Genomic DNA, 288358 nt, shown 5'->3' on the forward strand with positions numbered 1-288358 from the left:
GTGATTTCTACTGTCCTTAATCTCTACTCAAAACAATGATAGACAATATTATTATATTATCATGTTGGATTCCACCTCTTGTAGTTTCAGAAGTCTGATGGAGACATGAAGATTTTTTTTTCTATATGACTGGGCCAATCTGGCTCCCTAATTTTTAAGGGGAGAATAAGATTATTTCCTGTAATATGGTATTCTCTTAAAAGAAGGAGTTATACCTAACATCCTTGAGGTGAGTCTAATGGGCAGCTTCCTTTTTTATTTTTAGCAACAAATTTAAAGAGTAACTTCAAACAACTTATGAAGAGTGAGTATACATAGGAACTCTCAAAGCATTTTATGTTCCATTTGCTGTAATATTGGGAAATTTTTCTTTCTGAGAAACATATACAGAGACCCTGGTGAAATTTACTAGAGAATCATTTTTACTGCCATAATTTATTCCCGTTTTTTTCCCAAGAAAGGGAAAAATCATATTGGCATTGGGCCTATTTGGGGTCTTCTGGAAGAGCCATTTATTAAAAAATTTTATTTTGAGAAAATTGTAGATGCATATACTGTTATAAGAAATAATACATCCATGCATATGGTGAATTAATTTATGACAAAGGAGCCAAGAATAACAATGAGGAAAGGACAGTCTCTTCAGTAAATGGTATTGGGAAAACTGGGCAGCCACATACAAAAGAATGAAACTGGACCACTATCTTATACCATACACAAAAAATTAACTCAAAATGGATTAAAGACTTGAACATATGACCTGAAACCATAAAACTCCTAGATGAAAACGTAGGTGGTAAGGTATACACCTGAGATTGGTATAATGTTTTATGTCAATTATACCGCAATAAAAAAAAGAGAGAGAAATAGCACCCCTATCTCCCAGTTTCTATGGGAAAGTAGGAGCCTAACTTCGGTGGGCAAATTGCTCCAAGTTGCAAAATTACCTTTTATGATAAAGATATTAGAAGTTTGTTTTTCCTCTGCACAAAGCTAACTAGATAACACAGATGGTCACCCCAATTACCAAATAAGATGAATTATGTGTGCAAATGGTGTTGTCAAGGCCTCTTACTTGAGGACTAGTTATTCTCTATCTTGAAATATGTAATGGATTGTATCTGCTTGGCTACATAGAAGGCTGAGATTTCTTTCTGTCTTTGCAATCTCCTTGCTAATTGCCTGTAACATGCATCACATTCTAACAATAATTATTCAATAATAAAAGTGTTTTATTTCTCTATTACCTTTGTGGAGAGGATTTCTGGGTTGGGATAAGGTTTTGGTTTTAATTCTATTTCCCCAATAATACCTATGCCCCAAATATTGAGATTATGAAGTTAAGAAAAGTAATTACTTTTTAGTTTTTTCTTGAATTAGGCGATACCTTATCGCAGAACTAAAAATACATTTTAATAGAGTCAGAAATGATAATAAAGTTAACATTTGATATGTATTCTGAGGTGACTTTTAAGTGTACAAACTAGGCCTATGTGAATAAACCCCTTAAAACAGAAAAGAAATTAATTTTCTGTGAATATTAAATGTTGTAGTATATGTCGTGTCGATATGAATGAAATCAATGAATGTTTGTGCATTAAATGGTTAGATAAAGCCAGGAATATAACTTTGAGGATTGCTTCACCAAGGTGTATCTTTTCCAAGAACCTTAGGATTTCTTTACTTTTATACAAAGGGAATCTAAATCTGGAAAGATGTGGTTGGTTAATTAGTTATTATGTATTTGCAGAAAGTAGCTTTAAATAAAAGTCTGGAAAAAAAAGTGAAATCTTGCCATTTGTGACAACATGGATGGACCTTGAGGGCATTACGCTAAGTGAAATAAGTAAGACAGAGAAAGATAATTACCATATGATCCCACTTATATGTGGAATCTAAAAACAACACAAAACAAAACAAAAGCTGTATTCATAGATGCAGAGAGGAGATTGGTAATTGCTCGAGGTGGGAGGTGGGGAGTGGGTGATACAGGTGAAGGGGGTCAAAAGGTACAAACTTCCAGTTATAAAATAAATAAGTTATGAGATGTAGTCTTCAGCACGGTGACTATAGTTAAGAATACTGTATTGTATATTTGAAAGTGATAAACGAGTAAATATTAAAAGTTTTCATCACAAGAAACAAAATTTGTAACTGCATGGTGATGGATGTTCACTAGACTTATTGTGGTGATCATTTCACAATATACACAGATATTGAATCATTGTGTTGTAGACCTGAAACTAATGTAATGCTATATGTCAATTATATCTCAATTAAAAAGGATAATTAAAAAAAAGAAATAATACAGAGAGATTCCATATAGCCTTTACCCAGTTTCCCAAATGGAAACATCTTGCATAATTATAGTGTAGTACAATGTCAAAACCAGAAAATTGATATAAATTTAATCCATTATTCAGATTTAGGCAGTTTTACTGCACTCATTTGTGTGTAAGTATTTAATTCTGTGTAATTTTGTTGCATATGGAGGTTTGTTAATCCACCACCACAGTCAAGATACAGAACAATTTCATTACCACAAAGAGCTCTCTTCTTGCACTTTTGAAACCACAACCTCCTTCCTCTCGCTCCTCCCACGCCCTCCTTTCCCCTTCCCATCTGGTTCCACACCCACACCCCATCTCCTCCATCCGTAACCTCTGGTAGCTGTTCTCTATTTCTGTAATTTTATCATCCTGATTTTTATATAAATGGAATCATAAAGTATGTCACCTTTTGAGATTGACTTTTTTCACTCAGCATAATTCCCTTGATACCAATCCAAGTGGTTGCATGTGTCAATAGTGTGTTCCTTTTTATCGCCGAGCAGTATTCCATGGTGTAGATGTTCCACGGTTTGTTTAACCATTCAATCCAATGAAGGACATTTGGGTTGTTTCCAGTTTTTGGCTAATAGACATAAAGCTGCCATTAACATTCATGCTTCCTCTGTTTCTTGTTCTTCTGTTTCTCTTTTCTTGCCTGTCTGTGAATTACCCAAAAATTTTTGGATTCTATCTTGACTTATTTATAGTGTTTTTGAGTATATCACTTTGTATAGTTTTCTTAGTGGTTGCAGTGTCCCTATGGAACTTATCACAGTCTACTACTATCGAGGTTTTACCATTTTACTTTTACTTGTCTCTTTACCCTCCCCACTTTTTAAATACAATTGTCTTAAGTATTTTCTCTACATAATTGAACACCATGTCAGAAGACATTAAAATTTTTACTTCATCTGTCGAATATGATTTAAGAAGCTCATGAGAAGAATGTTCTGTTATAGTTAACCTTATTTTTACCCATTCTGATTTTCTTCTTTCCTTTCTGAGGGTCCGAGCTCTCTTTTGTAATCCTTTTCTTTCTGTTTAGAGAGCTTCCTTTACCCATTCTTGATGGATAGGTCTGCTAGTGACAGATTCTTTTCAATGTACTGTTTTTATTTCCCTTCATTTCTAAAGAATATTTTCACTGGATGTAGAATTTATGATTTACAGGTTTTTAAAAATTTCAGTTCTTGAAAAATGTTGTGCCACTCTGGCCTCCGTGGTTTCAGATGAGAAGCACACTCATTTGAATTGGTGTTCTGCTATTGGTTATGTGTTGTTTTTCTCTGTCTGCTTTAAAATTTTTTTCTTTGTCTTCAGTTTTCAAAAGTTTAATTATGATTTTTTTCTCTTATTTGAGGTTTACATGGCTTTTTCAATCTGTAGGTGTATGTCTTTTGCTAAATTTGGGAATTTTTCAGCCATTATTTCTTTGAATATCTTTTTAGCCCACCCTTTTTTCCTTTGCTGCTGAGACTCTAATGATAGGAATCTTAGCTTTTTTATATTGTCTCATAGCTCCCTAAAACTCTGTTCACTTATTTTTTAGTTTACTTTCTCTGTGTTATTCAGATTGATAAATTCTATTGATCTCTCCTCAAGTTCACTGATTCCATCCTATGTCATCTCCACCCTACCATTAAACTCATTCAGCAATATTTTAACATTTCTGTTATTGTATTTTTCCATTCTATAATCTCCATTTCATTCTTTTTTGTAACTTCTATTTCTTTGCTGAGATTTTCTATTTTTTATTTCTTTCAAGAGAATGTGCAATTGCTTGCTGAGACATTTTAATGATGGATGTTTCAAATTGTCAGATAATTCCAACATCATCTTCATCCTGGTGTTGGCATCAGTGTCTTTTCTCATTCAAATTTTGACTTCTCTGATTATTGGTATGATGAATGATTTTTGCTTGTATCCTTTTAAATACATTTGAACATTTTGAATGTTATATTGTGAGACTGGCTCCTATTTAATATGCGTTTTTAGCAAGGGAGGTGAGGAGAAGTGTAGCATGAAGACTGGGTTGGGGCTGAGACCTCTGTTGGGCCTGCTGACATCACTCTGGGGAAAGCAGTACAGGCTTACATTGTCTCTGTGCAGATAGCAGCATTGTTGAGAGTCAGCTTCCCTCGGACACCCTCCTGATGAAAGTGGAGCAGTGCCTTCACTGTCGTGTTACCTCTCAGTGGGAGTGGACACTGAGCTTCCTATTGGGCTTTGCTGACACCAGGAAGGGGGAAAACAGAGGACTGATCCACACTGCCCTGTTGTTTCAGGGTGAGGATGGAAGCTTAGCTGTCGCAGGGAATGTGTGTAGGGGCGGAGCTGATTAGTCATGCCTTGCACCACCTCATTCTTTCTCACTGATGTTAGACGGCTCAACCACTCTCCCCCTCAACCACATAAACAAACCAGGGAAGGGAGTAAAACAGAGTTCCAGTTAGCTCCTCCTCACACTACCTTGTTCATTCTCATTGATGCCAGGTCAGGGAGTGGCTACATGGCCCCAGTGACACCAGTAGAGGGTGAAGTACGTAGTGATTAACGCCTCCTCACATTGCTTTGGATATATGGGATGCAGCAGGGAAACCCAGAGAACTCATTGCCGTACCATTTGTCAAGTCTCAAGGTCCCTATTCTTGTTTTTGTGTTATATTCAGGATTTTTTGTTCCAAGGAGGAAGACCTAGGAGGATTATCCTCTCTTGGATTTATTTTATTTTACCTTATTGAGGTCATGTTGACATAACATTTGTGTAAATTTCAGGTGTACATTATTATATTTCAGTTTCTGTATAGAGTGTGTTGTGTTCACTACCAATAGTCGTTATACATATGTGCCCCTTTATGACTTTCACCATCCCCCCAGCCCCTTCTCCTCTGGTAACCACTAATCTGTTCTCCTTGTCTATGTGTTCGTTTGTTTATCTTCCACATATGAATGAAATCATACGGTATTTGTCTTTCTCTGTCTGACTTGTTTTGCTTAGCATGATACCCTTAAGCTCCATCCATGTTGTCACAAATGACATGATTTTGTCTTTCTTATGGCTGAGTAGTATTCTGTTGTATATATATAACAAATCATCTTTATCCATTCATCTATTGATGGGCACTTGAGTTGCTTCCACATCTTGGCTATTGTGAATAATGCTGCAATGAACATAGGGTAGCCTAAATCTTTTTGAATTGTTGATTTTGTGTACTTTGGATAAATACCCAGTAGTGAGATAGTGGATCGTACGGTATTTCTCTTCTTTTCTTTTTTTTTTTTTTTTGGTGAGGAAGACCAGCCCTGAGCTAACATCTGATGTTAATCCTCCTTTTGTTGTTTTTTTTTTTGCTGAAGAAGACTGGTCTTGAGCTAACATCCATGCCTATCTTCCTCTACTTTATATGGGATGCCGCCACAGCATGGCTCGACAAGCAGTGAGTTGGTGCGTCCTGGGATCCGAACTGGTGAACCCTGGGTTGCTGCAGCAGAGTCCCCGAACTTCAGCGCTTGCGCTACCAGGCCGGCCGGTATTTCTATTTTTAATTTTTTTTTTTTGCTGAGGAAGATTCACCCTGAGCTCACGTCTGTTGCCAATCCTCCTCTTTTTTTAATTTTTGCTTGAGGAAAATTAGCCCTGAGCCAACATATGCACTAATCTTCCTCTATTTTTGTGTGTGTGGGACACCACCACAGCATGGTTGGTGAGTGGAGTAGTTCCATGCGTGGGATCTGAACCTAGAAACCAGGGCTGCATAGGCTTAGCATGTGGAACTTGAACCACTCAGCCACAGGGCTGGGCCCTATTTTTAATTTTTTGAGGAATCTCCATACTGTTTTCCATAGTGGCTGCACCAGTTGACATATTGTCACCAGCAGTGTATGAGGGTTCCCTTTTCTCCACATCCTCTCCAACACTTGTTATTTCTTGTCTTGTTAATTATAGCCATTCTGACAGGTGTGAGGTGACATATCATTGAGGTTTTGATTTGCATTTCCCTAGTAACTAGTGATATTGAACATCTTTTCATGTGCCTTTTGGCCATCTGTATATCTTCTTTAGAAAAATGTCTGTGCATATCTTCTGCCCAGTTTTTATTGGGTTGTTTAGTTTTTCTGTTGTTGAGATGTATGAGTTCTTTATATATTTTGGACATTAACTCCTTGTCAGATATATGATTGCAAATATTTTCTCCCAGTTGATGGGTCGTCTTTTCATTTTGTTGATGGTTTCCTTTGCTGTTCAGAAGCTTTTTAACCTGATGTAGTCCCATTTGTTTACTTTTTCTTTTCTTTCCCTTGCCTGAGTACACATGGTATTCAAAAAGATACCTCTGGTCTGATGTCAGAGTGAACTGCCTATGTTTTCTTCTAAGAGTTTTATAGTTTCGGATCTTGCATGCACATCTTTAATCCATTTTGAGTTATGTCTATGGTGTAAGATAATGGTGTACTTTCATTCTTTTGCATGTGGCTGTCCAGTTTTCCTAACACCATTTATTGAAGAGACTTTCCTTTCTCCATTACATGTTCTTGGCTCCATTGTCAAAGATAAGCTGTCCATAGATGTGTGGTTTTATTTCTGGGCTCTCAATTCTGTTCCATTGATCTGTGTGTCTATTTTTCTGCCAGTACCATGCTGTTTTGATTACTATAGCTTTGTAGTATGTTTTAAATTAAGGGCATATGATACCTCCAACTTCGTTCTTTTTTCTCAGGATTTTTTTTGGCTATTTGGTGTCTTTTATTGATCCATATAAATTTTAGAATTCTTTGTTCTATTTCCATGAAGAATGTCATTGGGATTCTGACTGGAATTGCATTGAATCTGTAGATTGCTTTAGGTAATATGGAAATTTTAACTGTGTTTAGTCTTCCAATTCATGAGCATGGAATATCTTTCCATTTCTTTATGTTTTCTTCGATCTCTTTCAATAATGTCTTATAGATTTCAATGTATAGGTCTTTCACCTCCTTGGTTAAATTTATTCCTAGGTATTTTATTCTTTTTGCTGCAATTGTAAATGGGATTATATTCTTGATTTCTCTTCCTGCTAGTTCGTTATTAGTATATAGAAATGCAATTGATTTTTGTATGTTGATTTTGTACCCTGTAAATTTACTCTATTCATTAATTATTTCTAATAATTTTTTGGTGGATTCTTTATGGTTTTCTATATATAGAATCATGTCATCCACAAATAGTGACCGTTTTACTTCTTCCTTTCCAATTTGAATCCCTTTTGTATCTTTTTCTTGCCTAATTGCTCTGGCTAAAATTTCTAGTACTATGTTGAATAAGAGTGGCAAGAGTGGGTATCCTTGTCTTGTTCCTGTTCTCAGAGGAATGGCTTTCAGTTTTTCACCATTGAGTATCATATTGGTTGTGGGTTTGTCGTATATGACCTTTATTATGTTGAAGTACTTTCCTTCTATACCCATTTTATTGAGAATTTTTATCATAAATGGGTGTTGGATTTTGTCAAATGCTATCTCTGCATTTATTGAGATGATCATGTGATTTTTATTCCTCATTTTGTTAGTGTGGTATATTACATTGATTGCTTTGAAATATTGAACCATCCCTGAATCCCTGGAATAAATATCACTTGATCATGGTGTATGACCCTTTTAATGTATTGTTGTATTCGATTTGCTAATATTTTGTTGAGGACTTTGGCATTTATGTTCATTAGTGATATTAGCCTGTAATTTTCCTTTTTTTGTTGTCCTTGTCTGGTTTTGGTATCAGGGTAATGTTGGTCTTGTAAAATGATTTAGGAAGCATCTCATCCTCTTTAATTTTTCAGAATAGTTTGAAAAGGATAGGAGTTGAATCTTCTTTGAATGTTTGGTAGAGTTCACCAGAGAAGCTGCCTGGTCCTGGACTTTCCTTTTTTGGGAGGTTTTTGATTACTGTTTCAATTTCTTTACTAATTATAAGTCTATTCAGATTCTCTATTTCTTCTTGATTCAGTTTTGGGAGGTTGTGTGATTCTAAGAATTTACCCATTTTTTCTAGGTTATCCGATTCGTTGGCATATAGCTTTTCATAGCATGCTCTTATAATCCTTTGTATTTCTGTGGTGTCCATTGTAATTTCTCCTCTTTCATTTCTGATTTTTTGATGTGTCTTCTCTATTTTTTTCTTAGTGAGTCTAGCTAAGGATTTATCAATTTTTTTATCTTCTCAAAGAACCAGCTCGTAGTTTCATTGATCCACTCTATTGTTTATTTAGTCTCTATTTCATTTATTTCTGCTCTCATCTTTATTATTTCCTTCCTTCTACTGATTTTGGGCTTTGTTCTTCTTTTTATAGTTCTTTTAGATATGGGGTAAGCTTGTTTATTTGATATTTTTCTTGTTTATTGAGGTAGGCCTATATTGCTATAAATTTCCCTCTTATTACTGATTTTGCTGCATCCCATAAGTTTTGGTATGTTGCGTTTTCATTTTCATTTGTCTCTAGGTATTTTTTGATTTCTCCTTTGAATTCTTCATTGATCCAATAGTTGTTCAGTGGCATGTTGTTTAGTCTCCACATATTTGTGACTTTCTAAGCTTTTTTCTTGTAGTTGATTTCTAGTGTCATAGCATTGTTTGCAGAAAAGATGCTTCATGTGATTTCAATCTTCTTAATTATTGAGGCTTACTTTGTTTCCCAACATATGTTCTATATTTCAGAATGTTGTATGTGCCCTTGAGAAGAATGTATATTCTGCTGTTTTTGGGTGGAATGTTCTATATAGATCTATTAAGTCCATCTAACCTAGTGTTTCATTTAAGGCCACTGTTTCCCTGTTGACTTCCTGTCTGAATGATCTATCCATTGATATAAGAGAGTGTTACGGTCCCCTACTATTATTGTGTTGCTGTCAACTTCTCCCTTTTGTTGTGTTAATAGTTGCTTTATATACTTTGGTGCTCCTGTGTTAGGTGCATATATATTAATGAACGTTATGTCTTCTGGTGGAATGTTACTTTTATCATTATGTAATGCCCATCTTTGTCTTTTGTTATCTTTTTTATCTTGAATTCTATTTTGTCTGATATAATTATCACTACACCAGCTTTCTTTTGCTTGCCATTTGCCTGGAATATCATCTTCAATCCCTTCACTCTGAGCCTATGTTGGTCTTTAGAGCTAAGATGTAATCCCTAGAGGCAGCATATTGTTGGGTTTTGTTTTTTAATCCATCCAGCCACTCTGTCTTTTGATTGGTGAATTCCATCCATTTACACTTAGAGTAATTATTGATATATGAGGGCTTAGTACTGCCATTTTGTCTTTTGTTTTCCATTTGTTCTATATTTCTAGACTTTCTTTTTCCTTGTATTTCTGTCTGCCTTTTCAGTTTGGTGGTTTTCTGTGATGGTTTTCTCTTTACTTATAATTTGTGACTCTGCTTTGATTTTTTGTCTTGTGGTTAACATGAGGTTTATATAAAAGATCTCATAGATGAGATAGTCCTTTTTATGATAGCCTCTTATCTTAATTAGCCTATGCAGGTCCTGTCCCATTCTTCTTCCATTTCTGTTTTTGTTGTCACAAATTATTCTTTTTTTGTTGTGCTTTTGTGTCCAAATAGAAGTGGTTATAGCTATATTTGGTTCTTTCTTTCCCTTTGTCTTTTATGTTATAATTAAGTGTTTACTAGCGTATTCTGATATGGAGCTGCAATTTTCTGATTCTGTCAGTCTATTTATCTCCTTGTTCAAAGCTTTGTAAACCTTTGCCTTTTTGTTTCAGGTAGGAGAGCTCCCTTCAAAATTTTGTGTAAGGGAGGTCTAGTGGTGATGAATTCCCTCGGATTTTGTTTGTCTGGGAAAGCTTTTATTTCAGATATGATTCTGATATGATTTCCATCATATCTGAGGGATCATTTCACTGGATAGAGTATTTTTAGCTGATAGTTTTGTCTTTCAGTATTTTGAATGTATCATTCCACTCTCTCCTAGCCTGTAGGGTTTCTGCTGAGAAATCTGCTGCAAGCCTGTTGGTGGTTCCTTTGTAGGTTATTTTCTTCTCTCTGGCTGCTCTTAATATTTTTTCTTTGTTATTGACTTTTGACAGTTTTAATATTATATGCCTTAGAGAAGGTCTTTTTGCATTGAGGTAATTAGGAGTTCTATTAGCTTCATGTACTTGCATGTCTAGTTCCTTCCCCAGGTTTGGGAAGTTCTCAGCTATTATTTCTTTGAATAAGCTCTCTGCTCCTTTCTTCCTTTCTTCTCCTTCCAGGATACCTATAATCCTTATGTTACTTTTCCTAACTGAGTCAGATATTTATTGCAGAATTTCTTCATTTTTTAAAAATCTTAGTTCTCTCTCCTCCTCCACCTGAATCATTTCTAGGTTTCTTTGAGCTCACTGATTCTCTCCTCCAAAAGGACTGCTCTATTTTTAATGCTTTGTACCTTATTTTTTATCTCTTTAATTGTGTTCTTCATCTCCAGAATTTCTGTTTGTCTTTCTTTAAAGTTTCAATCTCTCTGGTGAAGTATTCATTCTGTTCACTAATTTTATTCCTGAGCACATTGAATTGTCTTTTTAAGTTTTCTTGTAACTCATTGAGTTTCCTATGACAGCTATTTTGAATTCTCTGTCAGTTAGATTGTAATTTTCTGTGACTTCAAGTTTGGTTTCTGGAGAGTTGTCATTTTCCTGTTCTGCTGTGTTATTGTAATTCTTCATGTTGTTTGATGAATTGATTCTCTACTAGTGCATTTATGGTAGTAACCACCTTTTCTTATTTGGATACAGCTTTGTTATTTTGGTTCTGAGCTGCTTCTGATCGCATTTGAGAGCCTGCACTTTCCACCCTCCACTGCCTCTCACAAAGGTGTTGTCAGTGCCCTCCTTGTGCTGCTTGTTCCTCTGGGGCTGTTTATGCCATGCTGCTTACAATGTCACTGCAGTATCAGTTGTCACCACTGTGGTCACCAGGCTGTGAGCACATCTGCTGCCTCCAGGACTGCCTGCATCTCATATTCCTCCACTGACTCTCTGTGAGCTCAGTTGCTGCTGCCTCATTTATCACTTGTGCAGCTGTTCCTGGGTTGTCTGGGGATGCTGGCTGTCAGGGGTGCTGGGTTCATGAGTATCGCTATTGTTGCCAGGGGCCCATGGACTCAGGGACTTGCATACAGCCCCCACTGCTGGTCGAGCTGCTGTCGAGGGTGCCACAACTAGGGGCTGGGTCACCAGTTCTGCTGTGATTCCTGATGCCTCTGTTTGCAGGTTTCACCTGCCACTGCTGGTAGGAGGCAGGGGCTGTTTTTAATGCACTTGTGTGGCCTGGGCCACCATTGCCTCAGTTCCACTGGCAGTCATGTAGGCTGAGCCGCTGCCACCTCTGCTCTGCCAGCAGTTGCGTGGGCTGAGTAATCTTGACCTTCACTCACAGTCATCTGAGCTACTGTGTGTGGATCTGCATCCTGGATTGCTGCTCCTGGGGGAGGGGGTGAGGGCTGCTCCCTTAGTTCCACTGCTTCTTGGGGGTGCAGTCCACCCACTTTCAGATGTGTAGATGCATGGATCTCTTAGGCATCTTGTGTTGTGTAGAGAATCCTTTGTTGGTCAATGGGTGTCTATTTGGTTGTAACTTAGAAGGGTGAGACAAAGGGAACAACTCACTCCACTATGATGCTGAAGTCATCCCCTGTCTTGGATTTTTATTTAAAGAAAGGAAGATTTGGACATATTGGGAAAAGTTTGACTTTATGTTTTTTACATATATTAGTAACTGGGTCAGGGGAAAGCTTCACCTGTTCAACTTGATGTTATGATTTCAACAGTTATTTGTGCCCAGTTTAGGAAGTCTCATGGCAGGTGAGCAATGCTTCCACAACCTGAAAATTTTCTGAAAGCTAATTTTTGCCCCTCTCAATAGCTTTTCTTGATCTTCCTTTATATCTTTCTGTTAAGTGAAAGCCTACTCTGTCATCTTTATGATCTCACAAGAAGTCAACATCCCTACTATATCAAGCACTTATTAGGGGAAGTGATGTCTTATCAATGTGTTCGATGTAAAACCAAATTAGCTCTTCTTACTTATGTGGTTGTGTCAATATGAAACCAAATCTAACTTCCTACTTATTAAATAGCTCGATAACGCTTGCATCACACATCTTTGAGATGCTAAAGTTGATAACAAGCCTTTACTGTAGGTACTGTAGTTGAACAATGTCCTAGAAACCAAAGAATGCAGACTTTCATTTCAGTGACTTGCTCTCTTGACATAATTCTACTGAGATATTTAGTCCCCTAGGGAAGAATATATGCTCATGCCCTGACCCTGGCTGATTTTATGCAGATTGGATGTGCAGTTAGTTAATACTGTGGCTAAAATAAAACTCAGTTTAACAAAGGATATATTTAGCTAACTTTGTTTTGCTGGATTCCTATGATAAATATTTCAAATTTTTATGATTTTTCTCATAACCTCTGAGCCACATGTTGTTACAATCATCAACTATGGCTTCTTCTCTTCTCAGCTTCCACAGCTTCCAATATTTTTCCATAAAAAGAAATTGCTACAAACTTTTGTAGCTGATTATGAAGTGAAAGGAAGAATATAAAGCCAAAGAAAAAAAGAAGACATGTGGGAGTATTTCCAGGGTACATTACTGCAAAGGGAGTGTATGTGTGTGTGTGCATATGGTGGATTCTTGGCTCCGTACCGTGTAACAATCTTTCCTTCTCTGGAAAAAATGATTTGATAAGTAAGCTTCCACTGGTGTATGTATCCAGAACATAGTACTGAAGGCCTGGGCTATTCCATTTTCTTAAGATAATTTATGTATGAGGAACAACAGAAGGAAATGAAAGCATGAGATTTCCTGCAAAACTTTTATATCTTTTTCTTTGTCATCATAAATTTGTCATCTTTGAGTGAATTTTCCACCTCCTGATACAATCAGTACTAATTATGACATAGCCTTCACAAAGGAAGGACATGTTAAAGACTAGTTACAATTTTATCCTTGGTATGTGCTGAGTATTTTATAAAAGTTGTTTCCTTTAATTCTTACAATAATCCTTTGAGGTAGATGTAATTCTTGTTTGCATTGTATAGATGTAGAAATTTAGACTTAGAGCAATTAGATAACTTGCCCAAGAGCATGCAGCTAGTAAGTGTAAAGATCACTTATTTGAGGAATTTGAACCCGAGCAATCTGGCTTGAAAAGGCACTCCCTTAACTACTATATTATACTTCTATCAGACAATAATAATAATAACAATTAATCTTTATTGGGAACTTATAATATGCTAGGCACTATGCTAAATGTCTTACAGGTAATATATAATTTAATTCCTAAAGCATCCCTGTAAGACAAGTATGTATAAAACAATACTCTTTGGGAGCATGGAGAAAGTAGCAACTGTATCCGTTTGGAATCACTGAGGAAGACATCACATAGGCAGTTGGATTTTTTTTTCTTTTTTTTTTTTGCTGAGGAAGATTCACCCTGAGCTAACATCTGTGCCAATCTTCCTCAATTTTGTATGTGGGACACTGCCACAGCATGACCACCACTGAATGGCGTAGGTCCATTCTCAGGAACTGAACCCGGGCCACTGAAGCGGAGCACGCTGAACTTAATCACTAAGCCACAGGGCTGGCCCCCAGCAGTTGGATTTTATTAAACACTTAATGGAGAGCCATTGGAAGCAGTAAAGAGTGTAGGTATAATTTCCAGATTTCTCTTTTGGAATGAAATTCTAGCAGTTATGTGGTGGCTGGAATAAAAAATAATACTGGAGACACAGATGAGTTGGGAAACCCTTAAAATAGTCCAAGGTGATGAAACAAGAGCCTTAAAAAAGGCAGTGGTACTTGACATAGAAAGAAGAGAAGGATATCAAAGATATTTAGGAGATGCAATTGACAAGATTTGATGATGGATTCAATAGGGTCTAGAAGGAGAAGAGGTACATTTCTCATTTGGATGAGAGAATGGATTAGGATGCCATTAAACTATGTAAGATATACCAGGGCAAACGTTTGAGAAGCAGAGGATAATGATTTCAGTTTGAGGGATATTGAGATTGAGCTGCCTCCTTAACATTTCTGGTAGGTAGCATGAATGATGGAATCTGAGATTCAGGAGAGATATTTAAGCTAAAGATAAAAATTAGGAATGCAACAGTCATCAGTGAATACTTAATGTTTAGAGCTACAGAGGCATATCTTATGCTCAAAAACGGATTGTATTTTATGATAAAACTGATTTTATGAAGACAAAATGCAAACTCATTGAGGTGTTATTTAAGACCTCTACAATCTGGCATCAACTTCTCTTTTGAGCCATACTGTCTACTTTTTGTCAACATGTTATATCTTTAACGATCTGGCCACACTAAATGAGGCCACAGAGTATCCTCCAAAATATAGTTTGCATGTTCCCCCTTTTTTTTTTTTTTTCTGATGAGGAAGGTTAGCCCTGAGGTAACATCTGTTACCAATCCTCCTCTTTTTGCTGAGAAAGATTGGCCCTGGGATAACATCCACGCCCAACATCCTCTACTTTACATGTGGGATGCCTGCCAAAGCGTGGCATGATAAGCAGTGTGTAGGTCTGTGCCCAGGATCTGAGCCTGTGAACCCCGGGCCGCCGAAGCGGAGTGCGTGAACTTAACCACTATGCCACTGGGCTGGCTCCTGTGTGTTCCTCTTTTTAAAACCAACTATTGGGCTCTGAATTTCCTTCCTCTTTCTCTGTCTAAATCTTAGCCATGCTTTAAAACTCACCCCAAATATCACCTTTTCTGTGCAGCTTTCCTACCAGGGGATCTTTTCCCTTTTTGGACTTAGCAGAAAGGGAGTAACATTAACGTACCGTATTGGAAGAGGTACTTCAATGAACTCAAAAATTAATCGATATAGTTAGATATATTCAAAGTTATAGGAGTCAAAATATTTCTTGTAGAATGAGTAAGCAAAGCTCTTCCCTGAGATATTGTCTAAAGCTGCTGTCAAGTGTGTGCTAGAAACCTAACTAAAACGAGGATCGGCACATGAGAGACAATCTGCAGACAACCTATAAAAAAGAGGGCATCAGAAGGGGCGGTTGGATTTAGAGCCTTGTGGGAGATCAAAATTTGGCCACCTTGAAATATATCTCTTTATCTTGATTATTTTCTCTGATGGACATTTGATGTCCCCCACTAACTGCCTAAAGGAATTTAACTCTGGGTATGGACAGACTGACAGGGTCCTCACTAAGCCCATTCTTATCAAAGTTCTGTTTACCAAATATTTACATTTGTAAAGGTATCTCCCTCTCTGTACTGGGAAGAGGGGGGATGACCTTATCTCTGGAAAGTCTTAACAGAGCAAAAATCTACATATCCTTGATTGCTGTGCTTTTGGGTAATCTCCCATACCTGTCTCATCCCCCACCCCCAACATCCTCCTTTGTGTACCTGAATATGCTATTCAAGGTGAAAACCTTCGCCATTTGCTGAGAAACTCAGTTTCCCTGGTTGCTCCCATGTATACATGTTATTAAACTTTGTTTGATTTTCTCCTGCTCACCTGTCTTTTAATTATTTGGCCAGTGATAAGAACTTTAAGGGAAAGAGCAGAGGGGGATTCTCCCTCTTCCCCAACAGCCTTCAGTTCTGTGGAGGGAAGAGTGTTTCTCAATGGGCTCCTCCTACTGCCCTGAAATTAACTTGTCTTATTCTGATTGCATTCTCATGAAGGAAACTAACATTCAGTCAGCTCAGACTATTTACAAATATTTTTATACTATAGTGACAAACTTCTATTTATTGAATATCTGCTAAGTTCTAGATACTTTATGATACAATTTTATAAAAAATAAAATAATGGCAGTGATAATACTAAATCTCATTTATAGAGTTTCAGGCACTGTGTTAAGTACTTTGCATAAATTACTTTTTAATTCTCAAAACAACCCAGCAAAATAGTTATTATCATTATCCTTGTTTTAAAAATGGGAAAACTGAGGCTCAAAGGAGCTCACAGGCCATGGTGTGAAACCAGGTCTGTCTGTCTCCAAATCTCTTTTTCTTTTCCTTTTTTATATTTTTTTGAGGAAGATTAGCACTGAGCTAGCATCTTTTGCCAATCCTCCTCTTTTTTGCTGAGGAAGATTGGCCCTGGGCTAACATCCGTGACCATCTTCCTCTACTTTATACGGGACTCTGTCACAGCATGGCCTGATACGCTGTGCGTAGGTCCACTCCCAGCATCTGAACCTGCGAACCCCAGGCAACAGAAGTGGAGTGCGTGAATCTGACCACTACACCACCGGGCTGGACCCCAAATCTCTTTTTCTTTTGATTACAAAACTCTGTCTCATATAAAGGGTATTATTTAATGTAATCCCCAAAAGAGAATGGCATTATTTCAACTTTTAGGCTAAAGAAGCAGATTAGAGATGTTTAAGGTCTTTATAGAGTTAGGAAATGGCCAAGAAAAGATGTATTTTGAGGGGGCTTTAAAAACTATGTTTTATTTCTTATATTTTGCTGGATAAGGTTTGCTTATTTTTTTTATTTTTTTTGTGAGGAGGACTAGCCCTGAGCTAACATCTGATGCCAATCCTCCCCTTTTTTCTTGAGGAAAATTGGCCCTGAGCTCACATCCGTGCCCATCTTCCTCTACTTTATATGGGACCCCACCACAGCATGGCTTAACAAGCTGTGTGTTGGTGTGCGGCCGGGATCCGAACCTGCAAACCCCAGGCCGCCGAAGGGAGTGCGCGCACTTAACTGTTTGCGCCACTGGGCCGGCCCCTGGTTTGCTTATTTTATTTAGGATTTTTCTTTCGGATATTTTGTTTAGGATTTTTACATCTATGTAAATTAATGACATAAACGTGAAAATTTCCTATCCCATGTTTGATATTTTGTTGGCAAGGCTATTTTAGAGTCAAAAGTAAGTTGGGGAGCATTGTTTCTTTTTCATTTATCTCCTATTTATGAACTGATTGATGAGATTGGAATAATATGTCCCTTGAATGTTGATTATTTAACTGGAGGAGAGGAGTGGGATAGTTTCAAATGCTCAGTTATATGTCTATTAAGGTTTTCTATTTCTTCTTTAGTTTGGCACCTTATAAGAAAATTTCCATTTTATCTATCAAATTTCTCATCGTATTGTTATTGATAGTACATTTTCTAAAAATTGTTGCCATTTTTGTTGTTTTGATTCCCTTTTTTATTCCTAAAATTATTTATTTTTCTCTCTCTTTTTTTCTTGACAAATGATGACAAACTTTGTTGATTTTATTATTTTCAAATAATTAGTTTGGGCTTTATTGATTCTTTCTTCTTTTTTATGTGTCAATAAATTTCTAATCTTAATTTTTCTTTCTTTCACTTTCTTTTAAAAGTGTTCTTCTTTTAACTTTTTCCTACTGTTCTTCTTTTAACTTCTTTAGCTACATTACATTTTGAGCTTACTAGTTTTCATTCTAATTTCTTTTCTAATATAAACAATTAATGATATACATTTCTCTCATCACAATTTTGATGCATTCCATACATTTTTATGAATACTTTTAGCATATTTAAGTTTAAGCATTTAAAACTTTTTTATTAATTATTTTTGCCCCTTCAATTAATTAGAAGTGTTCTTATTAACTTACAGATGTAAGAAATTTTGTTTTTATTTTCTTATTTATTTTCCATTATTGATTAAGTAGTCAGAGAACATGGTTTTTAAGACACTAAACTTTTGAATTTTGTTGACCTATTTTGTTACTTAGTATTGGTTAGTTTTCATAAGTGTTCCTTATATGCTTGAATAGACTGTGTATTCTGAAATTATTAGGTGTAATAACAATCAGAGAAAGGTTCCTAATTAAGAATCTTGTTGTTCAAATTTTTTCTAATCTTCCTGATATTTATGCCTGTAACATGAAAAATATGAAGAAAAGAGGCATATGACAGTGGAGTACTACTTCTCTGTCCCATTAAATCCTTGAGAGAGATTCAATTCCTTTTGCTAGTTTTCTACATAACACTGTTGCTGAACAAAATCTCTCCACTCTGAGGTTTATCTTCCACTGGACATTAAATTCCATTCAGCAGATCATTTTTGAGCACAGACAAAGTGTTAGGTTCCAGTCCACACTGATCATGATTTTTGAGTTGATGAATAATTTTTAGAGAATCTCAAGACCCCAGTTGATTGTCCCAAGATTGCCTCTATCCTTGCTCTAATTTTTATAGAATTTAAAAAGTAAATAAAAGAAGGAGGAAGAGCAGGTAAGTGTGAGTTTATGAGGTAAATTATTTAGCCTTCCTATTTTCTCAGCCTCTCCAGGAAACGAAACCTAATAATCCAGCTAGTGCAGAGAGGGCATTGCCAGTGACTCAGTTGTAAGATCAGTGTAGCTGTCTGCCTTTCTAGATCTTCTCAGGACACCTCTGAGGAACCACTCCAACCATCTTGTGACTGCTGCTGGCTATTAGACTGTGAAAAGGAAACTACAGACCACAGGTAGAAGGGGGTTTTGTGCCTTGTGTATAGATGAAGTGCTGATAAAAAATGAGTGTGTAGGTTTAGGGACCATTTAAGGAAGAAGAACTGACTGCTAAGGGCCAAGTTAAATTTGAAGGTTAGACTTGGGGCAGAGTAGTGGTGCTAGTTTGAGTCCCAAGACAAAATAATTTATTTATACATAATTTAACTCCAAGATCTATTTGAAATCAATGTTAAAATGGCCCCTCTAGATTAAATTCATATTTTTTAAACACATTAAGACTTCCTGGTACCAGCTTGATTATTTAAAAAAAAAAATGCAATACACAATTTTGCATTAAGCATATAGCTTAATGTAACTGACAAGACAAACATACGAAGGACACAAGTATATAAAGATACATTTTTTAAGTGAATATTTCTAACTTTTGGTAAGTCGAGGGTTTGGCAATGAGGAGTTTAGCAAGGTTGATTGAGAAACAATAGTGTTTCTCAAGTGGGAAATCTATCTTAAATTATGGTTTGTAAACTTGGATTTTAAAATACTGTTAACATAGTTATCTTGAGTATATTTCTAAGTTTAATAGTTGGGAATTATATTTTACTTTAGGATAGGTAGTGACTCAACTAAACAGGAGTCCTCTGAACAATTAAGGCTATGTTTCTGCAATATTTCAATAACATTGGAAATCAAAGGTAAAGTCAGTTCTTGTTCTCTGTTGTTATTTCTGAAATCTACTTTGAGGCTCACTGGAGTAGCCACTTACCTTTTAATGACCATGGCAGTGTGGAGGATCAGAATTGGCCACCCCAAGATATGTCTCTTTGGCATGAAGATTATTTCGGGCTGGTTACTTTTAAGAAACTACAGACAGGGGAGAAGCTCTGAAAAGCAAGTACAAGTTACCATTTACAAGAGACATTTACATTTGTGAGGGAAATCTCCATTTGTAAAGATATCTCCCTCACTGTACCAGGAAGAGAGAGTGACCTTATCTCTAGAAACTCTTATCAGTGCGGAAGGCAAGGACTTAAATCTGCATAATAACTTTACTCTTATTTACTGCACTTTTCTGGTAATTTCCCGTAACTGACTCTCCCTTGACCCCAACATCCTCCTTTCTCTTTAGCTGAAAATGTTATTTAAGGTGACAGCTTCAGCCATTCTGGCTGAGTTACCCAGTTTTCTGGGTTTCTCCCATGTGTACATGTTATAAAGCTTTATTTGCTTTTCTCCTGTTATTCTGTCTCACATCAGTTTAAGTCATAGCCCAGCCAGAAGACCCTAGAGAGGGTAAAGGAATTCTCTTCCTCCCCTACTGTAGTATTGTTAGTCTATTGGAAAAGACAGGGGTCTTGCATCAGACAAACTCAGTTCTTCAATTTGTTAGCTTCAGGACCTTGTGCAAGCTATGAAACTTCTCTGATACTCAGATTACACCTATAAAATTAGAGATAATAATTCCAACAATATGGAATTATTCAGAGGGCTACCGGAGAATATGTAGAAAATATTTTTCAAAAAACTGCATACCTTTATATGTAAAAAATTCTGATATATTATGTGGTAAAATGCAAAATTTATACTCATTTTTGCTAAAAAAAGTGAAGCATGAGACACCAATGAGACTGTATGCTTAGCAGGGCTGCTGTTACATCTTTCACTAGATCCTTTGTTGGAGTATTTCAGGGAAAACATTTGAAGAAAAATAGTATTTGTGCTAATCATTCAGACAAGCATGATTGTCTAGGATAAGCTTCCAGTTATTTCTTGACACAATTGACCAGTAGGCTCTATCAAATAAGGTTTATACATATTCCATCTGTAGATTAGGGAAGGTATTGATTTTCTTTGAGGCACACCCTGAACAAACTTGGTGAGGTGCTCCACTTGAACTCTGCCTTTTCAGATCTGCTGTTGGCCTTTGACATGCTGTTCTGTTTTTTTTTCACTGAAGTATAGGTGACATACAGTGTTGTATCGGATGCAGGTGTGCAGCATTATGATTCAACGTTTGTATGCATTGCACAGCAAGTCTAGTTACTCTCTGTCATCATACGAAGTTAATACAATATTATCAACTATAGTCTCCATGTTCTAGATTATATTCTCACGACTTATTTACTTTATAACTGGAAATTTGTACCTCTTGATCCCCTTCACCTGTTTTGCCCACCCCAGAACTCCCCTCTTCTCTAGCAACCACCACTCTGTTTTCTGTATCTATGAGTTTTGTTTTGTTTTGTTGGTTTGTTTTGTTTTTTAGATTCCACGTATAACTGAAATCACAGAGTATTTGTCTTTCTCCACCTGGCTTATTTCACTTAGCATAATACCTTCAAAGTATAGCAAATGGCATGATTTCATTCTTTTTTATTGCTGAGTACTATTCCAAGTACCACATCTTCTTTATCCATTCATCCATCGATGGACACTTAGGTTGTTTCTCTATCTTGGCTATTGTAAATAATGCTACAGTGAACATAGGGGTGCATCTGTCTTTTTGAGTTAGTATTTTCATATTCTTTAGATAAATATCCAGAAGTAGAATTGCTGGATCATGTGGTAATTCTATTCTTAATTTTTTGAGGAAACTCTATACTATTTTCCACAGTGGTTGCACCAATTTACGTTCACCAACAGTGCACCAGGGTTCCCTTTTCTCCACATCCTCATCAACACTTGTAATTTCTTGTCTTTTTGATAATAGCTTTCAACAGGCGTGAGGTGATATCTCATTGTTTTAATTTGCATTACCTGGTAATTAGTGATGTTGAGCATCTTTTCATGTGCCTAATGGCCCTCTGTATGTCTTCTTTGGAGAAAAGTCCATTCGAATCCTCTGCCCATTTTTTAATTGGATTGTTTGTTTTTTTGTTGTTGAGTTGTGTGAATTCTTGATATATTTTAGATGTTAACCCTTTGTCAGATATATGATTTGAAATGTTTTCTCTGATTCACTATGTTGCCTTTTCATTTTGATAATGGTTTCCTTCACTCTACAGAAGCTTTTTAGTTTGATGTAGTCCCATTTGTTTATTTTTGCTGTTGTTTCTCTTACCTTTAGAGTGGGCTCCAAAAAACATCACTAAGACTGCTGTCACAGAGCTTACCACCTATGTTTTCTTTTAGGAGTTTATTGGTTTCAGGTCTTACATTCAAGTCTTTAATCCTTTTTGAGTTAGTTTTTGAGTATGGTGTAATATAGTGGTCCAGTTTCATTATTTAGAGTGTGGCTTCCAGTTTTCCCAACACCATTTATTGAAGAGACTATCCTTTCCCCATTGTATATTCTTGCCTCCTTTGTGGTAAATTAATTGACCATATATGTGTGGGTTTATTTCTGGGCTCTCTGTTCTGTTCCATTGATCTATGTGCCTGTTTTTATGCCAATACCATACTGTTTTTATTACCATAGCTTTGTAATATAGTTTGAAATCAGGGACCATGATGCCTCCAGCTTTGTTCTTTCTCAAGATTGCTTTGGCTATTTACAATCTTTTGTAGTTCCATACAAATTTTAGGATTGTTTGTTCTATTTCTGTGAAAAATGCCATTGGAATTTTAGTAGGGATTGCATTGAAGCAAAGATTGCTTTGGGTAATATGGACACTTTAACAATATTAATTCTGCCGATCCATAAGTATGGAATATCTTTTCATTTATTTGTGTCTTTTTCAATTTCTTTCATCAATGTATTATAGTTTACAGTGTATAGGTCTTTCACCACTGGTTAAATTTATTCCTAGGTATTTTAATCTTTTTGCTGCACTTGTAAATAGAATTGTTTTCTTAATTTCTCTTTCTGATAGTTTGCTGTTGGTGCATAAAAACACAAGTCATTTTTGTATATTGACTTTGTACTCTGAAACATTACTGAATTTGTTTATTAGTCCTAATAGTTTTTTGGTGAAGTCTTTAGGGTTTTCTATATATGAAAATATGTCATCCACAAATAGTGACAGTTTTACTTCTTTTTTTCAAATTTGGATGCTTTTTATTTCTTTATCATGCCTAATTGCTATAGCTATGACTTCCAATACTATGTTGAATAGAAGTCGCAAGAGTGGGCATCCTTGTCTTGTTCCTGATCTTAAGGGAAGAGCTTTCAGCTTTTTGCCATTGAGTATGTTAGCTGTGGGATTGTCATATATGGCCTTTGTGATGTTGAAGCATGTTACATTTATACCAACTTTGTTGAGTGTTTATCATAAATGGATATTGAATTTTGTCAAATGCTTTTTCTGCATCTGTTGAGTTATCATATGATTGTATTCTTCATTTTGTTAATGTGTTGTATTATATTGATTAATTTGTAGATGTTGAACCATCCTTGCATCTTTGGGATAAATTCTACTTGATTATGATGTAAGATCCTTTTAATGTATTGTTAAATTTGGTTTGCTAATATTTTGTTGAGGATTTTTGCATCTATATTTATCAGGGATATTAGCCTGAAAATTTCTCTTCTCGTAGCATCCTTTTCTGGTTTTGATATCAGAGTAATGGTGGCTTTATAAAATGAATTGGGAGTATTCCCTCCTCTTTGATTTTTTGGAAGAGTTTGAGAAGGATAGATATTAAATCTTCTTGAATGTTTGGTAGAATTCACTAATGAAGGTATCTCATCTGGGACTTTTGTCAGTTGGAGGTTTTTATTACTGATTCAATCTCTTTACTAGTGATCCATCTATCCAGATTTTCTATTTCTTCTTGATTCAGTCTTGGAAGATTGTATGCTACCAGGAATTTACCCATCTCTTCTTGGTTGTCCAATTTGTTGGTGTATAATTGTTCATAGTAGTCTCTCATTAATTATCTGTTATATTTCTTTGGTATCAGTTGTAATTTTTCACTTTTATTTCTAATTTTGTTTATTTGAGCCTTCTTTTTTCTTAGTGAGTCTATTTTTTTCAGTGAGTTTCTTAGTGAGTCTATCTAAAGGTTCATCAATTTTGTTTATCTTTTCAAAGAACCAACTCTTAGTTTCATTAATCTTTTCTCTTGTCTTTTTTAGTCCTTATTTCATTTATTTTCACTCTGATATTTATTTCTTTCCTTCTACTAATTTAGGCTTCATTTGTTCTTCTTTTTTTAGTTTCTTTAGGTGTAAAGTTAGATTATTTATTTGAGATTTTTCTTCTTTCTTGAGGTAGGCCTGTATCGCTATAAATTTTCCTCTCAGAAATGCTTTTGTTATATGCCACTGATTTTAGTATGTTGTATTTTTGTTTTAATTTGTCTCAAGATAATTTTTGATTACTCCTTTGATTTCTTCATTTACTCATTAGTTGTTCAGTAGCATGTTGGTTAATCTCCACACATATTTATGTTTTTTCAAGTTTTCTTCTTGTAATTGATTTCTAGTTTTATATCATAGTGGTTGGAAAAAATGTTTGATGTGATTTCAAACGTCTTAAATTTATTGAGATGTGTTTTGTGGCCTAATATATGATCTATCCTAGAGAAAGTTCCATGTGCACTTGAGAAGAATGTGTACTCTGCTGCTTTGAGATGAAATGTTCTGTATATATCTGATGTTTCCTTATTGATTTTCTTTCTGGATGATCTATCCATTGATGTATTAAAGTCCTCTAATGTTATTATATTGCAGTCAATTTCTCCCTTTAGGTGTTAATATATTTAGGTGCTCCTATGTTGGGTGCATAAATATTTCCAAATGTATCTTCTTGCTGGATTGCCCCCTTTATCATTATGTAATGTCCATCTTTGTCTTTGTTATAGTCTTTGTTTTAAAGTCTATTTTGTTTGTTATAAGTATAGCTACCCCAGCTTTCTTTTGGTTTCCATTTGCATGAAATATCTTTCCATCCCTTCACTTTCAGTCTGTGTGTGTCCTTACATCTGAGTTGAGTCTTTTGTTGGCAGCATATAGATGGGTCTTGTTTTGTTATCCATTCAGCCATTCTATGTCTTTTGATTAGACTATTTAGTCTATTTACATTTAAAGTAATTATTGATAGTTATGTCTTATCACCATTTTGTTAATTGTTTTTTGGCTGTTTTGTATTTTCTTTCTATTCCTTTCTTCTTCTCTTGCTTTCTTCCCTTCTGGTCTGATGACTTTCTAAAGTATTATGCTTAGATTCATTTCTTATTATCTTTTGTGTATCTACTATAGGTTTTTGCTTTTTGGTTATCATGAGACTTACATATAACAGCCTATATATATATATAACAGTCTATTTTAAGTTGATAGCAAGTTAAGTTTGAACATGTTCTAAAACTGCATTTTTATCATCATCCACCCTCCCTACAGTTCGTGCTTTTTGGTGTCACATTTTATATCTTTTTATTTTGTGTATCTCTCAATCAATTTTTTGTAATTATATTTGCTTTTACTGCTTTTGTCTTTTAACCTTCATACTAGCTTTATAAGTGATTAATCCACTACCTTTACTATATATTTACCTTTACCAGTGAGATGTTTACTTTCTTATGTTTTCTTATTAATAATTAGTGCCACTTTTTTTCAAAGAAGTTCCTTTAACATTTCTTGTAAGGCTGGCTTAGTGGTAATGAACTCATTCAGCTTTTGTTTGTCTGGAAAGCTCTTTATCTCTCCTTCAATTCTGAATGATAACCTCACTAGGTAGAGTATTCTTTGTTGGAAATGTTTTCCTTTCAGCACTCTGCGTATATCATGGCACTCGCTTCTGGCCTGCAGTGTTTCTTCTCAGAAATCTGCTGATAGTCTTATGAGGGTCCCTTGTATGTAACCAGTAGTTTTTCTCTTGCTGATTTTAGGGTTCCCTCTTTATCTTTAACTTGACATTTTAATTATTATGTGTTGGTGTTGGTCTCCTTGAGTTCATCTTGTTTGGAAATCACTGATCTTCCTGGATTTGAATATTTTTTTTCTTCCCAGGTAAGGGAAATTTTGGGCCATTATTTCTTCCAATAAGGTTTCTGTCCCTTACTCTCTCCGTTCTTCTACTAGGACTCCCATAATATGAATGTTATTCTGCTTGATGTTGTTCCATAGTCCCTTAAGCTATCTTCACTTTTTAAATTCTTTTTTCTTTTTGATGCTCTGTTTAGGTGAGTTCCACTGCCCTGTCTTCCAGATCATTGATTCTTTATTCTGCTTCATCTAATCTACTGTTGAATCCCTCTAGTGTATTTTTCAGTTCAGTTATTGTATTCTTCAGCTCTGTCACTTCTGTCTGGATCTTTCTTTTATTGTATATCTCTTTGAAGTTCTTGCTGTGTTCATTTCATTCTCATCCCAAGTTTGGTGAGTGTCTTTATGACCATTACTTTGAACTCCTTATCAGGTAAATTACTTATCTCATTTCATTAGGGTTTTTTTCCCCCTGGGGTTTTATCTTGTTCTTTCATCTGGAATATATTTCTTAGTCTCCTAATTTTGTCTGACTCTCTGTCTTTATTTCTATGTATTAGGTGAAACAGTTATCTCTCCTAGTCTTGAGAGAGTGGCTCAAGAATATGAACCCTATCATTTAACCTTGCCCTAACTCTTGGTTGTCTCTTGAGCCTTTGTGATTGTTAGGCAGCCTAATGTTTCTTGGTAGGTCCCAGGGCATTGAGGGTGTGCTAAGATCTGTGAGTGTTCTAGAGAGCCAGATCTCAGTCAGCACCTAGTTTCAGGCTGATTGGAAACTAGACTCTCAGGCAGCAGCTTTTAAGGTATGCAGTGTGCATAGACAATCATAGACTCTGTTGGTCTCCAAAACAGGTGATCTGGAGGTTCCCCTTTGGTGATTTTTGCTAAAATCAAGGCTCCAGACAAGTGGATAAGCTCCTTTCTGGGAGACAGTGGCAAGCTGTAGTGAGGCTGAGGAGAGTACAAAGGTGACTTCCTCCATTCTACATTCTGTAGCCTCTAAAAGATGGGTAAACCTACAGTATGCTCCTCAGGCTAGAGCTCCAGGACAAGTAAATAGGCCTTTTTCATCGGAGATTGGAGTTGTGGTTTAGTCTGCTGTTTATACAGTGCCCTGGGGGTGGTAACTAGCCAAGAACTGTCTCTTCAATTATTTCAGGAGACCCAGAAGTGCAATCCCTTCTAGCCAGCAGGTGCTCAATGGGTGCTCCCTGTGTGGGTTTCATGTGCCCATAGACTCTGGCAGGGCTGTGGCAGTGGCAAAGGGGAGTGGGGCACTGCCAGGGCCACAGCAGTGACACAGGGAGGAGCGGCTCTCTCTCCACTGGCTGTGGAAGTCACAGGCACTAGCAGATTATGGGAGAGTGAAAAAGTGGCACCTACCAATGCTGGTACTAGCAAAGTAGGGCGATAGAGCAAAAATGGCATCCACCCATGTCTCTGTCCTGGGAGAGTCTCAACAGGTTTATGGCCCTCTAGCAGATGATTTAAGATTGGCAAGTGAATCTCCTTCACATATAGTCTAGAAACTTTTCAAACTACTGCTTTTATGGGGTCCCAGGGTGAGTATGTGTGCCAGCCCTTTAAGAGAAGATTCTTTCTTCCCTTTAGCCCTATGGTTCTAACGGGTGTAAGTCTTGTTGGTTTTCAAAGCCAGATATTTTGGGAGCTCATCTCTCTAGTGCAGGTCCTAAGAGTTGGGATGCCTGATATGCAGCACAAACTTCTTGCTCCTCAGGGAGAAGCTTCATATTTATGAGATCCCTCGCAGTTGTAGGTTGCTGCACTGGGGGTGGGGTTTTTGGCAAGACCATGTCTCTGCCTCTCCTACCTTTTTTGATGTGACCCTTTTATCTTTAGTTGTGAGGAAGATTTTTAGCTAGGTTTCTGGTCTTTTTCAGAGGAGATTGTCCCATATGTAGCTGAAGATCTGTTGTGTCCATGGGAGGAAGTAAGTTCAGGATCTTCCTATGCCGCCATCTTGAACCTGTCTCTGAATGTGCTGTTCTGTTTTTCTAGAATGCTCCCACCCTGTCTTTATCTAAAAAACTCCTGATAATCCTTCAAGCTCAAGTTCAAATATCATCTCCCTGAGAAGCTTCATTCGGTTCTCCTGGGCACTCCTTACTTTGTGCTTTCATCCTGCCTAGTTCACTTACTAGCCATAACACAACTCTCATCATATCACCTTTTAATTCATGTGCTAACTTGTCTTTCTCTTTCTCTAGATTGCGTCCTTCTTAAGGCTAGTGACCTTGAGGATGTTGCCTAGAATAGTGTCTGATATTACAGTAAATGCCTAATAAAAGATGATCGTGTGGGTTAATTAATTAATTAATTAAATATTAATCAAAATTAAGTTATATTTATGGGAAATTGTATTTGCCAAAAAAAGCCAGAACCAGGAAGTGATGAAAATGTAAGGATTGGTCAGAGTGATCAACACTTTTACATCTTCTCATTTTATATTTACAATTTTATGCTTTTTCAGGGAAGCAGTTTTTTGACTCTTATTTTAAAGAAAAGGGTACTGAGGCACAGTGAGATCAAATGATTGCCCAATTATACAGTTATTGCATTTTGCTGATGATAGTAGTGTTGAGTGATGAATCATAAAGACTTTAGATACTCTTCTTAGAAGCTTGATGATGCATGATTACGTGTAGAAAGATGAAGAGTTGTTGGTTAGATGTTTGGAGGAGTGTGATAATGGATTGAAACAGTCACAGAGTAGAGTGAAAAAAGAGCTGAAATTGCATGAGAAGTATAACAGAGATAACAGTACGATTATTTTAGGACGGAAAAGACATGGTTATGTTTTTACACTGAGGGAAAAAAGCCAGGAGACAGAGATGGGGAAGGAGAAAATGGGATAAAGGGAGTTAATCTTTAGAGAAAGGGCCAGGAGATTAAATCCGGGGCATAGATAAAATAATTTATGCAAAACAGAAACAATATAAATCAATTGAAGATATTAGAGGGAAAATGAGGGGTCTGGTGCATGCGTAGTTACACAAGAGGGTGGAAAATGAGCCTTAAGACATGTGTCTTAGTGCATGATATCAACAGAAAAGGAGCATAATAATCTCTGGAATGTCATGTTGATTAGAGTACAGACTATATTATGATAGAGAGCAGGAAATTTAACAAAGTCATGAGACAAAAATGGCACTCTTCTTAGGCAAATGTGAACTGCTTTTGATCTTTACTGATAAGGATTGAAAGCAAGTGCATTTATCAGTTCCAGAGCCTCATGCCAAGTGCATAAAGCTGTAATCCTCTGTTTCAGTAAAGATACTACAGTTGGGAAAATAAGTATGACTGAATGGGAATCCATTTGGTTAAGTTTTTTGGTAGACCATCATTATTTGCTCTCATGTCAATAAATTCTACCCTTTAGTCTTACATTTGGCTCCCCACATGCCTGGTTAATTAACTTCAAAATCCACTTTATATTCTCCCAGTCCCTAAAGGTACATTTTAGGTAAATCTTCAGTTCTCTGGCATATAAGCTATTTCCTCCAAGAGCTGAGATTAGACTTCTCCACATGAGTTGTGTTACATATGGACCCTGGTTAACTGCCCGGCGTCAATGAAGGGGTAGGGCCAGATCTTGAGGAAAATAAAAATCATTTTGTGACATACCTGCTTCAAGTGAAATCTTTGCATGGTCTGCACGCAAGCAGAGGCTGTTATCCTCTAGCAAGGGGGATGGCACTGCGTTGCCAGCTTAGAGAATTTGGGGGAGTTGGGGATTCAAGATTCTTAAGCTTGTCTACTCAAATATCCCATCCCAGCATCTTTTCTTTTTTTTTCCCCCCCCCAAAGCCCCAGCAGATAGTTGCATGTCACAGTTGCACATCCTTCTAGTTGCTGTATGTGGGACGCAGCCTCAGCATGGCCAGAGAAGCGGTGCGTTGGTGCGCACCCTGGATCCGAACCCGGGCCCCCAGTAGCAGAGCGCGCGCACCTAACCGCTAAGCCACGGGGCCGGCCCCCCCAGCATCTTTTCTATCAGGGTTTTTGACATGGAGACCTATCAAGATTGTGCCGTCTACTTTCAGTGCTGCCATTTTTGTAATGAGATTCTAGGCAGGATTTTCAGCACAATCTGCCCTGAGGCAGTGGGAGATGAGCATCTCTTCAAAAACTGCCATTGAAGCATTCTGAATTCTATTGCATGCCTTAATTTAGCTGATGGCTGCCCTCAATCTATTATTTTCTATATGAAAGTTTTCCAATGCTATTAATAGAAGATAATTAATTCCACACTTAAAATTGTCATTGCTCCCGCATTTTCAAGTGCCACAGCTAATGAATATTCTCAATGACTTACCTTCCACCCCTACTTCATTAGAAAGAAATACAAAGGAAAGTCTTAGTAATTGTCATTCTCCTGTATGCCAGGGTTATTAGCATCTCTCTTAACACCAGTAAGGGATCACTATTGACATCACACCGGGGAATGATCCAATTGCAAAGTCCTATCCTGAAGATATACTTTCAGGGGCCAATCTTGGTATCAACTCTCTTTGGGTTCTCAAGAAAGCAGAGCCTGAGAGAAAAAAATATGTGCTAATAATTATTAAGGCACGTAATCCCAGAAAATCAAAGGTAAAAGAAAGAGGAATGAAGCAGAGAAAGGAAGAGCCAATATAAGAGTGTGTTGCTGAGTTGTCCACTGCTTAGTATCACTGACAACTAGTAAGTCATTCGCTTGCCACAATCTTCCAAGAGCCCACGTAAAGTATTGTATCTTAGGACAATCCATCCAGGGAAGAATGGGAGAAGGATTTATATTCTGATTGCTACTACCATTGACCAATGTTTGCCACTTAGGGCAACGTACTTTTGGGTTGGACATATGTGAATGCAGTGTTTCATGTCTCAATGGCAGCAGGGAAATCCTCCAAAAAAGAGCAAGAGACGTCATATAGACAAAAGGCAAAATGCTATTGAATTTTTCCCTCCTGAAGTTGGTTGATGCCTATGCAAAGATGTTTGCCACAGTGGTGGCTGGAACAAAACAAGTGCCATGGGCCCTGGAGACAGGTGAAGCTAAAAAGATATGAAATGGCACGTAAGAATTTTCTGACACAAATAGAGTAAGCAATTTATAAATCAGTATAAAATAGGTAAAAACTAAAAAGTACACATTATAAAATTTTTGCAATTTTATTATTCTAGGCACTCAATAAGATGACAGATATTATAGCCTAATTATTCTCAGATGCTTTATTTAAAAAAATAAAACATTCAATTTTCTGATACCTGGATAGTTTCTTTTTATATAATTTGATCATTATACCTGTAATTTCTTCTAAAGATATCATGATATTAAAATATATTGGTGACGCTAATAATGCTACTGTTGATTGGAGTTTATTTATAGAGAATTATCCTATCTGCATGAAACTGTGCTGTGGATCTCAGTACCTATATTACCTATGGGTTTATCTATTTGCCTTAGGTATAGAGTGGCCCTTTATAAATTTGATTTCTGAGGAACCACACTTAACCTTTTCCTCTATAAGATGAAGAATGATTTTTTTTTTTTTTTTTGCTGAGGAAGATGCTTCCTGAGTTAACATCTGTTGCCAATCTTCCTCCTTTAGCTTGAGGAAGATTCACCCTGAGCTAACATCTGTTGCAAATCTCCCTCTATTTTGTATGTGGGCTACCAACACAGCTTGGCCACAGACCAGTGGTGTAGCTCCATGCCCAGGAGCCAAACTTGGGCTGCAGAAGCGGAGAGCACCAAACTTAACCATTAGGCCACCAGGGCTGGCCCCAAAATGAACATTTTGATGTAATATGAAGTTATGTTCTCTTCCAACAAACAGGGCACTGTCCTCACTGTTGGTATCTTTCTTGACCATCATTTAAATATTTTACTATTAAAAAAAGAAACAGATAGGGGGCCAGCCCCATGGCGTAGTGGTTAAGTGCGCACCCTCTGCTGCTGGTGGCCTGGGTTCGGATACTGGGTGCGCACCAACGCACCGCTTGTCAGGCCATGCTGTGGCAGCGGCCCACATAAAGTGAAGGAAGACTGGCGTGGATGTTAGCTCACGGCTGATCTTCCTCACAAAACACCATGATCAAGTGGGATTTATACCAGGGACGCAGGGATGGTTCAACATCCGCAAATCAATCAACGTGATACATCACATCAACAAAACAAAGAATAAAAACCACATGATCATCTCAATAGATGCAGAGAAGGCATTTGACAAGATACAACATCCATTTATGATAAAAACTCTCAATAAAATGGGAATAGAAGGAAAGTACCTCAACATAATAAAGGCCATATATGACAAACCCACAGCCAACATCATACTCAACGGGGAAAGTCTGAAAGCCATTCCTCTGAGAACAGGAATGAGGCAGGGCTGCCCACTCTCACCACTCCTGTTCAACATGGTACTGGAGGTTTTGACCAGAGCAATTAGGCAAGAAAAAGGAATAAAAGGAATCCAAATAGGTAACGAAGAAGTGAAACTCTCACTATTTGCAGATGACATGATTGTATATATAGGAAACCCTAAAGAATCTGTTGGAAAACTATTAGAAACAATCAACAACTACAGCAAAGTTGCAGGGTACAAAATCAATCTACAAAAATCAGTTGCATTTCTATATGCTAATAATGAACTAACAGAAAGAGAGCTCAAAAAGATAATACCATTTACAATTGCATCAAAAAGAATAAAATACCTAGGAATAAATCTTACCAAGGAGGTGAAGGACCTATACAATGAGAACTACAAGACATTATTGAGGGAAATCCACGATGACATAAAGAAATGGAAAGATATCCCATGCACGTGGATTGGAAGAATAAACATAGTTAAAATGTCTATATTACCTAAAGCGATCTACAGATTCAATGCAATCCCAATCAGAATCCCAATGACATTCTTCACAGAAATAGAAAAAAGAATACTAAAATTTATATGGGGCAAGAAAAGACCCCGAATAGCTAAAGAAATCCTAAAAAAAAAGAACAAAGCAGGAGGCATCACAATCCCTGACTTCAAAACATACTACAAAGCAATAGTAATCAAAACAGCATGGTACTGGTACAAAAACAGACACACAGATCAATGGAACAGAATTGAAAGCCCAGAAATAAAACCACACATATATGGACAGCTAATTTTTGACAAAGGTGCTAAGAACATACAATGGAGAAAGGAATGTCTCTTCAATAAATGGTGTTGGGAAAACTGGACAGCCACATGCAAAAGAATGAAAGTGGACCATGTGCTATCGCCATTCACAAAAATTAACTCAAAATGGATCAAAGACCTGAAGGTGAGACCTGAAACTATAAAACTCATAGAAGAAAATATAGGCAACACACTATTTGACATTGGTTTTAAAGAAATCTTTTCGGATGACATGCCTACCCAGACTAGGGAAACTAAAGAAAAAATAAACAAGTGGGACTTTATCAGATTAAAGAGCTTTTATAAGACAAATGAAACCAGAATCAAGATGAACAGACAACCAACCAGCTGGGAGAGAATATTTGCAAAACATACATCTGACAAGGGGTTGATCTCCATAATATATAAAGAACTCACACAACTGAACAACAAAAAAACAAACAACCTGATCAAAAAATGGGCAGAGGAAATGAAGAGACACTTCTCCAAGGAAGATATACAGATGGCCAATAGGCACATGAAAAGATGCTCAACATCACTAATCATCAGGGAAATGCAAATCAAAACAACACTAAGATACCACCTCACGCCCGTTAGAATGGCTATAATCACCAAGACAAAAAACAACAAATGTTGGAGATGACGTGGAGAAACAGGAACCCTCATACACAGCTGGTGGGAATGCAAATTGGTGCAGCCTCTATGGAAAACAGTATGGAGATTCCTCAAAGAATTAAAAATAGAGATGCCCTATGATCCAGCCATCCCACTACTGGGAATCTATCCAATGCACCTGAAATCAACAATCCAAAGAGGTTTATGCACCCCTATGTTCATTGCAGCATTATTCACCATAGCCAAGAAGTGGAAGCAACCTAAGTGTCCCTCGACTGACGATTGGATTAAGAAAATGTGGTATATATATACAATGGAATACTACTCAGCCATAAAAAAAGACAAAATCGTCCCATTTGCAACAACATGGATGGGCCTGGAGCATATTATGTTAAGTGAAATAAGCCAGAAAGAGAAAGACAAACACTGTATGATCTCACTCATATGTGGAATATAAACCAACACATGGACAGAGAAAAGTGGCCTGTGGTTACCAGGGGCAGTGGGGGTGGGGGGTGGGCACAAGGGGTGAAGGGAGTCATATATATGGTGATGGACAAACAAAAATGTACAACCCAAAATTTCACAATGTTAGAAACTATTAAAGCATCAATTAAAAAAAAAAAAGAAACAGATAAAGGAAGAGTACACATGTTGGTACAATGAGAGAATGCATATTACATAAACTTAGTTGAGGAAATGATGAAAGTCATTGGACACACAGAAACCAGCAAATCTTTAGCTTTAATTGGATGCTAATTCAATGTCATCTGGTTGACTATGTGCTCAACTATGAAAAAAATATACAATTAAAGTAATATTTAAAATGCTGGAAATTTATATATGAAGATTGTTCCAAAGTTAATGTATACGTAGAAATTTTTACTATTTTCCAGTTTTCTTGGATCAAATCCTCTTTTAAACATGTACATTATTTTTTGTCTTTGCAAATGTGATTTTCATATATATATTTTCAGGAATATATTTTGCCTTACCATGCAACTCCACCTTCTCTTTTGAGTGACTTCTTGCAAACATGTTTGGAGAGAGGATTATGAAAAATTATCCTAATTAGGAAATGAGAGATTGGGGAGATTTAGAGAGGGAAGAAGGGACTCAACTGATTTTACATTTGAAAGAGTAAACTATGTCGTGATATGTTATTTTAAATAAAGTGATAATTAATAGCTTTGTTTTTATAGATCATGGCTTCTGCATCTACTATGTCAAATGAAAACTCAAGTTCTTGTAACAGTGACACTGAAAGTGGGAGTGATACTGAAAGTGATAGCTTTGATGACAGTGAGACCACAGAGAGCTTGTCCTCATTTGATCAGTCGGAGAAGAAGACCATCTAAGCTTAGAAGACGTAATAGAAGAGCCAGCTTCTGGGCAATTCCCATGTGAGTTTGAAATCAGTGAAGAGAAGCCTTCAAAATTTGAAGCTACAGATGTTAGTAGCTGTGATTTAGAAAGATCAGGTGAGGCATTACTCATGGATGAATTTCCCTCCCTCTCTCCTTCCCCTCCCCCTCCTCCCACTCCTCCTCCTCCTCCCACTCCTCTCCCTCCTCCCCATCTTCCTCCTTCTCCTCCTCCTTCTCCTTCTCTCTTTCTCTGTCAACAATATTGATGCTTTCAGCCATTTTTTCCTTGAACATTAGAAAAGATTTTTTGTTGTTATTCTACCTGATTGAATAGTTTGCTTTGCTTGGAATGCATATCATAAAAAAAAAGAAAGATGGGTTTAGAATTTTTTTAATGAGTGTGTATAGTTGATTTTATTTAAGTTAAATATAGATCTGTTACACTTCACTCTAGCATAGATTCTTAGACTTTTCATTAGTCCAATTGAATCAACAAATCCTTGGGGATAGGGATGGGAAATCAAAAATTTTAACAAAGTTCTCACATGATTCTGATTGTAGAACTGTGAATTTGAAAGCATGTCCAAATGACTCTGCTTAACTCAAAAGGTTGAAGAGTGGTCTGTTAAGCATGAATTCCCAAATTGAATATTAGCATATAAAATACCATTGTACTGAATGTAAAAAGAATATCAATATCATATTCAGTTTTAATATATGTCTCAATATAAAAATTTTTGTAATAAAATTCTGTATATTAATAATTACAGGAAAATATCATTTTAATAGATGCAGGAAAACATTTAACAAAGTTCAATACTCATTGATGATTAGACTTTTTCATCAACTAGGAAAAGAAGATAATTTCCTAAACTTAGTAAAAGCAGCCTGTTAAAATCTACATTAAACATCCCAATAATGATAAAACTTTATCAGCTTTGCCATTCAAGTGAGGAACAAGTAAGAGTATTTGCTATCATTACTACTATTCAATATTATATTGGAAGTTCTAGTAAGTGTAATAACACCAAAAAAGTAAATAAAAGATGTGAGGATAGGGAATGAAGAGAGAGAAAATACCCTGAATAGCCAAGAAAATCTACCTACAATGTCCAAGAGAATCTATAACAACTGACAAATAAGAGAAATCTTCTTTGAGATGTAAGATTGACATTTAAAAAAAAACTGATTCTAATCACCATCAGTATGTCCATCAGTATGGAATCTAATACTGATTCTAAGCATCAGAAATGACTAGTTGGAAAATGTATTAAAAGAAAGGAAACCATCAAAATAGCACCACAAACTAAAATATACTCAGGAATAAATCTAACAAAACATGTTAAAGAGAAAATTATGAAACATTACAGAAGAAAATTGTACTGAATAAATGTAGAAATATACTAGGTTCTTGCTCATTATTACTCAATATCATAAATATATCAATTATCCCCAATTAATCTTTAAATTCAATACATGTTCAATCTGAATCTACTCTTTCATTTTGCTCCTACAAAAAAAAAGTGCAATAGAATATCTTAAGGATCTTGGGGTAGGGCTGTACTTCTTAAACAACATAAAAAAATCAAATAAGAAATAAAAAGTTTGGTAAATTTTATCATAAACAAAAAAAAAAAAAAGAGAAGAAGCTTCTGTGGAGCCAAAGATTCCAAGCAAAGTAAAGTATAAGGGACAGACTGGAATGAAATCATAAATCCATGTATACAGAAAAACTAAAAAGATTATAAGTTGATTGGAGAAAGAGAACGCAAAAGAAAAATGGATAAATGTTACAAATAAACAAATCACAAAAGGGAAATGTGAATGTTAAAAAAAAAAATAGAAAGATATATATTCTACAAGATACTCATCCTTGGTGGTAATGTAAATTAGAACTGTGAGACGTTATTTCGCATTTCTCAGATTAGAAATATTCTAAAATTTGACAATATCAATACTTTGAAGATGAATATTACCTGGTAAAGTTGCTTATCCCTCCAACTCTCACCTCTTAGAGAATCTCTTTTGCATATGCTCAATGAGACATGTTAAAAATAATGTACAATATGCCATCATTTGTAAGACGAAGACAAGAAAACAAATCAAGCTAAATGTCTATCAGTGTAGAATTTGGTTATAAAAGGTGATATACTCATATGGTAGAGTGTTATCAGCTGCTAAAATAAATCACTATGTCCTTGTGTATCAATAAGGATAGATCTCAAAATCATAAAGTTGACTGAAGGAAGCAAGTTGTAGAATGATACCATTTAATTTAAAGAAACATAAAAGTGTACTATATATGGTAATATAAAGTTATTGTAAAAAAAAAATCACATTGTTCTTTGTCTTTGTGGTAGTCAGAATGGGCATTCAACTATACCTATAATGTTTATTTCTCCTTAACTAATAAATTTGGCTGCCGGCCCCGTCGCATAGCGGTTAAGTACGCTCACTCCGCTGCTGGCAGCCGGGGTTCAGATCCGGGGCACGCACCAATGCACAGCTTGTCAGGCCATGCTGTGGCAGCGTCCCATATAAAGTGGGGGAAGATGGGCATGGATGTTAGCTCAGGGCCAGTCTTCCTTGGCAAAAAGAGGAGGATTGGCATGGATATTAGCTCAGGGCTGATTTTCCTCACACACATACACAAAAAACAAATAAATTTGAAGCAAATGAATAGTTTCAACATTTACCAGTTCCAATGTTGCGGTATGGAGATGTTTTTAAATTATTCTTTATACTTTTCAGTATTTTAAAATTATCATTGCCCTCCCCCCAAAAAAGATCAACTGAAATTTAGAGTTCCTCAATCACCAACCATCTTTTATTTTTACCTTGATTAAGTTACCTGGATTTTTTTTTTTCCCATTCTTCATCTAGATGGTGTATGAATAACATTTACCCAAAGCAACTATTAATAATTTACCTAAACTCAAATTCAAATATTTCTTTCCTACTTACAAACGAAAATAAAAATACATAAAAGAATAGTACACCAACTTAAATAGTGTATTTCTAAAATTATTGATGCAATTGAAATAAAACTTTAAAATATTCTTCCAAATGAATATTTTCACATTACTCCAACCAACTAGGTAGGCTCTTAATAAGCAAAATTTAAGACCTGGTAGCAGGATTAATGAAAATAAAAATCTACACCCAAGGTTAGCCTTACTGTTTGGTTAATTAATTCCAGAGTAGCTTTTAGGAGTGAGGAGCCATCTATTATTAATAAATCTGGCTAAGTAGCAATTTAATTGGCATGATATTCCATGTTAAAATATACGGGCATGTCTAGGGACCTCATAATATTTGAATATTGTTTTATAATACCTAACACCCCTCAACTATGCACAAATTCACACTCTTGGAAGAAGAAGCAGTTACTGGAGGACTCAGTTACTTAATATCAGTCATAACAGTATGAGAGACTACTTATGCTGTAACAAAATTTCCAAAAAATTTATGGTTAATTTTAATATTACTGCTTCATATTTTTTCCTAAGACCTCACATGCTGAGTAGATGACCTTTTTTTCCCTTTCCAATCCCTAATTTCCTGATAAGATGCATTCAACAAGGACGTGGAATATTACAGATAAATTTATTTCAAAGAATTAGATCAATTTTCTTTTTTTTAATATATGGGAGAGTAGAAAAAGTACAGAATTTACAATTTTATGGTTTATCTTTAGTGAGAGAACTTTTGAAGGAGATACTCTATTGCTATCTATATACATATAAAGATATCTATCAATCAGTATATGTCTCTCCATATAAATTAATTTTAGAAGTGGCAATTTTCCAGTTTTCTGTATATTTTTGTCTTTGTAGATTTGTTGAAATTCATGTATATCATTAATATTCATTTGCAACTGAGAATTTATTGTTTTAGAGTATGAAAAATCCAATTTCAAAACTGAAAGATTTGGCTTATCTTGCCAACAATTGTTTACAGTAAGTAGTGTAGGCATGCTCTCATATTTAACATATCTATTTATATTTTAATATACTTACTGAATATTTCAGCCATGTATATACAGTCTTGTATACAATATAAGTATACTTAAAGTTAGCAACAGATGTTATTTAAAATTAATTTAAAATTGAGTATTTAACCTCTGTTATTTATTTTTAAAGGATTAACCGAATGTAAAGGAATTCTGAGGAAGCTCTCATTGTCGATTTGGAAAACTCTGTCAAAATCTAAGTAAATACAACACAAATTATTCAAAATAATATATTATTAGAAGTAACAGATTTAGAAACTGTCAATGTGGCAAGAGATTAATATTTTTGAAAATAAGTAAATATTTTCTTTCTTTGGGAAGGGTTATGGTATATGGCTTTCATTTGGTAGCAAGAATAAGATACTGAAAACTTTGAAGAAAGGTATAAGTGGAGGAAAGATTCACTTTCTTTTAATATTGCACTAAACTAAAGCAGTAATTTAATTGGCATTGTATTTCATGTCAAAATATTATGCAAGTCTCATAAAATCGTTTTTGTATGTTTTGAATAATACCTAAACATTATGTGATATCATCAAGGACAAATACACCAAACCAATGCGTATTTCATTCCCTCAATTGTTGTGTTTGTATGCCTGTTAATATGTTAGGCGCTAGGGATACAATGATAAAGAAAGTAAAAGTATCCTGCTATAGGTGATTTATTAAGTCAAATCTTATGGTGTTTATCTCCACATTCAAATTTTCTAAAATAACTTAAAATGATATACTATAATACCAATTGCACACAATTACAAAATAAAAAACCCAAAACATGATTTATAATAAGCATATTTTAAGCACATGTTATGACTTAAGCATAGTTTGGTTCTAATCATTTTATAGATATTTATCTCATTACTCCTCACAACAACCACATGAAGAATTAGCTGCTTTTAATTCCCACTTTACAAGTGGGGAAACTGTAGCACTGGGTAGATGAGCAACTAATCGAAAGTCTCAGAACTCGTAAACGATAGATCCAGGATTCTAACCTGGGCATCCGACTCCAGAGCCCAATCCACTACATTATGGGTTAGAATATGCAAAGAGTAAATTTTAAAAGAATATACAACAGTAAATTAACATGTTTCTACAGTGTTTTAATTTCTTTAAAGCAGCATGTAGTAGTTCCCCACATCCTAGCCAAAAAAACCAAAAAAATTTTTAAAAAATTAAAAGTTAGGAGAAAGTCTATAGTTCATTTTTTTTATACAACACGAGGTATTGGAAATGATGTAGATAAATTGAATATCTGACATCTGTTAATGCAGATAGAACTCTATACAATTGCTTTGGAAAACAATTTGGTGTTACCTTACAATGTACAAATCAGTACAGTCATGAATCGCAGAACAGCGTTTCGGTTGACGACGGACTGAATATACCGCTGAGGTCCCATAAGATTAGTACCTTATAGCCTGGATGTGTAGCAGTCTATACATTTAGGTTTGTGTAAGTACACCCTCTCATGTTCACACAAGGATGAAATCGCCTAACGATGCATTTCTCAGAACCATCCCTGTCGGTAAGTGAGGTGTGACTGTAATTCCATGTGTATGAATATATCCTAGTGTTTCATCTGTGCATTAGGAAACATCCACAAGAATGATCATTGCAGCACAGTTTTGTAACAGCCAAAAATGAAAGAAACAATTCAAATGCCCATTGAAATGAGAAGGATGTAGAATAAATTGTAGTGTAGACATATAATAGAATATTATACAGCATTAAAGTTATTTAAGTATAGTTTCCTGTAACCATATGCTAGAATCTCCATACTAATTGGTAATTAAGTTTAAAAAGTAAATTCCAGAAAACACATATAAGATGTTGTCCTTTTAATAAAGATTCAAAATTAGGCATACATATATCATTATAAAAACTTAAAAAATTAAGCAAGAGAATGATGAAAACCTAAATTAAAGACAGTGATTGCCTCTGAGGGGAGATGAATTTTGGAAACAGCTCAAAGGGTAGATGTAAGTTATAGAAAAGTCTTTTATTTCTTGGGCTGGGCGAAGAGTTCACAGCTGTTCATTATATATTAATTTAAAAAGCAAAACGAGATTGTTCCATAGATATAATTGACCCAGGATAATGATTGATTTAATTTTTCACACTTGAAGTTCAAGTTTTATTTATATTTATATATATATTTATATTTATATAAATATTTATATTTATATAATATATTAAATTTAAAATATAGAGATGTACTTTTTTGCATAAATTTATGCTTACATCAATGAGTTTCAATGTCACTATAGAATCAGTCAGATTTTTAATTAGGAGTTTATTCTATCACAGAATAATAGGAATGTCCTGGAAAATGGTTACTTAAATATAATGGAAACTTGTGGTTAGTTTTTCTTTAAATTCTTTTCTTAAATTAGAAGAAAATTTGTGTAACCAATTGAACTGTGGAATTTTCTCTCAAGCTGCTATTATTTTTATAATATTTGCATTATGTGTTTTATATTTTTATTCAGAATGATAAGCTTACGTAAAGACTTTGTTGAGTCTGAATTTTTTTTGATTGATGGAGATTCATTATTCATCACATGTGTTTTTAATGTGAACTTGAAACAAGGACAAAGTCTTCACTTCTTCTATATTGTGGAAAAATTTCTGCATGATTTCATTCACAAGGAAGCCAAATTTGTAATAGTTTTTTTTAAGGTAACAAACATTTATTTTGTAGAGTCTACAAAATTCTCATTTCATAGAGTCTAAGAAAACATATTCAATCATTTTAAAATTTGATCAGTTATACTTTTTTAGATATTTTGCTTCTTCAGCTTGTAATTAAAATCTCTACTAATAGATTTGGGTGGTGAACATGATGTAATCTATACAGAAATAGAAGTATAGTGATGTACACCTGAAATTTATACAATGTTATAAACCAATGTTACTGCAATAAACAAAAAAATTAAAAAAAAAATCTCTACTAATAGGAATAATACCAAGTATTATTAATAGGAAAATAGCTAATGAGTATTTATGTGATATTTCTACAGGATGCAGAAAAATATAATTTATTCATCTTGAAATTCTTAACTCTTCGAGTCATATTAATATAACAATTTATGCACAATACTAATCTTTAGAAAAACAAATAGTTACCGTTATTCCTATTTCTAATACTAACATTGGTTTCCTTTTTCTATAGGACGCAGAAAATATGTATCTTAATTACCCAGACCTTCTGGCCCTTCATACCACATTGATTCAGCATTTAGAATACAATACTGACGTCACTATTCATACAGAATTTTCCAATTGTCTGTCTCCAGAATGGGAGCTATTTCTTGAAGAATGTTATCCACATTTCCTAACTGTTTCAGAAATGGGAATAACACCTTGTCAAACAGACTTTTTAAACATTTTTATCATTCATTCTCTTAAGAATAAAATCCATATTGTGTTGCCTCAGGGAATAGAGTCAGATGTCCTTAGAATTTATGGGTACTGTGCCTCAAGCTGCCATTCACGCAGACAGTTTTTTGAAATGGTAAGTTAGATTGAATTGTGCAGAAGAAATAAGCAATGTGAATGTGGGAAAAATGAATCAGAGAACCAATAGCATAAGTCTTTATTCGAAAATTCTGGGCATAAGAAGACTTTTCCCCTAACATGAGGAAAGAGGGCAAGATTTTTTTATATGGCTTTAGCAAGAGAGGTTAGTTGAAGTTCTTGTGGATTAAGCCTTTGTATGGGCAATTTTGAGAGGTGGGGAAGAAAAGTATGGGTTAAGTTTATGTACAAGAGGCAAGGGGGAGGAACAATTCAGAGACACCAAGGACATGTGAGGACCACAGTGGGAAATTCTCTGGCAGTGTCTTGTACACAAATTACATGTATGTGTGTATACACACATACACACATTTACATACATGTGTACACTCATTTATATACTCCTATATATTATATATGTATATTTTTTGTGTGTATATATTTTATATATACATACACATATATATGTGTATATATGTGTGTGTATATATATGATCTGGGATGCTTTTTGCCTGTATTCGCACTTTTAAAATTAAGAGAGATGATAGAAAAAATATTTTATCATCTTATTTGTCAGTATTTTTTTGCAACTATTTTGAATAGCTGTATCCGTTAAAAATAGGTAGCTATGAATACTAAGGGTTGAGAATATCACCATATTCTTTCTTTTTTTAAATAGATAATAGATCAGTATAAAATGATTTTACTACTATTAAGACTTACTTAATGGTTGGTTTTGTTAGAAAAAAATGCATTTTAATTTTTCTTCTTTTATTCTAATAAGCTCAGCAGTAAATAGTTCAAGCAAAGGAGCCAAAGTCTATTTTACTTGAATTAATGGATTTTTTTTTGTTTTTTTTCCTGTAGTCAAATGATCATGAACATTATTTTTCGCCCTGTATTTAGTTTAACTAGAGATTTGCAATACGTATTTTTCTTTGAACCAGAAGATTTATTTGCGTGTTTTGTTTTTTAGCATGAAAAACAACTGCGACACGCCTTACATGCCTACATAATAGACTACTGCCAAAAGTCACAAGAAACAGGAATATTTCTGTATGGTCATTTGAAACTAAACTTGGGAGACATGCAGAAAGAGGTAACAACACATTTATTTGGAAACTAAAGTTCGGCGTCTAGGAAGCATACTGTTGCTTCTAGAAGACAGACATTTCCTTTACCAACATTCATGTCCTTACTGATTATGTAGACTTGCATCTTTGGGATGTGTTCTTCAAGCTGCCCAGCATTGAGGCAGAGGAAGCCCTGCGAAACTTACTGATTACAAAACCCTAAACATTTTCTACAAAAGAATTTGTATAAAACATACAGTAAAATTGGCGGAAGGTAACTACTGTGATAATTTTAGGATCTCAAACTTTTGTTCTTACACTATACGGGTGAGCACTGAGGAACTGTATGCTTAGAAGATAGTTTTTCAGTATTCTAGAAAGGAAAGCTATCTATGTAGCTAGTAAATGGAAGTTAAATAATTGATTCTTTCATGAGGAAGGTGACCTAGATCAATGGTTATTTCACCCTTCTGAATTCTCCAGACGTACTACCTGACATTGTTTTCCCTCCATAGATCATTCTTTTCGGAAGACTAGATATGATATGATGATGTGAGGAGGGTTATGTGAGTCTGGAGTCAATATGCTTATGAACAAGATACTTAGTTTCTCATATCCAGCAGCCTATCAGACATCTTCACATGGATTTTTAATAGGCGTTGCAAACTTAACATGGCTTACATCGACCTTTACCTCAAACCCATTCCATTAGAGTCTTCCTCATAACATCTCTATCTTTATGGATGTTCAGGACAAAAACTTGGGAGCTGTCCTTGACTTCATTCTTTCCCTCATATCCCACATTCTAGCCACCAGTAAACCCTGTCACTACGTACCCTGAACCTGCCAACTTCATACCATCTTCATCACTATGACATTATTTTGAAACTCTATCATCTTTTGCATGGACAAATGCAGTAGACTAGAATACATTAAGCTACTTGTATTTCTGCTTCTGCTCTTGATCTCCTATGATTTACTTCCTACAAAGTAATCGGAGCCATCTTTTAAAAATGTAAATCTGATATCATGGTATTTCTCTGCTCAAAACTCTACAAAAGTGTATTATCAATCTTAGAATAAAACCCCTACAAACCCTACATAACATGTAGACACTAAACAAACATTTTTAGGGCCGGCGCCGTGGCTTAGCGGTTAAATGCGTCTGCTACTTCGGATCCCAGGCGCCCACCGACGCACAGCTTCTCTGGTCATGCTGAGGCCGGGTCCCACATACAGCAACTAGAAGGATGTGCACTATGACGTACAACTATTTACTGGGGCTTTGGGGGAAAAAAAAAAGGAGGAGGATTGGCAATAGATGTTAGCTCAGAGCCAGTCTTCCTCAGCAAAAAGTGGAGGATTGGCATGGATGTTAGCTCAGGGCTGATCTTCCTCACATACACACACAAAAAGAGTAAACAAACATTTTTAAATGAATGAATGAGGTTAAGTAACTTATCTAATTAACATTTTAAGTTTTCAGGAGATGCCAAGTTTCTTGGTTCAGACTGTGATACCCTGCCACAGACAGAGAAAACTGTCTTAAGTCTTATACCTTAAGGTATACTGTATACCTCTTGCTCTTGACTAGTTACCTACTGAATTTTTCAATTTCTTGCTCCTTTCCAACTTTCCCTGAAGTACGGAGGTTGTAGCGATAATGCTTTCAGTAGCAGTAGTTCATAATTATCAACTTATGAGAAGATAGCTGCTAAACATTGGGTAACTGTGTTGTATTTATCTCAGTTTCCTCAATGGCCATTGAAAAATGTCTGAGCTAACAACACTGAAGAAATTACAGGTTAATCATTCAGAGAGTTTCAAACTAGGCACAGTTTGTTTAGATTTGTTGGAGAGTATACAGATCAGGAAAAGAAATAGTTACTAATATTAAAATGGCATTTAGAACCTCGTTAAATACAGCCTCACTCTAATTTTCCATTAAACATTTTCCAACTGTTCTGTTCATTTCTTTAGCATTTCTTTTATATTTTTATTTAATTTTTTGAAAGATTACATTTTGGCATTAATATTATTAATGGGAAAAATATAACCTCTTTTTCTAGGGTTAAATAACACATAAGCTTTGAATCTTGTGTCTTGTAATCACCAGGTCTTTAAAGAAACTTTTTATTGCAGATACATCAAACCTTGTCCTTGCTTCAGAATCTGTGGCCAGAAGGAGCTGATATTAGAAGTGTTGTCTGCTCCGTTTCATGCTCTGTGGCACTAATACTCTATAAAAAAATGTTACATGAGGCACAAGACTGTGAAAACCAAAACACATGCACAGAAAATCATAACACACAGGTGGGATTCTTTCAAAAATTAATTTAATTATTTAATGTTACTCTTAAAAATGTGGCGATGTTTTTGAGTAGTAGCTATAACTTCATCATCAAACAGAAAATATGTGCTTGTCACATGTTTGCTGAATAAACATTGAGATAAATATATTGATCATATTCTTATGAAAGCATGCAGGGCTCTTTACAAAACAAGTTAAGATTTTTTTTTTTTTCTGCAATGAATTTGTCATCTCTTTCTTCTCTGACCAAAGAATAAGGATCTATTTCATTCTTGTCTTAGCTGATCATCACTGCTGCTGAGAATTTCACAGGCCAATTTCGAGGTACAGGTGGTGACATCCCTCAGGAGAATTCGTTTTTCTAAAGGCTGATAGGGAGTGGTGTTGCTGGTGGCAGTGATTATGGCTGTGACCAAGATGAACCTGGATAACTAGCCATCTACTCTGTTGCTCAGAACTCATGTTTTCTGTTAAGAATACCAATAACGGCACTGATGTTACTATTAATAATAGCACCTAACTTTTATTGAGTGTGATGTGCCAATGCCAGGTACCTCATACACATCACCATTAATCTTTACAACCATTCAGCATGCTAGGTATTCTTGTTATTCTGCTTTATAGATAAATGAATCAAACAGCTAATTAGTGGCAGAGCTGGGATGGAAACTCAAGTTGTTTTTTTTTTTTAATTCTGCTAGACTACATTGCCTAGGTATACAATCATATCTCCTACTCAGGCCTGCTCTTCTACATAGGAACAGAAGTGACAATAAAAAGCTTTATCACCCTCCTTGTATTGCTGCTTTGAGCTTGTAAATAAATAGATACTAGACATGCCTCCAAATAGATGACCATCCTTCACCATTTTAAAAAATGAAAGTATTAGATACAGTGAATTCTGAGGCTCTATTTTGAAAAGTCTTCCCTCCTAGACAAAATAACTAGCTATACTGTTTAGAAAAATAAATCGTATGCTTATTAAAATTTTTCTTAAAATAAAATAACTCTAAAAAACTTATCATATGGGAAAGTTATAGGTAAGGGACTTTACAATACTGTTATTGCATATCTGAATTTTTACATTGCCTATATGTAGGTTGATATTTTTTAAATTCATGTCTTTCTAGGACTTGAAGAAACCACCAACATTAAATGAAGCAGCAGATCTTTGCAGAATGCTCTGCCTTAGTGCGATTTTCCTTCAACATTTACCTCTGTTTCAAAGAGCTAAGAGTAGAATCATTACTCATATTTGGGACAGAACACTTGCACCATTTCTACTAATGGTAGGGGAACCACATGGAAATTTACAAACATTTAAAACTCAATAAGGCAAAAGTTAGAAGGCGTAATACTTTGCCTTTTCTGATATTGCTTTTTTTTCTTGTATGCGTCTTAAAAATTGCTACCAGCAAACAATGCATGTTTCTAGGAAAAATAGTCTTGTCATGTATAAAAGTACCCAATAAGAAAAAACACTTCAACTACATCTAAAATAATCCATACTCTGAAGAGTTCCAAACAATCATATAATTTCTTTCAAGAAATAATAATCCTTATTATTGATATATATGTATATACGGTAAAGTAACGAATAAACAATTTACATAAATTCCATGTTTATACTTTATCATTAATTAAAACTGAGAAAAAGGAATGTAAAAGTCATTTGTCAACTATTGTGAAGCTTTAAAAATCTTGGTTTCCATATTCAGCACAGTGCTTCCTAGTTTGATATTTTTGTATAGTCTATTGCAATATCATTTTGGATTAACAGCTTAGCCCAAGAAAAAAGATGCATTTTGGAACAATAAGCAAAGAGAACATTGTATAATCTCTTTTATTATAATTTAAACCTGCTAAAAGTAGAATTATTCCCATTAAATTTAGCACAGAGTGCAAGTTACATAAAGCTAAAGCAATGCCTTCGTAAAATATTGAGAAAACTGTATAATACAATAAATTAAAGCATGGTTGTGTGGTTGTAGCAACATATTGTTGATTTTATTACCTAGTCATTATCAGTACAACGGTACTATGCATGCAGGTGACATTTCCACCGTATATTTAAGAAATCCCACCTGATATGTGATTGTGTTTTATTTAGGCCCTATCTTGTGAAATGATGCCAGAAGCAACTTTTAATTGAAACTCTGTAGCAATAACAATGGAATACCTACTACTTTTCTATATTGATTTTATTATTTTGAGTCAATGAAAGAATATTTATTGAGCTCCTGATTGTGATGAGTTCAAAAGAATCATTTTGTTTTAGAGCTGCAATGTACGTTAGAGAGTATAGGTTAACCAAGTTGTATTAGAGTTGGAAGAGCTGAAGCGAAAAGAAGGTAGGTCATTTGCACACAGTCATATATTTTGTCAATGCAGGAAAAGTGGCATTGTGCTCTGACATTTACTCTAGCTCCTTTTTCTTAGTATAAGTCATAGATCCTGTTGAGGGAAGCTTAAGTAAGACATGAACGTTCTGGAAAGATTTTGTATCTTAGAACATGTACCTCTCTCCTCTTTTGTTTTCTTTTTTTTTCCAGCTAAAGAGATGTGAATTTTTCATCCTAAAACAATTAAAGTCTGGAAATAATTGGAATGTGAATTTCGCTGGCCTGCCTGACTTAACTGATAATACTTTGTGGAAAAATATTGCCTATTATTATGAAATTGAATATAGTAGAGGTATGTTTTAAGTAACTGTATGTTAAGTCTTCTAATCATTTTTTTGTGAGTGGGTAAGAATTGTATCTGACAAATAATGTGGATGAGCTATTCATCAATTAACTAGAATTGAGTAGGAAGCTTTCTTTGCAGATATTTTCTATGGAAAGTCTGCATTTTCACAAGAGATAAATGGTTCCATTGAGGACTTTGGTAAGAATTCTGTTTTTCAAAACTAACTAGGAGATAATGTCAGCTATTTGGAAAAAAAGGGAAGTTAAATTGAAGGAAACTATAGGAGCTACCCCTAGAACACCATGATGTGTTACCTTTTATTGTGTATCTTTCATGTATCAGATATTTTGCATATGCTATAAAATGGCACCACAGCTTTGCTGATGATTGTTCCAGACAAGGTGTCGTTCCTGTGAAAATGGAAAAGGAGTGTCAGGTTGGAGGGTTATCTGAAGGAGGAAGATGCGTGGTGCAGGAGCCTGCCCCACTTCCCCCACCGTGACCTTCAGAACTCCTGATATCAACTCTCTGACTCCTTCACCCACCATATTGGAACCATAGGCTGACTTCTCATTTGTTAATCTGGTTTTGTTTTCTCAGCGATAGAAAAATATAGCAATACCAGTAACTAAGTTCAAAGATACTTTTGCTTTCTTATAACATTAGTTAAAACAGGAAAATATGCCAGAGCCTACTCTGTTTTGTTTTAAGCATGCAAGATGAGATACTCACAGATGTAAACTTATGAAATAATTCATATACATAAAACATAAAATATGGTGACTATCACTCAGACTTTAACTATTAATTTAAATATATTTTCTTCTTCTACATAGGGCTAAACTTGGGATTGGGTGACACTTTGATACAAGAATATCTGAAGTTGTGGAACACAGTCTTAACATTATCAGGGGATGGTGGTTTTGGTGGATCCATGCCCTTGAGGACAACGTCCAGACCATTTCTCACACAGAGGGAAACATCGCCTGGAGGTGCTGACAATTTTTTAAAGTTTATCTCATTTAGGACAGAAAGAGATTAGCAGTATAATCTTTGTTTAGAAAATAAATCTGACCTTTAAAGTTTTGCCATTTTGCAGGGTTAGTCCTGCTGATTAGCTGCCATAACTGCAGTAGCTTCTTCACCTTTTAACTGCTTTGTTTGTTTTTTTTTGTTTTCTTATTTATTTATTTAAAGTAAGGTCATGAGAAAGGGGGCTAACATTTACTAAGCACCCATTCTGCCAGGTACTGTGCTTTGCCCTTCACGTGATTTTTCCTGTTTGGTTTTCAAAACAGTGCTACCCATGGTATTGTCCTTTAGCAGAGAAGATCCCGGGAAAATTGCTTAAATCGCATAGCAAACTCATGATAAAGAGAAGATTTGAATCCAGGTCTGTCTGCCCCCATAGTCAGGCATAGAGGACATCTTGTAATAGCATCTTTACTATATTTTCTGCAAAAAGTATAAATTTTGCTAAAGCTCATATGGAGAAACCAACTTGTATTTAAGTAGATCTCAGGGGATTGTGGTTGACTGATTAGACCAGCCTATTTATGTGGAAAAATTTTATTTGATACTTAAATATATAAAGGTTCTTTTAAGTTTCAACTAATCAAAGATACAGAAGTTATTTTATTACTATTTCATTTTATTAATTTTGATGATTAAATTTTGAAAATTTTTATAAGCTTTATAACTTATTTTCTTTAGTCTATGGAGAAATAGACATATTTCTTACTGTGGGTCAGAACAAATACTTGTCTTTTCTGGATTGCACAGTGATTTCTTGACTCTATTTCTCAAGTGCATTCAACTTCAGCTGAAATAGAAGTCTACTTCAGTTCACTCAATATATTTACATTTGTGACAATATGTGGAATATAGATTTAATGTAAACATCCTGAATTGCAACAATTCTATTGAAGTATTATTTATTTTGCAATAAATGGTGAAAATGTTTACCTTTGCTGTTCCAGAAACACTGGCATCACATTGGTAAATTATTATTAGAGTTAGGTGTTCAAATATTAATTGTATTCCTAAATACTACCAGGATCAAATCAAGAAATTCATAAATCAGGACTCATTCCTCTGAAAGCTGAGATTATAGAAGATTATGCTGGAGATATTATGTCAAAACTACATTTTCTAAGCAGGTAATTTGTAAAAAAATCTTTGCTTGTTTGTGATATCTATATTTCTATACAAATATAAAGCCGAGTATAGTGAGACAGATTTGTTGTATATATTTTACTTATATGATTAAAATTTCACATTGGAAGATAAATTTTAGTGAATTTTACTTTATTTAGACATGATTGATTATTATGATTTAAAAAACATTTATTTATCTTCTTTAAACATTTCAATTGCCTTTTTCTCAGTAATAAGTATGATGAAGTTAAGGGTTTAATTAAAGTAGTGAGTGGCTGAGGTGTGGTGGTAGCCAAGAAATAGAAATTAAATTACAGATGTGAGATCATCCATCCATCTATGTGGATCATGAAATCATCAAGGATGATGAGAGAAGAAATAGTAAGGAGAAAGACAGTAAGCTAGGTTGATATCATCAGTGAAAGAAATGGAGTAACAAACAGGATAACTTTCTCAACAAGGAAGGATTGTTGGGGATGACACTGGATGGAGTAAGGCTGCATGAAGACTATTTATACTAATATGTATTGTTTATCTGAAATTCAAGTTTGTCTGTTTCCTACATTTTTATTTGCTAAACCTATCAATCTTATGTCAGAGTCATATATTTCAATGGAGTAGAAAGGGTAACAGAGGTCCTGAAGCAGCAAAGAGGAGAAAGGAGGGTATTAAATTACCTCCAGGCCCAATAGTAAGGGAGTAATTGAAAAAAAAAAATTAGCAAACTTGAAGAGGAAACAAAGGAAACAGAAAACGTCCTCAAGGAAGAGTCAGGCTTTAGTAGAGAAAGTTGGGTGAAGGGAGCATTCAAAGAAGAGTTTATGGATATAAGGAATTGCTGATGACAGTCTCTAAGTTCCAGAAGATACTGTGAAAGGGTTTATAATGGAGTTAAAGAATTAGATTCATATGAAGATTAGAGTCTGGTATTGATGGTGGTGACCTTATAAGTGTAAACTTTGAGTAAAGAATGAGATAAACAGAAATGTCTGGCCTGATGGAACTAGTTCTGAGGTGGTTTAGGTAGTCCAAACATTAACCATCATTCTAAGGATGGGTCTTTTAGGCAGTTAATGGTGAGGAGATAAGGAAGGCTGGAATGTGTATAGTGGAGAGAACGTGGACTTGGGTGGTCTCACAAGGAGACTGGAGCACTTGAAAACAAAAGTGATCCTACCAATTGACAGACAGTCTGCCATGGCAGACATGACAAAACAAATCACTGTGAAAATAACAAATTATTTGGCAAATGTTATATGTTTTCAAAATATGTATTTTTTTTTAAAAAAATGAAAGTATTTCTACATGATGCTATGCAACAATATAAATTCCAAGTGGACAGAAATCTAAATGTGAAAGATAACAGTTACACTTGCAGAGGAAAATAGCTTTACGATCTCAGGGTAGAGATACAAGAGCATTTAAATACTACGTAAAACTCAAGTCATTAAGAAAAAGAGAGTACATCTGACAATATTAAAATTAAATATAGTAATACAAAAATTTGGAGAAGATATTTAAAACGTATATAACCAGCATAGGATTAATATAAAGGATTTAGTGTAAAGAATTCCCGTGATTCATAAGAAAATGATGAATCAGACAGTAGAAAAGAGGAAAAGAATAGGAGCAGTTAATTAGTCAAAAAGTAAGTGTGGTAGTAGCCAATAAAACTATGAAAATATGTTCAACTTCACCGTTAATCAAGGAAACGAAGATTAAATCTACAATTAACTGATATTCAACACCCTTTATTTTGGTAACATTTACAATACTAGGTGGTGCCGAACATGTGTGGCAATGGAAGCAACTAGTGAGGCTGTGGAAACATCATTTAAACATTGCCAGTGGGAATAGAAATTGATAAAACCTAGTGAAGTTCAAGATGTGCATTCTCTACAACCTGAAATTTAACTATAGAAACTATGCTATATTTGAGTAAGGATAAATTGCATTAATGATCACGGCAGTACTGTTTGTATAGAAGTAAATTAAATATCAATCAGTAGGAGAAGGAATTGTAGGCTATTAATACAATGGAATACTCCCTAGTAAAAATAAAAAACTGCATGAATGCACACATCAACATATATGAATCTCAAAATCGTGTTGTTAATGCAACAAAGCAAGTTAGAGAATGATGTAGTTGTCATGTTGTCATTTAGATGCAGTCTATTTAGTAATGGTATACAAATGTGATATATACCATTGATAAATACAAAGTGGCAGTTAGTTTTTAGAAGAGAGAAGAATGGCATTTCTGAGCAGTATCTAGGAGGCTTAAAATATATCTGCAATGCTTTATTTATTTAAAATAAATAAGATCTGGGGCCGGCCTGGTGGCGCAAGCGGTTAAGTGCGCGCGCTCCACTGCGGCGGCCCGGGGTTCGCCGGTTCAGATCCTGGGGGCGCACTGACGCACCGCTTGGCAAGCCATGCTGTGGCGGCGTCCCATATAAAGTGGAGGAAGATGGGCATGGATGTTAGCCCAGGGCCAGTCTTCCTCAGCAAAAAAAGAGGAGGATTGGCAGATGTTAGTTAGCACAGGGCTGATCTCCTCACACACACATACAAAATAAATAAAATAAATAAATAAAATAAATAAGATCTGAAGAAAACCTGGAAAACCATTAACATTTAAAAAAGTGAGTGGCCATTCCCTTGGTCATCCAGTGTCATGACTTTAAATATTAACTTTTTGCTAGAAAGTCTTGAATTCTTATCTCCAGCTTTTTTTTTTTTTGCTGTAAATTCCCAAAATTGTATCTTGAGACAGTCCTTTGAACTCCTGATTATAATTGGATGTCTTCTAGACATATCACACTCAACACATAAATGCCAAACTCCTGATCTTCTTGCAGGAAGCTGATCTTCCCTCGGTGTTCCCTATCTCCGTCTCTTTTCTTTCCCTTTCTCAGGCGGGAATTCTTGGAATCAACCTTGACTTCTCTTTTTCTTTCTCATACCACATTCAAACTGTCAGCCCAACTTATTTCCCCTCCTCCAAAATGCAGGTAGAGTATTTCCTTTTCTTGCTTCTGCCTGCCCTGCATCTCCTGTACACTCTACCAGCGTCTCTTGATTATTGCAGTAGACCCCTAACTGGTCTCCTACTTCTGCCTTTGCCTCCTTCACTACATCTCAACACAGCAGCCAGAGTGGTGCTGTGGGGGGAAAAACCAGGTTACTTCTCTCCTCTGCTCAAAACCTCCCAAGGAGTTTCAATTCGCTCAGATTAAAAGGACTACAGGGCTCTACTGCTCTCTGGCCTCTAACCAACTCTGCCTTACCTCTTTGACCTTATTCCCCACTTATTTCTCCCAAGTTCTCTTTTTTTTTTTTTCTTGGTAAATACAATATATTTACAAATTTCATAACAACTCTTCCATGTTGCAAGTGTTCTAGAACAGCCTACACATTAATTTCCATCAAGCTTTCTCATATGACTTATATTTATATTTCTTTTTAGTGGGAATTTCACATATAATGGTGTAGGCCATTCCCATGTTGTTTACATCCAAGACGTTTGAATCAAGGGACTCTTTTTATGCCTTCATTAAGATCTGGGATGACAAAAGTCTTTCCACATTCATTACATTTATATGGTTTTTCCTCTGGTGTGCATTCTCCCATATCCTCAAAAGTTTGCATGACAAATAAAGGCTTTCCCACGTTCCTGTTATTCATAGGGCTTATCTCCAGTATGAGTTCTTTCAAGTCTACAAAGAGAACTGGGAAAACCAAATGCTTTACTACATTTTGCACATTGATGTAGTTTCTATCCAGTATGATTTCTTTTATGTATTTGGAAAATGTGATGAGAACTGAAGACTTGCCCATTTTCTCTATATTCATAGGTTTGCACTCCAGCATGACTTCTTTCATGTCTTCAGAGTAATCTGGGATACATGAATGCTTTCTCACATTCCTTACATTTGTAAGGTCTATCTCCAGTGTGAATCATCACGTGTGATTGGAGGCTTGAGCAATCTACAAAGGCTTTCCCACATTCCTGACATTCATAGGGTTTTTCTCCAGTATGAATTCTTTCATGTACTCAAAGAGAACTGGAAGTAGTGAATGATTTCCTGCATTTTTTACATTCATATAGTTTCTCTCCTGTATGAATTCTTTCATGTTTTCTAAGAGAACTGGTACAACTGAAGGCTTTACTGCATTCTTTACATTCATATGGTTTCTCTCCAGCGTGACTCCTATCATGTACTCGAAAGGAACTGGGAGAAATAAATGCTTTCTCACATTCCTTACATTTATAAGGTCCATCTCCAGTGTGAAAGATCTTGTGTGACTGAAGGCTTGAGGGAGATATAAAGGCTTCCCCACATTCCTTACATTCATAGGGTTTCGCTCCAGTATGAGTTCTTTCATGTACTCGAAAAGAACTGGGATAACAGAAGGTTTTACTGCATTTTTTACATTCATAGGGTTTCTCTCTAGTGTACTATCTTTCATGTCTTTGAAGAGAAGTGGAAGAAGTGAGTGCTTTATTGCATTTTTTACATAGAATTTTACATTTTTTACATAGAAATTTCACAGAATTTCTCTTTAGTGTGATTTCTTTCATGTATTTGGAAAACCTGAGGAGAAATAAAAGCATTATCACATTCCTTAGATACAAATGGTATTCCTCCTGTGTGAGTTCTTTTGTATTTTTTTAAGTTAGTGTGCAAACTGAAGGCTTTCCCACATTCTTTACATTCATAGGGTTTCTCACCAGTGTGACTCCTTTCATGTATTTGAAATGAACTGGGATGAATGAAAACTTTCCCAAATTCCTTATATTTATAAGGTCCATCTCCAGTGTGACAGATCATATGTGATCGAAGGCTTGAGGGAGCTATAAAGGCTTTCCCATATTCTTTACATTCATAGGGTTTCTCCCTAGTATGAATTCTTTCATGTACTCAAAGAGAACTGGAAGAAGTGAATGCTTTACTGCATTCTTTACATTTATAAGGTTTCTCTCCAGTATGAGTTCTTTCATGTATTTGAAGAGATCTGGAAGAAGTGAATGCTTTACTGCATTTTTTACATTCATAGGGTTTCTCTCCAGTATGAGTTCTTTCATGTTTTCGAAGAAGACTAGGAAAAATGAAGGCTTTCCCACATTCCTTACATTTATATGGCTTCTCCTCATATTTTTCACAGTCATATGGTTTGTGTTCAGTGTGACATCTAACGTGCCTATTAATGGATGAATGATGCATGAAGACTGTTCCACATGCACTATATTTACATGGTATTGCTGCACTAGTTTTCTTGTTCGGATCAACATTTGGAATAAGGCTGAAGTTTTCTCTACATTGACTATCCTCTTCACTTTCAGAGTCTCAATACCATATGACTTCTATTAAGGCCAGGTTCCTGAAGGTTTCCCACATCACATCACTGTAGAGTTCCTTCTGTGAAGTATCCAGTAAAGCCCACTCCTCTGGGGTGAAGTTCACAGTCACATCCTCAATGGTGACTGACTCCATTCCTACATTTACTGGGTCCCCTAAGGTCCTTCCTATGACTCTCGAGGTCGGTACAGGTCACAACCTGACAGAATAGGCAGCAGAGCCATGCAGCACATTTAATGGCGGGGAGACACGACCCGCAGCGTGGCTCTCTCCCAAGTTCTCTTGCTCTCTTGCTCTGTGCATGCCGGCCTGCTTTCTGTTCTTTTTTTTCAGCCTTAGTGTGATGTGATTGACATATAACATTGTGTAAGTTTAAGGTCTACAACGTGATGATATAATACACATCTACATTGCAAAATGACCACCACAATAAGATTAGTTAACACATCCATCACCTCACATAATTACCCTTTTTTGTTTGTGGTGAGAATATTTAAGACCTACTCCCTTAACATCCTTCAAGTACATAATAACGGTATTGTTAACTATAGTCACCATGATGTACATTACATCCCCAGAACTTATTCATCTTATAACTGGAAATTTGTATTCTTTGACTAATATCTTCCCATTTCCCCCACTCCTCAGCCCCTGACAACCACCATTCTACTCTCTGTTTCTATGAGCTTGATTTTTGTTTTTTTTAGATTCCACGTATAAGTGAGATCATATGGTATTTGTCTGTCTCTATCTGACTTATTTCACTTAGCACAATGCCCTCAAGTTCCATCCATGTTGTCACAAATGGCGGGATTTCCTTCTTTTTAATAGCTGAAAGTTATTTCATTGCATGTATATATACACCACATTTTTTTATCCATTCATTTGTCAATGGACACTTAGTTTGCTTCCATGTCTTGACCATTGTGTTTCTTGAACACAACAGCCACTGTCCCACCTCACAGCCTTTCTGCCTACTGTTTTATTTGCTCAAATGTTCTGACTCAGACAACCTTTAACCCATTGTTCAAGTAGCTTTCCGGCAAAACCCTTCCTTACCCTCCTACTTAAAATCACACCTTCTCCTCCTGCTGGAACTTGCTGCCCTCTCCTCCTGCTTTATTTTTCTTCACCATGCTTTTCACCATCTGGCATAGTATTTATTTTACTTTTATATTTCTTTGTTGTCTGTAAGTCTCTATTAGTATATAAACTCCACAAAGACAGTTTTTTAAGTCTGTTTGTTCACCAACATATTCTCAGCATCTTGATGAGTACCTGGCACAGGTGCTTGATGAGTAGCAGACACTCAATGAATATCTTGAGATAAATGAATAGTAGGTTCATAAGTGTCACTTATTTTCTAATCTTTTCTTTATGCTTGAAATATTTCACAAGTGCACACACATACGCACAAAGAAACAAGCTAAAATAATCCAGAAGAGTCTCTCAACTTCAGAAATACCATCTTTTATAGTAGGTGAGGCTATATACAATTGGTTATTATTTGATACCTAATTCAATCCCACATAAAAAGAAATTCTTAACATGTACTTTTAAAAAATCACTATCGAGATGACAATTCTATAGATATTCTTGCCTGCTTCTTGACTATTTCTTCAAGAGATAAAGTTTGCAAAAAATGTATTTTGCTCATTTATAATTATAAAATTAAAGAAAGAGACCCTTTGAGTAAGTCCATGGTTTACAGTAGAAACTAAAAACAAAAATTAGAAGTGTATTATAATGTATGCCTTTTGTTTTTTTCTCAGTGATGACCCAGCTGTTCTATCTCTTCCTAAAAAGAGAGAATTTGATGAACTCACACACTGGCATTCTTCTAGACCTCTCAGTGATGATTTTGAAAGGACTCTGTGCAACAGTGATGGTAAATATAACTAATATCTGGTAAACATTTCAACATTCTTATTTATTAAATAATTGCATCATATGTATAAGAAAACAATGACTCATCCGAGATTAATGAAGCCTAATTTATAGTCTCCTCCTTCTCTCTCTCTGCCACTGTACAAATTTCCAACACCTTCCACAGCAAGACTGGGAAGAAGCTAATTTCTATAGTATGAAAAGCGAGATTCCAATTGATCTATTGGGGGGAAAGCTGTTTTGTCCAGACAGGTTCTTCAGCATTTTGTTTTTCTCAGGTTGCTACAACAAGTTACTTTACATGTATTATTAAAGTTCTTTTAGTTTTTGTTCTTCTTGGTTAAAAATTCCTTTGTATTATCTTACAAGATCCAATGCCTTCATTAACCACATTATATTGTCATTGTTTGCCCAAACTGGTAATTACATTAATTGCCTGCTCTAAAATATTGTTTAGGAGGTCTTAAATATTGGAATAATCTAACAATTATTTTGGCAGTGAGATATTATGGGCCAAAGTAGCTTGTAATCTTGTTATCTCCTTGGATTTCAAATTGGTTCAGGAAAATCAGTATAGGAAAAATTAAAAATCAGTGGCACACAAATATGATTTTTTTAGCTTGGGAAATGGCAGCCAGATTGGTGTTGCAGATCTCTGACACACTCAGGAGGCGTCTATCCTGTGAATTGAGACCCACTATGCGGCCAGCTTTGTGCCGGCTTCCGAGAATACGGCAGGGAACATGAAAGAGATGTTCCTGCTCTTGTAGTGCTCACAGTCTAGCAGGAAAGCAGATAGTAAACAAATCATCACAGAGATACTTATTTAAAATTATGATGAATACTACAATCACGAACAAAGGGTGTGAAAAGAGTCTGCTAGAGGGACTGGGGAATTTTCAAGCCAAATCTGAAAGATGAAGGTGGTTAGTTGGGTGCGTGGTACTGGTGGGGACTAGTAGGACAACATCATGACAGGAAGTGACCAGAGAGCCTGGAGTATAGACAGTGATGTGAGATGATGCGGCATCATCATGCAGGCCCCTGTAGGCTCTAATGAGGATTTTGAATAACAGAAGAGAATCAGGAAGCCACTGAAATGTTTAAACCATGTGCGTGACAAAATCAGGTTTATATTTTAAAAGGATTGCTTTGGCAGCAGTGTGGGGAAAGGAAACACTCCTTTCAGTTGTGTGCAGTACTGCTTCAGACAAAGAATAGTCTGCAAATTGGTAATGTCTCGCTTACAGAGTCCATTCTGTGCTATTATGTGGAATTTGATTATTTTAGCCAAATGTTTTTGACCTAATTTGGGGATAGTTTTCAGAGACTCTATTTTCAAGTCAGATGCTCTTTTGGAGTGTTCCTGTGCTTTGTTCTTGACCCTGTGCCCAGGGCCATCAACAATGCCAAAGAGCTGGTGTTTTCTCTTGTGGTTTTGATGCACTGGAAGAAAAGAAAGGTGTAAGCTCACCATTGACTTGTTCTATGGGATATATCCATAATGCCTAGAAGATTGCAAGAAAGCAAATATAAAAATAGCAGATATTGATTTAGATCCTTCCATGATATTTAAATATGGCTCAAATAATTTGAATTTCTATATCTCAATCTCTAACATGTCTATAATTAGATTAATGTGAATTTCTAAGGGAATTTGTGAAAGCCTTTCTCATGAATCCCTCTGAATGGAACTCTAATTTATAAATAGCATTGTCAACATATTTTAATAATTTATTTCCTACAGCTAAATCCAAAGATGCCAAAGGAAGACGAGAAATACAGAAATTACATCATTTTTATCACGTCTTTGGAAAATCTTTGTTAGAAAGTAACAGATCAGTAAGGATTGTAAGAGAAAGAGCTCTGCCACCTCTAGAGAATTCTTCTGGGCAAAAGAAAAGAAAACACCAGGTACATTCTTGATGTAGCAGGGCTCAGGCATGTGTGGATCCTAACATTCTGCTATCCATGTGAGATCCTCATTAACAATATCCAGCATTGTACACATGGGTAATCTCATCTGTTATTAAAGAAGACAAAACTCCTTTTAAAAAAAATTAATAACTGTCAACTCAAGTATATTCTAAATATTAACCACAAATTACAAAAGATAAAACAATTTATTCTCCTTTTAGAATATTTGTAAAATAAAGAAAAATGTAATGAAGAAAACAAAATCCTAGTAGGACCTTCACACAGAATTAAGCACTGTTAACATTTTGGTGCATTTCCTTGTGGTCATTTTTCTTTCCATACTGTTAAGAATCTTTTGAAACACAATTTGATGGCTGTATAATCTAAATATGGCTGTGCTATTATTTGTTTAATTATCTCGTTTGGAAATATAGAAAAATTGGTATAAAAAAAGAGGAAAAAAGTCTATACTCTCACATCTGGCAGATAATCACTATTAACATTTTGACATACAAACTTTCTTTTTTATCCATATAGTGTTTTTTTTTGTAAAAGTCATATATTTTTACAAAATATATTTTTAACCTCTATCCCATCTATCAATATATAATGGACATTTTTCTGTGTCATTATTCCATAATAGCATATTGTTTCCCAAATTTTAAATAACATTTAAAAAAAGATTATAAAGGTCAAACACATCCAGTAAATTGTTACGTAGAAAAGTATAAAAAAACTGAAAGATCACTACAATTTTGCCCCTCCAAAAAGTTACTTCTATTAACTTTCTGGTGAATATCCTTCCAAGTATTTCAACCTATACATATTTACAAACATGCACACAAACAATTTAAAAATTTACATATGGTTTTATTATTTTTCCCCTTTAAACAATGTATTTTGGAGAAAGTTCTATTTCAATGAAGTAGGAATAAACTTTTCCTTTTAATATTTGCATTTTATAATATATTTTTCTATTTTTATTGTTTTTTATGTTTCCATTATTTTACCACTATAACCTGTGCTATGATAAACATAATTTTATCTGAATCTTTCTACCCTTTTCTAATTACTTAAAGAAGTAATTGCTGGGTTAAAGACTATGAAAAATTTTAGGGCTTTTGATATGGACCAATACGTTCTCATTTAAGAGGGCTATACCAATTTCCACTCTTATTATAAAGTTAATACACATAATAACAGTATTAAAATATTATTGATTATTGAACTCTTATGTGAAAAACACTGTGCTCAGTACATAGTGAGTGGCTGAGCCAGGCTGGACTCTGGAACCTGCTGCCCTTTTAATTATTTAGCTATAATGATTATCATCATCAGCATATGAGAATGTCTTATTTACTTTTTTTTTGCTTTTTCGGAATTCCTCTTAACAAGGGGTTTTAATCTCAATTTCTTTAAACACCACTGATATGAGTATCTTTTCAAAATTTAGAGTCCATTTGTGTTTCTTCCTTTATGAGTTTCTCTTTTATGTCCTTTATCTTCTATTGCTGTAGTATTTTCCTTTTGCTTATTGATGGCTAAGAGCTATGTATATTTATTTATTTATTTAATTTTTTTGTGTGAGGAAGATCAGCCCTGTGCTAACATCTGCCAATCCTCCTCTTTTTCCGCCGAGGAAGACTGGCCCTGGGATACCATCCGTGCCCATCTTCCTCCACTTTTTATGGGACTCCGCCACAGCATGGCTTGCCAAGCTGTGCATGGGTGTGCACCCGGGATCCGAGCACGCGAACCCTGGGCCACAGCAGCGGAGTGCGTGCACTTAACCACTTGTGCCACTGGGCCGGCCCCACGAGCTATGTATATTTCAAAAATAATATTCCTTGTCATATATATTGAAAACATTTTCTTAGTCTCCATTCTCTATTTTGTGCTTAAGGGAGTTCATTTTTCTGGATGCTCTCATGTTACCTACATGTTATCGTGTAGACCACACACTCCAGGGACATCTTTTTACCTCTGCTCGGGACATGCTACTCCACTAAGGAGCTAACATCACTTAATCGGTACTCAGGAGTTCTTGCGATGGTCCATTTTTCCCACATTGAGGAGGCAGAGAATGGGGGAGAGCTAAATAAGGACATGCCTTGAGATTAGGACGAAAAATGTTGTCACAATGGTTGGCCATGGCAGCATTCTCTATTGCATACAATAGTCCACATATTGCAATATTAGGCCTGATTTTGCCAGCCTTTATAACTATTTTCATTGTACCCCATGCAAACCTATTAGATTTCTTCTGGGAATCCCTGGACAAAATTTGTATTTGTTTTTCTGTGAAGTGCAGTATGTTACACTCCAGGGCAGTTTTTGTGATTATACTACAGCTGGTCTAAGCTTATAAATGATACATATCTCAGTTGAATATTGGTTTAAAATGGTCTTTCTTAGACCCAACCTCATAGACTTACAATGCCAGAACACTGGTTTTTCAGCATAATGGATTAAGGAAATAATAGTTGAGGAGACAGAGAAAGGGAATGGTGAATTATCATGCTTGTGTAAAAAATAGAGGTTTGGATTTAGTTGTTTGAGACCTCTAAAGTCTTATTTGGTGTGCTATTTTAATGTCCTGAATGGTAAACTAATGGTCTGGGATATTAAATATTTCTTTCAAAAATATCAAATGTATTATCCTGGAAACATTTGCTTTTGTTGTTTAGTTGAGTTTTTTTCTATTTTTTTGTTTTTTAGAAGACAAACGCAGAAAAATTTATTGAAGAAAATCAAAAGAGACAGCTAGCGAAGCTAGAAAAAAGAGAGGAAGAACGATGGAATAACTTGTCCCTGCATATTGAAAAGGAAATTAAAGAAAATCCTAAATCTGGAATAAAAAGACTAGACAACTTTCTTCAAATATGCTCTGTTAAATCTGTAAAATTTACTGCAGAAATGGCAGGAATGGATGCCTGTTTCAAATTATGGATGGAAAACTGTTTAAAAACAGGTATATAAATATATTCATTTCAGAAATTTTTTTAAGATTAAAAAATCAGTTAGAACAGAGCAAAAGAATTGGTATTGGGTACAGATTCCGAATCTTCTATCCTGTGCTGACTTTGGGAACTCTATTTGATGTGTAAAGAATAAGAAGATTTCTTTTGATCCGTAATACCGTCATGATTATTTGTATATGTGATAGGTATTGGTGGATAGATTCCATTTGAAATTCAATGCAGCAAACAGTTCTTCAAGGTCAACCATGAGCTGAGTACCTTTTAGGTACCCATGGGGCTTCCAAACAGAAGAGCATGGGCCTTGCTCTGAAGGAGATTAAGGATCAGTCTCTCAAGGGACTCTGGCATATTCTGAACTAACTGTAACATAGTGCGATATCCACAACCAAAACAGCGTACAGCTGGTCCTCCGTATCCCTGGGTTCCACGTCCATGGATTCAACCAACCGAGGTTCAAAAGGCCTATGATGGTTGTCTCTGTACTGAACGTGTACAGATTTTTGTCTTCTCATTATTCCGTAAACAATACAGTATAACAACTATTACACAGTATTAGGTATTATAAGTAATCTAGAGATGATTTAAAGTACAAGGGAGGATGTGTGTAGATTATATGCAAATACTACACCATTTTATATAAGGAACTTGAGCATCCGGGAATTTTGGTATCTGCAGGAGTCCTGGAACCAATCCCCCAAGGATGCCGAGAAATGACTGTATAGATATGTTGTGTGGATATTACACGTAAGAAATTGAGGCTCCAGGAGAACAAATTATGTGGCCAAATTTCATTGACAGAGCAAGGATTTTAATATAACACTCTTACTCCAAAATATACACACAAATTAAATAATTAGTAAATTGGAGCACAACAGTGTTGTGGATGAGGGCAAGAGAGTAAACATTTCTGATTGAAGGGAAGACGAAAGATATTTAGTTCTTAATTGTGGTCACAGGAAAGCAAATATTAAAAGAGTAAATATGGAATGGCCATCATGTTTCTAAAAAAGTCAATTCAGCCCATCCTCCATATTAATCCTTATGATTGAATAATAACAGCTGCCATTATTATATCATTTTATATGGATTATTTTGTTTAATCTTTATAATAACCATATGAGGTGAGATCTATTATTATTATCCCCATTATAGCTGTAAAGAAAATGAGGCTTAGAGATGTAACTTTCCAAGTTCCTAAGTCAAGCACAGGCAAGTTAAATTTGAATTTCAGATAAAAAATGATATTTTTTAGTATAAGTATGTGCCATGCAATATATATCCCAAACTAGGTCTCCTGTATTTTTATTTGCTAAGCTGGCAACTCTACTCTCACTCAAGAGCCCACACTCTTCACTGCTATGCAGTACTGGTCATTATGAGTTCCTCAATTATTGTGAGTGATTCATATAAAAACGCTTTTTTTAATCCTGCAATAAAATTGTCAGCTTTTGGGGTTTCAACATTTTGCCTATCTTAAGTTATGAACGTCAATGTTTTATTTCAACAGAAGCAGAATCCAGAGATATAAAGCATAATAATTAACTTGATGAAAAGGATTCACATAATCCATGAAAAATATTCAGAACTGTTACGAAATACACATCGACGAAAATTAGCCAGATATCTAAGATATATTGGATTTGACAACTTGGCACACTCAGTATGTCCTCAGGTAGATGGTATAGAAAATATTACATGACATTCATATATATGAGGATGTATGTGTGTGAAGTATTTTATGGAATGTATTCAGGATTAATGTATATTAGATTAAGTAAATGATTAGCCATGTATAGACACTGATCTAATATTTTTTATAGACATGTATTTACCTAGAATAAATGTTTCATTTGTACCAAGGGTACTGTGGTCTGAATGTCTGGGACCCTCCAAAATTTATGTTAAAATTCTAAGCCCCAGAGTGATGGTTTTTGGAGGTGGGGCCTTTGGAAGGTGATTAGGTCATGAGGGTGGAACCCTCATGAATGAGATTAGTGCCCTTATGAAAGATACCCCAGAGAGCTAGCTCATCCTTTCACCATGTGAGATTACAGTAAGAAGATGGCCATCTAGGAGGAAGCTCTCACTAGACACCAAATCTTTGGGTGCCATGATCTTGGGCTTCTCAGCCTTCAAAACTGTGAGAAATAAATGTTTATTGTTTGTAAACCACCCAGTTTATGGTATTTTTGTTGTAGCAGCCCAAATGGACTAAAACACAGGAGCTCTCTATCTTAGAACAAACTCTTACCAAAGCCCACAGGGCCCTACATAACTCGTCCCTGGTCACCTCTCTGTTCCGATTTCCAACCATTCTATTTGTTGAGTGAACAGGGTTCCTTTTTGTCTCAGAGTATTGCATCAGCTATTTCTTCCATATGAATGTTTATTCCCTCAGATCTTAACATGGCTTACTCCTTTGGTTGTTAAGGTTTTAGATGAAACATCATCTTATCAAAGAAACATTTATGGCTGGCTTGAGACCATCTAATCTCAAATAGCATTTCCTCCACTCCTCTCACCACCCATGAAGTCACCAAAAAATTTCCTTATTTCTCTTTCTTAACAGCATGTCACTATCTGAACTTCTTTGTTTGTTTTGTTCATTTGTTTCTGTTTGTTTCTCAAAAGTAGAGTGTAATTCCCATAGAAGCAGGGCCTTTCTCTCTGTTTCTGCTATGCCTCTTATGCAGTAAGTTTAAAATATCTGTTCAACAAATAGAAGGAAGGAAGGAATAAAGAAAGAAGTGAAGGGTGAAGGGAAGAATTCTCCTGCAGATGTGATTGCTGTCAGTAAATTGTGTCTGTTTATCTGGAAGATTTCTGAAGACTTCTGGAAAGAATTAAAATTTATCCTCAGAGAAATGGATCAACTTAATTTTGTTTTTATCTAGGAAAATTTTACTTATGATTATTTCTATTGAATATTCTTACATATACTAACTCCTTTAAACTTCCCATTTAATTGTCTTCAGCTGTTACTTCAAAAGAATCTGTTTGAAGAGAAAATATTTTTTAAGTCAAAATATCTTTCCAAGTACTGACTTGAGCACCATAAAGACAGTACACTTAGAAACAGGGCAGCTCTACCCGTGCTGTTGCTTAGTTTTGTTCAAGTAGAGATGCTTTCTGTTAGTGGAGGAATGGAAGGGGTACATGGAGAGGACATCAACTCAGATGACTGGCGAGAAAGAGGAGGCCTAGCTAGCCTTCCACTTCCTCCTGAACAAGTGCTTCCTTTAAGGGCTCTGTAACGTTTGTGAGTCTTCATACTGACCCACCACAGAGATCCAGCCTTTTGCTAGTTTGCCCATTCCTGAAGAGTGCTAACAGGATCCATAAATCCTTCCTAGCTGCATCTTGCTCCCATATTCTCAGGATGACTTTGGGCCACTCTTTGACAATCTGTAGGATTTCTCTGGAGATCTTGAGGCCAGCTTTCCCAGATGGCTTTTGTTTTCCCCATTACACTTCACATCCCGCGTAGAAATAGCCCTGTATCTTGATTACTCAAGTGCCATATCCAAAGTTCAATCGGCATATTTAACAAGGCTTTTGAAGTCTTGTGGCTATAGAAATGAATTACACTGCAGAAAAATATGTTAATGCAGAATGTGCATTGAGTTCATAGTCCAAATCCAACCATAGTATGCACTAGAGACCCCTTTCTTTGGTTGTTCTATCCCTATTTCATATTGCAAGAGTATATATTTTATTTCCCACAGAAGGAGACCTATGTTTCCCCACTCCTGTGAGAGACCTGAGAAACTGGAAGAAAACAGTTTTCCTAAAACAAACTCACCAGCTCTAGAAAAACAATTCTCTCTCTCTTAAAAAAACAAAACAAAACAAAAAACTTGATGATGATGATGGACAGAAATCTAGCTCCCCACTGTTTCCAACTGCTCCAGATTTGAAATAGGATATTTGCTTTATTATTCCTTGACCAAAACTACCATTACAGTTTTTTCTTTTTTTCTTAAACAAGAAATAAACAGAAAATTTTTAGAAATTAATAGAAAATGGCAATTTTTAAATGGAGTTTTTCCTGCTTCAAGCCATCAATGTTTCGAAACATGTTTTGTGGTTGATTCTCAACCAGAACACCTCAACATATAAATTTATGTTTCCCATGCTTTGCTAATATTATCATAATCAAGTGTTATCAGAACTTGAAGAATAGAGGCTATGTGAAATACATGAATTTCTTTTGATGTTGGGTTCCTTAGTGATAAGAGTTGTTTACCCACTGAGTAGAATTCTTTGAGTAAAATAATTTTTAAGATAATATGTACTAATTATATAGATCCTAATAAGAATATTTTCTTTACCAAAGATTTCCTTTTAAGATTGGGAAGATTTCCTTAATGGAAACACAATTTTTATTGTGTGTGTGTGAGTTGTTCATATTTAACAATTATCGAAGGTTACATTGATTTGTAATTAAAAGATTAATTTCATATTGCATTTTACTTATATTATTATGGAACATGGTACTGCCACATAAAATAACCTTCAAAAAAATTATGGTAAATATATAGTATCTATTTCCCGTGTATCAGAATTGACAGCTAGAATGAAATATTACTCTCCTTTGTTTACTCTGAAATTGGGTTATACAATTTAAGACTTGTAAGATATTGAAAGAAACATGAAATAATAATCTTATTGAAGCAAAACGAACTACAATATGATTGATAATAATTTTCTTGCCCAGAGTCAAAATTGTAAAATAGTATGAAAGTCTAATACGTAATGCTCATTTTAGGTGGAGAAATCAAGTACTGAGAAGGATATTTCTAAATATTCAGTTCAGATGGGAGCAGCTCGGTTTCAGTTAACATACATGGGACCTTACTTATTTCAAGAAGAAAGAAGTGATCCAGATCCCAGGGTGCATCATTTTATACCAGACACATGGCAGGTATTTATTAAAAAGATCTGCAGCCTGGAAAAGTGAAGACAGTTGATGGAAACAGTTGGTTCAGATCTCATTGCGGGCAACAAATTTTGGAAATGTAAATCATTATAGAATGCAATATAATGACAGTGAAAATAAATCATTTCTTGACCTAAGAGATAAAAGAACACAGCAAAGAGTCAGTTGAAATGAAAAAATATTGGTTCTATTAAATCGTAGTGCCTGGATTAAAACTAGGCACTCTAACCCTAGTTTGACTGCTCTTAACCATTACACTATGTAATTATCATATACATCCACTTAATTTCCTGTCTCAGATATAGTGCCTGATGTTTAATGATACATATTTGGCAAGAGTTTACTGTTTTTTTAAAAGTAGTGGTGCTTTCAGATTGTCCAAATATTAAATAGCAGATTCATTCATAATGTATCATGATATATCATAAACATATGGTCTATTATATGTATATTTTTTTGGAAAATCTGTCCCTTTCTACCTTATTCATTTGCTGACCCTTAATTTATGAACAGAAAAAATCAGAATTATAAAGAAAAGCATATTTTGGTAATTCTGAGTTCAGCCTGAGGTTCGCTAACTCAAGCTAAAAAGAATGCAGAAAGCCAGGCTGCATGGTATCCTGGGCAGGCCCCTTGCAATGATATCTGTTTTATTAGGATATTTTTACCCAAGTTTAGGTGAGTAGTTTTGTAGGAGAGTTGAGGTATGGTTGAGTTATTTCCAAATAACAGAAAATGGTGGTTCCCTTAAGTTACTGCCATCTTGAATACTAGTATGTCTCGGAAGGAACTGTGGATACTAATTCGCAACTTAGAAATAGTTGACATTAAATTAAAATTTGACAGTACATACGTATTTTCAAAATGAAATGTGATTTTTTTTTTTAATCTAGAGAGAACTTCTTGATGTTGTAGATAAAAATGAATCTGCTGTGATTGTTGATCCCACCTCATCAGGGAAAACCTATGCGTCTTACTACTGCATGGAGAAAATTCTGAGAGAGGGCAATGAGGGGGTGGTTGTATATGTTGCTCCAACAAAGGTATTGCATCCATCTGACACTATATATCTTACAGTATTTTCCTCAATTGTAGTTTGTGTCGTTAGTCCTAGGGAAGCACACAGTGTACAGGCTCCAGCCTCGTGGTCATGGGTTTGAGAGTTTATGTGCTGTGTGACCTTGAGCTGATTTCTTACCTTAGTTTCTCCACCTACGAAAAGGGGATAAATGCTTACTTCATACTATTGTTCTAAGCATTAAGTGAGATGATGTATGTAAAGCATCTAATATGCTGTCTGGATGTAGACAATGATCAATATGTGGTACCATTCACAATTATTTTTTATTCATTTTATTGCTTAAAACTTCGTAGGTCCAGCACTTATTAAAAGACAGGATTTGACACTTTTGAGAATTTTGCTAAAGGAAAATATTTGATAACTGTACCAGGATTACATGGCTTAGAGCATAGACAAGTTCATGTGAGAGAGAGGGAGAGGGAGAGCAGCTACTCTTAGTTTTACCCCCTCTGGGGTTGGATAAATGCTCTGTGGAATAACCCCTGATTATTCCAAGTGCTAGAGGCTTCTTCTTGTACAGCAACCTGTGTAAAATAAAGTCAAGATCTTGACAAAATCAGAATTTTTCTCTTCATCTAGAAGGGATTTGTGGTATTCCTTCCTCTCACTTTTCCTAGGAGAATATTTACTTGCAGGCCTTAAAGATACACTGAGAGAAGAGATTCAGAATTCTAGTGTTGAGAGAGATCACCTCTATCGTATGATCCAGGCCTCACACTTTACAGATGAGGAAATTGAGGCTTAGTGAAGTTAAAAAATGTGCCCATCATTGGATAGCCAGTTAGATTTTTTAATAAATAATCATTGTCTGATTTCACCTGTGTGTGTGTATATATATATATATATATATATCACATATATATCACATTTATGTGGCATAGATTGTTGTTTATCGTTTCTAGCTATCACATCGTTAAGCACTGTGTGATATATTACACATTAAGAAAAACTTTAAAACTTTGAAAACTTTAAAACCAGTAGGAAACATTTGGTGCAAAGTAATTCTTTTACTAAGAAAGAGTTATATAAAATTGGTACTCCACTTTTTTGCATGTAAATTGTTTCAGACATTGGTCTACTGTAAACAAATTTTGCAGTGTTGTCAATGATTACTGAATAGCAGATTATGTCTTTTACAACTTAAGGCTCTTGTTAATCAAGTGGTGGGAGTTGTCTGCGATTTGTTTACCAAAGCACTGCCAGAAGGATTAGTGGTGTGTGGAGTTTTTACAAGAGATTACCGTCATGATGCCTTGAATTGTTAGGTACATCACAGACATGTACACATAATGAATAATAACACATTATGGCATGCCAGGAGGAGCTTCAAGGTTTTAATGTGAAGATAAACTAAGTCCACAATTACCCTGACAAACATATTTATATTTGAACAGATTATATGATTTTTCTTATATAGTAATTTGGTCAACTTTCAAATAATTATATTTTCTATACCAAGTAGAATGATTTTCTTTTCTGAAATTTCAACATGAGGAAGCAGCTTCCTTCAATAGTGATGGTTTCAAATTGTGATGATTTTATATTCTCAATATACTAGGCGGGACAATATTTCTTAATGAAATGAGCTTAACTCCTTTTGAATGCATCAATAGCAACGTACATCTGTTACACATATTTGCTTTATTTTTCCACAAATGAGATCATTGTTTTAATGGAAATGTCAATATGAACATATTGTGTCATCTAAAATATTTTATTAATGTTTAAAAGTTAAAGCTTGAGCTTTTTAAAAAAATCAAGTCAATGGTTCCCTAATTCTTTTTAACAGATATTGGTGACAGTGCCTCAGTGTTTGGAAATACTCTTGCTATCACCTCATAATGAAAAATGGGTGAAAAGAATGAGATATGTCATATTTGATGAGGTATGCCACCTTTCATTACAATTACCCCAAGTAAATAGTTTTATGTATATAAAAAAATCTGTAATTGATGCATTTTAATAAAATGGCATTTATATAAATAGTTATTCAAATGAATATTAATTCAGTTTATGGAGGGGGTAGACTTTATGTGTTGGTGGTAAAAGATAGATCTGGAAGGAGATGGGTATGGGAAAAATGGAAAAAATTCTAGATTAAGAGTGATAGTAGCAGAGGAAAAATATCCCAGAAATCATTAGACACACCATAACTAATTAGCAATAGATTTATTTTTTAGCCAATGAACTTTTATCCCACTGAACCAACTGTCTTTTAAGGGGTACTTTCTCATTTCCTATCACCAGGTGCACTGATGGCTAAAATTAGACATGTTTTCTCTTTTGCTGGGTAAAAAAATGCACTATTCTTCTAGCTAGCATTAGTTTGATGAATATCACTAGGAAGGAAATAAAAAGCAAAACATAAATAAGCAAAAAACAGGCAAACAAAATAGGCAAGCTGCAAATTTAGGAAGATGATGTGTAATTTAAACATTAATTTTGAGTTCTTTTCTAATAAATGTATGTATCAGTTCTTTTCTAATACATTAAGGTATTGAGTGCCATACATTAATCTTAAAATACTGCTTTAGCAACCCTTGAAACATTCATTTTCTTATCATTCCATTTAAAATATCTTTTAATTTCCATCATGATTTAGTTTTGGTCCATCAGTTACTTAGAAGTATATTTCTTAATTTCCAAATATATATATCTCTATATATAATTTTATTTTATTTATATATATAAATTTTATATTATATTTTATATAAGTTAAATATATTATAAATATATTAATATATATATAAAATACATATTAAAAAACTCTCACACATGTGGACCAGAAGACGTGTACAAAATGTTCATAGCAGCAACTCAAATGTCCATCAAAGTAGCAATAATAAACAAAATGTGGTACATTCATATGATAGAATAGATAGAGTGATGAAAATGAGTACAACATAGAATAATCTTCAAATCATACCATTAAGCAATGGAAGCTAGACACAAAAGGACACATGCATGTAATTCTAGTTACAAAATCTTATTAAACTGGCAAAATAAACTTATATTGTTTATGAATATGCACACACGTCTATATAATGAAGTATTATGAAAAAAGCAGTCATAACTAAAAAAATGCAACATAGAAACTATCAAAGGAGGCTGTTATAATATGGACTTCTGAGGTGCTGGAAATATTTAACTTGATTTATAGGGATGTTTGCTTTATCTGGTTAATCTGAGCGATAATTTGTTAATACGAAATCTACATTTTTACAAGTTACTGAATGTTATATTTCACAATAAAACAAAGGTTAAAAAAGAATTCAAAGATTGACTTAGATGTAAATAATTATATTACACATATTGCTGTGCATAAAATTATAATAGTTACCATTATTTTAATGTTTACTATGGATATTTATTCTAACTGATTTCCAGCTATAAAGCCATTTACTCTTCAGAAAAAACCTATGAAGTAGTTACTATTATTATGGCTACTGAATCGAGGCAAAGAGAGATTAACTTCCCCAATTCACCCCATGTTAAGTGGCAGAGGCAGGGTTAGAAGGCAGGCAGCCTGCTTCTGTTTTCTGGGCTTTTAATACTTTTATAATGCTATATACTTTTCTGTGCTTTTAATACAACACAGACAAACAGAGTTATCCCTACATGTAAAAAGATAAGATTACATGTGCTCAAATGTAACACTGAATTAAAAAGCTGCAAACTGTTTATGTAAAATTATTTTAAATCTTATCTTTTGCATCTTTGATTAAAATACTGAGTGCTTCTAACAAGGTTCTCACTTTATTAGTATAAATTCCACATTCCTCTCTGATTTATCATTCTTTGGCACAAGAAACACACACTCATAATTGTTGTACTTTATTAAAATGACCTGTTATCAATATATTTCTGATGTCCTTTGCATGTATTTTTCTTTTTCTTTTTTCTACTATTTGACTAAAAGCTCTTTGAAAGCTTCTTTTTACCTCTCCACAGTGTCTGCTTCATAGTGACCTATAAGGGAGAAATCCTTCAGTAAAAATCAGAAATAAAATATAAACATAGGACTTTTGAAATTATTTGGCTTTTTCAATTTTTTAAATTCTATTAAATATAGAGTATAATATACATAAGGATCTAATTTTACTATATAAAAGTTTGTTATTAGTTGAGAATTTTACAGAAATTATATAAAATTAAGTCTTGTAAAGTTGTCCTTGCTTTCATATATTATTGATAATTTCACATGTCATTGTGGCAAACTAATAAGTAATGAGCTAGTCACTGCACCCATCTTGCCCCATTTACACTCACCATTTACACCCTGGGCTTTCTCTAGATTTCTGTCTCGTGTAGAATAAGTGCTCTTATGTACATTTACAGACTGAAGCCTGGAGTGGTCAATTTATTTCAAATTAATTTATTTTATAAACATTTTTATCTGTATTTCAGTGCTGGGATTAGTGACACATGAGTAAATGTTTTATTTTTATAGAGATTTTTCTTTTATTATCTTTTTTATGACAATCTGTAGTTTAGCTATTATTTCATTTATAAATAACAGTTACAAAATGTGTTCTTTTGTTCGTTTGTTTTTGCTTTTGCGTGTTATTACCATGGCGTGTAATAATCTGTATTATAGTTCAGCTATTAAAATGCATGATAAAGCAAGTCATCTCTCGATACAATATTGGTAAATAATCCATTATTGGTAAATTGAAATCCACTTTAGTTCCTCTCAAAATCGTGTTGATTTGTTTGACTAACTTTGTCAGTGGGTGAATGAACATTACTGAATGTGGGGAGAGAAAGGAATAATAAGTTCTGGTACCATAATCTATTAACATTTTGGAAAAAATGGTAACTGATTTTACACTGAGTCTATTTAACCACATTGCCAGGTTCACTGTCTTGGGGGAGAAATTGGAGCAGAAGTTTGGGAACATCTACTCGTTATGATTCGGTGTCCCTTTCTGGCACTTTCTGCTACTATCAGTAATCCTGAATATCTCACTGAGTAAGCCTGAATTTTACGTTCATTATTATCACCATTAATGTCAGTCATGGGTTATTTAAAATAATCTCTAAAACAGGGGCCGGCCCGGTGGCGTAGTGGTTAAGTTTGTGCACTCTGCTTTAGCGGCCTGGGGGTTCGTGGGTTCAGATCCCAGGCGTGGACCTGCACACCACTCATCAAGCCATGCTGTGGCAGTGTCCCACATACAAAATAGAGAAAGACTGGCACAATGTTAGCTCAGCGACAATCTTCCTCAAGCAAAAAGAGGAAGATTGGCAACAGATGTTAGCTCAGGGTCAATCTTCCTCACCAAAAAATAAATAAATAATCTCTGAAACAAAACAAAACAAAAAGTCTCTTCAAGTAAGACTTATCTTCTTTGAATCTGTTTCTATTTAACTAGAAAGCATTTCCTCTCATCCTTTGACTAGATGTAATTTACATACTAACCTGATCTCTGAAGACTTTTGTGTGAGTGATTTAATTTTCCTGTTTATAGTTTGATATTTAGCTTCTCAGAGAACAGCATAAGGTCGTTTAGAACTATCCCTCCAATATACTTTGTATGCTACTTTCCTATGCAAAACAACCAAAAAATGTTTTCAAAATTCATACAGCAGAAATGAATATAACCACTATATTGGGTCAATGCATTTCACAAGGAACCTCAAGTATCAATTCTTAGTGATTGTAGAAAAGTAACAACTGATTAAACTATGTGACTATAAATATAGTTTTTTTTCTTTTTTATTAACAGTTTATTTAAACTATAACAAAAGAAACAAAATGGTTCACATGCACCACCCCCTTCTGCTGGCGACCACCAATCTCTTCTCTGTATCTATGAGCTTAATTTTTTTTTAGACTATTATAAGAGACATCATATGATATTTGTTTTTCTCTCTCTGATTGATTTCATTTAGCATAATGACCTCAAGGACCATCCATGTTGTCAACACTTGCAAGATGTCATTCTTTTTTATGGCTGAATAATAATCCATAGTATACGTATACCACAATTGCTTTATCCATTCATCCATTGATGGACACTTAGGTTGTTTCCATATCTTGGCTATTGTAAATAAAGCTGCAAAGAAAATGGGGGTGCAGATATCTTTTCAAGTTAGTGTTTTGTTTTCTTTGGATAAATACCCAAAAGTGGAATTTTTGTATCATATAGTTTTTTTTTAATTTTTTGAGGAATCTCCATACTGTTTTCCATAGTGGCTGCACCAGTTTACATTCCAACCAACAGTACACAAATGTTTCCTTTACTCCACATCCTCAGCAAAACTTATTTCTTATCTTTCTGATAATAGGCATTCTGACAGGCGTGAGGTGATATGTAACTGAGGTTTTGATTACATGTCTCTGGTGATTACTGATATTGAGCATCGATTCATGTACTTGTTGGCCATCTATATGTCTTCTTCAGAAAAATATCTAGTCAGATCTTCTGCCCATTTTTTAATTGGATTGTTTGTTTTTTTTGCTATTGAGTTGTATGGGTTGCTTATATATTTTGGATATCAATCCCTTGTTGGATATACGACTTGCAAATATTTTCTTCCATTCAGTAGGTTGCCTTTTAATTTTGTTGAAGGTTTCCTCTACTGTGCAGAAGCTTTTTAGTTTGATGTAGTCGCACTTGTTTATTTTTACTTTTGGTGTCAGATTAAAAAAATCATTGTCAAGACCAATGTCAGTTTGCTGACTGCCTATGTTTTCTTCCAGGAGTTTTATAGTTTCTGGTCTTATTCAAGTCTTTAATCCATTTTGAGTTAATTTTTGTGTGTAAGATAGTGGTCAAGTTTCATTCTTTTGCATGTGGCTGTCTAGGTTTCCCAACATCATTTATTGAAGAGACTATCCTTTATCCGTGGTTTATTCTTGGTTAATTTGCCAAAAATTAATTGATCATATATGTGTGGTTTTATTTCTGGGCTCTCAATTCTGTTCCGTTTATCTATATTGTTTTGAATACTAGAGCTTTGTAATATAGTTTGAAATCACGGAGTGCGATGCCTCTAGCTTTGTTCTTTCTCAAGATTGTTTTGGCTATTTGGGTTTTTTGTGGCTCCATACAAATTTTAGGATTATTTATTCTATTTCTCTGAAAAATCCTATTGGAATTTTGATAGGGATAGGAAGACAGAGGCCCCCAGGGACCCGAGAAGGCCTTGCATGCCCACTAAGGTCTTGTTGTCCAAAATGGCCAATAAGAAGACAGAAGCTGAGAACTAGAGGTGGAGTAGAGAAAGACCGAGATTCTACTTGAGCTTTTATTCCCCAAGAAACCCATCACTCTTTTTATTTCGTTGTAACCTATTTATCAATAAAGTCCTTTTTTTCTCCACAAAAATTGTAGATTTTTCAATCTACATCAAATCTGTAGATTGCTTTGGGTAGTATGGACATTTTAACAACATTGATCCTTCCAATCCATGAACACAGAATATCTTTCCATTTATTTGTGTCTTCTTCAGTTTCATTAAATCTTGTAGTTGTCAGTATATAAGTCTTTCACTTCCTTGGTTAAATTTATTCCTAGGTATTTTATTATTTTTGATCCAGTTGTAAATGGGATTTAAAAATTTTTTTTCTGATATTTCATTATTAGTGTATAGAAAAGTAATAGATTTTTGTGTATTGATTTTGTATCCTGCAACTTTACTGAATTCATTTATTAGTTCTAACAGTTTTTTGATAGAGTATTTAGGGTTTTATAATATATCATGTAATCTGCAAATACTGACAGTTTTGCTTCTACCTTTCCAATTTAGATGCCTTTTATTTCTTTTTTTGCCTAATTGCTCTGGCTAGGACTTCCAATACTAAGTTTTTAAAAGTGATGATAGTGGGCATCTTTGTCTTGTTCCTGATCTTAAAGGAAAAGCTTTCAGCTTTTCATTGTTGAGTATGATGCTAGTTGTGGGCTTGTCATGTATGGCCTTTATCATGTTGAAGTACATTCTCTCTATACCCTCTTTGTGTTTTTTTTGTGTGTGTGTGAGGAAGATCAGCCCTGTGCTAACATCTGCCAATCCTCCTCTTTTTTTTTTTTTTTTTTGCTGAGGAAGACTGGCCGTGGGCTAACATCTGTACCCATCTTCCTCCACTTTATATGGGATGCTGCCACAGCATGGCTTGCCAAGTGGTGCATCGGTGCACACCCGGGATCTGAACCAGCGAACCTCGGGCTGCCGTGGTGGAGCATGCGCACTTAACTGCTTGCGCCACTGGGCTGGCCCCATATACCCTCTTTGTTGAGAGTTTTCATCATAAGTGGATGTTGAATTTTCTCAAATGCTTTTTCTGCATCTATTGAGATGATCATATGATTTTTACCCTTCATTTTGTTAATGTGATGTATCACATTGACTGATTTGCAGATGCTGAACCATCCTTGCATCCCTGGAATAAATTCCACTTGATTGTAGTGGATAATTATTTTAATGTATTGTTGAATTCAGTTTGCTAATGTTTTGTTGAGGATTTTTGCATCTGTGTTCCTCAGGAATATTGTAATTTTCTTTTCTTTTAACATCCTTGTCTGGGTTTGGTATCGGGGGAATCCTGGCCTCATAAAATGACTTAGGAAGAGTTCCCTCCTCTTCTACTTTTTGGAAGAATTTGAGAAGGGTTGGTATTAATTCTTCTTTGAATGTTATAGGTATAATTCCCCAGGGAAGCCATCTGGTCCTGGTCTTCTGTTTGTTGGGAGGTTTTGGATTACTGATTCAATCTCCTTAGTAGTAATAGGTCTGTTCAGATTTTCTATATTTCAGCATGAATCAATCTTGGTAGGTTTTATATTTCTAGGAATTCATCCATTTCTTCTCTGTTGTCCAATTTGTTGGCATGTAATTGTTCATAGTAGGCTGTTATGATCCTTTGTATTTCTGTTATATCAGTTGTAACATCTCCTCTTTCATTTCTGATTTTATTTATTTGAGTCCTTTCTTGCTTTTTCTTGGTGAGTCTAGCTAAAAGTTTGTCAATTGTGGTTATCTTTTCAAAGAACCAGCTTTTAATTTCCTCAATCTTTTCCATTGTCTTTTTAGTCTTTATTTCATTTTTTATTTCCTTCCTTCACTAACTTTGGCTCCGTTTGTTCTTTGTTTTCTAGCTTTTTTTTTTTTTTTTTTTTTTTTTTGTGAGGAGATCAGCCCTGTGCTAACATCCGCCAATCCTCCTCTTTTTTTGCTGAGGAAGACGGCCCTGGGCTAACATCTGTGCCCATCTTCCTCCACTTTATATGGGACGCCGCCACAGCATGGCTTGCCAAGCAGTGCGTCGGTGCGTGCCCGGGATCCGAACCAGCGAACCCCGGGCCACCGCAGCGGAGCGCATGCACTTACCGCTTGCGCCACCAGGCCGGCCCCTGTTTTCTAGCTTTTTGAATTATAAAGTTAGATTGTTTATTTGAGACTTTTCGTGCTTCTTGAGGTAGGCATTTATTGCTATGAACTGTCCTCTTAGAACTGCTTTTGCTGTACCCCATAAATTTTGATATGTTACATTTCCATTTTTTATTGTCTCAAGGTATTTTTTAAATTTCTCTTTTGATTTCTTCTTTGATCCATTGGTTGTTCAGATCATGTTATTTAATCTCCATGTATTTATGAATTTTCCAGTTTCCTTCACATAATTAACTCTAGTTTCATACCACTGTGGTTGGAAAAGATGCTTGAGATGATTTCCATCCTCTTAAATTTATTAAGACTTGTTTTGTGACCTAACACATGATCTATCCTGGAAAATGTTCCATGTGTGCTTGAGAAGAATGTGTATGCTGTCACTCTTGGATGGAATGTTCTGTAAACATCTGTCAAGTCTATCTGGTCTAACATATTGTTTAAGGCTGATGTTTCCTTATTGACTTTCTTTCTGGATGATCTATTCATTGATCTAAGTGAGGTGTTAAAGTCCCCTACTATTATTGTGTTGCTGTCTATTTTTCCCTTTACGTCTGTTAATATTTGCTTTATATATTTAGGTGATTTACAAATGTTATAACCTCCTGTTGGACTGACACCTTTATCTTTATAAAATGCCCGTTTTTGTCCCTTATTGCAGTCTTTGTTTTAAAGTCTGTTTTGTCTGATATGAGTATTGCTAACTCCAGCTTTCTTTTGGTTTCCATTTGCATGGAACGTCTTCTTCCATCCTTTCACTTTCAGTCTGAGTATGTCCTTACATCTAAACAGAGTCTCTTGTGGGCAGTATATATATATGGATCTTGTTTTTTTATCCATTCAGCCACTGTATGTCTTTTGATTAGAGAGTTTAGTCCATTTATATTTAAAGTAATTATTGATAGATATGTACTTATTGCCATTTTTAAAATTGCTGTCTGGCTGTTTTTATAGTTCTTCTCTGTTCCTTTTTTTCTTCTCTTGCTCTCTTCCATTGTGTTTGATGACTTTCTTTAGTGGTATGATTATGTTTCTTTCTCTTTATCTTTTGTGCATTTACTGTAGGTTTTTGCTTTGTGATTACCATGAGGCTTACATCAAACAACTTGTATCTATGACAGTCTATTTTAAGTTGATAACAACTTAGGTTTGATCCCATTCTAAAGATCAACATTTTTACTCTCTCCTCTCCATGTTTTAAGTTTTTGATGTCACATTTTATATCTTTTCATCTTGTGTGTCCCTTAACTAATTATTATAATTATGGTTATTTTTGTCTTTTAACTTTTATACTAGCTTTATAAGTAATTAATTCACTACCTTTACTATATATTTATCTTTCCAGTGAGAGTTACTCTTTCATGTATGTTCTTGTTACTAATTAGCACCATCTCTTTTCAGTTTAAAAGAGTTCCTTTAACATTTCTTGTAAGGCCAGTTTAGTGGTGATGAATTCCTTTAGGTTTATTTGTCTGGAATACTCTTTACCTCCCCTTCAATTGTAAATGATATCTTTGCTGGGAAGAGTATTCTTGGTTGGAAGTTTTTTCTTTTAGCACTTTGAATATATCATGCCACTCCCTTCTGGCCTGCATAGTTTCTGTTGAAAAATCCGCTTATTGCCTTATGGGGATTCCCTTGTATGCACCAAATTCTTTTTTTTCATGCTGCTTTAATATTCTCTCCTGTCGTTAACTTTTGACATTTTAATTATAATGTGTGTTGGTGTGGGTCTCTTTTGCTTCATATTATTTGGAACTTTCTGGGCTTTCTGGATCTGGATGTCCATTTCCCTCCCTATGTTAGGGAAGGTTCAGACATTATTTCTTCAAATAAGATTTCTGCCCTTTTTTCTCTCTCTTCTCCTTCTGAGAGTCCTATAATGTGAATTTTGCTTCACTTGGTGTTGTCCCATAAGACCCTTAAGCTATCTTTACCTTTTTTCATTATTTTTTCTTTTTACTGCTCTGATTGGGTGAGTTTCACTGCCTAGTCTTCTAGTTGAGTGATCCTTTCTTCTGCTTCGTTTAGTCTGCTGTTGAAGCCTTCTAGTATGTTTTTCAGTTCAGTCATTGTATCCTTCAGCTCTGTGACTTCTATTTTGTACTTTCTTATATTTCTCATCACTTGGTTGAAGTTTCCACTGTATTCATCCATTCTTCTCCCCAGTGCCATGAGCATTTTTATGACCATTACTTTGAACTCTTTATGAGGTAAATTATTTATCTCTGTTTTATTAAGGTTTTTTCCTGAGTTTTAATTTGTTCTTTCATTTGGAACATATGCCCATGTTTCTTCATTTTGCTGGCTCTCTGTTGGTTTCTATATAGTGGATGAAACAACCACCACTTCTAGTCTTGAAGGAGTGGTCTTGTGTAGAAGATGAACCTTGTTATTCATCCCTGCCCCAGCTCTTGCTTGTCTCTCAAACTTCTGTGCTTGTACAAGTAGCTTATTATATTTTTAATACCTCCTGGTAGTTGAGGATGTGCTAAGACCTGTCAGTGTCCCAAAGAGGAGGAACTCAGCACCTAGATTCTGGGAGCTGGAAGCCAGACTCTCAGGCAATCGCTTTTAAAAGTATGCAAATATATAGAGTCCTGTGGAATTGCAAGCATAAACTCCACTGGTCAGCAGAGCCTGGCAATCTAGAGCTCTCCCCTGGGCAATAGTTGCAAAAATCAGGGCTCCAGGTGAGTGTATTGGCTAAACTAAAATATAAATGTGATTATATAATGTAAAATATAAATATAATTTTAATATGTTCAAAGTTTTGAGAAGATTTTTATTCCCTTATCAATTTTCAATAATTTTTCTTTGAAAACAAATGATATTATAGATTTGTTTTTCTGTGAAAATAACACTTCCTTTTTTTATAACTAGGTGGTTGGTGTTAATTAAAAGATATTGGCAACATGTTGAGAGTACATCGGAAAATTCTGGTTCATCACAAAATGCCTTGAAAGCTTCGAAGAAAGAACAAAGAAAGAGAAGAGAAAAGCCATCATGCAGAGTTAGACTGGGTATGAATATGTTAACCTAGGAGAAGGGGAACTCAGAGTTATTGAGCACACTCTACGTGCTTGCAACATAGTAGGGCATCAATTTATTTTCATTTATAGAGGAGATAAAATAATGAATGAACTTTAGCTGTTGGAGATTAAGTAACATGTGAAAGTCCACACAGATAACTAATGGTGAATTTATTAAATTTAAAGATCAAGCTCTTTCCAAAGATTATTTATTTTGAAATAATGTGAATTCCTGCATAATGTAGTGTGGTTAAGGACAGAATTATAGCAAGGATAACTGTTTCACTTGCTATTCTTTAAGAAAAAATTAAGGGTAAAAAGGTATTTAGAGGGCAGTTTTGGCTCACTGGAAAATGTTTGCTTCAAAATATATTATTTCATTTGTGGTCTAGTTCTATGCTATACATCTAATATCTATCGATCTATCTATCTATTCATTATTTAAAAGATATTGTCTAGAGGCACAGCTCAAATTCTACCTTAATTCTTTCAGTTCAAGTGCCATAGTATGTCCTACATTATGACATTTCCTACTCTCTACTATAAGTATTTTTTATATGCCTTATTTTCTTTGGAGAGTACTACATATTATATATATATATTTTAAGTAAATAGACAATATTACATATAATATATATATTTGTTTTTATCCATGTCATAATGCCTTAATTTTTAAATGTACTGTAAAAATTTTACTACCGAATTGATGAATGTTGCTATATCTTTTACACTTGTGACTATTTACATGAGAAATCTCTGCATTAGTATAAAATCATATTTTTCTGGCTATTTTCCAACCAAAAGTTGCAGATCCCCATATGTGACATTCGTGCTTTCACTTAACAGATATTAAAGTGCCTAACATGAGCCAAACCCCATTCTAGTCCTTAGGGATATAATAGGAAAAAAACTCCTTGCTTTCACAGAGCTTAAATTTTAATGTGGATGTAGAGATTAAATAAGATTTATAATAAATACATTTAAAAATAAAAGAAAATAAAAAGCATGTTAGGTAGTGATAACTGCTGAGAAAAAATAAATCCTAGTGCAATATTAATAGAGACATTTGGGATATCAGCTTCCTAGATTTTAAAAGAAATGGACAAGGGACCAAAGAAGACACATAATTTCTGTGACCTGTTAATATTATTCTCAAAGACAAGGAAATAATATATTAATAATTCTAACAGTGAAACCTAATGTTTATAATTAAATAATTGTATAACTATATCTATTTATTTATCCCATGCCCCATTACACAAAGTCATGATTTATAAGAATACACAAAGAAATAAATTATAAAATCATAATTAAATACTAAGAACTGAGAAGCAATAATAGATTATAATTGAAGATTCAGACCAGAAGAAGTAAAGCACAGATCGATAGTATAGGTACACTGAATCCTCTTTCAAGGTTCTTCCCAATGCACAGCACTGTTTCTGGTGTTTTATTGACAATAGATTCTTGCATAGGTCTCCCTAGGCCTACTTGTAATCGTAAAATCAGAATTACATCATTGTTTTGAAAGGAAAAAGATCTTAATGATCATGTCATTCCTGTATTTCACAGTGTGGTACAAAGAGCGATACAATGATCTGGAAAAGTATGTGTGTTCCCTAAAGGGTAATGACTTTCTCATTGAACACTATCACCCATGTGCTGCACTTACAGCCAATCATGTAAGTACAAACCACTTTGGAAAATGAGTATGTATCCAGATTGTTAAAAATCTGCTTATGGGATATAAAATTAGTAATTTTGTATTTTATGGTTTTCAGATAGAGAAATATGGAATCCCTTCAGACCTTGGATTTTCTCCTCGGGAAAGCATACTGCTTTATGATGCTATGGTACATGTTTGGCCAGAATGGCCAAGAATGCAGGTGTGTGTATATATATATTCGATGACTGACAGCTCTAGTTCTTTGGCTATGGCAGTCCGTCAATAATGAGCAAATTCATGAATGGTATTTATTCTGGCATAGATAAAGGCAACATATTTCATTGTTAAGAGTATAAACTCCAGAGCCACGGTATTTCAGAATTGGGCAAATTAGTTACATTTTCTATATATCTGTTTTTTTCCTTGCCAAAAAGGATAATAATATGCACTTTGTAGTGTTATTATGAAGAGTAACTGAATTGTTATTTGTAAAATGTTTAGAATAGTGCCTTGCCATAGTAAGAAAAATATGTATGTTTAAAGAAACACTTTAGAAATTTTCTTTTCTTTTATCTCTAAAGATAATGCAATATTAAGAAAAGTATCTATTGGTAGGTTCTAAAGAAAAGAGGATAATATGCAACCATAGAGAACAGAACTGTCAGTCTATATGCAGTTAATCCTATAACTGGATATGAGTGGGTATTGACTGCTTAAGAGATTTATTTCATAGTGGTGTATATGGAAAACTTGAGAAAGGATGATAACTTCATTTTTCTTGACATTTGTGGTTCTTCATTTTCAAGGAGTTAGAACCTGAAGAATTCAGCTGCTTCAAAAATAAAGTAGTCATCATGAGGGGAGATGCCAAGAAATATGAAGAAGAACTGAAAAAGGAAATGATTCATTGGATTCAGCTGGACCGAAGCAAGGTGGTTAAAACCATTTAGGATCTATTTAAATAGAAGATTAATACAAAATGAATCTGGCTTTTTCATTTAGGTTCAGGGGAATCACACATAAAGCTCTAGAGGATTTGAAGATGGATATCCCATTACCATGCATTGCAATTCTACCTTATATTTAGTTAGCTAGATGTGGAAAAATGCGGAGAATCATTACTTGAGCTCTAGCTGGACAACCCACATGTGCTGGAACCATGTCCTTTTTGAATCTGCATTTCAGACAGTTAAATCTAGGTTGGGCTATTTCTTTTCATAAAAGGTAGGACTTCTCTGATTTCTGAAACCACTGGGTCATTACCCCGATTTTCTACTCCAATATTTTCCCAAGGAAGATCTTTTGTCTATTTACTTGTTTGGATAGGTAGATGCCCAGTTTCTCTCTGTCGCCAACAAACTGGATACATAGAGGAAATTTTAAGTATTATTTATCTTATTTACTTTAAGTTCTATTCTTTGACTTTCCTATTTTCTGATGATAAAAAATCCCAGTGATACTTTACTTCCTGATAATGAGCACTACAATATCTCAATGGCACTAGCAGTGGCACTTGCCCAAAGTTAACCAGGGCTATTCACTGAACCATTAGAAGGAAAGGAATGTGAATAAACTCATTCACACATGCTGACATGTAATATCAAATAATTTGGATCACTTGGGGCCCTGTATCATGGTTAAGATGTGATCATTTTTTGATCAGCGTGGTCTCAGGTAATGGAAGCAGGATTTCAATACATCCCTAGTTCTCACCTTCTCATTCCATGTGGCGAAGAATCCATTTTTTCTTTTTAAATTTCAGTTACACATTGACTTGGGCAGACTACCTGATCAGCAAGTCTGAAAACCATCTAATGTCAAGAATTACTGTTATATTAATACAGGTTTTCAACACTAGCTGCTTTTTAAAATTGTCTAAGGATCTTTGTCTCATCTCCAAAAATTCTGATTTGATTGGCCTTGCATAGGGCTGTGGTACTGGAATTTTAAAACAATGTTCTGTGTAATTTTAATGTGTACCCAGATTTGAGAATCTTTGGTCTACCATTGCCATTATCTGGTTTTCAACACCCTTGTTTGTAGATGCCAGCCCAGATCAAACTTAATTTTACTTAGTCCTCTTACTTCGCCATCTCCAAAGAGGTGGCAAACCCCTAGGCTCCAATTAGTTCCATCCAATACCCTCTCCAGCAGGCACTAGCCCATATATTTCCTTCCCTTGGAGCTTATGACATGCTTCGCGGCAACAAGCTGTGTTACTCCTAACATGGAAATCCTTTTCTCATCTATTGAATGTTTGTTTGGTCATTTTATACTCTTTCCACCTAGATTTTGGTTTAAAATATTTCTTTTTCTTAAACTCTTTATTTTAGATATTCTGTTAAAAATATTAGTCGTAGACCAGTAGGCATGTAGAGGATATCAAATGAATGAACAAATGAAGAAAATTATCTCAATTTTATTTTTTTACCAGGTATCCTATGATATCACAAGTCATGGTATAGTAAACTAAATTCTGCTTTCAATCTGTATTTATGTGGCCAGATTTTTCTCTTGCTATATTATTTTCATTTCAAATTCGTTATTTTTAATTGGAAGGATGGTTTATAAATATTGTCTTATACCAATCATTTTACTAGATAAACTTAGTCATTTCTCTTTTTTAGTCATATCATTTCTTTGTGGTTTGATATGGCTTTGATTAGTGTTATAATTTACACTGATGTGAATGTCAACACACTTTTTAATTATAAATTTAGGTACCCCTCAAAAGATATTTAACAAGCCTTATTTAATATATTCTATTCTTAGAATCAGTAACAACCTTTTATCCTGTCTTGGCATCTATAATAATTTTTTTTCTGTAGTGCATGGAAGGCTGTTTCTTCAAAAAGTTTAGTTTCTCTATGTTCAGGAAGATCTTACATTGTAGGTTTCATGGTTCAAAATTTCTTCTTTTCTTTTCCCTTTGTATTTTTTCTTACTCCTGTAGCTTATTTTCTTAGCCATGTCCCTTCCACTTTTTGCTCTCTTGGCAGTGAATTTATTTATTTATTTTTTTCAGAGCTTCTAATTCTGGGGTTATTATCTGCTTCCAAATCCTTGTCAGCTAATTCCAACATTTTATACTCCCTGTGCTGATTTGTGTTTATTTTCTTTCCTCTTTTTTTTTTTTTTTTTTTTGGTGAGGAAGATCAGCCCTGAGCTAACATCCATGCCAGTACTCCTCTTTTTGCTGAGCAAGACCGGCCTTGAGCTAACATCTATTGCCAATCCTCCTCCTTTTTTTTTTTTTCTCCTTTTTCTCCCCAAAGCCCCAGTAGATAGTTGTATGTCATAGATGCACATCCTTCTAGTTGCTGTATGTGGGACGCTGCCTCAGCATGGATGGACAAGCGGTGCGTCGGTGCACGCCCGGATCCCAACCCAGGCCGCCAGTAGTGGAGCGTGCGCACCTAACCGCTAAGCCATGGGGCCAGCCCCACTTTCCTCTTGAGAAGGGGTCATTTTTCCCTTGTTCCTTATATGTTCATTATTTTTGGATTGTCTTCTGGACAATAGAATGGTATGTTGCAGGGATTCTGGATTCTGTTATAATTCTCTGAAGAGTTTTTTTTTTTTTTTCCCTTTAACTTTTATTTTAGGAGGCAATTAACTTAAACTCAAATGACAAATCCTGTCTTCCAGGTGACACCTAAAATCTTCATTTGATTCATCATTTGTTAGGCTGCACGGAGTTTGTCTTTAACGTGTGTGGGTCGGTAGTCACACAAATTTGGGCCTAGTTTATTCACAAATTTTAGGGATTTCATTTTCTAGTTTCCTCCTTTCTGGGATTCTCCTCTCACTTCTTAGTGGTTATTGTAGTTCTGAGCTCTATTTTCTGTTTCTTCAGACAAGAAGATTGTGGATGGGGAAGAGAGAAGGTTTATCAACATTTTGGCTTCTCTACATGTCCCCAGGCTAAAAGCCATTATAGTGGGGTTTTCCACTCCTACTGTGCGCTTTTTCTGTAAGCTCTCCTCCAGAATCTGTCTGCTTTTATTCACTCTTCAATGACTTCAGGCCACTGTTTTGTTGTTGTATTCTTCCCAGAAGTTACAGTCGTTATCTGCAAGAAGGTCGAGTCCAATAGAAACTCATTCTGCCATAACAGAAGCAGAACACCTGCTTTTCAGTTTTTTGTCCGTAGAGAATTTCTCTCACACTCCTGAAGCCTCAGATACACAGTTAAAGGATTGCTATAATTTTCAGGAAATTCTATTGGCGTTTTTCACATATCTCTTTCTGTTCCTTTTTACCTGTAGAATAGAATGTCCACTGATGAAAGCACATGTATTTTTTTCTCAAAATATTGAGCAAAAATATCATTAAAAAAACAACATTCTGTATTTAAAGGCAGAGTAAGCTTCACCACAGCAATTTTCTTTAACATTCTGCCTCTTTTACTGAAGCCAGAGATATTGAGGCCTCATAGGAATCATCTCACAGGCCATAGGCCCAGGCCGGGAAAGGGTGAATCACCAGGTTCTTGTGGAGAGGAATAACCTCTACCTTATAATAGCTGCACATGGCTCTGAGAGATGCTTCTTCAGGCTGAATCAGCTGCTGGAATAGAGGGAAGCAGACGATGGAGTTTTTTATGATGTATATGATAGATTTTCTATGATGTATTTGATTTTTTATGTATATGATTTTTATAATGTATATTATGTTTGATTTATTTATTATGTATAAATTGAGTTATTAGCCATAAACAAAAAGGTAAGAAAATATATGTATAGTCTGGAATATTGGAACAGTTCCCTTAGTGTTTCATTCCTCCTTGAGCTTCTATTTCGCTACACACTGCCTTAATCTCAACATTTGTAGATCATCTGCATCAATAGTTCATTTGTTATGTCTCTCAGGGCCGCTTTCCTAAACACTTGCAGATTTAGCTGAATTATGCTTTTAAATAGTTTCATTTGTTCATGTTTCATCATTTTCCCAGGACAACTCAAGTTTGCACCTGTTTTTGGTTTTGGTTTTTTGTGAGGAAGATTGGCCCTGAGCTAACACCTGTTGCCAATCTTCCTTTTTTTGCTTGAGAAAGAGTTGCCCTGAGATAACATCTGTGCCCATCCTCCTCTATTTTGCATGTGGGACGCTGCCATAGTATGGCTTGATGGGTGGTGTATGTCAGTGCCTGGAATTCAAACCTGTGAACCCCAGGCCGCCAAAGCAGAGGGTGCCGAACTTAACCACTGCGCCACTGGGCCAGCCCCTGCACCTGTTGTTTTAGCTTAATTATTAGTAGCCTCCTCAACCTTTCACTTTCAATGTTGGTTTGAAAGATAAATTTGCATGACAAATTTGAGAGAACATATAATCTCTGATGTGTATTAGTAGAATTTTGAGCACATTAACTATATTTTATTTTTTATACTGATGTCATGTGTACTGTACTCTGTATTCACCCTGTTAATAAGCAACATCAATTTGTGACAGTCTCTGTTCCCTTCCATAAACACCATGCTGTGGTATTACATAGACTTATGAGAATATTGTAGAAATATATCATTCAAGTTTTCTCAGGTTTTAGTTTTATTTAAAAACATTTAGTGCATGATTTAGATATAATTCCCAAATTTCCCCATAAAAGTGTAGTAAGTTTTCCTGATTTGATTTTCAGTCTCAAATGTCAGCTGATTTTATTACATTTTCTTCACAGTCACAAATATTTTATGATCTACCTTTTACTTATGATAATTTTATTCAGGTAAACCTGTTACTGAAGTACCTTAAGCCTCAAACTTTTGACAGTTCAGAGAATGAAAAGCGAAGAATGTTTCCCTGCTTTGTGGAAAAACTTAAAGAAATGGATAGGCTGCCTGCAATATTTTTTTCGTAAGTAATATTTTCTACAGATAGCATTATACTTAATATTGTATGAATTTTAAAGACTTTTGAAAAGAATAATTGAGAAAGGATATATAAATTCTGATTCATTCATTTTAGTAGGATTTTGGAGAATTTTAATTCTATTGTGTCGAAGTCATACTTATTATACCAAGTTGGGTATAGTATGAGAGGAAGGAAGACCTCTCATTAAATTACACTGCAAAATCTGATTGTGTAGTTTAGTACAGTAGAATTCTCTGGTCCATAAGTTATTAGAAAAAGTCTACATATCATCAAAGTAAGATAAGGGAAAAACGATAAAACTAGAAGGTAAATTTGCCAAAAAAGAGCATGTACTCTAGCACACACATGCATACACACATACACATATGACCTCACACTTTTTTTTTTTTTTGGTGAGGAAGATCAGCCCTGAGCTAACATCCGTGGTAATCCTCCTCTATTTTTTGCTGAGGAAGACCGGCTCTGAGCTAACATCTATTGCCAATCCTCCTCCTTTTTTTTCCCCAAAGCCCCAGTAGATAGTTGTATGTTATAGTTGCACATCCTTCTAGTTGCTGTATGTGGGATGAGGCCTCAGCATGGCCGGAGAAGCAGTGCGTCGGTGTGTGCCCAGGATCCAAACCCGGGCCGCCAGTAGCGGAGCGCGCGCACTTAACCACTAAGCGACGGGACTGGCCCATGACCTCACACTTTTGCATACTATGCAAAAGTGATTACATCTAAACCCTTCACCGAGAAGAAAAGATTTTAGAAAAGCTTTAAAACAGTCTGCTAGTTTTCTCTTTCTATTTTTCCCTTCAGATCATTTAAAGAAAAGTTCAATGTAGGTTAGTAGCAGACCCATCAAATAATTAGCAATCATGTTTTCATTATACTTAAAATGCTGATGTTTTCTTTGCAAAATATTTAATCGATCTGTATGGGTGAAATGAGTTCACATTCAAATCATTTCACTTTGCTCCTCGGTGCTGGGCCAAGGACTCGGGGAGGATGCAGAAAAAGTTTGTGGCATGGTTGCCCTTAAGGAATTGACAATCATTGGGAGAGTGATAATATACATGACCCTGAAACAGTTAGATTCAAGAGTGTAGCTAGTTAGTATATAAACATTTACTAAACATTTCAGTGTTCATGGCGTTCTGTAGGTGTTATAGTGGATATGAAGAGATATTTGTCACCTCCAGGAACATAGACGGGAAAAGCAATAAATTACTAACGTAAAGCATAGTCTGTCTCTAAAGGATATGTAACATAGTACACATATACACATAACTAAATAAATGTGTGATAAAGACACTAAATGCTTTAGAGTTTAGTGGGAAGAGAGAATGTAATTGGCTGGCGTGGTCAAAGACACTTTCACAAAGGAGTTAGGTATCAAAGAATAGATATGCTAGACAGGGAGGAGAGGAGAAGGACATTCAGCCTAGATCTAATTTATCTCACTCCATTTGAAACAGAACAAGACCTTTTCCAAAACAAACAAACAAATGAAAGATAGATTATGAGAAAAACTTACATGAGATATATATATATCATCACTTTCTATCTCTATCATGTATAATCTCATATATATCTCTTATATATAGTATATGTATTTCTCATATATCTCCTACATATTGTATATATATCTCATATGTCATATATATGTCTCATATCTAATATATATTTATCTCATATGTATCATATGTATATGAAAGAGAGAGACAATAGCTATGGCTTGAGATTACTTTAATTTATGCAAATTTATGTGTATACATCTACCCACTCCCTATATACAAATTTCATAGTTAAAAGGGTAATTTCAGACCAAATTCTGGACTCTTTCAAATGCCTATAAAAGAAATTTGCATTTTATTTTCTAGTAAACGGGAAACATTTTGAGCAAAGATAAAAAAGTTAAGCCAAGTGTGATGAAGTACAAAAATATTCACAGAAATTCCCACAAAATAAAATTTTTACCTCAAACTGTATTTCGTAGGTGAAAATGAGCAAGTAACAACAACAAAAAATACTAGTGTATTCTTCATATATATTCAGAAATGTTAAAATAGGGAGTTTTAAAATGGAGAAGGGAGCAGTTTTAATCTAGTTAAAAGCCCTTACCTAACTGTTTTATTTATTGTACTTATCATTTAAAAATTAACCTGTCTAGAAAATTCTGATCCCATTCACACAGGCTCTGCTTTGGGAGTCAAAAGGGTCAAAATGAATGGAAGGCAGAGAATGATATTGCCCAAACAAATGTTCTTTCTGCCAAAAATTCTATTTAGTAATGCAAACAGCTCTCTACTGATGTGAACATACGATTATCAAAAATTCTTACATATTTTAAATTTAGATACAACATTCACTCAGTGGAATCATCAGCTTCACAACTTCTTACTAATTTGATAATAAAGCAAAAAACTCACAATAATCCAAATTCTGAGAGAGAGAAGAAAACTTTGAACAAGAAACTATGGAAAGCAGTGAGGTCTCAAAAGAGAAACTATACTGCGTGAGTATTTCTATTTGAATTGTGGAATTAAATGTTTAACAAAACATATGAATGTTCAGCTGTTTTTATAATTCCAACTTGTTTTTATAATGTGATGATGTGACTTCTTTCTTGTTCTCTGACACATCAAGTTAATTTAATTATACTTCACTTTTGTGGGCACAGGCAGGAGGTGATTTCTGAGTATTTTGATAATTATACAATATTTTACAATAATTTTATTGATTATGTTAGCTTCCTTCTTTCTTTTATCTTAGAACTGCAAATTATAACTTATTTTTTAGAAATTGTAATTTTTAAAATTTGTTTAAAATAAAGTGTATGAATACTTATATCCACTTTCAAAGGACACCATTAAAATATAAAACACCTAATTAGTCAGAACAAGTTCACTAACACATTGGTTTTGTAATGTAACACTCAAGAAATATGATTTTAGTATGTCTGTGCCTTTATTGTCTTAATTTAAAGCAGACAAACATGTAAAGAAATTGCCTCTGTTATTTATTAAAAAAATTTTTTTTGCTTCTAATTATTTTATTGGTGTAATATTGGTTTATAATAGTGTGTAAATTTCAGAAGTACGTTCTTATATTTCAGCTTCTGTATAGACTGCATCATGTTCACCACCAATAGTCTAATTTTTATCTGTCACTATACATATGTGCCCCTTTATCCCTTTCTCCCTCTTTTCACCCACTTCCCCTGTGGTAACCACCAATCTGTTCTCCTTATCTATGTGTTTGTTTGTTTTCCACATATGAGTGAAATCACATGGTATTTGTCTCTCTCTGTCTGATTTATTTCACTTAGCATAATACCCTCAGGGTCCATCCCTGTTGTCACAAATGGCTCAATTTTGTGTTTTTTATGGCTGAATAGTATTCGCCTGTATATATATACCACATTTTCTTTATCCATTTATCCATTGATGGACACTTGGGTTGCTTCCAAGTCTTGGCTATTGTGAATAATGCTGCAATGAACATAGGGGTGCATATATATTTTTGAATTAGTGTTTTCATATTTTTTTGGATAAATACCCAGTAGTGGAATAGCTGGATCATGTGATATTTCTATTTTTAATTTTTTGAGAAATCTCCATGCTATTTTCCATAGTGGCTACACCAGTTTGCATTCCCACCAGCAGTGCTTGAGGGTTGTCTTTTCTCCACATCCTCTCCAACACTTGTTATTTCTTGTCTTTTTAATAATAGCTGTTCTGACTGGTGTGAGATGATATCTCATTGTAGTTTTGATTTGCATTGCCTCTGTTATTTTTGTTTGATTCTAATGTATATATTAATCTGTGAAACAAAATTCATTATGGTAATAGTTACACAATTCTCACTCTCACTCAGGATTCTTTCCTAGCATTTGTTCTTACTCTTGAGTGAAATAATAACCATAATGCAATAAATTATTCTTTTCTGACTGCTTCTGCTGTATTTCTGAGATGGGGGTGGTCAGATAGGTTTTGATCTGGAAAGAGTGACATTGGATACATCTCTGCTGCCCGAGCCTCGGTGGCCCAGCGGCCAGTTTCTCTCATACAAGATGATAGATACAGGCCTGTTCTAATGGCCCAGCAGGCTGGTCACTCTTCCTTTATGTGTCATTCCACCCAAGCAATGACTTATTGATTGAGAAGTACCCCAACAGATCTCAAAGCTAATTTTGGCACCTGTCAAAAATCAATTGCACTATATGTTAGAAAGAAGAAAATCTGGCAGATACATTTTTTCTATACTTCTTCTACTATAAAGCATTTGAATTTGTATGCAATTTTTAGGAAAATTGAATTTTTCCACCTAATTTAATGTTGAAAATATAATTCCACTAGACATAGAAAATAAAGAAGAATTTTGTTGATATGAGAGATGGGAGAGATACAGAAGATTTTTCTATTTCCTGTTAAATACATATTAATGCATATATTTAAAATATACTTAAATGGTAAGCTGATAGACAACTGAGGTAATTAAGGTCTGATGAATATCCTCTAGTAGGGCTAATTATGTTTTGGGTTTGAATTACCCTTCTCACTTGGCATTTATAGATATAACCTCAAACTCAAAAAATGAAGGAACATGCATGCTACAATCAATATATTTACTGATTTTCCTGATATTTTATATTCAGTTTTTAAATTCAGATTCAAGTTCTAGAATTCAAAGAATTATTTTATGAGAGGCTGAAATAAAGGAAATAAAGAAAAACCTTAAGAAACACGAGGAAGTTTCTCCAGACTGTACTTATACCGATCATACAGTTGTGGATAATCAGGTAAGAGAAAAGAAGAGGGAACACATTTGGATATGTGTATTGGTTTGCTAGGGCTGCTGTAACAAAGTACCACAAACTGAGTGGTTTAAACAACAGAAATTTATTTTCTCAGTTCTGGAGGGTCGAAGTCTGAGATCAAGATGTTGGCAAGGTTGGTTCCTTCTTAGTGCCATGAGGGAAGGATCTGTTCCAGGTCTCTCTCTTTGGCTTGTTGATGGCTATCTTCTTTCTGTATTTTCAAGGGATTGTCTTCCCTTTGAAATTGGTGTCCAAATTTCCTCTTCTTGTAAGGACACCGGTAACATTGGATTAGCGTCCACCCTAATGACCTCATTTTAACTTAATTACCTTTGAAAAGACCCTATATCCAAATACAGTCAGATCTTGAGGTACTGGGAGTTAGGACTTCGACACGTGAATTTTAGGAGGGATACATTTTAGCCTGTAAAACTGTGTGTAGTGTCTTTATTGTGACATGGAATTTATAAGACACACAACATACTTAATCTAAATTAATCTTGAAACAATATATGGGAGACTAAAGTTGGAAGCTGAAGAAATTAAAATAATTTTTGTAAACTTTTACAGCTATTAAAAGCAGCTTGAAGATTTTCGCCAAGTTGTAACTCCAACATCTACAGCCTTTTTATCTTGTGAAATTGACTTTATTAATTGAAGTTAATTATAACTATTCTGTTATGTAGACATAAATATAAAAATTAAATGTAAAATCTCTTTTCTGAGCTACAGGCTTAACCACCAACTTGCTACAAGAACCTCAAAATCAGATTTGTCTGTCTTCTGAAAATTCTTCCTCCTCTGTTCTGGATCTCCGTGTAGCTAGTTCTTCCAACTGAAAACTGTAGAGTCATTATTGTCTTATACTTCTCCTTTACCCCACATCTCCTTCAAAAACTTAACTGTAAAACATGGATAGAGACGCTAAACAATAGGCGCTCATAAAATGTTTGTTGGTTGACCTGATGATTCATGTAGTAGTCAGGGAACTGTGCTTATTACTTGTTCATGCTTTTTTCTTTCCTTAAGTTATGAGAGAGGGGAGAAAGAGAGGCAGAATGAGAGAGAGAAAAGGAGGGAGAAAAAGAGAAAAGAGAGAAAGAGACAGAGAAACAATAATAGCGACTGACAGAGAGATACAGAAAGAAATGTATGGAAACAGACAGAGTTTCAGAGAGAGAGAGAAAGGAGTATGAAGGAAAGGGAGAGAGAGAAAGAGAGAGAGAAAAAAGGAGAGAGAGCGAGAAGAGAAACAGGAAGTGACAGACACAAAGAAAATACACAGAAAAAGATAAGAAGCCACAGATAAAGAAAGGGAGAGGGAGAGCGAGAACAACCCAACACTGGTCAGATATGGAGGTGGTAACGGAAAAAAAAACAGTAAGTTGGTTTTGAATTAACAGCAAAAATAGAACAAAATAGGGGTGGTAGAAAATCAGACTAAGCTGAGAACGTTAGGCAGGGATGGTTTTGGTACTAGCCTCAGGGCACTCTGGTCCCTTACTCACCTCTTAAAATTCTTATCCTTTCCCTTCAGTGTTTCCTCATTGCCTCGGACTCAGCTGGAGCCCTTGTTCAGTCTATTAGACATATGACCAGTGATTAAACACTTTGGGAGTGAGGCTGGGCCTCCACCACTCAGTGGGTATGGGGGAGAAAATGGGGTGCATGTTCCCAATGAGGAAATGGATGAAGAAAGGATCATCACATATGAGGTTGGATAGTGTTCGCCTGTATCAGATATCAAGCTTTGAATGTCAGGTACTATGGAACTGTTTTACTTAGATACCACGTGTCAGGCATTTTATAGTTCAAATAGGCTTTGGGTTCCGCCTAAAACACAGCCACTCTTTTTAGAAGTGTTTCCAACCCTGTATTGATTTCTAAACAATTTTTTAACACCTAACATCATTGTTAAGTTGAAGGATAAATGGTTTAATTTGATATTGCAAATTCTTTGTTTGGGTATTTCAGACTTTAATGAAGATCTCTTACGCAGACTGAGAGGAACAAGACAATGCTACAAACTGCACAGTCTGTTATGGCGGGGCATTGGATATCATCATGGTTCAATGGAGTATAAACAAAGACAAGTTGTAGAGATGCTTTTCAGACTGAAGCACATCAAGGTTGGTGAGTTTTGAGGATAACTCTCCTCAGAGCACTGCCTTCATTTCTTTGGTCTGACTAGAAGAAAGAAATATACCCTGACAGCTTGTAGGGAAGTCATTCTACCTCCCTCCCCCACAATCCCTCCACTTAGAGGGATGTTCTGCTAACATTTTAGAATATTGTGTTCTTTTAAATACATTTTTATATAGTTAATATACAATGTGTATACAATTTGGAATCCTGTCTACTTTGCCCAATAGTACATAATTAAGTATATTTTTAATTAGCATTACATAATAAACATTTTATGAGTGCATCATAATATATACACATATAATTTATTTAAACATTCTGCTAATGTTGAAATTTTTTCTTTATAAACATATATCATTATTTCTGATTGTTAACAGGATCAATTGTTTCTGCAAAGTGAAATAACTGTTTCAGAGAAGAAAAGAAATTTTAAGGCTCTAGAAATATATGCCAAATTTCTTTCCAGAATGACTCTGTTTACTTCACCTTGACAAATTTTGACTATTATGGTTAAAAAGTAGAGTTGTGAATATAGTTCAGAGAGTATCTTATATACCATACAGCCCATTTCCCATATTATTAATATCTTACATTAGTAAGGTATGTATGTTACAATTAATGAAACAATATTGATAAATTATTATTAACTGAAGTCCATTCTTTATTCACATTCCTCAGCTATTCTCTTAATGTCCTTGTTTTGTTCCAAGATCCCATCCAGGGTATCACATTCTATTTAGCTGTCAGATCTCCTTAGGCCCTCTCGGCTGTGACAGTTTCTCAGATTTGCCTTGTTTTTGAAGATCTTGATGGTTTTGAGGATTACTGGTCAGATATTTTGTATAACGTGCCTTAGCTGGAATTTTTCTGATGTTTTTCTTGTAATTAAACAGGGCTTATGTGTTTCTTGAAAGAAGACCACAGAGGTAGTGTACTCTTCTCATCAGATCAAGGGTATAGACTATCAACATGACATACTATTGATTTTCTCCTTGAGCACCTGGCTGATTTAGTATTTGTTAGATTTCTTCATTATAAGGTTATCTTTTATTCCCACTTTCCATGCTGTCTTCTTTGGAAGGAAATCACTAAGTGCAACCCATACTTAAGGAGTAGGCGGTTGAGTTATGCTCCACGTCCTTATAGCTAGAGCATCTACATAAATTATTTGGAATTCTTCTGTATAGGAGATGTGTGTCTTCTCCATTTATTTACATATACAAAATTTATTTACATCAGTATGGACACATGGGTATTTATTTTACGCTTTGTACTATAATTCATGTTGCTTTATTTTGTTGCCCATATTGTTCTAGTATTGGCCATTGAGAGCTCTTTCACTTGCTTCCTGTATCCCTTTGGCATGCTTCCATCATTGTGAGAATTGTTGCTGTTCTTTTTGTACACTGCTTTACTTTCTATCAAAATAAGATAGATGCTCCAGGCTCATCTTGTATATTTCTTATCCTAACCTTAGAATCAGTAATTTCTCCAAAGAGCCCTGATTTCTTTTAGGGAAGTCTGAGGGACTGTTACAACTAAGAGAAGCCAATGAGACAGGTCTAATAAATGTAATGTGAAACTCTGAGTGGATCCAGAAAAAAACATTAGGTAAAAACTAAGGAAATCTGAAAAAGTATGGACTTTGGTAAATAATAATAGATAAATATTTTTGATTAATTGTAGCAAATGTACGGTACAAATTTAAGATATTACTAATAGGGGAAACTGGGTGCAGAGTATTTAGAGACTCTGTACTATCTTTGCAAATTTTCTGTAAATCTAAAAAGGTTCTAAAAATAGAGTTTATTTAGAAATATGTTCCATACATGCATTAAAAGATGTGTTCTGTGAGTACTGACTGTAGTGTTCTGTCAGGCTTTTTAATTTAAATCTGTATTATTGATAAATTTTTTGTCTTCTATCAATTACTGAGAGCAGCATTATAGAGAGTAGAAAGTGTTAAAATCTGTCACTCTTAATGTAAATTTTTGTGTTTCTCTTTGTAGTTCTGCCAGTTTTAGTTTATATGTTTTGATACACTATATCGTGTAAGTATACAGCATTAAAAATAAAGCACATTAAAACACTAAAACAGAGAGATTACTAAAGCAGATTGACATATGACTTCCTGAAAGCAAAAATAAAAGCCAGAAATAAGTGGAATTTTACCTTAAAAAACTTAAAGAAAATAACTGCCAACTTAAATTTTCATACACAGTAAAATCATCCTTCTAGAATGAGGGCAACATGGAGAATTTTAGACAAATAAAAACTGAAAGTGTTCATCATATCACCTCATCACTAAAAGAAAGTTCTAAATAATTCAGGCAAAATGAAAGTAATTTCAGGAAAGTAAAACATAGTCAAAAGTAAAACAAAGATCCTAGAAAATCATAAACATGGGTAAATTAAAATTTTTATTATCTGAATAAAAATTTTAAAAGACACCTTGGAATAAAAAAGAGATAAAATATGTTATAATACTGTTTATTTTAGAAGTGGGGATTTTTTGAGGTAAAGTCCAAGGGGAGGATAACATTACTGATCAATTTTGGACTTTTATAAGTAGAAATTATGTAAATTTGGCAGTACACACTGAAAGAACAGAATTTGAGTGTGTAACATCCAAACTACAGAGGAAAAAAAAAAAGGCATGAGAAGCATCTGAATCAATCAAAAAGTAATCAAGAGATTCTCCAGTTCAAGATGGTGGCATAGAAGGATTCTGAGCTCACCTCCTCTCATGGACACAATGAATATACACCTACACGTGGAACAATTCCCTCTGAAATGGATCTGAAAGCGAACTAAATGACGCATTCACAACAAAGGATAGAACGACCATATCGAGATGGGTAGGAGAGGAGGAGACTCAGCCTCACCTGAAGCCCTACCCCTGGCACAGTGATCGACAGTTTGGAGGGATTTCATAACAGGGAACACATTCCTGAGGAGTGAGAGGTTTGTACCCTACATCAGGCACCCCAACCCTTGTGACCTGCACCAGAGAGACAAGCCCCCAAAGTGTCTGGCCTTGAAAATCAATGGAGCTTACATCCAAGAGAACCATAGGGCTACAGGAAATGGAGAATCCTCTCTTAAAGGGATGGTGCACAGATTCACTTGCCTCAAAACCCAGTGCAAAAGCAGCAGTTTGAAAAGTGCATAGACTATAGGTGAAGGAGACTCATTTGCCTATCTAAGTGTCTTCTGGAGAGGCAGGAACCTGTTGGGACTCTCTCCAGGGACAGAGGTGCTGGTGGGTGTCATCTTTGTGTTCTTCTTTTGACCTGTTGGTGCTGGTACTGGTGGGCACCATTTTCGTATGCTCCTTGTAGCCTGCTAGTTCTGGTGGAAGCACCTCACCCCCATGAACCATGGCCGCAGAGGCCCATCCAGCCCCAGAAGGACCAACTGAGTGCCCTGCCCCAGTGCACAGCAGCCTGGTCCAACCACATGCAGAAGCTGAGTCAAAAGAAAAAGACTTGCACATTTGTGCACCACAGTTTCAACCCTATCACAAGAGGCAGGCACACACAGCCCACATGGGGAACACTTCTTGAGTGCCTGGCTCTGGTAACCAGTGGGGATTGTGCTTCGGGGCCCCATGTGGCATCTCCCACATAAGACTGGAAGAGGTAATCGCTTTGTCAATGCATAGAAACAAACACAGAATGTCAGACAAAATGAGGAGGCAAAGGAATATGCTCCAAAAGAAAGAACAAGGCAAAACTTCAGAAAAATATATTAATGAAATGGAGATAACCAATCAATCTGATAAAGAGTTGAAAGTAATGGTCATAAAGATGCTCACCGAACTTGGGAGAAGAATGGATGAACATAGAAGATCTTCAACAAAGAGACAGAGAATATAAGAAAGTTCCAAGCAGAAGTTATAGAGCTGAGGAGTACGATAACTGAACTGAGAATAAGTAGAGGGATTCAGCAGCAGACTGGATGAAGCAGAAGAACGGATCTGTGAGCTGGAAGATAAAACAATGGAACTCACCATGGAATATGTGGAACTCAGAGGAGCAATAAGAAAAAAGAATTTAAAAAAGTGAAGATTCCTTAAGGGGCCTTTGGGACATCAAATGAAATAGAATTTTAATTATAGGGGTCCCAGAAGGAGAAGAGAGAGGAAGAAGAGAGAGACCCATTATTTAATAATGTCTGAAAACTTCCCTAATCTGGAGAAGGAAACAGATAGCCAGGTCCAGGAAGCCCAGGGAGTTCTCTATAAGATCAACCCAAAGAGGCACACACCAAGATGCATTATAAGTAAAATGGTAAAAGTTAGGATAAAGAAAGAATCTTAAAAGTAGCAAGAGAAGAACAACTTATTACATACAAGGGAAACTCCATGAGATTGACAGCTGATTTTTCAGCAGAAACTTTGCAGGCCAGAAAAGAGTGGCATGACATATTCAAAGTGCTGAAAGGAAAAAACTTCTAACCAAGAATTCTTTATCCAGCACAGTTGTCATTCAGATTTGAAGGAGAAATTAAGAGTTTTCCAGATAAGTAAAAGCTAAAGAGTTCATCAGCACTAAACAGCCTTACAAGAAACGTTACAGGGACTTCTTTTAGCTGAAAAGAAATGGCACTAATTAGCAACAAGAAAACATGAAAATATAAATCTCACTGGAAAAGGTAAATATATAGTAAAGGTAGTGAATGAATCACTTATAAAGCAAGTATGAAGGTTAAAAGATAAAAGTAATAAAATTAACCAAAAACTATAACAATTAGTTAAGGAATGCATAAAATAAAAAGATGAAAAGGTGAATCAAAATATAAAACACAGGAGGAGGGGAGTACAAATGTAAAGTTTTGGAATGTACTCAAATTTAAGTTGCTGTCAATTTAAAACAGACTGTTATATACATAGGATGTCATACATGAACCTCATGGTTACCACAAAACAAAAACTTACAGTAAATACACAAGAGAAAATGAGAAAGGAATCTAAACATAACACTAAAGAAAACCATCAAATCACAAAGGAAGAGACAAAGACAAAAAGATAGGGACAGAAAGGAACTAGGAAAACAGCCAGAAAACAATTAACATAATGGCAGTAAGTACATATCTTTTAATAATGATTTTAAAATTAAATAGACTAAACTCTTCAATCAAAAGACATAGAGTGGCTGAATGGATAAAAAAAGAATGGCAGTAAGTACATATCTATGAATAATTATTTCAAAATTAAATAGAGTAAACTCTCCAATCACAAGACATAGAGTGGCTGAATGGATAAAAAAAGAACAAGACCCATTTATATGCTGCCTACAAGAAACTCACTTCAGAAGCAAGGACACACACAGACAGTGAAGGGATGGAGAAGATATTCCATGCAAATGGAAACAAAAAGAAGGCTAGGGTAGCTATACTTATATCAGACAAAATAGATTTTAAAACAAAGATTGTAATAAAAGACAAAGAAGGGCATTACAAAATAATAAAAGAGTCAATCAAGCAAGAAGATATGACATTTATAAATATACACACAGCCAACATAAAAGCACCAAACTATATAAAGCAAGTGTTAATGGACCTAGAGGGAGAAATTGACAGCAGTACAATAACAGTAGGGGACTCTAACACTCCTCTTAGATCAATGGATAGATCATCCAGACGAAAAATCAGTAAGGAAACGTTGACCTGAAATGACATGTTAGACCATATGAACTTTATATATATATATATATATATATATATATATAATATTATATATATATATATATAATATTCCATCCAAAAACAACAGAATAGACATTCTTCTCAAGTGCACATGGAACATTCTCCAGGATAGATCACATGCTAGGCCACAAAACAAGTCACAGTAAATTTAAAATGATTGAAATTATATCAAGCATCTTCTCTGACCACATGGTTTGAAACTGGAAATCAATTATAAAAAGAAAACTGGAAGAACCACAAAAATGTGGAGATTAAACAACATGCTACTGAACAACAAATGGGTCATCAAAGAAATCAAAGAAGAAATCCAAAAATACCTTGACACAAAGGCAAACAGAAATGTGACATACCAAAATCTATGGGATTTAGCAAAAGTGATTCTAAGAGAGAAGTTTATAGCAATACAGGTATATCTCAAGAAACAAGAAAAATCGCAAATAAACAACCTAACTTTATACCTCAAGGAACTAGAAAAAGAAAAACAAATGAAGCCCAAAGTTAGTAGAAGGAAGGATATAAAGATTATCACAGAAATAAATGAAATAGAGACTAAAAAGACAATAGAAAAGATCGATGAAACTAAGAGCTGATTCTTTGAAAAGATAAACAAAATTAACAAACTTTTAGCTAGACTCACCAAGAAAAAAAGATAGAGGGCTCAAATAAACAAAGTCAGAAAGGAAAGAGGAGAAGTTACATCTGATATCATAGAAATACAAAGGATAATAAGAGACTACTTCACACAATTATATGCCAACAAATTGGACAACCTAGAAGAAAAGGATGACTTTCTAGAAACATACAACCTTCTAAGACTGAATCATGAAGAAATAGAAAATCTGAATAGACCAGTTACTAGTAAGGAGATTGAATCAATAATCAAAAATCTCCCAACAATCAAAGGTCCAGGACCAGATATCTTCACTGAGGAATTCTACCAAACATTTAAAGAAGATTTAATACCAATTCTTCTCTAACTCGTCCAAAAAATTGAAGAAGATGGCAGCCTTCCAAATTCATTTTATGAGTTTACTCTGACACCAAAACCAGGCAAGGACACCACAAAAAAGAAAATTACAGGCCAATATCCATAACGACCTTAATGAACATAGATGCAAAAATCCTCAACAAAATATTAGCAAACAAAATTCAGCAATACATTAAACAGATCATACACCGTGATCTAGTGGGATTTATTCCAGGGATGTAAGGATGGTTCAACACCCACAAATCAATCAACATGATATATCACATTAACTAAATGAAGGGTAGAAATCATATGGTAATCTGAATAGATGAATAAAAAGCACTTGACAAAATACAACATCTGTTAATGATAAAAACTCTCAACAAGGTGGCTATAGAGGGAACATAACTCAACATAATAAAGACCATATATGACAAACTCAGAGAACATCATACTCAATGGTAAAAAGCTGAAAGCTTTCCTCTAAGATCAGGAATAAGACAAGGATGCCCATTCCCACTACTTTTATTCAAAGTAATTGGAAGTCCTAGCCACAGCAATTAGGCAAGAAAAAGAAATAAAAGGCATTCAAATTGGAAAGGAAGAAGTAAAACTGTCACTATTTACAGATGACATGATACTATATAGAAAACCCTAAAGACGTCACCAAAAATCTGCTAGAACAAATAAATTTAATAAAGCTGCAGGATACAAAAATCAATCCACATAAGCCTGTGGTGTTTCTATACATTAATAATGAACTATCAGAAGGAGAAATTAAGGAAACAAACCCACTTACAATTGCATCAAAAAGATTAAAATATCTAGGAATAAATTTAACCAAGGAAGTAAAAGACCTTTACACTGAAAACTATAGTACATTGATGAAAGGTATTGAAGACGACAGAAATAAATGAAAAGATATTCCATGCCCATGGATCGGAAGAAATAATATTGTTAAAATGTCTGTACTACCCAAAGCAATCTACAAATTGAATGAAATCCCTATTAAAATTCAATGGCATTTTTCACAGAACTAGAATAAATAATTCTAAAATTTCTACAGAACAACAAAAGGTCCAGAATAGCCAAAGCAATCTTGAGAAAGAGGAACAAAGCTAGATGTATCACAATCTCTGATTTCAAACTATATTATAAAGCAATAGTAATCAAAATAGTATGGTATTGACATAAAAACAGACACACAGATCAATGGAACAGAATACAGAGTCCAGAAATAAATCCATGTAAGTATGGTCAGTAAATTTCTCACAAAGGAGCCAATAATATACAATGGAGAAAAGACTGTCTCTTCAATAAATGGTGTTGGGAAAACAGGACATCCACATGGAAAAGAATAAAACTGGACCAATATCTTACACCGTACACAAAAATTAAGTCAAAATGATTTACGACTTGACTGCAAAACCTGAAACCATAAAATTCCCCCCTAAAAAATCATAGACAGTAAGCCCTTTGACATTGACATCTTAGTGATGTTTTTGTGGATATAATAGCAAAGGCAAGGGAAACCAAAACAAAAATAAACAAATGGGATACATCAAAATGAAAAACTTCTGCACAGTGAAGGAAATCATCATCAAAACAAAAAGGCAACCTACTGAATGGGAGAAGTTATTTCAAGTCACATATCTGATATATCCAAAATATATAAAGAATTCATATAACTCAACAATGAAAAAATAAACAACTAGATTAAAAGATTGGCAGAGGTTCTGAACAGACATTTTCCCAAAGAAGACATACAGATGGACAACAAGCACAGGAAAAGATGTACAACATCACTAATTATTAGGAAAATACAAATCAAAACCACAATGAGTTATCACTTCACACCTGTTAGAATGGTTATCATCAAAGAGACAAGAAATAACATGTGTTGGTGAGGCTATGGAGAAAAGGGAAGATTCATACCTTGTTGGTAGGAATGTAAATTGGTGCAGCCATATGAACAACAGTATGGACATTCCTCAAAAAATTAAGAATAGAACTACCATATGATCCAGCTATTCCACATCTGGGTATTTATCCAAAAAGTATAGAAATACTAATTTAAGGAGCCGGCCCAGTGGCATAGTGGTTAAGTTCACATGCTCCGCTTCGCCGGCCTGGGGTTCACAGGTTCGGATCACAGGTGTGGACCTACACACTGCTTATCAAGCCATGCTGTGGCAGGCATCCCACGTATCAAGTAGAGGAAGATAGACATGGATGTTAGCTCAGGGCCTATCTTCCTCAGCAAAAAGAGGAGGATTGGTGATAGAGGTTAGCTCAGTGCTAATCTTCCTCACACACACAAAAAAACCTCACTAATTAAAAAATATACATGCACCCCTATGTTCATCACAGCGTTATTCAAAGTAGCTGAGACTTGGAAACAACCAAAGTGCCCATCGATGGATGAATGGATAAAGATGTGGTATATGTATACAATGGAATACTACTCAGCCCTAAAAAAATGAAGTTTTGCCATTTCTGACAACATGGATGGACGTTGAGGGCATTATCCTAAGTGAAATAAGTCAGATGGAGAAAGAAAGATACTGTATGATTTCAGTCATATGTGGAAGATAAAAAGAAAACAACAGCAACAACAAATGAACATATAGACACAAAGAACAGATTGGTGGTTACCAGAGGGGAACAGGGGAGGGGAGATGGTGAAAGGGGTAAAAGTGTACATGTATATGATGATGGATATCAATTAGACTTTGGGTGGTGAACATGATGTAGTCTACACAGAAATTGAAATATAGTGATGTGCAACTGAAATCTATATAATGTTATAAACCAATAAAAAAATACAAAGTGATCACCACCAAAAGCTTAGTTACCATCCATCACCATACAATTGACCCCCTGCACCCATTTCACCCACCCACCAACTTCTTTTCCTCTGGTAAGCACCAATCTCTTCTCTGTTTCTATGAGTTTGTTTTTGTTTTTTAGATTCCGTGTATGAGTGAAAAGGGACCTCTCATACTCTGTGGGCAGAAATGTAAATTGGTGCAGCCATATGAACAACAGTATGGACATTCCTCAAAAAATTAAGAATAGAACTACCATACGATCCAGCTATTCCACTGCTGGGTATTTATCCAAAGATCACTTTACATTGTATACAGGTGTCTAATTATAATGTTGCACACCTGAAACTTAATGTTATAGATCCAACTTTGCCTCAATAAAAAAGTAATCAATAAAGCAAACAAAAAGATTTAAAGTGCTGTGACAAATAGAAAACAAAATATAGAATGGTAGCTAGATCATCAAATATAACAGTTACATTAAATATATTGGATGTATATGGACTTAATAACTCTAAGAGGAAATATTTTTGCACTTTAACAAAATATCCACCTATGTGTTTATTATAATGGGATACATTTAAAACATAAGAAGAGGAAAAAGATTATAAGGAAAAAAAATAAAATGCAAATAATAACCAAAAGAAAGCTGGTATAGCTATGTTTATATCAAACACAATGTATTTTAAGATAAAATCATTACTAGAGGGACAGATGGTTCCACTATTAGGAAGGTATACTAATTTAACATTTTTACATAGTATGCCAAGGTCAAAATATATAAAGAAGAAATCATAATGTAAATAAGAAAATACAGAGTTGATAAATAAAATACCATATAGCCAAACTTATGTGGTATAGCTAAATACTAACACTTAGAGAAAAATGTACAACCATAACTGTATGTATTTTGAAGAGATGAAAGGCTATGAGAAAAGCAAGAAATTATATGAGCAACCTCAAATGGGTTTGGGATAAGATAAAGATAAGATAGATTCTAGCTCATGGCTTCAATTTTTTCTAAGAGATGTGAGTGAAACTAGTATTGTAAAACTGAGGTAGAAAAGAAAAAATCCCAGGAAATATACTTTTTTTGTGAGTGTGTGAGGAAGATCAGCCCTGAGCTAACATCCATGCCCATCCTCTTCTTTTTGCTGAGGAAGACTGGCCCTGAGCTTACATCTGTGCTGATCTTTCTCCACTTTATGTGGGACGCCACACAGCATAGCCTGGCAAGCTGTGCCTCGGGGTGCACCCGGGATTCAAACCTGGGCCGCCGGCAGCGGAGCACGTGCACTTAACCGCTATGCCACGGGGCTGGCCCCCCAGGGAGTATACTTTACTCATATCTCTTTTCTCTACTGAGAGTACTATTTCCTACTCAATGACATTATCATATCTTGTCTGTCTATAATAATCTAAAAACCTTCTATAAGATCATTCAGCTTCCATTTATCACCCCCTAAAATTAGTTCACACACCAGTCAAAGCAAGCTTATAAATATGAATTATATCATGTTACTCCTCCTTCTCTTAGAATCTAAACTCAGAGTGGTTTTTTAATCCTTGGCGACCTAGTTCCCGCTCTCTCTCTCTGAGTTTATCCCCTACTGTTTTCTCTCCTTAGAAATCCTCTAATGTAAAAGCAATATTCCTTTTATAACCTATTGCTTTTATTTATGCAAAAAAAATTGAATGTTTACTGAATGTCTTTGATTTCACATGATTTGGTAATCTGAAAATGATAGATAATTGTAATGTTAAGGAAAAACATTAAAGTGAATAAGAATCTCTATGATAGAGTTATTTATTCCAAAAGATAATGTAGAGTTTGTAATTTTAGTGACATTGGCTTCCCATTGGAATTTTACTCAAGAAAAATAATTTCAGGAAGTCTAATATAGTCAATATTTAGTGCCTATGTGTATATGTCTGTGTATTCTACGTTAAATTTATTTTTCTGATTTTTTTTACCCTGCACCCATAGGTGGTAACAGCTACCTCGACCTTTGCTTTGGGAATTAATATGCCATGTAAATCTGTTGTTTTTATAGAAGATTCTGTAGTTTTGGATGCCTTGAGCTTTCGGCAGGTATTTATACAACGTGCCTTTGGTTACATTTGTATACATAAGGATCTAGAACATCTATTCAGTAAGCCAAGATACACCATGCTTATTCTGAAACATTTGGAGACTATAAAAATATTTAAAAATGTATTTTATATATATGACATTGTATGAAGATGACTATATTTAAAGACATTTTGAATAATCTTTGACTGGCTAGATAGGTTAATTTTCTTGAGAATATTCCTGCTTTGGTGTATATTAGTGAACTTAAAAAAATTATTTGAAGAAGAGGTAACCACATCTTCTGAGCAACCAGTTGGTGCCAAGCACCAACAACTATAAATTGAGTGTCTCCAGTGTTCTCTGTTCAGTTTCTGGAAATACATTGGTTTCTGGAAATACATTGGTAAATAAGACAGAAATTGTTCCTGCTTTAAAAGTCATGGTCTTTAAACACAGGCATTACTAAAAAAGCAAACACATTTTTTTGTTTTTGTTTTTGTTTTTTTTAATCAATGTTTTAATAGTTTATAACATTGGGAAATTTTGGGTTGTACATTTTTGTTTGTCCATCACCATATATATGTCTCCCTTCACCCCTTGTGCCCACCTGCTACCCCCATTGCCCTTGGTAACCACAATACAGTTTTCTCTGTCCATGTGTTGGTTTATATTCCACATGTGAGTGAGATCATACAGTGTTTGTCTTTCTCTTTTTGGCTTATTTCACTAAACATAATATCCTCCAGGCCCATCCATGTTGTTGCAAATGGGACAAATTTGTCTTTTTATGGCTGAGTAGTATTCCATTGTATATATATATACCACATCTTCTTGATCCAATCATCAGTCGAGGGACACTTAGGTTCCTTTCACCTCTTGGTTATAGTGAATAATGCTGCAATGAACATAGGGGTGCATAAGACTCTTTGGATTGTTGATTTCAGGTTCGTTGGATAGATTCCCAGTAGTGGGATAGCTGGATCATAGGGTATTTCTATTTTTAATTCTTTGAAGAATCTCCATACCATTTTCCATAGAGGCTGCACTAGTTTGCATTCCCACCAGCTGTGTATGAGGGTTCCTGTTTCTCCACATCCTCTCCAACATTTGTTGTTTTTTGTCTTGGTGATTATAGCCATTCTAACGGGTGTGAGGTGATATCTTAGTGTTGTTTTAATTTGCATTTCCCTGGTGATTAGTGATGTTGAACATCTTTTCATGTGCCTATTGGCCATCTGCATATCTTCTTTGGAGAAGTGTCTGTTCATTTCCTCTGCCTATTTTTTGGTCAAGTTGTTTGTTTTTTGTTGTGCAAACACATTTTAATAATATATTTGTAAAATAAAACATTTTAAACTTTGCTAAAATTAATATTCCAAGCAATGAATAACTCTTTCAAGATTTTGGAAGTTGAATGTTCCACACGGTATAGGTAAGCTAGACATTAACCATTTACAGAGACAAGATTTAAAATGATTTTATTTATGTGATCATTTCTTTAGATGTCTGGACGTGCGTTAAGACGTGGAGAGGATCTTATAGGAAATGTTTTCTTCTATGATATTCCATTATCTAAGATACAAAGGCTCTTAAAGTCCAATGTGCCCAAACTGAAGGGTCAGTTTCCTCTAAGCATATCCTTGGTTCTCAGACTTATGCTGTTAGTTGCCAACGCAGATGACAAAGAGGATGCCAAAGCCAAGGTACACTGTTTAATATTATTTAAATTAGTTTGATAAATGTAACCATTTCAGCTCAATTTTATAATAAACTATGTAAGTTACGTAAACTGAAGGGAATAAAATAACAACATGCTATAAACAAACTTATTATAATTATTTTTTACAGTATCCTTATTCAACACAAAGACATGTTTTTAGCCTTCATGTTTTGAAACATATAGAAAATTAAGCCCTTGACATTCCAATTAAAATTACCCCTGGGCTCTGTATATATTAGAAAAGAAACATTTATTTTTTCTGTAAATATATCTGGTCTAAAACATATTAAAAATCAAATTTCAAAGAAATAACCAATGGTGGAAAATGACAAGATACTGAAATATTCATAAATCTTGGTTTTACATTGTTATACCTTATGTTTACTTCTTACCTGGCATGCATAAAGTTGTAATTATTCATCTCTCCCTCTAAATTTTTCTTACCACTTTCTATTACACAAATGCACATACAATACAAAACATTATGGAGTACCTAATTATAATACATATAATAAATATTATAATAAAGCAATATGCATCGCCTAATTAAAAAATGTAAAAATAGAGGCTGGCCCTGTGGCCTAGTGGTTAAGTTCTGCCCTCCACTTTGGTGGCCCGGGTTTGGTTCCCAGGTGCAGACCTACACCACTCGTCGGCGGTCACATTGTGGCGGCGACCCTCATACAAAATAGAAGAAGATTGGCACAGGTGTTAGCTCAGGGTGAATCTTCCTCAAGTAAAAAGAGGAAGATTGGTGATAAACGTTAGCTCAGCATGAATCTTCCTCAGAAAAAAAAATGGAAAGAAAATGTAAAAATTTATTATACATAAGTACATAAGTATACATAGTACCATATTCTATATTAGAAATGTTTGTCCTTTGGATGTTACATTTAGAAGACCCACTACAAAATCTGTTTAATATCTAACTTGATATTTTGATACTTGTATGTATAGGCATTATCAGTTCTCCAACATTCATTGATGTCCTTCAAGCGACCAAAGATCGAGTGCATGTTAAAATTTTACTTTATATATCCTTTGCAATTCTTGGTCACAGAGGTAAGATTCAAACCTATTTTCACTAAATTAAGGTGTTAGTACACATATTTAACTCTATGGTCCTGAAATTTCCTTCATTAATGACTTATTTGTTTGATATTTCTGAGATCTAGAGACTGAGGTTAATATGTTAAAATTGATTTATAGGGATACCTGAATCAAGAATGTATTCCCGTTGGATATTCTGGACTTGTGTCCCATTTGCACTACCATGAACCTGCAAATTTTGTTTTAGTAAGCTTGCTGGTAAAAGGCTTATTTCACAAGTTGTGTATTCCAACCAACGTAGATGGTAAGCAAGTATTCTTTTCCCATACTTCTTAAATGTGTGTGCACTAACACAAACACACACACACACACACAGACCACACATGTGTATTTACATATACTCACACATTCCAGAACTTCACTCACTTTGTATGGTGTGCGTTTTCTCTTAATGTATTTTCAACATTTGTCTTATTTTTATATTATTAAATATGTTTATAAAAATATTAATATATATGGGGCATTTGTAAATGTGTATACTATAAATGTAAATATTCTTAATGACCCTTTAGTATACTTTAGATATTTAAAAATAAAACCCCTGGAATAATAAGCATTATTCTTCTGAAATCCCAAGATTTTTAATATATATCAATTAAAATAAATTACAATAATATATATAAAATCACTAATTTTCTCCTTTTTATATCTGGTCATTGACATGAAAAATAGACTTCTTTATGATATCCTCACATTTAGGTCCTAATCATTAGCTGTATCATAGTAAAATATGAAGGTAACAGTTCAAAGTCAAATATAAACTATAGAAATATATTGGTATCACAATATTGTCATCTGTAATGATTTCCTTTTTTAAAATTATAAATTATTTTTTCCTTTTTTCACAACTGTAATGTAATGCTGTTAGCTAGAGAGAAATATAAAGTGATGTAATCCAAATTCAAATGATGACAGCTGGGAACTGGAATATATAACTAATATTCTATTATTCATTTTATTTTCAGCAAATTATCAACTTTTGTTAATATAAAAATAACTAAAATAATATTGCATAATATACCTTAGAACTGCTAATTCATCAAATCATAAATGCTTCAATCCACATTAATCTATATTTTTTCATGAAAGGATCATAGAAAGTAATCATCACTGAATTTTATTTATTTCATAAATATTGTGTGTAATGTATCACAACCTTAAAGGAATAAAAAAACTGAAAACAATTTGCCGTGATGCTATCAGTGTAAAGAATTGAATTGACTTTTTTTTCCCCTGAAGTCTGGAAGCTTCACTCTTAGTGCCCCACATTTCTCCAATAGTGGGAGGCAGTTGTAACCTGTCTCCAAGTTCTCACATGAACACGTGTCGTTTACTCATGCGTTACTGACTACTAAGTGGCTATCTGTGTGGGCATGGCACTCTGCTAAATACCGTGGCAGATTAAAAATTAGGAATCAGACATAGGTTTTCCCTTAAGGAGATTTAGTCCCTAAAATACTATAAGGATTTGAGCTTATGAAAATGTGGGGAATAAATATCCCAGGGAAGGAAAATACCAGGAGCAATGGCATGTCAATAGGAGCAGTTGTGAGTTCTTTTTGAACTGTTACATGTGCCAAAGAGACAGTGGGTGCAGGTTAACGTGTGGCCTCGAATGGCAGATAAGGAATTTGGAAAGTAGCACAAGGCCTTCACTTGTCAGCAGGTTTTGAACAGAAGTGAAAAAACTAAGTGGAACGGATCAACCAAAGGGAATGTTTGAAGTCTATGATGGAATCTGGAGCAATTCCAGAGCTACAGGACAAATGGCTATTCCTTTTTTTTTTTTTTTTTTTAGGTTCTTACAGCTAACAGTAGATACAAGGATACCAACAATCTATGTCTGTAGGGGGTCAAGTAGTCTGCACTATTATACAGTAAAATTGTAATTTGTGAGAAGTTCACCAAAAATCTGGAAAGTGAATTTTTCAAATGTGACTTACCTTGAAAGTTTAAGTTTAGATATTAAGGACTGGCTCAGTGTATTTCTAAAATGATGAATTTTGTTCTATAAAGTTTTGAAAAATTAAACTATTTTAAACAGGCCAAAAGACATTTTCTGAAGATGTGATGGAAACCTTAGTGGTGGTGTTAGCCAATCTTTTCGGAAGATGGCATTTTTCTCCTTGTGTGAAGAACTTTAAAAAGAAATTTTCTCGTTCCACGGTAAGAAAAAAATATATTTCACAACCTTGTAATTTTATGGTAAATCTTTCCATTATAACATGCAATGCAATCATATTTTCCCTATAACAAAAGTTTTGCTGTCGTTCACTAGAGTTTCTTCCTCATCATCCCTCAATCAGTTCTTGGTATGTACAATGAGTTCTTTTTTTTTTTTATTAAGGTAACATTGGTTTATAACATTATATAAGTTTCAGGGGTACATCATTATATTTCGTTTTCTGTATAGATTATATCACATTCACCACCCAAAGACTAATTATATCCATCACTGTACACATGTGCCCTTTTACTCCTTTTGCCCTCCCCCTACTTCCCTTCCCCTCTGATAACCACCAATCTAATCTCTGTATCTATGTGTTTGTATATTGTTGCCCTTGTTGTTTTTATCTTTCACTTATGAATGAAATCATATGGTATTTGACTTTCTCCATCTAAATTATTTCACTTAGCATAATATCTTGAAGATCTATCCACGTTGTCACAAATGGCAAGATTTCATCATTTTTTCTGGCTGAGTAGTATTCCACTGTGTATATATACCACACCTTCTTTAACCATTCATCCACTGATGGGCACTTAGGTTGTTTCTAAATCTTGGCTATTGTGAGTAATGCTGCAATGAACATAGGGGTGCAAATATCTTTTTGCATTTGTGTTTTCATGTTCTTTGGATAAATACTTAGAAGTGGAATATCTGGATCATACGGTAGCTCTATTCTTAATTTTTTGAGGAGTCTCCATACTGCTTTCCATAGTGGCTGCACCAGTTTGCACTCCCACCGGCAGTGTATGAGAGTTCTGTTTTCTCCACATCCTCTCCAACACTTGTTATTTCCTCTCTTGTTAATTATAGCCATTCTGATGGGTGTGAGGTGATATCTCGTTGTAGTTTTGATTTACATGTCCCTAATAATTAATGATGAACATCTTTTTATGTGCCTGTTGGCCATGTGTATATCTTATGTGGAAAAATGTCTGTTCAGATCCTTTGCCTGTTTTTTAATTGCAGTTTGCTGTTTTGTGGTTGACTTGTATGAGTTCTTTGTATATTTTGGATATTAGCCCCTTATCAGATACATGTTTGCAAATGTTCCAATTGTTAGGTTGTCTTTTCCTTCTGTTGATGGTTTCCTTTGCCGTGCAGAAACCTTTAAGTTTTATGTAGTCCCATATGTTTATTTTTTCTTTTGTTTCCTTTGCCTGGAGAGACATGGTATTCAAAAAGATACTGCTGAGATGGATGTCGAAGAGTGTATGCTTATGTTTTCTTCTAGAAGTTTTATTGTTTCAGGTCTTACATTCAAGCATTTAATTCATTTTGAGTTAATTTTTGTTTATGGTGTAAGATAATGGTCTCCTTTCACTCTTTTGTGTGTGGCTGTCCAGTTTTCCCAACACCATTTTTCTTTTTTCTTACAAATATATATATATTTGTATATATATATATTTGGTGAAGAAGATTGGCTCTGAGCTAACATCTTTTGCCAATCTTCCTCTTTTTTTTTTTTTTTTTGCTTGAGGAAGTCTGTCGCTGAGCCAGCATCTATGCCAGTCTTCCTCTATTTCATATGTGGGACGCCGCCACAGTATGGCTTGATGAGCGGTGTGTAGGTCCACGCCCAGGATTCAAACTCATGATCCCCAGGCCACTGAAGTAGAGCACAGGAACTTAACCACTATGCCACTGGGCCTGCCCCCAACACCATTTTTGAAGTGACTTTCCTTTCTCCATTGTATGTTCATGGCTCCTTTGTCAAAAATTAGCTGTCCATAAATGTATGAGTTTATTTCTGGGCTCTCGATCTGTTTCATTCATCTGTGTGTCTGTTTTTGTGCCAATACTATGGTGTTTTGATGACTATAGATTTGTTGTATGTTTTGAAATCAGGAAAACCTCCAGCTTTGTTGGTTTTTCTCATGATTCCTTTAGCTATTTGGGATCTTTTGTTGTTCCATATGAATTTTAGAACTCTTTGTTTTATCTCCGTGAAATATGTTGTTGGGACTTTAATAGGGATGGCATTGAATCTGTAGATTGCTTTAGAAAGTGTGAACATTTTGACTATGTTAATTCTTCCAATTCATGAACATGGAATACCTTTCCATTTCTTTGTGTCTTCTTTGATTTCTTTCAACACGTTTTATAGTTTTCAGCGTACAGGCCTTTCACTTTTTTGGTTAAATTTATTCCTAGGTATTTTATTCTTTTTGTTGTGATTGTAAATGGGATTGTATTCTTAATTTCTCTTTCTACTATTTCATTGTTAGTATATAGAAACACAACTGCTTTTATGTGTTGATTTTGTATCCTGAAACTTTACTGTATTCATTTATTATTCCTATTGGTTTTTTGGTGGATTCTTTGGGGTTTTCTATATATAAAATCATGTCATCTGCAAATGGTGACAGTTTTACTTCTTCCTTTCTAAGTTGGATCCCATTTTTTTTTCTTGCTTGATTGCTCTGGATAGGACTTGCAATACTATCTTAAATAAGAGTGGTGAAACTGGGCATCCTTGTCTGGTTCCTGTTCTTAAAGGGATAGCTTTCAGTTTTCAGTTTCACCATTGAGTATGATGTTGTCATACATGGGCTTTATTATGTTGAGGTACTATCCTTTTATACCCACTTTATTAAGAGTTTTTGTCATAAAAGGATGCTGTATCTTGTCAAATGCTTTCTCTGAATCTATTGAGATGATCATGTGCTTTGTATTTTTCATTTTGTTAATGTGGTGCATCACATTGTTTGATTTGCAGATGTTGAACCATCCCTGCATCACTGGATCAAGTCCCACTTGATCATGGTGCATGATATTTTTAATATATTGTTGTATTCAATTTGCTTGTATTTTGTTGAGGATTTTTGCATCTATGTTCGTCATTGATATTGGCCCATTATTTTCTTTTTTTCTGTTGTCCTTGTCTGGTTTTGGTATCAGGGTAATGTTGGCCTCGTAGAATGAGTTAGGAAGTGCCTCCCTCCTCTTCAATTTTTTGGAAGAGTTGGAGAAGGAAAGGTATTAAGTCTTCTTTGAATGTTTGGTAGAATTCACCAGAGAAGCTGTCTGGTCTTAGACTTGTGTTTTTTGGTAGGTTTTTGATTGCTGTGTTGATCTCCTTACTAGTGATTGGTCTATTCAGAGTCTCTATTTCTTCCTGATTCAGTTATGGAAGGTAATATGATTCTAAGAATTTATCCATCTCTTTTACATTATCCAATTTGTTGGTGTATAGGTAGTCATAGTATTCTTCTATAATCTTTTGTATTTCTGAGTTGTTTTTGTAATTTCTCCTCTTTCATTTCTGATTTTATTTATTTGAGCCTTCTCTCTCTTTTTCTTGGTAAGTCTAATATATGTTTTTCAATTTTGTTTATCTTTTCAAAGAATTAGATTTTAGTTTCATTGATCTTTTCTATTATCATTTTAGTCTCTATTTCATTTATTTCTGCTCTGATTTTTATTATTTCTTTCCTTCTACTGATTTTGGGCTTTGTTTGTTCTTCAGTAGCATTTTGTTTAATCTCCACATATTTGTAGTTTTCCAGTTTTCTTCTTGTAGTTGATTTCTAGTTTCATACTGTTTTGGTCAGAAAATATGTTTGGTATTATTTTGATCTCAAATTTGAGAGTTGTTTTGTAACCTAATATGTGATCTATCCTAGAGAATGTTCCATGTGCATTTGAAAAGAATGTATATTCTGTAGTTTTTGGATAGAATGTTCTGTATATGTCTGCTAAGTCCATCTGGTCTAATGTGTCATTTAAGGCCAGTGTTTCCATACTGATCTTCTGTTTAGATGACCCATTGATGTTAAGTGGAGTGTTAAAGTCCCCTACTATTATTGTGATACTGTCAATTTCTCCTTTTATATCTGTTAATAATAGCTTTATATATTTAGGTGCTCCTATGTTGGATGCATAGATATTTAAAAGTGTTATGTCCTCTTGTTGGGTTGTTCCCTTTATTAGTATGTAGTACCCGTCTTTGTCTCTTATTACTGGTTTTGTTTTAAAGTATATTTTGTCTGATATAAGTATTTCTACCCTAGCTTTCTTTTCATTTCAATTTGCATGGAGTATCTTTTTCCATCCCTTCGCTTTGTTTGTGAATGTCTTTAGGTCTAGAGTGTGTCTCTTGTATGCAGCATACATCTGGGTCTTTTTAAAATTCATTCAGGTATCCTATGTCTTTTGATTGAAGCAGATAGTCCACTGATATTTAAAGTAGCTGTTGATAAGTATGTACTTATTGCCATTTTTTTCTGGGTGTTTTAGTAGTTCTTCTCTGTTCCTTTCTTTTTCTTTTGCTCTCTTCCTTTGTGATTTGATGGTTTTCTTTAGTATTATGTTTTGGTTCCTTTCTATTTATTTTTTGTGTATTTATTATAGGTTTCTGGTTGGTGATTACTATAGGGTTCATATATAATAACCTATGTAAATAGCAATCTATATTAAGCTGATGGTCTCTTAAGTTTAACTTTTTACTAAAAGCCCCACACTTTTACTCCTCTCTCCATACATTTTATGCTTTTGATACTATGTTTAACCTCTTTTTTTAGTGTGTGTATTCCTTAATGTCTTATTACAGAGATAGATATTTTTAGTACTTTTGTCTTTTGAGTTTCATACTAGCCTTATAGGTGATTGATCCACTACCTTTACTGTATATTTGCCTTTACCAGTGATTTTTTTTCTTTGGTAATTTTCTTATTTTTATTTGTGTTTTTTTCTTTTTCACTTCAATAAGTCCCTTTAACATTTCTTGTAAGGCCAATTTAGTGGTGATAAACTCCTGTAGTTTTTGCTTTTCTGGAAAATTTTTTCTCTCTCCTTCCATTCTGAATGATAACCTTGCGGGGTAGAGTATTTTTTGCTGTAGATTTTTTCCTTTCATCACTTTGAATATATCATACCACTCTCTTCTAGCCTGTAAAGTTTCTGCAGAGAAGTCAGCTGATAGCTGATAACTTGTTGCCTTTCTCTTGCAGCTTTTGGGATTCCCTCTTTATCTTTAATTCTTGATGTTTTAATTATAATGTGTCTCGGTGTGGACCTCTTCAGGTTCATCTCCTTTGGAGCTATCTGTGCTTCTTGTACTTGGACGTCTGTTTCCTTCTTCAGGGTAGGGGGGTTTTCAGCTATTATTTCTTAAGATAGGTTCTCTGTCCCTTTGTCTCTCTCTTTGCCTTCTGGAAAACCTATAATATCGATGTTAGTATGCTTGATGTTGTCCCAGAGGTCCCTTAGATCATCCTCATTCTTTTTAATTCTTTTTTCTTTTTTCTGTTCAGCTTGGGTGATTTCGTCTCCTCTTTTATGCAGATCACTGATCTATTCTTCTGTGTTGTCTACTCTGCTATTGATTCCCTCTGGTGAATTTTCCTTTCCATTACTGTATTCTTTGGTTCTGGTTGATTCTTTTCCATATTTTCCAATTCTTTGTTAAAATTCTCACCACATTCATCTATTCTTCCCCCAAGATTAGGGAGTTTCCTTATGATCATTAGTTTGCACTCTTTGTCAGGAATTCTTTATCTCTGTTTCATTTAGTTATTTTTCTGAGGATTTACCCTGTTCCTTTATTTAGAACATATTTCTTTGTCTCCTCATTTTGCCTACTTCTCTGTGCTTATGTCTATGTATTAGATAGATGCAGCTACATCTCCTGATGTTGGAAATGTGGCCTTCTGTAAGAGATGACTTATGGGGCCCAGCAATGTTCTTCCCTCTCATCACCTGTTCCAAATGTTGCAGGAGTATCCCCTGTGTGGGGTAAGTGTGCCCTTCTTTTGTGGCCCTTGCTGATGGTGCATGGGTAGGCTAGGCTGGCTCCCAGCCTGGCTGTTTGGAAGGCTCAGCTGTGTGTGGCTGTTATGATCACTTTATTGGGTGGGGCAAGCCCTGGTACAGCTGGCTGCAAAGTCTAATAGAACACAGCTGCTGCTGTTTTGCTGTTAGGTGAATCAGGCCCCCAGTTTGGCTGGTTGCTAGGCTCAGGGGCTCACAATTGCTGCAGGCCTCTGTTATGGCCCCCTGTGGTCTTGGCTCTTGAGAGTGGAGATGGGTGGGGCTGGCCCGAGGGTCAGCAGCACATGATCATTTCAGGCATTGGAATGTGGGGCAGATCCCTTGTGTGGCTGTTTAAGATGTCCAATAGCATGAGTCTGCTGCTGCCAACATGCCCCACTGCCCGTGGGCCCACACACCTAATCAATGCAGGCCTGCCCCACGTGCATGCCCCACCAAGGCAGACCCACTTGCCCTGTGCCAGCCCACAAGATTTCAGAGGGCTTGCTGGGGGGTGGGGCCAGTCCTTTGGGCTGCCTGCTCTGGCTGTGATCAATTGAATCGCTGCTCTAGTGGGCGGGACAAACCCCTGCACTAACGGGCTAGAGGAAGGAATCCAATAGTGTCTGCCAGTGTCCATGTCAGCACAACTGAACTAGGTCACAATAATGGCTGCTGTCAGTGTCTCAGTCCCTGGAGGGGGTGGTCCCAGCTACTGCTTGCCTCTCTGAGACGCACTCAGAACTGAGAAATCGAGTCTCTTTTACCAATGGACTATGCACTTTTCTTGTGTTTTTGTGTTGGTTTCCAGAATGGATGAATCTGTGTGTGGGCCCTTTAAGAGCAGATTTTTCTTTGTTTGAAGTTTGATAGTTTTACTGGGGGTATTCCTCATTGGTCAAAGCCAGCAAAGCCAAGATTATGAAACTTTGTCTCAGTTGTGCTGAATCTAAAGGCTGGGATACCTGTTATGGCATTGATCTCCTGCTCAGTCCCCTCACTCCTCCAGGAAAAGATTTGTACCTTTAAGATTGCTCCCAGCTGTGAAGCACTATGGCTAGGATGTGGTATTTTCCTCAGCAAAGGTATATTACTGCCTCTTCCACCCCTGTCTGTACTGTCCTGTGTTGTGAGGGTTCTTTTTATCCAGTTTACAGTTCTCTCTCAGAGGAAATTGTTCCACAGGTAGTTGTAGATTTCCTGTGTCTCTGGGAGGAGGTGAGTTCAGAGTCCTTCTGTGCTGCCATCTTCCCAGAACCCTTACAATGACTTCTTAGATGAGGAAAAGATTGAGATCTTGTTTAAAAATGGAAAGCTTTAGGGGCCGGTCCGGTGGCGCAAGTGGTTAAGTGCGCACGCTCCACTGAGGTGGCCCGGGGTTCACAGATTTGGATCCCAGGCGTGCACTGACACACCACTTGTCAAGCCATGCTGTGGCCGTGTCCCATATAAAGTATAGGAAGATGGGCATGGATGTTAGCCCAGGGCCACTCTTCCTCAGCAAAAAGAGGAGGATTGGCATATGTTAGCTCAGGGCTGATCTTCCTCACAAAAAAAAAAAAAAAAAGGAAAACTTTATTCCTGATAAAGATTCTTAGCAAGCTAGTAACATAGGATTTTTTGTGACAGTGAAGATGATCTTAAACAACTTTACATCAATGGTGATGTAATAGCCACAGTAACATTTATTTTTGAAACAAGAAGACATGAATGTTCAGTTTAACAGCCATTTGAAAATATTGTTCTAGGAATTCTACTCATTGTCAAATGACAAGAAATAAAAATATGACATAACTATTGGAAAGGTAAGCATAGTGATCATGAAGTACGGTAGAGTATTTAAAGCCAGATTCCTGGACTCCTTCCCAGCTCTGCCACTTGGCACGTTAAGTGGCCTTAATCAAATTTCTTTACCCAAGCCTGTTTCTTGTCTGTAAATCGAGAATCACAATAGTACCTGCTTCAAAGGATTGCTGTGAGGATTAAATGAATTAATATAGGCAAAGTGCTTAGAACAGTGCTTGGCACATAGGAAGCACTCAATAAGTGTTGGCTCTTATTTTCAAAATTATTGTTATTTATAGATGAAATGATTAGTTACTGAAAAAGCCAAAAGAATCAACAAAAAATAATTATAATTAATCATAGTTTAGTCAGTTTTCAAATGTAAAAAGACCTAATGAAATGTGTAGCTTTCTGATAGACTAAAATTACAAAGAGAATAAAATGTAAAATAATCTCACTAATAGTAAAAAATAGAAATTAGCAAGATACTATAGTTCACATTTACTGTAGTTCACATCACAACAATTATATTGATAGGATTGTAAATTGATATATCCCTTAAAAATATTCTTTAATGTAGTATTTCTATTTCTTGGAACTTATATTAATGATATAATCAAAGATACAAATAAATATGATGCAAAAATATGTTAACTTATCAGTTTCCTAAGGCTACTCTTACAAAATACCACAAATTGGGTGACTTAAACAACAAAAATTTGTTGTCTCACACTTCTGGAGGCCAAAAGTCCAGTCAGGGTTGGGTTCCCTCTGAAGACTGTGAGGGAGACTCTGTTCCATGCCTCTCTCCTAGCTTCTGATAGTTTGCTGGCAATCTTTGGCATTCCTTGGCTTGTAGACATATCACTCTGATTTCTGCTTTCTCCCTATGTGCACGTCTTTGTGTCTGAACATCCTCCTTTTATAAGGACACCAGTCATATTGGATTAGGGGCCCATCCTATGCTCTTGTATGATCTCATCTTAATTAATTACACCTACAATAACCCTATTTCCTAATAAGGTTAAATTCTGAGGTACGGGGGCTTAGGATTTTAACATATAATTTTTTGAAGGACAGAATTCAACTGATAACATGTCATAATTATTTATAATTGAAAATTGGATGCCACCTGTATATCCAACAATAAGAGAATGGTTAGATGAATTTTAACATCTCTACATATGGCAATATTAGGCAGCCACCAAAATTCATTTTCTTAAATAATATTCTATGACATGAGAGAACGCTATAGATATGATATTGAGTATAAACATTAGACTATGAAACTGAATACAACATAAATTTGTATATAAAAAACTGGAAGGAAATACTGTATACCAAAATCTTTATAACCTGTATCTCTAGGTGGTAGAATCACAGTGACTTTAGTTTTTATAATTATGCTTTGATATAAATAATAGAATTCATGCTTAGAAATATATTTTCACCCAGACTTTTAAAAATATTTTGACCTTGTGTCTCACAGACTGTGGTAATTCTCTGCTCTTGTTTTGAATAATTACATTCACATATTTCATTGTTCTTAGGTAATTCTAGATGATCTTCCCAAGGACTTTGCTACAGTAGTAGAGGAACACAATGACAGAATTCAAAAGAATTTTGGTTCCTTCCTCCTATCAATTTCTAAGTTGGCTGACATGAGAAAAGAATACCAACTACCTCTCTCAGAAATTGGTAAGATTGTGAATGTACATAAACAAAACGTGAAGTCAAAAAAAGAAAATAAATATAAATATTTTGAGATAAAACTAAACTTTAGAAAATAAGGAAAAACTATTGCAAAAAGAATACACTGGAAACTAATATAATCCTTCAGATCTATGCCATGGAAATTTTATACTGAAAACATCTTATATTATTTGGAATCAGCTAAGCCACCATGAATTTGATTCAACACTAAATACTTAAAATATTTCTATATTTCCTAGTATCATTATGAGCTAACAGAACATTGAATGGTCTAAATTTATTCTAGAATATCCTCTTTCCTATTGATGCTATTTGTCTTTTAGTAGAGATTGGCATTCTTAACTAGTTAAATTTTCAAATCTGAATTAATTTGGAAATATAAGAAAAGGAATTTTGGCATATTTATTAAGGGTTATCAGTTTGTTGTAGTTCCTTGAGTACTGTGGGGGACAACAAAGAAGTTAAGGCATGGTCCATCTCTTTGAGGCAAGGACAGAATAAATGAAAAAGAAAACAACAAAATATAAGGAAATTCAGTAGTCTATGCCAGATAAAGTAAAGACATAGGAAGTAGAGAGTACACTCAGTTCCCCAAGATGAAAAGATGGAGAGAAGGAGAGAGAGCTAAGAGGAAAATGGGATGGTGGCAGAATTCTATTTTCCCTCACTTCTAGAGGAAGCAAGGAGAAAAAAATGGAGCAGTCTAAGGACTGCTTTGATTAAACTCATATTTCTGGATAGGTTATTATATTGGAATGTAGAAGGCTTACGAAAGACAAAGGGAAAATGGTCATCTTATTCAATCACAGAATGAAAAATTAGCTAGTAATGAGCCAACGGCATGGAAAAGAACCTAAGTGTTCCCAGGGTATTGCCTATATTTGGGATTAGAAGGATGAGAACAATGCTCTTTCTTCGCTATTTTTCTCTGGGGTAATTTCTCTGGTAGGCAAGTTAATGCCTCCTCCCAAAGATGTCTGGATCCTAATCCTGGGAACCTGTGAGTACGTTATGTAGCAAAGGGGAAACTAAGATTAAATTAAGTTTTCTAATCAACTAACCTTGAGATGGGGAGACTATCCTGGATTATCTGGGTGGAACTAATGTAATCACAAGGGTCCTTATAAGTGAAAGAGGGAGACAGTAGAATCAGCGTTAGAGAGATGTGATACAAGAAAGATTTAACCTATCATTGCTGGCTTTGAAGATAGAAGGAGGCCAAGAGCCAAAGAATGTGTGGTAGCCTGTAGAAGTTGGAAAAGGCAAGGAAATAGATTCTCCCCTATAGCCCCCAGAAGGAACAAACAAAGCTCTGACTACATCTTGGTTTTAGCCCAGTGAAACCCATTTCAGACTTCTGACTTCCTGAACTGTAAGATAATAAATTTAGCTTGTGTTAAGCCACAAAGTTTGTGGTATTTTGTTACATTTGCGTTAGGAAACTAATACAACTTCTAAGAAAAGGGACATGTGAATCAAAAAGAGTGACAAATAATAGGCAATATTTTTTCCTATATTTTAAAATTGAGTTGTAATTCATGTAACATACAATTAATCATTTCAAAGTATATAGTTCTGTGGCGTTTGTTGTGGTAAAAATATTGTGCAACCACCACCTCTGTCTAGTTAAAAGAAATAGTGTCAGATGATTGTAACTGTTAAAAATTGCAGGGTTACTTACTAATAAATCCAAGTCATGCATTTAATTTTGGGAGCTTAGTGGTCAGACATTAAATCCTTGTATTTCTCTTCTAAACTTGGGATCAATTGAACAATTAACAAGGGAGTAATATGAATGAAGCTGAATTAGAGAGCATGGTTTTAATTTTCAGTCAAATGTGTGTCATAGAGCATAGCCCTGAGTGAAACTGCAGTTGCCTCTTGCCTAAATGAAACAGCATTGCCCCTCTCTTGTAGATTCTATCCTCTAAGTTACTACATAATAGAGAAAATACTAGAATATATCTTCTTAGTAGTCAAGTGGATCTGAAACAGAGAGGGAAAGACAAATAGAAAGAAAGGGACAGACAGAAAGACTGACAGAGGCAGACATAGAGAAGTATGTGTAGGAAAGGCAAAGATACAAAAGAAAGAGAGAGAGAAACAAAGAAATATACAGACAATCAGAGAGGGAGAAGTAAAGAGAGAGAAACAAAGAGATGAGACACAAACATAGAAAGATAGAGGGAGAGACAGAATAGAAATAGATAGAAGTAGAGAAATAGAAAGAGACAGAGACAAACACATGGGCAAAGAGAGAGAGATATAGAGAGAGAAAGATATATAGAGAGATTAACAGAGACTGACAGACTAAGAGAACAAGACAGAAAAAAGAGAGATAACAATACAGAGAAAGCAGAGAAGTAAAGAGGAAAAACAAGACAAGGAAAAGTAGAAAGAGAGCAACAGAAGAGAGGGAGTGAGTCATTCAAAGAGAAACAATGAGACACACAGAGACAAGAGTGTTTTTTGTCATGAAAGAAGCCAGAGAAGAAGAAGGAAGGAAGGAATGGAAGGAGGAAGGAAGCAGGGAAGACAGAGAGAGAGAGAACAATTTGAGTGTCTTATGGCTATAGCTCTTTCTCCCAAATTCACCACTCAGGCCTGAGGTGACATGAGTGAGCCTGACAAGAGCTAGAAATGTTCCTCTATTACTTTTGCCTCCTGGTGACTGTAGTAGGAATTTCTTCCCTTCTGTTGGAATATGAATGGTAGAGTTAACATAAGAAAGTGGGCAATGATGTCAATTTTAACTGTATTATGAGGAATTTTGCAGTTTTTGTAGCCCCATAGCATCTTGAGAGGATTTAGCTAATAATGAAATATATTGTAAAGGACAGGTGGATGGTGTTAGTTTTTGACCTGGGATCCTCAGATCCACTAGTGTCCAATGAAGCATCTTTCCTACTTTGTAAATAGTTTCTATCTAATTTCCGGGTGGATAGACATGGAGTTACCCAGTGGGACCAAGTGATGAGTACAAATGACAGCACCATTAGCAGATACCAGAATGAGTTTGGCGTAGGAAGAAAGCCTTCCCAGTGATGATCCGGCTTCTTAAATTTTCATCTTAAATATTTTCCTTTTTAAAAAAAGTCAATGATTTGCCTAGTAACAATGGTATAAACAAGTATAATTTGTTTGAGATAATTTGTGTTTAATAGGAGTACAGTTTTCAATTAATTTTTTATTTGATTTTCCATTTCATTTCTTATTAGACTTTTCAGGTAAAAAATATGAAGACTCCCAACTGGTCTCTCATTTGATGCCTGGGGCTGGAAGCAGAACAGCTGTGTCCCCGTTTGCTTACCTGTCCAATATAACTGATCAAGATTTATTTGATATTAATGTGGTAAATAATGTACGTGAATTTTGATGTGAAAATTTCTTTTATTCTATTTATTCATTTAAGAGAAATAACTTTTACATGATTATAATAATAGCAGTGTCCAATAAAACAAAGCCATCTTAATCTTACTCCAGAATAGTAATACTTTTCACTGAAGTGGAAAAAAATTCTTTTTTTCACTACTTGAGTATTTTTAAAATAAAAGAGTCAAGTTAGATAGGAAAATAATGTTATTTTCTCAATTAATCATCACGTATAAATTAGGTCTTACTATGTATATCACTATACCCCCTTGCGACTCCAGGTGTGAACCAAACACCAGCAACATTAGCATCACCTGCTAGAAATGATGAATCTTGGCAGCCATCTCAGAACTATTAAAGTTCAGAATGCACATTAACTTTTGAGAATCACTGCTATAAGCCATTTGAGAGCAGTTTGGGTTTATTGGTCTTCATTTTTGTGATCCCTGTACCTAAAAATAGTGTGTGGTATAGAGTAAAAACTCAATAAATATATATCAAACACTTTAATTTTTTTTCCTGTAACTACATTGGTTTATAACATTATATAAACTTCAGGTGCATCATTATATTTCAGCTTCTGTATAGACTGTATCATATTCATGACCAAGTCTAGTTTCCATCTGTCACCATACATATGTGCCCCTTTCTCCTTTTGCCCTCTTCCCACCTCCCTTCTTGTCTGATAACCACAAATCTGTTCTCTGCATCTATGTATTTGTTTGTTTATCTTTCACATATGAGTGAAATCCTATGGTATTTGTCTTTCTCCATCTGACTTATTTCACTTAGCATAATACCCTCTAGGTCCATCCAGGTTGTCACAAATGACAAGATTTATTATTTTTTATGGCTGAGTAGTATTCCATTGTGTGTATGTATATGTGTGTGCGTCTATATATATATATAGACACACACCACATCTTCTTTATCTATTCATCCATTGATGGGCTCTCAGGTTGCTTCCAAGTCTTGGCTATTGTGAATAATGCTGCAATGAACATAGGGCTGTATACATCTTTTTGAATTAGTACAAACACTTTAATTTTTAAAACTAATACAAAAGCCACTTTGTTTACTACCCCACGTGATTGGGAGTAATGAGACTGTCAGTCTTAGCTGGACTGCTGACAGCTTATCTATAGCACAGGGATGGGAAATAAAGTCTAATGACTGTGATTATATCATTTGCCCAAATTAGATATTATATCCTGAAATACAGTTTAAGAAAAAATAGATGTGTATGGAACAGGGAAGAACAAGCACTATTACTGTTATATGCAGTTGATACCAATATAAGTTTGTAAGCTCAGGAAAAATGGATTTAAAAACTATTTGTAGTGTATTTCTGAGGTTGTAAAAGTGACTATGTAATTTCAAATTTCAAATAAATTAGAGACATCATTTCTGTGATTTCAAAAATGTTTTCACCAGCTATCCCACCAGGAAGCCTGGATACAGTGTGCCCCAGGACTCCCTGGCCTGCACCCACTCCTGCTCCAGCTGTCTTGCCAAAGCTGCCTGGCCCACACAGTCTACACAAGAGATGCTCCTACACGTGGCCACTCCTTCAAGACCAGGAAAGGTAGCTCTTCACCTAATCCATAGAAACAGACACAGAAAGTCAAACAAAATGATAAGATAGAGGAATATGTTTCAAATGAAAGAAGAAGATAAAGCTCCAGAAAAAAGCCCCAATGAAGTGGAGATAAGCAACTTACCTGATAAAGCGTTCAAAGTAATGGTCATAAAGATGCTCCCAAAACTCAGGAGAAGAATGGAGGAACACAGTAAGAATTTTAACAAAGAGTTAGAAAATATAAGAAAGAATCAATCAGGGCTGAAGAATATAGTAAGTGAAATGAAAAATACACTAGAGAGAAACGACGGCAGAATAGATGATACAGAAGAACAGATCAGTGATCTGGAAGATGAAATAGTGGAAATCACCCATCAGAATAGTAAAAAGAAAAAAATAATTAAAAAAAATGAGGATAGCTTGAAGGATGTCTGGGACAACATCAAGCATACTACATTTGCATTAAAGGTATCCCAGAAGGAGAAGAGAGAGAGAAAGGGGCAGAAAACTTGTTTGAAGATATAATGTCTGAAAACTTCCCTAACCTGGGGAAGGAAACAGACATCCAGGTCCAAGAAGCACAGAAAGTCTCAAATGAGATGAACTGATAGAGATACATACCAAGACATTATAATTAAAATGGCAAAAGTGAAAGATAAAGAGAATCTTAAAGGCAGCAAGAGAAAAGTCACATACAAGGGAACCACCATAAGGCCATCAGCTGATTTTTCAGCAGAAACTTTGCAGGCCAGAAGGGAATGGCGTGATTTATTTAAAGTGCTGAAAGGAGAAAGCTTACAAGCAAGAATACTCTACCTGAGAAGGTTATCATTCATAACGGAAGGAAAGATAAAGAGTTTTCCAGACAAGCAAAAACTAAAGGAGTTCATCACCACTAAACAGGCCTTACAAGAAATGTTAAAGGGTCTTCTTTAAGTGGAAACCAAAAAGCTGTAACTAGAAATAAGAAAATGTATGAAAAAAAAATCCTACTGGTAAAGGCAAATATTTAGTAAAGGCAATAGATCAGCCACTTAAAAAGCTAGTATACAGGTTAAAAGCCACTTAAAAAGCTAGTATACAGGTTAAAAGACAAAAGTAGTAAAATTAACTATGACTACAATAAGTAGTTAAGGGATATACAAAATTAAAATGTGACATCAAAAACATAAAATGTTGGGGGGGGCTAGTAAAAATGTAGTGCTTTTAGAATGTGTTCAAACTTAAGTGATTATCACCTTAAAATAGACTGCTATTTTATATATATATATATATATATATATATTTTATGTATATATATATGAACTTCATGGTAACCACAAACCAAAAACCTATAATAGATACACAAAAAATAAAGAGAAAGGATCCCAAACACAATGCTAAAGAAAACCATCAAATTATAAGGGATGAGACCAAGAGAAGAAGAAAGGAACAGAGAAGAACTACAAAAACAATCAGAAAACAACAACAAAATGGCAATAAGTATATACCAATCAATAATTACTTTAATTGTAAATGGACTAAATGTTTCAATCAAAAGAAATAGGGTGGCACATGGATAAAAACACAAGACTCATCTATGTAGTGCCTGCAAGAGACTCATTGCAGATCTAAAGAAACACACAGACTCAAAGCAAAGAGCTGGAAAAAGATAATCCATGCAAATGGAAGCCAAAAGAAAACTGGGGTAGTAATAAACATATCAGACAAAATAGACTTTAAAACAAAGACTTATGCTAAGTGAAATAAGTCAGACAGTGAAAAGCCACCATAAGATTTCACATATATGTGGAATCTAAAAAACAAAACAATCAAACAAAAAAAAACAAAACAGAAACAGACTCATAGGTATGAGAAACAAACCGGTGGTTACCAGAGGTGGGAGAGGTTGGGAGTTGGGTGAAACAGGTGAAGGATATTAAGAAGTATAAACTTCCAGTTATAAAACAAATGTCATGGGGATGTAATGTACAGCATAGGGAATATAGTAAATAATGTAACAACTTTGTGTGGTGACAGAAGGTAACTAGACTTATTGTGGTGATCATTTTGTAATGTATTTAAATATAAAATCACTATGATGTACACCTGAAACTAACAGGATTATGTACATCAATTATACTTCACAAAAATAATAAAGTGAATTGAATTGCCAAGGAAAAAAAGAATTCCACATTCCAAGTGATATAATTGCTTTATTAGGAAGGAGGGTAGAAGTGATCTGGTGACTTTGAAAAATTCTTAGTTGCAATAGGTAATGGTTACTTAAAATCTTTTGTACATGTTCAAAATAAAAAAATAGTTTTAATATTTTGAGTATTGATGTTTTTACTGATTTTATTTTGTCATATATATTTAGCTTTGAGAACTTTAATACACTGAACATTTGACAATATTTCTTTAAAATATATTGGGTTATTGTTTTAGTTATCTAGATGAACAACAATAAGCAAATTTTATAATAGATTAAGGCATATCTCAAAATAAAAATGCTAACAATCTAAAATCTCTCCATATCCTCAGGCTATGTTACGAACAATTGAGGTAAATGTAAAAAATACTCCTTTCCTTTGCTTGAATAAATGTGATTAAGAATGGAAGGAAGTGTCCATTGAATGGTTATGTATTGAACTTCTACAAACACGGTTCCCTGCGGGCACTCACTTTGGATAATCGGTATGATCTTTTCTATTTCAACATTTTTTATAGATATATGTGTTTTTGTGTAATTAATGTTTTTTGTGCTGTGGTATTATGACAGAAAAATTCTAAGATGCAATAATTTAAGAAGCGTCATTAAAATGTAATTTATTTGGAACTATTTTTTAAATTCTATTTATTATTATTATTACTGTTGAGGTGAGGCTCACATAACATAAAATTAACCATTTTAAAGTGAACAACTCGGCAACATTTAGTACATTTGTAATGTGCAACAACCACCTCTTTATCTTGTACTAAACGTTTTTGTTAACCGAAAGGAAAGTCTGTACCCACTAAGCAGTAACTCCCATTTCTCCATTCCCCCATCCTCTGGCAGCTAGCAATCTGCTCTCTGTCTCTGAATTGGCTTGCCTAGTTTGGATATTTTATATGAATAGAATCATACAATTATGTGACCTTTGTTTATAACTTCTTTCACTATAAGATTTCAAGTTTCACCATGTTGCAGCACTATCAGTACTTCACTCTTTTTTATAGATGAATAATATTTCGTTGTTTGCATATATACAATTTGTTTATACAGTTGAACATTTGGGTTGTTTCAACTTTTGGTTACTGTGAATAGTGCTGCTATGAACATACATGTACATGTATTTGTTTGAGTACTTGTTTTCAATTCTTTTGGGTATATACTTAGGAGTAGAATTGCTGGGTCATATAGTAACTCTGCGTTTAACTTGTTGAGAAACTGCTGAAATATTTTCCACAGCAATTGAATCATTTTACATTACCATCATCAATGTGTAAGGTTTCTGATTTCTCTATAACCTCACCACATTTGTTATTTCTTTTTTACTATAGCCATTCTAGTGAGTGTGAAGTGATACATATCTCATTGTAGTGTTGATTTGTACTTCCCTAAACACTATTTCTTTGAAGAAATGTCTATTCAAGTCCTTTGCTCATTTTTTAATTGTGTTATTTTTCTTTTCATTCTTGAATTATAGTTATTTATATATTTTGGATACTAGACCCTTATCAGATACATGATTTGCAAATATTTTCTTATTGCATGTTAACTTTTCATTTTCTTGGTAATGTCCTTTGTTACACAGAAGTTTTTATTTTGATAAAGTCCAATCTGTCTACTTTTTTCTTTAATTACTCTTTTTTTTGGTATCATAGCTAAGAATCTATTCACAAATCTGAGGTCATGAAGATTTATCCCTATGTTTTCTTTTAAGATTATTATAGTTTTAACTCTTATATTTAGGTCATTCATCTGTTTTGAACAAATTTTGGTGTGTGGTGTGATATAAGAGTCCAAGTTCATTCATTTGCATGTGGATATACAGTTGTCCCAGCATGATCTTTTGAATTTTTTCCTCATTGAATGGTCTTGGCATCTTGTCAAAAATCAATTGGCAGTAGATGTATTGGTATATTTCTGTACACTCAATTCTATTCCTTTGGTATGTATGTCTATCATTATGCCTGTACCATACCGTGTTGATTACTATAGCTTTTGAAACAGGAAAGTGTGAGTCTTCCAACTTCGTTCTTTGTATTCAATATTGTGTTGGCTATTCAAGGTCCTTTGCAATTCCATATGAATTTGAGGATTGTCTTTTCCACTTCTGTAAAAAAGGCTGTGAGAATTTTAATAGGGATTGCAATAAATCTATAAATCACTTTGGGTAATATTGTCATCTTAGCAATATTAAGTCTTCCAATCCATAAATATGGAGATGTCTTTCCATTTTTTAGGTTTTCTTTAATTTCTTTCAGCAATGTTATAGTTTTCAGTGTACAAGTCTTTAAGCTTCTTGGTTAAATTTATTGCCAGGTATTTTATTCTTTGGATGCTATTGTAATTGGATTGTTTTCCTTAATATTCTTTTCAGAAAGTACCTTGCTTGTACATTGAAACATAACTGATTTTTGAGTGTTGATCTTGTACTCTACAAATTTGCAAACTTTGTTTATTAGCTTTAATAGTTATTTTGTGGGTTCTTCAGGATTTTCTATATACGAGATTGTGTCTTCTGTGAATAGAGAAAGTTTTACTTCTTCCTTTCCAATTTGGATGCTTTTTTTTTCTTTTTCTTACCTAATTGCTCTGGCTAGTACTTCCAGTAAAATGTTGAATAGCAATGATGAAAGCAAACATCCTTTTTTCTTCCTGATATTTGGAAAATCTTTCAGTTTTTTATCATTACGATGTTAGCTATGAGCTTTTCGTAAATCTTCTTTATCATGTTGAGGAGGTTCCCTTGTATTCCTAATTTGCTAAGTGTTTTTATCATGAAAGGATTTTTTTTCAAATGTTTATTCTGCATTAACTGAAGTGACCATGTGGCTTTTTTCTTTCAGTCTAGTAATATGGTGTATTACATTGATTGATTTTCTTATGTTGAACCACCCATGCATTCCTGGGATAAATCTCACTGAGTCATAATGTATAATCTTTTAAATATGCTGTTGGACTCAGTTTACTAATATTTCATTAAAGATTTTTGCTTCTATATTCATAAGAGATATTAGTCTATAGTTTTCTTTTCTTGGGATGTCTTAGTCCCAATTTAAATATATTGAAACTTGTTTTGCAGCCTAACATATACTCTTTTCTGGAGTCCCCCTGGTTTTGGTATCAGGGTAATACAGGCCTCATAGAATGAGTTAGGAGGTATTTCTACCACTTCTATTTATTTGTTAATTTTTGCTGGGGAAGATTTACTCTGAGCTAACATCTGTTGCCAATCTTCCTCTTTTTGTATGTGAGCTGCTGCCACAGCATGGACACTGACAGACAAGTGGCGTAGGTCTGCGCCCGGGTACTGAACCCAGGCCGCCAAAGCAGAGTGCCGAACTTAACCACTAGGCTGCTGGGGCTGACCCTATCTCTTCTATTTTTTGTAAAAGTTTGAAAAAGATTGTTGTAATTCTTCCTTAAATGTTTGGTAGAATTCACCAGGGAAGCCAGCTGATCTGGACTTTACTTTCTTGGGAGGTTTTTGATAACTGATTCAGTTTCTTTACTTGTTCTAGGTTTTATTAGATTTTCTATTTCTTCTGAGTCAGTTTTGATAATTTGTATGTTTCTAGAAATTTGTCCATTTAATCTAGATGATCTAATTCTTTTGGTGTAGACTTAGTTATTCATAGCACTCTTGTATAATCGTTTTTATTTGCAGCATCATTAGTAATGTCTCCACATTCATTTCTGATTTTGTGTATTTGTGGCTTCTTTCTTTTTTTTCTTTGTCAGTCTAGTGAAGGTTGTCAATTTTATTGATCTTTTCTGAGATCCAACTTTAGTTTCATTGATTCTATTGTTTTTCTATTCTTTATTTCATTTATCACCACACTAATATTTTTTACTTCCTTCCTTCTGCTAGCTTAGGTTTTAGATCACTCTTCTTTTTCCAGTTCCTTAAGGTATAAAATTAATTTGCTGATTTGAGATCTGTCACCTTTTTTTTCTTTTGAGGGAGACTGGCCCTGAGCTAACATCTGTTGCCAATCAGATGTAGATAGTTGTATATCATAGTTGTACATCCTTCTAGTTGCTCTATGTGGGATGCTGCCTCAGCATGGCTTGATGAGCAGTGCGCAGGTCTGTGCCCAGGATCCAAATTAGCGAACCCTGGGCCACTGAAGCAGAGCAGGTGAACTTAACCACTATGCCACTGGGCCGTCACCCCCCTCATCTTTTTTAAGTAGGCCTTAACTGGTATAAATTTCCTCTGAGCACTGCTTTCTCTGTATCCCATAAGTTTTGGCATGTTGTGCTTTTACTACCATTTGTTTCTACATGTTTTCTAATTTTCCTGTGATTTCTTCTTTGACCTATTGTTTGGTGCTGTTCAATTTCCATATATGTGTCAATTTCCCAATTTTCATTCTGTTAATGATTTCTAGCTTCATTCCATTGTGGTCTGAAAAGACACTTTGTATGACTTAAGTATTTTTAAATATATTGAAACTTGTTTTGCAGCCTAACATATACTCTTTTCTGGAGACTGTTTGATATGCACATGAGAAGAATGTGTATTCTGTTATTGTTAGATGTAGTCTTCTAAATATGTCCATTACATCTAGTAAGTTTATGGTGTTAAGTCATTTAACTCTTTGTTGATTTTCTGTCTAGATGATCTACGCTTTATTGAAAGTAGAGCATCTAAGTCTTCAACTATTGTTTTAGAACTGTCAGTTTCTCCATTCCATTCTGTCAATGTTTGCCTCATATGTTTAGGGGCTCGGTTGGGGTCTGTATGTTTTTAATTGTTATATCTTCCAGATGAATTGACCCTTTATCAATATATGTATTTTTGTCTCTTGTAACAATTTTTGACTTAAAATCTATTTTGTCTGATGTTAGTATAAGCCAGCTCTCTTTTGTTTACTATTTGCATGGAATATCTTTTTCTATCCTTTCACTTTCAACATTTTTGTGTCTTTGGATCTAAAGTGAGTCTCTTACAGACAGTATGTAGTTGGATCACGTTTATTTTTTTATCCATTCTGCCAATCTTCATCTTCTGATTGGAAAATTTAATCCATTTACATTTCAAGTAGTTACTGATAAGGAAAGACTTACTTTTGCCATTTTGGTATTTGATATTTATGTCATACCTTTTTTGTTTCTCAGGGGTAGTTTTTGGTAATTTCATCTGTCAAATGGGTATACTTTCTTGTTTCTTTTCATGCCTCATAAAGTTTTTTGAGAAGTGTATATTTTGAATATTATTATGTGGTAGTTCTGGACTTTTTTCCCTTCTCAGGGTTTGTTTTTGTTTGTAGCTGTCCACTCTACCTGTTGTTTTGTTTAGTGACTTTTACAAGGTCTGCATTCTTCATCATTGTGGTCTCCAAAGTCTTTGTTTCTTAAGCTTATATTCAGCTAGTGTTTAGATAGAGATGTCTTTGAACACCAGAAGCAAGCGAGAAAGGAGAGAGAGAGAGCTAAAAATAGGAGAAGAAGAAGATGAAGAAAAAGAAGAAGAAAGAAAATAATTTCTCCCATTCTTTTTAGATTGGCTCTGTGGTGGGATACTCTTTTCAACACTTAGGCCATTTACAACTCTGTCTTACCCTTCACTTCCTGCTTGCACTAAGTCTAGAGATGAGCCAGAGGTGAAAGCTTAGGCTCTTGTCAGGTCTTTTCTGAGCACATGTACTGCCTTAGGCGTGTGCATGGCTTTCTAAATTCCTCAGTATTCATGGATACTCTCTTCTAGATTTTCCTCATAGGTTTTCATTACTCAGTTGTATTGCCTCAACTGCAATCTTTTGCCCTAGAAAGCTGCAAGTGGTTCATTTACCCTTCCTGAGTGAGTTCTGAGTTGGACAAAATAAAGACAGGTGCCTTACCTTGGTCCTTTAGGCAGCTCCCAGACAGGTTGAAACAGAGAGATAAACACATTCTTTGTTAATAAGGTGAGCTCAGCTCCCTTTGGAACCAGGGACCAAGGTCTCACACTGGGGACACAGGCTGCTGTCTTCAAAACCACCACTAAGCTGGGAAGAGGGTGGGGAAAGAGCAAATAAAAATGTCACGAAGTTTTCCTACTTTTCCTAACCTTTTTCTTGATTCAGAGTTAAACCTTTGACTGTTTTCCAGAGTTCTGAAAAAGTTGATTATGACATATTTTGCTTGATTTTTTGGATGTTTCTATGGAGGGATGGGCCCTTGGAGCTGCCAACTCTGCCATTTTCAGTGACATCACTCATATTTGGCACTGTTTTTAACATATGTGAATTATTTAACTTTGCTAATAATGTGCTCTGAAGTCTTTCCATATCTGGTTTTATTTTGTCTCTGGAAAGGCCAGCAATTCAGCGGTAATTTATTATTTCCTTTACTGTAGATTGGGAACACACCCAAAACAAATTTATTTCTTTAAATAAGTTTAAAGAATGTTTAAATAAATTTAAAGAATGTTACCTTTTCTTTTTTTCTATAGGCTAAATATGGGAGATGCTTTCAATTTGATCAGAGATTTTGCTCTTGCTATTCAGTCCATCAGGTACAGTAAGCATTTCTACATTTGAAAATCATGTAACTAGCGAAACACCGTTAAGCTCAAATAACAATGATACTAATTTAAAAACTTAATCTTTTACAGGATTTCACTAAGTGAGTTATGTGATGATGAAGATGACAATGTTGTGTTGGCATTTAAACAACTAAGTGAAGCGTTCAAGACAAAACTTTGGAAAAAAACAAGATATTGACAATGTTAAACTTTACTCAAGAACTGTACTCCCAGAAAACAGAGATGATCAAGAAATTTTCCCACTCTTTTGTCTTTCAGGAAATGGCTTACTGCATAGAACCATTCTTTCTCATATGACCTAGATAAGACTCCTACATGACCCCTTTGCTTACCTATGACAACCTCAACACACCCTCCAAATTCCCATTCTTTGTCTTGTAAATAATTAGCTGAACTAACCATCAACTAACTAGCTGTATTCCCTTGTTGACCGATCTGGACAAAATGCCTGCTAACTTGACTTGACTAAACTTGAGTCAGGCTTCTCCCCTCCCCAAAGGTCCCTGAACTTTAATCCACCCGTAGGCTCCTCCTGAAAACTGACTGCAGGCACTCCCAGATTAACTGTCTCAGATCAACTGTCTAATGTCAGATCAACTGTGACTGGCAATGTCAACCAAAGACACTCCCAGATCAACTGTCCAATCACACCACACCTTCGTCTCATCACCCCACGCCAGATTCTTTCTAGCCTTGTTTACTCATCTCTGTAAATTAAAAGTCCTTTTCTGGCTGACCTTCGAGACCCTGCAAATCTCACAGTCAGAGTGCTCTCCTTTTGGCACGAGCCCCTCTCTCCCTAGTACAATGGACCTCTCCAGTTATTGCAATAGTCTTTTCAAATAAAGTCTCTTATTATCTAAGTCTGGATTTATTTTTGATTTGACAACACCATGCTATGCCAAGAAAACAAAATGTATTACCTAGCTAAAGAATATTTTTCACAATTTACTGAACTACTTGTAGAAAGATGTCTTAGTGAGGAAAATTTTTATTTAAAAACTAAATTCTGAAGAAGAATTCTAACATTTTTCTTCTATTAAGAATTTTATCTGGAATAATAGCTATGCTAAATTTCTCAAACAATTACTACTTTTGGCTAAAATGTTAATGATGTTTTTTAAAGATAGAAATAAAACCCAATTTAAAATGATATAACATCATACACCATAGCAGTAAGTTGAAATTTCAAAGTGATTTCAGACATCTAATTATTCTTAAACATTTCATGTTGCATCCAATCATTGTGTTCTAAATGTCCTGTGTCATTCCTTCTGTACCAGGTTCTGAGTACAGTTTTCATTTCTCCTGAGACTGATAGAAACAGATCCACAGAGACTGGCCTACAGGCTATTGAAAAATGTTCTATGGAATAGAGCACTTCTATCAACTTCACCACTTCATCTAGACTTATTGCATATATGTTCTCATTTCCCTCACCTGACTTCATTAATCACTACTTCCTATGATCTCAGTTTTTATGTTTCCCCTTGCTTATGTTGTCGACTCATGCATACCTATTTCTGCTTTTATTCTTGGTTAGATTGTGGCATTAATCTAGATTCTCCTCCAAATCTGACCTCAGTGAGTATTTTTCTTTTGCGGCTCCTAACTTACTGGATCTTCAGATACCCAAAGGACCAGGCTCTACTGATAGCACAAAGCATATAATAATTTCCAAAAGACTTTGATGCCGATGTTAAGAACTGAAGACAAAAACAGTGAGCAATGACTTTTCTGATACTGCTTGGGCAAGTGGTGGGTTAGGCACTAACAGAAAAAAAATTAGCTAGCGATAAATTGCCTTTACGAGAGTGGTTGTAAAATACACACACACACACACCTATTTTTACATCTAAGTCTGTTACACACCTAAGCCTGACAGGCATATACGTGACTGCATTTTGCTGTTTTATATCTTTATTTTCTTTTAAAGGCAGCTTTAGATATTCACGTTAGCTTTATTGCATTTGTACAAGAGTCCTGGAAATTCCTCTGAGGGGGATAGCCACACACTGTGTTTTCCCTGGTCTCCCAAAGCATGCTAAGGAAGCTGTGAGCAGACTCTCTTATTGTGGGGAGTTGTTGGTTTACATTTAAGTAAAATCTATTTCAATGCAATCATTTCTTTTTATTATTCCATCATAACACAATTTTATGAATTGCTGATTTAGATAATAAGTGCAAATCCAGTCTCATACATTTTTATCAATAGATTTTTCTTTGGCTTAGAGTAATTTTAAAGATAGAAGAGAAAATATGATTCTGTAGTTTTGTTATAATGCTACTAACAATGCAAATTTATCACAAAATCTATATTTTGACATGTCTATAAAGAGGACTGCACAGTCCTCCAAATCCTTCTCTTGATTTAGTAGTCTTCAGCATCACCAGCACAGATGGCAAGCAGAGCTTTCTCATAATGCCCTGAAGCAAAATTCTGCAAAGAAAAAATACAATGTATTTGAAATAAAATGTTATAATATTTCTAAAAAAGAATCATAATTCTTCTGAACTATAGTGTGAAAGACTCATGGGCCATTAGCTTTTCTAAAATTATTTACTTTTTTCATCTAAAGATTTAATATGTCCTGAGAACTATTCCCAGTGGAAGTTACTGAAAAATAATATCATGATTATAGTCAATAGAATAAAGTTGACTGTACCCTAAAATGTATTTATAAGAACAACAACTTGCAGTAGAATTAAATCTGCTTCTCAACTTCAGAAAGAGGCGTCTTAATATTATTGTTATAAATCAGTGTAGAGCCTGGAGGGCAAATTGATTATATGTCTCAAAAGACAAAAATGTTTCTACTAATTAATGCAGTAATTCTACTTCAAGAAATATATCCTAAGGAAATATTATCAATTATTGATGAGCATAAAGGTTTATGCTCAAATATACACCATAATATTATGCATAATAGTGAAAAAGTAAAAAAGCAATATATAAAAAGGTGGGGTAGTTTATGTACTTTGCAACTTATGCAATGTGATACCATGATTCAATAAAAATATTTCTTTAAGTAGTAAAACATGTTAATGTTTATATATTTTTTTAAAAAAACAGAAAGCACCTACAACAAAATTTTATTACAAAGTTATCTGTGGTGGAGAACTGGGGCAATTTTTTTTCTTCTTTTTATGGTTTTCTATAGTTTCTGAGTTTTGCAAAACAATGATAGTAATAAATAAATGGAATTATAAAACCTATCTCTGTTAAAAATCAACTATCATGTTAATGTTCTCTTACATAAAGTCATGTAATTGTAACTGACTGCTTTAAATGCATAGAGTAAAGTTGCATTAATTATATATAAATATTAGCAGACTTTGAGGTGGCTGTGATTAATTGCAGTAAATGTATTAGAACTAGCTTATTCACTTGGAAAATGAGTTATGACATGCGTTTCTCAATGAGAAATGTTTATTTCTCAAAGCTTAGGGTTTTGAGGGTAGACATAAGCAAAGTTTTATCAAAGACAGAGGAACAAGATTTCTCTTAACTGCCGCATCTGTTCTTCCTCTTGGAAACCACTTCAGCTACCCAAGGCTCTACAGGTCTTCTGGGTTTTGTGGTCTCTTGGTCCTTGGGTTGTCAAGTTGTTTCTGGATAACACTTTCGATAAACTAAAAAGCTATTTTATGCAATTGAAAATTTCCATGGAAAATAATGTGAACAGGTAACAGCACTTAGCTATGTGCAAAATATAAGTGAAGACATATTCTCAGGGTCCTGTGCTTGGTCTAATGCTCTGCTGGTGCCATCTTGAAATTCTTTATAATTTTTTGAACAAGGGGTCAAGCATTTTCATTTTCCATTGGGTGCCCAAAATTACATAGATGGTCCTATAAATTTTGATAATTCTTTGCTAGGTTTTATTAAAATCCAGGGTAAAGTTTAGACATAGAATGAAGAAATTGGCTCCTTTACTTTTGAGTCATTGCTTCTTTGCCTTCCAAGGGCTAAAGGGATAGGGATGTGTAGAATTTCACACAGCTATCCATGTTAAATTCCTCCAAATTACCAGTTTATGGGATTTGACTGGCTGCCCTGCCTTCTATGACAATATGAGAGGAGAGCTGAACTTATCTAAGAAGCCTCTTCACAATTAGTGCAGTCTTGTGGCAAAATGAATTTTTCCCGATGCTGATCATACTTCAGAATTTAGCTCACAAATCACAATTACACAATTAGGGGATGAATATTGTACATGACCACTTCAATGATTTTTGCTTAAAATACATCAAAGTGGATTAAGTTCTATCGCTGAGGTGAAGGGATTCCTCGTTGTAGTGCCGGTTGACACACTAAAGGCTGCCTGAGGCACTAAAGTAAATTATTCCTGTCAGAATATTTAACTTTTTAGATTCTAACATGAAGCTATTTAAATTAAAGCTTTTATTTCAGTTTCAAAAAGAGTAAAATATGGGTCAAAATAAATCACGTGTAGGAGACTTACTTTGATATCATGAAACAGGGATTTTCCATATCTCTCTTTGTATCGTTTCCTTATGTTCATCAGGTCTATTTCACTTCTGGCAATTAGAATCCTGATTACAGTTTTATTATGGAAACCAAAGTCCTAAAAGACACAGAAAAAGGGGAAAAAAAGGAGAAAACCATACCTTAAAGTCAATCTGTCTAAAATAGACTCATCCCCTTTCCTGTAGCAATTTGCTCTTCCTCCCCTGTTCCTCAAATTCTGCGTCACCATCTGGGGAGTGCCCAAGTCAGGTTCTGAAAGTCACCTCTGTGACTTCCCCCCGTCTCTTACTGTGTACATACGATGAAGTATTCTATCTAGTTTGCTTCTTAAATGCCCTGTAATCTCCATTTCCAGTGTCATGGCCTTGATGCCGGCCGTTATGATTTCTTCCTGATTCTGCAACAGTTGCTCCCTTTACAGCCTTCTCACCCTCCACACGGTGTCCTTCACACTGCATTATCAAATGCAAATCTGATCATGTGCTCTTTCTAGGTAACAATTCTCCCTGGGTGGGTGGGTGAGTGGGTGGAGAGATTCTGAACTCTGTCAGATGAACATTGATATGTCTGAGTACGACAGCAATAACATTTTTATTTTATGGTCTGTTTATTATTGAAAAGTGTAAAAATAAGAATTACAGTTACTTGAAATATTTGCTGACTTAAACTCAAATACTGAAAAATACAAAAATCAATTTCTGTGTACTGGTTCCGGAAAGAATACTGCTTTACAAATCATTTTCAAATGGAGTAATGGTGACATCCAGTGGCCAGTAAGCATAAACTAATCTTTGATGTCTGAATGTTTGGGGTGCAGACCTACTAACAAACTTTTCATAATTTGAGGTGATTGAAATGAATGATCTAACCAAGTTTCCATATGTAAGTTGTATATCATTCAGTTGAGTCCACTGGACAAAAACACAGAGATTTTCTTTGGTTTAGGGGTGGCGAAACCAGCTTTTGACCAACATTTTAATTTGAGGTCCTCACATATCAAAAATTTGATTACTTGAATACACAATCCTTCTCTTTACTTCTTAACCATTTGTGAGTACACATAGCTTCCTTTTTGCATTGTAATTCACACAGCAGGGATATAGTTTTTGCTTATTATTAGAATAAATAGCCCTCAATTTGGGCATAGTTGGAATCAAAGTAATTGTGATTATTTCTTCATAGTCATTCACAAGTCAAGTTTTATTCTGTTGTTGGGAAAAGAAACTGTTGAAATCATCCGTTAGCATTGCCCAGTACACTATTTTAAATAAATTTTTAATCAAATCAACTTTCTCTGCTTGGAAATAGAATAAAAAAGAAGCAGAGGACTGTGAGCATTCATCTCCCTCCTGTGTTCTGAGGCTACATAGGTTCTTGTACATAAATAAAAAATACTCTTTACATAAGATATAGAATAGAAATATTCTTGATGACTAGCACATTATCCCAGCATGCTGGCTACTTTTAAGAAGTTGGTCTGTAAAAATTACTTTGAGGATAAAACACTCTAACTATCAAAATTACTGTACTACTGAATTGTTTTTAATAATTTCCATTGAGTTTTCAATGCTAAGACATATGTATAACAATTTGTATCGGACATTTTCTTTTTGTAAATATGTTTCATGGACATTATGGATAAGGTATGAATTGTCTCATGCATTTAAGTGTTTGTTTCTTTAAAAATGAATGCACCAAAGGATATGTGATTGACTATCACATTAAACTATGAAAAACATTCTCATTTCATTACAAAAATAGCTTTAGAGTTTATTATTGTCTAGCTATCTCTTTTTAAAGTATTTTTAAAAAATAACACTATGTTTAAAAATAGCCACTGACATTCTTCTGTGTTTTTAAATTTCAGAAATGTACCAATTTCTTGCTGAGTGTTTGTAATGTTTTGACATTTCCTGCTTGATGTCATATGTTTTGTACTTGCATAGGCGTGAGGTGGGGGCCTTTGGCGAGATACAGAAGAATTTGGATTTGCCAGTTTCTTCCGATGCTAAGAGACTCTAAAGAACACGGGGGATACAGACCCCAAGGAATCATACTTCTTAGGTACCTCAATTTGATACAGAAATCAGAACATTATTTTTATTTGATGGGTCTCATTTTTGGTCTACAACATATTTTTTCACTTGAGCATATTTTCTTTGTAATGAATATATTTGAATACAAGTTCAAAAATAGGAATCAATATTTAAATAATGGAAGTAAAACTAGTCCTTTGAAAAAGGAGAGATTATTTCTGGAGAAATTTTAATAATATGTGGGTTATACTTACATGGATTGCACTATATAGTCTATAAGCAAAATAGGCTGGTTTGTCTCGAACACAGAGAACTAGGAAAAATCAGATAGAAAAGAAGTTTTGACAGTGACAATACATATTTTCCCCAGAATTTGAGAAAGAGTAAGAACACTTTTTCTTTTCTGTTACAATCCTGCAAGAGTGATTCTTTGCGAGTTTTATGTAGGATCCCTCATTGTACATTGCATTAAAATTTCAACACTTAGAACAGTAGTAAAACCATAACCTACAGAACAAATATAAAGCAGCAATGTTATAATGATCATTTCAGATTTTCATTTGGTCTATCTCTATTTCTTGGAACTCTCTTAGTGCCTTCACATAGCTTAGTGAAAAAAAATTGTCCTCTTTATCTGAAAATCGTATAAATAGAGCTTCAAAGAGATGCAGGTTATCACCACTACTATCGATTTTTATTACTGTGGGATTCAGTGTAACATAGTCCCATGAAAATGGTTCATCTTCCCAAATGTTATTTTTAGTCCTTTGTTAACTTGTGAGTACATATGAGATCTCTTAAGGAGAAACTGTATGGACTAAAACTGGTCTGGACCAGTGTTGGAAGTCAGCTAATCAAGACCGCTATGGCATTAGAATAGCCTAGAGCCTAGTCAACAGATGTCCTTGATGAAAGTCAGTAGATGATTGTTGATATTCAACAGTGTTTATTTGAATAAGTAAACAAATTAATAAATGTATCAATAATATATGTGAGGCCAACATTTTTCACAGAAATAGAACAAAGAATCCTAAAATTTATATGGAACAACAAAAGACCCCGAATAGCTAAAGGAATCCTGAGAAAAAAGAACAAAGCTGGAGGTATCATACTCCCTGATTTCAAAATATACTACAAAGCTATAGTAACCAAAACAGCATGGTACTGGCACAAAAACAGACACACAGATCAATGGAATAGAATCGAAAGCCCAGAAATAAACCCACACATCTATGGACAGCTAATCTTTGATAAAGGAGCCAAGAACATACAATGGGGAAAAGAAAGTCTCTTCAACAAATGGTGTTGGGAAAACTGGATAGCCATATGCAAAAAAATGAAAGTAGATCCTTACCTTACACCATACACAAAAATTAACTCCAAATGGATTAAAGACTTGAATGTAAGACCTGAAACTGTGAAACTTCTAGAAGAAAACATAGGCAGTACGCTCTTCGATATCAGTCTTAGCAACATCTTTTCAAACACCACATCTGACCGGGCAAGAGAAACAATAGAAAAAATAAGCAAATGGGACTATATCAAACTAAAAATCTTCTGCACAGCAAAGGAAACCATCAACAAAACGAAAAGACAACCTAACAATTGGGAGAAGATATTTGCAAACCATACATCTGATAAGGGCTTAATCTCCAAAATATATAAAGAACTCATGCATCTCAACAACAAAAAAACTACCAACCCAATTAAAAAATGGGCAAAAGACCTGAAGAGACATTTCTCCAAAGAAGATAGACAGATGGCCAACAGACACATGAAAAGATGTTCAAAATCACTAACTATCAGGGAAATGCAAATCAAAACTACAATGAGATATCACCTCACGCCCCTCAGAATGGCTATAATTAACAAGACAGGAAACAACATGTGTTGGAGAGGATGTGGAGAGAAGGGAACTCTCATACACTGCTGGTGGGAGTGCAAACTGGTGCAGCCGCTATGGAAAACAGTATGGAGATTCCTCAAAAAATCAACGATAGAACTACCATATGATCCATCTATTCCACTGTTGGGTGTTTATCCAAAGAACTTGAAAACACCAATTTGCAAAGGTACATGCACCCCTGTGTTCATTTCAGCCTTATTCACGATAGCCAAGACTTGGAAGCAACCTAAGTGCCCATCAAGGGACGAATGGATAAAGAAGCTGTGGTATATATACACAATGGAATACTACTCAGCCATAAGAAACGACGAAATCCAGCCATTTGTGACAACATGGATGGACATTGAGGGTATAATGCAAAGTGAAATAAGTCAGAGGGAGAAGGTCAAATACCGTATGATTTCCTTCATTAAGTAGTAGATAATAACAACAATAAACAAACATAGGGACAGAGATTGGATTGGTGGTTACCAGAGGGGAAGGGGGGAGGGAGGAGGGTGAAAGGGATAATTCGGTACATGTGTGTGGTGATGGGTTGTAATTAGTATTTTGGTGGTGAACATGATGTAGTCCATGCAGAAATAGAAGTACAATGATGTACACCTGAAATTTTTACAATGTTATAAACCAATGTTACTGCAATAAACAAAAACAAACCAAAAAAAATAAATAAATAAATAAAGTATGGATTACTTTACCATGTACATGCATTAGCTACTCAAAATAAATACATAACACTGTTAAATAAAAAAGATTTGTTTATCAAAAAAAAAAAAAAAACCAATGCTACCTGTTTCAACAGATAAGTTCTTAGAATAAAAAAAAAAAAAAATATATATATATATATATATGTGAAGCTATAGCTTCTAGGCAAAATAAAATCATCGTAACAGTATTTTCTCTATAGTTCAAATGATTATTTTACATTGTGAGACCATGACTTCCTCTTTTACTTTTCTCTATAAAACTGTGAACGTCATGAGCACTCTTGAGTCATTGCTAGAATGTAAGCACCTTAGGGACAGGGACTCTTGTCGTTTCTTTTGTGGCTGTTGTTTCACTTGATGAATAAATGAAAAGCAATAGGATACACTGGAGGTATGAGGAAGCCATTTAGTTTAAAACTAATTTGGCCTGACCTTGTTCTTTCAGACAGGCCTGATGTGGCCTGTTGACCATGCATTGTACATCTGCTTTAAATATTTATAATGTCCCAAAGCTAAGAATGATAGGGATGTTGCCTCCCGCATATCAACATTTCTTTAAGGATAAGCATTTCTTCCCAAAAACTAAGGATTAATTGCTGACCTGCTTTAACTCATCTCCTGACCACTGACCTGCTGACCACTGACTTGCTGTGCTCACCTTGTGACCACTGACCTGCCATGCTGGCAAAGCATCTTATGATAGTAGGAAAAGAGATATTCCTGTCATATATGGTGGATGCTCTTTGTTCTAAGAGGGTATATAACCACTCTGTACAGCCTACTTCTTTGGAGAGCTTCCTTCCTTGGTGGAAAAGTTCTCCCGGGTTATAGTCCTCAAATTGGCTTATAATAAACTCACCTCAGTTTTGATTTACAGATTGATTATGGATTATTTGCATCAACACACTGTTTCATCTGCAGTGCCAAAGTCAATGACCAGAATAGTAGATACTCAATAAATGTTTATTAAATGAGAGAATGAATGAATTAGTTAAAATGTTTTCCAGTATTTCTGATGTTCCCTATTTCCTCTTTCATACCCACTGCTTTGTTTGTGGCATGGGTTCTAGTCATAAATTTGTTGCTAATTAGTTGATAGACTTTGGAGCAGTCATTGAACCTCCTTAGGCCTTGTTTGTAAAATGAAGGATTTTGATGTGATATATGATTATTAAAGTATGTTGGGAATTTGCTGAAATACATGCACCTTATTCTCAGAAAAATACACAGACAAATATTCAAATCTTGTATACCATTTTAAAGATTTCATAGAACCCACCAAACTCTTTTTATGGAACCCTAGCTTACAACTCCTTTATGAGATAAACTATTGAAATTCTGTTATCTTTCAGCTCCCATGCCCATGTATGGCTGTGCTATTCTAGGAATGGAAAAAATCACAATATTTATTTACTCAACAAATATCTAAGTGATTACTTGATGTGTTTCTCCTATGCGGATATTTCACAGTGACCCCTCATTTGTAGTCCCTGAAATGCATGCTGTCAAGTCAAAGCACAGCACAAAGTAAAGCATGGCTAGTATAGTAGTAGTTTTTAGAGATAGTTACCATTATTTTCCCCTCTATGGAGAGATACCTTTCCTTACTTAGGAAGGAGCAGGAGGAATGCCTCTCTCACAATAGCCTGCAGAAATCACTACCAAGTAACAACTTGGTAAATCTTTCTTATGGTAGGACTTATCCCTAAAGGCAAATTTATTACAAATGGTGACAAAAAACTCTTTTCCTCTTAGAGAAAAGGAAGCCACATTGCTAGCATTTGTCTGCTCTTTAACAAGGGAATGGAAGTCAGTATACATAAAATGAATTTTAAAGGTGTGAGACTCCAATTACCTGAGAGAGTGAGAATCTGAGAATTCAGGGTTTCATACTATAGAAGTTGAACAAGCTATTACAGAAGGGTCTCAGGTCATAAAAGTTACCAGGTTGTTCCAGTTTAGTGCATTATATCAGTAGCTGATATACTTTTCCTCTGTAGAGTTAACACCCCTCTAAATAATTAAATTCAGGGGAAAGTGACTCAGTCAAAATATTACTCATGCATCTTTAATTCACTCAGAGCCAATTAGCATTTATTGTGGAATAAAATGTCTGCTGTACACCAAATAAGTTATTACTTACCAATTGCAACCAGCAGCTCTTGAAAGTATCCATCATAACATTCATTAATGGCATCTACTATGTCTTGCCCAGAAATATTTTGAAAATCCTGGAAAACTTCAACAAATTGATATAATTCAAAGGAGATTTTGTAAATATTATCAATTTAAAATACAAATATTGATTAGATTGCTGTACACTGTGAAGGTAAATAAAGTATCAGGATGGGGGTTGGGTTGGAGTATGCCATCTTTTCAAAATTTTTATAGACTTTTGTGTTCTTGTATATGTAGAGAAAAACAAAAAAGGAGTTTTTTTTTTTAATAAGGGAAACAAAGGTACAGCAGTTTGGGGAAAGTCAAACTAAGTGCAAACTCATATGAGTGCACCTCTAAGGCCAATAAAGCTGCTTCACATAAATCATGACGCCAATAATAATGACCTTGACTCATACACTGGTTAAACTATGTTCATTATATTCTTTTAAAGACATCACATAATATGCCTAATAGGAAATAGCTAATATGTTTAAGTTCTCCATCAAAAACAGTGACAGTTTTAAAAGGTTCACTATATAAATGTTATATAATTCAGTTACTGGAAAAAATAAAATTATAAGGAAACTTTATTCCTTAGTAATGTCATTAGGTGAGGCATGTCTGTATAAACATAATTCAAAGTACCTTTGAGATAACTGGATTTCCTCTATTTATATGTAACATTTTCCTCTTTTTTTTTTTTCAGTTAACAACTTGGTTTTTGTTACATAATCGGTTAAGCAGCTGAAAAGGAACCTGATTAATAATTACCCAGCCACAGCTGCTGATAGCTCTTGTTGCACAGAATCATTTGCAGCATGGTCTTGTGTTCCCCTGTCTTCCGCTGACAGGCTTCCCACAGGACCTGAAACATCATACAGCCGGGAAGGTGTACCATAACCACCCCAGCCCAGTCTAACAAAGGTTCTCTACAGTACATCATACAGTCTACAGAGAGCCGGTCCTAGTTACCATCGCATCCTGAGCAGCCATAGCAGGGTCTGTATATCCTTCTTCTCTGATTCCCTGTAAAATAAGCACAGGTTTCGCTTTGTGTTCTTAATTACCAACCCATATAGGATTATTGGGACAAAAATCTTTGAACCACCAAGCACATTGGTAATTCCTGAGAAAGTTCTATCATTATTTGGAGTTAGTCCACATTTCTTGAATACTTCATGAAATATAGGTCTTTTTAAAAAAAGTGGGTTCTTTTTGCTTTATTTTTTCATTGCAGCCATGGTAATCTTCAAAGATGTTGAAATGTTTTTCACTTCTCCAACTCTCTGTGTGGTACCTTCTCCCCATCAAACTGAGCACCCATGGACTGGCAGTGGGTGGCAGAGGTGGGATTTAACATTGTTAGAGAGAAAAATGCAGAGAGAAAGAATGAGGTAATATTCAATTTCTGACTTGTAATATAGGATATATGCAACAATAAAAGAATCATGGAATCCAGATTTTGTGGAGTGAGAATATTTTGTAAATTTATTTTGATACTTGCTCAAGACAAGGTTGACATAAGGGAAGCCATAATGTGGAAAAGAAACCCTATTGTAACTTTGACCTCTGACTAACTAACCCAGCTGGATCTGCACCCCCCCAGGAGATCTAACTGCTCTGTAGATTTACGACCCCTGCTTGTGCATGTACCTCCCAGCTGCGATAAGATGATAACTTTGTTCTTTTGAGTTCCTTAGGAATGTGATTACTCCCAAACAGAGAATCTACACTGATAGCCATCATCAGTGAAAACTGAAAGATCTGGTGTGGCGACTCCCAGCCTGTAACACCCGAGGGTCAACATTCCTAACTCCCTCCCCTATAACTCTCTGGCCTATATAACTTCTGTAAGATTTTGTGCCCCCTTAAGATGTTTTTTTAAGACATTAGTTGGCCATCTTCCCCCTTGCTAGCAAGCTGTAATAAACTGCCCTTTCTTTTCCACCATCATGCCTCTTGACGGTTGGCTTTTGTCTCACGGCGAGCAGATCAGTGCCCTTTGTGCAGTAACAGTTTCACCCCCACCCCTTTATCATATAAAGAACAGACATGGCCAAGTTGACCTAAGAGATGCCCATTTCAAACAAGAGGAAAGGAGGGCTAGCCAATGCAGGACCCTGTGGTTCTTGAGGATTATGAGCACAAGCGAGGAGGAAGAGGTAGGAGAGACATGTGATCAGACAGTTTATTTAACCTTCTCTTTGGGTCAAGATCTGGAGGGAAGGCTTTTTTTTTTTTTTTCTTTAAACTATGCTGAAAGAACACTGAGAGTACAGTGGCTTCTGCTCCTATCATCTTTTCCAACCCTGGAAGTGGCCACATTGCAGTAAACTCAGTAATACAGCAACATTGGGCAAAGGGAGGTCCTGAATACAATTCTCTTGAATTAACCTCAATTCCTAAGTAGCATGGATGGGCCCCAAATTGCTTATCTGTTCCTAATGGGAGAACTTGCATGCTAGCTGAGAACCTGTCAGGGGAGCTCAACAGATGGAATTGTTTATGACCATGGCAGGGACAGATTGTTCCAGTAACCAAAGGCTACAAGGTAGACCACATTGGCCAGAACTGTGTGGGAGGCAAAGCTAGAACTTAGAGGGACTATTCAGCTTCAGTAACAGCAAAGGTGAGGCTAAACCATCACAAAAAGTTCCTTGGCTCTGACCAAGTTGAGACAGAAAAAGGATCATAAATTAACCAGCTGCATGGTTTGGCAGATAACACTGAGAAACGCTCATTTCCTGGACATCTATGCTTTACATGCTACATGTCCAGAGTGTCCCAGAACTGCCATTCCATAGCCAAGAGGAACAAGGATGCAGAAAATATCTTGATGATCTGAGGACACTATCACTATCTTGTTGTCAAGACATCTCATAAACCAACCACACACACACACACACACACACATCTCTCTCTTCACCAAGTGCCCTCTTGCAGAGAAGAAGAGAGGAGAGCCATAAATCTGACAGTTGAGTAACTCAAAAAATGTATAAATGAGATTGACCATGTACTTACATTGACTGTTCAAAATATTGTATGCATTAAATTTGCCATATTAGATTAAATATTAGAGTTTTTTGCTTGCTAACCCAAAGCTAGAGGCATATGAGAAACATCAATTTATTCATAAATAAATAAACTACATTTTCTTGTGAGCAAATTTGTAGCCCTGAAAAATTGAATATGTTTAATTGTAGCTCAGAAGGTGTGTACCATCTAGAGGTGTACAGCTAAGGGAAAACTGATATGAGCCTATCAGACACATTTCTTCTGCCTCATTTCATTTGCGTAAAGTATCAGGTGACTAAGAATGCACACATGTAATTCTTATTTTTAAAATCTGTTTATTTATGTATCTAAGTATGCTTTATACATATATGAGCAAGGAATAGAAGACAACATTTAAAGAGTGGACATAATTGTATTGAGTGGTAGGAATATTGGTGTTATTTTATTGTTAAATTATGGAAGTGTCGAGGGGCTGTATAGTTTTGTTACTTATGTTGAAGATAAAAAATAAATGGGCTTACAAACATTAAGTGAATTGCCCAAGGTCTGATTGTTAGAAAAGGATGATTATTCAATTTCAGTGCCATTTCTTGTCCTGAGATTTGGTTACTATACTCTTAGCCTCAAGAACTCATTACTTTCAGACAATCTCCTCTGGTCACTCTCCTATGGTTTTAATTTACACCAAGCAACAAATGACTGAAAGCATTTATTATGCTATATCTTTTTTGGATATTTGCCATTTATTTAATAACATAAACTTATCGTGGTAATTCTTAATCTTCATCTTATTTGACCTATCAGTAGGATCTGAGGCAATAATTACTTTCTCCTCCTTGCTCTACACTCATCACTGGGCTTCCAGGATCCTGCACTCTCTTTTCTTTCTTTGGTTTACTTCAGTGGTTACTCTTCAATCTTTTGTATTGGTTCCCTTTTTAATTTTCAATCTCTTAACATTGGGAACCTTTTTACTTTTCAATCTCTTAACATTGGAAAGTCATACTAGTCAGTCTTTGGTCCTGTTCTTGTCTATTCACAGTCTTTCTCTTGTTAGTCTTAACAATTCATGTGGCTTTAAATTCTATCTGTATTGTAACGATACCCAATTTTACATCTCTAGCTCAGATCTATCATCTGAACTTCAGATGCATATATTCCAATTGCCAAGTGAACATCTCCACTTGGATTTCTAATATACAGATGAGACTCAACATGTTCAAAATCTGTCTCCTGGTCTCCCTTCAACTCAAAAACCTCTACACTCAGAGCCTTTCACATATCAGTTTATGACAACTCTGCCATTCATGTGGCTCAGACTAAAAATCTGAGAGTAACATTTTATTCCTTCTTTTTCTCTTCTGTCTCACACCCAGTTCCTCAGGAAGTAATATAGACACTACCTTCAAAATACATCGAGAATCTGGGCACTTTTCTTCACTGCCAGTGCTCTGCTATGATTCCAAGCTAACGCTATATCTTGGCTTTATTGCTGATATAGCATCCTTACAGGCTTCTGTTTCTACTCCATCTTCCTACAGTTTTTTTCTCAACACAGCATCTAGTGTGAATATTTTAAAGCATAAGATCACATCATTCCTTTACTCAAAACCCACTAATGACTCACTCTCCCCATGTCACTCAGAGTAAAAGCCAAAGTCCTTACAATGGCTGCAGATTCGACATAATTTCACCACCTGTTAACCTCTCTGACCTCTTCAACCACTACTACAGCACATTTCCTTTGCTTGCTTAGATGGCATCATGTGTCCTCCTTGGTATTCTTCATACCCATCAGCCATTCTCTTGCTGTAGACTTTTCTCTAGCTCTTCCCTTTGCCTGGAATGCCCTGTTATAGCTATTCACTTACTGACTCAGATCTTTGCTCATATCTCATCTTCTCAATGAGATTTACCTTGACCAACCTATGTAATATTGCAACCTACTCACTTTGCCCAGTCCGACAACTCCTATCCTCGTTGTCCTGCTCTGCCATATCTTTCATCACCTTCTAACATTCTATATAATGTATCTATTTATTAGATTTATCTTTAATTTTCCGTAACCCCCCACTAGAATGTAAGCTTCTTAAAGACTGGGATCTTTATCTCTTTTGTTCACCAATAATTCCCTTTTGTCTAGAATCCTGCTTGGCACATTGTAAGCATTCAATAAATACTCATTGAATCAATACTAAATGAATGAAGGACAGCTAAAGAAATAACTTTTAGATTGCAGAATTCAAAGATCAGTTTGTAGATATGGGAAGATTTTCTGGGTCATTGAAATTTTCTTAGTGATTTCCAATCAAACTATACAGCTAAGTAAACACCTACTCTTGTGAAGTTGGTGAGAAATATTTAAGGATTTTCTGCTGTTCTGCGTATCTGAATTTTTTTTGAAAGATAAGATTTTTAGACATTTAACTTGAAACGGTGCCCATCCATTTACTTCTTTGTGCAGTTAATTGCCAAGAACACTTTAAGCAGACTGGTAGATTAAAAAAGTGGGAATAAGTAAGTTTATGATTTAGCATTTTCCATGAAGGCAGAGTCAAGCTGATTTTGTCATATAAAAAGCCAAAGATAGCAGCTCGGTATGTGTAATTGATATCACATAACGGCCAGAGAAATGGCATAAACGAGTACAGAATTTGGGTTGGGAGAAAAATAAAAATGTGAAAAGAAGAAATGAAGGGAATTAAAATATAGCTGAAAATATTTGGAGTAGGTAAGTTGATTACAGATGATTGTTGAAAGCTGATGGCAATAATACCCCCAGAGGCCTCACTACACCAGTCTGAGAAACTGTCATAACGAGAATCCTGACAGCCAAGATGAAGAGTAAGCATCTAACTGGGTAGTTTCCATTGTTCCTCTCTGTGGAAGCATTTATCATCTCCAGTGTGATTTGCACATATTGATTAATTAATCTCTAAGTGACTAATTTTTCATTATTTGACAGATAATTAGATTTCCTGTAAACCTAGTTTAATAAACGCACACAGGAAGTGTTGTGAGCCAGTTTAATGATTGGCATTAGTTTTCAAGAAGAGTGTGTTCTGGCTGAGTTGTTTCCTTATTAGAAATAGCCCTGTCACGATATACTTTATAGGTTACGTAAAAGATCTTCTCTCCCAGAAAATATGACAATAATTTTCAACACTTTCCATTTCTTGAATACCTTAAGGCTCCTATGCTCCAATTCCCTCAATCTCTATTAATCCATGAAAAGGGGTGTGTCTGAATATTCATGATGTTAGAAAGATGAAAGCCATGGACAGTCTTTCCTTTGATTCCAAAAGTGAAGATGCAGAGGAAAGTAGAGGATATGATTATAATAATTGAAAAAGTTTAGAATATTTTCATTGGGAGGGAATCAAAAGAAGAATGGGTTCATATCCCCTAATTTACAGAGTAAATCTCCCTAATCTGAATCTCAAGAAGATTAAATGATAAATCCAAGGGCATACAACTGACTTAGAGCCAAAAGGAAAAATATATAGATATATATCTTGTTGTTTTACGCAAAATATCTGTATCTATATCTATCTATCTATCTATCTATCTATCTGTCTGTCTGTCTGTCTGTCTGTCTGTCTGTCTGTCTATCTATAGAGAGATTGGGGCAGAGAGAATAGTGATCCCAACTAGAGAGTAGAAGAGATTTGGTTACACTGCAGCACCCTCAGTTATCTGGTTGGAACGCATCAGCTCTAAATTTCACAACCCTTAAGGAGAAATTCCATTTCCTGCTTGTGAAATATCTAGACAGATTCTCTCTGAAGTGGCGTACACCACAGATAGTGGTCAGGAGAAGTTATGGACTGTTTCAATTTCCTAATTCATTTTACATCTCTTTCCAATCTTCTAAATTTATGGATCCATATCCTAAATGAGGAGTTCCAAACTGAAGAGCCATTAATGTAGAAGTCAGGAGTCAATGGGAAATCTTCAAAATATTTAAAAATCTGAGAAATTATACATTTTACTAAGCAGTATGAATTATCATGGGACTTCTGATCTTCAAAAAAGACTGTTATTGGGGCCAGCCCAGTGGTGTAGTGGTTAAGTTCTCATGATCCACTTCAGCAGCCTGGGGCTTGTGGGTTTGGATCCTGGGCACAGACCTATGCACCTTTCATCAAGCCATGCTGTGGAGGCGTCCCACGTACAAAATAGAGAAAGATTGGCATGGATGTTAGGGGACAATCTTCCTCAACCAAAAAGGGGAAGATAGGCAGCAGATGTTAGCTCAGGGCCAATCTTCCTCACCAAAAAAAAAAAAAAAAGACTATTATTAAAGGAGATTATACTAAGATACATCTTTTATAAGTTTTTTACTTCCAGTTTCTATAATGAGTTAAGTAATTTCTATGAAATATATATTATTTTATACTTGTAAATTGTGTTTTACATTTTAAGGCAAATGTACTGTGAAATCTTATAAGTACATAATCTTTAAGTAAACTTCATTAATTTTCCTTGGCTTCTTATAAAATCTAAATCTCTATTCACCCTCATTTTTTGATATGGTATATTGAAAGGAAAAGTTTACTACACTGAAAGTCTATTTCAAGGTTAAACACACACACACACATTTAATGTTCCAACTCTAGAAACTGAACTTAAGAAGTAATACTTTGTCCTGCAAAGCCACAATCCAAATTAGGTGAAACCCAGTGATAAAATACATTGTTGCATGTTATTTTACAATATATGTCTATACAGATAATGTTATAATATATACAAATGCACATACTCACATATACATTCTCTCAATAATAACACATTATAGTTTAGTTTCAGGAAAAAAGAACTACAATTATGAATCACATTGATTGCCCTATTACATCAAGGGAAAACATTGCTTATTGGTTTATTTCCCCTTGTGATTTATTTTCTCTCATGTTTAATTTTCAGAGCTGTGTGGGTTTTTTTCCCTGAAATATAGGAATGTTTGCTTTATAAAAATACACTGCAATCCTGATTCTTAGTTGTCAGTGACTTTCAGATGGTTTATAGCTCAACTTTTGAAAAGGTGCAGAGATTCTGAGACGTTATTTGCGTATAGGTCATTGACGTTTTACCAAATAGAGGTAGAAGTGGAGTGGAAGCAAATGGGGCTGGAGGGAAGGGCAATTACATTTAACAGCGCAGGTACAGAGTGCTTAGGCCTGTTTTCACATTAGCCTTCTTGTTCCGTAGATGTGTAATGCTGGGCAAGCTGCTTACCCTCTCTGAGCTTCAGTGTCCTCGTCTCTACAAGGAGGGGATATAGCCAGTTGTCTTCCCTGGGAAGCTGACTCTGAGATGGAGATTAGCATGCATCTTGTTTATTACAGAATGTGCTTGAGATCAACACTTACAGAAGGGAGAGAAAAGAAGCAGGATTTGGCAGAAGGAGAAGATAGACTGTGATACAGTCCTAATGGAAGGCAAAGTAGTCCTAATGAAATACATTTTTTCCTCCTAGAGAACTTTTATTTTTCTCCAATAAATTGAAATAAATTTCTTTTTGGATATCAAGAAAATAAAAACTTCTTTGATATTAAGATCAGCTTATGAATTTACAATGGGACTGTTGGCTTTAGTCTGTTAGGAGCAATATCTATGCCAACATGAATTTCTGGTTGGTAACTTAATTTATATTATGTAGCATCGTTACTTGAAGATTGAAAAACAATGACCCTTCTAAATTGAAAGAATATTTAATTAAAATTAATCTTATGACATTTAAAATTTAGGAAATATTCAATTGACATGTTGCCAAGTGAGATTGGTTTTAAATATTAATAATTATTATTAAAAATATTTGTTTCTATAATGACTTCAACTTCTTTTTACAAATTGAAAATAAGCTTATTTCTACAACTTACACAGAAGTCTCAAGTTGGACTATAAAAAAACAAACTATCTATTCTTCATTGATGCTATAATTTTAGAGATTAGAGTTTCACACTAGGACTTGATTAATTGGAGTTGATGATATGGGCAGTTTTATGAATCACGCAGCCAAACCATGCAAATCCAAACCAAACAAAATCAAAATCAAACACAATAAAACAAATTCTTGATTTTGTTTTTACAAATTGAAACTTTTAATTTAATTGAAAGGTCAATAGATGTGTTTAGTACTATGCCACTTTTTTCTATTGAACAATTTGAAGGAATTCAATCAGCCTAAATTACCCGTCTCTCCTCAATCTGGGCCAGTTAACACCTGGCTTCCTTAGCAATGTTTTCTTTTAGATATCTTTGTTCCTAATTCAAAACTGACAATAACTTGAGTACACACACACACAAAGGGTAAAAAAGAATTAAAATCCATGTTGCCTAGCGATGAATGGAATTGTTAGTTTGTGTTCCAATCTGGCTGATATATTTATTCATTCTTCAGTTAAATCATACAAAATATGTGTAAAGTGCAGTATGTAGTTTTTAATCACAATAAACCCACATTAAAGGAAACCACACACCCTGCGTTTGATTGGACACGTTAATTCACTCCAAATGAGGAAGACAGCAAAATCACATAATAAGAAAAGAAGAGAAATGAAGCAGTAATTTAAATTTGTACACTGCCATTAATATTTTAAAGGAAAATTTCACTATTAATAGCCATTTTCTCACTTTATTTTCTGTATACAGACTAGTTCTAGATAGGGTAGAAAAAATTCTTAATTTTTACCTTTCTTGTGTGGAGTAATATAATACTTTACTCAGAAACTTCAGAAATAGAGACGAAGTTGTATTTTTTTTTTTTAACAAAGCTTTTTAGAATTAAAAAAAGTAGAAATCTCTCTAGGTAAAGATTTGAACCTGAAATTTTGGGAAAAAAAATTAGCACATGGCTATGGGTCTATTTTCCTGAATGGTTGCGAAATTTTCTGTAAGTTTTTTCTGACCTGAATGTTTTCTTGTTCCCTTTAATTCTATAATCTGAGCTGGAACATCAAGAATTCTTTCTAACTGCTCTCCCTGCTAGAAGATGGCTAGTAAGACAATCTGAATAATACAGTGGAGGAATTGTTAATAGCTTTTTCTTGCCTAAATACACGTCCTTTGCCTCCTGCTGAGTCTTCTCATTGTTTCTTGTATCACTTTAGCACATACTCAGGGTACATCTGACTGATTTGATCAATACAAACGCAAACAGAAGAATGGAATTATAAAAATTAAAGAGATGATAAAAAGGGGAAACTCTTTTTTATTATTAGTAAATCAGATTCTCTTAATTTAAGTTACAAGGAAGGCTCTTGCTACAAGTTTCTATTTGTTATGGTAAATTATCATGTCATGTGCAACTTAATTTTTTTCCTACTTACATGGAGATGACAATAGATAAAATCTTCCTGATCATCTCACATCCTGCTCAAAAATTTTTCTATGGCTCTCTACTACTTACAGGAACCTCATCAGTCCAGCATCTCAGCCAGCTCTCTAATCAGACAAATTTTCCCTATTCAACAGGAATCCTTTGAGCTAGCCAGCATGCTCATGCAGGACCGTTCCACTCACCCTAAACTACCCTCCCTTCTCTCTCGGTGTGCAAATGATGCTCATTTTCCAGAACTCTGGTAAAGATCCATTGTATATGAAGCCTCTTCTTTTATTTTAGCCAATATTGAACTTCGTTCTTTCAGACTTTATAAAGAATTTGTTCTGGGCCAGCCCTGTGGCTTAGCGGTTAAGCGCGAGCGCTCCACTACTGGCAGCCTGGGTTCGGATCCCGGGTGTGCACCGACGCACCATATCTCCGGCCACGCTGAGGCCGCGTCCCACATACAGCAACTAGAAGGATGTGCAACTATGACATACAACTATCTACCGGGGCTTTGGGGGAAAAAAAGGAGGAGGATTGGCAATAGATGTTAGCTCAGAGCTGGTCTTCCTCAGAAAAAAGAGGAGGATTAGCATGGATGTTAGCTCAGGGCTGATCTTCCTCACAAAAAAAAAAAAAAAAGAAGAATTTGTTCTTTGTACCATTTATTTCCAAAAAATATGACTTGCCTTCCATGTGTCATATACAGAGCTTAGTTCTAAGACTACAAAGTTGAATAGGACATAGTTCTATGCTTGGGAAACTAAATCTACTGGGAAAGGTGGATATGCAAACACATTCAAAATTATGTGGTAAAATGGGATAGAAATACACAAAACAGGCTTGGAAGAGAGCAATTCCTATGAAGTAGAGGAAGGCTTTGAAGAGTAGGTTCGGTTAGAGGTCTGATGGGAAACGACTACTTCCATGCTAGCTTCCATACTAGTATTTTTGAAATTTGATTTGTTGAAACTCAGAAAAAAAAAAAAAAAAGAAAAAGAAAATACAGGTAAATGTTGGACCAATTTTTTTGTACACATATACTTTAGGCCAAAAACAAAACAGAAGGAATAAAAGATTAAAAATATAGCTTCATCTTTGGGTTTTTGTTCATCTCATATAAATTAATTATTCATGATAGGATTAGTTGTATAAAAATTAAAAAATATAGCTGATATATTCAGATTAAAATTATATATATATAGTATATAGTATAATGAACATTATCATTTTACAAGTAACATTAGAGGTAGGACCAAGCAACTTTCTTTTAAAAGATCATTTAAAATGGTGACACAATAAGAATATGTTAAAAAACATAATGCATGGATAAAAATGCAAAGACATTTACCTTTTAAAGTACTTTCAAGAAAGAATGCAGGACATTTTGTTTGTTTCTTTGTTATATATTGCTACCCTTTTGGAAATTCTCTTTGTGTCCAATATAGTCACCCTCATAGATTTCCTACTTATTGCCATGTATCTCTTCATTCTTACCATCTTCTGTTGCTCATTTGCCTGTCTTGGTTGCAGCTTTTGAAGTCTCATTTTCAGCACTGAGGTACACTGATAGCTGATCACCAAACTTGTTTCACCTTCTCTGAGGACAAACAACTGGACTATACTTTACAGCCACACTTGATATTGAGTGGAGTCATTTGATGGAGGTCTAGCCAATGAAACGCGAGCAAAAGTGATATGCATCACAATGAGGCCCATAAAAACTCCCATGAACAATTCTCCATTGTCTTTCTGCTTCTGTAGATTGAGGACAGTCATGATGAAATTAGAAGCCAGGTATGAAGATGGAATTAGCCACTAGATGGAAAGAGACTAAGTTTCTGAATGCCTTCTTCGAGGAGAGCTGCCATCTGATCATTAGCACCTGTTCTGATCTTCAGGGGAGCTTGAGAAATGGCATTTACTTTATGCTTTTAGCCATGTATTATAATAAAGAGATGAACTCAGTAAACAATTGGCTGGATTGCAAGCAGAAATAGAAGGGAGTGGAGAGAAAGCCCAGAAATTTGGTGTCTCTAATAGTTAGAAGGGGAAACCATTTATTGATTCCAAGCAATGTGAGCTGAGACTTGAAGAAGCTAGGAAAGGCAAAGGCCTTTCAAGACTCAGCTCTGCAGGAAGTATCTGGCTAAATTTACTATCTGAGAGGACTTTCAAGGAATTGGCTTTAAGTTGTGAAATACAAGAGATATGATAGGGGAGGGTACAAGGATGCAAAGAAATGTCTAGGAAAGGACTTTGGGTGTGGCTAAGTGGTATATGGTACTGACTGGAAGGAATTAGAGCAGAATTCTTCTAAGTTTTTTGGAGATTTGCATTTCAAACACATCATAAATCTAGATGAAAGAAAAGCAGACTACTCAAACTATAAACAAACCATTAGGCCTCTAAATTTACCAAAATTGAGCTGTGAAAGAGGTACAACACTCATGGAGGATATACTCCACAGCAGCACTCTGGATACAGCCAAAAAGGATAAAGGACAAGGAAGACCATCTCAGAGTTTGGCAACAGTGGCCATAGAAATGTTTCAGTTAAAAAAAAAACCAAGAATTTATGGAGGCAATTGATACTAGAGGGGTTCAGAGAAAAGGAAGAGAGAATACTCAATGGTCTATCTTGTATTTTCATCTGGTGATTCTGACTCCTCACCTAAGAGTGTGAGGTCCTAGATTCCTGAGGGCCCTTGGACATCATTCTCACTCCAATCTCTTCCCTCCTGGGTCTTTCTCTGTGTCTCTGTCTCTCTCTTCTAGGCGCCACTCTTCTACCTTTATTCCCACTAAAAGGGCTTTCACTTATTTATCTTTCTTTAAAGGCAACGTAATCTTTTCTTAATTTCACATCCCCGTGTACAAAATTCTATCTACCTTTGGTTTTTAGTGAAATTCTATGCCAACTGCCAACTACTCAGCTATGTTCTTGACATAAAAAGGAAAGGTTTGGGGATTTAGAAATGCTCGATTTGTTAGACACACACATGCATACAGCACAAAACCAAACCAAAATACTGGCTCTTAAGACATTTTCTTCAGCTATGGACTTCTAGATTTTGTTTTGATACAAAAGAACTGAACTCTGACTCTCTTTACGTTCCTGAATGCCTTTGCTGAAGCAAATCACAGGATATTCAAGAATATGCATGACAAAAGATAATTATATCTAAAAAGATTATTACAATTCTAATTTGTGGGATATTTTTAAGAAATATTAATTTAATAGAAATAATTACATACCATTTAGTCAGTACAGAAAAGTAAAATAAGTGACAAATTTTAATTTTAATTTGAAGTAATGTTCCTTTTTGGTAATGTATAGTACTATAGAATTTTTATAGGCAACTCTGATGATCGTATGCTAGCACTTGGGATCCTATAGGATTCAATTCAAATTTTGGATCTATTTATTAGCTCTTTAGATAGTCAGAGAGCTAGAACCTAAATCTTTTTGATTCTCTATTTCTTCATTTCTAAAGTGCTCATAAGAATATTTATATTAAAATATTTGTAGTTACTAAATGAGAAATATGCTTCTCTCCTCGCACAGTACTAGGCTACAGTAGGATCTCAGAAAAGTTAGTATGCCCCCAAGCTGTTCAATAGTTTTAAAAAATAGAATTCTAGTTTATGATTAGAATTATAAATTGTAACTGTAATATTTTTAATCCTTTAACTCCCTTATAATATATAATTATTTATACATGTATCTATAATTATAATCATCTTACATATGGTAGATTTTTCTTTGAGAACAGAGATGTGTATTTTTCATATTTGTTTGTCTCTCTAACCAACCCAAGTTTCTATTATAGTGCCCTGAATTTAGCTGATATTCAGTAAATGTTATTACATAGAATTTACTGTTAAACTGGAGTAAGCTGGAGTTTTCTGTCCTATTTTTTTTTTTTTTTTGCTGAGAAAGATCAGCCCTGAGCTAACATCCAATGTCAATCCTCCTCTTTTTTTGCTGAGGAAGATTGGCCCTGGGCTAACATCCGTGTCCATCTTCCTCGACTTTATACGGGATGCCACCACAGCATGGCTTGACAAGTGGTTTGTCGCCGCATGGCCAGGATTCGAATCTGCAAACCCCGGGCCGCCGAAGTGGAGTGCCCACACATAACCGCTGTGCCACCAGGCCAGCCCCATGTCCTATTTCTTGAAAATGAAACATATCTATTTTTTAACAGTGCAAAATGTTGTGAATTTTGGAATTTCATACCTGGACCAAGTTCATGAGAGTATCTCTGAAGTGTCCCGAGGTCTCTGAGTAAATGTCCTCTTGAAGGTTACTGCCGTATTCTGGGTAAGAAAACATCCATGTTCAAGGTATGATTTATTATAGAACCACATATCAATATGATTTATTATAGAACCACATATCAATGTGCTTTGAATAAGTTAATGCTATTTTCCCAATTGTGAGTGGAAACAGGAAATACAATCAATCTGTCGACGTTTCTTCATCTTTTAATACCTTCTACTCAGAAGAAGCCAAAAAACAGTCCACCAAAGAAATCTGACATCTCACAGTAACATAGGCACAGGTTTGTTTTCTTAAAAAATACATTACCTTCATTCCAAAATTGAAAAACAACATTGAGAATCATTTCACATTCTCTAATTCTCAAAATTCAGAATTATGCATTCTATTTCCATAGACTGCTACCCAGCCCAGTGCTTCTCCCATGTGCTTTGTTTCATTTTAATATTTTAAGTGAAGGTTCTTACTTCATTCCCATTGGGAAAGTCCTGGTTTTTTTTCAAATGCAGTAGAGCTGACTGTCTGGAACATTTTCTTGACATTCAATGTCACATAATACATGATGTGTATTTTTGAAATACACTTTTGAAAATGAAAATAGTTAACCTTTTACTTTTAAAATATGTAAAAATCTGATTTTGAGAGCGATTACAGTGATTACAAAATTTATGAAAAGTGAAGTAGTTACCCATATTTGGAGAATTCACTGAGTGATTGTTGCATTTTGCTTTATTTTCTATATCTATCTCGTCTCTCCTGGGTAAGAGATAAAATGCTCCCTGAACCACTGTGCTGGGCACTTCCCTGTCTAAATTTCAACATTCATGTCATAGAAATTTGTCATTATTTTCTTGGAAAATTTGCTTAACTTGATTGTCTAGGGAATTGTTTCATTTTTAGTACCCTCATCATCAATTTTACTTAGTGAGTTAATTGCTCTTCAGTGAGTGATATTTCAAATATAAGAATGTCTTAGAAAATTCTTTAAAGTACCTAAATTGGAATATTTTGTGTGTTATTTGAAAAATATAATGTTCACATGCGTGTAAACTATGTGTACATATGTATATTCCTTACGCAAACAATAGGCTTCTCGCATCTGGAAAATTTCCGCGTTTGTTCTTGAAGCTAATATATCAATGAGGCAATTCTCTTCAGTTCCTGCTCCCTAGAAAGACAGAGAAAGAGAGAAATATACAGGCATTTGTATTGGGAATAATAGTGCACCTTCTGTACAATGAAGGAGCACAGCATTCCTGTACTCCTTTATTCTGAGAGGTGGCAGAGGGGTCAGGAAGTATGTTTGGGATAAAGATAGGCCCAATTCAGTTCTGGCTCTGCTATTTACTAGCTGTTTGACCCTGAGAAGCTAATATTATCCGAAACTCTGTTCCTTCATTCAGAATAGAACAGCATGGGCATTTCTAAATAATGTAGAAAAAGATATTTAAACAATGCTCATGAAACTGAGTTTTTTGTTTTGCTGCTAGAATATCAGATCTTTGGCAAGCTGAAATAAGAACCAGGGTCTCCTAACTTCCCAAGGATGTTTCAGTGGCCTCTCCCTGGATGTGGAATTTTGTACTATTTGCTTAAACATTTGAACTGGGTACTTTCTTTGATCTCTTACAGCCATTGACATATATTCTCTGATGGTGATTTTAGAGACAACACATCTTTTTCAGGAAAGCTTCGGAAATCCTTACCATTCTATGAGACGTTGATAAAATATAACAGTTTCATCTAAACAGTAACATATGACTTCTTATAGTTTTTAGTCACATAATTTGCAAGAAGTAGGAATTGACGTATGCAACTTTTTTTTAAAAAGCAATTAATTGAAATTCATATGAATTTTAAACAATGTCCATTCTGATCTACCAATATGATGGCCAGAATCCAGGTTGCCTTAATTTTCTTCCCCTTTCCTCTTTCCTGTCACACATTGTTCACAGATTGTGGTAATCTGGTCATTGGCAGGCATCATATTGGAGTGATTTCAACAGTTCTGCAGGTGTTTAATATCAGCATTTGGAAAGATGTGAAAAGCTTTTCATCTCCCATCCGTAGCCAACAAAATCTCTAGCAAATCTGTAGTCAATTATTCATGGAAATGATTTTCCTGTAAGAAAGAATCATTCTAATCCTTCAAAAGTAAAATTTTGATACATTTGAGCAATAGTTTTTGTAAAGGACTAACTTAAAGTCATAAAAACAAATAAAGATGTCATCTATATTTTATCTCTGACTTAGTATCCTATTTTTACTTAACGAGACCAATTTTTACAAATAGTTTAAAGAGGTTGACATGACTTATAGCATTTCCCCTTAATATATGAATACACACATCTGAATATCCCCTGGAAGCTGTCTTACTTTTTCCTTTTGGTAGCTCAGCACAGAGCCGAGTCAGTGAGTCTGAGTTTATACAATAAAAGAACAGGCTGATCCGAGCCCCTAGGCTCTGGAGGCCCCCTCTTCCCAACAGGGTCACTTCCCCTGACCACAGCATTTTCATTGTTTCATTTTGCTCGGATATTCCCTCCCATCTCTCTGATCACATGTAGCAACACCACAGGGCAGTTCCCTCTCTATGGAAATATCAGCCTGTACCTGTTACAAGTACATTTTTGCATCAGACCACTACCTTCATGGCATGCCAGAGTTCGTGAGCATCATAAGATGGCGGTGAGTACATGAGGCCAACCATGACATCTTTGAAGTGATCCGAAAGCTTCTCCTTCAGGTCACCAATCAGGTCCTATGAAAGGAAAAGTAAATATTTTATTATATCAGTTACTAATTTTATAAGAGAAATGGGATAACTGTAGAAAGTCTCCTGTAAGATTTCCTTTTCCATGTCATTTCACTTAATAACAAGTCTGGTTTTGATTCACACATATATACATGGATCACACAAGACGATGGACTTGAGGGTTTGAAAAGGACTGATGCAATCACGTCTCTGCAGGAAACGTCATCTATATGGACGTTCTAGTCATATAAACATAGGACAATATTCTTTCCCTAATCCCGACCACAACGCTTCTTTTGATCTCATAAATAAAAGTTGAAACTTAAAAACATTTTGGTTGGGAGTTCTTAGTTTTCTTGTGTGGAATCAATGAAACATTAGTCGTTAATTAAAATAGGCAATTTATTTTATTTTGGCATTGTAGCAGTCTCTTTCAGCAGGGAGTTCCTGGTTATGCTATTGCCAAAAAGCTTGTGTAAATGAATTAAGTAAGTAATCTTAGGACTTTTTTCAAATAGTCACATTAATATATTTATTTAAAATATTGAAAGTTAAACACTTACAGAGAAAAACAAATATGCTGGATTTTTGTCCTCAGAACACAGATATAAAAGTATGAAATTGATCATTTCAATTTTGACTTTTATTTTACTAGTGTGGACTGGGTATTTAAAAACATATAAGTTAAATTGATTTCTTGTAGCATTACAAAGATATCTGAAAGATGCTTAAAATTTACCATTTCTTGCTAAAATCTATAGAGTATATTCAATTTTACCTTAAAAATATGCAAAATTTAGTATAATTCTGAGGTGGTTCAATAGTAGAATTCAAGTGAAAGATATCAATAAGGCATAATAAGCTTTATTAGAATAAAAACAAAATAGTCATAATTTTAATTTTATTTAGTATAATCTGACAACACCTTTCCTATACTGTGGATTTTCTTTTTTAGCAAACAAAAGCATTCATCCACAAGGTGGTAATTGGTAATACACAGAATCTATTGAATTTTTGCTAAAGTCAATACAATTTATTTAATGAGCAATTATGTCCAGAGTTGTGTCAGGTGCTTGGAGTATATATAAGAAGCATAAGATCTCCTCTTTCATGGAGCTTATAACCTATTTATTTCCCTCATTATTCACTATTGACTATTTCTAATTCCTTTACCAAATAGTTGTTAAGGTGCTGTTATGAGCCAGGTACTGGGACTACAGCAGTGAATAAAAACAGATATGAACATATGAGCTTGTGAAACTTATATTCTCATCTACTCAGGAGCTCAATAAATATTTTTTTGAATGAAAGATTGTAGTTACTCAACATGTATTTATTTTAATACGGTTTCCCAGACGTGGTGGTAGGTGCTGCAGAAGTGCAAGAGTCTCTGTTTTCAAGGAGATTCACCTTCCACAAACTCAGCGATAACACAAGTAAAAATGGGAGCGGATGTACTTTCTAAGGCTTTCAATATCATTTTTCACATGATAAGATCCCACTGCTTTAGAGTTATAAGAATTCAGATAAGAGATCAGAATGGATTTATAGGATGAGGGAAGTGGGACATGCCCAGACAAGGAAGGACAAGTAGTGTGATAGGAGATGGAGAAGCCATTTATGATGGTTGATTTTGTGTGTCAATTTGGCCAGATATTTGGTCAAACATTATTCTAGATGTTTCTGTGAAGGTACTTTTTAGATGAGATTAACATTTAAATCAGTAGACTCTGAGTAAAGCTAATTATTCTTCATAACGTTGGTGGCCCTCATTCAGTCAGTTGAAGGCCTTAACAGAAAACGTCTGACATCCTTGGAAGAAGAGAGAATTCAGCCAGCAGACGACCTTTAGAGTTAAACTGCAACTCTTCCCTGAGTCTCCAGTCTGCAGGCCCACCTTGCGGATTTTGAGCTATCTGGTCTCTGCAATCACGTGAGCTGAGTCCTCAACAGACAGGGATTTTTTTCTTTTTTTTGGTGTGTGTGGGCAGTAAGTACGGGTCCTAATACAGGGACAGGGAGAAGATGGGCTGGGAGGTGCTGAGCATCAGGAGTGGCTCAGAGAAGGGCTGAATCAGGCCTGCAGCGCCGCTGCCTGGACCCACTCTTCAGAGGAAACCCCGTCTCACCGGATCTCGGGAGTTCTACTGGACTGGCAGAGGATTCCTATGATGAGAAACACCTGGGCATCCTGGATGCCAGAGGCCCCTTATCCCAGAGGCTCGTGCAACGAGTCTGGCTCATGCCACCTATCAAGCAAATGTATACATATATACATGCTCTCTTAATTCTTTTCTCTGGAAAACTCTAATACTCTGTTTAAGCAGGTAAGTTAGAAAAAGAAAAGTATAGAGTGAGGGATAATTGTTGCATTTGTGTCTATGTTTTTGTGTATTAATAAGCAAATAAGTGTGAATAAGTGTGAAGAGACTGGAAGATTCACTTGGAGAGAAGATGCATGTTAAATTAGACTTACAGCACAGAATTGTGTGATGATTGTGGATCTTTGTTCCTGTGGGAACTTAGGACTCAGGGCGGCTTTTGGTGACAAAGAAACTCTAAGCTTGTGTTCCATTAATTCACCAAATAATTATGGCTTTGGCAAATGAAGATTTTTCTCAATATGCATCATCAAGAGATATGGATCTTAATTAATATTAGGTATTTTAACTTTAATTTCTGCCTCTTTTAAAATTTTTAAATGTGATATCTCTTATGTAACAGAAGCCTTGTGCCTTAGAATTATTTCCTTAAATAATTTCCAGTTAGTTATTTTGTTCTTTTAAAAGTCTGAGACACAGGGGGCCGACCCCATGGCTTAGCGGTTAAGTGCGCGCGCTATGCTACTGGCGACCTGGGGTTCGGATCCCGGGTGCCCACCGACGCACCGCTTGTCCGGCCATGCTGAGGCAGCGTCCCACATACAGCAACTAGAGGGATGTGCAACTATGACATACAACTATCTACTGGGGCTTTGGGGAGAAAAGAGGGAAAAAAAAAAGGGGAGGATTGGCAATAGATGTTAGCTCAGGGTCGGTCTTCCTCAGCAAAAAGAGGAGGATTGGTATGGATGTTAGCTCAGGGCTGGTCTTCCTCACAAAAAAAATACATAAATAAATAAAAAAGAATAGAATGCAAAAAAAATAAAATAAAAAAATAAAAGTCTGAGACACAGCACTTATTTCTTTTCTTAATGGAATCTCCCATGTAAAATTAAAAGAAAAAAAAAGTTTTTTAAAAGCAATATATTCATGTAGGGACTCTATCAGAGTCTGAATAGATCTACTCACTACTATTTATTAAAAAATTCCTAAGTAGTTTTGATTACCCTTACTCTTAATTGTCTCATCTTTAAGTCTACTCTACCTTGCACAGGTGTTTTAAGGATTGTCCAGTAGGTATGGTACTTGCGTCTTGACAACCTGCACTCAAACTTCAACGCTGCCCTTAGGATCACGCTCTCACCCCACAGACATGGAAGTAGAGGACTTGCTCCCCTAATTATATTGTCCTGACTGGGCTTTCTTTGCTTTCTCAATCCTGCCGGTTTACTCTCTCCCATGACCACCTGCAGCTCCTTGCCAATAGTGAGGACCTTGCATAGTTGGAATAGCACATGATTGAGATATTTGCTTCAATATGGCTTGTAATCTGCCTGTTTGTGAATCTGTTGTCTCACTATAACATAATTAACTTCAAAACTAATAATAAAAATATATCTGAAGAATCCAAAATTTTTGGAAATTAAAAAATAAACTTCTATATGACCCAAGGATCAAAGAATAAATCATAAGCAAGTTAGAAAATACATTCAATTTAATGAAGATGAAAATACATGTCAAAATTTGTGGGATGCAGCTAAGACAGTGCTTGAAGATAAATTTTTAGTTTTAAATATTTATATTAGAAGGGAAACATATAAAGTCAATGACCTAAGCGTCCCTCTCAAAGAAAAAGAAGAGTAAATTAAATCCAGAATAAGAAGGAAGCAAATAAGAATGATAAGATAAGAAATCAATGAAATAGAAAATTGATAAATACTAGAAACTGTCAATGAAATCAAAACCTGTTTCTTTGAAAAGATCCGTAATGTTAATAAAATTATAATTAGACTGATCAAGAAGAAAAGAGAGAAAATACAAAATACCAATATTGGAAATGTAAGAGTGTCATGTAAAAACACTACAGACATTAAAGGAAAAAAGAGAATATTATGAACACATTTATACCACTATATTTTAAAATTTAGTTGAAATGAACCAATTCCTTGACAGACACAGATTACTAAAATAAACCCAAGCAGAATTTCAAACTCAATCTGAATTTTCTTATATTAATTAAAGAAATTGAATTCATAAGTAACATCCCCTCCAATCTTTAGACTCAGGTGGAATCACTGATAAAATCTATCACACATTTAAGGTAGAAATAAAATCAGCTCTACACAAAATCTTGTAGAAAATAGTGAATGCAAGACTTCTCAATTTATGTGGCCAGTGTTGCCCTAATACCAAAATCAAAAAACGTTCACAAGCAAAGAAAATTGCACATTGATATCCCTTATGAAACACATGCAATAAAAAGCTTATCCAAATATTTGTAAATCAAATTCATCAATATGTAAAATATGTAAGAAGAATGACACGTAATGACCAAGTAGGATTTATCTCAGGAATGCAAAGTCAGTTGGCACTTGAAAATCAGTCCTCATTTTAGTATGAGGAGAAAAGCTACACGATGATATCAACAGATGGAGCAAAAGCATTTGAGAAAGTTTAACACATAAACATAATAAAAACTCTTAGGAAAGTATGAATAGAATAAATTTTCCTCAAGCTGATAGAGGGCATTTATGAAAATTCTACAGCTAAAATGATACTTAGCAGTGAAAAACTGACTGCTAGTGCCCTCAGATTGAGAACAAGGCAAGGATGTCTGCCTTATTTCTTGTATTTAACATGGTGTTAGAGGTATACACCTAAAAAGAAAAGCTAAATCTTCTAGAAGAAAGCATAGGGGCAAATCCTTCAGTTTTAGTGTAGGCAAAGAATTCTTAGTACATAAAAGTACAAACTATAAATGAAAAAAAAATGATGAATTTGACTTTATCAAAATAAAAAATTCAGTTCTTCTAAGGAAACCACAGGTTGTCACTCCACAAGTCTGACAAAAGACTTGTACCCAGAGGTATAAAAATCTCTTAAAACTGCATAATAAGAAGACAAACAATCTGATAAAAATATACACAAAGGGTTTGAACAGACACTTAACTGGAGAAAATATAAAAATGGGAAATAAGCTCACAAAATGATGCTTAACAACATTAGTCATTAGAGTAATGGGAATTAAGACCACAAGGAGATCCCACTGCACATTCTCTTGAGTGGCTAAAATTACAAAGATTAATAATACCAGGTGTTGGCAAGGATGTGGATCATTTGGAACTGTCATGTTATTACTCGTGAGAGTGTAAAATATTACAACCACTTTAGAAAACTCTTTTGCAGTTTCTAATAAATATAAACTTGTAGTTAAAAATGACCTATCAAATCCACTCTGAGGTATGCACTAACAAATTGAAAATTTATGAATATACAGAACATGAATGTTTATGGTAGATTTATTCATGATAGCCCCAAATTGGAAATGACCCAAATGTCCATCAACAGGTGATTGGATAAATATTGGTATATGTGTGTACGCTGGAATAATATTCAGCAATAACAAGGAAATGAACTTCTGGTACACACAACAACATATATGAATCTTAAACATGTTGTGCTGAGAATGCATTTAGACATAAAAGAGCATATATTACATAGTCTCATTTTAGAAAAAATTTTAGAAATGACAAAGTTAATCTAAAAATACAAGAAGAAAGAGAAAAGCAGGTGAGCTGCTGTCACGAGGAGGAGGAGAGCAGGAGATGGCCTGCGAAGATCATGCTGCAATGCTATAATCTAGTATATTATTAAGGGCCAAAATGAGGCTCTTAAGGGCAGCGCATTGAGACTCATAAAAGTGTAGAAATTCGTAAAAGAGAGATGATTTCAATAAAATGAAGATTCATGGAAAGTGTAGATATGAGCTGAGCTTTGAAAGATGAGGTGGGATTTGGTTGGGCAAATGCATAGGAGATACCAACAATAGACAATATTTGAGAACAGAGAAGGCACTGGTCTGGGGAGACAGAATGTGCATATGAAAGGAATAAGCTAGCTCTAAATAAATGTTCAATGGATTTGAGATCTAAATGTTTTAAAAGAGACTTTGGATGTCAGTTATTCCAATGTCCCTTCTAGTTCACAGAGGAATGGCCCCAATAATGGAAATTCAAGCAGGCCAGGCAGAAGAATGTGAGGATTATAATAACCACTAATATTTATTGAGTGTTTACTATCTGTAAGACAGGATTCTGAATATTAGAATAATTGTAATAATTCATTATAACAACCCTATAAATCAGGAACTATGATCATCCCACTATGTATATGAGAAAACTGTGGCACATAGAGCTTAATTCACAAGTTCCATTTAACTCGACGAGTACGTGATGGAGCCTGGGTTTGAAATCAAGCATCCTGGCCTTCTAGTCTCTGTTTTTTTGTTGTGTAAGCCGTAGAAAGCCACTAGCAATATGTCAGCAAAGTGAGGAACATAACAAATAGGCGGTGAATGTTCGCATTTATCACACTGGATTTTAATGACCATATTATATGCATTTATTCCCCCCATAGTCTGTCAGGACATGAACTTTCTCATAAATTTTCCTACATTCATCATCTAGCTCTAGCACAGTGCTGAGTAAACAAAATGTGCAGAGTATATAGTGTATAATAGTATATAAATGAATGTCTATATAAGTGGAAGAATGAATGTGGAAAGAGAAAACCTCTAATTTACTCATTATATGTAAAGGATAAAAGCAGTGTTCAAGCTGAAAAGGGCTTGGGCATTGGAAAAGTCTTTTGTTTAATCTTTAGTCACATTTCTTTAATCACTATCCCTCCCGAACATTTATAACAACATCTTCAGTTATTTTACATATTATACCATGTAGTAATACTGAACACCTATGTATGTATTCCACTGTAGACGATTAGTAACGCCACTAGATGGCGCTGGTATATCTTTGTTGTGTAACTCAGGTGCGCGCGCGCGTGTGTGTGCCTGTGTGTAATTTCAGTGCGAGAAACATATCAGATATCATTTAATGCCATTAGAGTGCACAGGGTCTGGAGGTAGAGTGTTTAGGTTTGAATCCTGGCTGTGCAAAGTACCAGCTGTGAGATTGTAAGTAGGTTTCTTAATCTCTTTGTGTCTGCTTCCCTATCTTAAAGGGAAAATAGCAGCTACCTCATATCATAGGGTTGATCTAAGTATAAAAATATTTAACTCAAAATATTTTCTGGTACTATTAGGCACTCAAAAATGTCCTTTTTTTCCCAAAAAATATTAAGTAATTTGCTGCAGATCAAAAATGGCTGATACTAGACTGTCACCCTCTCTCTCCCCTCTTTGTCTGTCTTCCACTCTCTCTCCACCTCAAAAGTTTGTCTGTTATATTGTATTTCTTACAACTTTTAGAATATTCAATTGTCAGTAAATTCTATTGTCTCTACCTTACAAATACATACAAAGACTGATGATTTCTTACCACGTTTACTGCTACAACCCTCATCCAGGCCGCCATCATCGCTCCCCTGTATTAATGTAATAGCCTCCAAATGAGTCTCCCTTCTGTCCTTGCACCCTACGGTCTCCCCTCAACGCACCTGACAGTGTGATCCTGAAAAAATACAAATCAGATTAGTCACTCCTCTGCTCGAAATGCCCTTTCCCACTCTAATCTCCAGGGTAAACTACAACTATTTCTGTGTAGTTGATCTCAGAATAAAGCAAGATGCCAGGTGTTTTATTCTATGCAAATGCCAAAGTCCTTGCTGTGGTTCACAAGGTAGATGATGTATTCTTGGTTCCTTCTCTGCCCTCATCTCTTACTACTCTTCTCCCCGCTCCTCATTTCTCCACTCCGCCTACAGCTGGCTTCTTACTGATCCTGGAATAGCAGACCTGCTTCTCTCTCAGGGCCTTTGCTTTTGCCCTTCACTCTTCCTTGACTGTTCTTTCTCTAGATATTCACATGACTCACCCTTCTCTGCCTTTTTGTTTGTTTGTTTGCTGAGGAAGATTCACCCTGAGCTAACATCTGTTGGCAATCCTCCTCTTTTTTGGCTTGAGAATATTAGCCCTGAGCTAACATCTCTGTGAATCTTCCTCTATTTTGTATGTGGGTTGCTGCCACAGCATGGCTGACGAGTGGTATAGGTCTGTGACCAGGATCTGAACTCATGAACCCCGGGCCGCCGAAGCAGAGCACACCAAACTTAACCACTACGCTATGGGACCAGCCCCAGCCTCCCTGCCTTCTTAAAGAAGGTTGCCCTTGCAACACTATTTAGAACTACACCTGGTTGTCCCCTGGCTCTTCCTATATTTCTCACCAGGCTTCATCTTTTTTCCATAGCACTTACTATCTTCTAACATGTCACATTTTCCTAATTTTTTTTTTGTGAGGAAGATCAGCCCTGAGCTAACATCCAATGCCTATCCTCCTCTTTTTGCTGAGGAAGATTGGCCCTGGGCTAACATCTGTGCCCATCTTCGTCTACTTTATATGAGATGCTGCCACAGCATGGCTTGACAAGCGGTGCATCGGTCCATGCCCAGGATCCAAACCTGTGAACCCCGGGCCGCCGAAGTGGAGCACTTGCACTTAAGCACTACACCACCGGGCTGGCCCGTCATTTTACTAATTTTTTATCTGTCTCACCCAGGTAGAATGTAAGCTCCATCATGGGAGGGCTTTTGGTCTGTTTTATTCATAGCTCTTTCACGAACCCATAGAACTGTGCCTGCTGCAGTGTGAGAACTGACAAAATCATTATAAAATGAGTGAATGAGGACCACAAATAATTCAACAATTATTTTTTTGGAGTCATCCTTGGCTATTCAAAGATAAACAAGCACAGGTCCTTATCCTCAAGCAGTTTTACTTAGTGGAGGGGGTAGACACATGGGAATTACAATTACTTGCACTGCAAATATGTGCTAAGTGCTATAGTAGTGGAAATAGTATATTATCAGGACTTGGGGAAGGAGATATTACTTTCAGTTGGGAAGATAAATATTGAATACTATGTTTAAATAGCTAAACTTTGCAAGTTTAAAGAGGTGCCTTCAAACAGGTTCTCTAATTAGAGCCTTAAATTCTCACTTGGAGTTTATAAATAGCTTTGTAGATGCAACCTTTGGAGTGTGACTCTCCCCAGGCCGACTGCCTCTGCTTTCTTGTTTGCCAAAGACTTACCCTGAAGGGACTCTGTGGGAACCACAGCTTGGCCTTGCATTAAGCTAATGAGTCCTCGCTCTTCAGATTGAGCTGTTCCACACTGCTGATGACACTGCAGGCTCTCCATATTTCAGCTCTTCTCACCACTGCATTTAAACTAATGTAAAATGGCGCTTTCTTTTTTCTTGTTCCTCTTATCTTTATCTAATTATGTGTGATCAGGGGCGAGAAGTAGAAGTATGACTAACATTTTGCTTGTCTGAATAGGCTCAGGGGAACAGTTTTATGTGCTTTTAACTTATGTGCCTTTTTCTATTATCATCAAAAAATGATACTTGCCGTTTAAACGCTCAATGATGTAGACTCGTATAAAGTGTAGCTTAGAATTGGTCTTAATTCTACCCACTCCACTATTCATTGTATAAATACTTGCACAATTTGATATTATATTACAAAAACATTTGTGCAAGCTGCTTTGTCATTTCTCAGCGGTAAGCGAATATTCTTTTGAACAGCTTCACTTTGCGGATTTTTCACAGTTTAATCATTCAATTTTCAATGGCAATTCGAGTTGTAATTTTGTCTGACAATAATGGTAATACTTTGGTCTTCTGGAGAAACATAGTATATTAAAGCTAAAACTCTCCCCCTCCAAACACCACAATAAAATGTGGCAAACATTCTTTAAAAAGTATACTTGATCTCAGAAGAAAGAGACACTGCTGGTTGTGACAAACAGGAGATAAATGAAAACCAGAGGACAAGCAAGTGATCTGACCTTGGAGATGACCTTGCAGGTGACTGGGGAGAGTAGAGGTTAGTTTTGAGGACTATTCGTTTTGGGTTTCAATGCCCAGTGTGAGACATTATACGAGGACAGGACATTTATGTGGCCAGGGTAACACAGGGAACTAAGTCTGAAACCTCTTCCATGAGGTTGGTACCCTCAAAGGATTATACCCTCAGTAAAATTGTGAAGTAGGAAAAAAAATACCATTTAACATTGGAAGATGGGCAGAAAGCTCACCTTTCATTGCCTGGGTTTGAGAAGAAGAAGATTTTTCCCCGAGAATTCAAAATAATAGAGCTGTGTCTCCCTTGGGCTTGAATTTCAAATTTATTCTACCTTACCCATATGAACTGAGACCGCCATGAAGACAAATCATCAGGAAAGGATGAAATCATGAAATCCTGAGCTGGTGAGTCTCCTGGGACACCAGGAAAAAGCAAATGCAAAACAAATCTAAAGAAATTCTCTGCCTCTCCAGAAAACAAAAAAAACCCGATTCTCATTGAAAAAAACAAGCTCTACTTTAAAAGTTTTTACAACAAAAATATCATGATATGCACTTAGAATCAGTTTCCCAGAGGGATAGACAGTGGACACTGTGAACAGCAGAACTAAAACTCCATGACTTTGAGACAATTAATAAGAATCTGAAAGAAGACTATGAAAAAAATAAGACTTGAAAAGAAGTTGAAAACTTCTAGAAATTAAAAATGCCATATATATTTTAAAAAGTAGCTAATATTCAGTTAAACATAGAATTAGTAAATTGGAAAAACATCTGAAAAAAATGACAAAAAATTCCATAGAGAAAGACAAGAAATAGATGATATGAACATAAGATTAAGAGAATTGGAAGACTGAATGGCAAGAAAAAACTTTTGTCAAATAAGATATACACCAGGAGAGAATGTAGACAATGCCAGAGAGATACTATTTCAAATATTATATAATATGTAAATCGTCAGTTATTTTGATAAAAGTACACAAACTTTTGACTAATAGGGTGAATTCACAGAATACCAAAGATAAAGAAAAATATCTTAAAAGCAACTAGACAATAACAGGTAATTGACAAAGGAAAACTCTTAATGAAAGAAGAGATTTCTCAAAAGCATCAATAAAGGCCAAGAAAAAAATTTGAAAGTATATCTGCAAAGACCTGAGGAAAAGTAATTAGAATTTAGCCTAGAATTCTATAGCCATCTGAACTAATATTCAACAATGAATAGAAAAATAAGGGTATTCTTAAGAAAAAGACTGAAATAATTGAACAATGATTTGTTATTTCTGGGAAAAAAAACCTGCTACAGAATGTCCTTTTGGAAAAGTGACATTGACATCAGAAACACGAGTTGGATATTAGGAGAGAAAAGAACAAAGAAATTGAAAATTATGGATAAAACTAAAAAAGCACTGCCTTATAAAACAGCACAATCAAGATTAATTTCGGAGCGTATAAGACAAGGTAGAATAAAAATATTTGACAATAATAATATGCTGCCTGGAAAATTCCCCAGCTCTTATGTTAATGCCAGGGAAAAATGTAAGAGATGCTATCATGAAGATGGGGCAGCAAAGGCCACGGAGTCCATTGCAAAGACAGACTCATTAAAAAAACTTGTCAAGTGTGAGTCAACTCCAAATCAGTCAAAAGGTGCAAACCCTGTGGCTGTGGCCAGAAAGAAATATGGCTCTGGCCACTGAGACAAGCGTGTACAAAGCTGAAACATGATGTCAGCAATGATGAACTTGCCACATGATATAGGACTTTGTGTAGGCCAAAAACATCGGAAGTTGATTTGATTGAGGTGCACACAGCTGATGCACAGAAAATAAATATCTTGTTTACCGACATAGATCCTCTCTCGTTTCATGTGCCCTGGTCTTTCCCTCCGCACTACCCCAATCTCTGCTGCTTTCAGGAGAGAAATAATTAGGGGTGGGACCAAGGTCTTCCTGTCCCATTGTGGACCCAGGGCCGTTCACACTTTTGTGAGTATGCTGAGGGACTTGGGGGAGTAGAAGGACTCAAGTTTTTATGAATTTGTTGGATGTGGCTGCCAAGTCACTGTTCTATGTGGACCCTTTGGTTGAATTTGGGTCTTCCCCAAATGATGAGTATGGGCAAGTTTGGCAGTAGAGAAGGGAAGCTAAAGGAACTTGTGATTGGGGGCCCTTTGGGCTGATTCACTGTACTATTATAGCAACTTCCATTGCTGAATATTTTTGGTATTTATGTTTTGTTTGTTTCTACTGTGAATGCTTATAAGTACCAAAGGGAATGCTCTTGATAGGAAAACAGCCACATACAGGGAAAGGTATATGCTTCTACCTATAGCCACATATGGGAAAGACCCCAAAATCCCAGTGATTACTTTCTGCTCCAAATTTCTGTGACAGATGGGTTGCTGATTAGAACCTCTGGCAAGAGGAGGCAGCCTCCTAGAGGTGCCTCTTAGTGTTTTAAACTTGTGACCTTCCTCATAAGACTTCCAGGTACATCACTTTTGAAAAGCAGCTAATGGCTTGCTGCTGGACTCTTGTAGTAACTGAAAGTGTGATCTATGGAGGCTTGTGAATCCTGTGCCTGATAGTCTCACTTTGGTGGGTTAACTGGGATTCAATGCCTAGCAAGGTGGGAAGAAATCAACAAGTCTCATTTATCAAATGGAAATGGCGCACTGAGGAAAACAGCTGGCCTGGCCCCGGGAGCATCTTGGCTTTACATGAAAAAATGGCAGCTGTTCTTTTCTGGGAAATGTTAACCCCCACTCTGCTGCTTAAAGCAAGCTGCTGAATCAATGGAGACTTCAATCAGTTGCCCTAAATGCCTTGACCTGGTTCACTGATGGTTCAGATAAGATGCTGAAACTAGATGGTGTCCACTGGGATGCTATGGCTGTTCAACTCAGCAACAGCTGTACAGAACCAAAAATGGACAATTTCTGCTCCATGGGCAGAAATCAAGGCTGTTCTCATAGTTCTGGCCAGTACTCTACTTCACAAAATTTTATCTTTTTACTCACTCTGGGGCTGTTACACCTACCTTTTTGGTTTAACACTTGGAAAAGTACTGATTGCGTATGAAAAAGAGGTTTATTGGGGGCTGTAGTCTTTGGAAACAAATTGTGGCTGCTAATAGGAACTTTTGAGTTATTCTTGTAGGTGTCCACAGTAAGGGCTTATTCCCTGAGGAGACCAACTGGAATCCAGCTGCTGATCAAGCCTTCATTGTCCGGATTATACCATTGCTGCCTGGATCCATCATCATACTGGACATCACAACACATATACCATCATAGACTGGGCATATAGTAAAGTATTCGGTGTCTCATGCCAAGGTTACCACTGCTTGCCAGCTTTGTGACTCCAGTCAAAAGTTAACTTGCTTTATTCATGGTGAAGAAGTCACAGTTCACAGGGCATTTCTCCTGCACAGTGGTGGTAGATGGATTGCATCAGATTTTGATCCCTTCGTGGGGCTACCAGAAGTTCTCATGACTGTTGACATTTTTTTCAAGTTATAGTGCTGCTGTTCCTGTTCAATCAGCTGACTCTGGACACACCATTATGGTCCTTGAAACTAATCTGTGTCGTGTGTTTGGCTTTCCAGACTACTTGCAGTCTGACCATGGTATGGTTTTTATTATAAAAGCCACTCAACAATAGACTGACAGTCAAAGGATTTGATGAGTCTTCCATGCTCCCCACCATCCATAGGCTTCTGGTATTTGGTGATAATTGATCAACTCAATAAGATTTCCGACTGTCTCTTTTACTTCCTTGTGATGTACACAGCTTAGTAAGGCAGTTTGATTACTGAATGCAATTATCCTTCCTGAATAATTATCATGATGAAGGAGCAGAGAGGGTTATTGTGATATTGTGATATAATAAAAAATATATATTTGGTCTTCATCCCCAGTTCCTTGCACAGAGCTCCTAAACTCTTGCAATTTTCTGAGTAATAGGAGTGAGAGGAGCTTCTTTTGTTATTCATAATAAGCACCTTTTGGTCCTACCTGAATTTATGCTAATGAGGTTATTTTAGAGGAAGAGGGCTGATTGCCAGGGGTACCAGTTATGTGATTATAGGGTTGGAATCCTCAGCCCTACCCCTGCTCACCAGGGAGCACACAGGACCTGGAGACTGACTTATTCACCAATGACCAATGATTTGATCAATCATACCTATGTAATGAAGCCTCTGTAAGAACTCTAACCAAAAAGATTTGGAGTGCTTCCAGGTTGGTGAACACATAAAGGTTCTGGGAAGGTGACATGCCTGGAGAGGGCAGGGAAGCTCCGCACATTTTCCCACATACCCTGCCCTATACATCTTCTCCATTTAGCTGTTCCTGAGCTGTATCCTTTATAATAAACCAGTAATTGTAAGTATAGGTCTTTCCCGGGTTCTGTGAGCCATTCTAGCAAATAATCAATCCCAAGGAGGGGGTTGTGGGAACCTCTGATTTATAGCTGGTCAGTCAGATGTACACTTGACAATCTGGTTGGCATCTGAAGTGAGAGGCAGTCTTGTGAGACTGAGCCTTTAACTGTGGGGTTTGTAGTAACTCTGGGTCATTGTTATCAAAATCATTTAATTTGAGGAAAAGAATTTCACACATTTGGGGTCAGAGGTGAAGTGTTGAATTGTGTAAGTGTAGAGAGAAACAGAAGTTTTCCTTTAGTTACGCAGACATATTTTGAAAATTTGGGACTCTACGCTGACCATTCCTGAGCATGATGATTCTTTCTTTCTCCTGACATTATCAATCTCAGGGTGTACTGGTTGGTCTACTCTGTGGGTGGCAGCCCACCCAAACGTGGGCATAGGGTTTTAAACAATTCTAGTTCAGCCTCCCAGATTATGTCTGGACTCTCATAGTCCTCGATCACAAGGATAATGACCACTTGGTTGAGTACACTGACTGTGTGTGTGCATAACGGCTTTCCTGAAGTTTTATAAAAATGTCTTTGTCCCTCCTGCACCTGATCCTTCTAAAAGAAAGTTCTGGGTGTGAGTTGGAAATAATAGGAAAAATGGTGAAGTTACAACTACTTGAATAATGACAATTTTCTAGTGATGGAGCAAGAACACCAAGCTTGGCATGTGGGGAGGGAATGCCAAATCACACCTCTTTGGCTCTAGGAGCTATCCAGGACAGCCTCAACTCACTGGCCAAGATTGTTATGGATGAAAGACTTGCCCTAGACTTCCTCCTTGTGGGCCAAGATGAAGTCTGTGCCATCGCTAATACATCCTGCTGTATCTCGATGAAAACTTCAAACCAAGTGGAAAGGTGTTTTGTAAAACTCAAAGAGAAAGCCCCTCAGCTTTTTAGGATAGGCTCTGATGATTTGTGGGATTTGTTCAGCTCATTGGGCCCAGGCCCCTGTGGGGACATGCTTGGGATCGATACTGCCAATTGACCTCTCCCTGCTACTTGGAGTCCTTTGATAATTAAATGCTGTATGAGACAAATTTATGGATTTAGTCTCAGCTTTTGTTGGTCTGAATAATAGGAATGGCTTAGGGATTGGTGGGCTCATAGAAAAAAAGTCGCCCATAGTGACAGTGGCATAGAAATGAGGAGTGATATTGTTGGGAGGCAATTTTCTGTAGGTTTCATGTTTCTAAATGTTATGCAGAGTGAGGCACTGACAGCCCTTCATTCTGGACTACCTTTCCAAGGATGTTTGTACAGTGACTAGCGTTGGAAGATGTAGCGTTTCCCTTATGAGCAATGGGGAGCCATGCATTCTGCCCATTATAAATGGTTTGAGTTTCTAATCTCATGGTTTCTCTTCTGCAATGAAACCCATGTCATGTGCAGGTTATCTAGTCATCTTTGCATTGGCCTGTGGGATCGAGGCTCTAGGAACTGGTGCAAAGATTCTAACACTCTGGCTACCACTATTACTGTGAGTAGTAAACCACATTTTGTCCTTGACCCAAAAGTCTCCTGTCTTCTACCAGTATCTATGTCATCTTGGCTGGCTAACTTGCTAACTTATCAGTATATTAAAGTCTGATAGACTTCACAATTCTTGACATAAAATTGTACAACATATTGTGAAATTAATCCATATATTGGAGAAAATATTTTCAGTTTATATATACAAGAAATGACTGATGTCCAATTATATAAATAACTACAAATCAGTAAATAAATGACAAGCTACTGAAAGAAAAATACACAAAGAAGATAAAGAGTTAAATTAAAAGAAGAAGAAAGCAGAATGTAAAAGAAACCTATGAAACGATGATCAATGTTATATATATATTTGTGTGTGTGTGTGTGAGGAAGATCAGCCCTGAGCTAACATCCACGCCAATCCTCCTCTTTTTGCCGAGGAAGACTGGCCCTGAGCTAACATCCGTGCCATCTTCCTCCACTTTTTTTTTATGTGGGACGCCGCCCCAGCATGGCCTGACAAGCGGTGCGTCAGTGCACGCCCGGGATCCGAACCTGGGCCACCAGCAGTGGAGTCCATGCGCTTAACTGCTATGCCACGAGGCTGGCCCCTCAATGTTATATTTTATCAGGGAAAAATGCAAGTTAAAACCACAATGAGATTCTGTTCATATCCGTAAGGTTGGGCAAAACCTAAGAAGTTTTGTGAAGGTTTAAGGGAAATGAGAACCATTATATATTGCAGGTGGGAGTGTAAATTTATAGAATTGCTTTAGAGAGCAATTTTGAAGCCTAATGAGGCCTGGCTTGAGCAGTATTTAATTTTCTTTTTCTTTCCTTCCTGCCTCCTTTCTTCCCTCCCTCTCTCCAGCTCTCTGTTCCTCCCTCCTTCCCTGGCAGAGATTGTAAATGTTATTTCAAAGAGAAATAATTGTTAGGGCTGTAACAAATGTACACAGGGACTTTTCTAAACTTATAAAACTTTTGATTGTATAGAAAATTTTTTTGAAATTATAAATTATTTTTTCTTGTAGTTAAGTTCTCAGTTTCACCAAAAGGAGCATATTTAACCCATTATATATTTGAAAGATTAGGTGGTTGTACCATTTCAAATTATTTAATTCATGCTTAAAAATTGATCTGTGATAAACTGTATAACGAATTTGAGCTTTTGAGGCTAAAACTACATCTACCCCTTCACTTCTAAACTAAAAGTGAGGATAGGGGAGAAGACCCAATACCTATTACTGGTACTAGTGAATGATAATTCTACCTCTAGGGTAGCTAAAGTAATTTGCTAGCCAGCCACATCCTAGGTATGTTAATACTTCAAGATCAGTATTTTTAACCATGAAGCTGAGAGGTGATAGGAAAAAAAAAGTGTTATGAGAACAAGATGGGTTTGAAGAGTGAACTTCAACTCTTTGTGCATTCACATCTCTTTACTGCTTATCAACTGCATTAGTTTGCTTGGGCTGCCATAACAGCATACCACAGACTGGGCAGCTTAAATAACAGAAATTTATTTCTGAAAGTTCAAGATCAAGGTACCGGCAGGATTGGTTTGTAGTGAGGCCTCTTTTCCTGGCTTACAGATGGCCACCTTCTCGTTTTGTCCTCACATGGCCTTTCCTGGGATCTCTTCCTCTTCTTATAAGGTTACCAGTCCTATGGGTTCAGGGTCCCAACCTTATGACCTCATTTAACTTTAATCATCTCCTTAAAGAGCCTCTTTCCAAACACAGTCACATTGCGGGTTAGGACTTCAACATATAAATTTTGAGGGGGACGCAATTCAGCCTGTAACACCGCCTGTGTGCCTGCCACTTTTGTAAGTTCTGGGGGCACATTAGCGAACAAAGCAAAGATTCCTCCCCTTGTGGAGCTTGTGTTCTAGAGGGAGGTGGCAAAGAATAAATAATAATTATAATATGTAAATAAATGATATAATATGTTAGAAGGCAATGGTGTTAGGGAGAAAAGCAAAAGAGCAGGTGAAGGGCATCTGAAGTTCTAGCATGGGCTTCAGGGTGGGTGATAGTTTTAAATAGGGCAATCTAATTAGGCCCTCTTGAGTAGCTGACATTGAGCAAAGCCTTGTAGGATATGAGGGAATTAGCAGTATAGATACCTGTGCTTGTTAAGTCTGTTAAGTCTTGTTAAGTCAATTGAGAACAAGAGGCATCATTGAGAAGCTTTGGAAGACATGATTTAGAGTCAGATAACTTTGGTTCAAGTTCTTACTGTGTCATTTTGGGCAAGTCAGGCTCTGCACTGAAATACATAACCAACACTGTGGGTTTAATGATTTCCAGATGCCAGGGTATTTCAGAGCTGATCATTCCTGTTTTAGATGAAAACTGGGAAAACAAATTGCTTCAATTCTGAATTTGAACTCCTATAGGAATCATTGTCTGATTGCCAATCGTATCAGGTATGGATAGTCTCTCTCTTCAGCCCCAGAAGTATTAAATTTTTTCCTTTGCTTTGGTGTGGAAGATCAAGAGAGATCTCATTAATTATATTGATAAATATGTCAATCAGCGGCATTCCAAAGGGCTCTTCAATTGAGTCTAGGGATTAGTTTTTCCTTTGGGTGGGCAAAGTTATTGATGGAATTCAGGAGCACTTCACTAATGTAAAATATGAAGTAATAAGAATTTGCTACCCCAGGTGGTCTAGTGGTTAAGATTCGGTGCTCTCACTGCTGCAGCCTGGGTTCTTTTCCCTGTCAGGGAACCATACGATCCATTTGTTGGTTGTCATAACATGGTGGCTGTGTGTTGCTGTGATGCTCAAGGCTACGCCATCAGTATTTCAAATACCAGAATAGTGGACAGCTTTCAGTGAAGCTTCCAGACTAAGACAGACTAGGAAGAAGGACTGGCCACCCACTTCTGAAAAAATTGGCCATGAAAACCCTATGAATAGCAGTGGAGCATTGTCTGATATAGCGCCGGAAGCTAGGAGGATGGCACACTGGGCAGGGCTTGGCTCTGCTGTACATAGTGTCGTTAGGAGTCAGAGACCTGATGTCACTAACAACAACAAATAAGTATTTAAGGAGCATGCCTAGAATTGCACTTTACTCAGCAGCTAAGAAAATAATTCCATCAAATCTTGATTAATCATATTAATAAAAACTAAAAATGATTAACATACAGGAAAACTATTAACTCTTGCCCCAGAAAGGGAAAGGTATCAGAAGATACACTTTGGCCAAATGGAAGAAGTAATTCTGAAAGCCAGCAGTGGGGGAGGCCAAGAAGCCCTAACTGAAGGTCAGGCAGATTAACCCGGGAGCAGCCAGAGCAGGGAATGAGGGAAAACAGAAATTTAGGCTGTTGATGAATATTCATTTTGACTATAAAGTGGATAATAAAGAGATGTTTTCCTTTCTTCTTTTTTTTAAGAAAAAAGTAAACAGGCAGAATATAATTCTTTAGATACCCTTATTCTGTAAATGAAATATCTCTTCTATGTCAGCCCCTGGGCTGAGCTCTGGAGGAATAGCAGCAGATAACCCAGTCCCTGATTTTCCAGGAGATTGCAGTCTAGTCAGCAAGAGATGACAGTAAGCCAACACAAGCCAGTGTGGCAAAGCCATGGTAGCATTATGCACAGAGAACTCTGGGAACCTAACAGGAAGCACCTAGCCCAGGGCAGAGGGTGAGTTTGACAAGTGGGGAAGGTTTCCAGAAGCAGCCAAAGCATGACTGCATGTTGTAGAGAGAGGTGAAGTTACCTATACCTTCACATCGTCATTCAGCAAACATTAATTAAGCAATCTCGGCGTGTTAGACAGATATTTGTGCTAAACTCCAGGAATGAACAAGGTGCATTCCAGCTTTCAAGAATTTAGACTCTGGTAAAGGGAAACAGATATAAACAAGCTCACTAATGTGTCATTAGATACCAAGGGGAAGTTACGTGAAGGATGCAGTAGCACCACAAGTCTGCTCCACTCTGTTTGGGGAGTAGTGGTGTGAGGAAAAGTGTCCAGCGTCTGGGAAAATGAGTAGGTGCAGTGTGTGGAGTGGAGAATCAGGCCATTGAAGATGAATGAAACATCATGACTGAAGAGGAGGGAACAGGCATGGTTAATTTGTAGAACTACCAGTAGTTCCGTTTGGCTGCAGTTGCCGGTGTGTGAGAAGGCGGAAAGGGCTTAAGATGGAGGGCAGAAACAAAGCAAGAAGGCTTTGTATGTCCTAGAAAGGCATTTGGGTTTATTCCATGCATATATGGACATTTGTGAGGGAGAAATAAGATAAAGATTCAGGGAGTAAAGCGGGAAAGTGGAAATTCAGCTTTGGAATCATCCTGGCTTCCATGTGGAGGGTAGACCAGAGTGGGAAGGGACTGAGGGTAGCAGCCACCAGTTAGGAGTTTCAACACTAGCCTGGGAACCAAATGATGAAGGCCTGAATCAAGACTGTGTAAGTGAGGGAAAACGAGAGGAATGTGAGAGGAAAAATAATTTACAAGACTTGATAACTGATTGTATGACAAGGGTATTTCAGAGGAAAGGGGCTGGCATGACTCTCTATCTTCCAGTTGGTGCAGTTTAGTGTATTAGCCAAGCTGTTCCACGTGGCATGAATTTTTCAGTAAAAGTGAGAATTTAACAAACTTTGAGACCTTGTGTATAGTGAAAGGTGCTTCACTGGAGTAAAAATTGTTTAATGGATTTTACATTCCTTAAGTGTAAGTACCTCGTTTCTTAATTGTTTTATTCTGTTTTAGTGTAATTTTGTTGAGATTGATAAAGTAATGCTTTAACCTAAGTGGATTTGATGTATAAAAACCAAAGATGTATGTAAATCTTTGGGTTAAAAAAATCACTGAAAAATGACCTCTCTTATAGCAGTATGCATATTAACACAATATTAGATTACTAATGCTACAACTTTTATAGTTTTTATCTTCTCTTTCAAAAGAAAACTAGCACTAGTGTCATAGGAACATAAGATAAGATTTTACCTGGAAAAAGAAAAACATAACTGGTTTCCTTCTATGGCTTAATTCAACTAATTTCACTAGCAGTGGTGGCATTTTGGGTTATTAATTCATTCTAAAACAGAAGGCTAGCGTTTATTTCATGCTTTATAGTTGTTCAAAGACTGAGGTTTAGAGATGGAGTAAATTTATATGGACCAACTCTATAGAGAAAGTTTTATGGTAGTGTTTCATCGATAATGCTTAGTTGACAAAGTAATTGCTATTTCAGGCCCTGTTGGCCTGAAGAGTTTTTGTTCTGAATCTGTGTTTTAAATGCATAACAAAAGAAAGGAATCTTTAATGGTACTTGCTTTGAAATTAGAATGTGATTACTTTAAAGCACCCTGCATAGTTTTATTGCCTTAAACTATTTTAACTGCCATTCTTTTTTAATAGTCTTTATAACTGCACGCTGTGAGAAGAAAAGCTAGCAGAGAATTCACTTTGGTTGAGTTAGGTGAGGACCTGTTGAGAATTGCAGGAAAGGATCTTATTTTTTGACCTAGTCATCATTAGTCCTTTCTATGCCTTCTCTAAAGCTTGACACAGGGGTGTTTCCAGCACAACATTTTTAGCCTAATTTGACCAACTGGTTGTGTAAGGCTATCAGAACTTTCATTTTATGAAGCTGAATGATTGCTGAGAAAGGACTGGTGGGGTCAACATGAGTGTGGACATACCTCACACATAGACATATTTGATGATCCATCTTTCTAACACTCCTTGAAACATGTTAGAGGCATAGGAACTGTTTCTGACATACAGAGAGCCTGTAATCTTTGTAATCTGTGAGATTGAATAGGATAACAGTACCTGTTCTCTGAGAGTACTGCCATTTCTCAGGAGTTCGAGCTAGAAGTAGGTCAAGATGAAGAGACCTTACCCGGCCGTACATGCTCTGGTATGCCTCCGCAATCATCAGCCTTTGTGCGTTACAGCGTTGAGTTAGAATGTCGATTAGCATGTCTTTGTCACAGCCTGGAAAAGAATAACATTTGAAGATTAGTGAAGTTGCTACTCTGTAGTTAGGAAGAACAGATTACCTAAGGATCAAAACCAATATGCAAGCATTATCCCTGATGGTACTTTAAAGCAGTGAGCAGTTTAACTAAAATTGGAAATCACAAAGCAACACTTGATGGAGCCTAGGTTCTTCCTATCACTTGTTTTGGTGTTATTACTACAGATTTTACTTTAAAAAGATCCAATAAAAAGATGCGGAGGAGTAAAGCATACGGTTTTTCTTCAACCATCTCTCCTACCCCGCCAAGGCAAGGCTTCCCTGACCTTCAAGCTGATTAGTGTTTAAATGGGCACAATTTCTTTCTCATTTTACAGTTAAGAGAGAGATGATTTTGTGGGAGATCAAGATTTGGCCACCCTGAAATCTATTTCTTTACCTTGGTTGTTTTCTCTGAGGACATTTGACCTCCCCCACTAACTGCCTAAAGAATTTGACATGGTGGCTCCTTCCTGGAACAGATCTATCATGAAGGCTGTAAAGATAATGTAGGATAAATGTTACAATAGGAAAGGCACCAACAAGGCCATCTTATCGGAAGTTCTGTCTCTCTGGCCACATTCTCTGGATGGCCCTGCAAGGAGTTGCCAGACAAACATTTACATTTATAAGGGAAATCTCCATTTGTAAAGGTATCTCCCTCTCTGTTTTGGGAAGAGGGGGGGATGGCCTCATTTCTAGAGGCTTATCAGTGTGGAAGGTGAGGCCTTAAATCTGCATAATAACCTTACTCTTATTTACTGTGCTTTGGTGGTAATCTCCTGTAACTGACTCCCCCCACCCCCAAAATCCTCCTTTGTCATTGGCTGAACATGGTATTTAAGATGAGAATTTCTGCTATTGTGTTGAGAAACGCAGTGTCCCTGCTTTATCCCTTGTATACATGTTATTAAACTTGGTATTATTTTCTCCTGCTAACCTGTCTTGTTAATTATTTGGCCAGCCATAAGAACCTTAAGGAAAAGGGCAGAGGGAAATTCTCTCCCTCTCCCAACAATTTACAATGAACATACATTAAGACAAAAATAACTCCTGTAGTTCAGAACCTCTAGAAGAAGGAAGAATAATGGAGAAGGAAATTATGAAAGTACAAGTAATGTGCACCCTTCTAAGGGATGGTGCGAACCTCTCATGGTTTGCATGGAACATGATCTCTCTCTAGTAATAGAGGCTCTGTTTCTGGGCTATGAGGCCTCCACTCCTGGTATACCAACTCATTGAACTGATATAACAGCATACGCACAGCTAGTTTAGATACGTTTAGCTATAATTATAGTCAAAGTAGAGTTACCAAGAAGGCCTTAACATTCCCCTCAGCTTGACTAAAATTTAGACAGGTTTTTTCCTGACTGAGGTTCTTTATGTCCCTTTTCTGAGAGCACTTACTTTGGAAAATTTGCAATTGTAAATTCTTTCTTTACCCTGTTTGAGATGTAAATCTTCTCCCAACGACTTGCCAGTTTTACAACATAGAAATGTCTTTCTCAAGGACTTGGGAGTCATCCATTTGAAATATAATCATCAAAAAGGTAGAGCCCCTACCTTCCAGTCTCTGTGGGAGGGTAGGAACCCAAGTTCTATAAATGTTAATTAGCAAACACAGATGGCCTAATCACATTGACCAATGCTCCCAACCCCCAGTATTCTCCAGTACTTTCCCACTAGCTCATCCCAGTGCTTAAAAACTCTCTTGCCTTTTGTTTCAGAGAAGTTGAATTCAGTCTTTCTCCTCTATTGCAGTAGTCTTGATCCCCATTGCAATAGTCCTGAATAAAGTCTTCCTAGCCTGTTTAATTTTGTGTGGTACAATTTTTCTTTGACTAAAGGAGGCATTTAATGGAGACAAGGAGAAAAATAAATTGAAAGCCTAAGATATTAATCAGATCATATTTTGGAAATTAAAGCCATCCTGGATGGCTGTAGGATCATAGGAAAGCTATGAGTCAGCGGCTGAAATATCCAGTGAACGAAGGCAAGTGACTAGGGTTTACATAGACGACTGTGTCAATGAGAAACAGAAGGAAGAACAGGGTGTTTATACAGGTGTGAGAAATGGTCTGAAAGCTGCAAAATGAAAGGAGGGAGGTATAGAATCAGTTTCAAAGACTGAAATTTATGGTTTGTGAGAAAAAAAGACAGCTTCCAGTAAAGAGGCATGAAGCAACATGGTGCCCTGGGACTATCCTGGTTAAGGACCTGGACTCAAAGGATATCAAGTAGTTCTAGAGGACTCTGTTACCTGCATGATGGGCATTCCAAAATGAACGTATTTGTAATAACAAATAGAATATTTTCCAATTATATCCATTGTTATTTTTACTATTGTCATATATATGTAATTTTTATAGTCATTTGTTTTTGGTGTTTTTCTATTGGGATTATTCACAACCTACCTCTCTGAATTACCCTTCATTTTTCAAAGTGTTCATAGCAATTTTTGCTCATTTCTCCTTCCAGAGATATTTCAGAATAATTTTATATGGTTCTCAAAAATTTTATCAAAATTTTTAATTAAAATAACTGTAAGCTTAGGAATCAATTTAGAAAAGTTTTCTTTCTGTCATGTTGTCTTTCTGTCACTAACATGTATCTGCTGAATTATTTAAGTGTTGATTTTTTTCTAAAAGACTTAAGAAAGATTTGTAGAGTTTTTGAAAATGGGAAGCAACTTTATTTTGTTAAAATTATTCATATTTGCATTTCTATTGATATTTCAAGTTATATTATTTTTATTTTGTTTTTTAACAATTGCTTAATTAAATAAATGATATTGGATTTTATATCTACCTTATAGCCAGAAAAATTATTAAACTCTCATAATTTTTAGTAACTTTTTAGTTGATTACCTTAGATTTTGAGATATATAATGATATCCTCTGCAAATAAGAATTTTGGTGTCTTTTTTAGAATCATTATATATTTTTCTCTTTCTTGTCCTATTGCATTAGGATAGAAATTTCTAGATAATTCTTATTTTCTAGTTTAACAGAAAAGCTTAGCATAATGAACCATACCATTTTATAGGCTTTCACAATGTGCAGTTGATTCTTGTTATTTGTGGTAGTTTTCTACAAAGGCGCAATGAACACTGAATTAGTAAATGCTGAACTAGAGCTCCTGGGGGAAATATAGGGTTAGGTTTCTACAACCTTCTGGTCACGACATTTTTGTCAACAGAAATGCCACTTACATTATATGTGTTTGTTTTCCAACGTTCTTGTAAAACAAGCTGGTCTGATCAGCACTGAAAACCTTCTCTTCTACCTGCTTTTCCTGTATAAAACTTAGGGAGTATTTTTTAAGAATACCTTGAGGTATTCTTCTGCAGCCTCGCAATTTGTAGAACTGGTCTCACCTTAAAGTTTAACAATTTTTTTGTGTGCGAGGAGGATTAACCCTGAGCTAACATCCATTGCCAATCTTCCTCTTTTTGCCAAGGAAGACTGGCCCTGGGCTAGCATCCATGCCCATCCTCCTCTACTTTATATAGGATGCTGCCACAGCATGGCTTGACAAGCGGTGCATTGGTCCCTGCCCGGGATCCAAACCTGCAAACCCCAGGCAGTTACAGCAGAGCTTGTGAACTTAACCGCTACACCCCCAGGCCAGCCCCTAAAGTTTAACAATTTTTATGCTCTATCACCTTTGGAAACAAGCCAGCCAGCCAACACTACTTTCAAAAGAAACTGACCACTAAACTTTTTATATTATTATTATCAGTTATCATCTCATGAACTCACAAATTTAGTTGCTTTTCCATAGCTTCATAAAGTAGATTAGATGTTACTTGAGCATTTTCTGGACAGCTTCATGCACAGATCAATGAATTTTCTTTTTCTCTATGTACCATATTGTTGATTCATAAACATTAAGCTCATGGCCAACAGCATTAGAACTGATGCCTGAATGAAGCTAATGTAATGCACATATTTCCTCCATAATACTTCTTGTGCTTGGAAACACTAGACGGCACTAAGCACTATGCTCGGAGCTGTTTTAAAGAGCAAAGTTACGAAAAAAACCACAAAATGCAAAAAATGTAGCACTAGATAGACCACAAAGAGACACCTGTTTACAGTGTGAGAGCTGAAACAAGAAGGCAGAGCATCACCTTGTTCAGTCTCTGCTGGGAGTATGCACTCTGGTGATTCAAATTTTTCACCTCTCTGCGCATGTCTGTTAATGACCAAGAAAGCACTACAGGCATTGATTTTGAAATTATAAATAAATTTTAGCCAGTAGACAAATTGGAAAATATAGAATCTGTGAATAATGAGCATTGACTGTGTGGTCAGATATGTAAAAGTGGCCTACTAGGCAAGAAAATAATTATTACTAAAATTTCAAATTATATTTAAATAGCATTGAGTGGTCTACAAAAACACTAACTTTAGGTACAGATACAGATAGGTTAAAAGTAATGGGATGAGGGGCCTGCCCCGTGGCATAGGGGTTAAGTGCACGCACTCTGCTGTGGCGGCCCAGGGTTCGCAGGTTTGGATCCCGGGCACGCACCCACGCACCGCTTGTCAAGCCATGCTGTGGCAGCTCCTATATAAAGTAGAGGAAGGTGGGCATGGATGTTAGCCCAGGGCCAATCTTCCTCAGCAAAAAGAGGAGGATTGGCCTCGGATGTTAGCTCAGGGCTGGTCTTCCTCACAAAAAAGAAAAAAGTAACGGGATGGAGAAAGATATACTATGATAACATAATGAAAAGAAAGCTGTAGTAATTATACTAATTTTAATACAGAAGACTTCTGAGCAAGGAAAATTGTCATGGATAAAAAGGGCCATTACATAATGAAAAAGGAGTCAGTTCTCCAAGAAGACGTAATGAATCTTAGTGTGTATGTGCTCAACAAAAGAGCATCAAAATACATGAAACAAAAACTGATAGAATTGCTAGGAGAAATAGATGAATCCACTCTTTTTTTTCTGGAGACTTTAACACCTCTCTATCAGAAATGGACAGATCCAGCAGGAAGAAAAGCTGTAAGGACATGGTTGAGCTCAACAACATCGTCAATCAACTGGATATGATTGATATCTATAGTATACTTCATCCGACAACAGCAGATTACACATTCTTCTCAAGCTCATGTAGCAGTAAGATAGACAGCATTCTAGGGGCCGTACAACACACCTTAACCAGTTTAAAATAATAGAAACCATACAAAATGTGCTGTCAGACCATGATGGAATTCAACTAGAAATCAATAACAGAAAGATAGTTGGAAAGCCCCAAAATACTTGAAGATGAAACAACATACTTGTAAATAACATGTGGGTCAAAGAAGAAGTCTCAAGAGTATTAAAAAAAAATTCAGACTAAATGAAAATAAAAATATAACCAATCAAAATTTGTGGGATGCAGCAAATGCAATGCTTATAGCATTGAATAAATACGTGAGAAATGAAGAAAGACCTAAAATCAAAACTCTAAACTTCCACCTTGGGAAACTAGAAAAAAAGAACAAATTGAACCTAAATCAGAGAATACAAATAAACACCACAATGAGTTATCACCTCACATCTGTTAGAATGGCTATTATCAAAAAGACAAGAAATGTGGAGAAAAGGGAATCCTTATGCACTGTTGGTGGGAATGAAAATTGGTACAGCCACCATGGAAAACATTATGGAGGTTCCTCAAAAAATTAAAAATAGAACTACCATATGATATAGTAATCCCACTTCTTGGTATTTATCTGAAGGAAATGAAATCACTATCTCACAGAGATATCTGCACCCCCATGATCATTGCAGCATTAGCCAAGACATTGAAACCATGTGTCCATTGACAGAAGAATGGATAAAGAAAACGTGATATATACACACACACACATATATATATATATTTCCAGTAGAATATTATTTAGCCACAAAAAAAGGAAATCCTGCCATTTGCAACAACATGGATGAATCTTGAGGGCATTATGCCAAGTGAAATGAGTCACAGAAAGACAGATACTGTATGATAATACTTATATGAGGAATCTATCGTCCTCTTTTTGCTTAAGGAAGATTGGCTCTGAGCTAACATCTACGCCAATCCTCCTTTATTTTTCTGTGAGGGATGCCACCACAGCATGGCTTGATGAGTGGTGTATGTCCCCGCCTAGGATCCGAACCTGTGAACCCTGGGCTGCTGAAGTGGAGTGTGCCGAACTTAACCACTATGCCACCAGGCCAGTCCCCCAGCAGTTGTCTTTTTCAATTGCACTTTGCCAGGGTCATCAGGATGGATAGACTTTTAAAGCATTTTTGAGCTACGTTCTTGCTCTGACATGCTAGAATGGACACTGTGCAATCAAAACCAAAACCTCCTGAAATTCCTCAGCCTAAAACACTGACAAGCAAAAAATTATGGTGGTCAAAATGAATCCATATTCTGATCCTAAAACTCCAATGACAGGAAAATTGAAACTGGAGCAAAGAATTTTCAGTGAATAGATTGCTCTGATATACAGTTTTAAAGGAAAAATTACTCTCCTGAAGAAAAAGTTAATCCATAACTTTTTTTACTTCATTTATTTTTCCAGTGATGATTGATATTTTAAAAGGGATAAAAGCATCGCAAACTCCTAAAGTCGACCTTAGAGAGCATATTTAAAGTCCTTTATTGTTTTCCTATGGGGTTCTGCTAGTGAATAAAACACAAAGATGAGCATGCATGCACACGCACACACACACACACAGAGTATAGTTCTCATACAGGCGACCTTGTCTTTAAAGTTAAGAGCTTGCTTTCTTATGAAAGGCTGTGCATGTTTTATGCAAAAGTTTCCTTTATGTTGTCAATGTTTATCTTCTTGTTCACAGAAGTCTTCTTAAAACAGGGTTATACTTGAGGAAAATATGTGCATGTTTGACATCTCCTCATCGTACCTCAAAGATTAAATCTTTCTTAAAAGAACTCAACAGTTTTCCTCCTTTCTTTCTATATTCCTTTTCTGAACTCTAGTTGCATTCATTGAACATCCATTTATTGAGCACCTGCATGCCAGACTCCATCTCTGGGAGCTCACAGACCAGTCAGCAAGTGAGACAAAAGGACAAAGCACAGCGAAAATGAGAACAGTGACAAAAGAGTGCAGAAGCAGGGTGCCTGGAGGTTGGCACAGCTGGTTGAGATTGGAGCACCCGAAGGAGTCAAAGAGGAAGGCTCTTTGGAGAGATTCTTGAAGGAAGAGAATGTGGATTCAAAGTAGACAGGAGAAGAGAAGAGCATTCTAGGCAGAGGGACTATTGGGCCAATTGATGGAGATGTGGGAAAAGCAGATCCATTGGGGGAAAAGCAGGAAGTTCCATTTGGCTGGAAGTGGAAGTAGCAAAAGAAACAGGCTAAGAAACAAACGGGGGCAGAGAATGATGTTTTTTCCTAAAGGTTTTTTGGTTTGGGATTTCATTCAGTAGTTAGTGAAGAGACATTTAAGGATTTAAGATAAAAGCATGTCAAGATCAGATTTGCAATTGAGTGGCCAGCTCTTCATTATTATTGTCCTTTTCTATTATTTTTCTTCTTCTTCTACTTCTTTGTCCAGTTTTTTGTTTTAATCTGTGTTTGCCTTCTGTTAGACATCAGCTGTTTACACCCATATTATAGTCTTAAACCATGGTAAAGTGAAAAAAAACTACAATAAAAGATAATTGAAATGATCAGGCTTACCAAATCCTTGGAGTGCTCCCCCTAGCATTTGGGCATCCACTATGGGATTGAAATTGGGAGCTGGGAAGATGGTTCCTTGCACCTGGTGAGAAGAGTCAATGAGAAAGAAATGGCAGTAATTCACACAAAGATTTCAGTATTTTTTTTCAGATAAATGAAAACAAAAGTATATTCTATATGTTTAAATTACTCTAAGATATACTCACAGGTCTATTAACAATTGTGTTAGTTGTGTATTAATTGCAAAGGGCAAATTTCATTGAGTTTTTTTAATCCATTGGTCTCTACTTTATTGACATCTATTATTTATCTAGGAAACTGAGTTACTAGAACCAATAATAGAAAAATGTAACAATCAAATAAATATATATCTTCTTAATCAACAGTAAATATTTTCTTAGGAATTGGAGACTATTTTATAGAAACTGAAAAGAGAACTGTCTTGGAGGGATTAATGTCATTCATATAAATTAGAAGTGGCACTTGCCACCACAGCTTTTTTACACATCAGGGGCCCTAAAATCATATTAGAGAAAACTGAAATATTTGAATTTGGATTATGGATTCATAAAAATCTAGGTGATAAAGATAGGGCAGAGATTTTTTAGCTGAAGCTTGCAGCTGCAGACCAAAACATAAAAACCTGACTGACATTCCATTTAAATTCTCTCTCTTGCCAATAATAAAATGGCAGAACATTTAAGTTAGGCTTTGAATTCACATGATCTGTTATTTCAGACAGAGCCAGCCAGGACTAGGGCACCATATAATCACACTCAGCACAAGAGAACTGTCAATCAAAATTTGTTAAGAAGGGGAGCTCTCCTCCTGTTTGTTATCAATGTGCCCAGAAACATTGGAAAAAAATGCCTTCCCATAGCAAACGGGTCTACCAGGCCTTGAGAACTCAGGCATTCACTGAGCTCTTCTGAAGATGAGCTCTTAGCTGAAGATGAAGTTTTCTAATGCCCATGTCTAACAGTAGAAAATTAATTAATTAATGAGAAGACTGGACCATAATTCCTAGTCCAAGAGATATACATATACCAGTACTAAAATATTTATGAAAAGACTTTTGGAGGATTAAGAACATTGTTCACTTGAGTTAAAAATAAGAATTAGATTCAATTTGGATTCCATTTGACTAATATTAATAAACATGACGTTGTCTATTTGAGGTCGACTGGAAACCACATAATAATTGTGATATGGCCATATTTTCATACTTGAAGTACAATCATGTTAGTGAAATATTCTTCTCAAATGCCTATATGGACAGATATATGTAATTAAAATAAGAACATAGTCTGCATATTACATTGCTAAAGTGTGTGCACTTACAAATGAATATGCAATTTTCTTCTATCTCAAGTTTATTGGAGATGATCTAAAAACTAAATTCTCTTGAGCCAATCCTCGATTCTAGAAGCTATTTATTAGGAGAGAACATGAGTTTTATCTCCCTTATTCACTAACCTGCCTTACGGAGTGAGACTCTATTAGGAAAATAGACTTTGATTCTTCTTTTATTTATTAAATTAAGTTCAGATAGCAGATTCTAATGTAAATTCCTAGGTTGAGTTCTCCTCACCTCAAGCATTTCCTGTTGAATCTTATAGTCCTAGAGGAATTTAAGATTTAAACTTTTGAAAGAACAACCATGCTTTTAAGTGTGAAAAAAATTTTTTTCTGCTATTTGTCACTGCCTTTTACTAAATCCTTTTTGTCTATGTAGTAGTTCTTTCCCAGTTTTTTGATTGAGAAAATTAAAGTTTTTTGAGGCTTGGGAAAAAGATCTTTGTTTCTCCTATTTTAGGAGTTAAAAGACTTGTTTGGACAAGTCTTATGTACATAGTACCATTTATTGCCTTGGTGACAATCTTGCTGAGTGCTGTCAGCCAAAGGGCTGTTGTAAAGTATAAAAGAGAAAATGTATTTGAAAATATAAGACATACTGTTAAATACATGTACATTATCTAGGTGATTTTAAGCACAGAGTGTGCAAATGTCCACCACAAAACATTTCATTACTGGCCAGACTGGATCCCCCAGAATTTCTACTGGAAATGCTAGAAAATGAAACTATATACCTTTATGAAAAAAAAAAAACACTGAAAGTTATAGATAAGGAAAGTTAGAAATGCGTGATTTATCAGACACAATCTGTAACCAAAGAAAAAATTCCATAGTTTTTTCTTCATAGTTTTTTTTTTAATCCTTATACAGAGATTGCTGGTACAACTTATTTTCACAGTAAAATGTAAAAGTTACTTTTTTTCATTACAGTTCACATCTCCTGTGCCACTTAAAATTATTATCTCCTTATCAATTGGCCTTAAAATAATACACTAAAAATGTTTTGGAGATAAATTCAGCACTAAAAGTAAAAAAAAAATTGTGAATGCTTAGTAATTCACAAAACAATTTTTCTAGCAAGAATTTGTCATTCATGCCCATTTATATAGCATATTTAATCATTATATTCATTTTATGCCAATTATTATGCTGCAATTAAGCTCAAGTCAGCAACATTATTCCATGTAAGACACATATTTTATGTTACTTTTACTTATTTTGGCATTGGAACACTGACTTTGTCTTTTAATTATCTTATTTTTCCAGCTTTATTGAGATATAATTGACATGTATAACATTGTGTATGTTTAAGGTGTACAATGTAATGATTTAATATATGTATATATTGTGAAATAATTACCACAGTAAAGTTAATTAACACATCCATCAACTCACATAGTTTTCTTTTTCTTTTTTTCCTGATGAGAACACTTAAGATCTACTCTCCTAGCAACTTTCAAGTATACAATACAGTATCGTTGACTATAATCACCATGCTGTACATTATTTCCTCAAAACTTATTCACCGTATACCTGGAAGTTTGTACCCTTCAACAACCATCTCCCGATTTCCCCCACACACTCCCCAGCTCCTGGCAACCACCAATCTTTTAATGATCATTTTGACTGAATGGACCAGTTAAGTCTATTGAAACAGTCAATTACAGTAGCCTCCCTTATCCACGGGAGATACATTCCAAGACCCCTAGTGGATGCCTGAAACCAAGCATAGTACTGAACCATATATATACTATGTTTTTTCCTATACATACATAGCTATGATGAAGTTTAATTTATGCATTAGGCACAGTAATAGATTAACAACAATAATTAATAATAAAATAGAACAATTATAACAATGTACTGTAATAAAAGTTACCATAGATCTTAGCAACCTCTGCTTATGATTTTTTTCTTTCCTTGAGTTAAGAACTTTCACTTTTTCACTTAAAGGAAGCGCTTTATGGCTTTATCTGAATTGCCAGCATCACTACTTTTGTGTTTTGGGGCCATTATTAAGTAAAATAAGAGTTATTTGAACACAAGCACTGCGATATCACCCACAGATCATCTGATAACCGAGAGGGCTACTAAGTGACTAAGAGCAGGTTGCATATACAGGATGGATACGCTGGACAAAGGGATGATTCATATCTCAGATGGGATGGAGCAGGATGACAGGAGATTTCATCATGCTACTCAGAACAGTGTTCAATTTAAAACTTATGAATTGTTTACTTCTGGAATTTTTCATTTAATATTTTTGGACCATGGTTGACCGAGGTTAACTGAAACCACAGAAATCAAAATCGTGGATAAGAGGGGACCACTATACCAGTTTTAACTTTGTCCCCCGAATTAAATGATTATTTCAAAAAATTAATTGATTGAATAACTGCTTTGGGCCATAAAGCTTTTTTCAGATGACTACAATATACCTCTAGGTATATATTCATTTATTTGAAGCTAATTTGACCTTTCCTTTGGATTTTTTCCCCCAGATTTGTGCTCAGCCATATTCTATGCATTTCTTAATACCCAACAGCAGACTTTCTGATGAAGTCAATCTATGCTGAGACATTTTTAACTCCTAGTACTCACTGCATTTTTATTTATAGTACCTTATGTTTTCCTATTTGCTACTTGTTCTTAAAGTTGGGAATTTGACTATGTCATATATAGCATTGTTTTGTAATATACTGCTGTACCACATAGTTGTTCTATGGCTTCATTTCTTATCCTTCTAATTATGTTTTATGTCCCTTGTCTGCAGAAGATATATCAAATCTCTACCATGATTTTCCATGTAGTGAGACTTCTTTTTAAAATGTTCTCATTTACTGGTCATGTTACTTAAGTAATTTCTTTAAAAAAATCCTTTAATGAGATTTTTGGCTGAATGACCTAGCATTATATATATTTAATATGATAAAATTTTTTTTTTAACAAATACAGAATACATGAATTAAGCAGATTATTTCAGTCATTATATTTATTATATTGTTTTGTATTAGTAAAATTGAGTGAAGACAAATAGACTGACAAGTAAAAATTAGCCCAGAGAATAGGGTGTAGGGGAAGGAGATGTTTGTAGTTGAGAGGGCAAAATCTCCCCCCCAACCACATATGTGAGCGAGAAAGTGATCTGGGAAATGAGAGTACAGTAAGGCTTGACAGTTGACTTACATGAGAAGCAAAAGAGATGGGATGAGTGAAAAAGACGTGAATACTAAGCGACATCTAAAGATTTTTAACCAAGAAAGTGAAATAATCTGATTTGAGATCCATAGTAACGCTCTATAGCAATGTGAAGGATGAAAAAAAAGAAGTGAAACAGGTTGCAGGGGTGGCTAATTTAGAAACCCAGTTGAGATGTAATACACAGCTGAATTGAGACAATGTGTTCTCAATAAATACAGATTGCTTGGTTAACTGAATGTAATTTAACTTAACTAATTTTTGAGATATATTGTAAGTTAACCCAGTAACAGTAGTTTAACCTTTTGAGAGAGTCGGAGACTGTTGTTTCAGTTGTTTTCCAGCATATACACTTTTCAAAGCGATGTCCTTTTTTATACACATGTTCCTAATTTTTTCACCTCTTAGAGCAAATTGGAAATTTTGAAAAAGTGGACATTTTCCAAAATGACCTGGAAAATAATGTTTGTGTGGTAAAATTATTTTATTTTTCTTGCTTTGAAAATTGACAGATTTAGAAATAGTATTGCTTGTCTAAGGCAAAATAAATTCTAATGCCTGTCATTTCAATTTGAATTCTTACCATGAAGTGATCAAAATATAATCTTTGCTTCTAGTCATTTGGGAATTTAGGTTTTGACAGAGGAAAAAAAAATACTTCTTTTTAAGAGACAGAATAAACTGCCTCATAAACTCACTATGCAGAAGAGCGTGAGTAATTTGTAGATTTAAAGTTGGTTCTAGAATTTAACCCCTGAGTAAATAGTGAATAGATCTCTTTAACTGACAGAAGAATTTCAAAATTATTATCTGAAACTGAATACAGACTGAAAAAAAATCACATATATTTTGCTCGTGAAGTTGATAAAATTATTTTCATCATCTCACATAAATATGTACATCAATAAATGCATTGTATTTCATTTATTCATAGATAATCCAGGGGCTGGGGTCCATAAACCCATATCCCGCCAAATTTAACAGTCATAGGCTACCCGCATTTTTAAATCCCTTTTCTCATGTGGCTTTTGATTTACACTCACATTGACAACCTGATTGCCTCAAGACTTTTAGACTTTGAAATATTAGCCATGGGAGTTGACAATTTGACTGGATGCCTGCTAGAGTATAGGTTTCAATGAATAATTTAGTTTCATTGAAATACCTTAGTTTTAGTGTAGTGGAGATTATTAGCTCTCTAGTTAATTTAGGATTTTTAGAGCCCTGAGAGGAAATTCTGCAGAAACCTTGGGATTCCTTTTCCATAAGGCACTTCCCTTGAACCAAGCATTTACTCACTTTTGGATCATTGGTCCTTGGATATCTCCGTTGGCTCAGGTCCAAATGCCCTAAACTCTCCTGAAGATCTTCAGCCACCCTAATCTCTGACTCATATCTGACAAGTTGTTTTGAAGTGGCTTCAATGGCTTTAAACACAACTAACACTAAAGGATGGGTTAACAAGCATATTACTCTTCTCTCTTAGCCTTCCACTAGTAATGTGTCCTTCAGTCCAATCCTGTCAGTTCTATCCTCACAATAGCTTTCATGTGATTCCTCTTCTTTTAATTTCTGTTACTAATGCATCATTTGTCTTTCCATGCCTAAAATCCTTAATGCCCAAACCAATGCTTCTCAATATTTGTTTTCTACTCTATCCCATAGGATGGATCATTTTCACATGAAAGAAATACCCCTGGGAACACCTACGTTTATGAACACATCCCAGTATGCTAGTCTTAATGACCTTCCATTCTTGACCGCTCAACGGAGTATATTGTACTATAACTGAGTGGAAATATCATATCAGAGGGCTAAACATGAATTGTATAGAATAGAAAAAGACATTCAAACTTTGGCTCATTAGTATTAATACAATATTTTCAGTGCATAATGCAACCTATTTCCATGACTGAGAATAGATGATTTGTGGGATTCAATCCAAAATTTTTAACAGAGTAAACAATGTTCTTCATGATTTGGTCCTTTACTGTCTGTATGGGTTCCTATCTAATTTTCTCTCTCCTTAACCTCTCTACTCCCACACAATGACACACACAGCCACACACTCCAGCCAAAAGGGACTCCTGTGGCATTGTTCATTCAGTTCCATCTTTCCATCTGTTTGGAATATTCCCCCACCCCCATACACACACTGCCATCTCTTGACTATATCTTATGATTCTGGTGAACATCTATTTAAGATTTAACTTGCAAACTTTAGCTCCAGTATCACCTTTTACAGGGATCCCTTCCTGATGCATCTAGTAGAATTATCTACTCTCTTCCTGGTGCTTCCAATTTATCCTAGGCCAGAACTGTAGTACATCCTATTAGAACACCAGGAGCACATCAGCATAAAATATTTGAATTCTACCAGGTTTCTAAGAATAACAAGTCCTATTAACTGGGCTCCCTTTGTTTTGTTGAGAATGAATCTTAATATGAGTGGTTGTGCAAATTTGGAGATTAAACTTTTCTCAAGAATAAAGGAAGAATATTTGGATTTATAGGAAACAATTTGGGAAGAGATGACAAGTAATAAGAATGGATAGTGAGGTAGAATTACTCTCTGTGATTTCTCCTTGTTACAACTTTTCATTAATATTTGTTAAAAGATATTATAGGTGGAGTTTTTTTTTCAGAAACTGGGGAAAATGATGAGTTATTTAGATTGAGTCTGGGTGAAAAAAGATATAATATGTTTAGCTTTAAAGGTTTATTTGGAGAATAGATCATGACAGCATAAGATGCCAAGAATTTGAAGAAATCTGGGGAAGGCTTTGTACTTCACATCACATAATCAGGGTATCTGAGGCAATCTTATGGGTACATCCCCCACACAGACTCTTACCTATGTGTCTTCCTGATCTTTAAGACTCCAAGTCCTCAAAGCTGTAAATTGTGTGGCGTTATTTTATATATTATATATATATATATATTTATATTTTTTGTGAGGAATATCAGCCCTGAGCTAACATCCATGCTAATCCTCCTCCTTTCGCTGAGGAAGACCGGCTCTGAGCTAACATCCATTGCCAATCTTCCTCCTTTTTTTTTTTTCCTTCCCCAAAGCCCCAGTAGATAGTTGTATGTCATAGTTGCACATCCTTCTAGTTGCTGTATGTGGGACGCGGCCTCAGCATGGCTGGAGAAGAGGTGCATTGGTGCGCGCCCGGGATCTGAACCCTGGGCCACCAGTAGCGGAGCGTGAGCACTTAACCACTAAGCCATGGGGCCGGCCCCTAAAAGATTTAAACTTGGAACTTAGTTGAGTAGCACAGCGGATGTTCTGATTTTTAACTTTAAATATTTAGTACACTGGTAATGTATTTTTAATCAAATTTTGGAATTGACTTTAATGTTATTCTAAGAAAGAGTGAGGCCATTAGCTTGAAAAAAATATATGTATATTGATATAATTGTAGCTCGCATTTATTGTAGTTTTATAGAATTTAAATATCCTAGGTCTTACATTGAATAATTAGTTATTTTCTGTTCATAGATAAAATAATTTTTATGCAGGTATTCACTACATAATTTAAGGCACCTTAAACATTAACTGATTTTAGTTTTATATATAATAGCTTATCATATCCTCTGTCAAATTATTCAGTTATTCTTTGAAAAAGTTAAAAAATAAACAATATGTATAATAGTTTGTGCTACCTACTATTCTTGGTTTTACTACTGTAAATAAAATGCATATACACAACTGACTGAAAGCAGAAGATAAGTTATATCATAAAAGTCTAACAAAATACTACGGAATTTGGGGAAAAGAATCTTCAAGTGAAAAATAGGGAAAGAGTTCAAGGGAAGACATCTGGAAAGGCTTTATTTGAGGAAAAATCTCATGTTTGATTAGATTTCAATAAGTAGAAATGCATTGCTTGGAAATCTCATGTTTCTTCATGAGATTCTACCTCATTTCCTGGGATCGTTTTATAGGCTGACATTATTAGTTCCTTTTTCACTATATCATATTATTTCCAGCCTGATTTCCTCATCACAAATCTAAATAGTACTAAATACTTAGAACTAAGAGAACAAAAGACCAATGAGATAGAGTCTTACACATCATGGAAAAAATATATATCTTACTATATATAGTATTGTATTTATAATGTTTCTAAGGAAAATGTTAGATAAAAATAAAGCTATTCATATTTAAATATAAAACAAGCGTTATAGATACCAAATATTTCCAAATAGCAGTTTCTATCATCTTTTATTGTTTTCACAAATATTATTCTATATTAGCCAGATAGTTAAGAATTAATGGTATAAAATATAGAGAAACACAGAAAATCATGAATAATAATTTTTACTTCTTGATATTATCTTTTTCTCCAATAATAGAATAGACCATAAATGTGTCATGACATGTTTTGACAATATTTTCAGAACTGTATCTTTCTCACTTAAAAAAAATATATATACATATATATGTATTTTTTCTTTTAAGCAAGTGTCTAGAAATCTCCCTCCACGTCATGAAATGGTTCTGAGGGAGATATCCTCTATAGTATAGAGTGTATTCTATAAGGCTTAACACTTTCCTCTGAGTGAAACACCAGCCAGATACTGAATAATTTAGGCAACAATGCCCCATTCATTAGTATGACTTATTAGAAAAGACAGAACACTGGTACCATCATGCAATCCCTCCTTCTCTAAGAGAGCAATCACATTACAATCACTCCACCCTCAGATTGGTCTAAAGGATTTTTCAGGAGCTGAGAGCACAGCATAAATCAAAGTGAATAAGAATCTGCAGAGTTACAATAGCCTCCCTCCCAAAATAGAAACACGTGGGTGGGACCATCATGAGCCTGATCATCAGGTGATACTCTACATAATCATTTCAGCTGAAAGAGAGGAACTTGTGTTTTTATTTAATCTTTTTGAAAGCTCAGTTGTTTAGTATCCCATGCTAATAAGGCTAAACGTGCATTTTTTTTCCTTTTTTCTTTATAGCTTTACAACAATCCCCCATCCTCATACAATGGCCGAACTATATGTGGTTGAGTCAGTCCCTGTTCTCAAGAAGCTTAGTACTTAGCTGGTAAGACAAAGACTCTGATAAGAAACAAGGGAGCGATGTAATTCATTCTTGCTAAAAATTAGAAGAATACAACACACATTTATATATTTAATAGTCTGGTGCATTTTTAATAGAAGTTATTTTGGAGGACACCTTGTTATTCCAATTGTTCAAATATTTTTGGGACAACTATTTCAGAGTTGCTTTTAGAGCTATTTAAATATTTATCAGTTAATGATTTATCAGTTTATTTGATATTTCCAGTTAGCCAAAGCCAAGACTAATAATATGAAGAGTAATATAGCTGGATAACACCTATTTTTTTTTTTTTTTTTTTTGGTGAAAAGTACACTGTGAAATTAGTGAACCTAGAGGGAATTTCTAAAATTAAATTAAAAAATAAAATTTTGTGGGGCCGGCTGGGTGGCACAAGAGGTTAAGTGCGCAAGCTCTGCTGCAGCGGCCTGGGGTTCGCTGGTTCGGATCCTGGGCGTGCACCGACGCACCGCTTGTCAAGCCATGCTGTGGCAGCGTCCAATATAAAGTGGAGGAAGATGGACACAGATGTTAGCCCAGGACCAGTCTTCCTTAGCAAAAAGAGGAGGATTGGCAGATGTTAGCTCAGGGCTGATCTTCCTCACAAAAAAAAAAAATAAATACAAAAAATAAAATAAAATTTTGCTAGTAGATTGCATAGTGTTTCATTACCCTACGGCTTCAATAAACCAAACTTCACTTAGCTGCTAGGTCAAAATGCATGGATTAAAAAAATGTGGATGGGGGCCAGCCCCTTGGCGTAGTGGTTAAGTTCAGCATGTTGCACTTCGGCAGCCTGGGTTTGTGGGTTTGGATTCTGGGCACAGACCTATATCACTCATCAGCCACGCTGTGGCAGCAACCCACATATGAAGTAGAAGAAAATTGGCACAGATGTTAGCTCAGGGTGAATCTTCCTCACCAAAAAAGAAAAAAAATGTAGATGAATTTGGGTTAAACCTATCTCAACTTCTGGAAATATATTTGCCTTACTAAGCCTTGGTCAGCAATTACCCTATATGAAGAATGACGCCAGTTTCTAACACCAACATTATACCATAATGGAATTTTTTCTTAGTTATTAGAATATTTTATAGTTGCAAATAATCAAATTTCCTCTATAATGATAATAAATAAGGTATAAAATTTAAAAATAGTGCCTTAGTTAATTTAATGTAACTTTCAGACATATCTGCTTCAGTAGCTTAGTCACAGAAAGTTGCATTTATTTCTTTTATTTGGGGGTATCTGGAGATACTAATTCTTCTATTTTTTTCTGTTAATTTGATGATAGAGAAGACAGTGGTAAATATCACACCTCGACTTTTTATCAAACTAAATTCTGACTGACCTTTCACCAGGTGCAATATAATTGGCTTGGAGGGATACTGCAAATATAATTTGTACACAGAGGATAGATGCAGGGAAAGGAAGCTGCAATAAGCGATTTTGTGTAAAACCTCCCAGCTGGTCACACCTCTAGTCTCAGTCTTTGGGTTTTATTTGTACTTGTCAATAGATTGTTTAACAGTGACTAACCACATACTTAGACGTAGATTCAAAAAACAAAATTCTTTCTTTCTTCATTCGTTTCATCTACGTGGATTATATCCCACCCAAACTCCAGAATCAGCTCAAATTCCACCTATCATGTGAAGTATTTTCATATGTTATCAAGTGTTATTTATTATTTACTTTGTATCTCTATTATACATGGTCTTGCATTTTTTGCATTTGTCTTTTCTTTTAAATTTTAAGCTTCTGGAGGGCAGGTACATTTTCTTTTCTTGCCTCTCAAAGCACTTAGGCTAGTGTCGTAGATATAGTGTGGGCTCTAAGGATGTTTATAAAATACAAAATATAAAAATACATGTACCACAGTGACATCTTTAGTTAGTTTTTAAAATTTATTATTCATATAAGCAGGCTATGCTCTAGGCATTCTCACCTGCATTTCCTTGATAATTACCTCAGCAGTCTTGTGAGACCGATAATATTAATCTTATTTCACAGGTGAGGAGACTATGAGGCTAAGTTGTTTAAAGCCGTACAGGTAGTCTGTCATGAAGCCAACAATCGAATCCAAATTCAACTTCACTGCGAGTGCCCTTTTCATTACAGCTGTAATTGATGTAAAATAAAATAACATATACTACCGAGGGCTTTTTTCATCTTTGCAAGCAAAAATATTTCTATTTGCAAAGGATCTTGCAGGCAAAAATAAAACTCCAAAACATAAGCTTTTGCTCTTAAGTCAGTTCTAAGAGAAATAAGAAAGCCGTGTGTGTGTGTGTGTGTGTGTGTGTGTGTGTGTGTGTGTGCATGTCTGTTAGAAGGTGGGATTGACAGAATAAGAGAAAGACAGCCCAAAAGAGATTCCCATTGGCTGGATCACTAAAATGCATTTAAGAACAGAATGTCTAATATTTAACTTCAGGGTATTTGCAGAACCCCATATAACTCATTCTGTTGTCATGAACCCCCAAGAGAGGTTGGTTGGGATGGCTTTTTGTTGATGGTATTTTGAGCGAATGAAAGAATTAGGGTTGTGCCCACGATAGGTTTACCAGCCACTGAGAAGGGATAGCATACATGGGCTGGCTAGATGTTTCCTAAACTAATTAAAAGAAATAAAAACATGGCTTGAGGTAGGTAAGAGAACAGTTAATCTTTATACCCTGTGTTTCTCTAGCCTCAGACAAGAAACTTTAGGGAGACAGAGTCACTGGGATAAGGCTTTTTGTGAACTTAGTTTGAATCTTAAAGGACAGTATGATTTCAGCTTATATCTAAGTTATGCTTGCAAGTAAAATATGTATATATTATATAATCAAAATAAAATTTAATGATCCGATGATTACCAAAGCTAATGATATTAAGATAGACTTAGTTATATTATTTTTTCAAATTGATGCAGAAGTGTATATAAATATGAACCAATTACTAAATTAGTTACTGTAAAGTCTTTACAACTTAGTGGATAGATGTCAAGGAATTTAAGAAAGGGATAGAGAATTGAACTCACCCACACAGGCTTTTATGATTAAGATTCAAGACTAACATGTCACTAACGTGACTTTACTCCTTTAAGAAAAAATTTCGTAGGAAGATGTGATTGAAAATAACTTTATCAGGCCAGCCCCGTGGCTTAGTGGTTAAGTGCGCGCACTCTGCTACTGGCGGCCGGGGTTCGGATCTCGGGCCCGCACTGACGCACCGCTTCTCCGGCCATGCTGAGGCCATGTCCCACATAGAGCAACTAGAAGGATGCCCAAGTATGACATACAACTATCTACTGGGGCTTTGGGGAAAAAAAAAAGGAGGAGGATTGGCAATAGATGTTAGCTCAGAGCCAGTCTTCCTCAGCAAAAAGAGGAGGATTAGCATGGATGTTAGCTCAGGGCTGATCTTCCTCACAAAAAAAAATAATAAAATAACTTTATCTTAATAACAGGTACTATTAACTTTATGTAATAGAAGACTACTAAATTTAACCTAATTAGAGTAAAATTGATAGCATCAAATGACTACTTACTCTTCAAGCCTCAAGATATCCAATTCTTAATCTCTGGAACCTGTGAATGTTACCTTATATGGCAAAAGGGACTTTGCAGATGTGATTAAGTTAAGGATTTTGAGATGGAGAGATTATCCTGTATTATCTATTAGGCTATAAATATAATCCTAAATGCCCTTATAAAAGAGGGGCAGAAGGAGATTGACTACAGAACAAGGCAACATGATGATGAAAGCAAGATGCTATATTGTGGGCTTTGAAGATCAAGGAAGAGGACCTGGACCAAGGAATGTGGGCAGCTTCTAAAATTAGAAAAGGCGAGGAAACCATTTCTTCCCTGGAGCATCCAGAAAGATCCAGCCCTACTGACACCTTTACTTGTGCCTAGTGAAACTGATTTTGGATTCTGACCTCCAGAATTGTAAGAGAATAAATTCGTATTGTTTTAAGCCACTAACTTGGCAGTAATTTGTAACAGTTGCAATAGGAAATTAATACATTCACCTTGAAATGTTTGTCTCCTTGTGTCCTCCAATCCTAAACTCTTATGTCACAAATTTACCCAATCGCCATCAAAGCCCCACCCCCTCATCAAAAGATACACCTTAAACCAAACCCCTTCATAAATATCCTGCTTTTCTCTCTCCACCCTGAGATAATATTAGACTGTCAAGGTAGAGCTTCCTCTCAGATTTGCTTCATCATCAGAGTGTTTTGGTGACATTTTTGGGGAGCTAGCATTTGATAAGATATGATGAGGAAATGTGGTGTAACATTCTGTCTGGATAAATAAAAGGTAATGCTTTAGGACTATAACAGTTCTATAAGTAAATAAAGAATATCACTGAAGTTACTAGAATAGAATAAGTGCAATAGTGTAAAAGATCATAGAAGAATTTCATGTGACTGATGCCAATTAATGAGGATTATAAAGAGATTATTACTACTTGATAATTCTGTTCAGAGTCTTTCAGAATATTTAATCAGAAAAAAGTGATGAGATTATGACTTATGAAAGAAAAAATAAAACATGGACACATAATTCAGGACATTACGTTTAATGTATAGGAGAGAGCAGAACAATGGAAGGAAAACAATAATAAAGAAAAAATAGAAAAAAATTAGATAATGAAAGGATCGCATCATTAAATGAAAAGGGATCAGCACATATTGGGAATGTTAATGAAAAAATCAAGATTAAAACTTAAGACACAACATTTAGACATATTCAGGTTGTTTACAAAGGAAATAATCAAATTGGGATCAGAATTCTCACCTACAAAATTAAATGTTAGAAGGCATTGATCAGTCTTTCTGGAATTTAGAGGAAAAGATCTATGATTCAAAAGTTTTAAACCCAGCCAGACCATAATTTAAAACAAAGGGAAAGGAAAAATACCATCTACATACCCTTTTCGAAACATAATACTCAAGAATAATTCCAACCCAGTGAAAGCTGAATCAGTGTAATGAAGCGCAGAAAAGAAGTATTTCCATACCATTAATACCATGATCCAAACATAATAGTCAACGCTCACTGAGTTTCCAATATATACTAAGAATTGTGGTAAATAATTTACGTTACTTTAACTTCCAGGAATTAAACAGGCAATCCAATATACAAACAAGCGAGGTTGGTACTATTGCCATAGATGAAGAAACAGATTTGGAAAGGTTAATTTCTGTTCCTAAGCCACATAGTTAGTAAGTAATGGTGCCCAGATTCAAACCCAGATCTGTCTGATTCCAAAGCCTGTGTTGTTAATTGCTAGACTAGACTCCTTTCCATATATAGAAGAAATATAAATGTAAATTTTTTTATCACTATATAATATACACTCAATATAATTGATTGGCAAATAAGGGAATCTCTAACCAAAAGTTAAAAAAGCATTTATGATCTCACTGTCTACAAATTATTGTTAAATATTTTAATAGCTACAATAAAAGGAAACATCTGCCAAGTACTCTTCTTGTGCTTTTCACATCTTTACATGTATATGGAATCATATATGACATATTATTTGGTAATCTGTCTTTTCTTTTCATATTGTATCACTCTATAGGAGGTATTTTAAAGTCTATTCTGCTTTTTTTTTTTATCTTTGAAGATAAAAAATATCATGGAACAGATCTAAAACTACTGCTCAACCTTCCTTATGAATGGTCTAATTAATAAGGTGTCATAACACTCTTTTTATTTTCATCAATAATGTATTATTTAAGGAAACCTGAAATAACATTTAAATCTAATGAACACATCCATGCCCCAGACAAAATAGTGTGTAAATGAATTCTGCAAACCGTGGTGTTCTAGAGGTGACAGAGCACTATGCTTCTTACTATTTGTATATCTACTTTGCAATTTAAGCAGTACTTTTGTATTCTTTATTTAATTTGAAGTTATCAACAAGGCTGTATCAGGCAAGGTAAGTGTTCTTATTTTTATATTACATATAAAAATATTGACTGAATATTTATATAAGGCCATTGGCTTAATAATTGGCAGCCCAGAATAATAGTGGTCTGACTTTAAACCTGGTGCTCTTCCAGTATATCTTACCTCTCAATCCTCTACTTTTCTACTCTTTGTTGATCATTATTCTCATATTTCAAAGAATTAATGGTGCTGTCATATTTGTTTACATCTCTTACAAAATGGTTAAAAAATCCTGATGCACATAACATCATCTAGAGAGGGTAACACATATAACTTAAAATTTTTTAAAAGATTAAATGAGAAATTCAATACAGGATCTAAGTGATTGCTCACACTTGAAGAACACACGCAGTCCTGAATTTCACACTTGAGATAGAGATTATGCTGACCTTAAATGTGTGTAGAATTGCATTACATGGATTCATTAGAACAATTGCTACAAAATAATATTGCACCTCTTAGACGAGTGGTAATTATAAAATTTTGGCAACTTTTCTCTAATTTGATATTTATACAGAGATTAGTAACCAGCACTCCCAAAACACAGTAATCTGTTTTACAAATAGAAACAGCCTCCTGGTGATTAAAAATTCTTTAGCTTTCAATAACAGAAATCAATGATAATGTTATCTAGTTAAGTGTATGTTCTTGAGATGTTAATGAGAAAAAGACCATTATTAAAAAACTAGTGCTAAAAAGACCATGTTAATGAGAAAAAGACCATTATTGAAAGAATGGTCTCTTTTGCCTACCATTTTACTTCCTTTTAGGACACTGAAAGACTGTTATTGAAAATATCGTGATGCTCTCTTCCCAACAGATTTTTACCTTTATAATAATACTTAGTTCTAGCTGGTTTTACATTTTTTTCCTTTCTCTGAGTTAATATTAACTAAAGCAAGAGAATATGATTTTAAAGAAAAGCCAATTTGCAGTTAAATAAAAACTCAGCTGGGTAATCCATAAATAAGTTGTTTAACTACATAATAAAGAAATTTTATATTTCTATATTAAAGGAAATTTAACCCAAACAAAAGTTTTAGGATTTTGGAATTAATCTTCGTAGACGTATGACTACTATATGTTACATAGTTAGAGTAATGGCCAGTTTGTTTAGGGTAATTTTTCCCTTGAACTGTTTTAAATAAATGCCTTGCATAGCTTTTCTATTCTATTCTGAGTGAAGATGTACAAATCTCGAAAAAAAAAAAAGAAATATACTGAAGAAAGAAATGTGGTATCATAATAAAGGTAGAAGGCATTCCTTATTAGAAGTTTTCTTTACAGACTTGTACATTTAGCCATAATTTGCCCCGGGGATGAAGGAGACAAAAGGAGCACATTATATCTTGATTGGTTTTATATCTATTGGTTCACAGCTTTGCACTTTAGTGAAATGCATTGATGGCATTATAGTAGGGAATGCAAAATAAGTGAGATATCTTAGTTAACTTTACTAATAGCTAAAATGTGTTTAAAATGTTTAAAATATTTGAAGGTAATTTTTTATTTCTCAGGCGTACCTGGTTTTAAAGGGCATTGGATTTAAATTTTGTTATGCTTTTACTTGTAAAAGTTGATCAATGTTCTGATAAATAGCAATTAATAAATAATTTCATTGTGAAGTATATATCTGAGAAGAAGATCAAATGTTTAAGAAGAAGTTGTCAAATGTTTAGGAAGAAAAAAGATGATTCAGAAAATATTGATGGTCACTAAATTATATGGTAAGCTGTCCTCCCTCTCTAAAAAGAAATTTCAAAGTAATCTGTTAGCCATTTGCCAAACCACACAATGATACCTGGATAGATTCAAAAACGATGGTCATCCAACCAAAGGGGGATGCCAATCTTGTTATTTTATTTTTTTAAATAATACTCAATTGGTTATTTTTACACTTTAAAGCATTGGTAATGCACCTAAAATTTTTCAAATATGTACTCAAGTACGATTCCATTTTCTGCTCTAAATTGCATTTGGGTGTTTTTATATCACTTTTCTTCATTTAAAGAATGTAATAGCTACAGAGATGGACAGAGTAAGAGTTAAAGCAGTACTAGTATTGAGATAATTTTAAAAAATGGAGAACGTACGTGGAACGGACTAGAATCCATCAACATTCGTATCGTATCTTATATTAAAGGGAAAATTTCTGCCAAATAAACATGATGTGTTGGATAGGAATCGGTTGTGGGTTGTTCCACACAAGACGTATATCATTCTCCTTTCTGGGAAATGAAGGTTGGTAGAAATATTCATTTGATAAACAAATAGTAGAAAAAAAGTGGTAGTCAAGATATTTATATAACACTATAACAGGATTTTAACTTTGGTCCTTTTATAATTTAGTTTTCAGTGAGAGTCTAACCTGCTGGCATAACTGTAGCTGCCAAGTGCATCCACATTCCAAAGTGAAGGATAGATCACCTAAGTAGGTTTGCAAAGAAAATTCCAGAAACCAGTTTTGTAACTTTTAGTCACTCACCAACCAGAGGAGTCAGAGACTCTATTTAAAATTATAGACGGGATTTATTTGGGTAGAAGTGATAGTGTTCTCTGAGACCTTCCTGCTCTGCCATGGGAAGTGAGGTGAAAGGTGAGGAGTGGTGATATCATCATCAAGGAGACCACCTAAAGAATTTGATACATGTCCATGGAGTTTGGGAAACACAGTGGACCCACACTGGAAAAAGGCTAAAGCCGAGACTGCCTGGCTAACTAGCTGCTTTAAGTGAGGAGGGGGGCTTCACTAGGAATGCCCAAACTACAAGAATTTATTGCACTTCCAGAGTTTGTCACACTCCTGGTTTGTTGGAACATAGGATGTGTGAGCATTTACCATTGACCAACTGAGAGCCACAAAATAGGAAGAGTTAGTCGTAAGTCATTTTGAAGGGATCTGGCTCCAAATCTTCCTTCAGGAGGAATAATAGGGACTCTGAGAGCAGACTGATGAATAAACTTCAGGAGAAGATTCCTGGCAATGAGAAGTATCCTAAAAACCTACAGTGGTCCCAAAAACACATCTTCTATGGCCAGAAAGCATCAGTGCTATGTGAATAAAATATCTGTTAAATAAGAACAAAGACCTTCCTGAACTTTTTCCCACATCCTCACTCTTCCCTAATCCTAGAGGTATTGGAAACCTCCGTCAGACTGCTCTCAGGTGTGAGGGACAGACCCAAAGAAGGATAAAAAAGTCAATCTTGCCCTCTTTACTAATGCAAGTTTTTGATCTGAAGCTGACAGAAGCAGTTGAGGGAGAGAAGCTTTAATTAAGAAAAAATGTTCAAAATTTTTACCCTGCGCAAATGTAGACATCTTTAATTTCTATAAATTTTTGTGAGTGGAGGTGACTAATGAATACTTAATTAGCTAAGAGTAATAGACAAGTCATAAGATCTCTTATGGACTGAATGTTGTGTCCCCCCAAATTTATATGATGAAGCCCTAACTTCCAGTGTGGTGGTATTTGGAGGTGGAGCCTTTGGAGGTAAGTAGATTTAGATATGGTCTGAGGCTGGGGCCCCCATGATGGGATTAATATCCTTATAAGAAGAGGAAGAGACCAGAGCTGAGTCTTTCTCTGCCTTTTGAAGACTCAGTGAGAGGGAAGCCTTCTGCAAGCAAGGAAGAGGGCTCTCACCAGACACTGAATCTGCTGGCACCTCGATCTTGGACTTCTTAGTTTTTAGAACTGTGAGAAATAAAAGTCTGTTGTTTAAGCTACCCAAACTATGACTAAGACAGGACCTATGGGAAACTAGCCTTACAGAGTTTAAATGGACAGTGTGAGAATAAAATAAAGACACATATATTTTTGTTTCCAATATCGCCCAAGTTTAATTTAACCACCTGAAAAAATTATTTTAGTGTTTCCCAAAAATACCTGTAAAAAAAAGAATAAATAAAATAACTGTGCATTAATTTATATAATCAGAAAGTTACAATAACAATGTGTCAGAGAGATATTCACTTAAAAAAAATCTCTAAAGACTTAAATTGTGCCTTCTCTTTCACTGTAACTCTTTGTTCTGCTTCACTCTATTACCCCCCTTTATTGATTTTCTCAGTCTGTATTTATTTCATTCCCAAATAACAATTTAGCAATGAATATTGCAACCAATTAATAGCCTTTCTGACTACAAATTATAAAGCATTGTCTTTACTGTTTTTATTTTACATTAAACTGAATTTTACTCAATCTTTGATTTTTAATGCAATAAATCCAGACCCTCACTTTTTGATTGATTTGCCTATACCATTGCCAATGGGGTCCATGTGACAGAAATACTGATATGGTGATGACATCATGGTATACTTTGGTCTTTTGGGGACCCCTCAAGAAAAAGTTAAGAGGTCTCCCACCTAACGTGGAGTGTTAACTATTCCTAGGAGCTCCATAAAGTTGTCAGTGCTTTATGCCACTGATTTAAATCCCTCCATCTCTATATCTAATGCATCTTTATTCTTTATGGTTTAGCATGTTCCTGATTAGAGGAGGAGGGGCATGAAAAGAAACATACATTTATCAAGTAAGTGAAAACTTGGAGCAAATGTCATGTAGCTTGTAACCAGGAAACTTCTGCTAATTACCTTCTCTGGACATTGTAAAAAATAAAGGGTAGCCAGTAAAAGTTAGGACCTTCTCTCCATTTCCCTTGTTGATGAACATACATATCTCACCAAAGTAAGGCTGGCTTGGTTTTAAATTATCTTTATTCTTTGATGGACAACGTAGTAAGTTACTAAAATTCTCCTGATTCACACTTTGTGGAGTTACAGAAGAGATACTTTGTATGAAGATTAATGAGGTATATACTTCAATCAATAGTAATTATTATTAATCCTATTCCTCCTCTTCCTCCTCCTCATCATTAGTTTCAATCTGTAATCTCACCTAGGTTTTGATTGTTCTTCTGAGAGTTCCATGGGACTCTATCATTTTCAAGAATCATTTGATATAAAATTAGAAATGCTAACTTAATTGAGTTGTAAAATGAAAACTTTAAGCCCCTTAGGTATCCACAGATGTATTTATAATATTTTTCCATTTCCTATATATTATATCTTAGAAATTCATAATAAATGCTTTAAATTATTGTTGACCTAAAATTGTTTATACTTATGACCTAAAATTGTTAACATTAAGAAGTTCATCACTGATCCTAACAGCTTTCAAGACTATATGGACTTTTTCTGATCAAAACCAAACAGAAGAAACAAAGTCAACAATATACATTCATCATGCAAGTTTGACATCTACAATACTCAATTTCTTTCAGTGCTTAAAGGAAAATTTCTAGCATTAAGTGCATATGTTAGAAGAAGAAAGTTCTGAAATTAAAAATTTAAGCTTTTTTCCATAAGAAATTAGAAAAATAATAGAAAATTACACTCAAAGCAAGCAAAAGGCAGGAAGTAAAGAGAGGAAATCAACAAAATTAAAAAGAGATAAATAAAGAAAATAAATGAAATCGTAAGCTTGTTCTTTCAACAATAAAATTGATAAGACTCTAGTCAGACCAGTAAAAAAAAACAGAGAAGATGCAAACTATAAATATAAAAACAGCTGAGGACATCGCTGTGAAAAGGAATGCCAAGAACAATTCTGTGCCCATAAATATGACAGTTTAAATTCCTTGACAGACAAAAAGTATCAAACCTCACTGAAGAAAAACAAATAACATGAATAGCCTGATATCTATTGACGAAATTGAATTCATAATTAGAAACATGTCAACAAAGAGAACTTCAAAGGTACATAGTTTCACTGGAGATTTCTACCAACCATTCAAGGAATAAAGAATAACCAATTTTACAGAATCTCTTATAGAAAATAGAAGAGAACACTTTCTAACTCATTTTCTGGAGCCAGAATTACACTAATACCAAGACAAAACAGCCATCAGAAGAAAAGAAAATTACAGAACAGTAATATGGAATACAGTACATACAGTAATACAGTATGTAATACAGTAATACAGAATAGTAAATTGCTATTTACTAAACATAGATGTACAAATGCCCAACCTAATATAAGAAAATCCAATGCAACAATATGTAAAAAGATTATATACCATACAGCATGTACCAAGTGAGGTTTATCCCAAGAATGCAAGGCTTATTTGACATTCATAAATAAATAAATCAATTTATTTCATCATATTAATAAATTAATAGATAGATATATCCATTTGAGCAAACATACATACATATGTATGTACAGAAGTAAATATAGATGTGTGCAAAAATTGGGGTTAGTATATACACATTTTTCTTTGTCGTCTGAAAGAGCGTATAAGCAGTGAATCTCCTGTAGCAATGAGCACACCTAGTATCCAGATCTTGTGTTTTAAATACCATTCTTCAATTAAGAGAATCAGGGCTCCTTGGAGAAGTGGGTAATTCCAGGGCTGGGGCAGGGAAAAATACGATAGACCGTTTACCACACCATAGAGTACACTGCACCTATTCTAATAATTAGTTCCTACATCAAATTCCAGATTACATGAATTTCCTTTGGAGTACTTCTAAATATACAAAGAGAATTAAGAAAGAAAATGAAAGGAAATAAACCTAGATCATAAGGCTGCACTCCCATCTCTTTTAGGAGGGGGAATGAAGTATAATATTTGAGAAGGAGGCTGACTCATCTGTTTCTTCATGGTTATTGGCAGACAAGTTACATGTAACTCTGTGATTCTGAAAAGAGGTATTATTAAACACTTATTTCCCTCTGCTAAATAACTAAAAAAACATTTTATAAAACCATTTCCATCTCTGAAACATTCAAATTACTCCAAATCAGTATTATACATAAGAAAAAGATCAAGTCCACTAGGTTATGAAATTAGAAGTCATCGAATATCTTGTAGGAAGACTTGGCGTATCCATACACAGTCATCCTACTATTCACAATATCACCATATTTTGCTTAGGATGAAGCAAAACAAGAACTAGAGGGGAGCGAAATCTCTTGAGAGCTTCTATTGGCCATCAAGTTGTGATAGGTTCAGTTGTGACCTTGGTTGCACAAAAAATTCCCATTTCAAAACCAATAATTTACCTATCACTGAAAGTTCACAAATCTGACCCTTTTTTGCTTTGAAGGAACTACTGTACTTGCTATAAATATTTACTTTTTTATATACGAGCTGCATGCTTGATTAAACACATAGTACTCAGTACAGCAGGTGACGAAAGGTACACAGAAGGTGTGTGCGCCCCCAGGTACCAGTGCCTTTATCTTTCAGCACCTTTGTCTGTTTTCTTATTTACCCTTTGAAACAATGACATTTTGAGACTGGCAGTTAAATGAAAGCCTAGAAGAATATGTACATATATTCAATATCTCTAAAGAATTGAACAGTAATTCAAGAAGATCAGCAACACAAGAATCATCCAACTATAAAATACAGTGTGATTCATATATTTCTTAAACCATTACTAATACACATTATACTGACAACAATGTGTCTGCTGGGGTTAAAGTGCTTTTTTTATAACTTGAAAAAATATTTCTACAGTGCTTTCAATTCTGGCTTATTATTTAAAAATGAAGTAGCACAAATGTTGCAATTAAGAGACAGGATGATAAAATACATTGACATCCTGTTGCTTTACTACAGATTGCCGCAAAAGTGAAAAGCCAATCCAAAGTAGCCTGTGAGTGAGGTTGATTCCTATTTTATCCATAATAGCAGTACGTAAAACACATTGTCTTATGTACAAAGAACCTTAATTACTTTTATGTTTTGTACATGATACTTTCATGGTCTACTAACAGTTTTTTTTCTGGTTCCTTCTAGCATAATTACCAGAATGTCTGAAGGACATAAACAAAAGCGTAATTGAGCAAGACTCTATTCATAACTACAGGTTGTGATAAGATAGGATGCTGGCAAAGAAAATGGTTCTTGAGAAGCACTCTTTTCTATGCCTTGGATGAGAAAGTCATGTCCACAAGCTATAAGTAGAGTTTTATGAAAGCTTGGAGGCAATTCAAAAGGGGCTGAAGCAGGGAGATTGACAGCTGAACTCTGAAATACTTAAAAAAAAATCCTGCAATCTTTTCTTTTTTGGTGAATTAGGCTGAGCTACTCTTGATTATGAGGAGTTTCTCCTGATAGAAGAAATCTATGGTAGACAGAGGGCCTGGTCTGGGAGGTGGTACTACAAAAAGAAAAACCAGTAAGTAATGTCCTCTAAATGTGTCTGTCTATCTGCTTTCTCCACTCCACCCAATCCCAGAAACACATGATTCATTAAAATAACTATGAGTCTTGTTTCTCAAACATAATTTCTTAGACTTTAATCTTGTGTATAACAAAAGAAGTGTAGTTTTTAAAAGTGATTTGTGATAATTTGATGGGTTTCTTCCTGTTCTGTTTGTTAAACGGGGTGATTAATTAGGAAAAATAAAAATGTAGTTAATCATGCTTTTTTCTGTTATTTGGGTTTTACAACTCCCAAAGTTGTTTAAATGTAAAGAGGGTTCTGGGTTTAACCTAATGCTTATTTAAATGCGCACAATGTGTTAGTGTTAACAGTAGAAGTATACTGTCAAAATAACTTTCTAGGTAATTTTATAATCATATGGAAACCTCTAGCATTTAAGAGAAGCCAATATATCTAAAAAGGTATGTTAAAGAGGTGTCATTGTCCACAGGCCCTATGATCTGTGTACTGTAAGCACTTTGGAAAATGGAAATGATTCTACAAATGTCAGCTTTATTATTGTTCTTGCTATTACGGTAAATACTCTAAGAACTTGTAAACCAGAACCAAAAGCTTTCTCACAATCTCTTCCTTAGTGTTTTTACCTCCTACTCCATGACTTCATCTAATTCCAGAATGATGATGGTTTCTGTACATCATTGGAATGCATGTTTCAAGAGCACAGAGCTTTTGACAATCATATTCACTGTTGTACCCCCAGTACCTAGCAGTGAGAGCAAGGAAGAAAGCAGGGAGACCAGGTAGGAGGCTATTGCATGGTTGGCAAGTGGTGATGATGTTGGTAGCTTGGACCAGGGTCGTTGTAGTGGAAGTGGTGAGAGGTGGTCAGATAATGTATATGTTGTGAACGTAGAGCCGAAAGGTTTTGTTAATGGATCATTAGTAAGATGAGAGAAAGAGAGGAGTCAGAGACAACTCTAATTTTTTTTTATTTTTACTTTTCTTTTTTTGCCTAAACTAATAAGAGGATGGAGTTTCTACTCACTGAGTAGAACCTGGTTATGTGAATCTGGGGTTCGAGCATAGATGCTGGGTTGATATAAATTCAAAGAAATCTCTGTATGTATATTGTAACTAAAACCATTATATTGGATGCAATGACCAAAGGAGTGGCTATAAATAGGACAAAGTTTCAAGAATTTAGCCCTTGGACATTCTGGCAAAGGAGACTGTGTCAAAAAACACTCAGATATTTAGTAAGATGAGGAATGAGAATTGGGCATGGGATTCAGGCACATGGAGGTCATTGTTTACCTTCATAAGGACAGTTTAGGTGGAGTGGATTTGGGTGAAAACTCAATTAGAGTGGATTCAGAAAGAATTGGAGGAAAGGAATTGGATATAATAAGTGCATACACTTTTGAGGAGTTTTGCCATAAAAAAGAGAATTTTGTGAGGGGAGTGGGATTATGAAATTTTTTTAGCATGGTAGAAGCTATTTACAAATAAAGATTATGCTGAGTTTAAGAGAATATATTTCCACTCATGAAACTTTTGATGTTACTTGAATTTATTTATAAGTTTTATGAATGATTACACACACATATGTCTATACATATACGTGTGCAAACATAACTTGAGTAATAGATACAAAGTTAACCTTGTCTCTAGAAGCAGTGCAACAGCAGGGCTGTTGAAGGCCAGGGCTTTTGAGTTAGAGTTGGGTTCAAGCTTTGGCATTGCTACTTAATAAAACTGTTAATAATAGCTCACTTTTTTGGGTGTTATTTATGCTCCAAGTCTTAGTGCTTTACCTGCTGCTCTATTCTCAAGACTCTTGTAATACATCCATTTTACAGGTAGGAAAACTGAGATGCAGAAAGGTCGAGTAAATGGTCCTCACTCACGTGGATTCGCTGACTGTATGTTTCTTCTACAGTCATGTTTGTTCAGCCCTTACGTTAAAAACAATCTATAGCCGTTAAAAGGCGGTTTAAAAAAATTTAACAACCATTCTTATATATCACTTCACGGAAAAAGTTACTACATTTAATTATTCTAGTCCAATATGTATTAGTTAAACAGAGGCTTCGGTGAAAGTTGAAGCCACCATCAGCATGATTCATAACTTTTGTTGAATCAAAATGTGTAAAGTTCAGACAATGTAGTCTTGTGATAGTAAAAAGCAATCTAAAGTATGAATAACCTTTTATTAATATTTATTCAGTAAGTCATATTGCAGATAAACAATCAAAGTCAGACTTTTTGGATGAAAGATTTTCTCCCAGGAATACCTTTCAATAGGAAAAGCCTGCTTTAAAAATAATCTTCTGTAATCAACAGGCTCTGCTCCTGTGGGAGGTCTTCTCAGCCTGCAATCACTCCTGGAGAGGCTCTGAATTTGTTTCTGATTTACTGAGTGCTCTTCCTTCATTACACGTAATTCGCTGTTAAGCACCAACACATTTATTCCTTACTAGTTGGGCTAAAATGCAGAATGTCTTGTTGCTCACACTAGACATTGCCTGGATTGCTGTTGTCTGACTTTGGTGCCCTTGAGCCATTCTGGAAGCAAATTTATAAGTAGAGAATCTTTTAAAGATACTACTGTTAATTTTATATCTCTTAGTTGGGTCCACAAAGATCTACATTTTGCTTTATAACATGAAGTCAGTAATTATGTAGGATAATTATACTTAGGCACTTTTACCTCTTTTTATTTATTTATTTATTTTTTTTGGTGGAAATTATTTTGGAGTTAGACAGGATCCTATAGTGCCACTTCCTGGTTTTTCACTCCTGTGAAAAGTATTTAACTTCTCTAAGCCTCAGTACATTTGTGTGAAAAATGGGAATGATAATACTTTCCTTAAAGGTTGTAAAGATTAAAAATAATGTACGTAAAACCACTGAGCAGAATATATGGTGCCTCCAAGAAGTATTTCAAAACCTTTACATGTTAAATGGTGCTCTTATAAAAAGATTTGCTGTGACTATTAAATTAGACAAAGTATGCAAAGCTCCTGATGTAGTAGAGACTCAGAAAATTTTAATAATAATTGTTTCTCTATTTTACGTGTATGTTAATTCAGGTATGGAATATGATATGAATATGTTATATTGCTTGTAATACTCTTATGATTAACTTTTTTATGTCGGTCAATAAGTATGGTAGAAATAGGAAAGATGTTAAAAGGTAGGAAAAGAATTAAGATTAAAGTTTACTTAGAGGCAAAAAGAAAGGGTATAATCAAATAAATGAATCTATAGTAAATAAAATGCTACTATACAAAAAAGGGATCAGTTGACAAAACAGGGCAAAAATAGCCAACAGTTTCACTAGAAGATTCAGGGCAGTATATTCGGAAAAGGCAGTATATTTTAGTGAAAAAGAGCTTGAGTTATAATGACATAGGGATGCCTGGATTTGGATCTTGGCTTGGGCAAGTTTTTTTTAACACTCCACAGTGCAATTTTCTCCATTCTAAGCAGGATACTATAAAAACACCTTCTTAAAAGGTGATTTGTATCTGACTAATTAATAAATCAAAACAATTCCAGGCTTGCCATAATCATTTAATTAAATCTTGTTTCAATATGTGATCTCACAATCAAGAGCATAAGTAAAATACTCTTATTGCATCAAAGGTAAATTTACCTTTTTAATGTAACTAACCCATTTAAACTACCTTAATCAGTGAAGGACATCTGTAATTCTAGAATGTAATTTTAAAGGATCACCTATGCTTATTTCTTACAGAAATGTAACTACTTTTCTATGATTCTTGCCACTTGCTTGACTTATATTTAACTTTTCTGTATTTTGTAACTGATACTAATGAATTACCTCTGTGGCTCTCAAAAATGGTCAGACATTTATATCAAGTTAGAAGTTCAGATGTCATATATATCAAAACAGAACTGCTGCGTAGAGGGCCGAGGAGTCTATTTCTAACAAGCAACCCGATCAATAATTATCCACACTATGATGTGAGAATTTTTGCTTTCCTGCCTATGGAAGAGCTTGTCTTTTGCTTGAAGACATCAGACTCCAAATGCAGATTAAACAGATGAACTAGACCTCAATTGTTGGTCTCTTTAATACCAAATTCTAATCACTTGTGCCGTATGTCTTAAGATAATAAATAATTGCTTTAGAATGAAATGACATTGATTGTGTAAAACATTTTATCATCAAAACTCACTGAGATAATACATAAAACCTAACATTTATCTCTCGTATAGCTGATCAAAAATACTTAAAATGAATTTTTAGGTATGCTACTTTAATCTGTGATATTCTTTATCTGCTCCAGAAGCATAGGAAATCATTGCATTTTTAAAAAATCCTGTGATCATGGTAACTTTTAATAATCCCTGAAATATAATTTAAATATTCTCTCAATATTTATTTTGATAAATTTGCATATAAATGTTAATATAAGATGATACACAGCACACAGAATATAATATTAATTATTTCCAAATAATGAATGAATAGAAAGGGAGAAAACAATAGCATTTTACAAATTAAGTTATTTACCATACAGGCCTAAATTACCTAATGATTTTTATTTCTCTGTAGTGAAATGTAACTGCCTCACAATTAATAAAACAATAATGATAAATTTCAACTGTAAATGAGACCGTAGGGGCCGGCCTGGTGGCACAAGTGATTAAGTGCTCACCCTCTGCTGTGGCAGCCCGGGGTTCGCCGGTTGGGGTCCCGGGCGCTGACTGACGCACTGCTTGGCAAGCCATGCTCTGGCGGCGTCCCATATAAAGTGGAGGAAGATGGGCACAGATGGTAGCCCAGGACCAGTCTTCCTCAGCAAAAAGAGGAGGATTGGCAGATGTTAGCACAGGGCTGATTTTCCTCACACACACACACACACAAAAGATCCTGAAATCTGAAGATGAAATTAAGGTTCTTAAACCAACAGTGTTGGAAAGTGGCCACATTTTAGGTACTCATTCAATATTTAATTTGACAAACACAGTAAGTAAAACTTTCTAGGAATTAATACTTTGTAAATGAGTAAATAATTTTATTTTTTGTGCCAAAGTTTAACCAAATAAGTATGTTGTGATTTTTTTGCATAAAAATAAAAAAATATTTTTTGCAATAAAAAGAAAGCTTCCTGAAATCATTTTTTTCTTTCTTTCTTTCTTTTTTTTTGTGAGGAAGATTAGCCCTGAGCTAACATATGTTGCTGATCCTCCTCTTTTTGCTGAGGAAGACTGGCCCTGGGCTAACATCTGCACCCATCTTCCTCTACTTTAAATGGGCCGCCAACGCAGCATGGCTTGATAAGCGGTGCCTAAGTCCATGCCTGGAATCCAAACCCGCTAACCCCAGGCTGCCGAAGCAGAGTGTGAGATCTTAACCACTATGCCACCGGGGCTGGACTGAAAGCATTTTTTATAATATAGATTTTTTAAAAAAACATCATCAACACACAATAATTTATATATAATTTCTAAGACCATGTGAAATGGATATCTTTTCAAACAATGTATATTCAGATAACTCAGTGTATATACTGACTCTTCAAAAGTTTGTGGACTATTGGAGCAGTTGGATTGAAATGGAAAGGAAAAGGAAATGATATGACTAAACCGGGTTATACATTGCTTAAATGCAGCAGATAATTATTCAAAAATAAACTGTATTTTCTGAAAAGAACATACATTTAAAATAAAAATTAACAATCAAGTTTATTTTTAGTTTCTTATAGAGAGAAATAATTATGGAGACAAAAATATTATTAATATTAACATGGAGACATAATATTAAAGATGGAGACAAAAAATATTATTATAACTTCAGTTGGAATTCTGAGTCAGGTTACTTTTGAAAGTAGGGGTAACTAAATTGCCTCTATGGAATAATATATTATTTCAAAATTAGCACAGATTTGAAATTTAATAACATTAACTTTGTTTAATAGTTATATCGAACACCTACTAATTAAAAATTTAATGAAAATAAATTAAAACACCAGTATTTCCTGTTGAAAATGTCAAGTACCACAAATGAAATTTTATAAATAAGGTTCAAATCTCAAAAGACTGGAAAGTTTTCGGAAATAGCCGTTGTACTTACATAGTCTCCACAAAACATTTTGATGAAGTGGTTAACTTCAGAGTAGATCAGAAGATCTTTAGTAAGTGATCAATTGCATAGACTTGTTTCACTATGTAGCTAGAAAGAACTGAAGTTCACTGTTCAATCAAATTTAAATATGTCTACTGTTCACCTCAGTTTCTCAGGCAAGAATATGTAAGGTCAATTCTGGATACTGCACGTCTCAAGATACAGTATTTATGCTGAGCTATTAGTCATAGTTGAGTAGGCAGAATTATTGAACAAAATAAATAGAACCAGCAGCCTAACCCCTGGTCCTGTGTTGATTTAAAAAACATAAATTAGCCAACCAGTGAAAGAAGTGTAATCTTTTGGAAAAGCTGATGACTTATGGAAAGGTAAGTTGAGTAACCACAAAGTTAATGATTTATTTTCTGCTTTATCATTTTTAACATCCAGACTCTTTCAGGTACTCAAGCCCCTAGCTTCATATTTCAAGTTGTCAGGTTCTATGTGCATCTATACCATTCTTAAAATACTTTTAACTATTGTATATCTGGTCTTATGTTAAAAAATAATGTATTTAGGACAGAATTGATTATACAGTAATAAAAATCTTTGGAGAAATCATATATTCACCATCATTATCACACTTTCATATATATTTTATTTTAACATTTAACTTTATTACATTTTAAGGAAACAAATTGAAAAAATACCTTCAAAGTCCAATATATTGTTAAGAATTATCTATCCCCATAAGTTGCATACATTATTCCAAAAGTCACAAAATAAATGTGTATTATATCATTTTACTGCATTTTCTATTTAGTGAACACTACAGTGTTTATTTAGTCTATAAAATTTTTAAAAGATTTTGAAGACGAATTGTTGCTGTTGTTATGTCTCAGTCTCCTGGCAACCCTATAAACGAGTGATGTCCACAATGCCCTGTCCTAACCAGCCCTACTCAACTTCTGTAGACTCATGCCTATGGCTTCCTTTATGGAGTCATTCCATATCATATACTGTCTTCCTCTTTTCCTGCCGCCTTCTACTCTTCCCAGCATCGTTCTTTTTCAAAGAATCCTGACTTCTCTTGATGCGCCCAAAGTAGGACAGCCTCAATTTTATCATTTTTGCCTCCAGTGATAGTTCAGGCTTGATTTGCCCTAGGACACACTTGTTCATCTTTCTGGCAGTCCAGGGTATCCATAGAGCTCTCCTCCGAAATCATGTTTCAAATGAGTCCATTTTTTTCCTGTCAGCCTTTTTCACTGTCCAGCTGTCACACCCATACATAGTAATTGGGAATAGGAGGGTGTGGATAATCTTGGCCTTATAAATATTCTTGGTTGAAAGAATATAAAATTACAATAATAAATAAGAACTGATCAGCATCCGTAACTTTAGGACTTCTTTCCCCCAAATAAATCTGATGTTAAAGTATGAATAAAAATCATTAAGCAGGATGTCTTAATCTAATATATATTATGAGCAGAAAAATATCTGATTTCTGCATCATTCAATTCATAATAGAATCTGATTAAATTAATAATGTTACCAGCCCCATACACAAGTTCTTTAACCGCCACGCAAGAGGGGCCAAATAAAAACTGAAATGCCAGGCTTATGGCAAGGAAAGGGTTTATTTTTACGATCATCAAAAGGCAGCCAGATGAGGAGATGGGAGTTAGAACTCAGATCCACCCCCTTGAAGGGAAAAATGTAGGGATTTTTATCTGGGGTTTTAGGTAGGGGAGGGAGATCATGTGCTGGGGTTTTACATAGGGGACGGGGAGCATGTGGGCTTGCTGGTTGGTGCCTTCCCATCAGCCTGTGTTTGGCCTTGAAGACTGAATTTCTTTTCTCTTGACTGTCTGGACTTTTCTGGTTAGTTTTCATCTTCAGCCTGTCTTTGGCCTTGTGAGGCCGCTTGCAGGGAAGGGGATGGTGAGATAAGCGAATTGAAGGTGGGTGTCCTTGGTTGTCTGCATCTGTGGTGGAGGGTGGATTTTGGTGCCAGGAAACTGAAGACTTGGAGTATGGAAAGCTTCAGCTTCTTGATATTATCTGCTTCATTTATTTGAGCTAAAATTCAACCTGGAAGTTACAAAGGAGAAATATTAGCAGCATCCAATATCTTAGAATTAATATTGTCCCCTGGTCATAAATCAGCACATACTGGATCAGAGAGGGGATATGCTAAACCAGTCTAAAAAGACAGAATGGGGCCAGCCTTGTGGCTTAGCGGTTAAGTGCGCGCGCTCCGCTACTAGCGGCCCAGGTTCGGATCCCGGGCGCGCACCAACGCACCGCTTGTCCCGCCATGCTGAGGCCGCGTCCCACATACAGCAACTAGAAGGATGTGCAACTATGGCCTACAACTATCTACTGGGGCTTTGGGGAAGGAAAAAAAAAGGAGGAGGATTGGCAATAGATGTTAGCTCAGAGCAGGTCTTCCTCAGCAAAAAGAGGAGGATTAGCACGGATGTTAGCTCAGGTCTGATCTTCCTCACAAAAAAAAAAAAAAAGTTTATAAAAAGACAGAATGACTTCTAAGCCAGTAAGACGTGACTGTAATCTATCAAAGTAAATAACGTGTTTAAAAATATAATGTGGATAAATCCAAAGGTAGGTGGATTAGTTAGTAAAGCACTGAAAAGTGGGACGAGTATTGGTAGTACCTAGCTAATAATTGCATAAGTCAGATAGTGCATTGGCCTGAATACCGGATATGGTAAGTCGTTTGCTAAGTATCTACTTGCGGTAGATTATATTACTGTTCACAATTACTCACTCTCTTCATTTCTGTTATATGGTATACACTGTTATGCATCTTTGATTTTGGATTTGGTCATGTGACTTGCTTCAACCAATGGAATATTAACAGGTAGTTGTATGGTACATCTGAGCAAAACTTTTAGACACATTGTGATTTTCTGCCACTCTTTTCTGTTACTTCTGCTCTCTGGCAAAAATAGTATGCCCCAGAATGAGAGAAGCTTAAATGAGAAGCCAATGGGAGGAAAATCCACAGGAATTAGAAATCCATAACCTCTTAGATTTGCATTAGCTTGGCAAATTTTGGCAATATGCATCATAATAAATATAAGCAGCACAAGGTATTATATTCTGGCTGGAAGCCACTCAACATTAATCTCATATTTTTTTCTTTTTTTTGCTGAGGAAGATTAGCTCACAGCTAACATTTCTGCCAGTCTTCCTTTATTTTGTATGTGGGTCACCACCACAGCATGGCTGATGAGTGGTTTAGTTCCGCACCTGGGATCCAAATCTGCAAACCCAGGCCACTGAAGCGGAGCACGCGGAACTTAACCACTAGGCCATGGGGCCGGCCTATGATTTTTTTTTTTGTAACTATTCACCAGGCAATCTTCTAGATAAAATTTGAATTCCCGTGTAGTGTGCCATACCAAACAAGCATTTAATCCTTCTGGAAGTCAAATTTTATATCATTTATTCAATTTATTAGCAAATATTTACTATGCAACTAATATGTGCCTGGCAATGTACTAGGTGCTTGGGATACTTTATTGAATAAGACAAAGATCCCTGCCTTGTGCTGCTTATATTTATTAATCAGTGATTTGGAATTTTTATTTTATGCATGATTCAAAAAAGTGTAATTAATGTAAGTTGTTTACTATAAGTTTATGTATACTTATGTATAATAACAATGCCTCCTTGAGCACTACAATCTGCCTAAAACAACAATCAGAAGGAGGCTGTAAAAAGGGCAAATTTCCTTTCAATTAGACAGTGAGAATATTGAGTCAATATTCTCTAATGAATTATGAAAAACTATGGACCTCTTTATTCTCTTTAAAAGGTGTCATATAAATACTTTTATTTAAGATTAGATGGTTGTAATTTATTTTTTTACTCTTCTAAAAGCATCCAATGAGATCCAAATACCATAGCAATTCAATGCGCACAATCATTCATTGAAAAAACATACAATAAACTCTTATTTAACAATTGAATATTTTGCATCATTCCTCTCTCTCTTTGAACTACTATTTCCATTCTGCTTCTCTTATAGATATTTACATGAGGTAATTTATGTTGGAATATCTTTTGGGGAGTCACTTTATCATATATTTATAAATTATGCAAGTACATTATTTCCCTAATCTTGCCCGTAAAGATTTCCATTTTCATTTACATCTGGAAGCCACTGACTCTTTTCCGCTAATCTTTGTTATTTTCATAAACAACTTTAATCTAAATTGTTTACAATTAACTGCATCCATTTAAAGTGTATTATTTGGTAAGTTTTGAAGGTAAGTTTCCTGTGTGTGAAGCTAAAACCACAGTCAAATTCAGAACATTTCCATCACCCACAAAGGGTTTCCCACATCCCTTTTTAGTTTCTCCTCCATCCACCCCTTGTCCTAGGCAACCACCAATCTTTTTTCTGCAACTATAGATTAGTTTCTTTATCTAGAATTTCATATCAATGGAATCATATGATATGTCCTCTTTTTTGTCTGGATTTTTCCAGCAGAATATTTTTGAGATTTATTCATGTTGTGTATATCAAAATTTCCTTCCTATTTATTGCTGAGTAATATTTCATTGTATGGATATATTACATGTTACTGACCTATTTATCTATTGATTATCTGGATGTTATAAATAAAGATGCTTTCATGCCAACACTTGACATCACCTTTTAAAATTTTCATCATTTAATTGTGTAGCTATATCACAATGTGCTTCTAATTTACAATTCTCTTATGACTAAGAAAATAGAGTATCTTTTCATATGCTAAGTGGCCATTCTTACATCTTCTTATGTAAATTGTTCAAATCTTTTACCCATTTTCCAACTGAGATGGTGGTTTTAGTATTGAGTTGTAAGAGATCTTTGAACATTCTAGGTACCCATTCTTTCTTAGCTTTGATTTACTAATACTCACTCTCAGTGCTTGCCTTGTCTTTTCATTTTTGAAGTGGTGTCTTATGAATAGGAAAAGTTACTTTGTTTATTTTTAATTAATAATTGGACAAAGTCCAATTAATAGTTTTTAACTTTATGCTTTTTGTGTTCTAAAAGATTTTTGACTACTCCAATGTCACAATGTTTCTCTTAGAAGTTTATAGTTATATTTTTTACAAGATATATGATCAATACTCATATTTTGTATGGTATAAAGTAAGAGTCGAGTTTCTTTTTTTCCCATATCGGTTTTTACAGCACCATTTGCTTAAAAGACTTTCTTTTGTCCATTGAATTATCCTGGCACTTCAGTCAAAAATTACTTTACTATATATGTGTGGGTCTATTACTGGACTCTATGTTATGCATCATTGATCTGAATGTCTTTCCTTACACCGATACCACACTGTCTTAATTCATAACTTTAGATTTATAATGTGTGGAAATCAAGTAATGTAAGTTCTCCAACTTTATTGATGTTCTCATCTTTCTCCTTCTTCTATTCCTCCTCATCCTTTTTTAATTGCTTTGGCTTCTGTAGGTTATTTCCATTATTTTGTGAGTTTTAAAACATCTTGTCAATTTCTTCAAAAAAGCCTGCCAGAAGATTGGTTGAGATTGCATTGAACTTATAGATCCATTTGGAGAAGAAATAACCTCTAAACAAGATATAAGCTTATGATTCACGAACATAGTGTATTTCTCAATTTATTGAAGTATTCTTTACTTTCTTTCATGAATATGTTGTTTTCAGTGCATTTATTTTAATTTTATCTGAAATACGTCACATTTTCTGATTCCATTGAAAATCATATTATATTTATTATTTCATTTTACAATTATTCAGTGCTAATAAATGGATATTTTCTTGATTTATGTATATTTAATGAATATGTCGTATTCTGTGATCTTGCCAAGTTAACGTGTTAGTTTTTGCAGGTCTTTTGTAAATTTTTAGGGTATTCTGAATATACAATCAGGCCAATTTGAAAAAAAGATAGTTTTACCCCTTCCTCTGTAATCTGTACTTTTTTAATAAATTTATTTTTCTTATTTTATTTGGTAGGAATTTAGTATAATGTTGAATAGGTGGGAGAACAGGCATTCTAGCCTTTTACAAATCCTAGAGGAAAGCATTCAGTTTTTACTGATTAAGTATGTTATTACTTATGAGTCTTTAGTAGATATCTTTTCAGTTTGAGAAAGTCTCCTTCTATTCATAGTTTATAAAAAGTTCTTTTTTTCATCATGAATGATTAGTGGATTTTTAAATTTTTTTTTCTGAAATTGTTAAGATAATCAGTTGGATTATTTCCTTTATTGTATTAATATGGTGAGTTATATTAGTTTATTTCGAATGTTAAATTAACTTGTGTTCGTGGAAAAAACTCTTCTTGGGCATTACATCTTATATTTTTAAAATGTTGTTAAATTTGATTTGCTAATATTTTCTGTAAAAAATTGCATCTAATATTCATAAAGGACATGATATTGGTATTTTTTTTTATAATGGCTTTGTCCAGCTTTGTTATCTGAGTAATTACAGCCTCAAAATGAATTGGGAAGTATTTCTTTTCTATTTACTTTTAAAAGAATTTGTGTAACATTAATATTATTTGTGTAATATTATTTCTTTCTTTAATATTTGATTTCACCAGTGAAGCAAAACTTGTCTGGAGTTCTTCTTGGTAAAGTTTATTTTTATTACGGATTTAATGTTAATAACTATTCAAATTTCTATTTTTTCTTATGTTCAAATGTTTATAATAGGGCCTTTAAAGTCTTTCCTCCTAAATTCATGTCCAGGCCCACTTAGAGTCAGTTTCTATTGACTGTCTTCCTTGATATGTATCATAATTTGCTGTTTTTTTGAAGGTCTATTAATTTTGTTTTAAATTTCCCGCTGATCTTCCAATCCTAAACTTTCATTTCTGGTACTTTGACCATTGTGAAGTGTGGTTTTCTTCTGCATGTATGCATCATTGTAGGTGTGGGGGTTGAGAGGTCTGGTAATCCAAAAGCCACAAATTCAGGCCAGAAAGCCTCAAACTCACATTTCTTACTTTTTTAAGAGCCTTTTTTAGAGGAGTAAATTTTTTGCAGCTTTTGTCTGATTTTGGACAATTTCTAGTGCCTTTACATAGTTGACTTTTTATTTTATCCAGTTATTATAATTGTTATCTATTATACTGTAATTGTTATCTATCTAAAATGGTTGAGTCTATGCAACCACTTCACTTGGACACTATTACTGGAATTTTCCTTTTATATATTAAAATTTAATTTTTATAAATTCTGTAAACATAAGCCTCTAAGTATTAAAATTGTTTCCTCTTGATAGAGATTTCCTTAGAGTAACAGTGCACAGGCGAAAAACATAAATATCTTTCAAATATGTTGTAAGATAATGAGGTAAATTACTTTCTCAATGACTACATGTATCCATGGATGAATGTTACTCATGGCTAGAATGAGAGAGAGTATAGCATACACTTGGAGCTCTGAGAAGCATATTCAGATAAGTACTTTGATAGGAATGGAAGAAGTTTTGTTACAAGAATGTAACTCAATTCTGTGAAGCTCTGAGTGCTATGAATATTAAATATTCATAAAAATAAACTGATTAAAATATTTATCAGTTTATTAGTTGACAAATAAATTTAGTTCAGAAGGATTTGTTGTTCAGTCATTGTAATCATTTATCTCAGTGTTCTAGTAAATACACCAAAAAGCAAGACCTCTCAAATGACTATTAATTTTGCTGTTATTCTTTTCTTAGATACATCCAGTTATCAGAGTTAAAGTTAGACATAACTGGGGAAAAGCAACTCTATAAATAGGAATTTTTTTAGTCAAAATGTTTCTGTCACTTGGTAACAAAGACCTATATATTTATTACAATGTTTAATTTTCTTGGTTATCTTTAAGTCCCTTGAAAAGACTTGATAAATGGACAGAAGACAACACTTTAGAAATATTATATAGATATATTAGTAATTTCATATCATGTTTGAAAATAATTAAGTTTATCATTTTGACTTTGACAGAATTAGAACAGCAGTAAACAGCTGAGAGAAAGTAATTAATATTAATTAAATGAAGCTGGTTTTCCAAAGTTGTAGGCATTTTGTCCCAGACTGGAGTGAAGGATATTTTGTCCTATATCTATACAAAAGTTGATGTTCTTCTTAGAATGCAAGTTTATGTACTTTGTAAACATTAACAATAATGAAGTGAGTAACTATTGGGTCATTAAAAATTGCAAAGCTTACAAATTACAGTAACAGTTTTTGCTAAGTGAATTGTTTACTGTAAAATTCACATTTCTGTTATGTTGATCTAAATCTAGTAGGTATGTAGTTGAAATTTATGTGGGAAGTGAGAAATATATATGGTCAAGTCACAGTAAATAAGGAAAATGTACACACAATAAAAACACTAGATTGATTGGGTACAATTTAATTGTGTGACAGCAAATATCCAGCATGTGATAACCAGTTCTGAAAATCCTTGTCACCATTGCCACTGTCTTGAAGGTCTATTGACATCTTCATTTTCATCAAACTTCAAACCCCTACATTCTCCTACCCTTCTTCTATTTTTAGCTGATAACTCTCTTACTGTTTCATTGAGGAAATATTCATTAATACAAATAGGAATGTTTTTAGCTGTCTACCATGTGCATCTGTGCCCTTATATTCTTCCTCACCCCCTGTAATAATGGTCATTGTTCCTAACTTAAGGCCCTTTTCCTATCTGTATCCCAGCCCTTGACTTAACGCATTCTCTCTCACTTACACAAGGTCTTTAATCTTGAAATTATCCCATTCTGCTCAACATCATCATTTTATTCTCTTACTATTTCCAATAGCCCCAAAACATGTTACAGAAACTCTCATTTTAAAAAGCAAGCAACCAACCAAACAGAAAACAAATTCCCTGGACTCCATGTTTTCCACCAGTTACCACTCCATTTTTCTTTTCCTCTACATAGGGAAAGCGCCTTCATAGAGTTATCTATACTTCCTCTCTCAACTTTGACTATTCTTGCTTCATATCATTTCAATTGAGTTTTCCCTCACTACCCTGAAACTGCTCTTGTCATGAATGATGGTCATCTTTGCAAATCTAGTGGCTTATTCTCTGTTCTCATCTTATTTGGAATGGTTGTTCTCTTTTTCCGTTTTGTTACAGGCTCTTCACATGGCTTTTGGAAGACCATGCTCTCTTGGTTTTACTTTGACTTCATTGGTTGCACCTTTTCAGTCTCCTTTACTGTAAATTCTTCCTGTCCCCAACTTAATATTTGGGAATATTCCAGGGATTAGTTTTGGTCCTTTTCTATTTCTCTGTAAACACTTGCTCTAAATTATCAAATTTAATCCCCGAGCTTTAAAACCATCCACATACTTATGAATTGCAATTTTATGTCTTGTCCCTGAGCTCCAAAATGTTTATTCAACACCTTTACTTGAGTTTCCAAAAATGTGTTAAAAAGAACTATAAATTTTTCCTTCACAGCACCACAAACCTGCTCTTCTACGTCAGTCAATGCCACCATCATCCACTGAGTTGCTTAATCCAAAAGTCTAGGTCTCATCCTTCCCTACATTTGTCTATCCTGAATCATCAGCAAGTCTTATTGATACTATCTTTATTATAAATCCTGAATATGATCACTTTCACCCCTTTCCATCACAACAACGTTAATTCAAACTACTGCCAAATCTCCCTCACAGAGCTTCTTTGACAAAGGGTCGACACACAGGAACAAGAGTAAATCAGATATGTCACTCATCTATTTAAAATCCTTCGGTGACATCTTTTTTTTTTTTTTTTTAAGGCTATTTTTTTTTTTATAATTTTACTTTATTTATTTTTTCCCCCCAAAGCCCCAGTAGATAGTTGTATGTCATAGCTGCACATCCTTCTAGTTGCTGTATGTGGGACGCGGCCTCAGCATGGCTGGAGAAGCAGTGCCTCAGTGCGCACCCGGGATCTGAACCCCGGCCGCCAGCATCGGAGCGCGTGCACTTAACTGCTAAGCCATGGGGCCGGCCCCTGGTGACTTCTGACAATACTTCAGATAAAACTGAAGCTTCTTCCCAAGTCGTAGAAGACCTTACATGATCTGGCCCTGACTACTTTTCTGCCTTTCTCCAACCTCTTCTTCCAGACTCATTCTACTCCAGACTAAATGCCATCTTCTTGATGTCTTGCAGACACCTCCCTTGCCTCTTACTTGAAAACTTAGCACTTGACATTTAAACTTGCTCTTCATTTATGTAGACCCCTTATCCCCATGTTTTGGCAAAGGTAGCTCTTTCTTCTCATCTAGACTTCAAATATTGCTTCCTTAGAAATATCTTTCCTGACCGTTCTGTTTTAACAGACCCTTCCACTTGCATCACTATCTCTACCTTTATTCTGTTTTCTTTCCTCACCTCTTGCATAATGGAAATGGTATTTTTTCCTTTTTTAAAAATGTGTCTTTTTCACTAAAATAAGCTCTTTGAGAACAGAAAATTTCTTGGTTTGTTCACTACCATACTCACAGTACATAAAGTAGTGTGTAAAATATAAAAAGCATACAACAAATATTTTGAATGAATGAATTTGATTTCCTAAGAATTTGGAGCTGAGGGCAAGACCATTAATCATGTTGGTGGTGCCATTAGACGTTCCCTGGTGACCATCCTCTATGGCAGTTCTCCTAGCCTCTAATGTACATACAGATTACCTGTTAGCTTAAAGACCAAAGTTGTCTGTCACCTGACTCCATGTACTTTTTAAAAAATTTCTTTTCCCAGAACTTGAATAATGTTCAAGTTCATCTGAGCTAGCAATCCCAGTAACCTCACTGTTTGTATACTTCAAGATTCTTTCTGAAGCAGAATAGCAAACATTATCTTTCTTGAATTATATTACTTATCACTTATAAAAATAAATTTTTATTGAATGTACCACACTTGTCCTACTCAAAATAACACTAGAAATTTTTATAGATTGACAAAGATAATTGATGTTGAAATTTAAAGCAATTTTTCAAGTAAATTCATATACAATATATAATATACATTCATTCATGGATAAATGAACAAAATGTGGTTTTATTTATTTATTTATTGGTTTTTTTGGTGAGGAAGATTGGCCCTGAGCTAACATCTATTGCCAATCTTCCTTTTTTTGCTGAGGAAGATTGGCTCTGAGCCAACATTTGTGCCCATCTTCCTCCATTTTGTATGTGGGACGCCACCACAGCCTGGCTTGATGCGTGGTGCGTCGGTCCGCGCCCGGGATTTGAACCTGCAAACCCTGGGTCACCAAAGCGGAGTGTGCGAACATAACCACTACACCACCAGGCTGGCCCCAGATTTTATTTATTTTTTTAAAGGACAAATAAAGTTTGTGCGTTTGTTGCCATTTTAAGATATATTTAGAATGAGGCTGATACTGTTTTAGAATAACAATCATAGGGTCAAAACTGGGCTGTTTTCCTGCTTAACCTTTTCTCATTATTGAAGTATAATTGATATACAATACTGCATTCGTTTCAGGTGTACAACATCGTGATTTAACATTTATTTACATTACAAAATGATCACCCTAAGACTAGTAACCATCTATCATCATACAAAGTTATCACAATATTGTTGACTGTATTCCCTATGCTGTAGATTACATTCCCATGACATTTATTTTATGAGTGGAAGTTTGTACCTCTTATCCCCTTCACCTATTTTGCCCTTCCTCCCACTCCTCTTTCCTCTAGGAGACACCAATTTGTTCTCTGTATCTATAGGTCTGTTTCTGTTTTGGTTTGTTTGTTCATTTGTTGTTTTTTTCGATTCCACATATAAGTGAAATCATACAGTATTCTTCTTTCTTTGTCTGGCTTATTTATCTTCTCTATCCTATGAGCAACTGATAGACACCTAGGTTGATTCCATATCTTGGCTATTATAAATAATGCTGCAATGAACATAGGGGGTGCATAATATTTTTGAATTATAGTTTCATTTGCTTTGGATAAATACACAGAAGTGGTATTGCTGGATTACATGGTAGTTCTATTTTTAATTTTTGAGGAACCTCCACAATGTTTTTCACAGTAGCTGCACCAATTTACATTCCCAGCAATCCCAAGTGCACTGGGATTCCCTTTTTTTCAACATCCTCATCAACACTTCAAATATTTTTGATATTGAGTTGTATGAGTTCTTTACACATTTTGGATGTTAACTTCTTCTCAGATATATCATTTGCAAATATGTTCTTCCATTTAGTAGATTGCCTTTTTGTTTTGTTGGTGGTTTTCTTCACTGTTTCGATACCCACCATGTTGAGAGTTTTTATCATAAACGTATGTTGAATTTTGTCAAATGCTTCTTCCGCATCTATTGAGATGATCATGTGATTTTTATCCTTTGTTTTGTTAATGTGGTATATCATATCTGTGGTTGATTCACAGATATTGAACCATCCTTTTGTGTCTGGGATAAATCCCACTTGATCATGGTGTATGATTCTTTTGATGTGTTATTGAATTTGGTTTGCTAATATTTTGTTGAGAATTTTTACATTCATGTTCATCAAGGATATTGGCCTGTAATTTTCCTTTTTGTGATGTCTTTGTCTGGTTTTGGTATTAGGGTGATGCTGGCCTTGTAGAATGAGTTTTTTTGTGTGTGTGAGGAAGAGTAGCTCTGAGCTAACATCTGTTGCAAATCCTCCTCTTTTTGCTGAGGAAGATTGGCCCTGCGCTAACATCCGTGCCCATCTTCCTCTACTTTATATGGGATGCCACCACAGCATGGCTCGACAAGCCGTGCTTCGGTCCATGCCTGGGATCCGAACCTGGAAACCCCAGGCCGCCAAAGGGGAGCGTGTGAACTTAACTGCTACACCACCTGGCCAGCCCCTAGAATGAGTTTTGAAGCAATTCTTCCCCTTCAATTTTTTGGAATGATTTGAGAGGGATAGGTATTAACTCTTCTTTAAATGTTTGGTAGAATTCACCTGTGAACCTGTCTGGTCCTGGGCTTTTGTTTGTTAGAAGTTTTTTGATTACTGATCCAATTTCATTACTAGTAATTAGTCTGTTCAGATTTTATATTTCTTGCTGATTCAGTCTTGGAAAATTGTATGAGTCTAGGAATTTCACCATTTTTTCATAGTTGTCCAATCGTTGGCATATAATTGTTCATAATAATTACTTAACGATCCTTTTTATTTCTGTGGTGTTGGTTGTAACTTCTCCTCTTTCATTTCTGATTTTATTTATTTGATCCCTCTTTTTTTCTTGATGAGTCTGGCTAGTGGTTTATCAAATTTCTTTTTTATCTTTTCAAAGAAACAGCCTTTAGTTTCATTGATAGTTTCTATTCTTTTTTTAGTCTCTATTTTATTTATTTCCACTTTGAACTGTATTATTTCCTTCCTTCTACTAACTTTGGGCTTTACTTGGTCTTCTGTTTCTAGCTCCTTTAGATATAAAGTTTGATCATTTATTTGAGATTTTTCTTGTTTCTTGAGATAGGCCTGTATCCCTATAAACTTCTCTTTTAGAACTGCTTTTGCTGTGTCCCATAGGTTTTGGACCATAGTGTTTCCATTTTTATTTGTCTTAAGGTATTTTTTTTTATTTATTTTGATTTCTTTGTTGACACATTGGTTGTTTAGTAGCATGTTGTTTAGCCTCCATGTGTTTGTACTTTTTTCCAGTTTTCATCTTATAATTGATTTTAGTTTCATGCTGTTGTGGTCAGACAGGATGCTTGACATGATTCAATCTTCTTAAATTTATTGAGACTTATTTTGTGAACTAACATGTGATCTATTCTAGAGAATGTTCAATGTACATTTGAAAAAAATGTATATTCTGCTGTTTTGGGATGGAATGTTCTGTATATATTTATTAAGTCCATTTGATCTAATATGTCCTTTAAGTCCAGTGTTTCCTTGGTGATTTTCTGTCTGGATGATCAACCCATTGATGTAAGTGGGGTGTTACAGTCCCCTATTACTATTGTGTTACTGTCAATTTCTCCTTTTGTATCTGTTAATATTTGCTTTATATATTTAGGTGCTCCTATGTTGGGCACATAGATATTTACAAGCATTATTATATCCTCTTGTTGGATTGTTCCTTTTATCAATACGTAATGCCCTTCTTTGTCTCTTGTTACAGTTTTTGTTTTAAAGTCTATTATGTTTGACGGGCCGGCCCCGTGGCTTGGTGGTTAAGTGAGCGCGCTCCGCTGCTGGCGACCCGGGTTCGGATCCCGGGCTCGCACCGACGCGCTGCTTCTCTGGCCATGCTGAGGCCGCGTCCCACATACAGCAACTAGAAGGATGTGCAGCTATGACACGCAACTATCTACTGGGGCTTTGGGGGGAAAAAATAAATAAATAAAATCTTTAAAGTCTATTATGTTTGATATAAGTATTGCTACCCCAGCTTTTTGTTTGTTTCTGTTTGCGTGGAATATCTTTTTCTATCCTTTCACTTTCATTCTGTGAATGTCTTTAGATCTGAAGTGTGTCTCCTGCAGGCATCATATATATGGGTCTTCTATTTTTATCTATTCAGCCACCCTATGTCTTTTGATTGGAGCATTTAGTCCATTTACATTTAAAGTAATTTTTGATAGGTATGTACTAACTGCCATTTTGTTACTTGTTTTCTGGATGTTTTTGTAGTTCTTCTCTGTTCCTTTCTTCTTCTCTTTCTCTCTTCCCTTGTGAGTTGATGTCTTTCTTTAGTGTTATGTTTGGATTCCTTTCTTTTTATTTTCTGCATATTTATTATAGGTTTTTGGTTTGTGGTTACCATGAGGTTCATATTAGAACAACCTGTGTATATAACAGTCTATATTAAGTTGATGGTCTCTTAATTTTGAACAAATTCTAAAAGCTCTGCATTTTTACTCCTCTTACCATGTTTTATGTTTTTGATATTATATTTTACCTTTCTAATTTTGTGTATCTCTTAACCTTTTATTGTTGAAATAGATGATTTTAGTACTTTTGTCTTTTAACCTTCATACTAACTTTATAAGTCGTTGCCCATTATCTTCACTATTTGTCTTTACCAGTGATTTTTTTCTTTGATAATTTTCTTATTTCTACCTGTGACCTTTTCTTTTCCATTTAAAGAAGTCCCGTTAACATTTCTTGTAAGGCTAGTTTAGTGGTGATGAACTCCTTTAGTTTTTGGTTTTCTGGAAAACTCTTTATCTCTCTTTCCATTCTGAATGATAACTTTCCAGGTAGAGTATTCTCGGTTGTATGTTTTTTCCTTTCAGCACTTTGAATATATTGTGCCACTCCCTTTTAGCCTGTAAAGTTTCTGCTCAAAAGTCAGCTGATAGTCTTATGGGATTTCCTTTGTATGTAACTTGTTGCTTTCTTCTTGCAGCTTTTAGGATTCTCTCTTTATCTTTAATTTGTGACATTTTGATTATAATGTGCCTTGGTGCACGCCTCTTTGGGTTCATCTTGTTTGGATTCTCTTTGCTTTCTGGACCCGGGTGTCTTTTTCTTTCCCCAAGTTAAGAAAGTTTTTAGCTATTATTTATTCAAATAAGTTCTCTGCCACTTTGTCTCTCTCTTCTCCTCTAGGACATCTATAATGTAAATATTAGTATGCTTGATGTTGTCCCAAAGGTCCCTTAAACTGTCCTCATTTTTTTTTTTAAATCTTTTTTCTTTTTCTGTTCAGCCTGGGTAATTTCCTCTACGTTGTCATCCAGATCACTAATCCATTCTTCTGTATCATCTAATCTGCTGTTGATTCCCTCTAGTGAATTTTTCATTTCAGTTACTGTCTTCTTCAGCTCTGGTTGGTCCTTTTTTATATTTTCTAACTCTTTGTTCAACTTCTCACTGTGTGCATCTATTCTCTCCCACATTTGGTGAGCATCCTTTTGACCATTACTTTGTACTCTTTATCAGATAGATTGCTTATCTCTGTTTCATTTAATTCTTTTTGTGAGGATTTGTCTTGTTCTTTCATTTGGAACATATTCCTGTGTCTCCTCATTTTGCCTAATTCTCTATGTTTATTTCTATGTATTGCCTAGATCTGCTATGTGTCCCAATCTTGGAAACATGGCCATATGTTGGAGAGGTCCTGTGGGGTCCAGCAGCATGGTCCCCTTTGGTCACAATAACCAGATGCTCCAGAGGTGTACTTTTTGTGATCTGTGTGTGCCCTTTTCTTCTGGAAGGGCTGCAACTACTGTGGGTTTGGGGGTAGGTGGGGCTGGCTTCCACATCAGCTTGCAGCAAGCCCGCATTGCACGCAGCTGCTGTGAGCACACTATTGAGTAGGACAGGCCTCCAGCATGCTGGCTGCGAGTCCCAGTGGTCCAGATACATGATCGGTGCAGGCGTGCTGGTGCTGGTAGGCAGGGCAAACCCCTGGTGTGGCTGGCTATGAAGTCCAGTGACAGACAACTGTTGTGCGTGTGCTGGGGGATGGAGCAGGCCCCTGGTGTGGCTGGTTGTGAAGCTCAGTGGTGCATGACTGCTGCGGGCTCACTGGTGGGTGGTTCAGACCCCTGGCTTGGGTTGACTGTTCTGTCCAGCTATGTTTGATTGCCTTGTATGTGCCAGAGGGTAGGGCTGGCCTCTGTGCTAATGGGCTAGAGGGAGGATTCCTAAATGGAGCCTGCCAGCACCAGTGTTTGCACAGCTGAAGGAGGTTGCAGAGATGGCTGCCACCAGTGTCTCAGTCCCTTGGGGAAGCCCCAGCTGCTTCCTGACTTTTTGGGAGGTGCTCCAAACTTAGTAAGTGAATCTCTGTTACCTATGGACTATACACTTTTTTATCTGGTGTTTTTGTGTTTGTTTCTGGGTTAACTCTGTGTGTGAGCCCTTTCAGAGCAGGTTTTCCCATCTCTGTAGTTCTATAGTTTTCCTGAGCATATTATCTATTGTTTTTTAAAGCTAGTTGTTTTGAGGTCTCATCTCTTCTGTCCTGGATGTAGGGCCTGGGTGCCTCATGTAGAGCTTGAATCCCTTGCCCCCCCAGGAAAAGCTCTGTGCCTTTGAGATTGCTCCTGACCATGAAACCCTATGGCTAGGGTGTGGTTTTTTCCTCAGTGGGCTCATATCTCTGCCTCTTACGCCCCTCTTGGTGTTATGCCTTGCTGTGGAAGGTCTTTTCATCCAGTTTCCTGGTCTCCCACAAAGGAAATTATTCTACGTGTAGTTGCAGATTTGTTGTGTCTAGGGAGGAGGCGAGCTCAAGATCCTCCTATGCCGCCATCTTCCAAACCATCTCACATAATGTGATTTTTAAAAATTATCTTTACCTTTGCACTTTGGACATATTCTGATATTCTAAAATCCATTTAAGGTTCACTCTAATTGGAAATTTGCCCTGACCCTTTCCATTTCGTAGCAATAGAATTCATGAATAAAAATAACCCATTTTTAATTATTTTTCAAATCAGACCTCCAAATCCTTATAGAAGAAATTTAATTAAAAGTCAAAGAAGAAAGTAACATACTATAAAATAATTTTCATCACTTTGAAAATTAGATTCTAGCAAATTAGTCATGTACATTAATTTTGAACAAAGTTTACATTCTTGGAATAATAATTTTTATGTATTTCACAGAGATTAGAAGTCCGAGAATCGTTATCATTAAAGAAGAAGAAATATTTGTATTGCTAAATTGGTCTCAGTTGAAATTAATGTTAAAAGCAAAGCATATTAAAAAGCAGTATCAAATGTTTCTGGAGCATATCTACCTTTTGGTTTATAAATACTTTTTCTTTTGTTTTGAAATAAAAACATATGATGCATCTTATTCATCTTTGATGTGTTTAACCTGGTACAGGGAGAAGCATGTGTTCTTATGGAGCGAATATGGCCAAAGCAGAGCCTTAAACTTGATTTAACTTTTCTTGAAATTAGTAAATGAAGCTCATGTCATAATATGAAAATATTCTGTTTTCAACATATAAGTGTGCTAATATCCATTGAAATAAAAAAATATGTTTTTGGTAAAATAAGTGATTCTGTTAGGATGAGTGACTATAAATTAATTGAAAAACAAACATATTAGAATTTATATAGCCAAGTATGCATAATTCTTTACCTTAAGAGATTATATATTAACTATAGTAATGATGCCATTGTCACAGTAATAAAGAGAATATTTTTAAACACCTAATGTGCCAGCTTTGTTCTAAACACTTTAAATGATTTTTTCCTCAAAACAACTGTATGAAGTAGGCATTGTTATTACTCCATAATGTAGATGGAGATTGAACGGATTGAAAATTAGATTCGGATCATTGAAAGGACTCACAGCGCATCCTCATATAAGGCTTTTAATAAAGGTAAGGACACGGTATGGCAGGAGAAAGAGATCAGGCAAACAGTAGGGTCCTGCTTATCAGGGTCCTTCTCATTTGTGAGACTATGATTTATCCCCAGATTTTACCACCATTTGTGCAATGTATCTTGCTTTGGGAGAGTTTGCTATATAAGTTCCTGGTGGGATCTTTTATGTCAGCCAAGCCAGGCTGAAGAACCAGTAATAGCAGTTACTGGGGTTATTTTGGGAGTTATTTGGGGGTTACTTTGGAAATGCTGCATTTTGATACCCACCTCTGATTCCATAATGAATTTCATAATACAGCACCCCACCTTGGGGTTCTTTTATCTTCCAGCTATCTCAGGCCCATTTTCTGGGCCATATTGCAACTCCACTGGCTACTACCCAAGAACTGGCAAAAGTTACTTTTGCTATTATCTAGTTCCTCTAGTGTCATAAGAAACAGCACTCAATTCTGCCCGTTGAGCAGATTTATCTCTTACCTCTTTAGTTAATGTATTGCCATCAACACTTCGACCGTGCAGCTGCCGTCTAGATTGAAGGCAGGTTGGGTTGGTCTTTCACCTTTGAGGACCATCTACAAACCAGGCTGCTTGTTTGGCACCCTTTGATGATGTGTCATAGAGAGGGGATCATTGTGTTACCTCTTTAAATAACTCCACAGGGAGATGTAAGACCCAAGGGGATGGCAGCCTCTTGTTCATACGTGATGAACACACTTAGGGGTCCCCCTTATTTTGTGTTCTTCAATATACTATTTTCACTTAAAGAGGAAATTCTTCTCTCCATTTCCCTCCCTGTAGGATGATGATATGACAACCTGTGATGATGGGTATCTCAAGTCTCAACATAAATATACGAGCTTCATAATCGAAACAATTTTAATTAAAGCTCCAATAACAAGCCAAGACTTGTTTTCAAATGGTGTACTTTAAAGTTGCATTGGGTTACTTTTTAGTCCAAAATACCAGCAATTACCGCTGAGTGGCAGTTACAGACTTTTGTCAAATGCTCCAGTTGGCTTTTAAAGGACACCACTAATCTTTTGAGCATGGGGGTCTTAAGGTGAGTGTAGGATGGTAGGGTTACAAGGAACTTGACTATGCCATGGTTCTCTGAAGGTCTAAAAAAGAAAAAAACCCTGCTAGTTCTCAAAGCTACACTCTAATTTAGGGGTTTTTTTGGTAATTTTATGAATAGAGGCTAATATATTTCTCAGATGTTGTATGTAATTTCTTTAGAAACCAAACAACCTAATCAATTTTTGTACCACTTCTTTGATTTTGGTGTTGTCAGGAACAGTAACTTATTTTTGATTGTCTGAGGGATGTCCTAGTCACCCCTGTCTCAGAGATGTCTAGGCATTTCCCCGTTTTTGCTGAGCTCTGTACTTTAGTTGGGTTAATCAGCCATCCTCTGGGGTCATATGACTAACAAGCACTTATAATCATTTTACCTTAGGGTTCAGATTAATATATAAATATTATACCATTAATATAATAAACAACTGTATTTCCAATTTTATCAAGTCTAACTTTATCTCCAATCTCCAAAATATACAAAGAACTCATACAATTCAATATCAAAAAAACAATCTGATTAAAAAATGGGAAGAGGAAATGTATAGACATTTTTCCAAAGAAGACTTGTTATACAAATTGCCAAGAAGTACATGAAAATGTGCTCAACATCACTAACCATCAGGAAAATGCAAGTCAAAACCACAGTGAGATATTACCTCACACTTTTTAGAATGATGAAATGATAAGTTTTGGCGAAGGTGTGGAAAAAAGGGTATTCTTGTTCATTGGTGGTGGGAATGTAAATTGGTGTATATATATATATATATATATATATATATATATCAATATAATGGAATATTATTCAGCCACAAAAAAGAAGGAAATGCTGCCATTTGTGACAACATGGATGGACCTTGAGGGCATGACGCTAAGTGAAATAAGTCAGAGAAAGACAAATACTATATGATCTCACTTATACATGGAATCTAAAAAAGCCAAACTCACAGAAACAGAAAGCAGAATGGTGATTACCATGGCTAGGCGTAGGGAAATGGGGAAGAGAAGATGTTGGTCAAAGGGTGCCAACTTCCAGTTATAAGATGAACAAGTTCTGGAGATCTAATATAGAGCAAAAAAAAGTCTTTGTTTCATCAAGTGTGGCAATAGCAGCAGAATTTAAATATCTCTGTGAAAACACAGTAAATGTGTGTTTTTCCATCCATCTCACATGAATGCAAATTGGCTTTGAATTTCTTCATGAGCAGAAATGGAAAAGAAAGTATTAGCCAAATAAATCACAAAATTGCAGTCTCCCTTATCTGGTTGCACAGTTTGAATATTTAATATCATGTTGTGCACTACTTGTGGCATGAGGGCTATTATTTATTAACATTTCTATAATCTACAGTGAATCTCCAGGATTCATCAGCTTTTCTCACAGGCCATTAAACAAGGAATCTGTGGGTGTTGATAGACCTGCATCTAAAAGAACTTTAATTAAAATCAAAATTTCTTTATGTACCTCAGGTATCCAACCCTAGTCTATCCTAATTGTTTTAAATTAACCACTTGAGTGGGCTTAGATAATCTTAAAAGTTCCCTTCTACCATGCTCCATTAAAAGAGAATGAAGAATAAATTTACGGGACAATCTTTTCCCCAATTTGGGTCAGGTAAGAGTCTTCCATTTGAACATTGCATCTATTGTAATAACACGTTCTAGCAGGGTGAGATAGCCGTACAAAACTTTTGTTAATAAATTCTTATGTTTTAAGCCATTCTTTGACTTTTGTAACCTCTGCAGTTGCTCACCGTATCTCCCCAATTTAATTATATTGCTTGCTATCTTTTCCTTATCAGGCTTTAGTATGACATTATATGGGGCACCGGCGTCCAGAAATCTAACTAAAATTTTTCGCCACCCTTAGGCCATTTTACCCATATCAATGTTAACAGCCTTGAGTCCCTTGCTGGGGTTGAGCCAAGTAAGCTTGGCTCTCCTGTCATCCAGAGTCATATTCTTCACCTTTGTTCCACACAATTTTAATTGGCATTGATTCAAGGGATTATAAATTCCTTTTTGTATGATAATCATATTTTTAAAAATGCATTAAGGCTAGGGTAAATTGAGCAAATCTGTCACAGTCCTTTGACAGTCTGAAGAGTTGGTGGGGAAGTCAGATTAGTTAATCTTTACGTAGTGGTTCATTAAAATTTTGAGAGTTACATTATCTATTGTCCCCCTTTTAATACTATTTTCAATTAAACTTCTGAATACTTAACATTCACTTTAATTTTTCTGAACTTTTTTTTAAACTTTTATTCTTATTTCCTTTCTTTTGCATAATCCAAATCGTTTTTCCATCATTAGCCCCCATTTGCAGTAACTGGGCAAGGAGACCCCTATAGTTTCCCTCACCTCATCTTGTCCCTACAACGATAGAGTCATACAAGGAATTCAAGCAGCTGGAGCCTCTTATATCACAGTGTCAACTGTGTCTTGACCAAAAGTATAGAGTTAGGAGAAATTCAGAATTATAAAACTAATCAAGGTTACTTAAATTCACCACATTTCAGCGGCCTCAGAAGAAGTATTCCATTTAATATCTAAGGGTAGATTTGAACGATTCTCCTTTTTAGGTTTGTGTTATTTACCATTGCCTTTATAGAGCTTAACAGGTCGGGAGTTTGCCCCTCTATCTACATTTCTGCAAAAGTTGCAGTAAGTGAGGGTCTTGAGTGAGAACTAACATGCTTGTCCATTTGACAGTATCTGATGCAAGAAGACTAGCTCTTTGATATCTCATTCACAACAATTGATTTCAATAGAGGTTCAGAAGTGAGTTTGTGATAATTTACCAACTGGCTAAACTCTTTCACTGAATATCCTTGTGTTTCTGTAGTCTCTTGATTCCTCCCCCAATTTGTGAACATTTAGTGATTTTTGTTCATACAGGGACCATATTTTGACAAAAGCTGTTATCCTCCCAACTCTTTTTGGACATTACAGTCTGCACCATGCACTGTAAGTGTGTGGGCCTGGAAGCCACCAGCTGCTTCTCTGTTACTATCACTTCTTCTCAAACAGACAAAAGCAGCCAAGGCACAGTACACTTGGTTGACTTGCTCATCTTTTGAATTTCTCTGGTAAATTCATTTAGCTCTTTGCCCTAGCCAGGGATCTACCTCTCCAACACCCACTGATAGACAATTCTTCCCAACAATGGTTGCTACATTTGTGCAACTTCATGCCAGGGATTGGTAGGAATAGTTCCTACCAACTATTGATAAGAATAGTTCCTCATTTCCGCTCCCTTCTTCATTTTTTATTCTCCCCAAAAGAGTCTTCACCATTACTTAAATTATAGAGTAAACTATGCCACCTGCACATATTACAACAGGTTACATAACTGAAAAGACTCACAAGATTCCGTAGAACATATACCTGAACGGTATTAATAAAGGCAAGAACAGAGCAGTAGAAAAAGTAAGGGAAAGTGCCAAGGTCCTAGAGAGTACCAAAGTCCTGGAGAGATTTCCAGGTCAGCTTTTCAAAGTCTTTCTTGTTTGCACAGGGCACATTTCATCACCAGATTGAACCATCATGATTTGTGTGATAAATCTTAGTTTGGGGAGATGTCCCTAAAAGTTTCTTGTGAGATCTTTTATGCCGTTGATCACTTAATCAATCAAGGCTGTCGAACTGGAAATAACAGGTGGAAGCCATAAATAACTTTACCAGTGTGGTCTACGGGGCAAGTGTCGAACTTTAAACAGCATGTTATATACAATAATGTTGTCACACCCCCCTTCCCTTATCTTAATCAAGAGTCAGTTCCAGACTTTCAGTTGACCACAGAGATGAGCACAGAGGTGTCTCGTTCAGCTGCAAAATAATGATTTTACACAGGGCATACTAAGGCACAGAAGGCCTGGCCAAAACTTATCCAGTTAATAGGTGGTACAGTAGGAATTTGAACTCAAACATTCTGGTTCTGAGGGCCTACACTAAGACCTCAGACCTTGGATGCATTTCTGTAGCATTTTGTAATTGCCTTTAGAGTCATTTAGAGTCTCACAAGACAAAAGTCACTAAACTGACAGCTACTGGTGAACAAGAACCACACATTAGTCTTCTTGGTTAAGTCCCTAGAACAGTGCCTGGCCTATTATAGCTAATTAATATTTATTAAAATTAATTGACGTAAAAACTGCATTAATTACTTTATAATACCACTTTATTTTTATGTTATAATCTATATCCAAATTAAGTGCTCCAATCTGGCTTAATTCACCATGAATAAAGGTGGGAAATACACAAATAATTTAGATGGGCCAGTTCCCGTCCCAATGTTCATTTGAATCATGAAATAGTTCAACTGGCTGAGTTTTCGAGAAAATAAATGGAGCTAGTCAGTGCAGAATCTTAAAGGCCCTCTTTACTACATAGGCAGTCTACATAACCCAAAGATATTTCTACTTTTCACCTGTAGAATCCACAATTCCAGTGCTTTGCACACACAAGAAATATATAGGCATACCTCACATACATTGCGTGTGCGGTTCCAGACCACCACAATAAAGCAAGTACAGCAATAAAGTGAGTCGCATGAAGGTTTTTGGTTTCCCAGTGCATATAAAAATTATGTTTAGGGCTGGCCCCCTGGCTTAACGGTTAAGTGCGCACGCTCCACTACTGGCGGCCCAGGTTCGGATCCCGGGCGTGCACCGATGCACCACTTGTTCGGCCATGCTGAGGCCGCATCCCACATACAGCAACTAGAAGGCTGTGCAACTATGACATACAACTATCTACTGGGGCTTTGGGGAGAAAAGAGGAGGAGGATTGGCAATAGATGTGAGCTCAGAGCCGGTCTTCCTCAGCAAAAAGAGGAGGATTAGCATGGTTGTTAGCTCAGGGCTGATCTTCCTCACGAAAAAAAAAAATTATGTTTACACTATACTGTACTCTACTAAGTGTGCAATAGCATTATGTCTGAAAAAACAATGTACATTGTACAATGTACTTAATTAAAAAATATTTTATTGCTAAAAACTTTATCATCTGGGTCTTCAGCGCGTCACAAGTTTTTGGCTGGTGGAGGGTCTTGTGTCAATGTTGACGGCTGCTGACTGATCAGAGTGGGTCACTGAAGGCTGGAGTAGCTGTGGCAATTTCTTAAAATAAGACAGTGATGAAGTTTGCCAAATCAATCGACTCTTCTTTTCAAATATAATTTCTCTGTAGCATGTGATGCTGTTTGATAGCATTTTACCCACAGTAGAACTTCTTTCAAAATTGGATTCAATCCTCTCAACCTGTGATGCTGCTTTATCAACTAAGTTTATGTCATATTCTAAATCGTTTGTTGTCATTTCAACAGTCTTCATAGCATCTTCACCAGGAGCAGATTCCATTTCAAGAAACCATGTTCTTTGCTCATTGATAAGAAGCAACTCCTCATCTGTTCAAGTTTTATCATGAGATTGCAGCAATTCAGTGACATCTTTGGGCTCCACTTCTAATTCTAGTTCTCTTGCCATTTTCACCATACCTGCAGTTAGTTGCGCCACTGAAGTCTTGAACTCCTCAGAGTCCTCCATGAGGGTTTGAATCAACTTCTTCCAAACTCCCGTTAATGTTGATATTTTAACCTCTTCCTGTGAGTCATCAGTGTTCTTAGTGGCATCTAAAATGGTAAATCCTCTCCAGAAGGTTTCAATTTACTTTGCTCAAATCCATCAGAGAAATCACTATGTATGGCAGCTATATTCTTACAAAATATATTTCGTAAATAATAAGAATGAAAGTCAAAATTACTCCTTGATCCGTGGGCTGCTGAATAGATGTTGTGTTAGCAGACATGAAAACAATATTAATCTTGTTGTACACATCCGTCAGAGCTCTTGGGTAACCAGGTGCATTGTTGTTGAGCAGTAATATTTTGAAAGGAATCTTTTTTTTTGTAAGCAGTAGATCTCAACAGTGGGCTTAAAATATTCAGTAAACAATGTTGTAAACAAATGTGCTGTCATTCAGGCTTTGTTGTTTCACGTATAGAGTACAGGCAGAGTAGATTTAGCATAATTCTTAAAAGCCCTAGGATTTTCAGAATGGTAAACAAACGTTGGCTTCAAGTTAAAGTCACCAGCAACATTAGTCCATAAAAAGAGAGTCAGCCTGTCCTTTGAAGCTTTGAAGCCAGGAACTGACTTCTCCTCTATACCTATGAAAGTCCTAGATGGCATCTTCTTCCAGTATAAAGCTGTTTTGTCTACATGGAAAATCTGTTGTTTAGTGTTTCCACCTTCATTAATTATCTTAGCTAGGTCTCCTGGAGAACTTGCTGCAGCATCTGTATCAACACTTGCTGTTTTATCTTTCACTTTTATATTATGGAGAGGGCTTCTTTCCTTAAACCTCATGAACCAACTCTGCTACCTTCAAACTTTTCTTCTGCAGCTTCCTCACCTCTCTCAGTCTTCATAGAATTCAAGAGAGTTATTAGGGCTTTGCTCTGGATTAGGCTTTGGCTTAAGGGAATGTTATAGCTGGTTTGATCTTCTATCCAGACCACTAAAACTTTCTCCATGTCAGCAATTATGGCTGTTTTACTCTCTTACTATTTGCGTGTTCACTGAAGTAGCACTTTTAATTTCTTTCAAGACCTTTTCCTTTGCATTCACAACTTGGCTAATTGTTCGCACAAGAGGCCTAGCTTTCTGCCTATCTTGCCTTTTGACATGCCTTCCTCACTAACCTTAATCATTTCTAGCTTTTGACTTAAAGTGAGAGATGTGTGACTCTTTCTTTCACTTGAACACTTAGAGGCCATTATAGAGTTATTAATTATCCCAATTTCAATATTGTGTCTCAGGGCATAGGGAAGCCCAAGGAGAGAGAGAGAGATGGGGCAACAACCGGTCAGTGGAGCAATCAGAACACACACATTTATTAAAATTTATCATCTTATATAGGCAGCGTTTGTGGTGCCCCAAAACAATTACAATAGTAACATCAAAGGTCACCATAACAAATATAATAATGGTAAAAAAAGTTTGAAATATTGTGAGAATTACCAAAATGTGACACAGAGACACAAGTGTGCAAAATGCTGTTGGAAAAATGGCGCGAATTGACTTGGTTAATGCAGGGTTGCTACAAATCTTCTATTTGTAAAAAACGCAATAAATGTGAAGTGCGATAAAGTAAAGCACAATAAAACGAGGCATGCTGTAATGCAAATATGTGTTTATTTGGTTTGTAATTTTAAAATGATTTCAGAATTTGATATGAAATATACTGCAAAAGTAAACATTAATTTTGGAAAAATGTATTGAATACACATAAATATTAAAATATATACTAAACATTAATTTTGAAAGACATATAATTATCTATTTTTTAGGTGTTTAAGTGTTTTTTAGGCTTTTTTTGTCGTATTAATTCTTTACCACTTTTAAATTGTTGAGTAACATACCACCTGAGAACTTATAATGTAGCATATTATAATGATTTACATACACACACACACACACACACACATATATATATATATAAAGGACTTATACAACATAAAATATTAAATTGTTATGTAAAGTCTTTATGAACATATATTTTGCTTACTTTGTTTGCTTTTGGATCTTAAAGGAATAAAATAAAGTTTATATATTATCCGTCTTCCTAATCAAATCATAATATATTTTGTCACCTTTTTGCCTTTTTTCTTAAATATATATTATTCTGTACAGCAGTAATTACTGAAAAGTTTACATTTTATACTTTTGCTTAATGTATCACACACACTTTTTATGCTCGAAAATCGGTTTTGTATTTATTACTTTTAATGGCTGAATTATATTCTATCAAATGGGAATGCCTCAATTTAATGGCTCCTTTATGTCTAGACTATTGTCTTTTTCCAAAGTTGCTTTCTATTATAAGTATTGTTTTACCAAACATTAATTATTTCCTTAGGTTAAAATCTCAGAAGTATGATTACTAAGACAAAGAACATATTTTTTTTTGTTTACATAAGATAAAATTTCTTTATATTATTTTTGAAGTTTTTGCCATTGTACATTTAATGAACTGAGTCCATCTTCTTTCAAGATCCTCTTACTAGTATGGATTAGTTTTTTTTTCTAATTAAATAAGTTTCAAACTGTATCTCATTACGCTTTTAATTTGTTTTGCATTTTGAAATTATATTGTGCCTGGCAATTTTCCACTTTCACGTTGTTTTTTCCCCTTGTATGAATAGAGAGTTCATATGCTTTGCCCAGTTTTCTTAACATATTTCTCAGGGGTTCTTTATGTAATGTACATCAATAATGTAATTTATATCACCACACCAAATAAATCTGTTGTAAGAGAGTTACTGGTAAATAAGATGTTTATTTTTGCCATTAGGCCATCCAGCAAGAATTCAAAGTCATTCTTGTTCTTCTACTCTGTGGAGGTGGCATAGGGATTGAGGGCAAAGAGAAAGCCCTGTTTAGAACATTAATAATCACCATATTTAACCCCATTGAGATGGCAAAAAAAAGCATCTTTTTTCTGTTATGATAATAAATTCAACATCTTGGTGGTAAGGACTTTTCATTAATCCACGATTCTAATGGAAATCATTTGCTTTTGGTTCACCTGTGGATTTGAGATGGTGAAAATGCGTATTAAACCATGATTAAAATAATATGCTGTTGACTGGAGAAGATGAAAAACCAATTAGCCTGATCAGGCTGGGGAGAGTAGGGGGAGCCAAGTACCATCATTACATAGAGGCATGTTCTTGGCACCAACCACACAAGTTACCATGAACATAGTAGTTACAACCGACTGATATCTACATATGTAGGATCATAATTAGCATCTTATGCACTAAGTATGTTTTAGATGCTATATAGATAGAGAGATATAGAGTTAAATAATCTGCTAATTCTCATGCAACCCAATGAGATGGGTATTATTATTTCTTTCATTTCACAGAAAAGGAAACTAAGGCACCAAGAAATTGATCTAAGTCAAGAGGTTTATTAATAGTAGAACTGGGATATGAGTCTGTGCAGTTTATTTTAGTCAATTCTTGACCACTATACTGAACTTCTCTAAGGGAATTATTATTATTATTATTATTATTACTCTTATTATTATAATGTATATAACAGTTGTTGAAATATAATATTGATAAAATGTTGAATTGCTCTATATGATTATTGAATTATTAAAAGTGTATTAATGAGGTTTAATATTTTATGCAGACTCTAAAACACTGAATGGCAATTTCAATTCTAATGGACTCACAGTACAGGAGAGTCAGGAAGATGTGGGCTTTTGCAAAGCTGCATTTGATCTGCACTGTTATTTAACTTGGCGCCAGATTTATGGGTTAATCCCAGCATAGGACACAGTGAAGCTACAGGCTACTTGAAGTAGATCACTTAGAACTATTACCTGCAGTTGCTTGTAGGGTGCAATATATTACAAGCAGTGAATAGCTGTCTGTGCTTCAAGGGGATTAACAAGAAAAGTGGCTTAGACAATTCAAGTCTCCCAATAAGCCAGACCTCAATTATTTTTTAATTTCAGGTACCTTTTTACTTTAAGTAAAGCTTTCCTGTTAACTTCTTAATTTTCTACTTTAGCTTATTTATAGATATAGTTCTGTAATTAACCTTAAGTTTATGTAAATTCTTAAAACATTTTGGTGTGTTTTTGTCTTCTATTCCCCAATAAAATGATTACTTTCTCATGTATTTGTTTTAATATGGTGAGATATAAATGCATGATCATAATACTTATTATTGATCACTATAATTTGATTCACTTTTGATGCTATACCTATTATAATGCAAGTTTATCTTAGTGCAATATTCTTTTATGTTTTTAAAACAAAGCCCCTGATGTCAAGTCATTGAGCCATCTTAAAGTAGGTAAACAGGGACAATACTAATAGCTTTGTTAGTCTGAATGTATGGGCAAGTCTATTTCCCCAATGCTTTCTAGCTCTATTAGAAACTAATTTCATAAGAGACTATAGAAGATGTACAGCAACCCAGCAAAAGCAACAACAATGTATTTATTTCTAGCCCAGTGTACATTTAAATTCTGTTCAAAGATGCATCATAGGCACACAGATTACTAACAGGTAAATATCACCTTAAAGCAATGGTTCCCAAAAAATCATTGTTACACCAGCAGGGAAATTTCCACTTGTTAAATTGTTAGAAATGTAAATTTACTAGTCCTACCCCAGCCCTACTGAATCAGAAGTTCTGTAAGGAACCTAGCAATCTTTGTTTTAACCACCTCTCCAAATGATTCTGTTCTACACTAGTTTGAGAACCACAGCGTTAAAGGATTATTGTGCTTCCCACAAATTGTCAAGAAGTAGGGTTCATAATTCAAGAGAATCTGCTCTTTGTTTCCAATTTCTACTATTCTCCAGATGTTGAACCTCTCCTCATAGTCATCTTCTCATCTTGAACTTGGCCATAACAGGGTGGTACTGAAGTTGTGTTATGGCTCTTAGAACTAGAGGCTGGGACAAGGAAAAATTTGTTTAAAGATGAGTGAAGAGGAGTGGGCGTAGTATTATAAACTAACAGTGAAGGACAACGAGTGTTGGTAAGGATATGGAGAAAAGGAAACCCTTGTGCACTGTTGGTGGGAATGTAAATTGGTGCAGCCACTATGGAAAACAGTGTGGAGATTCCCCCAAAAAATTAAAAATAGAACTACCGTATGATCCAGCAATCCCATTCCTGGGTATATATTCAAAGGAAATTTTGAAAACAGGATCTCAAAGAGATATCTGTACTCCCATGTTCATTGCAGCATTATTCAAAATAGCCAAGATATGGAAACAACCTAAGCGTCTGTCAACAGATGAATGGATAAATAAAATGTGTAATATATAAACAATGGAATATTATTCAACCATGAGAAAGAAGCAAATCCCACTATTTGGGACAACATGGATGATGGAGCCTGAGGGCATTATGCTAAGAGAAATTAGCAAGACAAAGACAAATACTGCATGGTATTACTTATATGCAGAATATAAAAACAATAATAATAATAAATCAAATACATAGGAACAGAGAAAAGTGGTTGCTAGGGGCTGGAGAGTACGGGAATTAGGGAAAGGTTGGTTAAGGGTACAAACTTTCAGCTGTAAGAAGAATAAGTTCTGAGGATCTAATCTATAACATGGTGAGTATAGTTGATAATACTGTACTGAATAATTAAAATTTGCCAAGAGAGTAGAACTTAAATGTTCTCACCAAAAAAAAAAAAAAAAAAGATAAATATGTAAGATGATGGACGTGTTAATTAACTAGATGGGGGAATCCTTCCACAATGTTTATGTGTATCAAATCACCATGATGTACACTTGAAATATCTGACAGTTTTATATGTCAGTTATACCTTAATAAAGCTGAAAAAAAAGTGAGGGCTTGAAATTGGCTATACTGTCACAAAGTTGCTTTAGCTCTCAAGTCAAGACCTGTAAAAATGGGGCAAATGGATCACAGGAGGTTTAAGTTTACATTATTTGTATTATCTGCTGTTTCACCCAGGCATCCCAGCCATTTCATGAAGGGCTTTGATGTCATAAATGGCAAGGCTATTATTCACCAAAGTCCTGTCACAGAGGCCTGTGTGATTTCACAGTCACTCACTGGTTGCATATTTTTGTCCAAGTAATATAACATCTCTAATTTTAGTTATCTACTTTTTTATGATGTGCTATCGAACACCAATCTAGCTGATTTATTGTGAGCTCTTTAGCTTTATTTAAATAATCATATATCTTTATTTAATCAGTTATAAATTGTAGAGCTGATTTAAAATATAAAGCTCCTAGCGGTTAAGTGCACGCGCCCCACTACTGGCCCCCCGGGTTCAGATCTGGGGTGCACGCTGACGCACCGCTTGTCTGGCCATGCTGGGGCTGTGTCCCACATACAACAACTAGAAGGATATGCAACTATGACATACAACTATCTACTGTGGCTTTGGGGAGAAAAAGGGGAAAAAAAAGGAGGAGGATTGGCAATAGATGTTAGCTCAGGGCCGGTCTTCCTCAGCAAAAAGAAGAGGATTGGCATGGATGTTAGCTCAGGGCTGATCTTCCTCATACACACACACACACACACACACACACACACACACAAATATATATATATAAACATATATATATATGTATATATATATATATATATAAAGCTCTTAGATTTTATTGTAATATTTTTTATTACCACATATGTTGTCATCTATCTATACAGCACCTTAATATTTATAAAGCATTTTCACATGTATCATTCTTTATTGGGCCACAGAGCAAGAGCATGTTAAACTGAGAGGCATCTGCATGAAAGTTACATTGATGAAAACACAGGATCAAAGGAATGCTGACAGTTGCCTTCTCTTAGTTACTCTGTGTGGTTGTGCTGAAGATAAACCCAAAGGTTTTAAAATTATTATCATTATTAAATAAAGGGTAACCATTTTTAAGAAAGTGAAAGGCTTTTTGTGTACTTTGAATTCAATTTTGCTTGATTTGAGAGAGGAAATTATTTAAAATAATCTTTTTCTGTATCAAAATAATCTGGCTGCCACTTTGAGCTCTAATCAACCTAAACTGACTTTGTCCTTGTTAATTTGTATCTTGGTTTACCCTTTGTTCTGGGAAACCTAGGCACACGAATTTCCACTATTTAAGTATCCATTTAATCTTTTCCCCATCATCGCATCTATTAAAGTATAAACTTAAAATCTGAAAATACTCCTTTTAATCACATTAAATTCATAACCTTGGAGAAAATATGGAAAACATATCAAGCATTCATTGTTTACTAATTTAATTGAAATTAAATGGACACGTCAATAAAATAAGAAAAAAAATTTATAAAATGTAGTACATCACGCATACGCACACTATATGGAAATCTCTTATGTTGCTCCTGAATTACTCTGAATCTTGAATATTTCCCAAACTTATGTTTGTGGTTATAACTCTTATTCTTTAGTCACAATAAAATATTTGATGTTACAAGTTGATGATTTGCAATTGCTGTAGACTAACTTTGCAAACTGGAAATGATGTTCTTATTGTTTTGTTAATCACTCCTTATTCTAAAATAAACAGAAAAGAGACAAATAATAAAGAATAGCACATTGAGTCATGATATGCTTTCATTAGAAGGGAGAAATTTTCTTCATACATAATTTTTATTTAATTTTTTCTTATAGGTATATAAACCTATATTTTTTTCAAAACTGCTATAGGTCTGAAATGTTTAATTATATATAGTAAATATTATATATTGCAACATGTTTTTATATAATATACATATTGCTGGCACACCAATTTGATTATTATGCCTTGATCTTTTCTTTCTATTTATTTTGCTTGGGTCTTATTGAACTTTTTGAATCTGCAGGTTTATAATTTTCACCTTATTTGAAAAAATTTTGGCCACTTTTCTTGAAATATTTTTTCTAGTTCATGACTTCTCTCTCTTCTTTCCTGGAACTTCAATTATATATCTGTTACACAGGTTGATATTATCCCATAAATTACTCAGAATCTGTTTGTTAGCTGCCGTTTTTTGTGTACTTCAATTTGTATACTTGATATTACTATATTCTCAAGTTCACCGCTCTTTCTTTCTACAGTGTTTAATTTGCTTTTAATCTCAACCAGTGAATTATTTATCTCATATTATAATTTTCATTTGTTCATAAAGTTCATTTGTCTGTATGTTTATGTATGTATGTTTTGTTTCCCTTTTATTTTCATTATTACTTTCAATTTTCTGAATATTTTTGCAATAACTGTTTTTTTTTGTAGATGAAACAAGATCCACCATAAGTTGATTTTTTTTGAGGAAGATTCACCCTGAGCTAACATCTGTTGCCAATCTTCCTCTTTTTTTTTTCTCCCCAAAGCCCCAGCACATAGTTGTAAATCCCAGTTGTAGGTCCTTCTAGTTTTTCTATGTGGGACACCCCCTCACCATGGCTTGATGAGCAGTGAGTAGGTCCACACCCAGGATCTGAACCAGTGAACCCTGGGGTCCTGAAGTAGAACACATGAACTTAGCCACTATGCCACCAGGCTGGCCCTGCAATAACTGTTTTAAGGAACTTGCCTGCTAATTCCAGTATTCTTACCATTTTTGGTCTGTTTTTATTAACTGACTTTTATCCAGTTTATGAATCACATTTTCTGTTTGTATGTTTTTTTGAGGGGGAGGGTTACATGACTGTTTTTCACTAGCTGTTGATATTGCATTTATTATATTGTTGAGTATTTGTACTTTTTTGTCTTTATGGAATTTTGGGCTTTGATTTGGTGGGCAGTTAAATTGCTTGTTTCTGACTTGTTCTTAAGCTTTGTTAGGATGGGTCTGAAGAATTGACAGATTAAAGTATAGGAAGCCCGGTTAAATATGAAATTCAGATAACCAACAAACCTTTTTTTTCAGGATATGTCCCATGCAATCCTATAAATAAAAAGTTGGGGCATTAAACTGAACCATCAATTGCATTTTTTTTGAGACATACTTGTATAAAAAAATATTGTTTATCTGAAATTCAAATTGACTAGGCATCCTATATTTTTATTTGCCAAATTCAGCAATTCTAGAAGTAGTCTACTGGAAGTCTCTATCAAATGACCCGGGTATTCACCTAGATCTCTCTACTTTGGCAGGTTGGAAATTGTCTCCCATCCCTCTCAACCTCTAGGAAGTTTTCAGCTTATAGTTTGCTGGAAGTTCTTCTTTGCCTGACCTTGTATATTTTCATCCTATGCTTGCGCAGCTTGGTCTTCGGACAAGGACTTAAGAGGAATCCTATATACTTTTCTTGGACTCTGTTTACTTTCTTATGGCTGTACCAAATTACTACAGACTTGATGTCTTAAAACAGTACAAATTTATTCTCTCACTGTTCTGGAGGTCAGAAGTCTAAAATAAGTATCACTGGACTGAAAACATATGGCTACTTGTAGTTATACTATATCCATCTAGAAATGGGCATATTTTAGCTGTGTGCAACACACTACTGTCCATTCTTCAAAACACACACCATTTCTCACCTTCTTGCCATTGTCTATTCACGTACAATCCCATATGCTTGAAATGGCCTTCCTTCCATTGTACACCAAACAAATTCCTAATTAGCTCTCATCTCATCGGGGAAACTCTACTTCAATTCCCTTATGTAAATGGTTAGCACATCCTCAACCTGTACTTACTGTTATTATGTATCTTTTGTAAATACCATTTATATGCCTTTAATTTCTTATATACTCTATTGCGAAGTTAGAGAGAACACAGTCCACAAGACCACTCTCAGATTTGATAATTTGCTAGGAGGACTCACAGAATTCACTAAAAGCTATTATACTCACAGTTGTGGTTTATTAGAGCTAAAGGATACGTATTGAAACCAGCCAAGAGAAGAGGTCAGAGGTCAGAGTGCAGGAAAGATCCAAATATGGAGATTCCAGTCGTCCTCTCCCTGTGAAGTCATGGACAGCCTTACTTTTCTGGTGTTGATATGTGACAATACACATGGAGTCTCGTCAACCAGAGAAGCTCACCTGAGACTTGGTGTCCAGAAATTTTATTGGAGCTCTATTGTTGCCTGTCTACATAGCTGACCTTTAGTCTCCAGTCCCTCCAGAGGTAGAATAGATACCGTGTGGCTGACCTTTAGACTCCAGCCCCTCCAAAGGTAGAGCAGACACCATGTGGCACAAAACCCCTGTCATAAATCACATTATTAGATTGTCAAGGCCTCCAGGTAAACAAAGACACTCTTATCAGGTAGGACATTCCAAGGATGTAGATACCACCTTCCAGTAGCTAAGGCAAAGTCCCCATCTCTGTTTGGGTAAGTTTAATTGTTTATTAGAATTTTTGCTCACTAGACTTTCATATGTTTCATAATTATTAGCACAGTGCTGAACAATAGTAGGCATTCAATAGATATTTTCATATTAATGAATAAATATTTTTAAATAAACGAATATGTGAACATGATATATGTTAATTCAATTTTCAGTATGTGATTTCTGTTTTGGCAGCATGTGTGGTATTATTTTAGGGTAACGGAGCAAGAGTAATAAATCAAAATCTAAGTAGTGAACTCAAATTATTTATGTTTATGTCCGTGAATTGACATAACACTAATTTGAAGCAAAGATCATTTCTTATTATGTATATGAGGGAAAGTATGAGACAGAGTAGAGGGAGCTGAGCTAAAAGATTAGTTCAAACCAAGGACACTGAGTTCTGAAGGTCCTTTAAAAAAATCCTTAGTTTGCGTGACTGAATTCTAGCCATGATGCCAAGTCTCCATTTTGAGAAAGTGTATGTGGAATGTCTAAGGGGATCCTAATTAGAATCTTTTTAATGACCTGCAAACAAAAGGGGAATTCAAGCTGCTCCTCATGTAATTAATGCAGTTTCTTCCTGAAGGTTGAGGATCTCTCTTTGACTGCTGTAAGCATGTGTCGATCATTTTTAAAAGAAAAAAGTAAAACTTATAGGAAAATCTTCTTTAGGATTGTTATGGACTGAATTTTGTCCTGCCAAAATTGAAATCCTAACACCCAGTACCTCAGAATGTGACTGTGTTTGGAGATAGGGCCTTTAAAGTGAGGATTGAATTAAAAGGCTGTTAGGTGGGCCCTAATCCAATATGACTAGTGTCCTTATAAGTAGAGGAGATTAGGACACACAAAGAGACAGCAGGGATGCACGCTGTGGAGGAAAGGCCATGTGAGGACACAGCGAGAAGGTGGCCTTCTGCAAGCCAAGGAGAGACCTCAAAAAAAATGACACCTGCCCATACTTTGATCTTGGACTTCTAGTTTCCAGAACTGTGAGAAAACATATTTCTGTTAAGTTACCCAGCCTGAGGTATTTTGTTGTGGCAGCCCTAGCAAACAAATATAAGGATCCTTCAGCAAACTCCTGAAGAAGCTGTTTATTACGCTTCCAAGACCAGTCCAGGAAGAATCAATTGAAAATTAAATACAACTGAACGCTCTAAATCTTGACACCTGCTAGAAATGGTTCATCTTGAATTGCTCATACTACTTACAAATCAGAGCAATGGCAGTAAATGAGGGTGAGACTTCAAGAATTCTCCCTCACGGATATCTGAGAGCCTGATGCTATTTGAGACTGCTGGGAGTAATTACACATGGGGATATCATTCTGTCACAAACATCAACATCTTTAAGTTAAAGTACAGCAGGACTTCTCATGGCGAGAATCACCACAATGTAATCTTGATTAAAAGCAGTTAGAGATAAGTGATACACTGTTGCATATTGGAAGGATCATTGAAAAGATATATTAATTTGTGTCTAACCTTTTTGCAATGTCACAAGAGCCACTGAGGAAGAAAGAAGGGAGAAAAAGAGGGAGAGACAAAGAGAGGGAGAGAGAAAGGAAGGAAAAGTGGTGAATGTATATTGTATATAGCATATTCAAAGCAGGCAGTGGACAAATGTTATTGACCAACCAATACTGGAAAGAAACTAAAATGATGTTCCATGTATGAGAGGTTAATTGTATTGAAAGAATTTTAAATGAATTTTGCATGGGATAAGGAATTATTGATGGTATTTTTCAAATATTCATGTTGCCGGAACAGTGAGAAATGTGGAGTACAAGTGTGACAGAAAAGCCATAGACACATGACCTATTCGAAGCCTTTGAGTCTAGCCGCAGAAGAACTTTCCCTTTGTTCTTTCTAAGGAAAACTGCCCAAAGAATATTCTTTTACAAAAACAGCTTGATAATTTATTCTGTAATTAATTTGAAAATGTTTATTGACTACTTCCTATGTGCCAGGCACTATTTTGGTTGCTAAGTTTACAGCTGTGGACAAAGAAGCACAGTGTTAAATTCTGGAAGAGGAAGAGTGACAATAAAAAAATTTTAAAATATAAACAATGTTAGGTGGTGTAAGTGCCATAGAGAAAAACATAGTAGGAAAGAGAAATTGGGAGTGCCATGGTTGGGGGAAGTTTCCATTTTAAATAGGGTGGTCTATTGTGTAAGTGGTGGAAGGGAAGGTTCACTGAGAAAATAACCTTCGGACAAAGACTTAGAGGAGGTGAGGGGGCATGTCATGAAGATAATTGGGAGAAATGTGTTCCAAACTTAACATATCCCTGGAATGTTCAAGAAAATAGCAGGAGGCTAGTGTGTATGTATGTTGAGGGAGACAGGGAAAAGTAGCAGACAATAAGATTAGAGAGGGGAGGTAAGCGGTAGACCCATTTAGGGACTTGCAGGCAAGAATAAAACCTTTGACTATTGTTCTAGGAGCGATCAGAAGACAATGGAGGGTTTTGGCCAGAGAAATGACATGATCTGACTTATGTTTTAACTGAATGACTCTGACTATTGAGTTGGTGATAGACCAATGGGGGTAAGGCAGCAAGCAATTAGAGTATTTAGGAGGCTAAAATTAAAAAAATAGTCATGGTATAAGCCAGGGAAATAGTAGTGAATGGGGTGAGAGGTACTTATGTTTTGAAAGTAGAGCCAACTTGATTTCCTGATAAATTAATTGTAGGATGTGAGAAAAAAAGATGAGTCAAAGATAGCTGCACAATTTCTGGCTTCAGTACTTGAAAGGATTTGACTTCTAATAATTAAGGGAAAAATCAAGGTGGTCGATTTTGGGGAGGAATAAGAGCTGCATTTTTTTGATATGTTGAGTTAGATCCCTGTTAGAGATGAAGTAGAGACAGTTGTATTTACTAGACTTGATTTCTGGCGTGAGGTCAAGACTGGAGATATGAATATGGGGATCCTCAGCATATAGATCTTACTTAAAGCCATAAGACTTGGTGAGTTCACCAAAGGCATGAGTATAGAGTAGACATCCAAAGATTGAGACTTGGGACAAATGTCTTTAGGAGGGTTGGGAAATAAGAAAAGAGTAGTCAATGAGTAGGAGTAAAATTAGGAGAGTGTGATATTTTGGAAGTCAAGTGAAGAAGTGTTTGAAATAAATGATCAGTTTTTTGTTTTTTGTAATGTTGTAGATAGATCTGCAAAGAAGATCAAAGTCTAATCATTGGATTTTGGTGGAGGTAATTGACCTCAATGAAAACATTTTCTGTGAGTTGAAAAGGCAAAGCCTGATTTCAGTGGATTTATACCCTATAAGGCTTGGTGTTGATAGCCAATCCCATAAAAAACTCAAGAAAGAGGTTTTTTGAAAGCAAGTCCTGGGCCATATTGTAGCAAACAGCATTTCTTGAGAGAATTCCCCTACTTTCTCTACATTTAAAATCACAGTGCTCTTGTGCTGCCCCTGGTTATGCTGGAAGAGAAAAGGTAACCTATTAATAACAGTCTTACTATAGTGACAGGTTAAGATCTAGGATGAATTGATTTTTTTTTTTTTGATGAGGAAGATTGGCCCTGAACTAACATCTGTGCCAATCTTCCTCTATTTTTGTGTGTGGGACACTACCACAGGCTAGCTTGATGAGTGGCGTGTAGGTCCATGCCTGGGATCAGAACCCGTGAACCCCGGGCCACCAAAGTAGAGCATGCAAACTTAACCGCTATGCCACCAGGCTGGCCCCACAAATTGAATTTTTTAATAGGAGTATATGGGAAAGTCAATGGTTAACACATAGGAATGATCTGCTCTTTGTCAAATTTCTTGAATCAATGGAAGAGGAATTTTTGTGTAGGAAACATTTCCAGAATTCTTCCACTCAGGTCACGCTTGCAGAGGGGCAGATTAGTGATGTTAGGAAAGGATGCATCTTAGGTGTCTGATTTCATTACTGGTCTTACTTTAGTAGAGTTATTGAATGGAAACAAGCAACATAAATACTACATACAGCCACAAAGCACACAGATTATTAAATTTGTCCAACTAACTTTTGACTTCCTGCAATATATATTTGAGCTCCTCTTGAAAAAGTTGAGCCTATGAGGATACTTTGGTTTTGAGTAAATCTCTCATATTAATATGGAAGATTAGTCAGCACTATTTAGTGAATCATAGCTGTTTTTACATAGCACTGTACTAGGCACTATCTTGTTCTACATGAAGAAATTATGCCCATGTTGTATAATCTCTTCTAATTGGCAATAATTTTTACAAGTAGGAAGATTTTCTAAGTCTTATCCAAGTATGAGTTGGTTGCAACTTAAGTCTGTTTTGTTTTATTTTCATCAGTCTCCAATGCCTTTCATATACAACATCACATTTTGAGAACCATGGAGAGGACATGTCCTTAGTTTGTGAAGAGAAAGAAATTCAGCTACAAATGAAGCATAGTAGCAAAAGCTACTACGAACAGATGTCACTTTCCTTACTTACTACTGTTACTTCTGCTCACCCTTCGACAACTTTTACTACAACAAAGTAAATCAGTCCTCCGTAATAAAAACTCTGCTTATGCATAAAAACTCATTTAAATTAAGTTACAAAACAAAGCAGTTTTGAACCGGCCAATTACTTTGTTCATCTTCCCTCTCTCCATTCCATCTTCCCATCACATGACTCCAAATCAGATTTTAAATGAGTCCCTAATTTGGTTAATTTTCATGACCTGTGGTCAAATGTATCTAAACTTTAAGGCAAATTCTGTGTGCTCACTGCTGAAGATAAAAAAAAAAAAGAAAGCACTTCATGTGAATTCTATGTACTTTATTACCACAACGTGCAGCAAAAGGGAGTTTGGGTCTGAAGGAAGGCAAAATACAAAATGAAGGTGTAGGCATGTTTGGGTCTCCATGCAGTGTCATGACTCGTGGTGATCTCATTCTCTGACATATCCCTGTTTATCCTTTTTCCTTATCAAATCTCTCCTATTCCTCACTATATTATTTATCATGTCTAGGTCACCACAGATTCTGACATTTGTGTTTCTAGAACTGTCAAACTATATGCCTTTAAATTTGATCCTATCATCCGTGGTCCTAGAGAGAGCACATAATATAATAAACTGGATTATATATAAATATAATATATATATATTTGTATAGATAGATAGATCCAGATACTAGATTCCAAGGTGCAGAGGGATTTTGAGTTTTGTCCAGCTGTACATAAAGTTAGTTATTTGACTTAGAGAAGGTCCCTTAGTCTTACTGGGTCAGGTTTGCATCTATGAATAAAGGCAGTCGACACTGACTAGAAGTTTACCCACCACCAACCTAATAGCTGCCCCTTCCCCCAACACAAGGGAAATATTAAGAATGAATACAGAGTTCATGATTTTTAAATTTGCTAAAAAAGGACCTTAAAAAGGGAGTTACTATCACCATCATTTTAATAAAGAGAATACACTTAATACCAGAAAATGCCAATAAGACACCATCTTAAAGTTTAGTATTTTCTAAGAAATTGCTGCTGCCTGTAATTTTTCCCCTGATGCTAACTGGTATGATTTGGCCATTAATCAGCATCAGTCTACGGACAGGTGTTTGGGAAGCACTAGGCTAGTTCAGTGGTTCTCAAACTTGAGCATGGGTCAGCATAACTGGCAGGACTAGTTCAAAGGGATTGCTGGTCCCCATTCATAAAATCAGTGATTCCATAGTTCTCGATGGGGACCTGATAATTTGTATTTCTGACTTGTTACCCTGTGATGCTGATGCTGCTTATCCAGGGATGGCACGTAGAGAATCATGGGTCTAGATAATTTCCAATATTCTTACTATAGGGGCCGGCCCAGTGGCGTAGTGGTTAAGTGCGTGCACTCCGTTACTGGCGGCCCGGGGTTCAGATCCCAGGCGCGCACAGACACACTGCTTCTCTGGCCATGCTGAGGCCACGTCCCACATACAGCAACCAGAAGGATGTACAACTATAACATACAATAATCTATTGGGGCTTTGGGGAAAAAAAGGAGGAGGATTGGCAATAGATGTTAGCTCAGAGCCAGTCTTCCTCAGCAGAAAGAGGAGGATTAGCATGGATGTTAGCTCAGGGCTGATCTTCCTCCTAAAAAAATAAAATAAACTTAAAAAAAATATATTCTTACTACACAAACTTTTATGATTGTTCTGATTCTTCTATAACTAATCATCAGCAAATCATAGAGACATAGCAGAAATTGTTATGAATAAATATGATATATTTTCCACCTACTAAAGATTTTTAAACTCAAGATTTAAAAGCCAATTTAAATAAAGTATTCAACTTGTAGTTAATATGAAAAAATTTGAGCTTAAGTATTACTTTTTGGTATACAAGTCCTACAAAGTATACAGTATTTACCCAATTAAAATTTAAGACTCTACAGAAGAAATAACACTCAACAAAGAAAAGTAGGTTGCACAAAAATTTTCTGGTATATATGTTTTTAGAGTTTAGAAAATCATAAATCAGAAAACATTACAATAATCTGATTCTTTTAAGGTTTTATACATAACATTGGTTTTGGCTTTTTAATTTTATATATGATTTAAATGAAAGCGAAATGGATACACAAAACCTTTCTAATTTTAAATAAAGTGACTTCTTTTGAAAAGAGGAGAAATTTCACAATATTGGAAAGTATATTTTTCTAACTAACAATATAAGAATATTTCAGGATATAAATACCCTGTAATTATTTGCTGTAAAAGCTAGACAAGGAGGCAATCAAGCATAATTAATAGTGTTACACTATAACTTTAATGGTAGTGTGTAAATGCCAAAGGAAGCATATCTAACCTCAGAATTGTAATCTCATAGATGTTTGACATTAGACCGTTTGCCCCCATCTAGGAAGCAGATTGTACAAGCCAAAGGAGCAAAATAACCACCTTTTAGTATTCAGCTGTTACCTTGACAACTGGTAATTGGTATTAACTGTTGTTTCATTTGTAAAGTGAACTGATTTTTTTAACAGGCACTTTTATTAACAGCAGTTAGTTTAAATATATAATTGTGGGCAGCTCAGCGCAATTGGCATTGTACACGCAGATGGTTGAAAATGTCACCGTAATTGCTTTTTATGATTTTAACTACAATATCCATTCATTGAGCAAATGTATGGCACTTAACTTTCTGAGGGTTAGGAGTATGAAAATAATTTCTTTTTCTTATTTGTCATGTTTCTCTCCCCTGCCCCCAATTTCATCATCTCTTTATATATTTGTATTTAGCTTTTTAATTTTTCTTTTAAAACTATTTATTTTTGCAGATTATATTAGATTTTAGGGAAACAGTATGAGCAGACATTCAAATGAACAAATTAAAGAAAATGATCTTACAATAAGGTTATTTACAATTTATGTTTTTGATATTAATATACACCTTGTGGATCTAAGGCTTTGGATGAAAATCTTTAAATTTTACACCATTGTTGCAGGAAATAATTAAGGAGAGGATGTATTCCTTTTTTTTTTTTTTTGAAGAAGATCAGCCGTGAGCTAACATCTATTGCCAATCCTCCTCTTTTTTTTTTTTTTTCCCCTTTTTCTCCCCAAAGTCCCAGTAGATGGTTGTGTGTTATAGTTGCACCTCCTTCTAGTTTCTGTATGTGAGACGCTGCCTCAGCATGGCTGGACAAGCATGAGTTGGTGCATGCCGGGGATCCGAACCTGGGCCACCAGTAGCAGAGCGTGCGCACTTAACCACTAAGCCACGGGGCCAGCCCTGAGATGATGCATTCTTAATGGAGAAAAGCACAGTATTAACCTTAGGCAGAGCTTATACATTATCAAGGGATAAGAAAAAGAAAGGATAAATATCAACAGGGTACCCACTATTATTCTTTACACTATGATGCTGGGACTGTAGAAAGGTTGCTTTGGAAGATACTGCCTTTCTATTGATTAAAAATTTCACCTAGAAATTAAGGAACATTCTAGTTCCACCTCTAACATTCCAACTGATGCCTCTTGGTTAAAACATATTGTTGGAAGTGGCCCAAAACAGGAACAAAGAGAGCAGTTGAGTGAATAGTTTAATGTAAGTGAGAAATAATGACTGTGTCAGAGGAGAATAATGGAAGAAATGCACAAGAGATATTTTGAAAGTAGTGTTTATAAAATTTGGTGCTCATTGAATATGTAGTGGTGAAAAGTAGATGTGGTTAAGTCTAAGTCTCTGAGTGCAAATAGGTGGCTTTTATTTTGTTAACACAGATAGGACAATTTGGATATTTGACTTGCCAGTGAACATTTAGGTACAAATAACCAGTAGGCAGTTGGAAAGAGAAATGTAGAACTGAAGAGGGAAGTTTGGATTGGAGAAACAGATTTGGAAGTCCTCAGCCTACAAATTACACGCTGATAGTATAAGTGTGGAATAGATTATTGAAGGAGGGTATGAAAACAATACAAGAATAGAATTGGAACAGATCCCTGGGGAACATCAATACTTGAGAGGAATTAAAAGAGATGCCATTCTACCTGATACTTAAAGAAGAAATATTACTGATATTTCACAAAATCTTCCAAAAAATAGAGAGGGAGAGACAATTTCTCATCTTGTTTTGTAAGGCCAGTAATTCCAAAGCCAGACAAAGATATCATAAGAAAACTCTGGGTAAATATCCTTCATAAATATAGATGCCAAATTTCTTAACAAAATATTGGCAAACCAAATCCAGCAACATATAAAAAGGATTATATACCATGACCAAATGGGATATATTCCACAAACTCAAGATTTGTTTAGCATTAAAAAATTAATTAATGTAATACACCATATTAGTAGAATAAAGGGCAAACTGCATGATTATCTCAGTAGAAATGTAAAAATCACTTGACAATATCCAATATCTATTCGTGATAAAACTGTCAACGAACTAGAAATAAAAGGGAACCTTCTTAACCTGATAATGGGCATCTATGAAAAAACTATAGTTAAAATCATACTTAATGGTGAAAGAGTGAATGCTTTCCCCCAAAGATTGGGAACGAGGGAAAGATATTCACTCTTACCAGTCCTATTCAACATTGAACTGGGGGTTCTACCAGCGCAGTAAAGGAAGAAAAGGAAACTAAAGGCATCTAGATTGGAAAGGAAAAAATACAACTTTATTTGCAGATGACGTGACTATATGTATAGAAAGTGCTAATGAATCCACAAAACCACTTCTAGATCTAATAAACAAGTTCAGCAAGTTCCCAGGATATAAGTGTAAAAAATGTAATTACAGTGTAAAAAATCAATTACATTTTCATATACTTGCAATGAACAATATTAAAATGACATTCAGAATTCAATTCACATTAGTGTCAAAAAGAGTAAAATGCATAGAAATAAGTTTAACAAAAAGTACAAGACTTGTATACTGAAAAGTACAAAACTATTGAGAGAAACTGAAGAAGTTCTAAATAAATGAAGAAACATTCCACGTTTCTTCCATGGATTGGAAGATTCAATATTGTTAAGAATGGCTATCTCTATAGAAATCATAGTAGAAATTTTTCAGAAATTGACATGCTAATCCTAAAATTTATGTGAAAATGAAAAGGATCCAGAATTTTTAAAGAAAAGAATGAATATAAAGGACTTACAGTTCCCTGTTTCAAAATTTATTATGGAGCTACAGTAATCAAGGTAGTGTGGTACTACCACAAGAATAAACATTTAGGTCTATGAAATAGAATTGTCTATAAAAAATTTGTCTTTATGGTTAATTGATTTCCAACAAAGGAACCAAGAGAATTCAGTAAAAAAAAGATAGTCCTTTCAACAAATAGTGCTGGGACATTTGGATATCCACATACACATAGATGGATTTAGACCCAACTCCATTCAATACACACTCACAAAAAGTATAACTCCCAGTGGATTGTTGACCCAAAGGAAAGCAATTAAGTTATAAAATTATATGAAAAACATGAGAGAAAATCTTTAAAACTTGGGTTAGGCAAAGAGTTCTAAGATAGGACAACAAAAGCGTAATTTTAAAAAAGGCAAAAAATAATGAATTTAACTTCATCAAAATTGAAAACACTTACCTTCAAAATATGTGTTAGAAAATAAAAAGAAAAACAATAGAATTGCAGAGAAAATACTTGAAAATTAAATTTATATAAAGGACTTGGATACAGAATATAAAGAACTCTGAAAACTCAGTAATAAGAAGACTAACAATCCATTCTACAAATGGGCAAAAGGTTTAAATAGCCATTTCACCAAAGAAGATATACAAGTGGCCAATAAGCATGTGAAAAGATACTCATCATCATTATTGATTAGGAAAATGCAAATTAAAACCACAATGAAATACCCCTTCACACCCACTATAATTTTAAACAAATGGAAAATGGCAATTGTTGGCAAAGATATGGGGAAATCAGAACTCTTGTACATTGCTGATGGGAACGTAAAATGGTAAAGCCACTTTGGAAACAGTTTAGCAGTTTCTTAAAATGTTAAATATAAGTTTACCTTACAACCCAGCAATTCTACACCTAGGTATCTCCCTCCAAATAATGAAAACATATACCTACACAAAGACTTGTATCTGGATGTTAACAGCAGCATTATTCACAATAACTAGAAAGTGAAAACATTCGAAATGTCCATCAACTGGCAAAGAGTAAAAAATGTGGTACATCCATTCAATGGCAATAAAAAGGAATAAACTGTCAATACATGTTACAACATGGATGATCTTTAAAAATATTATGTTAAGTGAAGAAGCCAGATTCAAACCACTGTATGTTGTAAGATTCCATGTATACAGGAACAGAAAAAAGATTAGATTTTGCCTGGAACTGTATTGGGCATGGGAGGGATGGGGCAGAGGAGGAGAGGTGATTGACTTCAAAGGGGCATGTGGGATTTCTTTGTGAGGATGGAAATGTTCTAAAACTGGATTCTGTTGATGATTATACAATTCTGTAAATTTACTAAAGAGCATTTAATTGTTTACATTATTTATTGTCTGAAGTGCAATTCAAAACCGGGACAACAAAAGTTAAGGGAAAGAAGAGGTGTTTTTGTTTATTATGTTCCAGAGGCAAACAGCTCTCAAAACAGAATTCTGTGAGTGTGACTACTACATAAGTAATTTAAAAAGTAGGAAAGGGAAAGACGTTTTGGTTAAACACAGCTGTAGGTGTATGTAACACATCGAAACATATTTAAAATGAAAACTATATTCAAAATATGAAAGCAAGTAGATTGAGGAGTTTCCCATCATTACATGTATAAAATGGATGAAACTAGTTGACATATAAATATATTTAATATGTTGTACGATCTTTGTTTAAAAAAACTCCCAGGTGAACTGAGACTTAAAAAAATGCAGATGAGATATTCATTTGTTTACAGCATAACTTTAAGAATGATACAAATTTTATCTGGCTCTAGAAATTCACTGAACTAGAAACCTCTTTATTGTGTATGTGGGCCTCTTGACCATCATAGGTGTATAGGTGAAAATAACCTGTTCTTATATTCGGATACGAAGATTGGATACTATGGACCATCCCAATAAAAAGATTTAAAGAAAGACATTGGCATTTAGTAGCACAAATAAATGAATAGTGGTGATGATTTTAAACTTATTTAAACCAAAGTTCAGATTTACCAGAACGAATGTTTTCTTTTTTCCATCTGAACCTTCTGACAAGAGCCTGGTTACTATAAGTATGTGTTTATGTGTGTGTGTCGTGTGTGAGTGTGTATTGTTTGTGTGTGACAGGCAGAGACGGATGGTGGGTGGAGAGAGGTTGTGAGGGCAGAATTGGAGGAGAAAAATCCGATACATATTTTTTCCTGAGAGATTTGTCTAAAATGTTGTCTTGAGTACATTTTCTTTCACTATTTTTCTCAATTGCTGCTTGTGTAAGAAGCATGAACTCATCAGACAAAAAAAATCCACTAGGAAAGCTTGCCAAGAGACTCATTATGCGAAAACCTTGAAAAATGCTTCTATAATTTCTCTTTAATCATTACTGATGCAGAAGTTAGGAGGGTTATTTTGTTACTTTTTTTCTTTTGGTAGAAATTCATCGTTTGTAATCAAATTGTAGGTAGTTGCAAGACCAGCAAATAACTAATTGAATACTTAAAGATTTTATTGCTATATTTTTTCAGTTTCATAAAAAAGGACATTTTCTCTCACTTCAAATACGATTTTTTTCTTTTGAATTTGATAGTATAGTGATTTTCACTCAACATTATAACAATGTATTGTTAATCATGTAAAGAGCAAAGGCTGAATATATGTATAGAATTTAATTAAATTGAATCCAATGATGAAATGTTACAAATACTTTTGTTTTATTATATGAATATTTCTTTTTTGTGAAGTTCTGGTGCAATTCCGCATGTAGTGATTTTTACTTTTTTTTTTTTTTAACAATGGAGTTAATTAGCATCTGTTTTGCAATGACAACATTCAGAAGATATGGTGTTTTCTTAAAGTACTTTTAAATATAGAGGGTGCTTTTGCCTGGACAGATTCCAGAACTGTCATTACTTTAGATTGGTTGTTAAAAGCAGTTTTTAACTGTGAAGTGAAAGGTAATATGAGCCATTACATATAAAGCAATGTAGTTTTAAATCTCTTATTTTCATTCTTGTCATTCCCCCCATATTGTGCATTCTGCTGAAATCATAAAATACTAAATTTATCCTTTAGATTTTATTCTCTCAAGTTTCTATACTCATTAGTTGTTACAAACTATTTATTTTGCACCTATGACAGTTACAATTCTTTATTTTTATTTTATAATTTGTATATTATCTTTTTTATTATTCTACTTATGTTTTTCATTGTTTAGATAATCAGTATGAAAAGATTTTTAGATTTTGCTATAATGTGCATGGAGATATATATATTATGATAAGAACATTTAACGTGAGATCTACCCTCTCAAGTTTTTAAGTGTACAATACAGTATTGTTAACTGTTGGTGTGTTGTCATACAACAGATTTGTAGAACTTATTCATCTTGCATGACTTGGATATTATCTTTTTATTATGTTTAATAAAAGCCAAAGTTTGTGCAAAGGAAATAAAATAAAATTTCTGTGTTGATGACTATGCTTTCAGAGCATTGAATAGTCTACAAAGAATTTTGATTTTGATTTCACAGATTTACAAAGGCCATTATAATAGTAGTCTCCAGGAAAGTCCTTATCTTATAGCAAAACATTTAGACTAAACTCATTTCTTAAACACAGATAATGAAAGAAAATTTCTTTTATTTATTTTTTCATGCATTTGATTGACCAACTCATGGAACATGTACCTGTTTCTCAATAGAAACATGAGAAGATTTTCAAAGTGTTTACTTTTGTTCTACTCTTAGAAACTAATTTAAGATTACCTCTGGTTTGTCAAAGGATAAACCGGATGTCATATGAAATAATATTTAGATCAATAAAAGAGAATTGCTAGAGAATCTATCTGCTGATTGATTTATGATCTCATGATGAAGTTTTTAAACACACACACACACACAACTCATGGCTTATGTACTTTTCTAAGGGAAATGATCTATGAGGGAGCTTGTATTGAACGTTGGAATCTGGATTGTGTGGATTTGATACAAGTGATTTAATTTCTGGAAAAAATGGGATAGTGGTTGTCAATTTCACTTTTGGGGTGTTTAATTATAATTTTAGTCTAAATTTATTTTCCTTTTATTGTCCATTCTAGTAAATACATGGTTGAAAGGAAAAAAGTTATCATAGAATAATTTTTCCCTATTTGTTATATTTTAAAATGAATTGGAATATAATATTTAGGCTTTTTCTTTTTTGGTCAAGTTATAGCAAATAAATAAAACTTTTATATATTTTTGTCCAAAATTGCACTGTAGGATTTGAACTTTAATCCCCTAAGAAAAGTACAAAAATACTTTTATATGCATGAATTCTGTGTGTAAATTCCATTTGAAGTATTCTTTGCTCAAGACCTCCAAAATTATGTGGAAAGGAAAATAATGAAGGGTAAGTTATTTTTTAAGTATTGTGATACATTTTACCCCCAACTAAATCTATAGATTCTCTTTTCCCTCAACTAAGAGTGTAAGTTTCAATCAGATTACTAAAACCAAACTGCTTTCAGTATTTTTATTTGCTCTAATAAGTTAGTGGTTAGTGATGACTGACTAGTTGTGGCAAAGAAAAAGTCAATGTAACCTAAACCTATAGCACAGAATTTCACGCGGGGACTGTTTGCCATGAATAGATCACAGTGGTACCAATCCTCACCGTAACCTTGAACTGAAATAAAGTCTCAACTGATTCCTTGAAGTTATTGTTTTGATACAGGAATTTTCCCGATTCTTGAGCATGAGCAAAGCTCCTGTGTTTGGAATTGCTGTCTCTATGGCACAATCTGTGAGGTATGAAAGTCTGCAAAGAGCGAGCAGTCAGGGCCCGGAAAAAGAAAACAGACCAAACGCATCTGGGGATATAACCCAGAATCAGCATAAAAACAACCTGGTGAAGAATTTTTTGAGCTTAATAATCTGTGACCCAACTCTATCTTCTGAATTTAACCGATGGTGAAACTCAGCTGATGCTCTCAGCCTGACTGAGGCCATTTAGGTGTTGAACAATTCTGGATCAGCTCCTTTTCTAAAGCCCCAGCCTACAGAGCTTAGTTCCTGTATCTTTGATGAGACTCTCCTTCCCTTGTCAGTCATTAAATTCTGTATAACCCTCACTATACTATGCCTCAAGTTGTTATTTTTTCTTTATCATTTGATACCTTAAAAAAAATCCCAAATTAACACCAGCTGTTGTAAAATATTACCTATCACTACTCCCCTATAAACATTATCTCTTAATATTGAACTGGCTTCCTGTGTTGACCAGGCATAGTCTTTGACTAAATGATAGCTTAGCCAGCTTTGGTGCCAGCTCAGAGCCTGGCATGTTGGGGTTATAGAAACAATCATTTAGAGTTTATAAGATAATTCACTATTAAAATGTTTACTTTTCCTGAAACCATATTTTTGATCAGTGTATAAATGGAATTGAAAAAAGAACTTCTATTTCTCATATCTAATTATCTAAATTGAGATTATTCTGCTTGCAATGCATAGATGATAACTTCTAATGCATACATGATAATTTTGTAATGGGCACAAAATTGTTCAAAAACATTATCATTGTCTTCTGATAATTAGACTTCATTTCCATTTCAAGCTCCATATTCCCAAAAATGGCAAAAATTAATCTCAGTGTACTTGAGGTTTGTCTCATTTTATCTTATCCAGAGACATCTGGAAGTCAGAAGAAGCTTCCTAAGGACAAAGACATTGAGATGAACATCTTGTTCTTGGAGTCTCTCATCCATTGATACCAGCATCTGCTGATTCATCCTTGGACTTGGTTGTACCTGGTTCATCCTTGTCTTGGCTTCACTGGCTCAAAGAGACTATCATTGTTTCCAAACATAAGCTGGCCCTTTGCTGTGTTGGTCTCAATTGCTTAGCTTGGGAAATTCTCTCAGGTATTTTTGGCACCTCGGTATGGATACGAAATGGATTTTTTTTGCTTCACAGCATGCTGGTTGTGGGAAAGGCTTGGATCTGACCTGCTGGCTAGGCTTTATCATAGGATTAATGCCCTCCACTTTTGTATTCCTATAGCAGTCAGGACATTCTGTCATCCTCATCCTCATCCACACTCCCAGACTTGATACGGGGGTGTAACTCCACTTCCCTGGGATTCACCAGTATCTAAAGTTTTCCTCTCACATTCACTTTCTTAATTCTCAGGAAATCTCTATTTGATCAAGGCCCTGAGATCCTACATGACGGTGTGCATCACACATTTTTCCAAATATTTGGTTATGTGTATGAAATATGAAAGTTAAGAATCAGATTTGATTTCTGCATTCTTTTTGTGTTTTCCCTCTCCTGAAGCAAATGAATACCCTAACGGCCTGGGTTGGAGGATAGACCATGGGGTATAGGAACTGCATAGGGAAATAGCCTAGATTAATGTGTCACAGTACGCTGCCACAATGACAACTGCTATACGTATTGATAGCAAAGAGATGTCAGCAGGCTGGCTGGATGTTTCTGTCGAGGTATAGCTGATAATATACTCCAATCACCATGTTGGGCACTGAATTGGAGCTTTAACAGGATAGATACTCTGCTCTTATAAAACTTGGATTTTTATGGTACAGTATCTTGCTTGGGCCAAGACTGTTTCAAAGATTTGTAAAACTGGCTTATAGATTTAGCCACTCTGGCAAAATTAACACAACCTAAGTAAATTCACTGAAGATGGGATTATGAACCAGAATGCTAATGGAATAATATACAAAGAATCAATTGTTAGTAGTCATTCTCATAGTGCATATCCTCTTATTGGAAACTTTTGGTCAGGCAATCATGTTAAGATGTAATTTGGAGCAATAATTAGAATGAGGTGAGTCAGACGGTCTTGCAGAATATTTTATTAAATTTGACTAAGTGAAATTTGGGATATTTCTGCCTACACAGTAACTATGAGTGCCTTAGATCACAGAGCAGTTGCTTTTGCACATTGCTGCACTATACAGCGACAAATTCCCAGTCTCCAGCTTCCCTTAAACAAAACAAACATACAAATTTACTAAAAATATACTCACACCATTTCAGACAGGTCTCATTACAATCAAATTAATGTTGTTTTCTTTTAACCATATTAAATTTATCTTCTCTGGTGTATATTCCTGCTTACACCTTATATTTGTATCTTTGTCAAGTTCTCATCACCAGCATATACACAAATCATTTCTTAGGGTGAGATAATTCTATAAATGGCTAAGATCGTCCATTAATTGGACTGTCAACTATATGAAGACAGTTTTTTTTCCTTTTTTGTTTACTGCTTTATCTATGGTGTTTAGAATAGTGCGTGTTATGTAGTAAGGATTACATATAAATACACATTTGTTATATTATTATTTTATATTATATTAATATATTATTATTAATGTATATTATTATGTTATATGTCATATATATTTGTATATATTTGTTAACATAATGAACAAATCTGGGTGTGTTGACTTATGCTATTTTAAGAGAGTAACTTTGTCCCCAGATTCTGGGAGCAGCTCGCTGTATAGCTTTGCATGTAGTAACCCGACTGGCTACATAGTATTTTATGTAGCATTTCATGTAGCATCATAGGTGCAGAGCTCTCAACACTAGGTCAGAAGCTAAGCAGTTTGTCTATTTGTCTTTGTCCATGTAGACTACAAAGTTAGCTGAGCTAGTCCAATTTTCTTGCTTTGGCTTCTGCCAGAGAAGGTATGAAGATGGGGTTGTATTCCCACTTATCTACTTTACTTAGTGACCAGCATAACCCCCACACCACAAACTGCACATTTCAGACACATTGTTAGCTCTGCTATTTGCCTGGTCTCCAAAGCCAGAAACAAGTATGGTGTACAAAACATCCAATAAATCACCAAAAGCTAAAGATTCTTCCCCTTTTATGGCCTTGACATCACTTGCTTGATCTATTAAAACAATTTCCTAGTTGATCTTATCACAAAGTTCCTTTTTTTGACTAATACATTCCCTCCATTTTCATATAACTCTCAGAGCTTTCTTTCCAAAGATATTTTTATACAAAAAAATCAATTTTTAAAATGGAAAGTGTTTTTCTTGCTTGTAGGATAAAATCTAAATATTTTATCTTGATTTTATGTGGCTATTTACAATCTAAACTATTTCATCTCTCCAGCCTTGTCTCTAGCCATCATCCAAACTTCTCCCCCCTCTCCTCCCAGTGTAATTCTCGTGAGACATTGAGTCATTCTCTAAATACTCCAGGTCCTTCTGGACCACACCCTAGAACTGCATTTCTCTCTCTCTTCAGTTTGCAAGCACCTGCTCATTCTTCAAGACTGAGCTAATGTGTTTCTTCCCGTAGGGGTAGATTGAGCAGCAACAAGGAAAATTTTGAAAATAAATAGGAAATTTAACCTATTGTTGAGAAATAAGAAACAAATTTATATTATTATTAAAAGTATTTTAAGTGTCAAAGGTTATTATTTTGTGTAATATCCATAAAATGAATATAACTATTTTACATTCTAGTGACAGTTATAATCATTAAATAAAACATTAAATATGCTATCTGACTAATATGAATTTCAGGTCATAACATTTATTTCCTTTTCTATTTTATGTTTTTCTGCTGATATTCTTTTTTTCTGTAGTAAATTATCCCAATATTTATCTTTAATAAGATTATATCAATTAATATAGTTGTCTTACTTAGAAGTATAGGGGCCGGCCCCATGGCTTAATGGTTGGGTTTGTGCAGCTCTGCTGCTGGCGGCCAGGTTCAGATCCTGGGCACACACTGACGTACCGCTTGTCCAGCCATGCCGAGGCAGCCTCCCACATACAGCAACTAGAAGGATATGCAACTATGATATACAACTATCTACTGGGGCTTTGGAGAAAAAAAAAAAAAAAAAAAGGAGGGGGATTGGCAATAGATGTTAGCTCAGGGCCGGTCTTCCTCAGCAAAAAGAGGAGGATTGGCATGGATAGCTCAGGGCTGATCTTCCTCACACACACACACAAAAAAGAAGTATATTGTGAAATTTGTATTCTATGGTTCTTGAAATCTTTTTTCTGAATGATGCAACATTCAATTAGCAATTTTCAACGCTTCACTGTAAGCTTAGGATTGTATTTCAAAGCGATTTAGATAATTGAGTACGTAAACTTAACTGCTGGCACTTAAATTATTAGAGAAAGAGCATTTTGAAAATGAAAAACTGGATAATGATAAGTACTTTGTGAATTAGAATTTTACGCTTTTGTGGTATATCAATGAACATAAGCAATATTTTGGTAACGTGTTTACATTTGTAATGTAAAGAAGTTTCTTTTAATAATTTAAGGATTTATGCAGAATATTTTTAAAAACAAGCACATCTTTTATTTTGTACCTTAGTTTTAAACTTGATTACTTGGTTTTAAAGTGACTATGGAATTTCATATTAAAATAAAATTTTTGAGAACATATCTTAATATGTTCTTATGATTATCACAGTTTAGAAGTGAGGAAAAGGTTATCCTCCTATAGTAATTAGGACATATATACAGGAATCTATTCTTTCATGCTTGCAATGTGTTTAGCCTAAAAAACCTAAATATTCCAGGTTGTCACTGGTATCGTTTTTTGGTGGGGGACACTTTTAATTTTAATATGATTTCAAACTTACATAAAAATTATAAGAATAGTACAAAAAACTCCCACATAACCTTTGTTCAGATTCACCATTTGTTAACATTTTTTTCCATTTGCTTTAGCATTTGCTTACTTGTGCTCACTCTCATTCTTTCTTTGTTTCCTCTCTCATATTCCCTCATTCTTGCTTTCTCCATTTCTCTCTCTATTTTTCTACACACACACACACGCACACACACAAACTTGTGTCATTTGAGAGTAAATAAATCGAGAATAAACAAATTGAGTCATTTGAGAGTAAACTGTAGGCATCAAGTATGCACTTTTACCCCTAAATATTTCATTTAGTATTGCCTAAGGACAAAGAAAATTTTCTCTCAGAACCATAGTACAGTTATCAGGAAATTTAGTATTATATAATGCTATTGTGTAATCTGCAGCCCATATTAAAATTTTGCCAATTGTCCCACTAAGGCCATTCATGGCTATTTTTGTCCTCGGCTCAGGATCTAACCAAATATGCATTGTTTTCTGTTGTGACGTCTTTTTAGTTTCCTTTAACCTGAAAAAGTTCTTTCGATTTTCTTTGTGTTTTATGACCTTGATGTTTTGAAGATACAGGTCATATTTTATAAATATTTTTGTTATATGTTTGTCTGAGGGCTTATCATGATTATACCAAAGTTAAACATTTTTCTCAGGAATACAAGAGAAGTAATACTTTTTCCTTCACAGAGCATAGGATCAGGAGGTGCATGGTTTCAGTTTGTCCCATTACTTGTGATGTTAAATTTGATCACTTGGTTTCTGCCAGGTTTCTTTACTGACAAGTTATTATTTTTCCCTTTGAAATCAATAAGCAACTTGTGGGGACATGAGTCTAAAACTGTGTAAAAGCCTGCTCCTCATCAAACATTTATCCCCTAGGTTTAGTGTCCATTGATAGTTTTTCCTTGAAACAATTACCAGTGTGGCCAAACTGTCATTTTCTAACTCCATCATTCTTTCTACATTTGTTAGTTTATTAGTTGGCATTCTACACAGTAAGGAAGGGCTTTCTTTTCTCTCCTCCATTTTTAAAATTTTGTCACTTATTTATATCAGAATGGATTCATGGATTATTTTACTCACATTTTATTACTTTGATGCCCCATTTTTCTCAGATTTAGCCAGTAGGAGCCCCTTGAAGCTAACTTCTGTATCCTTTGCAAAATTCTCCGTCATTTTTTGATAGCACATTTACTTTAAGCTGCAAAGTGTTTCAGACTTATCTTTCACTTGCTCTGCTTACACCTGTAATCAGCCATTTCTCCAAAGACCCTTGGTTCTTTTGAGTGGAAAATGGAATTTAGAAGCCAAGGTCTCTAACTATGGCTACTAGAGTATCATTGCTTAGCAGACAGGGTTAGGAAACTATGTATATATGTATGTATGTATGTATGTATGTATGTATGTATGTATGTATCTATCTATCTATCTATCTATCTATCTATCTGTCCTTTATTTAAAAGGGATTCACTCTGATACCTTCAATTCCAATCCAACACTTCAAGGTGGTTGCTAGTTTCCACCTTTTCTATATTTGTAACTCCTTTCTCCAACAGTGAGAAATCTGCCTCCATCACTCCAATATATTTACTCATTTGATTAGTTCTAGGAGAATACAGAGAAAGTAGTTCCGAAACGTTAACCCACACTGTGAAAAAGATACCTATTAACTCGAAGTGAATATGTCTTTTCAGTTCTGTTTTGACTTTGGACAGGTTGTGTTACTTGAGTTAGTTCTTTTTTTCCCTTTCAGCATAGTTGGTACTTATTTGAAATACAGTCACAGAAGAACTCAACAACACACAAGAATTTTGTCTTTCCCTGCATCAGGCTCAGGCTCGAGGTCTAGGACACCATCATTTAAACCAGGTCTAGGCTTGTATGTCTCCTTATATGCATTACCTTAGGTACGGCTCTTTGAATACTGTTTTTTTTTAATCCGAAGACTTGTGAACTAAAGAGACATGTTATCTGCCCACACCCAACATACAATGGAAAGATAGACATAGGATAACCACTATGTACTTGTTCAAAAATTGGGGAAATAAGAGGCACAAAACAGGCATTGGTCCATAGCAATTCTGAAACCCAGTCAGGGACAAGTTCTGAATTTCTGTGGCTTGGGATCAATCCTTGCTGAGAGTTGTTTTCTGTAGCTCCTGGCTATGTTCACTGAAATTTTGACTCTCTCTCAGTCATACTTTCTTTTCTGTAATGAATGGCTTGTGTTTGCAATTGAGTTACTTTCTCAGTCTACTACCTGCTAGTCAAAAAAAAAAAAAGGAGATCCAAAGGTATTTTTTCTTCCTTTGGTGAGGCAGATTAGCCATGAGCTAACATCTGTTGCCAATCCTCCTCTTTTTGGTGAGGAAGATTTGCCCTAGGCTAACATCTGTGCCCATCTTCCTCTACTTTATATATGGGACGCCTGCCACAGCGTGGCTTGATAAGCGGTGCATAGGTCCACACTTGTGATCTGAACCTGTGAACCTCCGGCTGCCAAAATGGAGCAGGTGAACTTAGCCAGTACACCACCGGGCCAGCTCCCAAAGGTATTTTGTTTATTTTGTACTATTTCTGTCCCTTTCAGTAAAATCTGACATAATTCCTTTAAAACATTATGAGATTAAAAAATCATGCATATCAATTTATCATTCGTGAATTTAGACAGAAAGTACACTCACAATCTCTTTGAGATAAATCCTTCTCTTTATTGAGTTTCCCATGAGTATATTGTGGAACAGCACCATTAAGTTTCTTAAAAGCTCTATTATTTAATAGAGTAGATCTGGAAGCATTCCTTTAAGATGCTAAACAATCTTATGTCAATTTGAAATGGCCTATAACTTGCTGCCTTAGATCTGTCTGAGATCTTAACAAGAATTTTACAGCCCTACCCTGAATCTGATCTTTGCTCAAAAACCTTTTCTTAATTCAAGAACTCTTTGCTGGCTGAAAAGACTGTTAGATCCTTTACATCTCCTCAGAATTGCACTCAAAACCTCACCATTATTTCATTTATCTCCTTCCTCTCTCCTCTCTCATTTCGTAATAGATAGAAAAAAAATGAAAGACAGTATCCTTAACATTTTGCCTGGAAATCTCCTTAACAAAATTATCAATTTCATTAGTACATTTTCTATTTTCTACATTACTATGGAAAACAGTTTTTAAAGTTTGTGTTACCACCTAACAAGTGTAATCTTTCTTCTAGTTTCCAGTAACGTTTTCCTCACTTTCCCTTCAGCCTTTACTGGTATCCTTGTCAAGGGGCTTAAGGTTTCTGCTAACACTCTTCTGGAGGTCCTTTCGACTTTCACTAACAGTCTTCCCAGTGCCTTTCCAGCTCACCCTTCTACCCTACCCCACTACTCTGTGTCAAAGCCTGGGACCCTATTTTAGTTTTTTTTGTGGTAATACCTAGTTTCCTGGTATCAAATTGTTGTCAGTCAGAATTTGATCATAGAAGGAAAATCATTATCAATAATATAGAATAAAGGACTTATAGCAATTACACCTTATGCAATTGTGGGAGCTGGTGGATGAGTCTATGCAAGGCTATTTTCTATGTGTCTAGTGTTGAGTCTAAAGTCATAGGTAAGTTACATTTGTTGCTGAGAAGGAACAGTAGATGTGGGAAAAACCAATGAAACTACAACCTACAAGAACAAATTGGAATTCGTGAGGACAAATGGAACCTACAAGGACAACTAGAACCCACAAGGACAAGATGGAACCATGTTGTTCTCTAACTACCTCCAGCCTTGATGCCATGAGTGACCTTCAGGAGTGACTGTTCCTCTTTGCCATGGAGTTGTACATGTAAAAGAAGTTGAATCAAAATATCAAGCAGAAGCTGGAGGAGTTAGGGCTGGGTGCTGCCCCATACCAACACAGTAACCCAGCAGATCAGCAAAAATGCCGACAAGTAGCCACAATGCCTGAAGTCTTGCAGTGACCATCAGAATATAAACCATCAGTGACCATCAGAATATAAACATGTCTGCTATTTCACTTTGACCTTCCAAATCGAGCACAGATTTCTTGTGGCTAACTCTAACCTTGCACCATACAGAAAAGAGAATCCTGGGAAAAGTAGTACCAGCTGATATATGAATGTGTGTTTTTAATACATATGTTGCATTTTGCTTTTATTTACTTAATTTTATCTTGAAAACCGCATCAAATTAGTTCATATTGGCTTTCTAAGTTTTTTTTTTTTTTAACAACTGAATATTATTCCATTGTTTGGGTACATTGCTTACTCAATCATTTCTAATTCCTTATGTATGGGTTTAAGTTGATTCAAATCGTTTTCAATTACAAAAATGGGTAACGTATATATTTCTAATTTTGGGAGTGTATCTTCAGGTAAATTCCTAGAAGTGGTATAGCTGAGTTAAAAGATAAATGCATCCATAGTTTTGTTATATACTGTCAAATTCCCCTCCATAAAGGTACCAATTTGCATTCTACAAGGAATGTATGAATGTGCTCATTTCCTCAAAATCTCTCAGGAGAAAAATATTAATCTTTTAACTTTTGTCAATATAATGGAACAAAAAATGGTGTCTCAGCATAGTTTCAACTTGCATTTCTTTTATTATAACTGAAATTGAACATATTTTCAGTTTTTTTAAGGCCGTTTTTATTTATTTTCTTTTGGAATTTTCTGTTTCTATGGTTTGCCACCCCCCTTTTTTAAAAAATTTTTTGTTTATTGCAGTAACATTGGTTTATAACATTGTATAAATTTCAGGTGTAAATCATTGTATTTCTATTTCTGCATAGATTACATCATGTTCACCACCCAAATACCAATTACAACCCATCATCACACACATGTGCCGAACCATCCCCCTTGCCCTCCTCCCTCCGCCTCTCCCTGCCAGCAACCACCAATCCGATCTCTGTCTCTATGTGTTTGCTTATTGTTGTTACTATCTACTATTTAATGAAGGAAATCATACGGTATTTGACCTTCTCCCTCTGACTTATTTCACTTTGCATAATACCTTCAATGTCCATCCATGTTGTCACAAATGGCTGGATTTCATCGTTTCTTATGGCTGAGTAGTATTCCATTGTGTATATATACCACATCTTCTTCATCCATTCATCCTTTGATGGTCACTTAGGTTGCTTCCAAGTCTTGGCTATTGTGAATAACGCTTCAATGAACACAGGGGTGCATGTATCTTTATGCATTGGTGTTTTCAAGTTCTTTGGATAAATACCGAGCAGTGGAATAGCTGGATCATATGGTAGTTCTATCCTTGATTTTTTGAGGAATCTCCATACTGTTTTCCATAGTGGCTGCACCAGTTTGCACTCCCACCAGCAGTGTATGAGAGTTCCCTTCTCTCCACATCCTCTCCAACACTTGTTGTTTCCTGTCTTGTTAATTATACCCATTCTGACTGGCGTGAGGTGATATCTCATTGTAGTTTTGATTTGCATTTTCCTGATAGTTAAAGATTTTGAACATCTTTTCATGTGTCTGTTGGCCATCTGTCTATCTTCTTTGGAGAAATGTCAGTTCAGGTCTTTTGCCCATTTTTTAATTGGCTTGTTAGTTTTTTTGTTGTTGAGATACATGAGTTCTTTATTTATTTTGGAGATTAAGCCCTTATCAGATGTATGGTTTGCAAATATCTTCTCCCAATTGTTAGGTTGTCTTTTCGTTTTGTTGATGGTTTCCTTTGCTGTGCAGAAGCTTTTTAGTTTGATGTAGTCCCATTTGTTTATTTTTTCTATTGTTTCTCTTGCCTGGTCAGACATGGTGCTTGAAAATATGTTGCTAAGACCGATGTCGAAGAGCGTACTGCCTATGTTTTCTTCTAGAAGTTTCACAGTTCAGGTCTTACATTCAAGTGTTTAAACCATTTGGAGTTAATTTTTGTGTATGGTGTAAGGTAAGGGTCTACTTTCATTTTTTTGCATGTGGCTATCCAGTTTTCCCAACACCATTTGTTGAAGAGACTTTCTTTTCTCCGTTGTATGTCCTTGGCTCCTTTGTCAAAGATTAGTTGTCCATAGATGTGTGGGTTTATTTCTGGGCTTTTGATTCTATTCCATTGATCTGTGTGTCTTTTTTTGTGCCAGTACCATGCTGTTTTGGTTACTACAGCTTTGTAGTACATTTTGAAATCAGGGAGTGTGATACCTCCAGCTTTGTTCTTTTTCTCAGGATTCCTTTAGCTATTCGGGGTCTTTTGTTGTTCCATATAAATTTTAGGATTCTTTGTTCTATTTCGGTAAGAAATGTTGTTGGAACTTTGATAGGGATTGCATTGAATCTATAGATTGCTTTAGGAAGTATGGACATCTTAACTATGTTAATTCTTCCAATCCAAGAGCACGGAATATCTTTCGATTTCTTTGTGTCTTCTTCAATTTCTTTCAGCAATGTTTTATAGTTTTCTGTGTACAGATCTTTCACCTCTTGGGTTAAGTTTACTCCTAGGTATTTTATTCTTTTTGTTGCAATTGTAAATGGGATGGTATTCTTAATTTCTCTTTCTGCTACTTCGTTGTTAGTGTACAGAAATGCAACTGATTTTTGTATGTTGATTTTGTATCCTGCCACTTTACCATATTCTGTTATTATTTCTAAAAGTTTTCTGGTGGATTCTTTAGGGTTTTCTATATATAAAATCATGTCATCTGCAAATAGTGACAGTTTCATTTCTTCCTTTCCAATTTGGAACCCTTTTATTTCTTTCTCTTGCCTGATTGCTCTGGCTAGGACTTCCAGTACTATGTTAAATAGGAGTGGTGACAGTGGGCATCCTTGTCTGGTTCCTGTTCTTAGAGGGATAGATTTCAGTTTTTCACTATTGAGGATGATATTAGCTCTGGGTTTGTCATATATGGTCTTTATTATGTTGAGGTACTTTCCTTCTATACCCATTTTATTCAGAGTTTTTATCATAAATGGATGCTGGATCTTGTCAAATGCTTTCTCTGCATCTATTGAGATGAGCATGTGATTTTTATTCTTCATTTTATTAATGTGGTGTATTACATTGATTGATTTGTGAATGTTGAACCATCCCTGCATACCTGGAATAAATCCCATTTGATCATGGTGTATAATCTTTTTAACGTATTGTTGTATGTGATTTGCTAGTATTTTGTTGATGATTTTTGCATCGATGTTCATCAGTGATATTGGCCTGTAATTTTCTTTTTTTGTGTTGTCCTTGTCTGGTCTTGGTATCAGGGTAATGTCGGCTTCATAGAATGAGTTAGGGAGCTTCCCCCCCTCCTCAATTTTTTGGAAGAGTTTGAGAAAGATAGGTATTAAGTCTTCTTTGAATGTTTGGTAGAATTCACCAGGGAAGCCGTCTGGTCCTGGACTTTTATTTTTGGGGAGGTTTGTGATTACTGTTTCAATCTCCTTACTGGTGATTGGTCTATTCAAATTCTCTACTTCTTGATCCAGTTTTGGAAGGTTGTATGATTCTAAGAATTTATCCATTTCTTCCAGATTGTCGAATTGGTTGGCATATAGCTTTTTGTAGTATTCTCTTATAATCTTTTGTATTTCTGAGGTGTCTGTTGTAACCTCTCCTCTTTCATTTCTGATTTTACTTATTTGTGCCTTCTCTCTTTTTTTCTTGGTGAGTCTAGCTAAATATTTGTCAATTTTGTTTATCTTTTCAAAGAACCAGCTCTTGGTTTTATTAATTTTTTCTATTTTTTTTTAGTCTCTATTTCATTTATTTCTGCTCTGCTTTTTATTATTTCCATTCTTCTACTGATTTTGGGCTTTGTTTGTTCTTCTTTTTCCAGTTCCTTTAAGTGCATTGTGAGATTGTTTATTTGAGATTTTTCTTGTTTGTTGAGATAGGCTTGTATTGCTATAAACATCCCTCTTAGAACCGCTTTTGCTGTATCCCATAAATTCTGGCATGTCATATTTTCATTTTCATTTGTCTCCAGGTATTTTTTGATTTCTTCTTTGATTTCTTCGTTAACCCAGTCGTAGTTCAGTAGCATTTTGTTTAATCTCCACGTATTTGTGGCTTTTCTGATTTTCTTCCTATAGTTGATTTCTAGTTTCATACCGTTGTGGTCAGAAAAGATGCTTGGTATTATTTCAATCTTCTTAAACTTATGGAGACTCGTTTTGTGGCCTAATATGTGATCAATCCTGGAGAATGTTCCTTGTGCATTTGAAAGAACGTGTATTCTTCGGTTTTTGGATGGAATGCTCTGTATATATCTACTAGGTCCATCTGTTCTAGTGTGTCATTTAAGGCCAATGTTTCCTTATTGATCTTCTGTTTGGATGATCTATCCGTTGGTGTAAGTGGAGTGTTAAAGTCCCTTACTATTATTGTGTTACTGTCTATTTCTCTTTTTATGTCTGTCAATAATTCCTTTATATATTTAGGTGCACCTACATTAGGTGCGTAGATATTTACAATTGTTATATCCTCTTGTTGGATTGTTCCCTTGATCATTATGTAATGCCCTTCTTTGTCTCTTTTTACAGTTTTTGTTTTAAAGTCTATTTTGTCTGACATGAGTACTGCTACCCCAGCTTTCTTTTCATTGCCATTTGCTTGGAGTATCTTTTTCCATCCCTTCACTTTCAGTTTGTGAGTGTCTTTAGGTCTGATGTGTGTCTCTTGTATGCAGCACATATATGGGTCTTGTTTTTTTATCCAATCAGCCACCTTATGCCTTTTAATTGGAGCATTTAGTCCATTGACGTTTAAAGTAGCTATTGATAAGTATGTACTTACTGCCATTTTTAAATTTTTTTTTCTCAGTGTTTTAGTAGTCCTTCTCTGTTCCTTTCTCCTTCTATACAGAATTGATGGTCTCTTTTGTTTGACCTCTGTCTGAAAGCTGTACTCTTTAACTCCCCTCCTCCCTCTTTTTATGTTTTTGATATCATATCTAAACTCCTTTTTGTGCATTTGTATCTGTTACCCTCTTATCGTGGAAATAGATAATTTTTCCTATTTGTGGTCTTCTCTTTTCCCCTTAAATCAGTCCCTTTAACATTTCTTGTAGCACTGGTTTCTTGGTGACAAACTCCTTTAATTTTTGCTTGTCTGGGAAATATTTGATCTCTCCTTCCATTTTGAATGATAACCTTGCTGGGTAGAGTATTCTTGGCTGTAAGTTTATTCTTCATTTCTGATTGGTTCTTTTTTATATCTTCCATTTCTTTGTTGACATTCTCACTGAGTTCATCTATTCTTCTCCCCAGATCAGTGAGCATCTTTAACACTCTTTGTTTGAACTCTCCGTTGGGTAGGTTGCTCATTTCTGTTTCATTTAGTTCCTTTTCTGGGGTTTTGTCCTGTTCCCTTACTTGGAATGTATTCCTTTGCCTCCTCATTTTGCCTCTTTCCCTGTGCTTGTGTCTACATATTAGGTAGGTCAGCTACGTCTCCTGCTCTTGGATAGGTGACCTTATATAAGTGATCCCTAGGAGGTTTGCAATGTGCTTCCCTCACTTCTCAATGTTCCAGGGGTGACCCCTATGTGGGCTGTGTGTGTCCTTCTGTTGTGGCCTGTTTCTCTCCCTGTAGGCACCCAGGAAGGCTGAGCTATGCTCCTGGCCAGCTGTTGTAATGCTCAGCTGCTTGTAGTTGTTGTGGGCCCCTCAGTCTCTTTATCAGGTGTGGGGAGTCCCAGCACAGTTGGCTGCAAGTTCTAATAGAACATTTGTGTTGCAGTATATCTTTTAAGTGTGTAGGCCCCCAGCGTGGCAGGTTGTTAGGCTCAGGGCCTTACAATTGCTATAAACCTCCAGCCTTTAGGTCTCTTGTCAGCTCTCTGAGGACTGCAGCTGGGTGGAGCTGGCCTCAGGCATGGGAGCATTCAATTGTTTCAGGCTTTGGAAGGTGGGGCAAACCCCCTATGTGGGTCTTTGAGAAGCACAAGTCCTTTGCAGCTGACAAGTCCCGCTGCCCACAGGTCCACACACACAGTCAACACAGTCCTGCCCTGTGTGCACACCCCGACCTCCTGTAGTGGACCCAGTCTATCCATGGTGGGAGCCCCACACACTCCACCACTGCCCCACACTCTGCACCTGCTCCTGGTGCATGCTCCCTGCCCCACTGAAGTGGGGTCAGTTACCAGGCTGCAGAGAATCCAGTCACCAATCTATGTAGGCCCACAAGTTGCCTGAGGGCTTGTTGTTGGGTGGGGCCAATCTGTAGGTGGTCTGCCTGCCCTGGCTGAGCTGGATTAAATTGGTGCTCTAGCGGGTGGGGCCGACCTGGGCTAGCAGCCCCAGGGAGAACTCCAATGGCATCTGTGTCAGCACGCCCACACCAGGCCACAACAATGGC

At 35.4% G+C, this 288358-nt stretch overlaps 2 protein-coding genes and 1 pseudogene across 3 annotated transcripts; 1 reads left to right on the top strand and 2 right to left on the bottom strand.

The window, feature by feature from the left end:
• The first annotated feature begins 34659 nt into the window (after positions 1–34659).
• On the top strand, positions 34660–135390 carry LOC106800112 (putative ATP-dependent RNA helicase DDX60). Its single transcript, XM_087437258.1, is given in 41 exon segments — positions 34660–34792; positions 34795–34935; positions 38964–39033; positions 41326–41515; positions 42009–42350; positions 43329–43451; positions 45568–45738; positions 46867–47025; positions 48289–48430; positions 49261–49416; positions 50481–50583; positions 57717–57832; positions 59579–59745; positions 62467–62719; positions 64237–64256; positions 64258–64401; positions 67498–67653; positions 68562–68711; positions 69895–70014; positions 70539–70634; positions 73606–73721; positions 81023–81162; positions 82744–82853; positions 82953–83057; positions 83644–83769; positions 88560–88687; positions 91047–91209; positions 93348–93491; positions 95047–95107; positions 95484–95638; positions 107146–107250; positions 108735–108935; positions 109910–110014; positions 110162–110306; positions 112107–112228; positions 121376–121523; positions 124757–124899; positions 129013–129078; positions 129080–129165; positions 135120–135182; positions 135282–135390. Coding segments are annotated over 41 exon segments (5493 nt in total).
• Positions 54087–56113, bottom strand: LOC147915793 (uncharacterized; annotated as a pseudogene).
• Positions 135391–137123: 1733 nt separating the features above from the next.
• Positions 137124–185926, bottom strand: ANXA10 (annexin A10). 2 transcript variants are annotated; one of them, XM_087437232.1, is made up of 11 exons: positions 185836–185895; positions 171549–171680; positions 163784–163897; positions 162214–162304; positions 161095–161174; positions 147486–147539; positions 147285–147378; positions 146497–146592; positions 141995–142053; positions 139679–139801; positions 137124–137652 (listed from the first exon to the last, which is right to left on the bottom strand). In XM_087437232.1, exons 2-11 carry the CDS (start codon positions 171585–171587, stop codon positions 137584–137586), a joined length of 819 nt encoding a protein of 272 aa, XP_087293358.1. In that variant the 5' UTR covers positions 171588–171680; positions 185836–185895; the 3' UTR covers positions 137124–137583. The 2 variants fall into 2 exon arrangements, with proteins under 2 accessions (XP_087293358.1, XP_004433534.2); XM_004433477.3 differs by lacking the exon at positions 171549–171680 and having other exon boundaries at positions 185836–185926.
• Between the last annotated feature and the right edge of the window lie 102432 nt (positions 185927–288358).

Source organism: Ceratotherium simum, chromosome 12, assembly GCF_057802395.1.
Source record: "Ceratotherium simum simum isolate JZ-2026a chromosome 12, ASM5780239v1, whole genome shotgun sequence".
In the NCBI taxonomy this organism is placed as follows: domain Eukaryota; kingdom Metazoa; phylum Chordata; class Mammalia; order Perissodactyla; family Rhinocerotidae; genus Ceratotherium; species Ceratotherium simum.

What these genes read in the sequence shown, in the direction of transcription:
- ANXA10 (XM_004433477.3), bottom strand. Translation starts at nt 185,916, where the DNA reads ATGCTAATCGACATTCTAACTCAACGCTGTAACGCACAAAGGCTGATG. An exon ending in AGAGCTGCTGGTTGCAATTG is followed by an intron (nt 142,054 to 146,496) that starts GTAAGTAATAAC and finishes GATTTTTCCTAG; the next exon opens with TTCTCTGTGTTCGAGACAAA. An exon ending in CCCTGTTTCATGATATCAAA is followed by an intron (nt 137,653 to 139,678) that starts GTAAGTCTCCTA and finishes TTTTCTTTGCAG; the next exon opens with AATTTTGCTTCAGGGCATTA.